Below are 270,315 nucleotides of genomic sequence, written 5' to 3' on the forward strand. Positions count from 1 at the left end.
ATGGTGTCAAAAAGGAGGTGCCAGAATTTATTTTCTTATTAACTTCGATGTAACATAAAATCCTTCCAAAACATGTTTTATGATTAACGCATGATAAGTGTTGTGTTGGAGTTGGGTTTGTTTTTAATTGATAAACCCAAATCATCCACGGATGGTGTGCAGTTTGATCACTATATTTGATCAATATAGCTTGATCAATATATCTGATCTATACAAGCCCAGCAAATAACTATAACACCTCCACAAGCTTGCCTATATTCTATATAATTGATTCGTTCCTAATTGATGTGTGTTCGTCATCGTGTAAACCAGTTTGTAGTCCATATATTATAGTTTGTCCTTTATACTTGGAGACATGTAGTCACACACCTGATCTGTTGTGATTCCCGTTTTCATTTCATCTTTAACATCCTTTAACGTTCCACTCGAGTCTATATACATTTCTCAAATTGATAAATTCGTTGCTGACGTGTCATGTTTGTCATTTACTTTTCACCTTCCTCCTGATTTTGAAATTATTTCAAAACCACATATCACACACGAGTTTTCCGCATATTTTATTGGTTAGCTGCACTATTCACACTCACCAAAAATACCGCCATCTATACCACAAAGTCTAATTCATCTACTTGCATGACCCAACATCCTTGAAAACTAACGTCCATTCAGATTGTTTATGTTTATTCTGAATATTTTGATCAGCATCAAGCGCAAATAATTTTTGTGCATAAACGTTACCTTTCCTGTTTATCTGTAGGGTTATGCCTTGTTGAACACTAGATAAGTATGACTTGTACAATCCAGTCTGTTAACGTGTGCATTCATTAAATAAGACAATATTTAGAGATGATCAGAGACGAAATTGCTTGAACTTAGACCAAGACATAAATTTCGCTCCGGAACTTTAAGTGAACACACTGATTTATTGACTTTTAATTAATTAAACAGTACTAGAGACAAATATCAACTTCTTCCACTTCAGAGATTTTACTCAGTAAATTGGTACATCTAAAAGAACAAATGGATATATGGAACAATTGCCTGTCAGTATCCGGAAGTGAAGTATTATTTTAAATTATTCTCTCTATAGTACAAACCAAATAACTTCTGTCCCAAAGATTTGTATATTAGCAACTCCTGATCTGAACGTTCTCAATTTATCATTCATGATACCACGTTAAATCACGTCTGCTCTGTACGACGCTGAGAAATACAATTTTGTTTTGCTTCATGACATTGCTGACGTCATTCGACTCAGAAAGGATCGTCATTACCATAAAAAGCATTCCATCCAGACTGGTTGCTAGTGCTTTATTAACCTTTACTTAAAACGCTACAAATATAATCCAGGTAAAAGCTTTATCCTGGGTCCTAACTTTATTATCGTATTTGGTTATTTTTACTCGGGCGTAATACTACGTGGCGAGTATGTAATAAAATGATGATTTTAACATCCTCTTGTACCTTCTCTTGTTTTGAGGTGCTGCTTATTTCTATAGATTGCCAGTCTTGTTACTGGTGCTATTTAATACCTAAATTTTAAACATACTCGTAACCAGCAGAACACTAACACCCATTAAAACGGCGAAATTAAATACGTACATATTCATAAAACACTATCTTAACAGAAAGCTGGTAAAATCACAAAGGTTTGGTTGCATACGTTTCTACAAGGAAGCATCAGGGTGAGTAGAAGAATAGAGAAAAACGGCATTAATTAAATTATTCAAAAACCGATTCTTCATACAGTTCGTCGACTGTCTTTGCTCTATTGTTGTTGTACGCAGTTGTTTTTTTTTTCAGTCCTTAGCCCGTTTATGAACTCTTCATCGGGTCAGTTGAGATCAAGTGACTTTAAAGGATACCAGCAGAAACAGACTGTGCAATACGTGTTATATTTTCAACTTGGGTACTTGATTTGTTGGGAAAACTAATACCCTTACAGCTTATGTCAAGTAGCTGTTGGTTGCATTAAAACTTATTCATCACGAAATAATGTTGCACATTGAGATAACACTTGTCATATCTTACAGTAAACGTGCAATCTGTATATCAATACGTTTTTTAAATCAGTAGATGCGATTTACATTTCTTGGTACAGCAAAATGATGCATGTTTCTCTTCAACATTTCGGCGAATATTCCAACAACGTCGAACTTTGTAAAACTATTTTATCTCGCTGCGAAAGTGACAATAATGAAATATAGCATTTACTGCATCCTGTTTGATGTGGAATTAATGCGGGGATGAAACATTCGAGGTGTTTGCACGCGACATCCTCGCGCAATGCTAATTACGCGACGTCCAAGATTAAATCCATATGTACTTGTATGAAACATACAGGTGTATCGATGCATTTCAGACAAAGTTTATACTAATAAGTAAATTATATTACAGCTATTTCACAGGGTGGTCTAAAGCGCTCTCCGTTACGGATCACTGCCATCTCACCTCTGTCTGCGTGGGTTCGAGTCTAGGATTCGGCCAATGTGGGTATGTGAGAAAGCTTGCCAGTAGCTTCTCGTGGGTCAGTGGTTCTTCTCAGGGTTTTCCCGGGTTCTTCCTCCACCATTAATACTGGCCGCCATGCATAGCCTATCGTGTGCTGAAAAATGGCGTTAAACCCCACAACAACAACAACAGCTATTTCACCTTTCTATCCAAACTTAATTAATCAAGCATCCGACTTAACCTAAAATCCACGCATCTTACTCTAGCCATTTTATTCTGTGCAATAATAAAGATAGAGCAATTATGCTGTAAAATGGGATAATCTATGCAAAAATCAAAATACAACAATCACACTGTAAAAGGTGATACTCTGGCAAGTTATCAAGATACACAATTTAAGCTGTAAAAGGTGATAGTTTGTGCAATAATCAAGATACTACATTCACGCTGTAAAGGGGATAGTTTGTGCAATTATCAAGATACTACATTCACGCTTTAAAAGGGAATAATATGTGCCATAATCAAGATACTGTACTCACGCTGTAAAAGGGGATACTCTGTGCAATAATTAAGGTACTACATTCACTCTGTAAAAGGGGATACTATGAGCAATAAACAAGATACTACATTCACGCTGTAAAAGGTGATATTCTGTGCAATAATCAAGATACAGCATTCACGCTGTAGAATGGGATACTCTGTACATAATAAAGATAATACATTCACACTCCAAACGGGGATACTCTGTGGAATAATCACGAAACCGCATTCACGCTATAAAAGGGGATACCATGTGCAATAATAAAGACCCAACATTCACGCTGACAAGGGGAAGCTACACTAATAAAGATACTATATACATGCTGTAAAACGGGATACACTGTGCAATGATGGACATACTACATTTAATGATGGTGATAGCAATAATAAAAAAAATAATATGGTGATAGCAATAATAATAATAATAATAATTATCATTATTATTATTATTATTATTATTATTGCCCATGAGCCGTATTTAAAATATTACACTGAATTAGGTCACAAAAACAACCATTGGCACTGAAAAGGACATGACTAATTCTGTGAAAACGTATTGAAAATCTAGAACCAATGTTAACGTATTTATTAATAAGACGAAATTTCAAAGATACTAGAAAGATTATCATTTACAAGAAGAATAGTCATAAATAAAGACGTGGCATTGATCAGGGAAACTAAATTAAGTATACCCATTGTCGATGGCTTCATCATGATATAGCTAAGCAAGAGGTTGAAATAAAATGCTTACTAAACAAACAAAAGACGGTGTTTAGTGATAAAAAGAGGATGCTGATGACATATACAGATTTCCTATTTATTTCATGTCGTGACAGATAACGTTTGCAATGGCATAAAGAATAATTACCAGTTTTATGACGCAAATTATTGCAAACAATATATATTTTGCATCCGTGATATGAATGAATAAATACCAGGATTATACAAGAATTTCATGGTCTTAGAAGCGTAAACTTTATGTTTTTTATCACTGACAATGATGACAATGATTACAAGAGATTACATACACAAAGGTCTATAGAGAATAATGATACGTATGAAGAAAATGATTAATAAATTTAAGCATTCACGCTGGGAAATGAGGTACTCTGTGCAATAATCAAGATACTACATTTTCGTTGTAAAAGGGGATGTTCTGTGCAAAAATAAAGATGCAGAATTCATGTTGTAAAGGGGTACACTGTGTGCAATGATCAAGGTATTGCATTAACGCTGTAAAATGGGAAAGGATTTGCTATAATAAAGATCCAGCATTCACCATGTAAAATAGAATACTGTGGAATAATGAAGATACAACATTCACCCTGTAAAAGAGAATAATGTGGACTAATAAAGATACAGCATTCACCGTGTAAAATAGAATACTATGGAATAATGAAGCTACAGCATTCACCCTGTAAAAAGGAATACTGTGGAATAATAAAGATATAGCATTCACCCTGTAAAATAGAATACTGTGGAATAATGAAGATACAGCATTCACCCTGTAAAAAGGAATACTGTGGAATAATAAAGATATAGCATTCACCATGTAAAATAGAATACTGTGGAATAATGAAGATACAGCATTCACCCTGCAAAAGAGAATAATGTGGACTAATAAAGATACAGCATTCACCCTGTAAAATAGAATACTATGGAATAATGAAGCTACAGCATTCACCCTGTAAAAAGGAATACTGTGGAATAATAAAGATATAGCATTCACCCTGTAAAATAGAATACTGTGGAATAATGAAGATACAGCATTCACCCTGTAAAAGAGAATACTCTGTGGAATAATAAAGATACAGCATTCACCTGTAAAATAGAATACTGTGGAATAATGAAGCTACAGCATTCACCCTGTAAAAGGGAATACTGTGGAATAATGAAGATCCAGCATTCACCCTGTAAAAGAGAATACTCTGTGGAATAATGAAGATACAGCATTCACCCTGTAAATAAGAATACTCTGTGGAATAATGAAGATACAACATTCACGCTGTAAAAGGGGACACTGTGCAATAATCAAGAAACTACATTCACACTGTAAAAGGGGTTATTCTGTGCTGTTATAAAGATACAACAATCACTCTGTAAACGCGGATGTTTTGTGCATAATAAATATCCGGTTTTCAAGCTGTAAAAGGGTATACTCTGTACAATGATCATAATACTACATTCGCGCTGTAAATGGGGATACTCTGTGCAATATTCGAGATACTACATTCACGCTGTTAAAAGTGATAAGCTGTGCAACAATCTAGATACAGCATTAACGCTGTGAATGGGGACACTCTACAATAATTCAGACACTTCATTAACTTTGTAAAGGGGACACTCTGTGGAATAAGAAAACTATTACACTCACGCTGCAAAAGGGGATACACTTTGCAATAATCAACATACTATATTCATGAGGTGAAGGGGATGCTGTAGGGAATAATAAAGATACTATATTCAGGCTGTGATAAGGGATAATATGTGCAATAATCAAGATATCACATTCACGCTGTAAAAGTGGATACTCTGTGCAATAATAAAGATACTACATTCACGCTGTTAAAGGGTTAAATGTGTACAATAATCACGATGCTACATTCACGTTGTAAAAGTGGATACCCTGTGCAATAATCAAGATACTACATTCACGCTTTAAAAGGGGATACTCTGTACAATAGTGAAGATAAAATATTCACTCTGTGAAAGAGGTTATTCTGTGCAATATTCAAGATAATGCTTTGACGCTGTAAAAGGGGATAATATGTGCACAAATAAAGATACATCATTCACCCTGTAAAAGGGGATACTCTGTTCTATATTCGAGCTACTACATTCACACTGTAAAAGGGGATACTCTGTGAATTAATCAAGGTACAGCATTCACGCTGTGAAAGGGATACTCTGTGCAGTAACCAAGATACTAAATTCACTCTATAAATTGGGATATTCTGAGCAATAATCAAGATACAGCATTCATGCAGTATAAGGTATACTCTGTGCAATATTCAAGGTACAGCACTGACGCTGTAAACTGGGAAACTCTGTGCTATAATACAGCTCCAGCCTTCACGCTGTGTCAGGGGGTACTCTGTACAATAATAAAGATCCAGCATTCACGCTGTAAAAGAGGATACTCTGTGCAATAATCAATATACAACATTCACGCTGTAAAAGGGATATTCTGTGATATAATCAAGACAAAGCATTATATCTTCTTAACAAAAAGTCAACACACTTCATTTATGTCTAGAATAATTTTGTTCTCCTTTTGTCTAAATATAAAAGGACAATAGGTAAATAATATTTTATGGTCATTACATATTTGACTAAAATAAATGTATACTTAATGACATTAAGTCATTGTGTCTCTCACCTGAGGCAGATTTTAGTTATGAGTAAATACAAAGTATAAAATGTAGGAATTAAAGAATTTCAACATATACAAAAATATCTATTTAAATAGTGTTAATCTTTATTTTAAGTTTTTAACGAAGAAATTAGAAAGGTAAGTATTGGTTGTGAATCAGGTTATGTCTGTCAAAATTCCCAAATTCTATTTATTTCATCCCGTAGACTTTGCTTAATCGGGGGGAGGGGGATTGTGCACTGGACAGCATCTGAAAATATCTAACACTGGACCGAAGGATTCAGTTTGAAGTCGATGTTTGTTTACAAATCTCATGTCCAGTAAATTTGTTTTTCAATTTCAAGGTTTATCTGTATAAAAAAAAGGTTCCCTTCACCACTCTATACATGCTTCCCTCTAGAGCCTTTGTATTCGCAATCTTCAAAAGAACATTTAATTTTACTTTAATGTTTTTCAGTGATAGATATATAGATATATAAATAAGTGGGTGGATATGGAGACTGCACTGTTTTGCACTGAGACTATTTTCATCCAACAACTAGCCTCAATACTTTGCTACCTAAATAAACCGATACATATATCTTAGAATACGCTACACTATTTTGCAGGCTATTCTTTTTCTACAAAGAAACCAGCTATCTAATATAACTATCAACGTAAATAACACACACACACACACACATACACACACACGTACATACCTACCTACCTACCTACATACATACATACACAGCTACATACATGCATACATACATACATACATACATACATACATACATACATACACTCACGCACGCACGCACGCACGCACGCACACACACACACACACACACATTAATGCTTCACGAAGTCATTAGATCGGGAGAAGTGAGCGATGGTTAAAGGACGAAGTGGTATGATGCTTGTCTGTCATACGATTCTTATAAAGTGTTTCTTAGACTATAAACGTATTTCTAACATGTGCTAAAAAATAAGCGTGTTAACCCCACATTAACGTCAACAACTTTTTCTATTCTACTTACTAGGTACAGTATATAAGAGAAGTAGCTCAGATGCATAATATTTTGCGACCAATCCGAGTAAATCCATTTCATTCCGTAACGTCAACGATCTCTGTTTTAATCGGATTGCTCGTCGGACAGAAACACCAATTGAACTATTTCCTTTAATAGCGGATTTTCACTGGGTAAGTGATTTAAGACGGTACTGAAAATTTTACGGATTTTCTTGTCTATGAAATTATTTAGCTTTATGGACCAATTTTTGCCAATGAATAGAAAATTTCAACCTAGAATCGTTCACATTATGCTGCTGATAAATTACGCGTAAATAACTTTTGATGAACTGCAAAGTTCAATGTGTCATGTCCTGGGTGACTAAACATATATGGCCACAAATATGTACTTTAATCCGCTGTTAAGGAAAGCAATCGCATTTAATGGAAAATAACAAAATGGGACTGTCCAATTGGGAATTTACACCGGATATATTATTTTGCTGAATCAGCAAATTAATTCGATTGCTTTAAACACGCAAACGTTTTATTCTAATTTAGTATTATAAAAGTGCATTGTGACTACTTTAATAACAAAATAAAATAAAATTATAGCAGCATTTACATTTTGTAAATAATCCATAGAAAAATTCAAGCTGAGACCATACATAAGGGGAAAAGAACTATTGCAGATAAATGTGATTTTGGCAACTTTCCTGAAACATAATTCTAGATATCCGTGCGTGGGAAGTGACAGGCTTTGATTCTGATTGGTTTAAGCCGCATGCTCCGAGTGTTCGAAGTCGGTGAATCCAAAACCTTTCTTTGGATTTCTGTTTATATTTTTTGTGTGCTCCTTAAAAGTTCGAGCCACTCTCAAAATAAATGAACAGTTGTAAAATCAAAACCTTGTGTACATAAAAGATGGAAGACGTGCCAACGCATAAAAGAAATATAAAAAAATTCAAGCACAGTCACAGTGTGAAGTTAAACATTCAGAGCCAGACTAAAACATGCAACATAGAAAATGTGATCTACCTCATAGAAAATGTGATCTACCTCATAGAAAATTTGGTCTACTTCACAAACAATGTGAGCTACATCATTACATTCAAGATATGCAGCATCCAATATGTTGGACAAACAAAAACAAAAAGAAATATTTTTCAATCCCCACAGATCAGATTTGGCGAGAAAAAGAAGAAGAAGAAGAAAAAAGAAATGGATTAAAGCCAAGTAGAGGAATATATAATTAAACCATAAGTAAACCATTTAATTTATCGGCTGAGAACACTCAAACCCACTGGCTAAATTAGAGAAGAAATTACGTGCATGCATAAAAACTCTCCCATAAAAGTTACCAAAATAACATTTATGCTAAAATAAAGAAATTTTTAAAAAGAAAAAAATGCAAAACATTATACTTTATTTGATTTTGTTTAGGTGCAATATAGTTATACTTTAGAAAAATATACTTGTGTGAAATAATCGCCAGTTAAGCAAAATACTATGACAAGGACATGTCCTTAATTAGACAGTTGACAACCCAATAGATGGTGCATATATTGCATTACTGGCCCACTTGCCTTCGTCACCAATTGGATTCCTTTGTTTTCATCACCATCACCCTTGCGAGCGTTCACTTAAGACGCATCATGTCAACTTGTTGGACATTGTCGCTGCATTTTTCGTGGAGTTGGTTCCAGTGAACAACTCTCCGAGAAAAAACAAGATAATTGTAGGTAAACGTTTAACATGTGCTTATACATACTTACTCCACTGTAGACCTTGCTGATGTTAAAATGGTATAGGCATGGTACCACTACGAAGATATTGATGGTTTTATGTGATACGGTCACCTCTTTGTAATAATCGACATCGCAAAGAGTTAATCATGGCGGACGCGCTGCTTGGGTGTTATCTGATGTATGGCTTTTTAAAAATAAAAAGTAAAAAACATATTGCATTCTTTTAGATCTGTTCCGCTTGTATGATCAGTGCCTTTTATTTAGGGTTTCAGATGGAAGATGGACTTTCCAGCTTCGGTCTTAATCAGCTGAAATAGGACTCTTTTTACTTTGGATAGACAAGTCCATAAATCACATACTCGATGCCTTGCCATGTGCAGTCATACACAAGGTATTCATCAATGGTATAAACTACTGCTTGAATTTTTTTAGTAGAAAGCTGCACGATGGCGCATTATTAATGTGAAAACCCACCTGCCATGCGTGGCCCTTTTTAATCAACGTGTTTCGATCTCTCAGAGGTGGTTGAAGTTGTTAATTGGTTGTACACTACGCTATCGTCAGCGAAGTGATGAGCATTTGCATGCTTCTTGTCGACAATGTCATTTATGTAGATAGGAACAGTGTTGGCCATGTACTGTTTGGGTTATTGGTTTTGTAATCTCCGGTGTTATCCATGGTGTTATCCATGATAAATCTGACTTACATTTAATTTTATTTTCTTTGTGATAGTTTTTTTTAATATATATATATATATATATATATATATATATATATATATATATATATATATATATAATTCTTTGTAATATGGCATCATTAAAGTCCTTCCATTTGTCTACCACTGCGGTATTCTTATGATAAGAACGTTTGTATTTGTCCCCGAAAACATTCTTTAATTCCTTTTTCTTCTGTCCTTTTCTAGTATATCCAGAGCCAAACATTCTGCATGTGCTCTAAATTATTGACGTTTTGTATTTTGTTATTTTCCCTTTGTGAGGTCGCCCCAAGTGGCTTAGTGCCTTTTGAGAAAGAATCACAAGCTTCCTAAAGCCCTAGGGCTTGTTTCAAACAGTTTTGCACTTTATTTGTCAGTTTTATTATATATATATATATATATATATATATATATATATATATATATATATATATATATATATATATATATATATCCAGTCCAAAAGATACCGACGCATTATTTCAGTTAATTTTCGTTGAATAAATTACAAACATATTCACAAAATATAAATTATTCTATACATAGAAAAGCTGAAAAATTGCAAATTTTATAGATTTAATAAGTTATTAACTTGAAGAAAAACTTCAGTAAATAAAGGCTTAACAACCATGTGGCGACATCTCAGAATCACTATATATGATCCTTGGGGCGACTTCTCCAGGCGAAGTGGGGCGACTTCACCGACCACCATGGGGCGACTTCTCCTGACACCTGGGATGAGTTTTCCCAGGGCGAGTTCTCCATGGGGCGAGTTCTCCGCTAAGACCCTAATGCCCAAAACAAATATCAGCGTCGAGGTCTTATATGTAGGACTACTATAGCCTGCTGCTAACAATGAAAAGCAATCGCCGCCACAAACATGAAATTAAAACAAAACAATTTACTAATAAAGCAACAAAAGGTACAATAAAACAAGCAAACTTGTAAAATAAAAAGATTAAACCTTTGGAAAAAAAACATCATCGTTTAAATTATAACTAACGAAGCACACAAGACATAAAAAAGTTGTAAGCTTTGATAAAAATAGCGTATGGTTAAAGCTACAGTAAGAAAACTGAATGTCGACGCAGTTTGCCGTCTCTCGGTACCTCTAACATTCTCTTCGAAAGTACATCTATGACAGAATTCCTCAATTTCACGCGTACTTAATGCGTTACTGTGAAAACAAACTCACGTTGCAAAACACATGTTGGAAGACTCCATCACGTACACAATCGACGAAGCCGAAGGAAGCGACAACTTGTTGGGATAAGAATTGATTCTGATCATGTTGTTGATTTAAAATTCGCCATAAATGGATACATATCGTAAGTTTTAAGTGTGCAATTGTTGGTAATTATATATTTTTGTAACATTTCTGAATTGTTATGACAGGAACGTGTTGGCTCTATCACATGTAACAACACTGGTTTTATCTAAAAATAGATTGTTTTCAATTGTAAGGGGGGTGGGGGGTGTTTACAAAAGTTTAAGCATATTTATAATTATTCGTGCTGAATGTAAATACTTCATTACGAATTGTTAAATATATATTTACCACACCCATAATTCTTTCCTTGTACAATTTGCGAAAATTAATAGTACAGGTCGTACGAAAACAGCGATTCAAAATACACTGGCTACGATATGCCTATCGTTACAACTTAATGGATTTTTCATCATTAAAAGTTATCTCAGTGGATGGGTGCTGCAGTTTATATATGTTGACATATTGGCCGTGTAACAGATTTATCATTTGTTCCTATGCTAATTGCTATTCTCATCCTTTACAAAATTTTATTTAAAAAAATACTTCTAAACAGAAATGTCAGTAGTTTCTAATCAGCTTGTTAGGCATATTCTGGCTGCACCATTTGATCAGGTGCAGGCTTCATCTTGTTTTAACCATGCCTTTTATTTCACACTGTATGCATGCTCTTAATAGATCAATTATCAATTTCATGTCTTCACTTAAATATTGGAAGGCATTATGCTGCTCAGTTCTTCAAAAGAGAAGAAATAATGTATATACCTCATGCCAAGATAGTCTTATCTTGAATAAAATTCAAGTATAGGAGTAGAGATGACTAACAACTCTTCACATTGTACTTCCGATAGATGCACAATAACTCATGAGCATGGACACTTATTTCTGTGAGCGAAAATGGAATTTTAGTTTAAAAATCCACTCCTACAAATTAACATTGTGAATATAACTTATTTGGTTTGGAATCTGCCCTAGCTTTTGCCAGTTCTGTGCTTAGAACAGAACTGTGCTAATTTAATTTATTGATGTTGTTTTATAAAATCAAAAACATACAGCAAAACTATCTTGGAACATTTAAAATTCACTTGGGCAGAACATCTTTTAAAAATCATGGTAGCACACTTGACAACCTGACTGACTGCTAAATCTGTTTATCATTAAAATGATATAATTGTGCACATTAGAAATTCCCTAATAAAATTCTCTTAAAAGTGATTAATAATCAGTAAGTCAAATTTTGTTGCAAAATGAAAAATCAAGTTATCAGATTCATGTAAATGAGACCAAAAACATGATTTAATCTCAACCTGACTTTGATTATGTCTCTTATTTGACTGTTTGCTCCTAAAACATAAGGAAACTTTTAAAAGTTTTAAATTAATATAGTTTTGTTGAATATGAAGTTTATGCCAAATATATTTCCTTGGTCTTTACAATTGTTCTCAATTTTCTTTTTCATTTGAACATTATTTGAAAAACTTTCATCTTATGCAAGTTTTGTTTCGTCGTATAATATTGCATAACAATGCATCATGCAAGTTGCGAGATCAAGAAATGTATCTTTCATGGTCCCATATTTTGCTCCAAACAAAAGATAATCATAATTTGAACAGAGCAGTAGTGCTTACTATAATGTACATGAACTGAATTGGGTGCCCCGAGTGGTCTAAAGCACACTCCGTTTTGGATCACTGCCATCTCAACTCTGTCTGCATGGGTCTGAGCCCAGGATTTGGCCAATGTGGGTATGTGGGAAAGCTTGCCAGTAGCTTCTCATGGGTTGGTGGTTCTTTCTGGGTACTTCCTCCACCATTAATACTGGCCGCCATGCATAGCCTATTGTGCGCTGAATATGGCGCTAAACCCCACAACAACAACAACACGTACTGAATTATGAAAGATCAATTGTATTTTCCTTACATCAACATTGAAGCACTAAGACAAAGGTGATCTTCATGATGTGGAGGGGTTTTAAAACAACTACAATTATTGTGATTTATTTGCTCCTGTTTGCATGTTGTGAGAAACAATTTGCTTATTGTATAGTAAATTGTAGTGTTGTAATATGGCAGTTTCTTAAAGGCTCTCATATTTCTTAAGGGCTCTCATATTTGTTTCATATCTTGGACTGAATGGTGGTGTAAGAATGATGGCTAAAGAGAACTGGATTATTTTGAGTAAATACAAGTTTTGGTTCTCTTCTTTGGGTAAACAATGCCAGAAAATAAACATGCCTGCTCCAGTGAGCATAACACATAGCATAAGCCAGCCCTGAACACTAGGTGATCAAAGCAGTTGGGATTATTACGCAGGGGTCATCTTGAGGAAGATTTTTCCACCAGCTAGCAATGCCTGCTCACATGGACATCAACTCGACCTGCAGAAAATTAAATGACCACTTCTATGAAATATAAATATTTTTTTTTAAAAAGTTGTTGAGGACTCTATTTAGCTTTCCAGTTCTTCTGTGGGTTTTTTCCTGAGCTTGCTTATAATTTTAACCCAGATTTATTGACACTTAGTAATTAATGCTTATTGATATAAAACTAGTTCAAGTTTTGAACAGCAGCAGAGGGGCTGTACAGACCGAAACTTTTTGCACAATAAACCCCTCCAGGAAACTATTCCTCGATAGAGGGCTTATTTCGACGAAATAAACCCTTCTATTCAGAATACAGGACAAAAAAAAATGTCCCCCGAAAACTCGAAGAGTTTCCAGGGACAAACTCGTTGAGTTTGCACTGACAACTTGGGTTACTTCAATAAATCTGAAACAGTTTCCGTGGCGGGGTCGTTATTGAAAAATCCATGGGTCGGGTCCATCCCCTCTGCTGCTCTGGGAAATGAGTTTCCAAGGAAAAACATTTTTATGTTAGCGGAATTAAATCATTGACAAATAAATAATGGCAAATATTGGAGAAGCACATACGACTAGATTAGCTCGAGAACGTCTCGAAGCAATTCAGAAATTTCTTCCTGTCCGTGATAGTGTCAGACAAAAATTACAACTAAGACAGCAAGCACGGGAAGGCTTTGCAGAGACTACGGAGGAATTATTTAAACCCGTGACCAAAGCTACTGAAAAATCCGCAGCTGTTACCAAAGAGGCTTTAATAGAGCAAAGGAAAATTTTACAGGATATTTCAGCTGGACTTAAACCCCCGCCTCCACCCGATGAAGTTGTTGTGTCAGTACCTGCTGGTAAGCGAGTAACAGGGAGAATTACTGACCCCGCCAAAAGATTTACGCCGGATTATATTGAACTTCTTAAAAATGTACCAGAAGAGAAATTACCTGAGACAATACTGTTAGGATTGATTAGAAGAGATGTGTCTTTAAACCCAGAACACGGTTCTATGACAGATGATAATTTTATCAAATATTCGTATCGTATACGTGAAAATAAAAAACAAATCAGCAGGGACGATACAAAATACGATAGACTTGTAGATGCTATACGTAAACTTGAAATTCCACCATCGCAACCTCAAGAAGAAAAATCACCGTTGCAACACACAGAACGACAACAATATCCTTCACGGCGAAGAGCAATAGATCCTGACCTAACTCCGTTAAGTGAATACGAGGCTGCATCTGAAGGAAGTCCGCGGGGCCAAAAATTCAAACAAACTAGGTCGCCGATAATTAGCTTAACAACATCTTCTGAAAGTTTGCCTCAAGACATTTTATCCCCAAGAATTGTACCATCAACAGGGGAGGGTTTAGGATCCGGTTTTATTGCCTGCCCTAATAATATCATCGATGATGTATCACGGTTGGAAGTTCTCATCGGAGGAAGACGTGCCGGAAACAATTCTCCGGAAATTATAAATGAAGCCGCAGATATCTGTCAGAGACTATTTCAGCGTGGCATCATGGATATCAGCATCTACCGGGGGCTCATTGATGAACTCGCAGACGGTTACCACAGCGACTAATAATTAAATTTGCTAGCAAATTCAGTTAGATAAACAATAATTAAATAAAATGATACTACACGATTCTTTTCGCAGACCAAGAAGTGTCAGAGTAGTAAACTCACGATTACCAGTATACGAGGTTGTTTACGGAGATGGAGTCGGTGATGTTGTTAGGGATTTAGTCACAAGAATCGCTCCGAAAGCTGGACCGTTAGCAAAACAATTCGCGATGAAAGCCGCTGATGTTGTCAAGGATAAAGCCATTGGCACTGTTGGTAGTCTTGCCGGGAAAGCATTTCAATCAATCAAGGATCGACTAGCACAGCTGATACGAAAAAAAAACCCAGTCGAGAGGTTGGTGCCAGTAAAACTACCATCCACTGAAGCTATGCCGGCAAATGTTAGTAGCGTAGTAAATAAGGCCGTAAATCAGAAATTAGCTGAGATCGCAACAGCAGGAATTACCTCCAAAGCGTTGCAAGATAGTGTAACTGCTAATTTGATAGCTGGTAGTGGTTTCCGGTGACGATAACATTTTAATTAGATCATCACAAATAATAATAATGTTTGCACGAAAATCCAATGACGCGTTTGATATGTCCAAACCAGTACTTAAAGATGATTCTGTACGTGATTTTCAATATTATTCTTATGAAGCACGTGATCCTAACCAACGCGGAAGAATTGAACTACAGGTCCAGGATACAAGTAGATACTTCTTGCCCGCTGAGGCCTTCATCGAAGTTGAAGGTAGGCTTTTAAAGAATGATAACACTAACTACGGAATCGGCGACCGAGTTGGATTTGTTAACAACGGCATCATGGCGTTATTTAAATCCGCTATTTACATGATAGATGGAAAAGAAATTGAAACAATTCATGATAACGTCGACGTTGCCACAACAATTCTCGGGTTGGCGAGATACTCGGATGATTACACCAGATCAGCCGGACCATCAATGATGTTTGCAAAGGATATAACCGACAGCCCCGAGAACAGGAATGTAACAATGAATAATGCCGGTGACGCAGTTGCATCGATGAACGAAAATTTTAATTTGGGTTTTGCAACACGTAGATCGATGTTAAGTGGAGATGAAGAGTTCTCAGGTGTGATTCCATTGTCTCACATCTTTGGATTCTGCAGAGATGTCCACAAGGTCATATTCGGTGCCAAACACACAGTTGTACTTGTGCGAAAACCTGATGATAATGACGCTATCTGGCGAGATGCTGCTGTTGCCCCTGGTCAGGTAATACTAACTAAACTGTGGTTGTGGATGCCAGTGTTGTCTCCGTCAATCACCGAAGAACAACGACTGTTGTCTTTCATGGACACGGGCGGTAAATCACTGCTATCCTGGAAAACAACAACCACAGACGTTATTCAGGGTGATAATGGTGGGTTGTTTACATGGCATATATCATCGCAACAAGGAGTATCAGCACCACGACATATTTTCATTGCATTTCAATACCGTGCTAGAACAGATAGCCAGGAAAGAAATCCAATGGTATTTGATACACTTGGAGTTTCTGAAGTTTCGTTGAGAATAAATGGGCATCAGGAGCCATCTGAGGATATATTAATAGATTTCGAACATCATCGTGTCGCACGCGCGTATCATCGTCTGATGTCATTTATGGGGCGCGACCTTAATGTAGACACTGGCCTGCAAATATCACAGCGAGACTTTATGAGTTTATATCCGATTTATTACTTTTCGCTGGAACATCTTGATCTGGTTAAACAATCTGTTGTCGACCTACATTTCCGAGCTCGTGTAGGTGTTCCTGCTGGTGGTTACAGAGCGATTGCTGTCATACTCTCCGATAAAGCAATGCTGCTTGAAGGTGTTGGCGGACGAATGAGGGTCATCGACGCTCCAATCGAGAATATGTAACGCAATTAAAATCAAACTTAGGATATAATGTCATACAGTCATGTTAATGTCACCTTGACTTCCGGTCAAACGAAGAAATTGCAATCAAAGAACGCAAGCACGTGCGGGACATCAATAACACTAAAACGAGATCAGATTACTGGTGGTCCAAACAAATTGTCGTTGACTAATACTCAGCTTAAACATTTTAATAAGGCACTAACAGCAAAAACCGGTGTCCGACTTGATTTCTCTGCTGCAGCTATCAAGGACATGACTAAAACCGGTGGAATATTTCCTCTTCTCGCAGCAATACCGGCGTTGATTGCCGCGGCAGCACCAGCCGTAGCAAAAGCCGCAGCACTCGGTGCAGTTGGAACTGCAGCTGGAATGGCACTAAAAAAGGCAACGGGAAAAGGATACAAGAAAAAAAAGGGACGCGGTCTAAGACTACCAGGAACTCCACCATCATGGTATCCAAAAAAATTCTAACGCCGTTGAGCAATTTTGATTTACTCGATGCTGTTAAAAAATTGCGTGTAAAACATTTCAGAGGCGTATTTATGCGAGATCAATTACCGCAACGACCGAATAATCCAGAAACTGGCATTATCAATCTCGACAACAAAGATGGTCCGGGAACTCACTGGGTTGCTTACGCGATCGATCCACGTGGAATTATCTATTTTGATTCGTACGGTTTAGCACCGCCAGTTGAGCTTCTCAAGTATGTCAGCAGATTTTCTAATGTTCCAGTGTGGCAGTCGACGTTACCAACACAAACATTAATTGATCCGCCCATTTGTGGGAGGGAGGTTTTAAATGTTCTTGATGCAATCTCAAGAAATCCAGCAACTCCTCCTCATAAAGTAGTGTATGAATATACCGCATCGAGAAATGCTAGCATTTGAAAAACAGCAATAAGAATAATGGTGGATATTTACGGAAGACCTTTCACACGAGGAGGTAAACCAAGCACAGATGCTGATCTCTCAAAATATGCGACCAAAGATGAAGTCGATAATCTTTTGAATATAGCTGGAGTTGACCCAGATGAAGTTGCTATTTTCCAAGACAGGCAAGGAAAACTAAGAACGAGCAACATTAAGTGGAATGATATAATTCGCAGAGTTCTTGGAGCTACCAAGGATAAATTCGTTGCATTTAGTGATGGCGGCCGGATCAAGGACTCGAATATATCAATCGCAAGCATCAAAGACAGTATTGATAAAGGTGTTGATAAATGTGTGAAAAAAGCCGGTGACACGATGACAGGCGAACTCAGCATGAGCGGCAACAAAATAACCGCGTTAGCGAATCCCGAATCCGACCAGGATGCGTCAAACAAACAATACGTGGACATCGTCAACGGTAAACTAAATACGCTGCGTGCAGAGCATGATGTTCACGTGGGCGCGTTTACAAGATTTCGAAGAAACTTCGTAAAAACTGATGAGGTCGTGGATAAGTTCTTTGGGACTCCTCCAGTCGTCGATGTAAAACTCGCTGATGTAAAGACCGACATTAACACGATCAAACAAACACAGCAGGATATCGTATCGGGTATTCCTGATATCGTTAACAAAACCAGTTTGATTAAAGTTCCCACTGGAGTTACTCCGGGGCATATCACCAACATCGTATTCACGGTATCATCGGGATTCGCAACATGGTCACGACAAAATAACACTATCAAATATACAGCAACAGCCACCGGTGTTTACAGGTTGTCTGTGTTTTCAGCCGCTAAATTTGAAATCTTCACAACATATCCTTGGAGACATTCCACCGATAAGTATTCCGGGGTTTGCACTGTAATACTAAACAGCGGAACCGAGGAAACATTTATGCTTGAAGCCGAGGACGATAGTTTAACAGCAACATCTTACTGGTTTTGTTTGGAATTCGTCGCTGCAACGCCTCAATTGGTTACCGCGTAATTGAATAATGTCAACGACGCCAGATGCTCAACAATATCGATACAATCAAGTCCGTGAGTGGCAATCTGAGTTAAAAACTGTCATCGAAGTAACTAGTCAAAAAGTAAAAAAATACAAGCGCCGCATAACAGTGCTGGATATTATGGTTTATTCAGTATCTGCCGTTGTTGCATCTGCTGGAGCAATACTATCAGCGGTCACTCCGGTAACTGCAGCAGTCGCCGCCACGATCTGTGTTTCCGCGGCCACAACAACAGCTGGAGTTTTCGGCATCATAGCAAAAAAAATATCATCATGTGCTAACACAAAATTACACGATTACACGACAAAATTAAATACAGCCACGACCGCATATCAGAAATTATCATCGCTGATATCATCATCGTTAGACGTGCAAAGTAGCGACGCTACGATATCAGATTCTGAATTCAAACTAATGTCAGATGCGTACAATGACTATTTGAAAACTAAACAAATAAATAATGTCAATAGAACTGCTTCAACAAATAGTTACAAACACAACACCGGTAAGGACCACAATGATCTCAGTGTCCTCGACGACACCAGAATTCGGTATTAATTTTCGAACTCCAATTCCAGTGAGTGAAATCGCGTTAGCAAAGCTCAGTGTGTATCACAGCTGGCCCAATGTTAGGTCGGCATCATTTGGTGGTCTGCAGCCAAATAATTCATTCGTGTTCGGGAAAAGCAAAGCCGACTCCGGCGAACAGGGTGAACTTGACTGGAATACAATTACACTTCCCACTGGGAGTTATCAGATCGAAGAAATCAATAATGAGATACAACGCCAAATAAAACGAATCACCGGCAAGGAAGCCAAAATATCTATAACAGCTCATGAACCAACGCTGTCTGCGGTCATTGAAATCTCAACGCCAGGATACGCCGTGGATATTTATAACAGCTCAATCCGAACATTATTAGGATGGCCAAAGGCCCCCGAGGTTAAACCTCGTCCACCAAAACCTGAAAAATCGGATTTTATGACCTATAAAGAAGCACTACACGACCTCGAGTACAATTATTATTTACTCCTTGCAGATCAATTACTAGCAAGAAAAAGTACTTTAATGCCCGATACTTGGAGTATAGAAGCTCCACGTGTTAAGGGGGGGCAGGAGCTCCGTGTTTACCGTCTAGATGATATAGAATCTGAATTATTTATTCCGATCAATCTAGTACATAAACAACAGCTACAACTCCTGCGAGTATATTTCCAAGATTATATTTCTGATTTAACAAGTCCGCGTGATAATATTATCACAACCATAGAAAAACTAAACAAACTCGCATCGGCCATGGAAACTATAAATCTAAGAATAATTCAGGCTTTACTGGATCTTAAAGACTATATCGATGATAATTATAGACAGATAGCCAGAGCAGATTTTGCAATTAAATATGGTATTCAAGTGAATGATATTTCAGATTTTAAATTTCCTGGATATAACGTGCCCGAGCTGAGAAAATCAGTCTCTGATCTCATCGATCAATCTTTCGAAGATATTCTTGCCGCGTACGAACGAATAAAACCACAACCTGTTATTCTCAAGCACGACAACAGTACAGCATCCGATGGCAGACACATCTCACCCGGGATCGTAAATATCACAGATGTTATTGCGGTCAATCTTGTATGTGACGTCATCGATGGCAGTTACAGCGCATCAGATACTACGACGGCACAACAGGGGTTTATCCTGTATACGTTCACACCAAGAGACCCCCCTGGTTTTCTGATTGTGCAAGAACCAATCAATCCGGTCTATCTACGGTGTCATAACCCGTGGTTGTCAACGATAAATTTCAAACTCACCGACCAGAGGGGGAATTTGTTGGACCTGCGTGACGAGACTGTTAGTATAAACTTACTGGTGAAGTCCTAAGTCAAGGGATCCATAATATTTATAATAGTTTTTTTTTTTGCACTGATCCATTTTCGTCATTTTATCGTGCAAATACCCTATCAAAACCAGCATAAGTTATCGTTGAAAGTGCTAGCACGCATTTAAAAAAAAACGGTTGTGTATAATGTATCAACCCGAGTACATTCATGCACGAGTTCATATTCATGATAAGCAAATTCTTTACGAGGCAATAAAAACCGCATTTCAAATACAGACATTCCCAGAACAGTATTTCCCCGTTAAAATAGTTATTGACGTGTATGGTGACGAAGACTTCTTGTTAACTCCGTCACAATTAACAGAGCTACAGCAAAATCATATGATCATAGTTTGGTGTCAACGAGAACAGATTATGAACTATTCTCATTCCTGTATTGATGTTGAAACGCTTAAGCAAATCCTGAAAATCTGAAAGCGCCCTTCACTTGAGAAACTCTTTGAGTTTCCAAGGGCAAAAAAAATAATACACTTTTTTTTTTTACCCGTGGAAATGTGCTTTACACTCCAAGCGGGGGGGGGGGGGCGCTAGCGTTCTCAGGTTCTACTTTCACTTTGTGCTGTGAGTCACACGCTATGCGGTTTATACTTCCTTGTCGGCCTCGTAGTCAGAAACACTAGTATTTTTGTCAGAAATGCAAGGCATTTCCGTGTCTAGATTCTTTATATAACCTTTTAACCGTCTCACCCTGGTGCTAATTAATTTTCGAGTCTCATACTCTTGTGACAATCCAAGACGAATCTTCTCAACTGCACGGCACAGTGGAATAAATTCAGATACCTGATTTTCAGTTATCCCAGCAAGTGATCTGTAAACACGATCTTGCAAACCCTTAATGAACCTATAACGAGCAGGGAGATTGTTCTTCCCCAAGCGTGATAGCTCATTCAAGGATTCAAAATCTGACATAATTGTTTCAGTGTCTAGTAAAATATTAAAACCTCGCTGTTGTAATTCTTTAATTTCAACAAGTATGGTATTTATATTTTCGTGATTCATATTATTATATATTTTTATATTTTTAATAGAAACACTTTGCATGAGAAACGCTAGCTTTCCAAAACAAAACGAGACAGTCGGAAACATTTATCCCCTGCAAGGGCCTAGATCGTCAAATAACGTTCTAGAACCCCACGAGGACTGCTTCCGACATGACAATACAACATGTAACACGAAACACTTTATCCCCTGCAAGAGCCTCTAGATCGTCAAATAACGTTCTATAGGCTCAAGAGGACGTGTTTAGTGAATTGACAAGGACAAACATATAACACGTAACTTATCCTAAGGACGGACCCCTCTGACTGCCAAGTGACTCAGAGGCACATTTATTTACAAGACGAGACAGCCCTGGCTTCTAGGATCGAGTTCTCTAGCAGGCCCGGCAAACATTTATTTGACAACACAAACAACCTTTACCTCTGATTCGAGTATCACAGCAAGCAAAGGTACAATGAACATGTAATCTTATCCTAAGAGACGGTACAGAACAGACAACCTTTACCTCTGATTCGAGTATCACAGCAAGCAAAGGTACAATGAACATGTAATCTTATCCTAAGAGACGGTACAGAACAGACAACCTTTAACCTCTGATTCGAGTATGACAGCAAGTAAAGGCACAATGAACATGTAATCTTATCCTAACTTATCCTATGACGACACAAACATACACAGGTGGGTCATTTTCTACGGTCAGCAGCAGAGCAAAACCATCCATTGAATCGACCATTGGATGGTGCACAAAAGACACCCGCCATTGGCGGATTAAATTTATGGTTTTGCTTGCGCGTGCTGACTTTCGATCGACCCAAAGGTCTTAGGGAGCGATTTCGTATATAACCCAACTGTTACTTGCGAGTTGGAAATTCGCTCTAGCAGTGGGCGGGACTTGTTTAAAATATTTTAATTGTATGTTTTCTTAAGCGCGGTCATATAACAAGCACAGAAGAGCAAAACAGTCGGATATATTCAGTAAAACGAGGATATTGTTTGTAAAAAAATATATATTCTACGGTAAATAAATGATTACATGTTATGAACTCGATAAAATATTTTATCAAGGTGGCTTTCTTAGGGGGAGCAAATCCTCTGACCAGCAACGACAACTCTGCAAAGCGTTACACACTCTCGGAGGAGTTATCGTCGTTTGTGTCAACGATAAGAGTTATATAACAGAATGAAATCTTCTGTTTGAGCTTCTTTGAAAATGCTGTTTTGTAGATCCCATCTGCGACATGCTGTACAGAAGGTGGACAAATACCGAAATACCTACCGGCTGCGCTCATTGATTGAAATATTATTTCTTCACGAGTCTCAACATTCACAGATTTCACTGCTCTTCTTATAGCTGTTTTACATTTAACTCTTCCTCGTATGGTATTCTTGCTCTGAGTGATCGCTTGAAGGTTTTCAATACTGTTATCAAGTCTGTTCCCGTTAATATGATCAATGACAAGGCCTCATAGACGAAACGATGACATAAATACCTCCCTTTCCTAACAGTAAATCTTAAATAACCAGCATTATCAACTGTACCAACTTGTTTCCTCAGCCTGTAGTTTCTCACTATGCCATCTCGGTTTGCCTCATAATTTGGAATAGTTGGATGTCGGACGAATTCTTGATTCATTATACTATAAGCAAATCATTGTCTAATTCATAATTTGTCTGAAAACTTATTTATGTAATCACGCTCGCATTTGAGAGCGTTATCACAGTCTGGATTTTTTTTATCATAATACCGTTTTAGTTCTCGATAGTGTTTTCCACCACACGCTGAACATAATTGCGTTTTTCCTCGTACTCCAATGCCGCATCTGATACACGGTATCGGTCCTAGACTCCCACCGCGGACCTGTTGAGCATGTTGTCCACAGTATTCGCCTCTGCAGGGTTTGCTACACGGCGCTGATGAATTTAGTTTGATCCACTTGCATTGGTTCATCATATAATATATTTGTCTATTTAAATATTTGTCTTAATTATAATAATGGGTTTTGAAAGACTATCCAGAATAAAACCCATATCAGGTTCTAGATTCGATCTTGACCGGTTAACCACTGATCCACGACGAAGAGAGTTAGCAGAGGTAATTGGTGTTATCAAGAATGCCAAAGAAGAGTTTCGTCGTGATGGTGCCGCACACACGTGGTCTTCGTATAAAATTATCCTCGGAAACGCGAGCATTTCTCGTGACCGTATCATTGATGCTACCATGAACGATACAATCGCGCGTAACATAATTGGGTATCTCGACGATAGAAGATATTTCGTACAGATAAAATTTATTGTTGGAGTCGGCGAGGGAACGTGGATTATCAGAGACAAACTAGACCCTGTTCTTGATGCCAGAGGCGTTCGTGGAAAAACCGTTCTGTTAAGTAAAGACTCAAAACCGGGAGTACTTGTTGGGATTGATATACCATATTATGCCAGAGCGTATCCTGTGACCGCAGTTGTTTATGGAATTTATCCGATGAAGAAACCACGCGTTGATAAACTCAAACCGATGAAGGTGTCGGTGTTGAATTGTGTAGCTGAGCGAGTAATGGAACATTTTAAAAATGCAATGCGAGGAAACGGCCTAACACCGCTAAGACAAACTAAAATAACAGCGTGGGCGACACGAGTAGCGGATAAAGGAGCGTCAATAAATGATGTTGCTGAGCTAGAGCGATTACTAAAATTTCCTATAACGGTTTCATCGTTAACCGGTGAGGTATTGTATGAGTGTAAATACAATTCCCGTGGAACACCAATAACTATTATCGATCATAACAGTCACGCCTGGACTGACTCGGTTAGGATATTTCCGCAAGACCGTGTTGTGAAGTATTATCCGGAATTGCAAAGCAATTCTGGGAGCATGTTTGATTTTATTTATCAGATAAGTAAAACCGATCCAGTGTCTGTGTGGTTATTCAGAAGTAGCGAAGATGGAGAATATGATCAGTTTGTGAGACCCAACGGGGAAATATACAGAACAATGGCGTTACAGCAGGAAATGAAAAAACTCGCAGAAAAATATCATGCTGGCAACACTGATACGTTACTGACACACTGTTTTACTGTCCCGGGTGTTGTCGCGCATGTAGCCCGGGAACGAAATTCATGGAGACCAACTCCGAAAAGTTTTCTTGCTGATATCCAGCAGAGCTGTGTCGAATACGGACACGGCGGTTTGTGGAATACTCAGTATGATCACCGCGGTATGATATCCGTGGACATGACGGCGTGTTATCCAGGAAGTTTCCTTGGGCGTGGAGAATGCAGCGAATATTTTAAACGGTTTGGCCACGCTGGCAATACCATGACAAGAGTAGCTGTCAACGGTGTTTTACCCGATTTTGACTTGACCGGATTTGCTTGTGTGTCGTCGTTTAAATTCGCTAAGGATTTACATCCTGTGTGTTATGTTTGGTTTGGCAGACATTTCGTTGAGAAGCGATGGGCACCGATAGTGTTATTGCGATACATGCTTGACAGTCGAATACTGTTGTCGCTGACGGTCAGCGAAGCGATTATATGTTATTGTCGTCAAACCGAAGTTTGGTTGCCAACTCCAACGCCGGTTACGTTAGAAGAAGTCATCGAAGATTGGTCACGAGAATATCCAGAAACTTCTATCGACGCTATCATCAAGAAAGCTCCTGAAGTACTTAAAAGCAAACTCAGAAATGATGAAAGCACAGCAAAAGATCTAGGACGAAGAATAATAGGGAAATTCACTCAAGGTGGAGCGTATGATCATAAACAACATCACAGTCGATTAATCATGGACAAGACTGAATTGGATCTTATTGTCGCTGATGCAGCCACGAACAACATGTTCTGTAACCGCAAAGATGTGTTTCTGTCAAACGGGGAAAAACTAGGGACTGTTTTTAGTTATATTGACGGAGAATCATCTCAGTACATACATTTGAGATCTTCGATGCTGGCTTATGTATCCATAAATTTGTTGTCGATGATCAATAGATTCCCTGTTGCCGCAGTGAGAGTTGCAACGGATTCATTTTATATTGATAAAAAACACTCAGCGCTGTTGGATAATGTTATATCGGATGATCCATCGTGGGGCTCGTGGAGAATAAAGAATGAAATGTTACACGGATATTGTAAATCGGCTGATGTTGAAATCGAGGATGAGTATCGCAGCGCAGAAATATCTTCGATGGTTTCGTCGGGGGCAACTTCGTTGTTGCCGCCGGTGCACGATCCTGTTACAAGACACAAAACAGTTTATCTGAACGGTCCTGGTGGTTCTGGTAAAACAACTCGAGCGATTGAATTATTTAGAAACTCTGACATGATTGTGCTAACACCCACACACAGACTTGCCAGGGAGATGAGACAACGGGATGTTAACGCGTGCACGTATCACAGTTTTTTCAAATACAGCGGCGGCACGTGGACACCTGAACGAATGGGAACGAAATATATTTCCGAGAAAATCATCTGGGATGAGATAGACACTGTGCCGTTGGATACATTAAAACAGTTTCTGGATTGGCTGCTAAAGAAAAATACCGCAGTGGTGATGTGCGGCGATCATGGTCAACCACCCCCATTTACAGGTGAATCTCCACACGAGTGGCTGAAAACTTTTGTAGATTATTATGAGGAAATAACTAACGATGTTAGAGCACTCGATGAAACGCTGAAAGAGTTTAAGGCACTGATCAGGCTACAAACCAATAAAGTCCAGTGTGAGATAATGCGTGAAATAATTCCAGAGACTTCGCTGAGCGACTTTTGGGAAACGTGGAAACCAGGTGATTTAATTGTGGCAAGTAGAAAGATAGTCAGGGACACACTTCAGCAGCGGTTATTTCAGTTACATCAGAAGAAATTTCCCATGTTGCCAGTGCCGTTGTGTTATAGACCAGCTGATACGCGATTGCAGAATATTGATGTTGATATTCCAGGGCGCCTGACTGCGTCGGGTCCGGAGAAACAGAATTTAGTATTAAATGATATTGTCACAGTTGATGTTGATGCTGTTGAACAGGCACTGAAAATGAGCAAATCCCCGTGGACGCTAGGATACGCTATGACCATCCACAGTTCGCAGGGACTAACTATTTCAGATACAACAGTTTGGATTGTTGATGATCGCATCGAGTGGTCAAATTTAGTTTATTTAGCCGTGTCAAGAGTAAGAAGGATAGGTCAGTTACGAAGAATTGTATTAGATGATGTTGTCAACGACAGCTCAATCGACACAATAAGAAAGAAATTAGCCGGTTACAAACAGAGCGACAAAAAAAATGGTAGAGAGTTTGATCCCAAACAAAGTTTGGATGTTGAATTTGTAATACAATTACAACAACAGCAGAATAATCACTGTGCGAGTTGTAATTGTTTATTGCTGTGGCAGTATTCGAAAAACGACCCAAGGCAATTCACCGTAGATAGAATAGATAGCAGTCGCGGTCATACACGTGAAAATGTGATGTTGACCTGTCTTGAGTGTAACCGACGCAGAGGTGTTGCTGCAGTTATTTAAATGATTGAATCACTTCAGTGCGGATCACTTTAGTGATCGGGGTGGTAATTGTGTATCCTCGGGAATCACCTGAAGTTGCTCGCGTTTAAATCCGCGTTGAGGAGCAGTCGAATCTAATCTGTAGATTGCGTTTCTCCCAGTTGATCTGGTTATGCTGGATATCTTATGTGTAGTAACACTCCATGTGGGATCGGTTGCTCTTTTTTTTCCTCCTTCTAGTTCGCCTGGTTCGTATAAATACCTAACGGTGACATTACCCAGCAGTGGGGACGCTAGCGTCCCTGGCTGCGTTGAAACATTTTGTTGCTGTTGTCCGCGTTCACTGACGCGGGGTATATATTTTTTTGTGATTGCATTTACAGGTCTCATGTTTGTTGTTCTGGTAATTTCATTATTCAGTGCGGCTATCACGTTTGGCAGTCTTGCAACCCATTCACGAGATCTCGTATCGTAAATGAATTCCCTCGCGTACTGGTATCCGAATAATCTCTCAGCGAGTGTTCTATTAAATCGCTCAACAATTGCCTGATCCCGATGAATTTCAGTATGTCCTCGTCGTATGGTAACGTTATGCTGCTTTGTCAGTGATGACACCGCGCCCTGAAATTCCTTGCCAGGATCAACTTGTAATAATCGTGGCCAGTTTAGAGGTCCTCGTTGATAAATTCGTTTAAACGCAGAGGCGACTTCGGACGCTGTTTTAGTCGCTAACGGTTCTGCTTCTTTGTATCTACTGGCAACATCAACTACTGTTAGCGTGTATTTGTATATTTTTCTACGGACAGTATCATGAGGCAGGAATAGTATGTCAGCCTGATGAACTTCATTGGGCACACTAACATCAAAATGTGCAAAGTTGATTTGTCGAGGTGGTGGTAAGTAGATTTGCCATATTGCTTGTTTTGATAGCCAATTTTTGGCAACCTCGCGTGTTACTGATGCCGCGTTGGCGAGTTTATTAATTGCTGAGTTACCTCTCCAGTATCCGATTGGGGAATAATAAATCGCTTGCATTTTTATTTAATTATCCAGCGCCTAATACTAATTTAGATTTCATCGCTGATCTTACTAACCAATTAGCGAGTGACTCCTTAAGTGATTTATTTTTTATGGCGCTTAGTGCATGAATTAATTTCACATCCGCGATATGCCTGTCTTGTAGATCTTTACTTCGATAAGCAACATCATGTATGTGACACGCTGCGTCGATAGCGTTTATCGGATACTCTCCCGGTTTTGGTTTAGATTGTTCATCAAGTCTGATATCTAGTCGGGTCCCTGGACCGCAGTAATTGTATCCTGGGAGATGTTTTTCTCCGGGATACTTTGCCCAGGGAGTTCCGGGGAGCTTTCCAAGTTTGGCTGCAATGTCACCTCCGCTAAATTCTCGCTTTTTTTTTGAAATCTAAATTTTTTTGTGCCACATCGCGTACACTTACCAGAAAGTGCTTGTCTGTTATTTTTTGTTGTAATGGTTGTTAGATCATTCGTAGGGGTTCGTGCCTTACACTTCACACAATATAGATCCATAATTATTATTCTTTATATACAAATGGAAATTACAGATTTTTCTGCGACAAAAAAGAAAGAGCCAGTTAAGCATAATTCAGTGCTACCAAACTCTATCCGCGCGATTATAATTGGGCCATCCGGTTCAGGTAAAACACAGCTGTTGCTGAACTTGATAATGAAGTGGATGAAATGGGATAAACTGTATTTGATAGCTCCATCTGTAGATGATCAACGATGCTATAACGTTATAAAAGATTTTAATGAGAGTGCAAGCGCGCTGAGTAAAGACGGTGAGGATGTTGTTGAATTTATCACTGATATCGAAGAAGCCCCCAGCGTCGAGGATCTTGATGAATCAATTAACAACCTAGTAGTGTATGATGATGTTATGTTGGACAAGCAAAAAAATCCCGCAAGAATATTTTCCCGGGGACGTCACAAAAACACTGATGTGATTTATGTTACTCAGCGTTATACACAAATTCCTAAAGTAATCAGGGATAATTGTAATCTTCTTGCGATATTCAATGGAGTTGATACACATACACTGAGAAATATTCATCAAACCTGGTGTGGTGGCGATATGGATTTAAATAAATTTAAAAATTTCTTCAGTCATGCTCAAAGAAAACCTCACGGATTTGTGACAATAAATTTACACGATCCCAGAACAAGATACCGTATTGGACTTGATACACTATTTGCAACATAAAAATGTTTTTCCTTGGAAACTCATTTCCCAGAGCAGCAGAGGGGATGGACCCGACCCATGGATTTTTCAATAACGACCCCGCCACGGAAACTGTTTCAGATTTATTGAAGTAACCCAAGTTGTCAGTGCAAACTCAACGAGTTTGTCCCTGGAAACTCTTCGAGTTTTCGGGGGACATTTTTTTTTGTCCTGTATTCTGAATAGAAGGGTTTATTTCGTCGAAATAAGCCCTCTATCGAGGAATAGTTTCCTGGAGGGGTTTATTGTGCAAAAAGTTTCGGTCTGTACAGCCCCTCTGCTGCTTGAACCAATGCAAACATTTATTATGTATTTCTGTTGGTTAAAAACTTGGTGGAAGATATAGCCTGGTACACAAGCTCTTGACACTACCATTTGTCATCTTGTGCAACATACCAAATAACCAGATACAGTATATAAGATGCAATAATTCAGATGTTAAACAAAACAATGTAATGCACTTGGCATCAAAAATTATTGCCATATTAAACTTACCGTATATACTCGTGTATAAGCATAATAATTTGGGGGGAATTAAAGGCCTGTAAGAAGTGGAGAGGGTTGGCTTATCCGTGTGCCAATGTCTAAACTTGACAGTTTTTAGGTCATTTTGTTGACTACTCTAAGGCTGTAAATCTTGGGCGACAACAAAATAATTTTTCTTAAGACATAGGCATGTAAATAATAATAAAAACATTATGTGACCCGACAATTATTAAACTGTTATAAGGTGCTATGATTGATTTTGTTATTATTTTGCATGTGCGTATTTTCTGATTTCTCCAAAACAAAATTAAATAAAGATAAATACAGACTTCATAATTCGCGAGCCGGTTGAGTTTACCTGGGAGACCAGGCTAAGCTATAATGTACAGTACTTACACAGTGCAATACATGCATAGCGTCACTTAATTCTTATTTATTCCCAAATATATTAGATGCAGATTTTGCTTTATTCATTGTTTCGACCAAATTGCTATCGTCCAGATAACATTGCAGCTAGTTTATTGTGGGTAGGTGGTTCTTTCCGGGGTTTTCCTGGGTTCTTCCTCCACCATTTATTCTGGCCACCATGTACAGCCTATCTTGTGCTGAAAAATGGCCTTAAATCCTATAACAACATTTCAGCTAGTCCTTAATAGCTGTTTCATTTACGTTGAATCATGCGCTCACGAGCTACTCATTTTCAATGAAATAAGCGATCCTTCAAATTGAGGTAATATTTTGAAAAGGTACAGACATTTAATTGTACAAGGCACATAACCAGCATAATTTACATGTTCTTGAAGAGTGATAATACTAAAGGCTAAAATTCTCATATAGATCAATTTTAGTCGTGTGTTTTGGCTGAACAAACATCATAACTTTATACACAATGGAAAGCTTGATGTTTCGGCATCTCTGTAGCTACGATGTCATAGCCTCAACTTGATTTGTTGTTGCCTGTCCACGAGGTAGGAGTAAGGGTACTAATATTAGTACTAGCATCTCCGTTGTTGATAGTCAGAAAATGTCTTTCATTTTGCGACAGCAGTGCAGGCTATTTAATCATTAAAACCCTGAAACTGGCTCATATTAAGAAAGCATTTTGACTGGTAACTATACCAGTACATTGATGTGTAATTGCCTTTTATTCCATAATATTAGCATGATTACCGTAGTTTTGTAAAATGTGGTGTAAGGCATACCTATGAACTTTTCAAAAGCCAAGTAGGGAGACTAAATTTAAACAAAAATAGAGATTGGAACCTAAAATCGTAAGGTTTCTCGTGGCATTTTTAAAGCCTTTTTTCCACTAAATATTGATCGATCTTCTTGGTCCAATATGTGTGAAATTCGCAAAAAGACTTGCCGTTTCTTCCTGTGACGTGTTCTATTTTCCCCCCAGGACATGCCCTATTTTCATATTCTGGTCAGCTGTGGCCAAACTGCGCAATAGATAAAGATTAGTCTTAAATAAACAAGAAAGAAAGCCAGCGCGACAAATTAAAAGTTAATCCTTATCGATGCAACTATTTCATGAAAATGACTGGCCCTCCGTAGTAATTCAAAGCAATTACACTTTACACTATAGTGTAATATGCATGCACAAGGAATCGATTGGCCAAAAATAAAGGATTCCCAATTTTGTTGAACTAAAGGTACACAAATTGACAGCCCCATGGTGCCGCACATGTGGCAACTATTTTCCCTTCATTGTATATCCGACCTTATTCCCTTATTGTCAACTTGCAAAGCATTTAGTATTGTTTGCTATAAAACATATATTCTGAATCAGTTTTTTGAGGACACATTTGCAGCATCGTATGCATTTTCATTCCATCTTTTTATTTAAGGTAATTAACATTGGTATATACGGTATAAAAATGCCAGGTGTTAACTCGTGTAAGTTTCTTTCATTGGAATGGTGCTATAGCTTATGGAGTTAAAGCATCCTTGGGATGTTAATTAATTGTGGATGATTTTATTGTTGTGGTTTTTAAATTTTGTCCTGTTTTTTTTTATTGTTTTAGAGGTAAAAAAAATCATTAATTTTCGTGAATAATGTTTAAACTTAACATTCTATTTAATGAAGAAGCGAATTGTTTATAGTGAAGCAATTATTTCATTGCAGCAATAATTCATAGGTGATACAACAGAACATGTAGGACTTTTCTTGTTTACAAGAAATGAAAATTGAAGACATAATGTAATAATCGGGAATTCTCATTAAAAATCGGAAAATTATGAAATCATGAGGTAGACGTGGAGCAACATGAAAAATCGGGATCAATCTACAACTCAGCTTTTACGGTATTAGCATAATTTTCTAAGCATTATTTTTGAAACTTCATTATTGCATTATGGAGATATCATTAAAGTTTAACACAGTTGTGACCATGATTCCACTCCAAGGGATGTACATAATTCAGCGCATACTCCAACCTACATGTACATGCCGCATGATGCGGTGGTGCCATTATATAAATACGTTCAGTAGCCTAATTGCAAGCAAGCGTTGAATCGAACCCTATTTGTGTTTGTTGTGTTGTCACACTGGGATTACATTTTAATGAGTTAGGTATTGATAATTTCAAAGCAAAGTAAAAACGTAATTACTGGTGCACTGATATAAAATGTCCAATGCAATAAATGCATAAACAACAATAATAGAGTCAGAAGGGAGAGGTAGTGTTGCAGCAACTTGCAATTGGTAATTCTTGTTATCGTTCAATCAAATTATGCACAAATCTAAATTAGGCAGAAACAATAAGAAAACAGAACATTAAATAAATTACTTTTCAAACAAGTTTATACCATTTCTTTTTAATAATCACGCACGTGAACATCGAGATAAGTATACGTGTAAGTTTTTTTTTAAAGATTGTCTAAATAAATGCATTTCGAACTTACCCCTTTCATCTTGAGATGTCTCAGAGTTATGAGTAGGCATATTTGTGGGTCATGCACTTTTTCGTGTTGTACATGTTCGGGTCATGCACTTTTTCGTGTTATACATGTTCGGTTTGGTGGTTGGCTTATACGCAAATGGGCTTATAAGTGAGTATATATGGTAATGTTTTATTAGAATTTATTTAATATTGAATTGGAATGTAGCTATTAGTATAAACTGGTCATCATCAAGACCAGCAGGCCACTGGCTGGTGAGCCAGCAGCTAAATTGACTCCTGCACATGACACAGATGGGGATCAGGTCTTTAGCAAACATTAACACTCATCATAAATAACAACTAGCAGACCCACATGTTGAAAATACAAAATTGATTTTTCATCCTAGCATTCAGACTCATTATAAACCATGACAATCAAAGTCTGGCTGCTCTGCATACGTGACACCTGGTGCCAGGAGATGAAATTTAATCGTCTGGCTGCCAGGCAATGGATTTTTCTGCATGTGTGTCTGTGTGTGTACACATAAAACACAAACCATGCCTCTGCTATAAAGATATAAAATAAACATATATTTTCATAGTTGTTATACATAGAAGCTCGTCCAACAATTTAGTTGACCCCAAAATACATGATTGAGGAGCACTTCCTGATCATGTCTTACTTTGTAGGACTGACAGAATCCCCATACCTGTTATCACTGTTTTTGCTGAGATGTGAAGGGAACAGTTTATGTAACTCTTTCTCCCAAAATTGATAAAGATTTTTTAACTTTAGTTGGTCTTGAGCGTGTTGTAACAGTGGCTGATTACAGTGCATCTTGGTGTAGGGTCATACTAAGTTCTTGTAAAAATTTCTCACTGTCGACAACTCCCAAGTTTTTGCCTTTTTGGATCTGTGGATTATTCTTCAGATTTGCTGTGATGTATTTTAACCAAACTTTTAAGTTCAAATAACAGGCTGATATTTTGCCTTTTCTCTTTTTCATCTTTGTTTTCTTCCAGTATGGGTTTAGTTTTCTAGGAAAGTACAACTGCCCCATGTGAATTGTGTTTATAAAACATAGATCTCACCTGAGTGAGCCACATGCTATGTTGTTGTAGAGTTTAACGCCATTTTTCAGCACAAGATAGGCTATATATGGCAGCCAGTATAATTTGGTGGAGGAAGAACCCAGGAAGAACCACTGACCCACGAGAAGCTACTGACAAACTTTCTCACATACCCACGTTAACCGAGCATGAGACTCAAACCCATGCAGAGGTGAGATGGCAGTGATCCAGAATGGTGAGCACTTTAGACCACTTGTATGCGGACATTTAAAATCACTGTCTTAAAGAATAGACCAGTGCAGATGTACTTAAGAATTTCAGTTGAGTGGTTTATGAGGTTAATCCCAGTTACAAGCTTTCTATTCATTTACATTTACTTACAATGGATGTACATGCAGGGTTCTTAATAGAGAAACAACTCAGATATTTATTAATATACAAATTTGTGAATATTGCTTGTCAGCTTGATTTTTACTAGATATCTGTCCTCATTTAATTGATTTTAATTGACTTCTTCAGTTCTTGATGGAGATTATAATTGTTGTGTAGCAGGTTCAAAGTTGATAGCATTCTAACCCGCTTTTCCCCCAACTGTTTTCAGCATTATTTGAGTCTCTCTCGCTTTATCTTGCTTCATATCCCATCCAGGTTGTCCTTGAACTGTTAAGCAAAATTTGAGTCTCCTTCACTTTATCATGCTTATGTATCTCAACCAGCTTTCCTCGAACCATTAAGCAAAATTTGAGTCTCCCTCACTTTTCCTGTTAGAGCCTGTGCTGTGGATGATTTATTTAACTAACATTCATGTTGCCCCATTGACCTTGGAACCACAGAATTCGACTTTGTCAAGGTGATAGACATTCCAAAGTATATTCATAACCATGGTTAATGGTATTACAACACAGTGAAGAATATATGTAATTATATAGTATCAATTTATATTAAATTTGGTTTTTATCTCAACACTAAGCAAAACAGTATGTTTCTACTGCATTGATAATGTACTCATATGCAGTAGACAATTTCCAGGACTTTGCTAGAACAAATGAGCTGCACTGAAAAACTTGTTCTTTTGCTCAAAGTATCTGTATTGTTTTGTTTTTATTTTTATAAGTACATCATGTAACAAAGCAGAGCAATTTTTTTAGATGTAATTGTTATGTATATCTGATTTAATTCATATTTATTTTAGTTTAATTGTTTGTCAGTTATAAAAAATTTTTATTCTATTATAATTTATATGCTATTATAATGTAAATTTATTCACTGGAGATAATATTTTTCCAGAAAATCAGTTGACCTGAATCATTCTTTCGTAAACACCAGGTGTTGACCTAGATCCTGATCTAAATTCAAAATTAGTAGCAACTACGTAAGTAAGTTCTATTTTTATTTTGAAATGATTGGTTGTTGTCATGGTTATGATTTAAGATGTGAACAATTTTTACTTTTTTATTCTCAGAGTAAAATCATTGGACTAATCAAGGCCATGTTCTGTGTACATGATTTTTTTTAAATATGTAAACACGGTCATGTGGCCCTGTGTTTCACAATTCTGTTTTTGTTCCATTACTGTGCATTTGTTTTAATAAAGATACGTAGAGAGAGTTCTCAATTTTGGACTTTTTACACTGATGTCAAGTTATTTTGTTTTAACCAGATTTTGAGTTATAATTTTCTTCAGATCAGTTGGATTTCAAAAGGATTAATTCTTTTTTCTCTGGAAATATTTTGAGGAGTGCTCACACAGAAATTTTGGAAAGACATTGCTTGCAAATTTAATTTAGATTTCCAACACCAGAGTGTCATTATTTCTTTTTCTACAAGGAACTGTAAAAAAAAACACAGTTCAGACTACAGCATACGTCATTGTCATCCATCCTGGATTTTCCATCAGGATTCGAACTTGAAATTATTAGAGCGTTTATTACTAGGACTTCTGTAATTTAATTTCTGGATTATTTTTGGATTTGATTCTTGAAACCGTAATTTCTTCTCCTTTTTTCACTTTTACAGAATTTTTCCAGGGAAATAAATTATTTGTTAAATTTTAAAAAAGTTCGCTGTTTTCACTCTTTTTGTGTTACTGTTTATTAGAGCCTAAACACGTAACAGTAATGCATAGCCAAGATGAAAAAGATTCTTTAGTTCATTGTTGGGCAAAATGTGCTTATTTTAAACAGCAACTGCAACCCAGTACTGGTTTGTGATATGGCACATTAGTTCCATTTTATAATGGCTGATTAAATTAAGAAAGGCGAGGATTTTTTTTTTGTGTTTTAGATATTTTCACTCCCAGAAATTGGCAGGAACACATTTGTAGCACTTCCATTCATGTATTTTGAGTCCGGTTCAAGTATTCCTGTAAATCAGTGTGTGTTGTGCTCTGTTGTCACAGCAGCCTTATTTAGGTTATATATGAAGTGTACTGATTTAAGCATGAAATGTCAAGGTCTTTAAGGAAGAGAAATAGGTACAGTATACATAATAATCACTTAAGTATTTACCACATATAATTCTTCACCAACTTTATAGGTGTGCTGACCTTGATGACATTGCACTTTTATAATTGCAGATATTATGCATCCAGTTAAATCCTTTGCACCATGCAGATTATTTTGCATGGAAAATCAATATTGTACACAGCACATATATCTTACATGTAGTGTATTATAATAACCAATTTTAGCCTCATCCTCATTTGGCTGTGAAATTATGCTTTATTTTTATTTTTTTGTTTGTTTTCATTTTCCTGTATTTAGAAAGCTCCCAAGGCCTTTTGGTTCTATAAAATTTGAACCATAAACTGTAAATTATTGTAAGTGAAAGAGTAAGCAGTATCAAACCAGAAAGAACATGTTTCATTATGGTTGATTGAAAATGAGTTTTGAGGCAGATTATAAAAGGTCTAACAACTTATTTCTTATCAGCCTTGAGAACCAGCTGTATCAGCAAGAGGTGGCTTCTTAGTAAATTGAGGAACAATGGAATTTAGAATTAACGTTGAACCAGTGCATAAATTCAAGATGGGTTTTGTTTGTTTGGTCTTTTATGGAGCATCCCAGTCAGGTAATGTATTCTGTGCATTGCTTGAGGACATTGCATGGAAGCTGATCCAGGTAGGATTTGAGCCCTTATTCTTCCAGTCATGAGTTCAGTACACTTACCACTTATACACCATTGCCCCTGCCTCCATCATGTACCGCTTACTCTCGGCAGGAGAGTGTTTCATGCCTGTTCTACATCACAAAGCCTACATGGTACCCACACTGGATATCCAATCACTGAGTAAATATCAAGTCAGACTTTATCATCCAACAGCTCATGGTTTGTTAGTTATATTCTGGCATCTCAGGAAAGGATACACTCTGTTATGTCTGCCACTTTGAAAAGTTCCTATAGGTTCTCTTCTATGCACACAATCTATGTATGCAAATGTGCTAGAATAGTATTTGATGCACATTCAACTGCACAGAGCTGGGTCTGCTGTTGCATAACAAACTGTCGGATCTGGGTTTGTGCTGTCAGGAGTAACAGAGTAATCACTAAAACGAAGAATACCAACCCTGATACGCTGGTTAGATGACAGATCATCAGAGTCTGTGCTGTTGGCAGCTGTGCCAGGCTATGAGTATATACAGTCAATACAGAATGTACTCTTTATTGTTCCTGATGAAGGTGAAGTGGTTAATTGTTTTAGTTCATGGTTTTCAACATTCCTAACTCTTAAAATGGAACACCAGATAAATTTTAGATCATAGGAGTATGGTACTCTTCAACTTTATCACAACATGTACAGCTCTCCCTATTTATAACGCAGTAGTTGGAGTCCATAACCACCAACAGCATTATGTATTGAACCGCATTATACCATGAGCCACAATATATTGAGAATATTGTGACATACAGAGGTGTGGTGTAGTTGGCACTATGAAAATTTTGTAAATAATGGTGCTTTTGAAAGTGAAATGAACATATCAGACTGAGTTTGATTTGGTTTCCTTTGAACTCTTTTTGGAATGAATTACTATGATTTTGTTTGAGAGCCCGTACACAATTTTTCAGGCAGATTTAAGGCGGATTTCAGACAGGTTTTTCAAGCGCTGTCTAAACCATAACTGCTTATGGAGAATTTCAAGCAGAATTCAAGTGGATTCAGGGCATAAGTTTAGGTGACATATGAAAATCAGTTTTCTTAATATTCCACTTAAATAGAAAGGATCCATCTAAGATTTCTGTCTGAAATAAAAATCGGTCTAAAATCCTGTACAACATTTTCCACACAGACTTAAGGTTGATTTCAGATGGGTTTCTTAAGCATTTTCTTCCTAACCATAAACTTAAAGAAGCTTAGTTGAATTTGAAGCAGTCTTGAGGTGGATTTCTGGTGGAATTGTAGGCAAAATATGCAAATTATCCTAAGTTTATGCTTAAACAAACAAACAAAAAATTCATCATAGATTTCAGCCTGAAATAAAATTCTTCCTCAATCTGTATTCTGCTGGTAGTGTATATCTGTCTTAAAATTTTTGGTGTTGTAATGATTCAAACTTAAAAATTTTGTCAGAATTAAGTTGATCAGAGTTTTTATACCATCATCTTGTGATTTCTGAATTGCGGAAATAATAGCATTAATGTTTTTGAAATTCATTATAGAATAAATATATATTTAAAATAAAAGATAATTACACACACTATGTAAACCCCTAGATTGTGAAACAATATTCTAGAAGAATATTTTGAAATCAGTATATATATATATATATATATATATATATATATATATATATATATATATATATATATAATTAGGATTTTTAACGTGGCTTTTTTCAGTCATATTGCTATGATGTCTGCAGTGTGGCAGTTTATAGTGATGTCTAGCACTGGATCACTATGCCACAGACAACGTATCATGATGTCCCACCCAGCCACATTATCGTGACACCAGGCTGACCAGTCCTAACACAACCTCTTAACGCTGAGCGCCAATCGAGGTTGCTGCTAGTACCATTTTTGTAAGTCTTTGGTATGATTTGGGTTCGAACCCAAGAACTACCGCTTCCGAGGCAGACGCTCTAACCACTAGGCCACTGGAGTGGTCCATATATATATATATATATATATATATATATATATATATATATATATATATATATATATAATATCAGTGAAAACGATGATGGAAATTATGATCAGTGGAGATATTTATCGTACATAATCTCCCAACGAAGAAATGAAAAATCAATGCCTTGAAATATACCCATGACGATGCTGAACAATTACAGCATAACTGTTTTACCTTTCCGTCAGTTGCTTCCAGGGTTCCCACGCTAAAGCGGGGAGAAATAAAAAAAAAAAAATTCCCGACCGTGGAAAGTCCTTCAATATTGCAAATATTGACGAAAGTCGGGAAAAAACAGGGAATTTTTCCTTCACAACGTGACGCACGAAACAATTACGTAACTGAACTGATCGTGAGTTTAATTTATTGATTTCTAACCAGAATATTAGGATGTATGAATCATTTGGGTGCTTGTAATAAATATATTTGTTGAGACAATCCAAACGCTCAGTGGATTAGATTTATCCAGTAGACTTTGTGTTTCAAAGTGAGCTCTATCCGTTTTTTTTTAAATTATTATGGAGGGCCTGAAAACCAGTCTAACATCACAAGCAGCCAACATGGTGGCGTTATAGCATATCCCCTTATAGGATGTGCTAGCAAACTTAAACGTTGTTAAATTGAGTTATACCTGGAATGAAATCGATATAAAATTATTTGTTTTCTCATAAATTGCGAGATTATTAAAATCATTATGTATTTAATCTGCTGAAAGACGATGAAACTAATGCGTTGATGAAATTTAATCTGGTACTATATATAGCGATTTCTTTAGCATGTCGCACAAACACAAAGGATCTCACAATTGTCATTTTGAAATATTATAGAAAAAAATATTAAATGAAAGTCATATACTGGTTGTAATAAATATACAAAAACGAAAGAGCACAAAATTCTCTATATTTATTCCGAGACCAACTTATGAGTTTTGTTGTATCACGTGATAATCACGTTGACGTGTGCTCTCTCACGTATGGAGCATACGAAGCCGGTAACCAAACTACTCTGATTGACGAATCAGACTGGCCCAGTTCCTTGTAGTTGTTCTCGAAATATGTTGAGAATTATATTTTCTTTATGGTATTTTAAAAAGGTATCAGACTTTCATTTAATATAATTAAAATTTTATACAACAACATTAAAAATTGGCTTGTTGTTGATATCACATGCCTATTGGACTTCCGATGTCGTTGTCTGAGAGTTGTGAAGTAATGTAACTGTTAACGCAAATGGCGAGTACCGGGTCAGGTTTCATATATGCTGAGTTTTGTCTAGTCTGTCAGCGGATTAAAGACATAACGATTATAATACTTGCCATTTTTGAGGGGGAAAAAATAATTTTCCTATCGTTTTCATGCTGATATAAGTCGATATAACCTAGTTTAAATTTGCAAGGCCCGCTTGTAAGCTATCTTTCGGTGGCGGCAGATTCCAAATTTGATATGTAATTACTGTGAACCTATACTCTGTCCAAGATGTCCAGATGTGAAAAATGAGGATGAAATATTCGGCGGAAACCCGGATTAGAAAACTTTCGAATCTCTGAGCTGAACTTTGGTGCGAAACTATTACACAGTGACATGTAGCTAGAAGCATTGGCTTCAGATCTTAAATGGAACGCCTGAAAATTGGGAAGTTGTCGTCTCTTTTATTATATATTAAGAAACGATAATAACCCATGCATCAATACAGGTTTGGGGACTGGTTTATTGAACTACAAGAAGATAAGTTGATTTTACAGAATATTCAGTCCTTGTTTAAACAACATTATATAATTTTGAAGATCTTTTGTCAAAATTTAAATCATCCCTTTTGTAAATGTCTTTAAATGATGGAATTGTTTTAACCAAATCGTCTTACGAAGTTTAGTTTGGTTGAAAAATCTTGTTTGAGATTTTATTGGCACACATAATTTTAGGGTTAAACTTTTTTCGTAACAAGATAAGATTCTAAAACTTTGCATTTATTGTTTTTTTTTCTTTTTCATACTGTGATAGGAAATGTTTTTTTTTGTTTGTTTTTGTTGTTTTTTTTGTTGTTTTTTTTTGTATAACGTGCATATATATTGATCTGTAATTCTTTGGAATTAAAGGTTTGAAAGGAAACAAAATAATTTATGCTCATTATCTTGTTTCCATGTAGCAACATAATGCAGGTCAGCAAAGTAAAGTTAGAATTTGCATTCTGTACATTGAAATGGCCTTAACTACCAATTTATGGGAATATAGTCAAATTTATTTCGTGTGACTCATTTTGTGGTTTTGTACATGATCATCTTATTTGACATGTATGTTTTGGAGAGTCTTGAAAGAACAACATCTTCAGATTTGGAAATTGCATGTTTTATAATCCAGAATGTTCTTTAATTCCATTCATAATGGTCATATGTTAACCTTGAAAGAAATTAATTTCATCCTGGGAAAAACCTGGAAAAGACCTGGCAGTTTATATTTAGAAAAGCGTGGGAACCATGTGTTTCTCATTTTAATCAGAAGGAAAATTCATGGAAACCAGCACGGTTTGAATTTCTTGAAGAAATACAACGCAGTTGTGTGGAATAAGGACATGGTGGATTGTGGAATACAAGATACGGTTATAAGAAAGTTATCTCGGTTGATATGGTTGCATGTTATCCCGGAAGTTTTCTTGGAATTGGAGAGCGTTCCACATATTTTAAGGCATTAGGACATCCAACACACGAGCAGACCAGAATTGCGATAAACGGACTTTTAACAGATTTTGACTTGACTGGATTTGCTTGTATCGAGTCATTCGAATTTGCACCGAAAAACCTTCATCCGACTGTCGCTGTTTGGTTTGGAAAACAATTTAGCGAACGCGGCTGGGCTCCGGTAGTTTTACTACGATATATGTTTGATGTAATAATATTGATATCGTTTTTTGTAAGTGAAGCAGTTATATGATATCGTCCGGAGAAACAAGTTTGGTTACCACAACAAAAGAAATACTTTGATGAATAAAATCCTGATATAATTGATTTTGAGAATAAAATCGCAAAAGATCCTGGCAGAAAAAATAATTGGTAAATTTACGCAAAGAGGATCATATGATCATAACGACATTGTACAAGATTAAATATGGATGATGCTGAACTTGGTACAACTGAAACACACATATTTATAAGTCGAAGTAATGTTAACTATCGTACGGAACTAGATTAGGTACAATTGCGAGTATACCGATGGTGAGTTACTGCAGTTTATTCATTTAAGATCTTCTATTTATGCATACGTTTCGATAAATTGATTATCGATGATAAACAGATTTTCCGATGCAGCTGTTACTCGCCACATATTTATTTTATATCAATATAAAAAATACACGATTGCTAAAAGAATTACATATCGGTGCATATGCAAAATGGGGGTGTTGGTGGATAATAAAACAAGAAAATATACTTAGTTATTCTGAAACTGTCGACGTTGAAAAAGGATATTTTATTACAAAAACAAATATCAAAATTGTCATCTGCACCATCGATAAATGATCCAGTGACCAGATATAAAACATTTTATCTCATTTGACCGGGTTGTGCTAGTAAAACAACACGTGCGATTGAACAACTGTTCAGAAATGGTTGTTTTGACACTTACACATAGACTCGCCAGAGAAATGAACGATTGAGGAGTTAAATCCTGTACTTATCACAGCTTCTTCCGAACGACTGGGTGAAAAATATATTCCAAATATTATTATCTGGGATGAAATATGTTCAGTGTCGCTGGAGACATTAAAAATATTTCTTGATTGGCTGTTGACAAAAAATACTGCTGTGATAATGTGTGGCGATTATGGGCAACCACCGAGTTTTGTTGGATGTCTCCACTTGAATGGCTAAAAAAGCTCGTAGATGTTATGAGGAAATAACTGATGATCATAGAGCGCTCGATCCAGAATTAAGAGAGCTTAAGAAATTAATAAGACTACAACCATATAAAGTTCAGTGTGAAATACTGAGATAATTTTAGAAACCGTGATGAATGATTTTTGGAATTTGTGGAGACCAGATGAATTGATAGTTGCAGGTATAATGATATTTCGTGACTTAACAACAATTATTTCTGCTACATAAAGAAAATTTTAAAAATCTGCCCGTACAGTTGTGTTATCACCCAACAGATACTCAACGTTGAAATTCCGGGTTGTGGTAGTAAACAAAATTCTGTGTTAAATGATATTGTTTTAGTTCCTGTCATTGTTGTTGAAAGCGCGTTAACGATGGACAAAACTCTGTGGACACTAGGATATGCTATAACGATTCATTCGTCACGAGGATTAACTATTTCGGATACTAATATTTGGATTGTTGACGATCGAATCGAATGGACCAACTTAGGTTATCTCACAGTGTCTCGAGTGAGAAAAATATCTCAGCAGCGGAGGGCTATTGTAAATTTTACAGAAACAGCTGGCAGCAATAACGAAGTTGTTAGCGATGATATAGTAAGAAAAAATTAAGTTATAAACAGTGTGATACAAAAAATAAGCGCGACTTTGATCTTGACGCTGAATTTATCATGACATTAAAACAACAACAGAATAATCATTGTGCGAGCTGTAACACAGTAATGTTGTGGAGCAACATTCTTAATTATCCAAGACAGTTTACCGTAGATAGAATTAATAGTAGTCTTGGTCACGCACGTTAAAATGTGATTTATGCCTATCTTGAATGTAATCGACATAGGGGTGCTAGGTAAGTGAAGACGGTGGTAATTATGTATTTTTAGGAATTACTTGCGATTGCTCACGTGTAAATCCACTTCACAGAAAATAATGATCAAACTGCTAGCAACACCAAGGGTGTTGGCGATATTGTAATAAGAATTTTTTTTAGCTAGTTATAAGCAGTGTGATATAAAATAAATAAACGCGACTTTTTATCTCGATGTGCAGCGACGACAAAATACTCCTTGTGCGATCTGTATCACAGTAATGTTGTGACAGTATTCAAATAATAATCCAAGGTACTTTACCGTGGATAGAATTAATAGTAGTCTTGGCTACACCCGCGAAAATGTGATGCTGACCTGTCTTGAATGTAATCGACGTTGAGTTGCTAGTTCAAAAAAGTAAATGCGGTGGTAATTGTGTGTCTTCATGAATTGCTTGAAATTGTTCACGTATAAATCCACGCTGAGGAGCAGTTGAATCTAGCCTGTAGATTGCAGGTCTACCCGTGTTTCTAACCACGCTGAAATTTTATATGTCGTCACACACCAAATAGAATCAGTTGCTCTTTTTTTTTTACCACCTTCAAGTTCATCAGTTTCATATAAATACCTCACAGTCACATTACCTAGTACTGGTAGTTTTGAGGAGTCACGTTGTTGTACTGGTATATGTTTTCTGTGATCGCATTAATGGGTTTCATAGAAATTGCACGAGTAATTTCATTATTTAACGCAGTTATCACACTTGGTAGTTTTGAAACCCATTCACGAGATCTCTTATTCCCGGACTTTAGGTCGATGGATATTTGCTTTGCATATTGATATCCAAATAACCGCTCAGCAAGTGTTCGATTAAATCGTTCAATGTTCAACGATTGCCTGATCGCGATGAATAGCGGCATGTCCTCGTCTGATTTTGACGGTATGTTTTTTCATCAGAGATGATACTACACAATGAAATTCCTTGCCAGGATCAACCTGTAGCTGTTATGGACCACTACGTTGATAGATTCGTTCAAACGCTGATGCAACTTCAGGTGCTATTTAATTGATAGTGGTTCTGCTTCTTTATACCTACTTGCAACGTCAACGACAGTCAATGCGTATTTGTATGTGCGTGATTGACATCTAGCTGTTTGAATCGTATCTTGTGGTAAAAACAAAATATCTGCTTGATGCACTTCATTGGGAGTGCTGACATCAAAATGTGCATACTGAATTTGTTTAGGTGGTGGTGGTAGACAATTTTGCTATATTGCCTATCATGCTGACCAATTTGCAGCAACAGAATGTGTGACATTTGCTGCATCACTAAGTTTACTAATCGCTGCTCCACCCCTACAGTAACCTCTTGGGCTATAATAAATGGACTCCACAATAATAACAATCAGTTGATTAATTTCCAGCCCAAATACTAGTTACCTTTCATCATAGATTTTACTAGGAAACAAGCAAGTTTTTCTCAGAAAGATTTATTTATTATGGAATTTATCAAGTGAATCAACTTGACATCTGCAATATATTGTTGTTGTAAATCTTTTTTTATATATGCTACATCATGAACATGACATGTTTGATCAGTAGCATTTATTGGATATACTCTAGGTCTTGGTTGATCTTGCTCACCAAGTCAGATATAAAGTCGTGTTTCAGGACAACAATAATTATAGTCATGAAGATGTTTTTCTCCTGGGTATTTATCCTATGGAGCTCCTGGTAATTAATATTCCCAGTGACGCAGTGATATCACCACCTGTTTTCCTTGACTTGTCATAGGAGATAAATTTGTATTTTCTTGTACCACATTTGACACACTTGCCTGTAAGTGCTTGTTTTTTTAATTTTTGTTGTTGTTGTTGCTATTAATCTACTGGTGGGGGTGGATGCTCTGTATCGAACACAATATGAATCCACATTATTTTTTCTTTTTGTACAACATGGATATCATTGATTTTTTCAGCGACACAAAAGCAAGTGCCAATCAAGCATCATCCATTGCTACCAAATTATATCAGAACAATTATCATAGGTCCATCTGGGTCTGGTAAAATGAAGTTGTTGCCTTATCTGATAATGAAATGGCTGAAGTGGGATAAGTTGTTGGACGAGGACGGTAATGATATTATTGATTTTATCACCGATATTGATGAAGCCCCATCTGTAGATGACGTCGATGGATTTATTAATAATCTAGTAGTATACGATGATGTGATGCTGGACAGACAATCAAATCCAGCTTGGATATTTTCTTGAGGCAGACACAAAAACACATGCGTAATTTATGTTACTCAGTGATATACACAAATACCTCAAGTGATCGGAGATAACTGCAGTATTATAGTCGTGTTTAATGGAGTTGATACACATACTCTGCAAAATAATTCATCAGACTTGGTGTTCAGGGGGATATGGATATGATTAAATTCAAAAACTTCTTTTCACGTGCCCAAGTTACTCCACATCGATTTATCACGGTAAATTTACATTATCCTCAGTTGCGATATTGTGTAGGTCTTGATACAGATTTTGCTTAAGAAACAGCAGCAGGGAGATTTTGTCAGTGGCAGTCATATAAATTCCTGATATAACTGGTAACTTTTATACTGAACCAACACTGTCACCAACTCCTCTTTCTACATTCATTTTTGACAGGAAAGAGCTATTTTAAATAATTTCCTGTGAGAAGGCAGCTAAAAGAATCAGTATGTGCCTTATGCATGAATAAAGTTCACTAGTACTATAACAAAGAAGCATAATTTTCATCACCCCTCAACCATCTTAATTTTTAGATATTTACCTCTGTTGCAGACATACATGAATACGTAAGCCAAGTTGGCTGTTCACTTGCAGCCCAAGTTGTTCATTTGATCTCCACTGCTAGTCTGACTGTGACAGGCATTCATCAAACAAGCCAACCCATTTTCAAGCCTAACTCTAAGTAAATCTAAACCACATTACAAATTTAGCCTCTGTGTGAATTTATAAATGCTAGGCTTGTGATAATTAGGTTCATGCCTTCTACCTGAAAAATTAGGGAGGTGTCAAAATATGGAGCTATCCAGTGAGACCTTGTTGACCTTGTATTTTTCATTTTCATAGGAAGCTTTATTTTCGCAACTGGACCCTTCTGAAAAGTGTCTGTTCACCGTCCCTGCTGCTCAGATTTTTCTAATACAGTACGTTTCTCTGATAAAACCTTACTTGATTATAATAAGCATGCACCTTCCCAGCATCCCCACAGTTTCATCCATTTAGAGGGCATGTCTTCTGCTCCAGTAGTAACTGAAGAATTTCTGTATTTGGTGCTAATGCCAGCATCAAGGGGAGATCATGCTGTCACCTAGGCAGGAAGATAACTTTTCACTTGTAGCTACAGTGTTTTAATCTAGGAGGTATGGATTTACAAGGTAGTAGTAGGTTTCGTAAGGTTTTATGATCAGGTAAGAATTACTGAAAAAGCATATTTTACTAGTAAAAAAAGTTGGTTTGCTTTTAAATACATTTATTAGTTCATTTGCTGTTGTGTCCGAGTCAAGTGTCAGTTCAGAAACTGTGAAATTTTGCATCCTAAGGAAACTTGTATTCAAATTTTGTCCTTCTTGTTTAGCAATCACTGTTTAACAAATGGACACTGTTTTCCTGGGTATACAAATGTTTTAGCAACAATAAAATCTAGCATTAGATTCACTAGTGCTTACTGCAGTATCATCTGTACAACAGTGCCACATTAAATAGATGTTCAGCATTAAGAGTGGGTACTGCTGTTACGAGACAACAAGACATAACATAATTTTTGAAAGTGTAGTACATTTATTAATTCGAAGTTTGGCATACCTTGACTGTTGTTAGGCATACTTATGCTAATATGCCCCATTGACTGTTGTTAGGCATACTTATGCTAATATGCCCCATTGACTGTTGTTAGGCATACTTATGCTAATATGCCCCATTTATTAATTCGAAGTTTGGCATACATTGACTGTTGTTAGGCATACTTATGCTAATATGCCCCATTTATTAATTCAAAGTTTGGCATACCTTGACTGTTGTTAGGCATACTTATGCTAATATGCCCCATTTATGCAGCACTGCCAAAAGCAAAATTTATTTTGTCTTTGAGAACCAATCGATAGGCACACTAGTACATTTACTGAGTTTAAAAAGTTGACTGCCAATAAAAATATAGTCTTTGAAATTATTTATTTTAATTTAATTTTTCAGGTTGTCAATCATTTAATCGAGGACAGTATGGCATATATACCAAGACAGTTGGTGTCTGACACTTCTTCAGTATTGAACGAGTGAGTACTGACGAGAATATACTGTATTTTTTGTTACACACCCACCATAAGGAAGAACATATTATGTATGATATTGTCCATCTGTTACCCGTTTTGATTCTACATAATAGCTCGAGTTATCCACCATCTGTAACTACCAAATTTTGTGGATGGCTTACACTTGGGGCAATTGAAGAACGCTGTTGATTTTGGAAACAATAAGTTATAAGTCAAGGTCACCGACTAAAGAAGAAAAGTGGTTTTCTGCACAAAAATCTCACTCCGCAACCATGTACATGTACCTTTTCTGAAGTTTGTGAATTGCCTGCCTGTTGGGTGAGAAAAGCCTATTGATATTTGGACCTGGACCAAATTTTGCAGATGGTTTTTACTTTGGGTAAGGAAGAAGTATATATATTTCGGGATCAAAAGGTTAAATGTCACTAACTTTAACCAGAGTTTATAGATTGCTCACATGTTTGGTAAGAGTGAATCCTATTGATTTTGGAATCAAAAGGTGAGAGGAGATGATAATTATGACTGAAAGAAAAATGTTTTTTGCATAATATTTTTTGATCTATATCATAAAAGTTGACAAATGTTTGTCAAATGTTTGTACTTAGGAGATGAAAAAGGCCAATATTTTTTGATGTCAGTAGGTTGAAGGTTATGGTCAATGTGACTCAAAGAAAATGGATTCTGCAGATAACATTTTTTGTTTGAATTACTTGACCAAAAACTTTGATGATGGCTTGCAATTAGGGTAATCAAAAAACCTTTAGATTCTGATGTCTTAGGTCAGAAGTTGTAGTCATTGTGAATGTAATAAGAGAAAATATAGGTTTCTGCACATAATTTTTTTCCTACTGCCCACCTTAATAATAGATCTGGTCATTGAGACTTGATCAGTAATCTCCCAATTCAACCATGACCTACCAGTGCTTACATAGAAGACTGTTAAATGTGGGACAGACAATTAATGTACCATAATCACAGGACTTTTGATTGGTGATGGCAGCATTGTAAATCTTAAATCTGCAAGTGAGATACTGGGGGCATGCGTCATTGTATGGTCCAAGATGAAACATCAGATTCTGCAGAATTCTTGTTAGTTCACCCGTTTTTAAATAATTCCTGCATTTACTTACAGTAGAAAAACTTGAAATGATTTCTGCTCAGGAGAAACTGTCCAAATTTTTACTCAGTTCATATTCTGGTAGTTAGAGCTTTCAGATTTATGCAGATGATTATGATTTGCCAACATTACCAAATGTAGACAAACATTTAAACAACTTATAAAAAGCCACCTAACAATATTTGACTAAATTTACAGAAATCATTTTGCCATGAAGGGCTATTAAATGATGCCATTTCCCATCAAATAGGAGTGTTTTTACTAAAAATCGAAAAATCTTTAATGAAACTCTGATTAAGAGACTTAAATTTGCCAGAAAATATCCATGATGAACCTCTTTTAAATTGAAACAACTGATGCTATTCTGTCATCAAACCTTGCAGTTGTTATGTACATCTGCCAGGTTTCAGTTCTGTGGGGTTTAACACCATTTTTCTGCACATTATAGACTATACATGGTGGCCAGTATATTTAGTGGAGGAAGAACTTGGGGAAAAAGATACTCTTCCATTAGAAACTGCTGGCATGCTTTCATACATAATAACTTGGCTTTAGCTTAGATTTGAACTCACACAGGTCAACGTGAGCATGGTCTATAAAGGCAATTGCTCTTGTCCTTTAAAGGTTCTACTGAATGATTTTAGACTTCTTATCCTAAAGAGGTGTTGTGATATTGTGATACCAAAAACTGTATTCTCATAACTTTTCTACAAGAAAGTCATCTAGCTCAAGCACAGAGCCCCAAATTGATATATGTTGTTGTTGTTGTTGTTGTTCGGTTTAACGCCATTTTTCTGCACACGATAGGCTATGCATGGTGGCCAGTATTGAAATATGTACTTAGGACATAAATACATCATTGATAAATTGCTCCTAAGGAGAAGTCATATGTTTGATAACATTGGGTTATGAATGCAGTAATGCCATGTATTAAAAAATGTGCATTTTCAGATGAAAGTTAAAAAATTGAATATTAGTGAAATATTAAAGTTCATATACATGTATGAACATAGTATTATTTATTGCCTTGTTATAATAGGATTTGATATGAAAATTTATTAGTCTTGGAATATAAAAAAAAACAAGAAATTAAATTATCCAAGTTATATTTATTCCAAATGCCAATGTTAAAATGGGAGTTTAAGTTCATCTGTGGTGATTATGAAGTGTAGAAAAAGCTCATTTACTGATGTTTTAATGTTTTATCTGCAGTTCCAATAAATAAAATGATGACACTACATGTATTATTAACACAGCAATATGCAGATTACAAAGTGCTACCATTTAATTTGCAATATACTCTAATACCTTCCAATTACAAACAAGTTGTTTATTGTTGGAGAAATGTATCAGATATAAGTGAAGCAATAATCCAAAACCTTTTATTGACATGTTTACAAAATTGTAAGATTATAATACTACTGCTATGATAAAAGGAATAATAGATTGTAATAGTCCCCACCCCACCCCACCCCATTTATCTCAAACATTGGTAACTAAATTGATCTAAACCGAAATTTTGTAGTTTGGAAGGTGTATGTTTTGATCTACTGATAATCCACACAGTTACATGAAATATTTCTACCCATTTACATGCAAGTCTATGAAATATTTCATTCGCTGTTGAATCCAGCCATTCCTTTTTATGATCATTCTTTGTTGAAATCTTACTGTTTGAGTCAGAATCACCAATCTCTGATCATTTTAGCCACATCAACATGTCGCTGTCTGAATAATGGGTAGTTTTAAGGTTTTTTTTATGTAAATAGGTTATACAGTTCATGTATGATGGTGTATGTATACAATATACACTACATGTGTAATGGTGTATACATACAGTATGCAGTATGTGTGTAATGGTGTATACATAGAGTATACAGTACATGTGTAATGGTGTATGTATATAGTATATAGGACATGTGTAATGGTGTATACATGCAGTATACAGCATATATATATATATATATATATATATATATATATATATATATATATATATATATATATATATATATATATATATATATATATATATATATATATACATGCAATATACAGTACATGTATAAAGGAGCATGCATGCAATATACAATATATGTATAATGGTGTATACATACAGTATCCAGTACATGTATAATGGTGTATACATGCAGTATACAGTACATGTATAATGGTGTATACATGCAGTATACAGTACATGTATAATGGTGTATACATGCAATATACAGTATATGTATAATGGTGTATACATACAGTATACAGTACATGTGTAATGATGTATTCATACAGTACACAGTACATGTATAATGGTGTATGTATGTATGTGTATATATATATATATATATATATATATATATATATATATATATATATATATATATATATATATATATATATATAGTACACATGGTGTATACATGCAGTATACAGTACATGTATAATGGTGTATACATACAGGACACAGAACATGTATACTGGTGTATACATACAGTATACAGTACATGTATAATTGTGTATACATGCAGTATACAGTACATGTATAATGGTGTGTACATGCAGTATACATTATATGTATAATGGTGCATACATGTAATATACAGTGCATGTGTAATGGTGTATACATACAGTACACAGTAGATTTATATTGGTGTATACATACAGTATACAGTGCATGTGCAATGGTGTATACATGCAGTATACAGTACATGTATAATAGTGTATATATTATATAGGACATGTGTAATGGTGTATACATGCAATATACTGTACATGTATAATGGTGTATACATGCAATATACAGTACATGTATAATGGTATATACATGCATTATACAGTATATGTATAATGGTGTATACATGCAGTATACAGTACATGTATAATGGTGTATACATACAGTATACAGTGCATGTGTAATGGTGTATGCATACAGTATACAGTGCATGTGTAATGGTGTATGCATACAGTACACAATACATGTATAATGGTGTCTACATGCAGTATACAGTACATGTATAAAGGTATATACATGCAGTATACAGTACATGTATAATGGTGTATACATACAGTACACAGAACATGTATACTGGTGTATGCATACAGTATACAGTACATGTATAATTGTGTATACATGCAGTATACAGTACATGTATAATGGTGTGTACATGCAGTATACATTATATGTATAATGGTGTATACATGTAATATACAGTGCATGTGTAATGGTGTATACATACATTACACAGTACATTTATATTGGTGTATACATACAGTATACATTGCATGTGTAATGGTGTATACATACAGTACATAGTGCATGTGTAATGGTGTATACATACAGTACATAGTGCATGTGTAATGGTGTATACATACAGTACACAGTATATGTATAATGGTGTATACATACAGTATACATGTATAATGGTGTATGCATACAGTATACAATATATGCATAATGGTGTATACATGCAATATACAGTACTTGTATAATGTCATGTACTTGTATTTCATGTTATTTCACCAGACCATTGCAGCATGGCATAAAGGTAGGAGCTTCACACATGGTTCAATGAGAGTAAGTTCTTTGGATGTATATTGCAATTTTAAGGTTTGTTAGTAGCAAAATTGTGTCAATTCTTATTTCAGAGTGGTAATTATGGTAGTGGGCAGTGTCTTCCAGCTGCTTAAAGAAAGGCTAAGTGTGGAATTCTGAGTTTTGTCTTTTCAAAAATAGTTTCTGAGTATTTGTTGTTGCTGGTTCACCATGTCTTTTAGTGGCAAAATATGTGAATAATGTAGGTTTATTATTCCAGTCAAAGCAGCGGCAGCAGTAGCAGCTTCAGTATGTCTTTCAGTGGCAGTGATGACTTTGTTGAAGATGTGCCATCCACCAGTGGATGCAGGTGAGAGCAAATTATTTGAATCCCATTAAAACATCTGAGTCAGTGCAGGGGAAGAGCATGATCATGCTTTGAATGCTGTACCTATTACAGTAGGATTCCATTTCAACCATGCTTTGAATGCTGTACATATTACAGTTGGATTTCATTTCAATCATGCTTTGAATGCTGTACATATTACAGTAGGATTCCATTTCAGTCATGCTTTGAATGCTGTACATATTACAGTTGGATTTGATTTCAATCATGCTTTGAATGCTGTACCTGTTACAGTAGGATTCCATTTCAATCATGCTTTGAATGCTGTACATATTACAGTAGGATTCCATTTCAGTCATGCTTTGAAAGCTGTACATGTTACAGTAGGATTCCATTTCAATCATGCTTTGAATGCTGTACATATTACAGTAGGATTCCATTTCAATCATGCTTTGAATGTTGTACATATTACAGTAGGATTCCATTTCAATCATGCTTTGAAAGCTGTACATATTACAGTTGGATTCCATTTCAATCATGCTTTGAAAGCTGTACATACTATAGTAGGATATAATTCATATGATGTGAGTCATAAATGAAAGGAGCCAATCTGAGGTCTGGTGTGGCAACCACAGTAGCCTGCTTGAAAATTGTTTTAAATTGTTAAGATAATGCTGATCCACTGTCAAATGTGGCCACTATTACTAAAAATAGCAATTGAGAAGCAGCTCATCAGAAACTGCTCACCAGAACTTGACCTAATTTTAGAAAGCATCCTAATAACCCAAACTTCTTGATCAACTGCTCTTGTATTTAGCTGTTTGGCAAATATCAGCCAGGTGAGTGAACACAAACCCACTTGGGCTTCTTATTCATTGTGTGTAGTTTGCCCAGAATGAAATGAAGCAGCTCTGATCTAACAAAATGGCAGCCAAGGTGGCCATCCTTAGAACGCATTGCTTCTCTTCCTGAACAGATAGTCATATCCACATGGAGTTTAAACTTAAACACTTCTTGTAGTATGTAGTTGTAATGAAAATGATTCTGACCTGGCTTTCCAGTATGGCTGCCAAAGTGTCCCTCATGAAAATCTTGCATGGTTACTCATCGTAAATGATACTTAAAAAATACTTTTTATTATATATTATGTGTATCTATAGTTTTATAATTTTTACCTTGCTTCTTTTATCTTGATGTTCTTCATGTTTTTATTTAGTTAGAAGGGTTTATCCTATCAAAATAATTTGTTTTTATGCTTACAGTTTTGGAACTTACTATTGAATCAGCTCCATTTATTCAGAACTGTGCCGATGTGCTCAAAAATCCAGTACATATGTACCTCTTGAACACGTGGGCCTACCATCATGGGGGGTTTCACTGAAATATTTCTTGCAGTTTGTAGTTGTTTACATATTAAAGTAAGTCATACCTGAATAGGTCACATTTACATGATTTCATTTGAGTACTGATAACAAATTTGTAGTTGGTAATGAGGGGAAAGTATGCTGATTTGACCTTCAACATAGCAATAACAGTGGTCATTAAAAAAAGACAACTTCTTATCTTAAATTAATAGTGACATTGTCATGGGTTTTTCACTAAAACACTTCTTTCAGTAGTAAAATGGTTCTGAGTGGAAATGAGCAAATCTTGATGCTGTTATTAAAAAGCCACAGACCTACAGGACATGTCACTGCTATTAATAAACCCAGACCTACAGGACAGGTCACTGCTATTAATAAACCCAGACCTACAGGACAGGTCACTGCTATTAAAAAACCCAGATCTACAGGACGGGTCACTGCTATTAATAAACCCAGACCTACAGGACAGGTCACTGCTATTAATAAACCCAGATCTACAGGACAGGTCACTGCTATTAATAAACCCAGACCTACAGGACAGGTCACTGCTATTAAAAATCCCAGATCTACAGGAGAGGTCACTGCTATTAATAAACCCAGACCTACAGGACAGGTCACTGCTATTAATAAACCCAGACCTACAGGACAGGTCACTGCTATTAAAAATCCCAGATCTACAGGAGAGGTCACTGCTAATAAAAATCCCAGATCTACAGGAGAGGTCACTGCTTGGATTTTTGTACTTCTTGAGACTTATGAACACAGTGATTTCTAAATACCCAAATGACTTTTGACCAGACTTTGGAGATTGCAGTCTGATAGATTGTAAGGTCATGGTTGTTTGACTTGGGTTTTTTAATTTATAATGGCTGTAAAAATGATGATGCAAACAATTATGAATATACTTCTGTTAAACCTAGTTTGTAGATATATTTGAAGAATATTTGGAATGATTCCAGTTCAATAACATTTCTTTCCTCACAAAAACTTTTAAATTCATCTTTAATCAAACTCATGAAGTAGATATATATTGACACTGCCATGGACAAGTTAAGTGAGCTCTCCATAATAAAAGGGTCAAGAACAAGAGCTTCCCATTCTATGAAGGACTACTAGAGCTCCCTAGGGGCCGATAATGGTGCTCAATCTTAATGGTAAGAAAAATATGATGAATTAATTAATTATTCTGAGTATACATTTTTGAAGTTATATAAATATTTCATTTATTATATTACCCACATGTTCTGAGGAACTGACTTTGCAATTTTGGTTACTTTTCAAGGAAAAGATTGAAGAGGCAATGAAGTATGCATTAGTTAATTATAAAAATATGCATGAATTTGTTCCACAAATGTGGCACATTTACTGGTTCGCAAAAATGTAATAGAACATATATTTTGAGATTTATGGATCAAGACTGATTTTATTTATTCCTTTATTTCGTAGTAGTGACATGGCCCATTCAGACAAGCTGGGTCACAAAGAAAAGATGAAGCGCTACTTACGTGAGTTGCGAACAATCATAAAGCCATATCGTTACAAAGGGGGCAAAATTGGGACCCTGTCAGCCCTGGAGCATGTACTCAGCAGCTTGAGAGAACAAAATGGTGAGAGATTTATTAAATCATAGTTTTCTCTTGTTTGCTTTTGGCACTTTTAAAACCTTAACCCGAACTTGAGGAAAAAGGTAAAGAGGAATATTAAGAGGTAAATGGGTTCTGATCAGAAGACTAATTACAGTATCTAGTGCTGACCTAGCCTCAGATATGGCTGCCAAAATGCATACTGAAAATCTTGCAACCAATTCTCCAGAATGGATGGTCATGTCAGCATTGAGTTTATAGCGTAAGTTTTCAAATGTTGTTTAGTTTGTCCAAAAATGAAAATAATGCCACATTCCTCAGTGGCTAATTTAAAATTCTTATTGATAAAGAATGTCAGAGATGCCTTCAGCACTTAGCAGTTGAAAGGAAGAAATGGTCTTCTTTTGAATTCCTGGATATTCTTTTCAGATAGTAGAGCATCAGTCAGTTGTTTGTCTTTAAAAAGGCATTGGATAGTTGATGTGTGGAATAATGTACACATTTATCCTTTTGATTGACTTAACTTTTAAAATCTTATCAGATTGGCTTTTATTAAGTCACTAACTTTTGTTGTTTTTTTTAGAGAAGAAAACAAAGAACCCTGGAGAATCAGTAGAAGAATGTGAGGAAGGGGGAAATATAACAAGCTTTCCCATGTGTGCCTCCTTGGATACAGAACAACTGGTAGACAAGGTAAAACATAAAACAGTTAATCAGTTATAATGGGAATTTTGTCTGTAGAATGTGGATGTCTCACCAGTGTCTTAAATGACCTAAATGCAAACCCTTACCTAGATGTGATGGATAGACTGATAGATAGAGGAATGTGTTGACAAGGCCAACTTACTTTATTGCTACCACTAATGATGTGATGATTTTAAAAAAAAACTTGAAGATTGGTTTGAGAAGTTAAATGACCAAGTATTTAATGATGATGATGATAAGTTTTCAAAATAAAATAAAAACATTACTTTCTTTTAACATTACGTTTCTGATCACTTAAAATATGTGATTGACAGTTTTTGTTTTATAGCCTTCCATTGTTTAGTACAACCCATTTGACAACAGCTTGTCAGGTTATATTGTTGCAGATTGATCATTTGACTTGGCAGAACAGACATAACTTGACAGTTACATATTAGGTGAAAATTACATTGTCCATTAATTTTTTTTTAAAGATAAACGGTTCTGTACCTGTTTGGGTGGTAACTCACTATACATCTTAACTACACACTTCCTTCCACCCATCAAATGCAAAAATTCCACTTGGGTAGGAAATTTCAAATCATCGTTGTTCTCAGCAGGCCACACAAAACAGCACGGCAACCTAGTTTTGGGACATGACCCAGGGGTTAAGAACCACAGCTCTAGATATCTCTGACTGATCAGAATATGAGGTTGATATCCGTACCAATTATCAGTCATAAATTTCAGCCAATTCCAAACACTACCTATTTAGTACCAGAATAGTATGTTTTTACCATTTGTCCCCCTCAAGAGAGGACACTTCTTTGATGAGGCCAACATGTCAGTGCAGAAGTTTTAACATCATAAGAGTAGAACCACTGTATTTAATGTTGACCTGCAGAAGATATAGCACTAAACCTAATAATAATGTGACCAGCTGTTTTTGAGGTAGATTTCATTGCAATAAATAGCTCAGACTATTAAAGGATATCTGCAGTTATCATTTTTGAGGTATATATCATGTCAGTAATTAGCTCAAACTATACAAGGGTCTCTGTACAGTTATCATTTTTGAGGTAGATATCATGTCAGTAAATAGCTCAAACTATATAAGGGTCTCTGCACAGTTATCGATTTTGAGGTAGATATGTCAGTAAATAGCTCAACTATACAAGGGTCTATGCACAGTTATCATTTTTGAGGTAGATATCATTTCATTAAATAGCTCAAACTATATAAGGGTCTCTGCACAGTTATCATTTTTGAGGTAGATATCATGTCAGTAAATAGTTCAACTATACAAGGATCTCTGCACCATTATCATTTTTGAGGTATATATCATGTCAGTAAATAGCTGAAACTATCCAAGGGTCTCTGTACATTTATCATTTTTGAGGTAGATATGTCAGTAAATAGCTTAAACTATATAAGGGTCTCTGCAAAGTTATCATTTTTGAGGTAGATATCATGGTAGTAAATAGCTCAAAAACTGTTACAGGATCTCAGTGCAGTTATCATTTTTGTGGACTTGATAAAAGAGAGGGGTTGAGAGGGTACATGTTAGCTTACAAGTGAGACAACTTATAGATGAATAGACTTATACAAATATGTTATTAATTTCTTCACAAATGTAGGATAGGGTGTTGCATAGTAGGTAACCTTGGTAATTAGCATCTTTCCAGTCCATGTAGTTGCCATCAAAAATCAGTGGTCAAGACTCATGCTTTTCAGCAAACAACAGCTAAGGGCTGTTCCATTTAAACATACATTGTATCTAGGGAAGGCACTTTAAAAAAAAAATGTGCTAGAGTACTTAGTGACTTGCATTAACTCTTACTAGAATTTCTGGTGCCATCAGCTGAAATACTTCTGAAATTGAAATTCATTTGCACACTCAAAAAGCTGAACTGTCTTGTGATGATGGTTTGTACTTGTCATCTTTGACTTAATGAAGTATATTTTCCAGAAAACTTTAAAGGTATTTTTATTTATTATTATTATTTATTTATTTTTATTACATTTTGTCCGAAAAACATTAATTATTAATCACTTTGTCAGATTTACTGTAAACATTTACCACAGCTGTGATCTGTCATAAGTCAAAAATGTAGACAGGTGGAGATTTTGGCATCATGTCCAAAGTGGATAGAATCCTCAGATCTCTTGGAATTTTTTTTGTTTGGTCACAATAAGCTTCAATTGTGAACATTAGCCAAATATTAGCTCTGAATGAAAAGGAAAAGAGTCATTTTCATGGTGGCAAACTATTGTATTGATAATAATTTCTAACACAGATGAATTGAGTAACAGATTATCCAATTAATCGTGCCAGCCTCCATATCCCTTATCACCTCCCTTGATTTCCCTGCCAGTTTTGACAAATTCATTGTAGGTTGTTATTGATTCCCCTGTCAGTTTTAGCAAATTCTTTGTAGTTTGTTAATGATTCCCCAGCTAGTTTTAACAAATTCAGTACATGTTGTTAATTTTTCCTTTGCCAGTTTTAAGGAATCAACTGTAGGTTGTTAATGAATCCACTGTAAGTTGTTAGATCTCTCATATATTTTAGTATGTCATTTAGTAACCTTATTTTACAGAATGAACTGAGAATCATACTCAATGTGAAGGGTCTGACAGTCAGCTATGTGTCACAGAATATTAAAGAAACACTTGGCCATCCAAAGGTGAGTAATGGATACTCCTGCACCTTGGAAAAACAATTTATATAAATCATGTCTGCAAAAGATCAATTTACCTTATAATTTATCTTTCTTAATTTAACATGATAATAACTCAGATACGGTGGATTGCTTTAATCAAAATAAAATCTTTCATACTATCTGTAGAAATTTAAATACATGGATACAGGGCATCATAAACTGTGATATCGAGCTTTCATGCCATGTGTAGAAATGTGCAAGTCTGTGGATGCAGGTTGTGTAAGTTGACATCAGACTTTCATGCCATGTGTAGAAATGTGTGCAAGTCTGTCTTTTCAACTTATCCAGAACAACTAAACCAGTTTCAATCAAACTTGGTCGAGGTGTTTTGCTGTGTCAAAAATGTGTCTGGGTCAACTCCAATAGCAATGTTATCACTTCCATTACAACGATATGGAAATCCAGTTTTCATCTTCCTCGTAATGGCTAAGCCATTTTGTATCAAAGTTGTTAGGAAATTTTGCATGACATATTTTTTACAAAATTGTGTCTGAGGTGATATATCTAGCAGTGATGTGATTTCCTTGGCAACCAGTGGAAATACCATTTCTCTCTTTGCTTTATAATGGATGAGCATTTGTCTAATGTAGGAATGTTTGTTAGGACATGTGTTATCATCAAAATTTTGTCAGGGGTGCTACCATCGACATAGTGGTTTGCTGAACTTTCAGCTGGAAAATATATTGTTAACTTCATCTCTTGAATGGCTGGGCAATATTGATCAAACTTGATAGGAATGTTTTGTTGGACATGCTTGATCAAAATTGTGTCTTGGGTGACTTCCCTAGTAAATGTATGTCTTCCATCTCAACCATATGGTAAACCTGTTTGCAACTTCTCAAGAACGGCCGAGCCATTGTTGATCAAACTTGCTAGGTGTGCTTCTTATGATTTTGTTGTATCAAAAGTTTGTCTTGGTGGTTCCCATAGCAACTGTATGGCTTCCTTAGCAGCCATAAGGAAAATTGTGTTTCACTTCTGCAGTAGGTTTTTTGATTAAATTTGGTTTGAGATTCTGTCAAAATTTAGTATCGAATGGCTTCCATAACATTGTTGATTGCATCCACCATGTGATGTGAAAAAAACTTTTTTCAACTCCTTTTTCAGAATAATAATAATAATAATACTAATAAAATAATAATAATAATAATATAATAATAATAAAATAATCATAATAATGATAATAATAATAATAACAATAATAATAATAATAATAATAATAATAATAATGTGGACTTACTACAGCACCTAATCTTCAGAGCTCTAAGTGCTTTACAATATCAGATAACTCATAAAAACAAAAAACAACAAGATTACAAAAGCAAACACCATGAAATTACCAAAAAATGCTGACAGTTATTAAGGAAGTAAACATTATTAAGTCCTTGAGTCTGTTCTTGTAGTTGAAATAGGTGAGTTTTAAGAGCACTTTTGAATGGGATCACTGTGTCCTTGTGTCCAAGATCTATGGGCAATTCATTCCATGTAGCAGGGGCCTGGTATGTAAAAGAACATTGTCCATATGAATGCATATTAACAGTGGGAACAAGGGGAATGCAACTCTCAAAAGAGGAGTGTTAAGATCCTGGATCAAATGAGTAGCCAGTGAAGGTTACATAGTGGGGTTGGTGGGAGGGAGGTTTGCTCAGTTATTCATTCTGTAAGGATGATCCAAGCAGCCATATTTTGAACATTCAGGTTTTTCTGTCATAGATACTGAGATGAAACAGATGTGAATTACAGTAGACCAGTCTTGAAAGTACTAAGGAACACACGTTTTAGTGGCATCAACCAAAAGAACATTGCAAATGGAGCTGATGTGTCTCAGCTCCAGATATGCACAATGTTCATTACATGTAATGAGAGTGTCTTATGGAGAGTGACACCTAGGTTTCATACTGATTGTAAATTTATTGTTGGTATTGCTGATACTTATTGTTTGAGGTAAAGGATATGAATAAGAAAGTCTTTGTGTGGTGATCAGGATGGCTTCAGTTTCATCATTCATCCGCAGCTTGTTGCATGTCATTAATGACTTCACATCAGAAATGCACCTCTCGTAGGCCTTGGGTGGTAGCCTCACTTTCAGCTGGGCAGCTATATTTATCTACTTTTAGTGTTTATCGTACAATTGGTGAGACACCATATATCGATCTATAACACTTGAGATTTGCTGAGTGTGTAGGATGAAGAAAATGGGGCTGAGAAAACAGAGCCTTGTGGAACACCACAACATAGATCAACTGGGCTGTAGTGTATTCCATTTTCAGATACAATTTGTGTCCTGTTGACCAAGTAGGACTTGAACCACAGTAAGGCTGTATCATGAATGCCAAATACATGCTGGAGGCAGTGAAGTGATATATCATGGTCTATTGTGTCAAATGCTGCAGACAAATCAAGGAGGGTGAGGACTGTAATCTTTCCCATATCCAAAGCAGAGAGTAGGTCATTAACTACTCTCAGAAGGGCAGTTTCAGTACTATGGTTGGGGCGATATGCAGACTGCACATTGCAGGAAAGGCTTTTTGAATTCAGATGAGATATGAGTTTTATAAGATTTGTTAAATCAAGGAGAGGTTATAAACAGGTCTTTAAATCATTTTGGTCAAGTGTCTTTTTCTTCAGCAGAAGCTATAAAAATGGCAGTTTTGAAAATATGTTTATTCCCTAGATGAGAGAGAAGTATTGATAACATCAGTTAGTGACAGCAATATTGAATCTGAGCTCTCGAGTGATGTCAGAATTGGATCAAGTTCACATGCCTTTGGGGTGCTCATCATCATTGTTGTATGTACAAAATCTGTTTAGACTGGTGCCAATGCTTTTAAAGACTGCCTTGTATATTTATTCTGTATCACAACTGTCTATTGAAACCTTGTTGTCAAGCTTATCTCTAATAGATTGAACTTTGTCACAGAAGAAATTTGCAAACAGGTCCGGAGAGAATTTGTTTGAAGTGATGTATATATTTATTCATTGACATTAGCTTGTTTGTAATCTTGAGGAGCTGTTTGCAGCTGGAACTTTCAGAGATCTTGATACTTTAGTAGGTTGATTTTGCTGCATGAACAGCTTATGAATGTTGAGACTGGTGACCCTCAGCCTTACAGCTTTCTCTTGTAGCAGTATGAAGCTGGTCCCATACTTTTGAATTAGTGCTCTGCATTTGGTTGCTGGTGTATGTTGACAAGCAATAAACGAAAGCACTTTTCAAGTAGCACTGCTGTAGGAGGTAGCAAATTTGTTACGTTTACTTGGATGTTATGTTACGAGTCTGTGCTCTTCGAATAAATAACAGCTTTGTAAAATTTAACAAATAATTTATTTCCCTAAAATACAAAGTAAAAAATGAGAAAAAAGAACTTATGGTATTGCATGTTAAATCCAAAAATTATCCAAGCATTAAAGACACAAGTCCTAATAATAAAAAGTCCTGAATAAAACTCAGTTCAAGTACCGAAGAGATCCAAAATTGAAGGCAATGATGTGTCTGTTAGAGCCTGCAAAGTACCGATGTGTCAACAGTCTCTTGTTGAATCACAGAAATATTATTCCAGGTTTGAATTCAGTATAAATTCCAATGAATGTCTTTATCCAAGAATTTTATCAGAACACTTTTGTATTTCCAGAGAAAATCACTTGAATTCAGTAATTTAAAGAAAATAAAATTCAGCCCAAACTGGTCACAACATAATACAACTTAAAGTGCTAGATTTTAAAGCACGCCTGGTAAAATCCTCACAGTCAAAAGATAGTATAGTTCTCTGCTTGACCTCAGGTCACAATTATCATTTGTTTAAAAACAACCATTACCTAATGGAAAAGAACCTTCTAGAATGATCTAATGAGCCATGTTTATTTACAACACGGTAGCCTATAAAACTCACTTAGCAATCTCCCAAACCCTGACCCTGATCAACATATTTACTCCTTTGTTTACTGTAATAATAATCCTGATAATAAGCTCATAGACATAGAGAATAATGAAGCTATTATTAGGTGTTTACATAAATAAAATTTAAAAAATAAAAAGTCAATCAGTTCAAGCTGAAATGATCTCAGTTTTGGACAAGGTCAAGTCCAGCAAACAATGTTACATTACAGTAACATGTAATGAAATTTAAAAAATTAAAACGAACAGACAAACATTTAAATTAAATATACATAACAGTTATGCACTAGTTGGGTTCTAATTATTATCATACAGAGGTTTCTCTTAGTAGCAGAGATGGAGGGTTAGGGACTGATACATTCAGATGGCATATGACACAGAGGTTATGTGATGCAAGTTCATGGGACATCAGTGAAGACTAGAATATTATCACCAGGTCTGTGAAGAATCCAGTCTAAAATGTGACCATGTCTGTGGGTGGGTTGGCTAACTGACAGGTTGAAAATGTGAATAGAATCTAGGAATTTTGATCTTACAGGTCTACAGGACAGTCAAAGTGAAAGTTGAAATCTGCATGAATTACCAAGTTATCACTTATCAAATTTCATACAGCAGTAGGTTAGGAAACTACTCCAAAATGTGAGATTTAGTCAGATTGTTTTTCTTATATACTAGGAGGTGGATGGTAGAGGCAAATAAATTGGACTGATCTTTGCTTCACTGTGAGTGAGGTGTGGTCCATTTCAAAGGTTATGTGTTCAAAATTGAAAGTTGCATTGTAGTTAAAACAGTGAATTATGGAGTTCCTTCTGATTATAAGAATTCCACCTCTGTGGGCTTGGTGTGGCAATGATTTGATGGAGTAAACAGAAGTTGTTAGATCCACACACTTTGCCTCATTTCATGATTTTGCTAGCAATGTTTCTGTTAGGAAATATCCTGACCATTGATAAAGTTAACTATTTCTGTGCACCTTTCCTAATGATTGGGCATTGAATAATGCAATGAACAGTGGTTGATCAGACTTCAAGGTTGAAAATTTAAGAGGACTTTGAAGTAAGTTTTTGAAACTAATGCTGGAGTTTTCAAGGTGTTGTGAAGGAAAGGGTGAAATGGAGATAACTGGGCTATAGTTTTGGCACATGGATGACTTCGGTGACCTAGTTCATAGAGCAACTGCCTCAGATGTGGGAGGTCACGTGTTCAAACCTGACTGAGTCATACCAAAGTCTTATAAAAATGGTACTAACAGCTGCCTTGTTATGTGCTCAGCATTGAGTTAAGAGGTTAGTGTTAGGAATTGTCGGCCTGGTGTCAGGATAATATGACTGGATGGGACATCATGCTACATGACTGCAGCATGATGCCTCAGTGCTAGGCATCACCATAAACTGCCACACAGCAGAATCATAGTGATATGCTTGAAAAATTGTTAAAGTGTTGTTAAAAGTCCAAAACAAATGCACAGACATGGAGTTTTGACACATGTATAGCAACAGCCTACACAGCAACAGATGTTACGAGGGAAAGGGTTAAGTTACCATTACTGAATTATATTTAGCTGTCTGCTGCTAATGTTGTGATTTGTGTCAGGTAATAATAACACCTAAGAGAAAATTCAGGAGCCAGGATGTGACTTATAGTTTTGTTATAACAATGTGTGATGTATGAGAAAATTCAGGAGCCAGGATGTGACTGTTATATTCTTGTTATAACAATGTGTCTGTATGAGAAAATTCATGAGCCAGGATGTGACTGTGATATGTATGTTATAACGGTGTGTGCTGTATGAGAAAATTCAGGAGCCAGGATGTGACTGCTATATTCATGTTATAACAATGTGTGCTGTATGAGAAAATTCAGGAGCCAGGATGTGACTGTTATATTCATGTTATAACAATGTTTCTGTATGAGAAAGATCAAGAGCCAGGATGTGACAATGTGTGATGTATGAGAAAAGTCAGGAGCCAGGATGTGACTGTTATATTCTTGTTATAACAATGTATCTGTATGAGAAAAGTCAAGAACCAGGATGTGACTGTTATATTCATGTTATAACAATGTGTGCTGTATGAGAAAATTCAGGAGCCAGGATGTGACTGTTATATGTATGTTATAACAGTGTGTGCTGTATGAGAAAATTCAGGAGCCAGGATGTGACTGTCATATTCATGTTATAACAGTGTGTGCTATATGAGAAAATTCAGGAGCCAGGATGTGACTGTAATATTCATGTTATAACAATGTGTGATGTATGAGAAAATTCAGGAGCCAGGATGTGACTGTTATATTCATGTTTTAACAAAGTGTACTGTTGTTTGAGAAAATTCAGGAGCCATGTTAAATTCAGGAGCCATGCAGTTCCGTACGTGTTAATTTTACATTTGTAATCGGTATGGATAGTTGGTGGATCATCCATTCTTCTAATGGAATTTTTGTGTCTCTTACAGGACAGCTGGTTAGGAAAGTTATTGACTGACTTTGTGCACAAGAGTGACTTGTTCACATTCCAGAGCTGTATTCATATTGAGGCATTTGATTCACTCCTAGAAGGTGAGTATTTGGATATGTAGTAAAACCATTTTTAATGGACACCTTGGATACCTGGTAATCAAAGTTAACATTGAATAACCCTTTTGTAACCCTTTTGTTTCATTTCCTATATGGGTTTAACTTTATTATACTAAACACATCTCCATAAAGGACAACAAATTTGTTATCACAGAGTGTGTTTGTTATAGATAGGTTTCACTGTAAATGGTTTACATGAGATGTATTGAATTTGAGTACGAGTAATTGCAAATCAGTGATTTTGTTTATCACAGAGTGTGTCTGTTATAGATAGGTTTCACTGTAAATGGTTTACATGAGATGTATTGATTTTCAGTACGAGTAATTGCAAATCAACGATTTTGTTTATCACAGAGTGTCTGTTATAGATAGGTTTCACTGTAGATGGTTTACAATAGATGTATTGAATTTCCGTCCGAGTAATTGCAAATCAACGATTTTTTTAACACAGAGTGTGTCTGTTATAGATAGGTTTCACTGTAGATGGTTTACATGAGATGTATTGAATCTGAGTACGAGTAATTGCAAATCAACGATTATTTTTAGCATCATTAAATATTTGAAAAGTCATTTTTTGAAGCTTGTAGCAATATAAAAATTGTGGATAGGCTACATGTACATGTCTTCCATAATCTACTGCCAAGAATTTGTAAATTCATTATCACCGTTAAATTCACAAATAATTAATGCTTGCTATTTTTTTAGTTTATTTATGACATTGAAATTACAGCAATCTAATCATCTATTAAATTCATCAAAGATGCTTCAAGTAAATAAATTATGCAAATATTTTTAAATTTGCACTTTTAAAACATAGTGATACATGGTCTCCGACAAATTAGTTGAAAGTTGCACATAAAAATGCTTATTGTACAGTACAGCATTTTCATTTAACTGTTAAGATAAACTGAATAAATAAGAATCTTAAAGAAAGTTATAAAGTTTAGATACTTATTTGATGAAGAGTCAGCCAGGCAGTCATTCACTCCTTACACACTTTGGCCATTGGTCTTTGCCACCAGTTATCTGGGGAATTCCCAGGCTTGGCCTATCAGGCTTGCCCATTTGGAATTTCTGGACCAAAGCATTATTGAGGGCTGCACATACTGAGGCGGGGGCCCCGAGTGGCCGAGTGGTCTAAAGCGTTCGCCGTTACGGATCACTGCCATCTCACCTCTGTCTGCGCCGGTTCGAGTCTCAGATTCAGCCAATGTAGATATGTGAGAAAGCATGCCAGTAGCTTCTCGTGGGTCGGTGGTTCTTTCCGGGGTTTTCCCGGGTTCTTCCTCCACCATTAATACTGGCCGCCATATATGGCCTATCGTGTGCTGAAAAATGGCGTTAAACCCCACAACAACCAACCAACCAACATACTGAGGCAGAACTACTTGGTGGTCTTATCCCCTTCGTAGGTGCTCAAGATTTAAGGTACCAGCAACAACCATCCTCCTTGTCACTTATCCTTTCCCAGATGATGCAGTTGTGGAGTCAAGGGAAGATAGATGTCGGTGATTTCCCTGCCACAAGGAGGGAGATAAATGGCCATAGGAAGTTGTGCTCTCTCAGGCAGCCCATTCCTGTTCCCAACAGCCTACTTTCAGGCAGCTCCTTCTAGTTCCCAACAACCTGTTGGGTGTCTGACTAACCATCTTTTCAGAGGATTGCTTTGGGATCACAGTAAATAATTAAGTCTGCTCTACTTCAAGAAATGGTTACTGGTTTAGTCTTCAGAAACATCCTTCTCTATCATGGACTTGGATTGTGTTTCACCATTCCAAAATGATTCAGCTAAGGAAACATGTACATACCCTTCTACAGAAGGGCAATCGAATTGATGAAAAATGACAATACCCCAGGTTTCAACTCCACGATTTTCCTTGTGGTAAAAAACGACAAAGTATTAACACAAAAATGATCTTCTGCTTTAAGCAGAAATCTGGAGACAAAAAGCTCATTTGAGAAATCCAGAAGGACTTACAACTGAGTCATCTGCATGTCTACATAGATCTCAAATATGCATAACTAAACATCCCCATCTTCAACGATTCATTATAAATGCCCCCAGTTTTCTATTGGCTCTCACAATTAGCCTAGTTTCTATGCCTAGAACATTTATCACGGCGATGGAGGTAATAGTTTTAGCAATCGAGGTCTTAAGGGATCCAATTCTTCAGTACACAATAACTGGTTGATGCACAGTGTCCTCAGAAATAAAGCTGTAACATTTTTAGGAAACTTCTACAAGATACCCGTCGATCCAAATAACCGATAAAAGGGAGATTGTACTAAATGTGAACCTCAACTGCATTATTGTAGGTTCGTACATGCCAATTCCCAAAGAGGTATAATTACAATTATTACTAATAGAAGTAGCAAAAAATCATAATCTGAACATAAAAAGAGCAATCTATTTTTGTCAGTGCCATAATTACAGTAAACTGTATGAAAAACCTACATTTATTTTTGCAATTTGCCAGGATCTGCAGTTAAAATTCTTGTCACAAATCAGCTAAATCCATATGGATTAGTAGATAGGATGTGAGTCTAGACACAAAACAAATTGATAAAGTATTTATGCATAAAATTCACTTTAACTAGTCTTCATGTCTGACTTTCGCAGTTGTGAAGTCCACAGATGAAGAATGCCATATTACATTACTGTCAAATTCTTCTTTCAAATTTTGTAAAGTACTATTGATTTTTCCTTTTCCTGATGCAACATTTTTAAGTTAACAAAATCCCATTCCTTTAACATTTTTCACTAATATAATATCACTGAGTCACATCATTGAAGCCATTCCTCTTCATATCTGGCAGTTTAGACTTGTCTGCTACCTATGGGTGTATCGAAATATAATGAGTCTTTGACACTTGGTTTCAAATTCAAGAAACCCATCTGTTTTCTTGGAACTCTTTCATGAACAGTTACTATGAATAGAAAATAAGTTAATTAGACAGTGGTCTAAGGTTGGTTAAATGCGCAGCAGCTAATAGTCACACGACACAAACCTTGAACTGTAATTGTTTTACTGTATCTCGCGTGCCCCTGATCTCTTTGATTGGAACTTGGAAACATTTTATTACCCTGGTAATTATCGATGGGTGGGTACCAGAGTACCCATTGAAAGGTTTTCTATGAGATTCTCTTCTGCAGGTGGCTTATTGGTTAGAGTGTCTGCCTCGGAAGAGGGAGGTTGTGGATTTGAACCTTAGCACTCGGCATTAAGAGATTAATGTTAGGACTGGTCAGCCTGGTGTCTGGATAATGTGACTGGGTGGGACATCATGCTACATGTCTGCGGCATGAAGCCCCAGTGCTAAACATCACTATAAACTGCCACACTGCAGACATCATAGCGATAAGTGCATTGTGCTATCATAGCCATGTAATTTCTAGCTATCTAGCATATTGGCACAAAGTGCAGTGTGCTGTCACAGCAGTGTAATTTCTAGCTATCTAGCATATTGGCACAAAGTGCATTGTGCTATCACAGCAGTGTAATTTTAGCTATCTAGCATACTGGCACAATGTGCAGTGTGCTATCACAGCTGTGTAATTTCTAGCTATCTAGCATATTGGCACAAAGTGCATTGTGCTATCACAGCAGTGTAATTTTAGCTATCTAGCATATTGGCACAATGTGCAGTGTGCTATCACAGCTATGTAATTTCTGGCTATCTAGCTTATTGGCACTAAGTGCATTGTGCTTTCACAGTCATTTAATTTCTAGATATCTGGCGTATTGGTGCTAAGTGCATTGTGCTATCACAACCATGTAATTTCTAGCTTTCTAGCAGATTGGCACTAAGGGTATTGTGCTATCACTGCCATGTAATTCCTAGCTATCTAGTATATTGGCACAAAGTGCAGTGTGCTACCACAGCCATGTAATTTCTAGCTATCTAGCATATTGGCACAAAGTGCATTGTGCTATCACAGCAGTGTAATTTTAGCTATCTAGCATATTGGTACAAAGTGCAGTGTGCTATCACAGCCATGTAATTTCTAGCATATTGGTGCTAAGTGCATTGTGCTTTCACAGCCATATAATTTCTAGCTATCTAGCATATTGGTGCTAAGTGCATTGTACTATCACAGCCATGTAATTTCTAGCTATCTAGCATATTGGCACTAAAGGTATTGTGCTATCACAGCCATGTAATTTCTAGCTATCTAGTATATTGGCATAAAGTGCAGTCTGCTATCACAGCCATGTAATTTTTAGCTATCTAGCATATTGGCACTAAGGGTATTGTGCTATCACAGCAGTGTAATTTCTAGCTATCTAGCATATTGGCATTTAGGGTATTGTGCTATCACAGCTGTGTAATTTCTGGCTATCTAACTTATTGGCACGAAGTGCAGGAGAGCTGATGCTATATCCCCATGTCATAGTCAGCAGTTATGGTATTGACATTTACCAATGTACTGCTTCTGTTTTGAAGTTAATAAATGTGCAGTATGTGTAGACACTTTGCAGCCTTCATTTCAGACAGCTCTCATTGTTGTTGTTATTTCAGATTCTGACTCTGATAGGAACACTCCTAAGGAGGTCCCAGAAAGGACAGTATTCTTCAGGCTAAAGTAAGTGATATAGTGTAGTTCGTTATTGATGATATATCCAGACAGTGTTCTTGTGGCTAAATTAATTGATGCTTGTGTACTTTGTTATAGGCAGTATACCTTGGGGAAAAGGGTTAGGAACAAGATAAAAAGCTTTACAAAGCAGAGCCTTATAAGAATAAGATTATTTTGCCATTATTTGTTGGTTATCAGTTCTCCAGTTTTTTATGGACACCAGAATCCATAATTTTAAAGACCCATGGAACAATAATCCATCTGTGAAAACACACCTGATCAGAAGGCACATATTTGAACTGATGTAAATGTAGGGGCCATGTGTCAGTATTACAATGCAAATACAAAACTGGACAAATAATGAAAATAGAGGCCAAGACTATATACTGAAGATACTGAAAGCAGGGCTTTCACTGCTTATAGCTGTGAAAAAATTAAAATTTGTACAGGATAGAGGATATACTGAAAATTAAAAGAGTGAATAAGGTGAAAACTTATCATTGAAATAAAATGTATTCATGCACAATTGATTATCAGAGTTAATTTGGTCCGTGGTTAGTAGTGCTGGTGTGACAACGCCCAAGCTTGGTCACTTAAACAAGTTGATGCATCTTTAAAATCTCAACATGAGTAAATCAATTCATTCCAGAAATGGGTCTCTGACCCATTTTTCCCACTTTAGGGAGATTAGTTCTTTTTTGCCTTGTGGGGGTGTGTGTGTGACACTTTCAATATCTTTGACTCTATTTCACCCAACTAATGAAAAAGGTGATATCGATACATTTTTAAGTATGTAAATCTGTTATGTAGATGCATCTCAGTGGGAGTAATTCATTCATTACAAAGGTAGATCAATGTGACCTAATTTTCATATTTGAGTGAAAATCTTACAATTGCTATTCCTCCTATATGGGTTGTCACATATCCATAGGGGGTTTTCATTAAAGGACTTCCTAAGATGTCTATTTGGTCATTTATGAAAATTGTATGTGGATCTAAATCCAATATGGCCACCATGGCAGCTATCTTGAAATCTTGTTATTGCTACTGAGGAACAGAAAGGCATATTGAAATGGAATTATCACCATAAGGCTTTCTATGATGTCTAATTAGTCTATAATGAATACAGGGGCAGTCTGATTTCAGAAATGGCAACCACAGTGGCTGGCTTGAAAATCACTACTCTTCTTGAATGGATAGTCAAATCTACATGGGAGTTTCACCGAAAGACTTGTTATGAAGAAAATGGTGGCACTCAGACTTCAGACATAGCCACCATGGTGGCCATTACGAAAACCTTGTTTCTGCTACTTATCTTGAATGTATTAGTATGGGATTTTCACTGAAAGACTTGTTATAATGTTTAGTTGATCATAAATGAAAGTGGTGCCAATGAAAGTGGTGCCAATTTGACCTTGAATATTTCCACCACAACATCCTTTTGGAACATCTTTTTATGGCTACTTCTTCTAGATGGCTGGTCATATTGACATTGTTCATCATAAGACTTTATCTGATGTCTAGTTGGTCCTAAATGGAAATGGTGTGCATGTCATATCCTATATGGCTACCATTGCAGTCAGCAGGAACTGTTATTATCATTACTCGTTCAAAAGAGAAAGTCATATCAACATGGGTTTATCATCCATAGTCTTGTTATGTTTTTTTGGTCCCAAAATAACATGGTGCTAAGCTGATGTCCAGTATTATGGTGGTCATCTTATAAATATTGCTACTGCTACTCTTCTTAAATGGACAGTCATTTTGACATTGTGTTTTCATCATTAGAGTTCTTATGATGTCTGGTTGGTCATAAATGAAATTGATGCAAACTGACTCACAATATTGCTATCATGGAAGCCATCTTAAAGATGTTGTATCTGCTCCTCCTAACTTGATGTCTATATCAGCATGGGGTTTTCACCAGAGTACTTTTAATGATTTCTGGGGGCCTGAAGTGGCCCAGTGGTTTAGAGCGATCATCGTTCCGGATCACTGCCATCTTACCTATGTCTGCGTGGGTTCAAGTCTCAGGCTTGGCTAATGTGAGTATGTGAGAAAGCTTGCCAATAGCTTCTTGTGGGTCATTGGTTCTTCCTGGGGTGTTCCAGGGTTCTTCCTCTGCCAGTTATACTGGCTGCCATGTATAGCCTATCTTGTGCTGGAAAATGGTGTTAAACATACAGCAACAACAGTAATGATATCTATTTGGTCCTAAATGAAAATGGTGCCAATATGACATTCAGCATTTCCACCACGGAAGCTATTTTAAAAATCATGTTATTGCTGAAGAATATCAGAGACAGTTTCAATACTCAGCAGTAGAATGAAGAAATGGAAATTCTTATTACCTCGTAAAGTATCAGTCCCTTCAAGGATGTAAGGCCTAATGAGTCAACTCTTAAGTTATGGATTTGCAGAAAAAAATGCTAAAAATATGAAAACATGATTATTCTTGGCAAACCTTGATGCTGGTTTGCATGGGTGTTTGTGGGAATCATACTTTACTTTGTGGGAATCATACTTTTCAGGGATACCACAGAAGCTTAAACCATGACGTAGTCTCGATCAGTTAGAAGCTTACCTCATCACATGAGCAATAAAGTCATGCATTTTTATGACTTACTGGATTTGCTTACATGTAGGTAACTGCTCTGCAGTTTTGTACATTGACTAGAGTTTGACTTTCAGTGAAAATGAATTTCCCAGGTTATCTCCACTGGTGATCTTATTATTAAATGACCTTGTATATTTTAGATATTAATATAACTTATGATTCCCTTTATTTTGGTGTATGATTGATGGGTGTAATTTGGGTTATAGATTATACAGCTTGGCCTTACTTCAGATGTAAATCTCCCAGAAGGCTGATAGAAAATAAGAAGTTGATAATTTATTTACTTTTAATTATTTTGTAAATCGATGCACTTTCAGAACCTGGACCTACTCAATTCATTTTTCCTTTTTTAATAATGCTAACATTAATGTTCTTTTGACAAGTTCATGATTGTTTTTTTTGAGCTAAGTCAGGGAGCAATCATTTATATCAGCTATCCACTTTTAGATAGTGCATAGTTTCAATAATGACCAGATGTAAAGAAATTTCAATCACAGTTAGTACATAAAAGTCAAGTTATGGCAACATTCTCCATTGTTCATTTTGCCAAATGCAAACAATGTAATGCTGGTCCCTCTCTCAGAATAACTGTGGAGTGGAATCTTAACAGTCTGAATTTAGAGTACAAGATAGCAAACTGTAAAGATGGCCTTCTTTGTTACATTATCAATGTTTTTGTGAACCTTTTCACATTTTACTGAGGAGAAAAGGCATGAGAGTACAGCTTGCTGACTTTGTTACTGTCTTTCGAGATGATCTGGAATATTTGGGTTTTGTAGGTGTACAAGATGAAGAGAGACAAGCCTCTTTTTTTTGCAGTTTTACTGGTATAGGCTAATTATGATACTATATTAATTTGTGCCATTTTCTTCACCAAAATGTCATGCTTGTGATTACCTCATCTGCAGATATTTGTCTGCATAAAATGCTTTGTTACTGACTTTCGTTTTTTTTTTAAAATATGAAATAAATCGAAGAAGCAGTGTGATCAGCCTGGCTAAATTATCAGGCTCTATCAGTCAAAGTGGGCCCATGTATTTATTTACATTCACTAACTCACATGCTGTGAATGTGCCTGCCCACTCCTTGCCAATTCCATACTGATTATTTTATCCCATCAGGATGCTCAAACACTGATAAGATATATCAAAATAAAGAAGACATTCCAGACCTGCTGTGTATGATTTAAGTACTTCGTTGATCGTTTAATAATCAATTTTATGCAGAGTTTTGCTGTTGTTTCACATCATGTCTGCTTGTATTGAATATGAGGGTTACACTTCCAGTGTGTAACACAGTGAAAAATATTACATTAATTTATGATAGGTGGTTAGTGTTTGTTACATTCCCGGGTAAAACAGTAACCAACAATCAGAACTATAGCTTATTTCCTGCATGACACATCAGAAGTATTGGCATCCAAACTCACTCCAAAAAGATACAATGCAACAGATAAACTTCATGCAAAAAGGGCTATCAAAGGATCTGTTAAGTACTAAAATTGTATGCGAGGAACAATTTTGGAATGTCTCAGTTTAAGTTGATATATATGTAATCAGTGACTGAATGTGCCGATTGGATAATAAAAATTGTCACTGACTCAGCAAGGGGGCAGATTCCAAACCACGTGAGTTATGGTCATCTTGATAATTTGTAGAAAGAGAGGGGATGGTGTCAATAATAGCCCTCTTCACTCACAGAAATGAATGTACGTGTCCATAAAAGTTGTTTTGCATGAGCATAAATTTCAGTGAGAAGGACGTGGTTGTTCGTCATCTCCATTCCCATACTCCACTCCCATGCTTGGAGTTTGTTCTAGGCAAGAGTTTCCTTGCACAAGGAAATTGCACTATTTCTTCTGTATGGAAGCTAACACCACAGTGCCTTCCAAATGTAAGAGAAGACATGAAATTGGTAATAAATGTTTTAAAAGCATTCATACAGCAAAAGATGTGGTGACCAAATTTAGTCCTAAAACTGATCGAATGGAGGAGAAAGAAAATGGCCCAAAAAGTTGAATAAAAATTTCTGATACCTAATAGGTAGTATCTTTGCAAGTATTTTTTTTTATATTGTCGAGGATGAGCATAGCATATGAACAGATGACAAGACGGTGTCTGTAATTTGCAAAGTAGAAATACAGCCAGTATGTCCAAACACATAAGATATGTGTACTTATAGTTTATTTTATTATAGGCTGTGAATCGTGTCAGTCAACAGCAGAAGTGTATCATTTCACCCCTTTCCAGTAGAAGCTACTCTTTGTCACATGATGCTTCATTCTGTCACTGGAGAAATAGAAACACGTGATACTTCTCATTCTATTTATCAATACATTGTGCTTTCATAAGTGGCAGTGTGACATCACAGCCTGATAACTTAAACGTAACATCATGCTCACTCTTAATTAGTATTTAGATTTCATTTTCTGAATGTCACAATTCTTGAAAACACCATTGCTAAATGTTTTCTGTCTATACATATCTCTTATTCTGTACTCATAACATAGAATACTAGGTTTCATATAACTTCATTCTAATTCAGGTGCTTCAAAAGCTTGGTTTCTGGGTTTAGCATGAATAAAGGGGATGTGTACAAGCCTTTTAAGGTTCTGGTTAGGCACAAGTGCCTCTACCTATCTACCATCAAGAATTACATGGCAAAGAGTTACATATCTTCACCATCGAGGACCTCTGGTAACAAGACAGAGCTTAATCCACCTTCATTGACTGATTTTGACTCGCCCTCTGGAACATCTGAAGTGAAGAAGAAGTATATTGTGCTGGACTGCATGATGCTGACATCAGGCTATAAAGGTATGGAAACTCAAGATACATAGAAGTGAAAGATTACTGGTTAAATTATCCAACTTAAATATATTTTTAGAAGGTTTAAAAAAGCTAAACTTCACGTAGGAGTGATTTTCCTAGCAAGCCATAATGTCAAGCAGGAATTTGGCTGATGAATGCAGAAAAATCCATTAACAGATTGTCTATTTTATCAATGTGCCTCTTTATTGTATCATATATTGTTAACTTCTAGTTGGTCTGTATTTCTGAGATTGGTTTTGCATTTTAATTTTTCATATCTAGATAAGTATATCTTTATTTTTATTTAAGTACATGTACATTCTTCAATTTATCCATTTTAAAATTTGAGAATTTCTGTATTCAGCCTTGATTCATGTCAGTCTTTTATCTAAAAACAGGGAATAACTCTACATTGCAGAAAAAATATACCAGTATGTCATTATAAATAAATGGCTAATTTATTTCATCCTTTTTTTAATGTGAGTACTGTATAATGTTTGGGCAAGTGGCTGGATTTATTACTTTGCTTTTTCCCTGAATGATTGCAGAAAGTTTTATATTAACATTTCCAGTTTTAGAATTGTACTCCTTTAATTTGTTTTCTTTTCATTTATGTAGTTCATGTATAGTTTGTGCATCAGTTTTGAGGGGCCCCGAGTGGCCGAGTGGTCTAAAGCGCTCTTCGTTACGGATCACTGCCATCTCACCTCTGTCTGCGGCGGTTCGAGTCTAAGATTCAGCCAATGTGGGCATGTGAGAAAGCTTGCCAGTAGCTTCTCGTGGGTCGGTGGTTCTTTCCGGGGTTTTCCGGGTTCTTCCTCCACCATTAATACTGGCCGCCATGTATAGCCTATCGTGCTGAAAAATGGCGTTAAACCCCAAAACAACAACAACAACAGCATCAGTTTTGCAATTTTGATTCTAAAAGAGAAAAAGAAAAGTAGAGTTGGTCTCTTGATAAAGATATAAAATGAATACATGAATAGAGAGCTTATGAAATTTTAAGCATTGGAAGTTAAGCATGTAAATGTAAAATTCTGTTTTGTTAGCTCTCATCTTAAGGTACGGTCTCTTGTCCATCATGTATCATCTATTCGTCCATTAGCACAAGTTTGTTATCACCACTTTTCCTCTACTTGGAGGATGAAACTTTACTTATACATTCTTATCATCCCATAGCCTGGTTGATTCTAAATGAAAATGTTGCTGCTCATACACCCAGTATGGCCACCAAAACACCCATCTGTACAATGTTATCGCGACTTCTCCTAGATGGCTGGTGGCATTGACGTTGTGCTTTCACCAAAAGATTTCTTATGATGTCCTAAATGGAAATAGTGCCAATCTGATGTCCAATACAGCCACCATGCATGGCAGCCTTCCTGTTAATTTTGTTACTGCTGGTCCTCACAAATGGTAATTTCTGTCAAAATGGGGATTCCACCAGAAGACTTCTTTTTGTGTCTTGTCAGTCCTAAATGAAATTAATGACGATTTGACATCCATTATGTCGACCACAGCGGTTAATTTGACGATTTTGTTTTTGCTGATGAACATCAGAGATAGTTTCATTACTCAGTAGTTAAAAGGAAGTAATGGTCATTTCTTGAATTCCTAGATATTCCATTACCAATATTTATTATTACCAATATTTATAATAGGTTTGATTTTGTGGCTTCAAAGATACCTATCAATTTTGGTTGGGAAAGATCAAATTGTCAGGATCACAGATGCTGATAAAAACTAATCCCATGCAGTAACTTGACTTGTATACCAGATAGGGTCCGTCCATTTAGTACATACGCATGAGGGGGGGAGGTTAACCCAAATGCATATGCTTGTGTATGGGGTGGGTGGGTTTGTCTACTGATAATGTACATATGCATAGGAAGTGGGGGGGGCCTTGATAATAATTTGTCTAATACATAACTGTTTCTGCTGGGTTCAGTCCGCATTTGAATTTTAGCAGACACTAAGCAAACTTAAAAGTTAAGCAACTTATATCTTTGATGCAGCCAGACAGTCAACGTTGGTAGACAATCTGTTTTATTAAACACATTAATATTATTAATCCTTGATCGTTTCTGCGTAGATTAAATATAGGCCGTTCTATAGAATTCGAGGGGAGGGTGCGTCAAATGGTCGTATGCAGGTTTAGGGTGTAAAAAAGTATGCATGTGTAAGGGGGGGGGGCAAGCTTTGCCAGATTTTTGCATACGTACTAAGTGGATGGCCCCATATCTTGACCAAACATTGTAATTGGATTACATTTAAGATAAGAAAGACTCCTGTTGATTATGAAGGCCAAGGCCATGGGGACTTGAGAAAGAAAAACTTGTTTTTGCATGATATAGTGGATTCACTTGTTTTGACTAGACTATGTGGATGGTTTGTATGTGAGACAGTGAGGACAGTTATTAATTTTGGGGTCAAAAGGCCACCAATCAGAGTAACTAGAACTGAAAGAAGGAAAATTATTTCCAAAACATTACTTAAGTACTGTACTATATATGTTGACTAAACATAATAAATGGCTTGTATTTGAAACAGGTGGGCCACCAATATATTTTGGGGATAAAAGTTAGAGGTGGGTAGGGCAAGACTACCAGAAAGAAAACCTTTTCCACAAAATTAACTCTCCAAAGCTTATACCACAAATGATGACCAGAAGGCATTTGGGGATCAAAGGTTAAGGTCACAGGAAGTCAGAAGACAAATGGTTTCTTTGAAATAGCTTCATTTGGTGATTGTGTAATCTACCATTCATGGTACTTTCTTGTTGAGTGTTATAGTATTTTTTATCAGCCTGAATTTTTTGATGGGTCAGTTCCTGTATTCATTTAATGTGGGAAACAAACTCAACTTAACTATATTATTAATATTACTAGGTTCTTTTATTTATCCTAGGTTACATCTTGGATAGTTCTGATTATTTCCTTTTTTTATGTTAGAATTTTTCTATGCCACATTATCTACAGGAGGTATTGGTCTTTACAGTAAACATGTAGGTTGTGTCTATTATCTTATTTGATGTCATCCAGGGGAGGTAATTGACAATCTTTTAATGAAAGGTCTGTAGTTGTAATAATTCTCAGTTACAAATAAAACAAAATTTAATTTCTTATTACTCGCCATTTGTCTTCAGTTGTGTATTTTGATGAAATGCAACTGATGCATTTAAGTCTTTGAAAATGGTCTGATTGAAGCAGTTTGATGAAATGCCACTGATGCAATTAAGTCCTTGAATACGGTTTCTGATTGAATCAGTTTGATGAAATGTCACTGATGATTTAAGTCCTTCATTATGGATTCTGATTCAATCAGTTTAAATGTTGATAACTACATTATTTATGCATCAATAAATTATGTCACATTTATTTTTGTTGGCTTGTGTTCTTTTGATTTTCTTTCCATTTATATAATGAACAAAAAGTTGATTACAAGAAAGTTATCTTTTGTTACAGAAATATATGTTATTGCATATCATTCATATATATTATTAACAGATATCAGCCTGAATTCAGAATTTTGTGAAACATTTATGCATTTTATCTTACAAATAATTCTGGACTATTTTATCAGTTGCACATAAAGAGGAGCATGAGTTCCAACAAAGTATAACATGAACTAAATAGTTCAGTTGTGGATAGGGTCACAAAATGGAAAAACTAAACAAATTACGTGGTTGACCGCTGGTTCTTGCCCACAATGGACCAGTGTTCAAACATGGGATCTCACTGATGCAAAGTGAATGTATTGTCACCATGCTATACAGATCCTAGCCACATCAAATCATAAATTACTGTGTAGTAGATATCAGTACATGTCCTGTGTTGTCCAGATTGTATTTAATCATAAATACACAAAACTAAATCCATGTTTTGTTCAAATTTTTTGGATAGAACAAGCTTGATGGTACAGGAATACACAGATTGTCAAAGTTATGTTGTCATATTCCATATTAGTGAGTTATGTCCTCTGGTTTTATGCTATGTAAATATTTTTAACTTAGAGAGGGAATGAAATTGAAAATTAGATAAATAAAAGTTTGATTTAGTGCATGAATAAAATGTAAATACATAAACTTCATATGATACCGAAATAATTTCTGTCAGGGCATGTGATGAGTGTGTGATGGTCAGATGATGGGTGTTTAATGGACATGTGACAGGTAAAAAATTTTGGTGTAATGGGTGCGCAATGGGCGCACAATGGACATATGGATATGTGATTGATATGGGTATGTGATTGGTGTGTAATGGATGTGTGATAGACATGTGAAGGGTGTGTATTGGGTATGGGATGGACTTGTAATAGGGATGTGATGCAGATATAATGATTGAATATTGTATCAATCACCAGATAATAATATAAGTAAAATTAAATGGGTGTAATAAAATAGTATATAGGAAATATCATTAAGTATATGGGTAATAATTAGATTTTTCACATATGTATTAGGGACTTTGGAGATCTCCAATGATGGACAGCATTAAAGGTCAAAAGTGAACAACAGATGGTAAATTTAGTTTGTTTTGTACTTCAGAGCTTGGTCAGTTGCCAGTGGAACGAACCTTTAACACTCGTCATACCTCCTCTTGCTGTTACAGCTACATTCTCCCAAGGTAAGCAAATGTCATCTTCTGAACTTCACTAATTATTTCCAGTGTGTCAGTTAGATGTTTTGTATGTCTTATAGTTAGCTGTTTCTCCATCAAATACACATCCCAATCACTCATGTTGGAAATCACTTATGCTACTTTCAGAACCCTGCCCTCTCGTAGATGTGTTAAAGTCTGTCTAGACATTGTATAGACAAAGGGAAGTAACTCTTACAGATTACCTCTCTTTACTCTTCTAGGCGGTGCTCCTTAGCAGATATTTCAGCTTTCACAGCAAATTGTCAACAGGCCATGGCTTTATTATTTTAATAAAATTTTTGTCAGTCATCCAACATCCGACTTTTTTGTGCACAAGTCAAACAAATATAGTGTGTAGTGTATATAATATTTTGTGTATTTTGGTGAAATTTCAGATGTTTTGTGTGAATTTGTTGCTGTTTTTTATGTCTTTTTTAAATTGGTCATGCCATATTGTAGCTACATAGTACCACATTACAGCTGTTCTTGTTGATAGGTTAATCTGTATTCAGTGGCCTAGTGGTTAGAGTGTCTGCCTCGGATGTAGGAGGTTATAACCCCAGCTGAGTCATACCAAAGACTTTAAGAAATGGTACTAACAGCTGCCTCACTTGGCGCTCAGCATTAAGAGGTTAGTGTTAGGTTTGGTCAGCCTGGTGTCAGGATCATGTGACTGGGTGGGACATGATGCTGTATGTCTGTGGCATGATGACCCCCAGTGCTAGACATCACTTTTAACTGCCACACTGTAGACATCATAGCAATACAACTGAAAAATGGTTAAAGCTACATTAAAAATCCAAATCTTTCTCACACACATACCTACCTCTGTTTTCATATATTGTCACTTTTTTCTGATATATTTATAATATATTTATAACAACTGTCAGTACAGTACGTGTTTAGTTTCCATTATGTTCAGTCATTGTTATACTAAATAAGTAACTTTTTCATTCGCACACTGTTGTTGATTTAGACCATCTAACAAAGTATATGTTTGTATTTTGATATTTCATAGCCATTATCTTTAATTCTGTTACAACTCTAGGTCTTAATTATGTAACAGAAAAAAGCAACCCACATAGTTGATAAAATGAACATTTAATATATTTCTCTAACTTACAAAGTGGAAATTTAAGAGACTCTTATAGTGGTATAAATTAAATCCCAAATAATCCTAAATGGCTGTCACAAGGCCAAAAGAATAGAAAGTTCAGAATGAATTCTGGTAGTCTTGAATGTCCTGACATACCCCAGTGAGATTGAGTTGTCAATAATCCCAAAGTAGTGTTTTTAGCCCCAAAAGTCAATGAGCCCTTTGTTATTCCAATAAATAATTTAAATAAATAATTGTCTAGAACTATATCTGTACATAACAACAAACTCTAATCATAGAGTCCCAAAGATTGAGATAAAGCAGGAATTAATTTATTTACCAAACCTCTACATATACAAATACCCACTTGGCCTTAATGGTCCAGTAGATTGTTCTGAAAAATAGAGTTTCCAATGGAACATTTTACTGACTCTTGAATTCATTATTTTGTTTACTACTTAAATCATAACAAAAGTCAGGTAGGTATTAACTCTATTCTTATCTCTCAATCATGATCATGACCAAGGTATGGAAAAACTAGACCCTCAATCATGGTCAAAAGTCACAAACACAATACAAGTTAAAGATAATAACATTACTCCTGTTGTGTTTTCTTCTTTATATTTTAATATCCGACTTTCCCTCCACCTGTTAAATTGCTTTGTATGGAGGAGATAATGCGGAGACACCAACAGAAGTCTCCAGCTAACCTTGAAAATAAGAAGCTTTCATTGATAAATTTTAAGGGATATCACTGCATGATTCAGAGACACTCAGTCATCATTTGCATTTTGACATTAGCCACATGAAAGATCTCTCATACTAACTAACCAACTTTAATCTATCCTGACTTCACCTGCTAACCCTTTTTTTAAGTGGAATCTATCTTGTGTCTTGATGTGGCTCAACTCCACTAATTTCAAACCTCTGTCTTCTGTCCTACTGAAGTAGTTTTCAAACAAGACACGCATCATACAGCTGTTTTCTTTGGCATAGTTCCCTTGTTTTAATTACCCAACCAGGGCTCATTGCTAAGAATAGGTTCCATTTGCTGGAAACCTTTATGGCCCGCCTCATTGATAGATACTTTAAGGAGAGGCTTAGGTTACAGAACCTGGTACATGCTCTCTGAATTTATCTGAAGCACACTAAAGTCCATCTGGTTCAGACTTTAGAGGCTTTTCCTCTTGCTTACTACAAGCTTCCATCTGCTGGTAGCCAGAAATACTGTTACTTGATACTTCGAGACAGGCAAGGTTACAGGACCTAGTACTATGCTTTTCAAATTTATCTGAATCGCAGGAAGTCTATCGGGTCTGGATACCAGAGGCTTTTACTCCCACTAAAACCAGGGAAATAGGACATAACCCCACAAGTGTTATTGTCTTGGCTAAAGGGAGTGATCCATTCACCATGTTCTGATTTCTCTTAGGAAAAGGCACATCTGTTGAGGATTTCAGTCCATGAAATATGAACTATTTCTATGAGCATTGTATTTCAACACAATGCCTCAATTAAAGATAATATTGAATCGGTTGGCATGCTCCATCCAAATATTCCTATTTCCTTTGCCTGACATGGCCTCACAAAACATGAACTTGAATCTAGTTGGTCCTGTGGTTGCAGTACATACAGTCACCAGACCACACCATTCCTAAAACAACTGCATCCTATGGTACGACCAGTCAACTTTTGCTGGATTCACCAGAGAAAAACCTTCCTTTGTAATTATTTATTGAGTGGGGGGAGTCCACAGGATAATTCATTGTACAAGTATATATGTTTATATTTGATTATGCCAGCTATTGTTAGGAGAGGTTTACCCTTAAAAGTTAGATAATTCTTTTGATTTTTGTTTTTGGGTCGAATTTAGATGGTCAACATTTTTTCCTTCTCTTACCTATTTTCCTCACATGCCTGTAATTGAGTGATGTATTTGACAGAGAAAGGAAGTTTGTATAGTAAATTATGTTTCTCCAAAAATACTTGCCCAAACACATTACTATAAATTCCTCCCAACCTTCCCCATAATGCTTGCATCCTGTCTCAGTTAATGCTTAAGTTAAAACTTCAGGTATATGGACTACCCCCTAGTGAGATAAGGGAGGGTAATCCGGAAGAACTATTTTTCAGGTAGGTGGAAGGTCCGGATTCTGGAGTTAGTAGAAGTAATTTCTAACATTATTGTGATTGGGAGTGCAGAAGAATACCCTATGCCTACACAAATAACAGTCACATGTTTATCACAATCTATAACCAAATGTATGAGCACAAATTTCCAACCTTACAAATTCACTACTGACACTGTGTTTTTGTCAGATTAAGTAATAATTGTTGGAAGCCAAAGCAGCAAACAACACTACAACTAAACATCCATAATTTCTATGAGCACAAAATAAAAACCAGATCAGTTGCTTACACAGTTTTCTTCTGAGTTCTCTACATCAATTGAAGCCAATGCCAACAAAGTTCGAAGATGCTAGCTGAATTAAAACATTGTAATCACTTATTTGTTCATGCCTTCCTCATGTACAGACCAACTTCAACTAGTAGAGATGACAATAATAAACATTTCCACAACTGGTATGCTAAGCAGGTCATGGAGGCCATCACAGAAAAGAAAGATGTTACTGGTGAACTTTGACCTCATTACTCAAACTTATTTTTATTGAATAGATAATTGAATCTCACACGACAGTGAGTGAAAGATCAGACCTAGTTATCAGTGGTTTTGAAGCAATTGGACTTGTTTAATTATGCAAGTTGGGATTATTTACCTGACAAGTATTTGTGTGTCTAATGAGACTTGATTGACATGATGTTGATTATGCGGCTTTGTCTGAACGTCATTGATGTGTGAGCTTTAATATTCTGCTGTAATTAGTGTACATACATACTATTCCATGAATAATTGTGCTTCAAGTTATAATTCTAGTATTTTATAGGTTTGTTGTTCTTTTGAATTAATACTGCATGGAAAGAATGAGGATTGAAATATTTCAAAAAGAGTTAAATTTCAAAAAGTATTAAATTTAATTTTCATTTATTTAAAGTATTGACATTGATTTGACAAATACTATTTGCTTTGTTAATTTCTTGAAATGAACACTGTAAGAAAATGTATGTAGCTTAAAAATTGGGGGGGGGTCTTTAAATTCAGAGTTCACAGTAACAACAAAGTCATGAAAATAGGTCCCCCATGAAAATTTATGATACTATTTTATCTACGTGGGGGACCTTAAAGCACCATCAAGCATATGGTGTTCATGTCATGGTGCACTTGCTGAAACATGAAAATATAAATCGCTGAGAAGCCTGTGATCACAACCTTGTGACAGTTTGACAGGTCTCATCCATCTTTTGTGTGTTAAGTTTTACAGTGCTCATGCCAGTGATGTGTGCTACATCTAACAGAAATTGATCTACTATTTTCCAACACAGTGTGAATGACCTCCTAGGCTATTTATTAATGACCATTCTTAATGAGAGCTTCATGAATATTAATGTATCGCAAAAACGAGGCTAAGCTAGGTAGGTTGAGTTGTCCCAGTAAAGATTGATGGAATAGCATCAGGTTATAAGCAATGCCTGTTGGGTGTCCATCTATAGTCCTCTGGCTTATCAGGTTATAAGCAATGCCTGTTGGGTGTCCATCTATAGTCCTCTGGCTTATCAGGTTATAAGCAATGCCTGTTGGGTGTCCATCTATAGTCCTCTTGCTTAAAGTGTCTGGAACAGACAGTGTTGTTGTTGCATGGTTTAACGCCATTTTTCAGCACACAATAGGCTATACATGGCGGCCAGTATTTAATGGTGGAGGAAGAACCCGGGAAAACCCCTGGAAAGAACCACCAACCCACAAGAAGCTACTGGCAAGCTTTCTCACATACCCACATTGGTTGAATCCGAGACTCGAACCCATGCAGACAGAGGTGAGATGGCAGTGATCCGTAACAGAGAGCGCTTTAGACCACTCGGCCTAGAACAGACAACTGTATTTGTAAAAATCTAACCAAAGAAAAATAAACCATGAGTTAACTGCAATAATTAGTTGTGTAAAAAAAAAAACCCAATTATTTCAGCACAGGCCATTGAAATTATATCACTGTAAATAAAAATGCCAGAAGAGGCAAGAAAACAGGAAGATGTGTGTGTATGTGTATGTCTGTGTGTGTGTGTGTGTGTATGTCTCTGTGTGTGTGTGCTTGTGCTTCCGTTTTTGGGGGATTCTCTGACATTAACTTACTACACTGATAGAATATCAATGGCCCGTGATTTAAGTGTGCATTTTCCCTTACTTTTACACATCAGTATGTTTTATCAACAGTTTCATTAATTTGTATCCAGTCATGCACATTCTCTCTCTTTCTTTCTTTCTTTCTCTCTCTCACTCTCTCTCTCTCTCTCTCTTGTAATTTCATTCAACTTGTCCTCTCATCATTTTCATTGTACTGTTTATTTTTTCAACGAGATAATAAAGTTCACTTTTTCTGTAATTACTATTTGTACATCAGTTCATAATATCTGTTTTAAATGCACTGCATGGAGATACACCCAGTTTTTGATGACCCCGTATTGTGGACTAGGACTAGGGGTAACATTTTTATAAAACTACCATTATAAAATACACATACATACACTCATTGCTTCATCGGCAGATTAGCTATTTTGAGTTTGGATTTCTCTTTATTACATCATTCAGTTGCAAGAAAATATGAACACACCAAACATCATCCAGTTTCTTACCTTAAAATTTGGCCATTCATTACCAGGGACATCGTTAGGAGGGAGGCGGGGGCATTTGCCCCACCCCAAATTTGCATGTGCTGTAAAATTGCTGTAGCATATATACAAAAATTAACAATCCCGTCAAGTTTTGCCCCCCCCCCCCCCATCAAGTTTTGATCCCCCCCCCAAAAAAAGTTGAAATGACATCATCACAACATATTGCAACAATCTATTTTCTATGTAGCTCCATCTTCTTCACTGATGGAATATGGTGGAAGCTTAAATCTGTTTGAATTCTAGCACAATGGAACAGCACAATATTTGTCATGATTTTTTCCTTTGCCAGTATAAATTGTAGCAGCCATGGTTGCGAGGTAAAATAAAGCAGGTGCCTAGCTTAGCCTCATTTTGGATTCAACAACCCAGGGTCACATGAATACATTCTGAGAATGGTCTATAGGAATTGATTATCTCATTTATTGCTGACTGGCATTTTACTGGGTATTAATACATGACTGGTCTCATGAGCTATTTACCACAGTTGGTGACTCAATACCTTCTGTTTGCCTGTTACCATTAATTTGTGTCACATAGTAAATGAGCTTTTGTCAGTATTTAGAAATAATTATAGAAGAGAGTTTGTTGGCTGCTTACCACATTAAATCAGTGTTTGATCTTTGTTAACATTTTTAGTTCAACTGGCTGCAAGGCCAAGTTAGTTTGTGGCATGGTTCTGCATCCTGTACATGTCCAACAGCTGTTGATATTTTAAACTTCTCAAGTTAGACTAATTATAATCAACGTAGAACAGATTATCCTAGTGAATGAGTTTAAGTTACAGAAGATGCTGATTTTTGCCATCAAATATTCTCAACACTACCAAAATATTATACAAAATCACTGAACAGAGTGTGATCAGATTCAACAGATAGTATCTTAGCAGGAGGACCTTTGATATTTTTACAAATGATGCCAACTTGACTTCAGATATGGCCACTGTTAATTTATAGAAAATCGTATGATTTCTAAAGAAAAAAATGAATAGAATTTGACCTGACTTGACAAAAAGCATGTTGGCATTAAGACATTTCAGTGTCTATCAAATAATTCTGATCTATCATCAAATATGGCTGCCTTGCATAAAAATAGTCTAAAAATCTTGAAACATTAACCTCAAGGCTTTCAAATTGTACTGAATGATGCTCAACTGATTTTAATTATAACATATACGGTGCTTGCCAGTTTTCCTGATAAAAGCAAGTACATAGCTTGTGATGAGTACTATCGAGAATGGTATTTATGGTGCTATGCTGAATTTTCCCTTTTGTAAAAAGATTTAAAACAGATTCTTAGAAATAAGTTTTACAATTCAGGATTCACAATAAAATGAATTGCTTATATTAGCATCCTAATAAAACATAGTTATTGAATGGAATAATTTGAAATTTGACTCTGAAAAATATAAAATAGAAATATAACAAGTAACACTCTAAGTTGATGAAATTGATGTGCGTATGTTTTAATTGGAAAAACATTGATGTCTTTGAAAACTTTCGAAGTACACATGATGTTATGTTTATATATATTTGTTGTATTGTGTTCTTAAGACAACAAATTCTCATTGTCCAATAAAAAGTAATTAAAATCACTAAATATATGTATTTGCATTATTTTTTGGTATTCCATATATTAAATGCCATTATTTAAATATTACTTTAAATTTTTGTTATATATCTTTTGTTTCTGAAAGACATTGACCCAGCTTTTGTTTCTGCTGAAACTTCTTTCAGATTCATTCCATATTAATTCCAATATCATGACTGCAATTTTCTGGATGCCAGCCATAGACATTTTTGGTACACAAATAAATAAAAAAAGATTAAGGAAATCCTGATAATTATGTGACCAGATTTTATTTCATTTCATTCATAGTTAATTGTATTTCTGCCAATATTTGTTAGCACTACTTGATATAGATTAGAAAGCATGATTCAGTAATGGCTACCTGTGTGTGATGGTGACTACTGGCAATTGTGGTGGTTCAGATTTGCAGCAATTTACATCAGTCGTGGAACACAAGTAAATGGAGGGTGGAAAAAAAGTAAACAATAATGTTATTGTGACTAACACAGACCCAATTTTGAAAGTGAAAACGTACACATTGTTTTTTTCAGGACTAACAGACAATGTGGCATCTTATTGTTCAGTACTTATATAAATTTCTTTTCACAAGCTTTCAAATGTCAGTGGCCATAGGTGGCCCAGTGGTCTAAAGGCAGTGCCAGTAGCTTCCCATGGGTTGGTGGTTCTTACCGGTTATTCTTGGGTTCTTCCTCCACCAGCAATACTGGCAGTCATGTATAGCCTATCTTGACCTGAAAAATGGCATTGAACCCCAAACAATAACATATTTCATGGCAGTTACCTAGGTGCCCACTTATGCTCTTGCTTTGTATAACATTGTATCATTTTATGTGTTGATGTGTAACAGAGCTAATGAAGTACATGTATTTAACACAGAAGATTGGCTATTCTGTGTTAAATCAGTTAGTGTGACATTATATTTTATTTCATGATATTATTCTTTTTACAATGTGACAGAACTAATGGGGTATTTGTCACAAGAGATGATTTGTTATTCTGTGTTAAATCAGTTGTTGTGACCATTATATTTTGTTTCATTATCCTATTATTTTTGTTACAGTGTGACAGAGCTATTGGGGTATTTGCCACAAGAGATGATTGGCTCTTCTGTTTTCGACTTCTACCATCCTGATGACCTGAATGTGTTGTACAAGACTTACAAAACAAGTAATGACTTGATTGATGTTACATGGAAATTATATCTTATGGAATGTATGCAGCAAAATGAATAATATTGTCAGACCCTTATTGAACAGACATTAACATTTTTGACTTTTCATCCATTTCATATTAAAATTGAACACTGGTATGAATTTTACAGCATGTGGCCATATGTACATGGATTTTGTTTACAAGGCAGAAATGCAGAAGTATGTGATAATTGTTAGATGCATCAGCCTCTATACCTCTAGCTAATAAGTATCAGTGAAAATGTTCAGTTAAAACAAAAAAATAAAATTCATATACAAAAATACAACTATCAGTGGCTTCCTTTTATGGATATATATCTGGTGTGTGATATGTATAGCTTTTGGTTCATTTTCATGAGTTAAACTCTTAGCAGAGGGTTTTTTATTTAATGTATACACAAAACAAATGGATTAGAAAGTAGTTCATTAATGTTATTCATGATATCAAATATCTTTATGGGGAACCACAGCAGCTCAATGGCTATCATTTCAAACTCACGTATGAAACTGTGCGAGTTAGAATCCTGCCATTGGACCACCCTGGGTCAACTTACGTAGTGTGTTCTTGGGCATTAGGCACTTGACTACAGTTGCCTTAGCACCAAATAACCTACTTGTGTTGTTGTACCATAAAGCACCAAACCAGACCAAGTATTTTTATGCCCCTGCTATATTTTCAAAATAACATCTGTCCCATCAAATCCCATTGCGTCATGTCCATTGCAACTTTTGTTTTGCTTCAGAAACTTCTGAAGGACTGAATTGATTGAAACCAAATTTGGGATTGGCCTTTATATTAAAAAAAGATCTAAATCAAATTCAGTTTTGAAAATTTTCAATCAAAATATCGATTAGTAGTCATGACATGTTTTTTGTTATGGCCCTTGTTTTCACTGTATATTTATATGATGTGTTATTTCTGCACAGTCATATTTGACATATCTTTCAGTTGATGCCACTAAAACACTTGTGTGTTCATTAGTACTTTCAAGACTGGACTATTGTAACTCAATTCTGTCTGGTTCATCTCAATATCTGCTCCAGAAACTTCAAAAAGTTCAAAACAAAGCTGCTCTGATCATACTTAGAGTACCACAATTGGAGCACACCTCCCCGCCGCTCTGTACCCTACACTGGCTATCCATTCGATCCAGAATCAAACACAAAATTTGTTCTCTGTGCTACGTTTCACTGTCGGACTCTAGTCCAACATACCAATCCGACCTCACCCATGTGTACACACTAGCAAGATACTTACGCTCCTCTTCTGACAATCGTATACTCATTATTACCACTATGAAAACAAAGTCATATGGACAGCGTTCTTTTGCATACCAGGGCCCAGCAACATGGAATGAATTGCCCACTGAACTAAGACACAAAGACACAGTGATCACATTCATGAGTGCTCTCAAAACTCACTTATTTAGACTGTAAGAACAAACTTAAAGACCTAATAATGTTTCCTACCTTAAATATTCTCAGCATGTTTTCTAATCTGTTCTAATTTCATGGTGTTTGTTTTTGTAATCATAGCATTATATGTTTTTTATCTTATAGGTGTTGTCTAATGTTGTAAAGTGCTTAGAGCTTCTAAAGATAAGGCGCTACACAATGTCCTCATTATTATTATTATTATTATTATTATTATTATACTTAAGTGATTGAAACCAAATTTATAAAGAATCTTTATATTGAAGAAATACAAGCCAAGTTTAGTTTTGTGTAGTTTATTATATGCAATACTGTGAGTTATGGTTCTTGCATAATGTATTAGTCTGCCTTTGCATAATAAGCTCTGTTTCTGAACCATAACATTTTAAAGGCTATAATAGATTAAAATTGCATAATAAGCAGTTTCTATGAGGACGACCTAGGTCAAATTTAATATACATTTATTTTGCAGGTCATCAATATTTAACCTATTTTTACAGATTTTATTTGTAAAAAATTTTTTTTTACTTCTGTGGCAGTTCATTTCCATGTATAACTATTAAATCACTTCACAGCCTGTAACCATTTTGCTTTCAACCATTCATACACATTTCTTACATTGATTGGCCAGTTTAACCCTGGTAGTGTGGAAGCCATATATTTATGGATGATGTTACCTGGCTGTGTATGCGGGAACCATATATTTATGGTCAAACATCACCTAGCTCTGTGTGCGGATACCATATTTTTATGGCACAGGACAGTAACGTCTATGGATGTCCAGTCTAGGCCAATCATTAATCGTGTGCTAATAATAACAGGGAGATAGCATATGTAATTGTCTTGAAGATCACGGCTGTGCATCACTGTAACAGAACATCAGTGAAATTACAAATATTCAGACAGACTTATTTGCCCAGAAAAGTCAGTTGTCAACAGTGGACATTGATATAAACAAAATGGTGGCTGTTAAGTAGTTGCAGTCTCACAGCTGTCCCATACCCAGTGGTCACCAATTACTGTATATATGTATAAGCTAGTCCAAATTGAATAATGTTTGTAAGGGCTTTGTGTGGAGGTATAAAGAGCAGAGTTTTCCAAATTTGAGAATTAATTTTCTGCAGGAATATACCACGTGACTTGTTGATATGAAAGTGCTTTGACACTTTTACGTGTTGATATATAAGTGCTATGACATGCCCCATCCCATTCAGTAACAACTTTAAAGTTCCACTAAATCGAGCTTAAACTATATAGTCGCTAACTTCATCAATGAGTCTGTCATATACAGAGTCTGTCATGTGTAGAGCCTGTTCTTATATTGGGTGATACATTGTATCATCAAGAGTGAGAACTGTACTAGCTTGAAAGGGACCAACCATTCATTTTACAAGGGGTGTCGGATGTCGACTCCGACATATTCCTTCCTTGCCTATCATTTTAAAACAATAGAAATTACTGTATTTCTATCGCATTGTAAAGTTCAATTTGCTCCACTTCTTTATCTCTTCCTCTCTCTTAACAATCAAGTTGGAAAAGAAATGGACGAGAAAAAGATTCACTTCTCTAGTCACCCACTCTTACGACAGCAGTGTGAAATGTATGTGACTTTAGAATCTAATAAGCAAGACCTTCATCCAATATCTGAACTTCCAACCTGGTGGAAATCTTTTCTTATTTTCTTCATCAGTTAGTTTCGTTTCATTTTCACTGAGCTAGTTTCCGAGGTAGGCCAGTGAACATAAAAAGCTTGATCTCTTATTTTTTTCCCTATGGTACATTAACATTGTTGCTGTGAAATTTTATTTCAAATATTTTTGGCAAGTTGCAGTTATTAATTATCATTGAAAACCTCACAACTCTTGCTCTATAATTTATAATCAGTGAAAAATATTTTTGTTAATCTTCAGTAATAATTGATTTTAAGGCCTCTCTAATGTACAGCTCCACTCAAATGAATACCTGATAACCAATATCACTATCATAAATGTGTACTGGACACAAGATCTCCCTCCCCAATGTTTCAAACTCCATCTCAGTGTTCATACTGTTGTTTATTTCTGCCTCACTTGGCGGTAAAGATCAAAGAGCTAATTTGGTAGCAAATTGGAATTTTTTTGCTGTTTCATACCATATATAACCGAACATTGGTACACTACTCTATTGTGTCCCGAGAAGACCCAAACTAATGGCTGTAATAATATTGCTCTATCTGATGATATTTCATTTAAATCATTCAGATGCAGACACTAGAATGTAAAAGAATTAAATATGTCTGTTTGGTAGACCACTGACATTTGTGCTCAGACTAGCTGAACATTAGAAGATGTATTAAAAATAATTTAAAACAACTTGAGTTGTGAAGAAAGTTATTCAAAAACTATATCTGCTGTCATGTATTAACGAATGCATTAATTATAGAAGCTATTAAAAAAATCATTCAGTTTGCATGTTGATAGTAAAGGAAAGTTTTGATGTACATAAGATTTCGTAATGAAGTTGGCAAAAAGAAATGTTTATGTAGTCTGAGTCTAGAAATAACCCTAAAAGTTGTTAATTCCATGTGTGAAATCCTAACATTTATAACAGTATTTTTATTTTGAAAGAAAAATTTATATTTGTTTCATTTACACGATGTGATGAAAAAATAGTCCAATGCAGTCGATGAAAAACCTGCAGATCTATTTTGTGTCAGTTATTACATTTGTCACATGTATCGAGATACTTGTATACATCAGATTTATTTTTTGCAAGCAACACTAATTGCTTACAGAAGTGTTTACATAAAAATCTGTTAGACATCTGCCTTTCAACAATTTTCAAATGAGAAAACTAGTTTTCTGTTAGTTTGACTTCATTGCATAAATAGTATTCTCTTCACCCTAAAACATGACCAGCATAATTGTCCAACATTATGATAATTATTATTTTACCTTCATAATTTAAACAGCTTGATAACATTGAGTTCTTTGAACAATGAATGCTGTATTTAGTTGCATAAAAGATTCTACCAACAATATTATTTTAAACAATGTTTTAAACCATTCAAACACTAACATTACTTTTTTGTTGCTATGGCAACCAAAACAAATTGATAATTAGCATTTTCAGTATGATTATTATTTGTTCCTTATCAGTGAACTATATAAATAAATATAATTTTATTTTAAACAGAGAAAATATTTGAATAATAACTGCATAAATATTGCATCATCTAAATATTGTACCATACTGAAATGTAGAGACATGTTTGAAAGTAAAGTTTTAATTATCTAGCATAGGTCTAAAAGTAATGAACTGAGGATATGTAATATGTAGAAACAAATTAACTGTCCATGTACACATTCAAAATAACTATATTAGATAAAAAAAGTATACATTCATTTTTTTGGTTACAAATTATTTTTTCACATTTTCTCTATTTGGTTGCTATGGTAACCATGAACACTCATCAATTTCACCAACATTTTTAGTGGTTGCAATCTAAATGCATATTTGCATCACTCTGTACAATTTCACGGTAATCTGATTATGAATACTAGTTTTGTAGTTGTTATATGGATTTGGCCCAAAAAGTCTGTATTGTTCTGATACAATTTCAAATTAAAGCCATTACATTGACGCACATTTTACACTTGATTTTGCAGTAATTGTTTTTAATTTTTGTATTCTTCATATCAGTAACGTATGTTTTTGTACTTTTCTGTATGTCAGTACTCTATGTTTGTGCTTTTCAATATGTAAGTAAATCTATGCTTTTGTGTTTTTGATGTAATTAATCTGTGTCCTTTCTATGTGTCAGTAATCTCTGTTTTGTGCTTTTTCTGTCAGTAATCTCTGTTTTGTGCTTTCTCTGTCAGTAATCTTGTTTTTGTTCTTCCTATATAGAAGTAATCTATGTTTTTGTATCTGTACTTTCTTTATGCCAGTAATTTATGTTTTTCTTCTTTATATATAACTTAATCTGTATGTTTTTGTATCTGTACTTTCTTTATGCCTGTAATTTATGTTTTTCTTCTTTATATATGACTTAATGTGTATGTTTTTGTGGTATTTTCTGTCAGTAATCTGTTTTTGTACTTTCTGTGTATCAGTAATCTGTATGTTTGTGTTTTCTGTATGTCAGTAATCTGTATGATTTTGTGTTTTTCTGTATGCCAATAATCTGTATGTTTGTGTTTTCTGTATGGCAGTAATCTGTATGTTTGTGTTTTCTGTATGCCAGTAATCTGTATGTTTTTGTTCTTTCTGTATATCATTAACCTGTTTTGTGCTTTCTTTATGCCAGTAATCTATATGTTTTTGTTCTTTCTGTATATCAGTAACCTGTTTGTGCTTTCTTTATGCCAGTAATCTATATGTTTTTGTTCTTTCTGTATATCAGTAACCTGTTTTGTGCTTTGTGTATATCAGTAACCTGTTTTGTGCTTTCTGTATATCAGTAACCTGTTTTGTGCTTTGTGTATATCAGTAACCTGTTTTATGCTTTCTGTATATCAGTAACCTGTGCTTTCTGTATATCAGTAACCTGTTTTGTGCTTTCTCAGTAATTTGTATGTATTTGTTCTTTCTACATGTCAGTAATCAAAGTTTTTGTGCTTTTCTGTATGTCTATAATATAGATTTTTGTTCCATCTGCATGTCAGTAATCTATATATTTTTTGTACTTTATGTGTCAGTAATCTATATATTTTTGTGCTTTCTTTATGTTTGTAATATATGTTTTGTGCTGCTAAATATGAAGAATTTGTGTTTGTGCTTTATATATTGTCAGTAATCTGTTTGGTTTTGAGTTTTGTATATTTCAGTAATCTCTATGTTTTTCTATAATATATCAGTAATCCAGCTCAAAGGAACACCATTTAGAGGCAAACCAATTCGATTTAGAACGAAGAATGGAGACTGGATTGTGACAGAGACTGAGTGGTCAAGTTTCATCAACCCTTGGTCCAAGAAAGTGGAATTTATCATTGGACAGCATACAGTTATCAAGTAAGCCTTGCAGTAGATTTTATTACCTTTTCTTTTATCAGCCAGTTGTTTTGTTCTGTTTTTTACTGCTTTCAAGAAATTGTGGAGATTTTGTGCCACACTTGAAATGTGGTAGGGTCATGACGTTACCCTTGTTTGTCTGTATGTCTGTTGGGTAAGTTTTTATGTTTCATTCAATTTGTTTAGAGCTGGTTTGTGACAGTCTGCATTTCTAGTTGTTCCGATACTTGACACAGTTGAGTTACTAAATACAGTTAATACTCATGGTGGATACTCCTGGTTGAAATGGTGATGATGATTTTGAAAATGATGATGACAACAACATTTAAAATTAAAGTAAAAGAAGTTTTATTCATTTATTTCAGAGGACCACAGAACCTTAATGTATTTCAGGAGGCTCCACATCCCCGTGAACCTCCCTCAGAGCAAACTCTGAAGTTTTGTCAGATGATAAAGGACCTTCTACAGCAGGTACGTCACATACAGAAGCCTGACTTTTTAATGAAAGTCAAAATCACTTTTGGTATATGTCACACCATGCCTATTTGAATTATTTTCAGGTACACATGTGTTGTGTTGTTGTGGGGTTTAACGCCATTTTTCAGCACGATAGGCTATACATGGCGGCCAGTATTAATGGTGGAGGAAGAACCCGGAAAACCCTGGAAAGAACCACCGACCCACGAGAAGCTACTGGCAAGCTTTCTCACATGCCCACATTGGCTGAATCTTAGACTCGAACCGCCGCAGACAGAGGTGAGATGGCAGTGATCCGTAACGAAGAGCGCTTTAGACCACTCGGCCACTCGGGGCCCCCAGGTACACATTGTGAAAGAAAGTAGGAAATTTCCAAATTTAAGCAGATTCAGTATTTTCTAAAAAATTTCATCTTGAACTTTCTGTGTAACTTCCAGTTTTCCTATCCATTTTTTGGAATGGGGCTTTTTAGTTGCAAAACTTTTGAGCATGTAAGTCAAGTGTAAGATCATAATCCCCAATTGAAGTAAGATAATTATGGTGTATCTTTTTCATCAACATTTGGCATGGTGTCAATGTGTGTATTCAGACGGTAACATTATTGATGCATCAGTATGTCATTGAATCATTTCATCCCCATCTCATTGGTATTTTAGCTGCTGAAGTTCAGAATAAATTAGAAATATCGGATAAATGTTGAGAAATGTTTAAAACTAGCTGTGATGTTTCTGGGTGATGTTTGTTACTTTAATGATTCAGTCTTGTCAGAAACCTTAAAATCTAAGTGATTTAGGAATCCTGGAACATTTTATAGTGCAGTGGACCTTACAGCTTACACCAAAAGTCCAGACCAAAAAGTCCAACATTGGCATTAAAAAAATGCTAATGCTTCCTCCATTGGGAAGGTACTAATTAATGGTTGATTTATGTGCATCAGATTCATGTAACAAATTGCATTGTATGCTGCTTAAAGAATTTAGCATGAAGTTAGATTTATTCAAGTTCACTGTCAAATAACATAAATGTTTGAGTCTTTTTTTACATATCTGCCCATCCAGTACATGATATTGATTTATAAAACACTAATTGAAAGGTAATTGATATGACACTATGTTATAACACTTACAAGTGAATGGTCTGTGAAAAATGAATCATGCAAACATAAACAATGTAATCATCTTCTGAACATTGATAGATATGTTAGTGGGAGGAATTAAGCTCTTCTTAATATGTTCATAACTGATCAAAACTAATGAACATGACCTGATCATCATTCATGGATATGATGTCATAATTTGTTTTATGATCTGATCCTAATACATTTACATGATGTCATAATTTGTGGACATGGTCTGATCATAAGTCATGGACATGATGTCATAACTAATGGACATGATCTGATCATCATTCATGGACATGATGTCATAATTTGTTTTATGATCTGATCCTAATACATTTACATGATGTCATAATTTGTGGACATGGTCTGATCATAAGTCATGGACATGATGTCATAACTCATGGACATGATCTGATCATCATTCATGGACATGATGTCATAATTTGTTTTATGATCTGATCCTAATACATTTACATGATGTCATAATTTGTGGACATGGTCTGATCATAAGTCATGGACATGATGTCATAACTCATGGACATGATCTGATCATCATTCATGGACATGATGTCATAATTTGTTTTATGATCTGATCCTAATACATTTACATGATGTCATAATTTGTGGACATGGTCTGATCATAAGTCATGGACATGATGTCATAACTCATGGACATGATCTGATCATTGTTCATGGACATGATGTCATAATTTGTTTTATGATCTGATCCTAATACATTTACATGATGTCATAATTTGTGGACATGGTCTGACCATAAGTCATGGACATGATGTCATAACTAATGGACGTGATCTGATCATCATTCATGGACATGATGTCATAATTTGTTTTATGATCTGATCCTAATACATTTACATGATATCATAATTTGTGAACATGGTCTGACCATAAGTCATGGACATGATGTCATAACTAATGGACATGATCTGATCATCATTCGTGGACATGATGTCATAATCTGTTTTATGATCTGATCCTAATACATTTACATGATGTTATAATTTGTGGATATGGTCTGATCATAAGTCATGGACATGATGTCATAACTCATGGACATGATCTGATCATCATTCATGGACGTGATGTCATAATTTGTTTTATGATCTGATCCTAATACGTTTACATGATGTCATAATTTGTGGACATGGTCTTATCATAATTTGTGGACATGATGTCATAACTCATGAACATATTCTGATCATATTTCATGGACATGATATCATAACTCATGGACATGTTCTCATCATAATTGATAAACATGACCTTGTCATAAATGATAGACATGACCTGATCATAACTAATGGATATTGATATAATCATAATTCATGGGCATGATCTAATCATAACTAATGGACATGATCTAATCATAATTCATGGGCATGATCTAATCATAATTCATGGGCATGATCTAATCATAACTAATGGGCATGATCTAATCATAATTCATGGGCATGATCTAATCATAATTCATGGGCATGATCTGATCATAACTCATGGACATGGTCTAATCATAACTAATGGACATGGTCTGATCATAATTCATGGACATGATCTGATCATAACTAATGGACATGATCTAATCATAATTCATGGACATGATCTGATCATAACTAATGGACATGATCTAATCATAATTCATGGACATGATCTGATCATAATTCATGGGCATGATCTGATCATAACTAATGGACATGGTCTGATGATAACTAATGGACATGGTCTAATCATAACTGATGGACATGGTCTGATCATAATTCATGGACATGATCTGATCATAACTAATGGACATGATCTAATCATATTCATGGACATGGTCTGATCATAATTCATGGACATGGTCTAATCATAACTAATGGACATGGTCTGATCATAATTCATGGACATGATCTGATCATAACTGATGGACATGGCCTGATCATAATTCATGGACATGATCTGATCATAACTAATGGACATTATGTGATCATAGCTCATGGACATAGTCTGATGATAATTCATGGAAATGACTTGATCATAACTCAGGATATGATGATGAATTCTTTTCTTCTTCAGCCACTGGATACTGTTGACTTCAGCAGGTGTAAGAAGACTGAGAAAACATCAAGTTTGAGAAAGGAAAAGAATGTTGCAATTCTTGGTATGTATTCTGTAAGACACTCGGCAAAGATTTTAAAATAATTATAAGTAGTTTATATAATTAGCTAATTCACAGATTCGGCCAATGTGGGTACGTGAGAAAGCTTGCCAGTAGCTTCTTGTGGGTCAGTGGTTCCTTCCGGGGGTTCTCTCGGGTTCTTCCTCCACCATTAGTACTGGCCGCAATGTATAGACTATTGTGTGCTGAAAAATGGTGTTAAACACTACAACAACAACAACAAATCACCCTATTGAAAATTATTAGGGGATAATGCAGTATGCCAGTCATTCAGACTTTGCATGTCTGTTGTCAGGTTTTAGCAGTTTTGCTCTGGCAAGATCAGACCTTCAGTAAGCGAATTCTTTTTGATTCACTTGGTTTCCTGGTTGTAATTATTCTAATATGAGTTCATCTCTAAGACAATAAGTTGGTTTCCTGACTGTAATTATTCTAATATGAATTCATTAATAAGCCAGTAATTGGTTTCCTGTTTGTATTATTCTAATATGAATTCATCTTTAAGCCAGTAACTTGGTTTCTTTGTTGTCATTACTCTAATATGAATTCATCTGTAAGCCAATAACTTGGTTTCTTTGTTGTAATTATTCTAATATGAATTCATTTAAAAAACAATAACTTGGTTTCTTGCTTGTAATTATTTTAATATAAATTCATCTATAAGGCAGTAATTTGGAGAATTTTCATATTTTAGTGATTTTCTCTACTTGCTGAAAAAAGAAGTTAAGAAGTTACTTGCCCTTGCCCTTCGAATTTCATTTAGGAATCGGCTTCAGAGCTGCACACATCTGACTGGAGAAGAATCTGAAAAAAAAAAAACATGTTCATCCCATCCCTCAATCTCTTCCACTGCTTCTGCCACTTGCAAGTTAAAATGAACAAGTGGGATTTTCAAAAACTGAACGTCCCAAGATAATTGTTACTGAAAAAAATAGATAAAATATATGCTTTATGAAACTAATAAGTAGGATTTCCATAGGAAGGAGAGATAAGTTTTTGGGACTGGAAGTTCACAAGGGAAAACAACTTCAGGATCTGGTGCCATAGTGTAAAAAAAATGATTTCAGATTTAGATTTACAGTTTCACTGGTGCAGGTTAAATTCCTACCATCTGATCAACACAGGTCAGTTACCATGGTGTGTCCTTTAGACAATGCATTCTGGCACCTGATTATTCAATAATTTGACATCAGCCAGTAAGATGTCAGACATTTTAATTTTACCTAAGATTTAGCGTGAGAATTATGTATTACCAGTGCTTGGTTATTTCCTAACTTTGGAGTAACTATTATCAATCAAACAACTTCATGTCAACATACTGGATTTTTCTGGTTACAAATGATTTGCAAGAAAATGTTCATTAAAAGCTCAATAAAAAATTCTGTTTTATGCCTTTGAATGGGAAGTATAATGTTTCCATCCATATCATACATCCCACCTATCACAGATTTTGTTTGCACTCAAAAACTTTTGAATATATCCAATGATTGAATTAAAATTTGGATCAAGCCATTAGAATTAAAAAAATCAAGGTCAGTATTCAACATTTTCCCCAAATGTTTAACAAATTTTTGATCACTGTTGACTCAGGACTTTGCTTTCCATTCCATATTACCAAGAGCATCTTTGTTGCATTTCTTGTTTATGTCCCTTCCATGTCATTGGGGGGGGGGAGTCCACAGTGTTTGACTTGGAAATTTTCCATTGATTATTGTACCAGATTTGCTTCAGTTGGATCCTATTGGCAGAGATATTCATTCCAGATGGAAATATTTCTGGCTGCATCATGTTCTTAACAGACTAATTTATCTTTAAGGAATGTGATGATTTTTTTATATAGATTTCAAACATTTTAATTTAAATTAAATGTGTTATTTTTTACATTAAGAAATTCTATCTCGGGTTTAGTTTGAAGGTCCACCTACAGTTGTGAAACTACATGGCAATTCTGGAATATCACAGATATTACAGCCATGCTCAGGTCGTTTGAACTAATGTTGTAAAGCACTTAGAGCTTCTAAAGATTAGACGCTATACAAAGTCCTCATTATTATTATTATTATTATTATTATTATTATTATTATTATTATAGTGAAACCACTCAAATGATGCCTTTTCCACATTGAAAGCTTTTTAAAACCTTAAATTTGATTACTGGTTAATATTTGTATTAATGTTGATTTGCTCATACAATCAGGAAGAATGTGTTACATAACAGGTGACTGTAGGTAGCTTTGGCTGCTTTGTCACATTGGTATTAAGGGTAATAAAGCAGCCAAAGCTACCTACAGTCACCTGTTTCTGTAAGGAAGATTACATATATGGACTTCAGATTGGTATATTCTCTATACTTGGCCAGACACGTTGACTGAAAACTCCACCAACAATTTTCTTGACTTGGAAAAATATGTAGACTGAAATCTCCACCAACAATTCCCTATACCTGGCCAAAGATATAGATTGAAAACTCCTCAAACGAGTTTCAGAACATCAGAGCCATCATCGGAGAGGGTCATGCTTCACAGACTTGAGGTGGCATTCTGCCAGACACACATAGGACTCGTATACCAGACTGGTGCATGCTTCCTGAATGATGAACCTCAACTATTGACAGAAGAACACATTCTTGCTGAGTGTATTGACTTCACTCGTTGAGGCAGAAGTTTTTTTTTATGTCAGTGAAGAAAGACTAAAGAAAATCTATTTTTTATGAATGTGGTTTATACAACAAGTTTGACTCGTTATTTTTCTTAAATGTTTTTGTCTGATTCAGTGTGCTTATATTCCAAAGGTGTCTTTGCATATCTTTACTTTAACATTTTCAGAATCTTAACTTTTAATTGGCACCAAATAGCTAGTTGTGTGCTGATGTGCCATTAGACCATGTAGTTACATGTTCATCTTTGATTTTCATAATTTGCTGACAATATTTAAAATGGCCTTTGTTTGTCATAGAACTTTGCTTTTCAGTTGCATGATTTTGGAAGGGGATTCTGTGATACATTGACTTGTATGTAGGTTTTTACCACAGAGAAAATGCCAGTAGCTTCTCGTGGGTCGGTGGTTCTTCCTGGGGTTTGCTGGGTTCTTCCTCCACCATTAATACTGGCCGCCATGCATAGCCTATCGTGTGCTGAAAAATGGCGTTAAACCCCACAACAACAACAACAACCACAGAGAAAATGAGAGAAAGGCTTAGTTAATATAATTTCATTGAACTATAAAAATGACTAGTCAGGTTCAGATAGAATCAGTTTTTATGGTCACATTTTCATATTAATATTAGTGCTACTTTAGTTATTCTTAATATTAGTATAGCTAATTACATACATTTCCTGTTCAGATGAACCAATGGAGACAACTGAAGACGAATCCAGTTTTACGAAGGATGGCAGGGGTAACAAATATGAGGTTGGTAAAGCTTAACCCACCTTCTGTTATTGTACAAGTTGACTTGATACTTGATATGGATAAATGGGCTTCAAAAGTGTGTGTGTGTGGGTGTGTGTGTAAAAAATACAAATCATGTTGCAAATAACAATCCTTTCAAGTGTCAGGGATTGATTAAGATAAATCCAATAAACTGACAACGAACAGTGCAAAACTAGTATCTAACTAGCCTGCACGCTTTCAACTCTTAAAGAGTCTTTTTCAAAGGCAAATATAAAACATAGACAAGATAAACAAATAAAACAGAAAAACCATTGTATTTGCAAAACTTTACATGGCTGTTCCTTCAGGAATGATGACCGTTCTGGTGGCCTGGTAGTTAGAGCATTCGCCTCGGATGCAGAAGGTCATGGGTTCGATCCCCAACCAAGTCAAACCAAAGACTTACAAAAATAGTACTAACAGCTGCCTCGCTTGGCACTCAGCATTAAGAGGTTAGTGTTAGGGCTGGTTGGCCTGGTGTCAGGATAATGTGACTAGGTGGGACATCATGCTACAGGTCTGCAGCATGATGCCCCAGTGCTAGACATCACTATAAACTGCCACATTGCAGACACCATAGCGATATGACTGAAAAATTGGTAAAGCTACATTAAAAATCCAAATACATCACACATTTTCAGGAATGAAACCTTTAAATTTATTATGCTTCATCAAGTTTATTTCAACTTGTTTACTGACCTAGAAATCGATGAGCCATAACAAAATCTGTTATTTTATGTAAATTTATGCAAGCACAAATTATATCTCGGATATTTACTTGTTATAGTAGTAATTATAGGGTGGGGCCCCGAGTGGCCGAGTGGTCTAAAGCGCTGTCCGTTATGGATCACTACCATCTCACCTCTGCGTGGTTTCGAGTCTCGGATTCAGCCAATATGGGTATGTGAGAAAGCTTGCCAGTAGCTTCTCGTGGGTCGGTGGTTCTTTCCGGAGTTTTCCTGGGTTCTTCCTCCACCATTAATACTGGCCACCATGTATAGCCTATCGTGTGCTGAAAAATGGCGTTAAACACTACAGCAGCAACAAGTAATTATAGGTTATTTAAGCAAATTTAGAGAATTATTTAAAAGAAAATGTGTCAGCTGCAAAAGATAATTTTATTTGTACATGACTGTCTTTTTCTAGTCTTCTTGGTTTAAACCACTTGGTTTCAGTGTTCTAAGGCAGCATATCCAGTAAGATTCTTTTTCTTTCCTGGTTTCGGAATTCTAGTTGGGGTTGTGAGCAATTAATATCCTCCCCTGGCCACACTTTCAGTGATATAACACTTTTTGCAATTGCACACTCAGGTTGATTTGCAAATATCCAGTCAGTGATTATCCCTTTACCTCATGCAAGCGCTTTTGGATGCCTCTACTCCATTCACATGGAAGTGCCTTTGGATGCCTCTACGTGATTCGCATACAAGCACTTTTGATGCCTCTACACCATTCTCATGGAAGCACCTTTTGATGCCTGCTGTAAACATCAGCCATTTTGAGTGGGTTTTCGTAGCATCACCTTCAGGGAAGAACTCCTATTAGATACTACATTCACGGCTGTGAATGACCACTATGTCAGATCTCGTGGTTGCTGTTTATGGTCTGGTCGAAATCTGCTATTTAAAGTAACTGGATCGTATTCTCCACTCTCCAAAATGGAGATAGTGGATTTTGTTCAGTTCTTGCTGAGTTTTCATGATTAGAATCACAACTATGAAAGTTTCAATAACGTAGATAAAGGTTCTGATATTGATGTAGGCAGCAACTAGTATTTATAAATTATCAAATTCAGATGATTTAGTGATGTAGAAGCAAACAAAGAACTTGTAAATTTGTACTATGATTTCTACGGTTGGTCACTTGGCTTCACAAACTTGACGGGGAACGAGTTCTCTCAAGATTTTAAAGCACATGAAAGATTCTTCCGTGAAAAATGATTACACAGCTATAACAATCGGACTTTACTCTTACATTTTTCCATACATAATAGATGTGTACCAAAAATGTAAAATGGTTAAAATTGCTGTTAAACATAACATACACAACCTGCTTATCAGTTAACAGGCAGGCCTATGTGTATGGAGTCAAACAAGTAACAGGTGTTCTATTTATAGTGCACTACAATGAGTAACTTCGCTACATGTATATCGAAGAGCTAAAAAGCCATACACTTTATGAGGTAAAGGGTTAAACAGAATTCATTAGACTGGTTTCCTTTTACGTTACCACCTTTAGTGTTTTCTGTCTAATACTTGACCCTCCTCAGTAATTAAGGAAAAGCAGAAGTAACTAGTGATGGTCTCATACAGACACAGCAAGTTGTTAAAACCTGTACAGACCAAAGATTAGAATGCAACCTCTCTTTGTGGTCCTCTGGGGGTGGAACAGTTTTGTCTGTTAAGGGAGGTAAATGAAAGAGATGTCCTTGAATGGAAGGTAATTGTTATGGAGTGTTGAAATCTAGATGAAAAATGTAACAAGGACCGTACTTACGCAGTGTGAAATTGGAATATAATGAAAAATAGACAAAAGTTTATGTTTAATAGCAGCTTTCACAGTAAGTAACAGTGTTTATTTATATTCTCACTACAGACTACCAAGTTCATGACCACACATCAAGTATGGCGAAGCAGACCTAACCAAATAAGAAAGGAGCACTTGAGAAACACAAATGATGTAAATAACAAAGACTTCACTGCACAAACATTGCAATTCATTTCAGTGACTTTGGTTTTTCTTTTCTAGGAAGAGTTTCCGTTGTCTTTCCTGAACTAAGTGACCATGATGTCCATTATTCATTATTAAGAAGAATATTTTATGACCATGCCAATTCTTCCAGCATTTTTATATATATTACAGTTGCAAACTTCAGCACAGGACTCTTAAAACAGACATACTACTTGGAATAAATTTGTCAATGAAGATAGCAAGGAAAGAAATGATCCCATGATAAGTTGGAAAGTTGTCCTATATGGATTATTAGCAAAGGTCGAAGGATAGCAAATTCTTTTCCTTTAGATTTTTTTTAGTCTTGTCTTCAGCATTCTTGGAGACTGTACCCCCTTATGCAGCAATAAACTATCATTTATTTTTCATGCAAGTTTACCAGGGGAAATTGAAAGTCCCTTGATGGTAAGAAAGGTTGAAGGTCTGGGTCAAATGAGTGGTGAATAGGTTTGCAGCAGAAATTGGAATCAAGGCAAAATAATGAATTTCGTTTTCTTTCTGGAATAAGAGATGTCACTTAGGTCTTAATCTAATAAAGAGTTTACCCTGCTATTAAAGTACTGATATCATAAAGTCCCCTTTTGCCTACATAAGATAAATTCCTGTGTGTATTTATTGTGGAACTTAACACGATGATTTACCATATGTAGAGAGTTAGGGAATTTGTAGATAATTGTGTATTATGCTACAGCATTCCTAATCGCTTCATAATAAAATCACAGCTGTATTATTTATGACCATTATTTTTTGTCATGTTGAGACATTTAACTTTAAAGACTTGAAACACATTTTACTGTTTGTTGTTACATGAATATCAACAGTCTCTTCTTCCAGTACAGAGGCAAATTTTATTCAGTAAAACCCGGCATAATCTCTGATAATCTGCAGAAGTAATCGATTTTCACACACATATTTTGGTAAGATATGCTTTGCTACTAGTCACATGTCAACACTAACAAAAGATAATACTTTTTAAAAAGTACAGTCCCACATGACATGTACTTAAATTGACCTAGACTTTGGTCAGCATGAGAAAATTATTGTCTTGCTGAGGCTACCAAATGGGAATATAAAAACAACTTTAGACCACTCACATTGATACAGTAACTTAAGTGTTGTAAAAATCTTGTTATTTAATCTCATTTAAAAGACCTCCATTTTTTTTCTGCAACCTGACATGACTGAATTATTATGTTTATTGTGCAGTAGAAATGCCATTTATTTTTGGAAACAAAACTGCTCATTTTTGGTGCTTCGGATGCACAATCATTGTTCTGCAATAGATTTTGTTGACTACACCCTGATATCCTGAGACCCAGTTGTGTAGACGATTTTTTGACACCCTGACAGAATCAAGATAACTGGGTTTGACTATACCTGTTCTGTATTATTCTTCTAAGGATGGGGGATGATGCAAATTAGGTCTCAATAGAAAATGATAAAGAAAAGATACAAAGAACTTGGAAAAGAATAAATAAGAAACATACAGTAATATTTCCTTCACAATCCACCTTTTGAGGCATGGTTGGATTAGTCCAGCCAGTGGGATTACAGTATGTTTTAGAAGGAGATTCTTTAATTTTCTGTAATTTTAGATTCCTTCAGAATACAGTGTTGAAAGTTCTTTGAAATCCTCATTTTGCAGGCTGACCAATGTCATCTACCAGAACATGTTTCTCCAAAAGTATTTGATGACACATCAAAATCTATGGCTTATGACCAGCTCAACTACACAAATAACATTAAAAGGTAAGTCTCCAAGACTCGGGTAGAATCATGATGTTTTTTGCAGATAATGACATGTACAAGTACACATTTATGATGGCACATGTGACTCAAGCATAAATATTTTATGTAAAGAGATCATATACTGACCCAGAAGAAGGGTGGTCAGCTTAATATTTATGTTAACCATGCACTACACAGAAATTCTAAGATGCGATTGTAGATAGTGCTCAGATTGATTTGGCTTCTAAGGAGTATTAAAAAAAATGCTAATACAATTTACTGTGTTGCTTGTGACAGAGTGAGATTCTCTGTTTCTACTTTGTTTACAGCAGGAATCTCGTTTAATAAATTCTGTATTATACCTATGTTGTAAAATTGCATTATTTCAGATCTCATTTGACTGTGTGTCACTTTTCCAGTGCTTACAACTTCCATGAAGTCTTGGGCATGTGTGTCACTTTTCCAGTGGTTACAACCTTCCTGTGGGCTTGGGGATGTGTGTCACTTTTTCAACAGGTACAACCTCCATGCAGGCTTGGGGATTTAGAATAGGTCCAGTGGGCTCACCTGCATGCCATAAAAGAGGACTAATGGAGGCAGGATGAAGCAGATGTGGATTTGAACTAGTGGACTAATGAAGGCAGCAGCAAGTGGTTGCAGGTTCAAACCCTATCAGATCAGCTTGGGTTGGATACTATGGTGTGATCTTGTGCAAGGCACTTTACTCCACTCGACTCGGTACTAAAAAGCCATAAACATCATTTACAGCAGTGTTGTAGTGATCAGGAGCATCAAGACATTGCATTAAAGTTGAGAAAGCCATCTTGGTGTACTTTATAGTGGTGTTTGCAGTCAAGAATAGCAATGGCAGGCCCAGCCCTAAGGCAAGGCGAACAAGGAAACTGCCTTGCGCCCCATGCTCATTGCTTACTGCCTTATGCCCCTCATGCTACCTTGGGCCCCGCACTTCCTAGGGCTGGGCCTGAGCAACGGCATTTGATACAGCCACATGTTTTATTTAGTACAACCAAAGTAATAACAGCACGGCAGATGATTAGTCAATAAACTATTGACTTCACAGGATACAAGGAGCTAAGCAAGTGACAAAATGATATTGTCATTCAGAAAATATAAAACAGTATTTCCAACTGATGAAAAGTGATGACTGATCGGTTGTGATCTAATCTCACCTGATTGCCAGTAGCTACTTTCTTCTAACTGGACTGCAATATAAAGGAGCCAAGGTGTCATTACTGGAGAATTGTGGACATTCATTAGCATGACACAAGTAGAGCTGAACCTGTCTTTATGATAATCACTCGTGAATGATCGAGTTTTCTGATTTTTTTAAAATTGATATTTTTACATAGGTATTCAAGCATAAAATAGAATGCATAATATGATGTACATTTTTTTGTTCTCCTCTTTGTTGAATATATGTCTTCATGTAAGGATCATTACGTAGAAAATTAAAGGGGCGAATCAACCTTGTTACTAATTTCCCACAAAAATAATAGCTAAATGAATATCTAAAAACTCATTAAATTTGCACAGGTTGAAGGTCAAAGACTCATTATAAAATACAGTGTATGACAAAAATGTTTTAGATCAGATTGTTTTTTCATATGATAAAACCTTTACAACTGATTTATCACTAAGTTAGAATAAATAAATGAATTAAATTTTTAAAAATAATCTTTTGATTTTCATTATTAAGCAAGAGTCACAGCTGTATCAGTTTACATTTGATCTTTCCCAAATTTCATAGCGCTATGATATGCCTTCGTAAATGCTGATACCATAAAACACTGATCACATCATTTGGAACTGTGCAGATACCATCTAAAGAATAGCAGAATGGTTCATAAAGTTGGATAGTTTTCCAATATAACTCGAGTAATGCATCTAAAATATTAAATATAGAATTACTTTATATGGTGTCATCAGGCAAGTTGTCTCGGAGAAGACATGGACTTTAGTATTGGCTTGATTACATTTTTATGACTGACACTCTTCATGTCGTACCAGGTGACTGTTTGAGGTAGACTTGAGACTGAAAGGATGCAGGTTAAAATCCTACCATCAGATCAACTTGGGTCAGCTGTCCATATATAAATTACTTGTGTTGCTGTTTGGTGAAATAGTGTTATTTACTCATGCAAATTTGATATTTGACAAATCAGAAAGTGTACCTTTTACATTGACAGTTTTGATTGAATCATTTATCTATGTAGTGAGTTTACGTTTACTTGCCATATCTTCTCCCCTCTGTGTATTTCATGTCTTGTAAAAAAGTAATTATGCATGATTTCTTTCCTTTAAATCTATATAAAAAAAAACGGAATCAACATCTGGATAACAAGAACATAAATTTTTTATAGCTATATTTCATTTAAACCTATGTAAGGAAGGAAGAATTCATTTATAATCATTTTCTGAAGATATGGTGTTTAACATTTTTTCTGCTTTATCTTCCATATAATTTTAATTTTTTTCTATTGAAGGTCCCCTTATTCACCCCCTTTTACCCAGGTAGGTTAAAATGGAATAGTCCAAAGATTATATGGACATAAATAAATGTCAAACTAAAGGTATTTTATGTAGCAGAAATAATGTTTAATGTTTGTCAAAGAGAAAACAACATTATAGATGTAAAATATGCTCTTCTCGCAATAAACCTGTTCTTTAACAAGTACTACCTCCGTTTATATAAATTCTGTATGTAGTGGGCTTGGAATGTATCCCTTATTAAGTTCAGGGTTGGCATGCTGAAAAGTACAAGCTAAAAATCAAATAAGGTAATATTTATCACAAGACTAGTAAAGAAACATCTATTTTGCTGGGTTAGTTGATAAGCTTCTTTTCAGAAAGTACAATAATAAAGATTCAACTGAGGATAAAAGGTCACGGTCAAATGCCAACGGTATGTGGGAGTTACATTTATCACTAGTCCAATAAATACATCTTTGTTGTCAATATTTTTCAGGTTTTTGCTGAGCCAGCCAAGAAGTTTCTCCCCTAAAAGTGACTTAAACAAAGACTCCAGTGAAGGGTATGATGAAGAGGAGTATCAAGATGGTAAGCTGTATAAATAATAATGAAAATGGAACTTTATAGAAGTTATGACAGATGACCTCTCTCTCTCTCTCCCTCTCTCTCTCTCTCTCTCTCTCTCCCAGGATATTTGAAAAAAATAGAACAACTCAGAAATTGTCTGAAATGCAATAATTCTATACTACCTTACATTATTGTCTTGGAAATATTTTTTAATAAACTCAGGTTTATATTGAATTTTTGTACATATTAAAATTGCTTGATTTACAAATTTTGTGGTTTGTATTTCAATAGCTGATCCAGAATTTGAAGTGGACATATCTGTGCTGAAACCTCCTAGCTTTGGTAGCAGCACAAAGGTAAACTATGATTACAGGTTTTCTTTCCATGTTTCTCTCCTGTTTGTTAGCTGATTAAACATTTACCAAGTTTTCTTGCCATGCAGTTGAACCTGTTTTTCATGATGATCATAAAACAGTTATAAGATTTTATCGTTGTTCATTCTGTTTCCTTGTCTTGTGCTTGTTGATGTGACTGATATTTTGTTACAATGAACGATCCACATTTCCTGCTTGTTGGCATGACTGATACACTGATATTTATTTCCTGTTTATTGATGTGACTGATACACTGTTACAGAATTCAAATTTATATTTCCTGTTTGTTTATGTGACTGATACACTATTACAAATTTCAGATCCACAATTATTTCCTGTTTGTCTTGAAATTGAACTTGTTTTACACATGTCTACAGATTAAACTAAGTTATGAAGTTGTCTCTGTGCTTATCTTTTACTTGCTAACACATGCCACTTTTTAAGCTTTATTGCACATGTCTGCTTACTGAACGGATTTTCTTCTTCTTTTGCCCAATGTACCCTCAGCATGCTGTAAGAGGCAGTCATTGATGGCAACCTTTTATATGGGATGGCTACCATGATGATGTGTATAGCATTTGCATGGAAACAGGAATGATTGTGTGTATACCGTAATTCATGTATTTTTTGGTACCCTTTAATTTTTTGTACATAATTCAGTTATCAAAATAATAATTCATTAAATATATCATAATTTTTCATACATATCACACTGTATTTTTCGAAAAAATCCATTAAATTATCAGACATAAAATTTCTACCAAGAAGATTTACGTTTGCAAAAAAAGATTGAAATTAGCGTATTGCCATTTTGTTTTTACAGAAATTAATATTTAATTGTTGGTAAGAAAATACAATGATTGACGAATAAGCATGGGTGCCCACAGCACAAGTTAAGGGCCTCATGTGCCACCCACCCACTCCGAAATTTCAAAACTCTTAGTAAATATTAGCTTTAGTTTCAGACTGCTTACTATACTAGCTCTCCTAGCCGTGATTGACTGCCCCCGCCCCCCCCACAAAAAATCCTGTCGGCGCCCATGTGCATAAGTTCTCTTATTGTCATTACAATATCTGCTGGTGTTTATTAACAAATGGACAAAGGACTTCACATACCATACCTTTAAATATTATCATTAATTAGTTCTCCTTATTAAGTTCGTCACCATAACAAAACACCATGTGCATTTTAAAATGAGTTCAGAAGATCTTTGATGATTTCTTATCCAACAAAAATTACATCTCAGTATATGCTAAAGTGAAGACCACAGACCATTGGTCAACTTGTCATATTGTTTCATTATAATCATACAAACATAAAATATGAAAACAGTCATTTTCTGTGGTAATTATGAAAGGTATGACTCCATTAAATCGATTCATATATACACATATACTATCTTTTAAGTACTTGTTCTGTTTTGACTTGGATATAATTTACATTTATTGCAAATATATTCGACAGTATACCCCACTATTATCTTTATTGGCGAGTTCAAATAACAAATAATGCATATGATCGCTTGTTCTTATAGCAGCTACTGTATTGACAATGGCTTCAATAGCACATTGACAGATTTTCATTTCCCTAAAGAGAGCTTCATTTCCCTACTGGCAGCCTTGCTGATTTGACCTCTTCTGTCAATTCTTGCATTCAATCTGGTTTCAACTGGAATAACCCAAAGTGCTAAGCATGTTTAATTACTGTGTAAATAACACTGCATAGCCATGTAGTTGTCGTGACGATGTACTTTGTAGTTAAAACAAGAATGGTTGATTTAGCGGTGATCTTTTGATAATGGAATATAGTAGGGTCGTAATACATGAGGATTATCACAGTCATCAGGTAAGTCTTTTTTTCACTTTGGAAACGCTACCAATAAAACCACCCTGAATAAGTATGATCTTATACACTGACAAAATTTTGTTTCATCTCTCTCTCTCACACACGTTTTAATGTGCGCAAGCGCGCACATTAAAACGTGATTTCAAGTTCATTATTTTTTATTGCAATTTGATAATGAAATTATTGTTAATGTAAAAATACAAGTTGCACTTAATTTCTTGACAATATGGTCTCATATCGTTGCATACAATTTACCAATAAATAATACCTGTAACTAATACATGTTCAAACCATCTTAATTATTTTGCCAACATTACACAACATAACAGCTACATATACTCTAAATGCTGACGAGCTTGCACACTGAGACATAACCCTCTCTCTGTCTCTATCTCTCTCTCTCTTGTTCACTAATAATAACAAAAATCTTTTTGAGTACTTTTATTTTTATTTTAATTAGAATCTTGAGTTGAGAGCAGAATGACAGAAAATATACATTTACTTTGTACGTTTATACAGTTAGATTGTCAAGTAGGGTGTGTTCCATAGAACTTGTTCAGGTATGATCCCTTTATTTTTCATACATGGTCAGTACCACAAAATGATAATTATTTATTTTACATATAATTTTTCATACACTGAAATTAATAATTATTTTCATGTCTAGGAAATATAACTTGAAATACAGTAGTATTTGCATGGAAATAGCAATGATTGTGTGTATAGTATTTGCATGGAATTAGGAATGATTGTGTTTTCAGTATTTACATGGAAATAGGAATGATTGTGCGTATAGTATTTGCATGGAAGTAGGAACGTTTGTGTATATAGCATTTGCATGGAAATAGGAATGATTGTGTGTATAGTATTTGCATGGAAATAGGAATGTTCGTGTATATAGTATTTGCATGGAAATAGGAATGATTGTGTGTATAGTATTTGCATGGAAATAGGAAATATATCTCGTCTTAGAATAGTCACTGTAGTAATAGTATTTCACATGGATTTATTACCAGTATCTAAATTATCAAGTGAACATCATGTTTTTGGAATATGTATTGTCACCTTCATGTTACACCTGTTATTGTATGAATTGTTTCTAAGACAGAGTAGGACTGGTATTAATTAATTTTATTAATTGACCTATATATCTGCCATGATTCTTGATAAAGAAGTTATGTGATTGATGCTTTTAGAGATTGTATGTTTTCCATAATCAGAAATTTAGCATTTTCTTCTTTTAATTGTTTGACATGTTTGAAGAAAGAAAAAAAAAACATTCAGAAAAAGTTCAGTATTTCAGATAACATCATCAGTTAATATAGTGTTCCTTCATTTAGCACAAGCCAAGATTCAGCAACATGGTACACAAAAAATATGCCGGTAAACTGTTCAACTTTACAGGAAAAGAGCAACTTTACCATAACCAAGTATGTGAAAATGACATTGTCCTTGAAAAAATTATTAAAATGTATCCAATTATAATCAGTGGGTGATCGGTTATGATGAACTAGATCTTTCCATTTCAGCTCACTCTTAATGCTAATTATTTCTTCAAGAGAATATTTGCCACCATTTACTGACTGGAAAACATTGTTAATATCATTAAGGTTGTAGCAACATTCTTTGGGAATTTACGTACATCGTTTACTGACAGAAACTACTGACATACTGGTACAGTGAAAAGGTACCAAGGTACATACCACCAGAAACAAATACCACACTAAACTCTTAACACCAATAATGCCATGCACAGATAAACTTATGTTCTGTTTTATCTATTTTTATGCTACACATATATCTCACGGCACACATAATTATATACTACATATTCTTTTTGACTCGGAAGGATATTTCTCACCCATGTGACAGGAAAATATAGCTGTTTTGCTAACCTTATTTTTCTTATCTCACTATGGTTATTTCAGTCCAGTTGTCTCAGTCTTGGTGTACACGTGCTAGGAACTACTTTTAAAAAGAAGAAAGCCTTGTTCTTCTCTGCTGTATCTGACAGTGTTTTTATAGAATCAAACAAGATTCCAAGAATATCATGAATTAGATATCTCCTTTCAGTCACCAAACATTATGTTAGAGCTGTGTACTTTGGTTACCATAGAATTTTACAAATTAGAACTGATTAAAGTTAAAAGTTATCCTTATAAAATATCTTATTTATTGTCATTTTTATATGACATCCATTGATTAAATGTGATAATGTGATAATAATATCAAATGATTTTATGTTTCTATTTTCTCATGCGTAGAACTTGTGTACATAGAGTCATCTGGTCACCCCACTGGCTTCATTAACACATTTGGATTCTTGCATGTTTATCATACTCATATTAATGCATATTTACAAAATATAGCATGTCGTTTGATATGCTGAAGATGCAGTACTTGTAACATGTAACAATTATAACTTCTGCTTTGATAATTATTCCAATTCCCGTAAAAGATCATAAGACCTGATCTGTATTAAAAGAAGTGAGGCGGTAATATTACCTGATCAATACTGTATATATTGAATCTTAAAATATTTGCCTTAATGTGCAGTATATTAAATAAAAGCATGAGGCTGGAGACATTCTTGGCACGATACTTGCAACACATGACAATTATAACATTTTACTTGATTTCTTTTCTTCTTTCACAACCCCTTTACTGGGATTTCCTTTCTTGGTGCAAATCCCAGCATAGATTCTATTAATCTCACTCAAGCGTATGGCATGTCTACTCTCTGTTACTAAGATTAGTTTGTATTATAATAATAAGTAGTTTTGCATATCCGCTATTGGCATTTTGGCTTTGAACAAATCTGGTAATTAAAAGGGACACAACTCGGTCTTAAATCTTACAAAGTGATTCTAAAAGGTGATTGCTTAAACATATTCTTTCATACCCTTAATGAATTTGTAATCCGGTCTTCATTAGGTGGTAAATATAATAAAGATTCATGAATATTTTTTTAACATTTGGATTAGATCTTTTTGAGGTACCTGTTCAAAATGGTCGTTCTAATTTCCCCCATCAAAGTTCCCATATAAATGTCCTGTATATAACTGTCACCTGCCTTTGTTGATCAGTATCTAGATCATTCATAGCCAACCACTGTTTCACCGTGCCTTAAACAGTCGCTAGAACATATCTACTTTGATTGTTCAGTCACTGCAATTTGCTTCATGAGGTCATACATTTTCTAGATAAAGGAAAATTATGTGAGCCAATGTACAGACATTTCTTATCTCATTTGCACTCTTAACTCCAGTGTCATTGACTGTGCAAAAAGATGTCAATGTGTCAAATTCGACATGAATTCAGTTTTGTCATTAGGGTACAGGGTCAAAGCAATTCATTTGCTGAACAAAATAGTTGCGGTGTCACAGCAGAAATGAAGTCACATTTTGTGTTAGTGTGACAAGTATAGTTAGATATCTTCATTTATTTGTCACTGAATTAAAGCTACCTCTGAAGAAAAAAGAGTTTTTGAGAAGAGACTTGAATTACATTCATTTTCATTAGGGCCAGAGTTCATTAAATATTCAAAAGGTAGGTGAAGTTTTATTTCATGGGTAACACTGAATTGCCATGTACAGCTTCTTTTGATTCTCTTTCTGTCATTTGTACTATGAAGAATTGTTGGCACACATCTAGATCTCACTGATCAACAAGAACAACAACAAATAAAAGAAAGGAAAGAGAAAAGCAAAACTTTAATTTTTATTAAACTTGCAAGTTTTATTTTTGTTTGTATAACTGTAAATTTTGAGAAAGTCTTCACAGATAAGGCAGAAGCAACAACTTATTGTTTCCTGTAGCATGTGATTATATAGAAATGAGGCTGACTCTGTACAGATGTTACTGTGATCTTGGCAATTTTCATACAATGTAATTGGCTGAAAACAATTAATCTGTTAATTAGCTTGTGTTATCGTATCAAAGAACTGTTAAGTTTCCAACATAGATATAGCTTAGTGGTAGAGTAAGCTTTTAAATTGGCTGTAACAGAAGCATGTGACTCTTTTTTTATCTTTGAATAGAAGAATTATATTTATAATGATTACAATATGAAAGTAAAAATAAACTCTTATACATTAATTTCACTTCACTGTACGTCTTCCATTGGTTCATTGTTTTGTAGTGGGGTTTTTACCATTAGACATTTTCCAGCATTTGCATTGATCAAAATTTCATGATGCATTATTTTTTCATCTACAAAATATTATTGTTAAAAAAGTTTTGCTGAAAATATTATTAACATTTGTGAATTTGGTGATTCCAAATTAATGCTCACTAACTGTCGTATTCAGCAATAAAATTAGCAATATAGTGGGATTTCATTTACTGATTTTGATCACAATTTTTAATTGTTAAGCAAATAAGAGCCCACCTTTAGCCTTTTTTATAAGAAAAAAATGGGGTTCTCAGCTGCCTTTGCATTGTAAGTCTTTTGATGAGTTATCAGTCATCAGAAATGAGAGAGAGGTGTCCCTTGTTGGCCAGGGATCATTCTGTGAGGAAGCTTTAATATCGAGCACATTTTTTGGTCTCATAAAAGTCTGTACCAATCTCCTCCTTCATAATGGTTTTAAAGGGAATCATACCAATGACCTCTGACCTGAATTATATGGAGGGGAATGTTAAACTGAGGTATACTGCAAGAAGGCTGAGTTGTGGTGTTTCATTAAAGCTCAAATGGAGTACTGTATATAATGATGTCCTAGTGTTACTTCTAACGCTGATTTCTTCTATAATGTTTGTCTTTTTTGCAGGTGTTGGTTTCGGAACAAGAACATCATGAGGATCCATCAGCAAGTCCTCGACATATTGATGAAAATACATTAGAGGAGGGTCTACCCAAAGACCTGAAGCAGCCATCTACTTCAGCATCAAATGTGCCCATGGTGGACTATCCAGTAAAGGTTACCTTGACGCGCGAAATACTTTGGAAGCATACCAAGTTACAGGAGGAATTGTATGTTGCCGAAGCAAAACAAGATCGCAGTTTATTTGGTTTGCACACTGACAGATCAGATATTTTCAGCAATCGTATTCAGAGGAAGAAGCGCACTCGCTCACCAGATAATAGTAGTTTCATACGTAATCAGATTGTTGAAAAAATTCCAAGACTTTGTAAGGAAAAGACGTTTGTAAATGTTCTACATCCACCATTTCCATTAGATGTTAATCCATCAGGGGATTCTACAAATGGAAACATTATTCCCACTCATCCAGCTGTTATTGGTATGACTCTGCCTGTGTATCCATTTGTTAAAATGGCTGATCTCATGCAGCCCAACAGGAACATTAATGTGTCGACACCAATCTCACCCTCTTCTACATCAGCGTCAGCATCCAATAATAATGGTTCTGGCAGTGTGGAATGGCCATATTATCCTGTCTCAGGTAATAAAAGTTTTCTTTGTATGCAAGACAAAAGTATTGACCTCTGTAAAACACACCTATATTATTCACACAACTTCCATTTGTATGTACTCCCTACTGATTTAAAAAAAAAACAAGTAGCCTCAAGGTTATACAAATGCATGATATTTAGTTATTTCATTCATCAATTTTTATCATTTCTAACCTGATAGTCACCGGGGGGGTCCCAAACACTGTCAGTTTGTTGGCATTTTGAATCAGACAAGAGTTTTTTTAGCAACACAGTTGCCATATTTGCACGGGCAGGTCACTGTTTTCAACAGATGAAATGTAGTTCACCATTAATCTCAATAATACAGCTTTTGGAGTTGCATCTCTTTGAATGCATGTGTACAAGAGTTCCTTTTTTTTATTTGTTCAGTTTGTTTTAGAAATGTTAAAACTAGACATTGCAAATACTGGATGCAGATGACGCAGATTTTTCTGAAATGGACTATTCTAGAATTCAGTCAAGGACACTGAGCAGTCTATCTAGTTGTTTAGATCAAGAGCTTTGTTTAGTTTTGAAATGCAAAAACGTTGACATGGTGGGGGGGGGGCTTTTTTATCTCTCTTACTGTCCATTCATTCTTTGATGTAGATCCAATAATATACAAGTATAGTTGTATTCTTTTTATGTACAAATTATTACATTTATAACATTATTACAGATGTTACAAAATATGATATTACAGGTGTTCTCATTTAGAAATTATTCATCAATTTGTGAAAAATGATGGGTGATGATGATGATTTATGTTTATCCTCTTTAACATGCAGAAGTTATTTTCAGATTTTGTTGTGAAGAAGCTTGATGAATCAGCCAAATAATTAATGTGAATACCATTAGAAAATTGGTGGTGTTCTTGTAAAAACATGGCATGGAGATGCACCTGCTCTCGGAGCACTTAGTTGCACTAGCTGACACTGTACATATTTACTGATAATAGATCCTTGTTCAGATAAGCCCAACACATACGGTGAATCAGATGCACAAAAGCTTGTAATGTTGTCACTTTTCTCACAAGTGCTTACTTTATTGATGTGCACAGGTTCTGACCACCCAGCCAATTTCTGGTCTTTTACTGTTTAAGTCATTCTTCTTTACAATTTACAAGTAGTTTTGCTCTGTTGATGGTGGTACTAAAGTTTAATTTTAAGTGGAACTGTAGAGCACACTTTTTGTTGTTGTTCTAGGATTTAACGCCATTTTTCAGCACAAAATAGGCTATACATGGCGGCCAGTATAACTGGTGGAGAAAACCCTGGAAAACCCCGGGAAGAACCACTGACCCATGAGAAGCTACTGGCAGGCTTTCCCACTTACCCATGTTAGCCAAGCCTTGGACTTGAACCCACACAGACAGAGGTGAGATGGCAGTGATCCGGAACAGTGAGTGCTTTAGGCCACTCGGGGCCCCAGCACACTTTTTGAACATACTGCCTTTTTATGATCATTTTTCCTATTCTTGCAGGTTGTCTAATCTTACAGTGTTGATTATTTGCAATCCAAATAGATAATTAATCCTTCTGCAAGTTATTTATAGTTTTATTATTAGCGAGTGTTTATACTCGTAACAAATTCTTTCACCAATGTTTCAACACTATGTCCTTTACTTAAAAAAAAGAAAAGAAAATAATGAACCAAAAGAAAATTTAGCCAATGCATTGAAACTCACCCACAACCAAAAATTTTTAGGACCAAATGTGTATGTTGTTTTGACAAGTTTTTTAAGTTCACATATGTTTTTGCAGATGTGAAAAATGTCCATTTCTGAATGCTTATGTGACGAAAGGTAGGGAGAGAGAGAATGCAGTTATGAGAGCAACATTGAGTGTGTAAGAGTGCACCAATGTAAGAAAGCTGTTATGTTTTTAATTTTAAATAATGAAGAATTATGTGAACAATTAATGTTCCTACCAAAATCACATCCTGTCACATGAGGAATGAGATACGGTACTTTTATAACTTTGCTATAGGTCCATTAGAATTATGAATGAGACTCCAAAATGTTTCAATACTCCACAATGTACCACACTGTATAATTCAAAATGTTTCAGTACTCCACAATGTACCACACTGTATAATTCAAAATGTTTCAATACTCCACAATGTACCACACTGTATAATTCATAATGTTCACAGCTCATGAGCCTGGCTTGAAGAAGGCATGGAGCATTTTCAGTTGCTTCTTAATCATTCTCTAACTAATGTTGCGGCTTGTGTTAAGGACTCCAGTTTTTGTGCCTTAGTAAAAAAACAGTCATCCTTAGCAATTACATAGCTTTTCAATTTCTTTATATGATCTAAAACTTCAGAGTATGTCATGTCACTGCCAGTATGTCATATCACTGCCAGTATGTCATATCACTGCCAGTATGCCATATCACTGCCAGGTAGTTCAGATCATACATTCTCATTTTAATATTCCTTGCTTTCATCATCAGCTTGACGGCTTTTGTGAAATAATGAGACAAGTTCACTCTCCCAGTCCTTCGAATAATCCTCAAGACTATATTAGGTACTCATTGTAAATGCCCTGTTGTAATTCACAAGCCAGTCATACCAATTGAATATCATCCTCGTCATCTTCACTGACATTGCCATTGTCCGCACTAATAAGGTAGTCAGCAAAGGACTTCTTGATTGTACCAGGCATTGTCTCTGAACAGGCTTTTAAACTCCAGTGGATAGCATCCAACAAAGTAATTTGCTTACAGAGTTCACTAACTCTGTCCACAAAAACAAAGCAAGAATGCTTGTGGGCAAAAAGAGGGAGTGGAAAGCATCTCCAGCTGTGTGAAAAGTGTGATGAAACAAATCACTCTACCTTTGACTCCAGACGTAAGGAACAACTTAATGTCACTCAGTTTTTGGCTACAATCAATCCAAGTGACAAAGACGATTAGGCTTACTTCCAATAAGCCATAACCTTTACTACATTCAACAAATATTCACTCCTACTCAACATACTGGTATGTAAAAATTGCAATTCCATCAGAGGGCCCCGAGTGGTCAAAAGTGCTCACCATTCTGGATCACTGCCATTTCACCTCTGTCTGCGTGGGTTCGAGTCCAAGGCTTGGCTAGCGTGGGTACATGGGAAAGCCTGCCATTAGCTTCTTGTGGGTCGGTGGTTCTTCCCATGGTTTTCCAGGGTTCTTCCTCCACCAGTTATACTGGCTGCCATGTATAGCCTATCTTGTGCTGAAAAATGGCGTTAAACCCAAGAACAACAACAACAGCAATTCCATCATGAATAACTGTATGTATAAAGACAGAGGTCAGAAACCCTCATGCAAACAAGACAATGTTAAATTCTCATTGCAAAAGCTGTGTATTGATGGATCAAGAACTGCCGATGTAAGCAGTAATGTCAGTACAAAAAAATCTTATAAAAATAGTACTGTGCTAAAGGATAATAATTTACTTGACTCTTTTGCATCCGATTCATATTTATCTCCCTTGCATTCCCAAAATACATGTAATGTTTGCACCTAGAATTAGAGGTAAAGTTAGGCATATTGGTCACCTTAACGATAGATGAATAAGAACAGGTAAACTTAAACGGCTATCAAAATAAATTAATATCTCATAGTTTGAGCAAAAGGACCGATCAGCCAGACAGTGCTTTCAAAATGAACACTTTCCCTTTTTGTAAAGGACAAAATTGACAGATGTGGAGGTTTGGTAGTCCATGCATGTGGATATTATATATAAGCACAGGAAGGATTTGAAAACTATTGGTTTTGAAAGCATGTGTTTAGAAGTCTCACTTGAGAAAAGCAGATTGGTTTTGTCTGTTAATTCTGTAGAAATACAAATTCTGCACTGTAATGGAAATAAATATTTGAAGATGAGATTGAAAGTTCTAAATAAGAAAAAGAGTTATGCCTTTTTGATGAGATTACCTGCAGCAACATATTAATCCAAAAATGAAAAATTACTTGCTCAGTTGCATGACCTCATTTAGACTGGTTCGCATATGGCAGAACTTACCAGGATTGTCGCTGGAAAAGTCAAACTCTAATTGACCATATTTATGCAAATTTCTCAAATAGTGACCTTTTTATTGTTGTTGCCTCCAGTTACTGTTACCCACATTTTGCAAGACCAATGCTTTCACGCCCAAATCATCTCACCATATAATTTCATAAATATATCTTTTAAAAGTTTTATAAAGAAGTTCCAAGAGCAATTAAAGTATATGCTTTGGGATATTATTAAAACATTTGATAATGTCCATGATGCTTTAGATTTTTGGTACTCACTCTTTATAGATGTTATTGATGCGCTGCTATATGTATTTAATTGGTAATGTTTGTTAGCTTTTCTCTATGATTATATGTTATGTATATCTGTATATTGTAATTGACCTTAGTGCAGAAATGAAGTTAGTGGTGTATATGACCAGTGACATTTATTTTGTAAACAACATAATACAGAGCTAAAATTTATTTAGTGTTAGAGATTAAATATTTAAAACATTATTAATGAAGTAAACACGTTTTTAAAAATAATAGATTTTAGGACAAATTTTCCACTTGGAAATTCCTAAACTTGTTGACAACTTTTGTAATGTTTTAGAGAGAAGACTGATCTATATGTTGGCTCTTTTATTATTTCTTAGCTTTTTATATCAATGTTGTTTACTTAAGAAATTACTCATTATTTTCAGTTTTTAGTTTGGGCTGGATTCATTTATTCAAATTATTATTACAAAGTGTTCAATAATATTCTTTTACTCAAACATTAATTTGGAATTGTAGTGAATTCAGACAAGGAGATTTTGGATTATATTATTGTAATAGATCAAAAGACTGTTAACACATCGTTGTCATTCCATGCCATTGGCACATTATCACTTTCAAGACTACAGGCACATCAACATATTCAGTATTAGAATTTATTTGAAATACCAGTGGAATTCAGTTGGAACTCTATACATTTGGTCCAGTGATAGTGACTAGTGAATTGTTTAAAAATAGTTTGACTTTCTCAGGTCCAATCTTTTCTACCTAAAGCTGTTAAACACTCATCATTATCAGTACATTCCTTTCACCATGGAAAAATGAATTTCTAAGAATATGCAAAACAAAGAATATAATAATATCGCATCATGTGTAAGATATGTATCCTTCAGTCGGAGAAACTGAAAAATACACAAAACGATAAATCTTCACAGATCTGATTGGATGACAAAGAAGCCATACAGAAGTCCAGTTGCAGAACACTTCTTTTCCCGTGGCCACACATTCAGTGGTGTAACACTTATTGCAATTGCTCACAACTTCATCTGGAGTTCCAAAACTTGGAAAGAAAAGGAATCTTACTGGATTTGCTATCTTAGAAACATTGAAACCAAGCAGTTTAAGCCAAAAAGACTAGAAAAAGACAGCCATGCACAAATAAAATCATCATCCTTTTGAAACCAGCACATTTTCATTTAAACAGTTCTTTCAGTTTGCTTATTAGTCACCCAGTAATCTATAATTACTACTGAAACAGTGAAATATCTGGGATATAATTTGTGGTTAGGCAATTTTACAATTTTAAAAAAAGTGATGGTGATATGGCTCTTTGATTTCTAGCTCAATTTAAAATATTTTTCAGCATCAGCATCAAGTTGAAGCCAACTAGTTGAAACATCAAAACTTTTTGTAACCTCAATGCTGTCTGTTTTCTGTTTGTCTTTTCTTTGTGTTGTATTTGCTTTTTAAATGACTCATTTAGAAGTAAAAGCTCTCAGGCTAGTTAGAATAGTTTTTCTCTGTTTAGTATCAGCTTATTGCATATATATATGCAATATATATATATATATATATATATATATATATATATATATATATATATATATTCAATCATATATGTTTGCATACACAATACTGTGTGCTGAATCCATACTTAATTGCACTTGTATCCATTTATATCTGTTTTGTATGTTGTTTCCCAGCTGTATTGTGTATATTTGCCTCTACATACATATGTAGATAATTTAGGGCCACAAGATATGCCATTAATAGCTCCAACAACATTTCTGTTTCAGGAGGGACTTTGAATCCACAAGTGATGGTTGGTTTTTATCAACCAAGATTTGGCTTTGTGCCAGCATACCCTAACATTTCCAAGCCCCAGGATTTATTGACACAGGGCAAGTTTCAGAATAGAGAAGACAAGAGTCAAACCATGACAACATCAGTCCCAACACCGAATGCCTACAGCCCTGAGGTAGGTACTGGATGTCAGTTGTAATACACATAGTATACTTCAGGCTTGGAAAGCCTCACAGGTTTCTTAAAAGATATTTCAAGAAATGATGCTGTAACTATGGCCCAAATACCCTACATCAGTTTACCAGATCTCTTGTCAGAAGTTTATATTGAACCTTGTTCACATGAATTTACAATCTCAGACTCAAATTGATTCATGATAGGGCTTTTGAGATTTTATGAAAGTGATCTGACTGGAAAATTGGACCTGCCTTTGGAGTATTTGAGCTTGCCACGATATGTGACAAAAAATGTCACGAAATAATACAACTGAAAGTAAAAAGAGAATATGGTAGAAGAAACCATTGGATATGCTCATGAAAGCAGATTTAAAATACATGCACCTTGGTGACTGAAACTGTATCATATAAAAACACCAAATTAACAGCATTTTGTCAAATATACATGTGAATTTTTCCTATATTAATTTGTAGCATTATAACAAGCATAAGAAAGCAGTGTTGTATATGAGAAAGCCACCAGTAGCTTTTTTTGGGTCAGGTGTTCTTAACTTGGTTTTCCAGGGTTCCTCCACCACCAGTTAAATTAGCCACCCTGTATAATTTATCATGTACTGAAAATGTCATTAAACCCACAGTAACAGCAGCTAGTCATAGGTTGTGTAATAAACATTCTCAGTAAGATCTGTATAGTTAGAGGCGTATGATGGGTTTCTCTAGGGGCTTTTATAAAAATGACTTTAGAAATAACAACAATGGAGTCACCACATTCATATATTTATTTTATTTATCAATGTTATGCCTATCACATCTGTGGAGAAGACTATTGAAGATGGGGTGGGCATAATGTGCCATTTACAGTACACATGTCCCAGTTTAAATTCCTCTATTAGATTGCAATTTTTGATGTACACAAGTTCACCCAAAGTACTTATTTGTTACATTTTGAGGTCTTTAGGGGTCTCCATCCTCCTATATTTCAAAGACTGGAGATGCACTATACCGTCAAAGATATTCTCCTGAAAGATCTGTCCCAGTGTTGGTTTATTATGGTGATTCATCTGGGTCTAATCCCAATCTAGAGAAGTTGGATCTTATCCCTTCTCAGGATTTCATGGTGTTGAATTTTCTCTCCAGCCAGTGGAAAGTTCGTGTTATCCCATAGAGGATCACCCAAAATCTGACCCTCATATAGTGTCTTTTGACCAAGACTTTGTTGTTGTTGTCGGCTTGCCTCTCATCTGAATAATTGATGTAGCTATATAATTATCTACCAGAGGAGACATCACTTTATTCACTCTAGTTCCTGCCCCTGGCAAATTGGAAACCACACAGGGAGTAGTTCATGTTTTGGATACCCCTGGGATCCATTTGTCATTGCCACCTCAGTTAGTGGCTAGATCAGAACAAGTTTCTGACTTGAAACTTGACTTGCACTATAAAACCAAACTCCTTTCTGTACATAGATGTATCAGACTGGGGAAGGAATGCTTACTTGGAGCCATAGGAATTCATTCTTTAGGGATTGAAGTCTCGGGGGAAAAACATCTCTATCTTATCAGCAGCCTTTGTAGCCGGCTATAAAGGCATGTCAGCCTCATGAGGCATTCTTGCATTATGATTGCCGCAGACAGAACATCATTTTAGCATACCTCTGGTACCAGTGGTCATTTTCTCTGTGTGGCAGTCTGAAACCTTTCAGTAGATCACCCTCAAAGTATACCATATTCCAGGCAAAAGAAAATTTCACAATGGACAGCCTATCCAGATCTGGTCCTGGACTTTATGGAAGGATCTCTACACTGGTCAGTAGCAGAGTCAGTTTTTCAGATGTATTGGAGACCATTAACAAGAAGTTCTTTCAGGTCTCCCCAGTGCAAGGTCAGAACTCCTGGATGGTGGACGCTTTCTGTCTGAATTGGTATTATTTATAGGCTTTTCCTTCAAAAATAATCCCTCAGGTCTTCACCGAATCAGGATCACATCTGAACTAATCTAGATTGCTCCTCTGTGGTCTTAAAAAAGTTTAGTCACCGCAATCAGTTGTGGATAGGGAATTACCTTGGGGGAGGAACATGTTGTCCCATAACAAGGAGTCTCTCCTACACAACAACCCACATATTCTCTACCTTCAGGCTTGTCGCTTCATATCAAATAATTTATTTGCCAAGTCCAGTATGTGAGCAAGGTTGTCGTCTGCATTACCTAGACCAGGAGGCAATATACTTCGAATGTTTACAGTGATATGGAGAATTGTATGTAATTGGTGCAGTAAGAAACGTATTGATCATATCTTTCCCCACCCCACCTTTAAATGCCGTTGTACATTTTCTTCTCTTCCTTTTCAGGGAAAGAGAATTTGTTGTATCTACCATTAAGGACTTATGGGGCACCAGTTTAATATTTTTTAGCTTTCATGGGATTCCAACAAAAGATCGAATCCTCAACTTTCTAATATCAGAAGAAAATTTCAGCATCAGAAACTAATTGTTTGCTTGTTAATACCCAGGTGGAATCCTTCATATGTTTTATGTATTATCTAAACCACCCTCATGGTTCAGTGAGTGAAACTTCCTTTGAGGAACATACCCTATACAGTGGTCCCCCCCTTATACGGTCACCCCTTTCTGCACAGAGACAGTGGCCTTATAAGACAGATTGCCTTTCCATCTATTAGGAAGATTAAATTTGTTGTGAGAAGTACATGTAATTTACATAGTAAGAAATCTACTTACATCAAAGCATTTAATATCTTTGTTTAAAAGTAACATTAATTATTAAAAGGTTCTTCTTGCTATAATAATAGACTTATTTCAACTGAATATACATTAATAGTTCTTATTCTTGATGTAAGCATGATATGTGAGCATGTATTATATCATGCATATTGCAGAGCCATTCAAAAACGTCATTTAAATCTTGGTACATACATAATTCACTTTCCATTGGCTCCATTTTCCCCACTGCTGAATAGCCTCCTTATCAGTTACAGTGTTGTTTATTCAAGTCTTTTAAGCATAAAATTGTTTTATTCGAGTCTTTTCTACATAAAATTGTTCTGCAAGTCCTCTGCCCCCCTCATGTTGTTGAGTAGAATAACCAGCTTTCTGGAGATAAAGTAATACGTCTCCATTTACGTGATGACATGTTAATATTTGATAATGATTTATTTGGATGTTGCTAACTGTATGCAATTTAATTATGCAGACAAAACTTTTGTAGAGTGGACTAAATGCCTTCGTAAAGGAAGTGATAGATGTATTGTCACATGATGTTTCAGTCTGTCTGGTACCTGTCCAAGGTTAATTTCTCTCTGTGTGTTAATCCACGGAATCTATATTTTGCCTATGCTGACCATATTATGATCTTGACAGTTGTTTCTGGTTGTAATCATCAAAGAAAAAAACTAGGCAGATGTGTGAAGCCCAGAACTTTATCACAACATCGTTGAGCCCATTTCCTATAATGTTGGCTTTTATAGATAATGATATATTATTAATCTTAGGATTGCATGTACTTTAGCCAACACTTCTCTCAGTAATTGAAACGTGACATCAAGAGACAGGTATCGGCGGTAGGGATAATCTGATTACTTACCGTATGATATGAATTAATTGTTGGTTCTGGACAGATTTGAAATATGGCCGCTTGTGAGGGGAACATTTTACATTTTTGTACTAATATGCTGGTCATGTTAGATGGGTGGCCATTCCTGAGGGTTACTTTTGAACACAAACTCGTCGGTGCCTAGGGATTCTGGCCGTAAGAAGTGGGTGGCCACTAGTCGGGGGGGAGGCGGGAGGGCGTTCAAGAGGGAGACTGATGTAGTCTTCTTGATAGCCTTAGCATCAGTGAGGAGAAGGAGTGAAATGCATGGCTTGTTAGTGGCATTTGGCAACTATGATTCTTTGTCAGCTTGGGTTATTGGATAAGAATCGTCTCTCTTCATTGTCAATCCCAGTCTCAGTCTAATCTATGCTGAGGATAATTAGATAGATGCCTATGCTTTGTTAGGAGAAAAAAGGATTGGAATTATTACCTCTTTCTCCATCTCAAGGATTCCTCTGATATTTTATTGGCCATGGTTTTCCTCATTATCCATAGTTTGTCACTCCCTGACCTAGAAGGATCTTTCATGGGAATGAAATCCCGTCTGATTACTGCATCTTGTGCCATAACACTCCTATTTCCTCAGGCAGTACCACAACAGAAGAGTCCATCTTGACGTAAATCTTCAAATAATTGGGGATTTGAAAAGAAATTGTCCATATAGCTGTGGTGGTTTTTATTTATTATTTTTCTGGTAAGGTCTTTCATCACTCTAAATCCTAACCCTTCTTCTCTCCCTCTCCCTCTCTGTCCATCAGGTTTTCCAACATATACTTGAAATTCATGGATTTAGCCGGTTTGAGGATGGGCTCTTTCCTAGACTTTAATGCCAAATTTTGTGGGTTTGGCTGGCAGATATTGCTTAAATGACAGTCTTCCTTTATAAGCAATCATGCCTTCATCAATTGACTGGTTTATGGGAGGGTCATAATTTTCCAGGCATTTATGCAAAACTGTGTCATAGAAAGGACTTATATGGAAAATCTTGTCATGTCCTGGTTGGCCTCTTGGTGGGTTGATGATTGTGTCATTGGCATGGAAATATTTCCCTATTTTTTCAAACCTTTCTCTTGTCATGATTTTGGGTATTCCTGGGATCCCAAAATATAAATATGTCATCCAGGCATTGGAATATTTAGGTATTTGCATAATACTCATGACGATGTATATTCCATCTTTCTCATTGCTTAGTGATCCAAGCTCGATTGTTGGACCAACACGAGAATCAAAATCATTGTTCTCAAACACGATGAGGTCATCACTCCATTGTGCAAATGGGACTATGTCTTCCTCATCATCCGATTCAAAATCACTTACATTGGGTGTTGAAACCGGACTAATATCAATATCAGATCTATTTTCTACGAATGCTCCATTAAATTCTTCAATATCACTCGCACTGAACCCTTCAAAGTCGCTCATATCTGAATCGGAATCCATTTTTGTTTATATCAACTACACGTGTTTCGTAAAGTGCAGAAAACCACTTACAGTGTGTCTAAATTTAACCTCTCAGCTTTCAAACTTGTATAAAAATGTTGAATAACCAGTCCTCTCATTGGCTATATAATCAAAAATATGTAAACTTCTGTACTTACAATGAATCTACATTTAGTTAACATAGCAGTCATGTTCGCATAGATGCAGCACTGGGGTTTCAAATATTGCTGAACTATATGCACATAAGTGACACTGGGGTAGTAAACTAGGCTTATCGGCACTGCATATATGCATCAGTGTGGTTCAGGAGTTATTTACAGTAGATGCTTAGATGTGACGGTCGTAGCTAAAGGATTAATGGATAAATTGAAAAATAAACTTGTTTTAAAAGCCACAAAGTATTGCTTTACATTGCTGTTATTTCACATCGGTGAAGTTGTCATCATGTAGCAACAGGACTTTATTAACCAAGGTGATATTTAAGTGTGCATGAAAACAATTATACTGATGTTGTAATTATATGACATCCAAGGCAAGAGAAATGGGAGTTAATAATAATAAAAATAATAATAATAATAATGACTTTATTTACAGAAGGTAATTCAATTAGTTACAGAACTAATCTACCTTGAGGCCTTCTATCTGTGATGTACAACATATACAGTATATACAACATGATATGAAGTATCTGACACTAAATAATTTAAGTGGTTTTAAAAATCAAAGTATCAAGCCTGGAACATATGCACAGGCATCTGTGAACACATAAACATATATAAAATATAAAATATTAATCTGCATTGAAAAATTCAGCTGTGAAAATAATGCAAAATTACAGAAAAGCATCCATTTGAGACATTGATTATGAGAAGAAGAAAAGCTAGGAGCCTGCCTTATGTCACTTGTACTGTAGACTGGATTTTTGATTGCACAAACTATGTCACTCGAATTAGTCCTTGTTCCATAAGCAGCCGTGACAAACGTTTATCATGATATAATTACTCTTATTTTACACTGAATTCCAACACACCAAGAATATTTTGATAACATACACAATGATGCCTCACGAGATTGAAAGTAGATTCTACTTTTCAGCCAAGAAAATACCGCAAAGATATGACTATCTTTGATAGACATGGATATCTGGCAACAATCCCCACCAGTGATCTACATGTTGTCCCTCCTTAAATTCTGAAGCTAATCAGTTTGGAGTTGTATAACTTTGAAATCATCCTGATTCCTGATTCAATTCCTTGTCCTATTTAGCACGTTAGCCGCTACTGTAAAGCTGTTTATGGCACAAAAAGCACAATGCTTGTCCTGGTGTTCAGTTTTCATACAGACTGACCAATTATGTTCCATTCAAATTTGCGTTCAGGGTATTCTCATTGCCGCACATTTTTCAAATGGTTATTCAATCTCTTGTCCCGCTCGAAAATTTGAATCGCCATGTTTAGCAAACATGCTCTTTCCCATCAGTTTCTGTTACATGACGATTCATTGGGCAATTACAAAATTTTGACCAATCAGAAAGCTTTATACAGTGATCCTCAGTTAAACAATAAACAGAACAAATACTTATTTGAAAGCTTGTTGTGGAATGAGACCGGATAGAGCATTATTTAAAAAAAAAATTTGGAGACAATATTAAAAAATGGGTCCATATTAAGGAAATTCAGGTCAGGAGAAAAGTGAAATTATGTTTTAAAATGGAAAACAAGATGAAAACTTGTTTGAGGGCAGTTAAATCCAATTGAAGTTAAACAAAAATACAACAACAACAAAAAATTTGAAAAGGAAATTTAACAAGGAAAACTGCAAAGAAGTTATAAATTGTGCCCAAAATAAACAATAAAATTACAGCTATCAGAAACATCAAATATAAATGCTGCTGAAAATCATTCAAATTGTACAAGAAACAATAAATGTTATTATATCTTATTGATATTTTTATTGAACTGTCAGTGATATTACAATCACAAAATATCACTATATTTTCAGTCATTTAACTTTACAGGCACACAAAAGCCAAGTCCTAATTATGCCTTATTTAACTGATGTAAATGACAAAGTTCTTTATTCTGCCTAGATGTTGGTAAGAAAATAAACTTAAGTCCAGATTCCTCCTTTCATATAATAGATGCCAGTGACTAAGTTCCTAATTCCACCTGGATGGTGGGTGGAAAATCAACCAAGTCCAAAATTATGCCTAAAGATGTATTTATAGCAGGAATTTGACAAAAGTCCATCTTAGAGTTAGACGGACTCTAGATGGATTCATCTTTGACTTCTCAAATTTTCCATGTCCGCCTTTGTATTAACCAGATTTTTAACATTTTAGGCAGATTCCACCTGGAGTCTGCTTACATTCCAGGTGGAATCCGCCTAATTATTTTGTACGGGTATGGCCACATTTTACAACCTAGAATATTTTCTAGCATGTTACAGCAAAAAGTGAGGATGTCCTGGTTGTTGTCATGTCCTCAGAATATCAGTGTGGGTTTGTATTTGCTGGCACATTATGTTACATTGGATTATTATGTTACATTGGATATGGGTCTTCATGGTTCATAGTTACTTTGTATCTTGTTTTTATCCTACATTTCAAGCTTGAGGAAATGCAGAAGCTTTCTGTCCAGTTTCCACCTGTTGTTTCAAGTTCAGAATTTTCCTCATTAGAAGATACTGGTTCCTCCTTCATGTATCTCTTGGAAACAGACAGCGCACACTTGAGTGAGGTGAGTGTGTGTGTGTGTGTGTTATTTAGATTTTTAATGTAGCTTTAACAATTTTCCAGTCATATTGCTACTATGTCTGCAGCATGGCAGTATAAAGTAATGTCTAGCACTGGGGCATCATACCGCAGACATTTAGCATGATGTCCCACCCAGTCTCATTATCCTGTCACCAGGCCAACCAGTCCTTAGACTAACCTCTTTATACTGAGTGCCTAGCAAGGCAGCTGTTAGTACCATTTTTAGAAGTCTTTAGTATGACTTGGCTGGGGTTCAAGTACAAAGACTTTAATTCATCTATCCATCTATCATCTCTCTCTGTCTAATAGTTTATTAGACACAGTTATGCTTTGGAGACAAGAGACAGGCAGTTCAGTAGCAGGTACTAAATGTGGGATGGATGGGAGGTGGAGACCCTGAAACATGTAGTTTTGCCAAATCTGCGTTTCATTTTAGTTCCATTTGCATTCTTTTTGCATTATTTTCATGTTTGCATTTCATCTTCATCTTTTTCTTCAGAAATGAATTCAGATTTTGCATTTATCATTTCCAGCCGTTGTTTCCTTTTGTTTTCTCTCAATCATAGCAAAATGTAGAATGCAAATTTTGTAAGTTTGGTATTATATTTTCAAGAGTAGTAAATAGCGAGACCTAACTTTCATGTTATATCAGAAGTGTGTTTTAATGAAACAGCAAAATTTTATAAAATGCAAAATACCATATTGAATTTATGACAGTAAGTGTAAAAATTAGTAGTTGAGTATTTGTAAGTTAAATTTATTTCTTATTTAATTTCATTCAAATATAAGTTTTACCATTATAACCACGACTTATGATGGCATTTTTAATGTGTACATGTGAGTGTCACAGGGTAAAGGGTGAAAGGTTATCAAAGGAAGAACACTGAGATATTCTTGTTTGTTTGCACAGAATGGTATAGGAATGTGTCTACAGAATATTTGACTCTGATAAAAGGCATAATATCAAATTCCTTTACAAGTCTGGTATTCATTGTACAGGAAAACTTAAAATATCAGTATTCCGACTTTAAACTCATGTTGACCGATGAAATTTCCTTTGGGCCTTGCCGTTTGATTTTTACGTTATCTTTTATCTGAATTATAATTTATTGGGGTAAATTTCTTGCTGGTCTTGTTCAACCAGACTCGGGCGTGGCTCCTTGAGATCTTTGCTACATGATGACTTGGTGAAATGCATCGTCAATCTATTTTAGTGACTTAAGGCACTCCTGTGAAATGTTTAGGGTGAAAAACTATAGAGACACTTCTCCATATTTCAGAATTTCTTCTTCAAAATACCTTACCCATTCATAACATCTTAGGGATAACTACTACTTTCTTGCCCTTCCAGGCTAAAAAGCTTAAAGTTATCTGCCACTTCGGTGACAAAGTGATCTCCCCTTGATACAGGAATAGCTGTTAAAATCTGTGAATAGTTTGGTTACTATTTTCACTCATACCAAGTAGCATTCTGTCTACAGAAATAGAGGCTTCACAGTCCACAAAGCAAGCTGGAGGAGTGCTCTATTTTAAGGGAAATATACTTCATCTATAAATTTCCAACTTTTCTTTCTTCAATGCAAGTATTTCAATGCAGGTGTTTAAGTATCATCACTTATCATCACACACTTAGGCAGTCTTGGTTCCTGCATGGATTGCTAGTGCATCCCCTGACTTGTTGGGGGTAAACAGTCCTGAAAATCCATTACATGTTAAAGGTCAGCGTTCTTAAGAATCAAGATTGATAAGAAAACAGAAAGGGATCATTCCACACAATTTCCTCTATATGCCATCAGATATAGATTGCTCATAGTCAATACCAAACTCAGTCTAATTTTCAAATGTGCCTGAGGGGACTGCTTACGATGATATAAAATCATGTATTATATCCCCATATCATTAGACAGTTAATTCCATGCAAGTCTGTGGCCAGTTTGTTCCTTGTGTCCAACTCCTGTTATGGACCCAGGGCAGCCAATGGTTTCATCTCTTACAACGAAGCATCCCTCAGCCTGAAAGTCATTCATCATCAGGGTTTACTCAGTGCGACAGCAGATATCACCATCTTAGGTCACCTGTTTATGAGGCAGTTACAGTTATGCTTTTGTCCAATAGAGGCCAAAGCTTTGCACCGTGGAGCATGCAATGCATATGAGGTACCATCTCAGGAATGGGAGAACTTTGCTTATGTCAGATGTTCCCTTGCAAGTACAGCCTTTGAGATGACAGTTTGTAAGGACATGAGCACAAAGGCTTGGGTGCACATCTCCTTCTCCTTCCATCAATACAGGAGGACAGTGGACAATAGCTTATCCAGGATTATCAATTGAATAACTATATCCTTGGTATGAAAGCTATATGGAAAGCATTCCATTGGTGATAAGAGAATCTACATGGAAGATCATTCTCATTCTGTGCAAGAGTCAAGGAGGAATGAAGTCCCCAGACCTTTTTATTCTTTTGGCAGAATTTCTAAGCTGGTTCTTCCATGACATATAGAAATGTTTATCCTATTCCAAGCCAGGTATCAATTGGCTTTCTGTCCCAGAATAATCAGCTAATAAAAGCAGATTGTTTGCTTCATCCCTTGATTTTTTTCCCGCATATGTGCCTGTTGGCAACAGGGGGATTACAAAGCCCCCATCCTTTGTGTCACCATCCATGGATCTAAAGGCCTGGGCAGTCAGTGCTGAGACTTTACATAGATTAAAATGGTATGCTCTCCCTCCAACACACCTGTTTTGAACGTGACACAGGAAGTAAAAGAATCGGATTATAGGCTCATCCTGTTTGGTCTACTCAAGTTGCAGGGAATAAATATATTTACTGACATATGCACTAGCAGCCATGATGACAGGCATTTCATACCAATCCAGAGTTGTTGAATCTGCACATCTGAACCATATTAAACAAGTCCTTATGAACAAATAGTTCTTTCATCAAGTGGTGGAGAAAATAACTTGAGTGAGACAGCCCTCCACAGTGGTGTGAAAACAAAAACACATTGGTGTGAAAACAAAAACATTGTGCCATTCATCACATAAATATCTCAGTAGCTTAACTTCCTACTTTGTCTTGGACAAGAAACATTTAGCACCAACGATGATGAAAGGCCACCATTACACTTTGAGGCACCATGGAATACAGACTGACCTTAGACTTTGACCAGTTTGTTGTCTGTGTCGAGTTTCACATCAAAGGCATTGGCTTTGTGTCCAAAGTAGATCTGTCATGGGTACTAACCTGAGTCAGAGTCCACTTTCTCTAGCTTTTATCTGAAGGATCTTTCATCCAAAGAGGTTAAACTCAACATGGTGGGAACTATAGATATGTCACAATAGGTTACCTTCCCATGTAATTCTAGATGCTGTCTCACATACAGTTTGGAACTGGAGATGGCCACTCCAAGGTAACTCTCTTCACCTTTTACCTATTCTTCTAAGGTATTTTGATCTGGTTATGTATTTTGAAGAATAAACTGAGTTTCCTCAAAAAAACTTAACCCAATCATACTACACATACATCCTCCAGCCTCCCCTCAGTTACTTCCGTATGGAGAGCATGCCACCTTCTCCAATAGTAACTGAAATTAGTATTTACTGGATTGGCACCAATCCTTGTATCAAAGGGAGATCACTCTAACTGCCACCTATGTTGACAGATAACTTTTAGCCAGGAAGGGCTGGTTTTGTGAATTTGCAATAGTTCTCCCTAAAGGATTATGATTGGGTAAAAAAAAATTTCAAGAAATGTGCTTTACTAGAAACATATAAGTTTTTTTCTTCTTAACATTTTTTGCTGTCTTACAAGCCAAATTAATAATGGAAACTTAATGCAATATAATTTCAAGCACAATTCAGATGCAGAAGTTGTGTCTCAGCCATCAGATGAAAATGCCCATGTGCAGATGAAACTGGATGTCTTCTTATCCTGGTTATTTAAAAACAAAACTTCTCATCAACCAATAAAATCACTTTTTCAGGTTTAAGGAAAGTCTCACTTTAGTTTTGCAAGAAAACAACTTTTATACAAAAAAAAACCTCTCATAGCAAAGGTCTATAGGAGCCTCATGAAAGTCTGGTTGAAGAAGATATAAATCATCGGCCCCAGCTGGGGACTCTAGATGGTCAGCATTTGACTATGATGGTCAAGGACAATAATACACAGATGCAAAGATTCACACTTCACTGTTTTGGGCATAAGAACCTCATGGGATACTTACTGATTGTTATTGATGACCCATATTTTGAAAGAATGTGCAATATTTAAATTTGCAACTTTATTTAAATGATGTGTGAAAGAAAATATGTAAAAAAAAGAAGAAAATAGCATGTGTACGATAAGGCATTGATGATAAATCAGCAAGAATTGCATGACTATAATCTTGCAGGACTCAATCCAACAAGCAAAATATTCATAATTCTTACTCAGATGAATTTAAAAAATCAAGAATGATCATTACTCTTACAGATTAATACACAAGCCTTTGACAAGCTTAAAATGGATCCCCAGAATAAGGAGCCATTTTGGTTGGAGGGGATCCATTACACTAAGGATATAGAGCTTCAGTACCAGCTCCCTGTGAGAAAGAAGAGACAAGTGTTGAAAGAGGATTCTGAGGCTGTGAGGCTGCACATGCAGCCAGATCTAGTAGTGCAGCAGTTGAAGTCCCTTCTGGAAGATCTGGAACAAGAGAAGCCAAATCAACCAGTCACTGTAAGTTACTTTTATCATGGTCCATTCGTGATATTTGTATTTTCTCATAATCAGGCACTTTGTGGAATTGGCTTAAGTCTTTAGGAATTTTGCCTTACCATGAAGTCGGACTTGTATCCAATTTCCAGATGACTTCCTTAGGTTGGCAAGTTTTTGTGGTTTAATAATAATAATAATAATAATAATAATAATAATAACAATGTTGATGATGATGATAATAACAATTATTATTATATACTTAGTTGTGAAATGTAGAGATTTATTGCTGAAATAATACTCATGGTTTTATTTTGTGCAGTCCTATATTTTCAAATGTGAAAAATAAATACTTATTTTCACTGTGAAAATGTAAGCTTTCCCATCATGCCATGTGATACTTGAAGACTAGCTTGTGAGTTAGAAGAAATAAACAGAAACTGCCTTACATTTCAGACATGGAAATTAATCTTTGATAAAGAAATTTGACCAGACACATTTCACATCTCTCAGAAGATATTTCCCTTTACAAAAATCCGCTTTGATGCATTGATGAATCGGATTTGCATTGTTTTCACATGGGGTCAAATAGTTTACAAAGTGACTAAAATATAATTTACTGTAACAAATTATGTCAACCCAATCCTACTGCTTTCTTAAGTCACATACATTTATAGGATCATGCTATGAAAGTGAGATGAATTTACGAAACAGTGAACATGTTGCACGAAAGAGTGAGTTTGATCTTCTAAACGTCAATTCTGTAGCATTTTTGGTATTCAGTAAAAAGAAAATTTTCTTTTCCTATGTTAATACCTGATATATTACATATTGTGGTACAGAAAACCTGATATATTACATATTGTGGTACAGAAAACCTGATATATTACATATTGTGGTACAGAAAACTGTATGTATTTGAACTCATGGAGTTTGCAGTAATTTTTATGGCTTTAGAAAGTAAATAGTACAGCTATTCTGTGTTATAACAAGCCTCATTATAACATGATTCTGGATATAGCATGGTATGACTTTGGAAATATTCACCAAAATCATACCAATTATTACAGTTATTACAAAAATTGAGATTGACTGCTGCACCACAGTTCTTTATATCAAGATGTTCTCAATATACCATGATTTAATAGATAGGTCAGCTGTCAGTTTAACTGAGTTCAGAACATAATGCAGTCAATGCATTATAACTAGTGAGAGCTGTAGTTCAAAGAGGTTCCTTATTTTATTACACAAATTTCATTTTAAATCTGAGCATACAATTTTTTTTTCTAGGATGAAGAAGCAGATGATTTGATTTTCCTAGATGATGGGGAGGAATTTGTAGTGGAAGATGATATTGAAGCAGATTATCTTCACTATGATTCCTCAAGTGGAAGCCATTGGAGCGAATTTTGGAATTCCAGCTTCTGTGGAACCATGCAATCTGCAAACCCACAGTCTCTCTCCCAGACTGATACACCACCCCCACTTCATCTTGAAGAGCATAAATATGAAGAAAATAAAGATCATGGGTATCAGTCCAGTGAACCGTGTAAGATGCATGATCAAGAAAAGGGAGATAAATATGAGGGCAAATGTATGGATGGAACTACAAGCCAGCAAATGCTAAATAAGCAAGAAGAGAATGTGGAGTCAATAGAATTAAACCTGTTACCAGCAGATGAAAACATTATACCTTCACAAGCAGAATCTGTACTGGAAGTGAATAACGATACTATACAGGAATATGTTGTGTCAGAAGAGGGACATTTTAAATGTGTAAAGAAGACAAATATGGAGGCTTCTGAAGGGCATTATATTGATCCATCTGATGTGCAGATGAAGTCTTCAGAACATGATGTGGACTTGTCTGATAAGCATATGGAGTCCATGGAACAAAATATTGACTCTTCAGTGGGTAAATCTAAATCAACACAACTGAATATTGATCCTTCAGAGAGACATATGGAGTCTTTAGAGGCAAATGTAGACTCTTCAGAAGACATGGAGTCAAATTACTCCAAACAGTCTAGCGACTTGACACTCAGTGATCAACGTAGTAGCGAGGAGGCAGCAAGTTCTTTTAAAGAGTCTGACAGTTCATACAAGAAACGGATTTACAAGTCCAAAAAGCAGATCAGGTTTGAGAGAAACATGAAAGACGTCGACAGATTGTTTGAAAAACTGTTTGTTTCATTACCAATAAGTTTCCCACTCCTAAACAAAAGATTGGCACCATGGCTAACAGATGCGAACAAGGCACAGTTGATGAAAATGGAGTTTACTTTGAGAAAGAGAGACTTGAAAGAGGTTCTTGCACAGGACAAAGTAATGCTCGATGAAGTTATACAGCCAGCTCTTGTGTCAGAACAATTCAAAGTTTTAATGAATGAACTTGATGGTCAGGCAAAAGGTGTGAAAGATTAACTGGAAAATAAGAAACCCTCCACCGTCTTATGTTGGAAGGACACTGGCTATGTGACAAAAGAGTGATTGGATTAAAATATGACAAGAGAGTGATTGAATTAAAAATCATTTGAGTCACCCTCTTCAGAGGAATCCAGTGATCTAGACTGCATGAAATATTGGTCAGATTCAAAATCACCATGAAAACCTAGATCGCATAATCAAGGCCTTGGAAGTGTTTGAATATTACCATATTTGTGAAAACATGCTTAAAATTCCTCAAATTGTTTCAGGAAGGCCAGATGTCATTTTACAGTATGATCAAAGGCCATTTTCATAATTCTCAGAGGCAAATTTCATGTTCAGTCAAACCTATCAATAACAGCTACCCATGAAAAAAATGGCCAAACTGGTCTCTGTATGCAGGTGACCTATCTGTGCACTTTCATCTTTTAAACTTACTTTTGTAACAAATCAGGATACCATTATTATTATTATTATTATTATTATTATTATTATTCATATTAGTTTAGTACACTATTCAGCAAAGTCGTACATTACATATCTTTATTGCTTCCAAAAGTTCCACACATGCTTAACGTATCATGCTGACTTTAATCCATATTCCTTTAAATTAAATCATCACTGACTCTCATAAAACACAGATCGTAGTTTTTTTTGTGCACCAGGACTAAACACTAATTTCACTACTAACATATTTGACTGTGAAAAAAAGGAGAGACTCTTTGTTTGGCAAAATTGCATACTTAGGGTTAGAAACAGACCATTTGGACACATTTGACTGTATGTTGACTGAAATGGAAATTTTTGCTTTACTCTGACATGTTTCTCTTCAATCAAGGTAAAACATGTATAAAAATTCTTATGTTGTTTTAGAAGCATGTAAAAAAAAAACAAATAGTGTCGTGAAATAGGTCCTTGAAAATTGTTGCATGTATGTTGGAAATTCTTTTAAAAAAATTTGAATTTATACTTTTAAGGCTGCAGATACTGTAAGCTATCATTTACATTTGCAACATGTAATTCACTACAAAATACCATAAGCAGGTGATAAATTTGCATAAACAGGTGATAAATTTGCATAAACAGGTGATAAATTTACATAAAAAGGTGATAAATTTACATAAACAGGTGATAAATTTACATAAAAAGGTGATAAAGGTACATAAACAGGTGATAAATTTACATCAACAGATTATAAATTTACATAAAAGGTGATTAATTTACATCAACAGGTGATAAATTTACATAAACAGGTGATAAAGGTACATAAACAAGTGATAAATTTACATAAACAGATTATAAATTTACATAAAAGGTGATTAATTTACATAAACAGGTGATACATTTGCATAAACAGGTAATAAATTCACATTAAACTTTACCAGATAACATTATTGATCCGATGTTGTTTAATCCATTTTGTTACATGTAGAAGTGAAAATATTATTATGACTTTACATGTAACATCATGATGTCATGTAGTACAAAAAAAAAAACTCAAAACAATAGTAACGCATTTGAATATTCTTCATAGTTGTTTAATTTGATTCATTTGAGCTTTTTATTCAGTAAAATCGGTAACGTGACTAATGCAGTAACTAGAATAACAAAATATTTAAAACTTGTGAAATAATTTTTTTGCTTGCAAAGGTTAGCAAAAACCATAATTTATTCGACTCATTTAATTCTGGATAGAAGTCCATTTCAGTATGTTCAGACAGGTTAACTCTTCCACTTTTTGAAAGACAAAATACTTCACAAATTTTAAAATTGTAACAACATATAATGACAACATGAGAGCTCCCATTTTTAAATATGTTGGTTTTAATTAATTGCCTCATTTGTAGCAAATGATAGTAGTTGTGGAAATTCTTGTATAAATTAGTCACGTTTTCAAGTCATTGAGGGTAATATTTTCAAACATATGATAGTTATGACAGGAATTAGGTTTTCCTCTTTGTAAGGGTTTTCATTGATTAATTAATTAAATAAACAATTGTACCAGTTTTATCTCCTTGCAAAAAGGTCCAATTTTGACAAGAATTTGACATCTATCATCATCTGCTATAAATAAAAAAAATACTTTAAACAAAAATACATTTATTTTCCTATTAAAAATAACTGACTTTTCAGGGTTTATAGTTCTTGTTTTTAATTTGGTTCAGTATATTCTCAGATAACATGAGGGTATATCTATTATACTGTGTTGGCATTTTTTTAAACAAAAAATGTAATTCAAGTTCCAGTTGAATTTTATATGCCAATGTACTACCATTTTTATTATCTGCGTACATGATATAAAAAATCACCATTTTTAGTGCTACAGGAATTGATTCATTCTAAAACAAACTTGACCTATTTCTTGATGTATTAACATATTTATTTTGTATTTATATGTGATTGTAATATTGGATGGGAAAACAGTTTCAATCCATTATATCCATTGCATTGCATGAATGACTACATACAGAGTAAAAAAAAACTGCAAATTAAAACTAGAGTTAAATTCAGATGCAAAATTGTTATACCCTATAATGTGAATTCTTTGTTATACCCTGTAATGTGAATTCTTTGTTATACCCTATAATGTGAATTCTTTGTTATACCCTATAATGTGAATTCTTTGATATACCCTATAATGTGAATTCTTTGTTATACCCTTTAATGAGAATTCTTTGTTATACCCTATAATGTGAATTCTTTGTTATACCCTATAATGTGAATTCTTTGTTATACCCTTTAATGTGAATTCTTTGTTATACCCTATAATGTGAATTCTTTGTTATACTCTATAATGTGAATTCTTTGTTATACCCTATAATGTGAATTCTTTGTTATACCCTATAATGTGAATTCTTTGTTATACCCTATAATGTGAATTCTTTGTTATACCTATAATGTGAATTCTTTGTTGTACCCTATAATGTGAATTCTTTGTTATACCCTATAATGTGAATTCTTTGTTATACCCTATAATGTGAATTCTTTTGACCAGGTGAAATAACTTATAGCTGTTGAAGAAAACTGGAGTTCATTCTAAATCCATTTGTTGTTTTCAAGTAAAAATGGATGTCATATAAAAACATTTAATTCATAACATTTCAATCAGATTGTCATATAAATCACTTGAAAATGCAGAACATGAACTAGAAAATCCTCGTAGAGATGATCTTTTATATCTTTTATATAAAGAAGTTACTGTAGGTCTTATAATACAAAATTCCAAAATTTTTAGAAACCCCTTAAACCAGCTAAACTTGTAGCTAAACGTTTAAGCTAGAAATTTTGAGAAACATGTTATACAGCTTTTATCTTTTTAAATTGGCAGATATGTCCATAATACTATAATATTATTGATTGAAATGTATTTGCCAAGCTGTAAATGGTCAGTACCTTATACTAGATGAATTTGCTATGCACTTAATTGTTGTATAAGTTGTAATAAAAAAAAGACATAACTAAAGCGGGATGATTAAGCTTACACCATAGGTGACACGCTGTGAATGATATTGGGCTTACATTAGACAGCTTGTTGATGAAAATGTTATTAATATACTATGCAGTTAAGCTTTAGGATGCCAGCAAATGGCAAGATATTTATCAGATGGGGCCAGTAAACATAAAACACTTAATAAAAAGAGAAAATATTTAGTGGACTAGAGAATGACATAAAATTCAAACAGAAAGCAACTCTTCTCCTAACTTTTGGAATGTTTATCATTCTTACAAAGGAATGCATGAACTGCACATACTAAGATATGCCTGTATATAACAAAATAAAGTGACATTTTTTAAGATGAAATTTTGGATTTGGCTTAGATATCTCTCACAACATTTCATTTGGCCATCACATAAACAAACATGATGTGTGTCTGACATGTGATTAAAGGATCATAAATATAATTATATTTGTAACAGTCAAAATTAACTTGTGACAAATACAACTGTTTTGTGAAACAATTATAATTTTTTTAATTATTTGATGAAACATGCAGTTAATATTATTTAATTTGTTACAAGATTACTTGGGACTTTCCATACATATCTTACTGATGGAAACTACCAAAGTATAGGTTCAGTGAAAAAGTCATGACATGAACCAACAGAAAAAAAATACTGTGGTAAACTAGAATACTGATAATAACACACACCTACAATTGCAACTCTAAAAAATTCATTAAGTGTAACTTTTAAAGACGATGATTGATGCAGTGTGAACTTTTTCTTTCTAATCTAGTCAAACACATATCTTTCTCTGAACTTTTCTTTATTTACATTATTGTATATTTTCAGCTTGTATACCATACTCCTCTTTGTTGTCTCACATGTAATTAGGATGAAACATGGGTATTACTCATTGACAGTGATGATGTAGTCATGGTAAACATTTTGATTGTTGAAATATTTTAAATGTCTGATAATGCAGAGATGTGGGTGAGGCACATGATTCCACTAAACTTTTGCATTTTGTTTCCACCAAATTGTATTTCAAGTGACACGGAAACATAAAAGATAAACATAATTTCTGTATACAAAAGTGACTATATTATTATTATTATTATTATCATTATTATTATTATTATTATTATTATTATTGTTGCTGTTGTTGCAGTAAGGAGCTTTACAGTTGGATATATAAAGGTTTAGATCATGGACTCTTAAAATGTCTCAAGAGTTGAAAAAGAGAAGTACACAATTTTGCAGATATTAGAGTTCATTAATTAGTATATATTCATATATGAATTCTTTTTTCCATAATAACTGGCTCTTAAAGATTACATTCCAATTGTTCAGCTGTTTGCTGCATACTTATAGTGTTGTGACAACACTGTTATTTTGCTGCACATTTGTGGCAATTTTATAACATTCTTTTTGCAGCATTCATATAGCACAGTTGCGATACACTGTATCAGTGTTATAACACTGTCATACCTGAATGCTTTGATTGGTTATATTAGGAATATTTTTCCCAATAATGTTGATCAGTATTTGCTTTTAAAATAACAAGATTTGAAATGCATGTATGTATGAGTTGTATATGTCATATCAGAGTTAGTTACATGTATACTATTGTTCATGATATAGAGTTCATTTGAATCAAGAAAATTACTTGTATGCTGTTGCACTGGCTATTCAGTATATTATCTTTTTTTATATTTTTTAAATATATTGACTTTTGTGTTGTAAACCAGTGACCAAAAGTATGCCTTTTATTTCTTTGTGTACCGCTCCGGTGGCCTAGTGGACAGAGTGTCTGCCTCGGATGCAGGAGGTCATGGGTTTGATCCCCGGCCGAGTCATACCAAAGACTTATAAAAATGGTACTAACAGCTGCCTCAGTTGGTGCTCAGCATTAAGAGGTTAGTTTTAGGACTGGTTGGCCTGGTGTCAGGATACTGTGACTGGGTCGGACATCATGCTACATGTCTGCGGCATGATGCCTCAGTGCTAGACATCACTATAAACTGCGACACTGCAGACATATTAGTGATATGACTGAAATTTTTTTAAAGCTACGTTAAAAATCCAAATCATACATACACATATTTCTGTGTATATCTGTATAATCTGTACATTAGTGTATTTTGATGACAATGTGCATATTAGTGTATTTTGATGACAATGTGCATATTAGTGTATTTTGATGACAATGTGCATATTAGTGTATTTTGATGACAATGTGCATATTAGTGTATTTTGATGACAATGTTCATATTTGTGTATTTTGATGACAATGTACAATTCTCAAACATTGTATTAAAACCAAAGTAAAAATTATTTGAGCCAATTTATATATTTTCTTTCTGGGCTATTTTCCAGCCATATATAAACATTCCTTTTTGACCTATCTGTAAAGATTGAGATTTAGTTACCACATAGTCCACCAATCAGTCTTTCTATTCTTTATTTCAATCTGCCCATACGATATACAACACTGGGATTGGAAACTCCAGAGATTTGCCAGTTCACTTTTGATATGGTTATGGGTTAAGCTCATTAAGTCACAGCACATATGAATTTGCCCTTAGGCTAGTAATCTAGCACACCTTTGCTAGGTCACAGTTCACTGTAAGTGGTCTCTTCATATTTATAATTTCTACCTACCACTAATGGAGGCAGGAGCTGCAGTGACTGATCATGTTACTTGCATAACAATAGATGATGTCAGATATTTGGTGGGCCTGAAAATTTAAAAATATTTTTGTCACTGTTCTGTTTGATGGCAACTTGTGGTTAGAGTGTGAAGGACTGTATGTTCAATTTTCACTTGTGAATTATCATTTGGTGTGCCTATAACTGCATCAGACTACTTGGCATTTTATGAATATTCGCTAATTGTTGGAGATGCAGTTTGAGTTGTAAGCAAAAACTAGTGCATGGAATCATTAAAGTTTAAAATTGTATCCTTTCATTATCACATTAAATCTCTTTGTTGCCCTGGAAAAAGGTATTTTCACGCAAAAAGCCACTGTCAGTTTGGTTGAACACAGCATTAGTTGCACTTGTCAAACTTAAAATATGCAGTCCCTCACTACAGTCATTGCCCACTCAGTGGCTGTAGTACATTACAGATTAATGTTCGCCATCCATAATCAGTTATGTGACATGTGCTATGTTGAAGTGGAGATAACTGAAGAGTATATATGTATTTGCATATTATTGGTTGTTAGTGCCACAACTTGGAGACAGTCTGTTTATGTTTTATGGTGAGGTTTAGACTAAATAGGAGCATGAATGAGTTACATTAGCTGCCTTTGTAGGCAGGTGTTGATTGTTGATAATGTATTTATTATGGTTTGTTTCAAAAATAGTTTATGAAATACTGTAGCATACCCACACTCCTTCATGTTTGTGAAAAGGCTATGTTTTGTCCCATTGTAGCAAATGCATCTCATGCATACAGAATCACTAAAATTGTTAATGGTAGAGATTTCATTTATGTGTCCTTATAAATGACATGGATTAAAAATGTAATGCCCATGACAAAGATTCAATCTTCCAGATAACTTGTATTTCTGTCCACACAATGTCTTTTTGATACAATATGATATTGCAAGTTCCTTTCGGTATTCACAATTTTAGCATCTGGTATGTAAATTGAGCTACTGGTACTGCAATCAAAATCAAGTGGAGTTGATGGATAAATCATTAGAGTTCAATGCAACTGTTTTTGTTTCATATTATAGAATTTTATTTCATAGTAAAAATGTTATTTTGAAAATGTAACCACAATATTAAGGACAATATTTCAGTTGACAATTTCAAGAAATTGGATGAGAAGTGGTTAATACAATTATTATTTGTAAATATTATGGTATTCATGAATAAACTCCAAAGTTTCTGACCACCTGGGAACCATTTTGCCCAAGAATTAGACAAACTTAATACTTCAAGTAAAGTTATTTAATATATCACATAAATAACACATATTTATTGTCATCAGTCCATTTATGGAATAACCCACAGTTGACTGACAGCTTAATGTAAATTGAGAAATTAAGACAGAAAGAAACCATTTAAGTTTACACACAAAATGCAAGTTGAAATTAATGCAGCTGTTTTGCCAGTGTTTAAATAAATTCAGTAAAAATAACATAAACAGATTTTTAAAAATATTTACTCCATTCATTTCTGTTTTTTTTAGATTACTATGGGTGTAGATTCAGTTTTAAGTTTAGGTCTGTGGCATGTTTTGTTTACCTGTTAAAATGATTGATCTATCATAGGTACATTACCTGAGGTATGTCTACATTATTCAGAACAAGCAGAGATCCTAATAGAAGTTGCAATGTGTATATAAATTTCTCCAACATGCATCCTTTCTTTTGTATATATATGTTTATGTCCATTATACAGATCACCGACATATCACCTTAGTCTATGTGGGCTAAAATTTCAGGCTTATCCAACATTGGTGTGTGACTAAGCTTGCTAGTGGATCAGTGGTTCTTCCCAGGGTTTTCCTGAGCTCTTCCTGCACCAGATATCCTGGCTGCCATGCATAGCCTATCTTGTGCTGAAAAATATTAATCCCTTTGCAACAGCAATGACATATGATGTTTTGTTAATTTGATTATTGCATGTGCAGAAAACATGATATGATTCTTTTGCTTCTTGGACAAATGCTAATGGCTTCCTTACCTTTTTGTCAGGCCTACATTCGCATGGATGATGTACAGGTCCCAATCATTCTGCAGGTGGATGGGACATCTACAGTGATTAAGGTTTTGGTTATTGTGGTCTCTGGCAACAAGTGCCAAAAAACATAGCTGTAATATCCACACACTTCCAATGTCCATTGCTCTTTCATATTCACAGACCTCATCCCTTTCTTTGCCACTCAAGCAGAAACAAGGTTATTTGAAAATCTTTGTTACATATGCACCTCTATCATGCAGACAAGACATAGTTTCTTGGAATTCATGTTGTACTTAAATTTGTAATACATAATGTTTAATAGCTGCATTGTTGGCACTTTTATATTATTACATGTTTTCTCATAAAATGCTTACTCAACTCTGAACAACATAGATGAAGATCCAGATCTGTCATCACATATTTTGCTGGAAGTTCAGGCTCTTTTAATTCTATTTCTAGTAGTATGGCCATAATCTGTTGATGCATCATGTGGCAACAGAACTGCTGACTAGAATGGCAGATCAGGTGTCTACAATGGCAGCAGATTTGCTGTCTACGATGGGAGCGATCTGGTGTCTACCTGGCAGCAGATCTGGTGTCTACAATGTTCTAATTCTGAGTTCAGGTGAACAGTGCACACATTGATCTGTTCATGCATTATACAACTGCAGTTCTGTATATACACAGTTATAATTCTGTATATACACAGTTATAATTCCTTATATACACACAGAGTTATAATTCCTTATATACAGTTATAATTCTGTATATACACAGTTATAATTCTGTATATATACAGTTATAATTCTTTATATACACAGTTATAATTCTGTATATACACATTTATAATTCTGTATATACACATTTATAATTCCGTATATACACAGCCATAATTCTGTATATACACAGTCATAATTCTGTATATACACAGCCATAATTCTGTATATACACAGTCATAATTCTGTATATACACAGCCATAATTCTGTATATACACAGTTATAATTCCTTATATACACAGTTATAATTCTGTATATACGCAGTTATAATTCTGTATATACACAGCCATAATTCTGTATATATACAGTTATAATTCCTTATATACAGTTATAATTCTGTATATACAGAGTTATAATTCTGTATATACACAGCCATAATTCTGTATATACACAGTCATAATTCTGTATATACACAGTTATAATTCAGATTGTGTAAAAGCACCATAATATAAGGAAGAAATAAAAATCGGAAAATTCTGTGCAAAGCAGAACGTGAAAAAATTGTAGTTAATAAACATGCACTGGTTTGGCAATGATACACCTTTATGGCAAACAAGCAATTTTATCACAACTCTGAATTTAATGTTGTCTCTATTGCGTAATAGAAAACAAATAGACATTACAGAATTTCAACCATGATGAAGTTAGCCATCTTGAATGATTGAACTTTTTCTCTTTTATATATAGTTATATATCAGACACAGAGTTAAATCTTCTTTGTCAAATAGAATGAGAGAGGCACTGCCCTCATTGCGTGGCAAACAACAAAGAAAGCGTTTGCATATATTCAATGTAAACACTGGCCATGAAGTGGTGTGAAATGCATTTTTATTTATTGCTTGTCAAAATTTTATATGCAGCTGGATATCTGCATACAGGCATCTACTTGCCTGATATCTAGAGGGCATTTTGTCTGTTTTGTATAGTCAACATTTTTTCACTAGCAATCTTATACATAGTGTTTGAGTAGTGGACACCATTTTCTCATGGATTCTATGTTGTATATAGTGTTTGAGTAGTGGACACCATTTTCTCATGGATTCTATGTTGTATATAGTGTTTGAGTAGTGGACACCATTTTCTCATGGATTCTATATTGTATATAGTGTTTGAGTAGTGGACACCATTTTCTCATGGATTCTATGTTGTATATAGTGTTTGAGTAGTGGACACCATTTTCTCATGGATTCTATGTTGTATTCATTGTAAGATGTTCCTTTTGACAAGGGCCAGATTTATTGTTACTTTATCTTTGATTAAACTTGGTTATATTTTTTACTTCTTGACCCAGAAAACATGTAATGGAATCCATCTCTTTATTTTACATTTACATATTAAATGTATAATTCTCTTTCTCTATACTAGCCCATATCTATGCCAGTCATTTTATCTATGTAGTTATTAAATTCATCTGTTTTTATTGTTAGATATGGATCTGCATCAGTAAAATGTCATTCTTGCTACCACACCGATGCCATTAATAGCTTCTTGCTACCACACGGATGTCATTAATAGCTTCTTGTTACCACACTGATGCCATTAATAGCTTCTTGTTATCACACCGATGCCATTAATAGCTTCTTGTTACCACACCGATGCCATTAATAGCTTCTTGTTACCACACCGATGCCATTAATAGCTTCTTGTTACCAAACCAATGCCATTAATAGCTTCCTTATCTGCATTGTCTGTTCTTGCAGTCACTATGACTGTTTTTATAAAAATCTTTTTATTGTATTGTTTAATTCTGAAATAGATAAATTATAGATTATTTTCATAGATTTAATCAGTCGCATAAACCTTACTTTTAAGTCCTCTATCTTTCTGTTGTCCTCAAAACATGTCATTCTTCTTATATGATTGTGCAAGATTATCATGAACAGCTGCCAGATTTTCAAACCAACTTGAAAATCATGAACTGACATTTTACTATCATCATTATCTTTCTTCTTACGGTTTAGTTCATTTTGCATTAGTTGTGATTGTAATGCAATATAGCTTTCTAGAAGCTTCTTTGTTTCTTCCATGTCACTCGCTAAGTCTGATATTTCATAATTTATAGTTTATTCAATTCATTGCAAGTTACGCTGGTTTTTTTCTGCATGTAGCAATACATTCTTTTTGTGATGGATTCCTATATAACAGTTGTAAAGCTTGTAAAGCACTTAATAGAGCAATTAATCTCTTGATAAATAAATTGTGAGCAACTTTTTTATCATCTTTTAGTTTTTGCAGTTCTGAGAACTGATTAGATTGTATGTGATATGATACTTTGAGAGACATATTTTAGTTTATTATTATCTTTTCCTGTTAATATTTTTATATCCTTTAATTGATTACCGTCCATTGTCACACATTTTTGTACAACCATTTTTTAGCTGCATCTGATTTTTTATATTGGATTATGATTGTTGTTCAAGCTTGTCACATTCAGTGTTGGTCTTAGTGCTTCATCTTTTTCATCTTTCTCTATGAATTTAAAACCAAAATGACTTGAACCTGCTAAAGGTTTTTCTGGCATTAGTTTTTAAAAATTAATGGTGAATTGGGCAGATTAATTTGCTTGAGATATTCTGGTTGTTGTTGTTGTGGGGTTTAACGCCATTTCTCAGCATACAATAGGCTATGCATGGCGGCCAGTATTAATGGTGGAGGAAGAACTCGGGAAAACCCCGGAAAGAACTACCGACCCACGAGAAGCTACTGGCAAGCTTTCTCACATACCCACATTGGCTGAATCCGAGACTCGAACCCACGCAGACAGAGGTGAGATGGCAGTGATCCGTAACAGAGAGCGCTTTAGACCACCCGGCCCCCACTTGAGATATTCTAAATATGTATTTAATTGGCATACCATTATGTAATGGACATATCTTTCATCTTATTAGTTTTTTCATTCAGATATTTTACATGTTGTGGTATCTCTTGTAATTGTTTATATGGCCTTGTAACTTAGAAAGGGGTGATATCACAATGAAATACATTTCTAATAGAAATAGGTGATATCGCAACGAAATACATTTCTAATAGAAAGGGGTCATATCACAATGAAATACAGTTCTAATAGGTAGGCACTCCAGTGGAGTAAGGTTGGAGCATTTGTGACAATTCTTTGTGTTGTTTTGTTGATCAAGAAACATTTATCAGTTTTAAAGCTTTACAAACCTCAAACTGTATCTGATTCAGTAGATGTATTTATAGATCTCACTCTATTAAATCCCAGTAATTTAAATTTGTGTTTTATTTATATATATATATATATATATATATATATATATATATATATATATATATATATATATATATATATGAGTAATTAATGATTCGAGTTATTACACCTCTTGATGTTATGTTTCTGGCATTTAGTATCTATGCTTTCTTGGCTAGTGTCATTTGCAGTCATTCTTTTCTTTGACTTTTTCATCTGGCATTTCAAGGTCATTTAAACCATCAGGATTGGAATGGTCTTTGTTTCATTCTTGTCAGTTATATAATAGAATACATGGCTTTCCTAACAATTTAAATATTTTAATAACCAATTACATAATCTGTTGTCTACAGATTTACGGTCTCTATTATCAGTGGATCAAAAAATATCTCTTTTGCAAGCTATCTTTCCACACTATTGTAACGGCTTTATCATTTAAGTTTTAAAGAATCTTAAATTAACTGCTTCATCCATACAACCATTTGTTATATTTACCAGCTATCATGTTATAATACAAGTTTAAGGTTTTAAAACTCCACAGACTATCTGATTCTGAAAGATCTGTTTAGAGAACATATTCTACTTAATTGTAGTACATTGTTATATGTATTTTTAAACTTTATTACCGACTACCTTGTCTTTTGGAGCCTTTGCACACACAAAAAAAAAACATAGGAGATCTGACTCGAACCCTTTATCAGCTAGATTAATAATAACATGTTCCATGCAGCTCCTAGACTAGCTCCAACATCTCCCACTTCACGTGAAACACTTGCCATATCAACTCTGCAAAGTTGAATAACTTATATGCTGTTTATTCTTTTAAACACGAGTACCAGGCGGCTTTTATTGAGTTAGAAGTTCGTGTGAGCACTACCAAACTGATATACCAACAGTATTGCTATAGAGTATAAACCATTTTACGGTTATTATCTCCCTTTGAAAACACCCGAGGGCGTCACGGTGAAACTCACTGTCTGAAAGTTCAATCAATAACGATGGCAGATGTAGATCAAGACAATGTAACAGATCGCTCGCATTTCGCGGCTGAAAACCCCACATGTTTGGAAATGGACAAACAGAACAACTATACGGGGACAAACTATAAATTTACTAAAATAACCAAGAGTTACCCATACTAACTTTTAGGGACTAACCCAAATATAAAACCCTTTGGAACTTTTATATCTTTAATGATAAATGAGACGGCTATAAACCCGCAGATAAGGGATGCATAAACAAATAAAGAAAATGCAGCTCCTTACTTGGGATTAGCCTTCTCAGCAATTAAGATACAAAGAGAAAACGACACACTATGATCACGCATGTTAAACATTAGGATCTTTTTCTTTTATAAACCTTAAAATGCACCGTTTTCTCTACAAAATTAAAAAAAATTAACAAAAAAGAATAAATAAAAAAAATTATCATTTTTTTGAGAATTTATAAGTCCAAATTTTTAAAAAGATAAGACTTTAATATAATTTGACCGAGACTGCCGTCCCTACATCTAATCTATAGCATACACACAATATATACCAAAAACACATACAGCACACATGCGACTTAAGAGATCGTTGACACAGATAACAAAAAAAGGGGGAAGGAACTCCAACACTGGGGACAAAGGCCACAATCGGACGAACAACCCTTTAGATAACACTAGGGAAAATAATGATAATCCCCCGACAAAAATTTCAGTAGTTAACTACGTTTTCGATCGAAATTCTTTTGTTAAAATAAGACAAACATGCATACATAACTTCAGTGGCAACGTACAGGCATAAAACACCTTTTATTGTTTTGGAATTTGTTTTTGAAGGGGGGCATCTGTCTGCCCCCCCCCCCCCCCCCAGCAAAAAGCATTCCACAACCAAGATCGAGATCTCACTATCTTAAAAAGAAATTCTGTCAAAATCTGATCCATTGTTTTACATGTTTTTACTAACTTGCGCTGTTCTCAACTTTCAAATAAATGTTCTTTGACCATTTCAGAACTTCATTACCTTTCCATTACTACATCATGCTCAAGTTTGTATTATTTGATTGTGCGAAAGTGTATCACTGCGTAAAAAGTTTATTGCAATTTATCTCGCTTGAAGAATATTACAAATATGTGTAAAATTTGTTATATATAGTTTTAAACATTGCAGTTACTGGACGTTGAACGATGAGAAAAAAGCAACTTTTTAACGTTCTTTTATTATTGATTAGACTGTTGCATTTCTATTAATGTTCATTATATTTGTGACGTGACGGGTTGTAATGCCGCCGCTGTGGTAGGTGTGTTATGGTTGGGGTGGGGTGCTACCAATATTTTATTTAAATTATTATAAAAGTCCCACCCTGGCTAGATTTTGGTTGGAAGTTAGATTAGTGAAATATAGACTTAAAGCTCCGAGCCCATCCTTCTGCTGGGCCGTTTGGTAGCTTATTGCATCATTTGATTAATAATGTGAGATAGCTTTCCATCTGTCCTTGTATTCTACTCATTTGTGTATTCTTCTCTCCTATTTCTTCTATTCCTTCTCTTCCTCCCGACTTTCTCCAAATTCCTTCTCCTTCTCGAATCCATTTTCTCCTCCTCCTCCTCCTCCTCCTCGACTCTCTCTAACGACTAGACTTGTCGACTCCGACTGTTCTGCTAGTCGCACTTCCGTTTTCCCTCTTAGAGACTCGCGACTGACTAAACCGGAAGTTCTGTTCCCCAAAATATCTTCCTGTGAAAACAAGGACGGTACAATGTTTTTCCTAAGCCCTCTCATCTCACACTACACACAGCCTATCATAAGATAACGGCTATTAAATTCTTCGGTCACTCATTCATTCACATCCAAATACTCAAACATTTTTGTATGGTAAAACAACGTCGTAATCAAAGCACGGTATCAGTTACTTCTCATACATACATCAATAAATTGCGTCACATCAGTACATATTCCTAATCCCATTATACTAAACAATATCACAACAATCAGACGCATTTCTTTACATTACAACACATACAAATACTCAATTATTCAAATATCCATGCTCTGATATATCCATAATACACCCATATTAACTAATCTTGCACACTTCAACCATTTTCGAAATTCACAATTCATGCATGTGTAAATTCTAACATATCACATGAACAAGTGCACCAGTTTACTACGAAGTAACATAATAGCGAATTACAAAATTAATTCTGATCACAAGCTAACAATCTACATAATTCTCTACATAATACTCAAATATGCCTGTAAATTAAACACTACAAATGTAATTCCACGTAATAAACGATCCTAGTAATTAAATATACATACTACACGTACTTACAATCACAATGCTGTAACACTGAGAAAATCGAGTAAATAACCTTTACTGACCTTAACGAAACTTTGTCTTTCCTCAGAATCTCCTCTCTAAATTTTACCGCCAGATTACGAGTGGCTTCCTCGGATTACCACTACATTGCTCAGCAATCTTCTTAGGCGAGACTAAATTTTCGCTTGCTAGTTAGAAGTTATAATTCGGATCGAAATTGTTATCACGCCCTCCGTCTAAATTCCGATTGAATTTCGCTTTGACCCAATCCAATCAAACTTAGCGAATAATGTCCTTCTCGCGGTCTATCTACATTTGACTGATTTAGAACACACCCCGTTACCCCCTCGCGGTTCCTCTGATATTAAGACTAAGCTGTAACACATAGGTGGGAAGTCGCTAGATCTAACGCCTGTGTCGACCCAAGATACCGGGTCTTCTCTCTGTTCACGGTAACCTTGCGTAAGAGATTATCTCTAGTCTGCTGAAATGTTCAGACATCAAACCAATCATTGTAATTGTACCATAGTTTATACACGATTTATGAACTGGGGCTGAGCAAACGTGACAATATTTTTCATAAAATAATCTTAGTTATATCCAGGAAGGATATATTTTTTCAAAATGCACAAATGTCATCCACGCTTGAACAGATAGGCGTACGTACGAGTCTCCATGATGATTATTTTAATTTTATTTCCTTGAACAATTCGGAGAAATATCAATATTAGACTCACTATGCATGTATATAACATTTGTGGGGTTTACCTGTCTGCCTGTCTGTCTGTCTGTCGGTCTCATTTCATCTGGTGCATGGGTATTACATGCTTGAATGAATGTGTTTTCGCATACGTATATTACATAAACATACTTCTGGTTAAAAACAAGTATATAATGGTGCTAAGATTGATAGATAAAGACAACATATAAGAATATCTGTGAGAGTCCATTTATTGTTGACTTGAAGAGCATGTTCTGACAAACAGTTTCTTTTTTTAAATCACAGTGTCTGCAATTTTACATCCGGTCAGGTGAATCAATATTGATTTAAAAGGTGAACCAAAATAATATGACGGAATCTGTGAAATAATTGGATCTTTTAAACTTACGTATTTGATGTAAGAAATGTTAAACAGAATTAAACTAATATTAAGACGGCTGTTCCAGATGAATTTGCTGATGGCAATGAGAAATATTGTCTAAAGACCCCAGCAAATCTGAATATTGTGCCATATTTACACCCACATAGGAATATATATTCCATCTGCATTAATTACACACCTTTATCTCCATGATAGATAATGTAATTATTTCTTTGTTAAGTTTCTCTGAATACATTAATATAATGTGTTCCATTTAAAAAAGAAATATCTGCTTTAAAACATTCAACATTATATCAGCTGACGTATCGAACTCGTGTTGTAATTTTTTTTACCGAACTCGTTTTATAACTTTTTAACTCGTGTTATAAACAACCATTAGCCTTAAGAAAATAACTGAGAAAGAGAGATATATCGAAGTATGAAAAATGCAAATTGTTGAGATGGCTTTCGTTAAAGTTATGCAGCCAAATATGTGCAATAATTTATTAAATGTTTAAAATCGGAGAGCAAAGTGAAATGTTCCTACAAATGTATCTGAAATTATGGATAACGAAACTATGTTATCTAGTATAATGTAAATACGGTCAGTGTATTTAATTTAATTATTTAATATCATTTAAGTACGTACAGTAAATATTATTTAATTATCCGATATGTTGTTGTTCGTCCGTCGAGTCGACGAGGACCACTCTAGTCATCCGATGGTTGCAGGGACAGGTTCTGTTCTGTACGTGCGCAGGTGGCTGACGAGGCCAGTCCTTGCACGGTATGTTCGTTTGTATAAGGGACAAGGGATGAGTGGGACATCTCCAGAAGGGTTGATGGCACGCGCTTTTCTGGTTTGCCTCTTCAGCTCTGCAGCTGCTGTCCTGCTAGATTTGCACAACATGGAGCCTTTGTTCACGGTGTAACGCCAAGGATATAATGTAAGTATGGACACCGAATCTAATTATCTGATGCAATGTCTATAATTATTCTCTTAGTATGAAGAAAAGATTTTAGAAATATATAATTTATTCATTGGTTTAACCATAATGATCTGTAAGTACAGCGAATATTCCTTCCTTTGTTGATTTCATGTTTCGCTAACCATGCGTAAAACGGTGCGAAATTCTGAACTATCCGAACTAGACATTTTTCTGTGGGCATCCGCATTGGAGCTAAAGGAGGAACTTTTAAGCACTACGATCAGTAACTCCGTTGCACTCGTGAAACCCTCTATATTAATCTGTGACCCACCCATGGCGCAATAATACACATTTATAAACATTGGTGCAACTGTGTGCTACAGATTCTATAGATCAGTGATGAATGTCCATTGATTAGTCATTAGTGACCTATGAAAACAACGATAAAGCAGTAGTAATCCCAGTTTTATAAATGAATTTAACATGGTACATAATTTAATTGCAATCCTTTCTGCGCCCCCCCCCCCCCCCCCAAGCATAAGGGACAAAATACGCATAAGTCGGGAATGAGAAAAAGAATCAGGGCTGGAAGAAAACTTGGAAACTGAACTTAAACCAAGTAACCTACAAAATATGGTTCGTCGTAACGGTATGTGTGCACTTTCTTGGGATTTATCTACAATGTTTATGTAATCAACGATACAAAGTTGCGATAAGCCCGTCGACACTTTACGGTAAATTTCTTGAAATGTAAAACCCCGACTCTAAATTGGTCTTTTTCAGAGGCAAATACAAAACAGAAACAAGACAAACAAAAAACACAAACAGCGTGAGGTTAAAAAAGTGTGCATAACTATTTCTACAGGAAAAACGTTTTAAATTTTTAATGTTTCAACTTGATACTGATGTTGAAAAATACTTTATTTTGAGCCATTCCCACTGTTATTTTATGTAAATTTGCGTAACTGCAAATTTTATCTCAAATATTTCATATTTTTATAGTTATGATTATAGTTTTTGGGTGACTAATAAACAAAGCGACCGATAACATTTGGTAAGTAAGTAACACTAAATCCACTTCGTCTGAGAACACGGAGGCTTCCTAAATGCAAACAAAATCGAAAGTGATAGATATACCGAACACAGACATAAAGTACAGTGGAGATACATATGTTGTTTACACGAAGCAGCTTTGTGGCTTCTTACTGCAATAGTATTTCTAAGCGTTTGTATCATGGGCTATCTATTTTAAATGTTAAGATAATTTTCAAATAAAATACATATGATAGTAGAAGAACTAATTATACCCATTACAGTTTGGTATAAACCCACTATATAGGTACATGTACATCCTTCCTAAAAGCTGGAGTTTTGTACAACTGCAAAAGTGGCCCCTGGTGGGTATGTGAGAAAGCTTGCCAGTAGCTTCCTTTAGGTCGTTGGTTCTTACCGGTGTTTTTTCCGGGTTTTTACTGCACCAGTTATACTGACCGCCATGTATAGCCTATCAAGCGCTCAAAAATGGGGCTAAACCCGAACCAAAAACAAAAATATAATAATTTAAAAAAAGTAAACTTGTCAAATGGATGTACTTGGAACTCGCATATCTAAACTCCACAAAGAATTATTATCAAATCTTTTTAACAAAACACGGGAGTAGTAAAAGGTGGATCAGTTTAGCAACAACGGGACTTTAACGTTAAAATAGGGGGTTTGCACTTTGACGACAGTGGGGATTTAACATGAGAATGTCACTTGGAGGTCAATGGGAACTGACCATTGGGTGGCGTCATGGGATTTATATGATCAAAACTTTTTATAGGACGAAATATATTTGTAGGGACAAAGGGTTGATAGGGACAAACATAGACATACAGAAACAAACAAATACACATTCTAACACACAGCAAGACTCACACACATAATAGAGACTCGAAAAAATAAAATTATATGTATTGGTTCAAAACATTTATTCAAGTATATACATGGGCTCTCTGGTCTGTGCTTTGGTCTAAACACTATCCATTTAATACATAAACATTTGGACATGAAACAAACCTATTTACGAGTTATTTAGTTCTTGGTTCTAATAAACTACTGTTTAAAATTAAAGTTCACGCCTTTCTAAAATCACTTCATATACAATGTATTTTCATTAAATGTTCGTTTATACGAAAAAGCTAAAAAAAAGAAACAAACAAGTAACAACCAATCAAATAGGACAACGTTCATGTTTCTCTCTCTCTCTATCCCTGGCACATGTCGTTTAAAATCTGATCAGCTACCATTTGTGTCCCAACGTAAATGTTTTTCCATCACGTACTCCCCTTCATTCGTAAATCTCGCGTAGATGTTTTCCATTACGTACTCCCCTTCATTCGTAAATCTGCTGTTATGTCGATCGTGCGAGGTACGCTTATCGGTAAGCAGATCAAGTACAGCCATCGTCTACTTCCCATGGTGGTACAACGTATGTCATATGAATGGTCACTTTTCCATCGGTGATGTCAAATTCTTCTCTCATCGTCTGCACGTCTTCTATAGCCTTCAAAAGTTTGGAAGAAGTTAGTTCTGCAGGTGTGCTAAACCCGAGACATACAGGCGAGTTCAAACTGTCGTGATACATAGATAGGCTCAAACGACCTCGATCTTTGACTTGGCAATGCCATATGAGTTCCTATAACAGTGAATCAAGTAGGTCCGTAATGAAACCTGCTACTTCCTCTGCTGGGACGTCAGACGAAAAGTCTTTAAATTTCACCGTATAGGTGTAAGTTGTCGTCCTAAATGTTCTCAAGGTCGCTGTCTGAGCCATTTGGATGCTAAAATACTCCTTTTAGGTCTACTGAATCCTTTCCCTTCTTGGACGCACTTTGCTGTGACGGTATGGTGGTGAAAGAGGTCAATGATGTTTGTTCCTTCTCTTTTTTCATCTGCAAAGAGTGATTCATCTTTCTTGTCGATTGTCCTCGCAATGAAGTGTCGTTCTTGGAAGTCGACCCTTTTTATATTGGGTGATATCAACATGTCCTTAAGGTAAAGTTTTGTGATTTGGAAGTTGCACTGATTACACGTATTTTTGCATGACCTTAGTACATAAACAACTAAAACGTGATACTGCGTTAGTAAATAACTAACTCAGTTGTGGTACTGCATTGGTGATGTGATCTTGCATAGAATCACACCTGAGTTTCTCGTTCGACTTGAGATTTACGCTCGATACTTGCTGTTTGAAAGGATTCATGTTTCTTGATTGAAGTTGGTAGTGACAATGAACTATCGGTCTTGCACGTTGTCAGTTTTTATATGCTGACCAATATCGACGTGACCCTACGGCAATGTAAAGTGGTTGGAAAGCCTCACTCACTTCTGGTTGATACAGTTTTTTCAAGGGTCGACTGACGATTTGGTGAGTGGGTAAACGTACAATCTTGTGGGTTTCGTAGGTGATCACTTTAAAGTTTCCATCCTGTCCAGACTGCAAGGCTTCTGTCAAAGCTCACCGCTCGACTGTTGCGATAATTGAGAGTTAATCCTTTTACTTTCACTCGGTGTGCACTTCTTGTTTTTCCCTGTATTCGTAGCCGTAATTTTTAGATCCGCCACTAGCAAAACTGAGAATCTTGTTGTCGGGGTGTTCGTCTATCCAGGCTCCTAAACGTGTCCTTCGATGTCAGGGTGACGTTGACCCAGGCGATCGACGTAGATGCAGCTGTCTGTGTCAAAGTACAGGAAGCGATCTCCTAACGGTTCTAATGTTTCGTACAATTTTAAGCGAGCATGAGCTGTCACGTAGGCTGCAATGACGACGTTTCAAATTCGTCTGCTTGTACTTAGTCCAATTCATCTTCATAATTGACCAAGATCAAATCCTCACGAACGACGTCCACGTGTTTCATGTATTTAGTTTTGTCGTGAATCATCTGGAAGTAACGGGAAGGTTCTGTCAAATACTCTTGGGGAAACACGGTCACTGTGCCATATTGCCCCACAACAATTTAACATCATTTTGGCAAACGATTGCCTTCCTTCGTTATTATCGATGTGGTCTAAAGTGACACCTTCCTGCTCCCAGTATTTCTCTTTGAATTTCTTTTGGTCTTCGGGAGTCTGGCACCAGGTTGGATAGCCGCTGGCTTCTTATTTCAGTTTTAAAAAGGCACCCACGTAGTCTGAGAAAATGCTTGTCTGAGTCTCGTCGCCCTTGTGGCACTGTTCTGTCTTGGTAAATTGGTAAATTTTGTACACTTCTAACAGCTGGTATCCCATGTCCAGAGCTTTGAACAATTCCACCCTGACCCACGTTCCCGTCAAGGCGCGTTCTTCCTGGGTGTACCGACAAGGTGGGTCTTGGTTGAACCTTTTGGCACAAGTACGGCACAAGGGAAACATCAGTTTTCCTTGAAAATGGTGAGGTAAAATGGGATGGTACAAGTCGATGGGAGGCAAGACTTTGCACTTGATCAACCCTTCGTATTTTCGAATGTTGTCCAACTCGATGTGTTCCGTAAGCAGTTGCGGGTGCCCTGCGGAAAAGTGGCACTATTTGCTTACATAAGGATAAAGCAAACATACGTCCAAGTATTTGATTTCTTCTCCTTTCTCTTCGTCGGCTTGGTACAGCAAACAGGTGGCACTTGTCCTTCTTCCGTACGAACTGTCTCTCTGGTTCAGTGGGTCCATCAACTTGTAACTTTCCACGATGCGTTTAACCTCGAGATCGGTTTTCAAACGGTGATCGTACTCGTGTTCCCACATTTCCACCACTTGGTATCCTTGCTATTCTAACTTCAATCGCCGTTGCAAGTGGCCTCGTGCAAGTCTTCCATGGTCCTTTGTAAAAACTGATTTTTAGTGTCACGTTCAGGGTAGCAGAGGGGACATCTGTGAAATAAGCAACCGTTAAACTAGCACACAATCTTGGAGTTTTCTAAGTTCCAGCCATCCACCGAATACGTCCCGATGGTCTTTTCGCCTCCTCCGTTTCGGGCATGCTGGATCGATTTGTCTTCATTGTCGCACAAGTAATGTAGCCAACGTAGGGCTTTGACCGAGTATTGACGTTTGACAGAGTTAGTCGCTTGAGGGCTGATGACAACCAGGGTGTTTTCAGGCATGAATTGTTGGCGGTACACTAAGGAACACGCTTTGGCAATGGTGCATGCTTCTTTCAAAGGATCGATCTCTCCACGTTTCATGAACAGGTCTCTAAAGTTTCCACAATAATGTCGTAACATATCCACGTCGGAACGACAATACTTTAACATTTCTACCTGAAAGTCGAAGGGGTCCGAGCGTGATCCTGGTACCAAGTGTAGAAAGCTCCTCGTTGTTCGGTACGCATGTTGTCGGGATCGTAGTCGTGAGCCTCAGGCAAATGGTGTAGAACGACTTGTTGATTGGATTCGATATTGAAAAAGTGCGGAAATAAACATTGGCATTTCTGTCATTCCAAACGTCTTAGGCATTCGTCTCAAAGGCATGGCCAAGTAACTCATCGAATCTTTAAACTGCACTTGTCCCACCTGCATGGAAATGATTTTGGCTCCGCTCAAAGTCACTTTCGTACGTTCGGTTCTTTGCTCCATATAGTATCTGCGAAGAAACTGTCCATCGTATCCCGAGAAATTGTGAGCCATCACCGTGGCATGGCGATGACAATCTCCATAACGTTCGATGTCCTCTTGGCTCCACGTCTCGTCGATGGGTCTAAGATCCGTTGGGCGAAATCGACCAGCGTGTTAGATCCCCGAAAGATTTTTTCACGTCCTCCAGGAATCTTGCTGCAGTGATGACAGTGACTTAAGATATATTCTTGGATGCACTTTTAGCACGCTCGATAACTCATGCAGAAATTAGGAACGTGAATACCGGTCTCTTGCATACATTCGAAATCGAAAAAGATGACATAGCCTTTCTTCTGGTCATCATCTTCCTCTTAATGATTGGAATGGTATTTTTGAATGTAGCATTCGTGTTCCAAGTCCACTATTTGGCGACAAGTGTGACATCGTTTCTTTCCTAAACATACGTGTACCTTGGCATTATAGCTACGTATGACTTGTCCACAAGTAGGGCACAAACTCAGGAGTTGAAAAGCACTTTTCCGCTGTGAACCTTGCGTTTGTAGATGTTGTTGGTAATAGGTAGGGCTGACAAACGTGCGCTGACAAGCAGGGCAATGCACCCGTTGTTGTCCTTCGTCCAAACAGAGCTTAGAGGCCAAACATCCTGAACATTTTGATCCACAGTGCTTGTGTTGCTCTCTATTGTTATAATCAAAGTCACATTTCTTTTATTAATATACGTGTCCCAGGAATCCGGTGAGACTGGTAATGGTATCGAATTGTTCATTGTGATAATTGACGTGAATGTATTTTCGTTATGAAATATTTGCCTCAAAACAACAGAGCCAACGCACTTCTTGAGGGTGGACTTTCAAGGTGTAGCATAGAGCTAAGACGTCTTAAAATTTTGCATTTCAGGAATTCCACATGGTGTGTCTTTGGGCAGGCCAGATTGTTGTAACAGGAGTTCTGCTTCTCTTTTTTGTTTGGCTCGGTCCGATTTTTGAATAGTTTTCCAGGCTCTTTTCCATTCTACCGTGTTGTTCCTGTCGGCATACGTTCGTCCTATGACGATGACACGGGTTAAACACATCTGGTCTTGATGATTGCTAATTTGCACGAAGATCGTTTTGGTGCTGAGAAGGTGGTCCATCAAAAATACCTTTATGCAGTCATGTTCCTTTAGGAAGAGACACGTGCGTCATGAACAGTGTGGCTTTTCCATCGGTGATGTGAAACTTGTCGTTGGATTTTTGCACGTGTTGAATCTTGTCGATGCCTTTGGAAGGTGCCAATTCAGCTGGGTTACTAAACTCGATCCAAACAGGTGACTTTAAACTGTCGTGACGAATGGAAAGTATCAAGCGATCGTCTTCTTTGGCTTACCATTGTCGTTTTAGTGTGGTTAAAAAAGTATCCCATACATCGGTGATGAACTCTTCTGCTTTCTCCAGCGGTACGTCGGACTCGAAATCTTTAAACTTCACAGTGTAAGCCGTAGTTTTAAATTTTCTAGAGGAGCGCTTTTCCGCCTCTTGAATGTGGTAATACTTTTCGGGTGATACTGGTGGACTTTGGTTTGGAATAGGCTCTCTCTGTCTGGTCTCATACGTGGAAGGTGTTGATTCAGGTTCGCGCATGTATTCGATTTGAGCGAACACATCTTTTCGTGTGTGAGGCGATACGTCACGTAGCTGCCTCTTACGTTCTTCTTCTCTCTCACTGAAATCGTGCGATCGTTTCATCTCGATTCCTGATTCAGAAATGATTAAGCAAGTTTGTTCTCTTCATATATACCCTCTCTACCTCTTGTTGTCACAATGACTTGGTATATTTAACAAGGGCAAGTGAAAGCCAAACATATAAGAACCCAACGACAGCGGTGCGTCTTACGCATCTCATGCATCTTGACGACTTTTAGATTCAAACCCTACCACGGAAGGCAAAACGTTGCAAGAAAGAAAGAAAGAAAAAAAACCCCAGGCAGTTGGTGTCCTCAAGAAAGCTAGAGACGGCACTGTGTCGTTAGGACACGTACTTACTCTAGAACACCACGTTACTAGACAACGATGTCTCCTTCTCTCAGTCACTTCTACTTTGCCGCTGTACACGATGTCTACCAAACCTGTTTTAACACATGTTTTTCTTCATTTGATATTTTAAAAAAATACTAAACCAATTTGTAAAGGAACTACCCTTTTTCGTCAGCAGCGACGGCGTCTCATCCTGCTGTTACCACAGTTGCTGCACCTACAAAGCTGATCTTTCCAAAGACCAAAGTAAGAGACAGAGCAAGTAAGTTGTGAAATTTTGTGGCTGTATCATAACAACAACTGTCAAGTCCCTGTGTTCCACTTCCATTTGTGATAATAACTTGTGATACTTCACATTTTCTAAAGTGGAAATCTTTACAAGCTTACAAAGTTATACCGTACAAAAGTTATATGACTTTCTTTTTTTTACACTTGCACAGACTATTCACTTTATAAGCGTCACGAGAAAATTGTATATCCAATTTTTCTCATTTTCCAAAACACACACACACTTGTAACGTGACCAGAAATCTGTACTTCTTTATTTGTGGATATCCCACAGACAAGTCGAAACATATATAGCTGGTTAAGAACGTTAAAAATATCCCCTCATTCCCCCACCCCCCGAAATATCAAAGCTTGTATGTGCATTTGCCCTCATCCACTCTTTATTAGTGCTTAGGTATGTACAAATAATTTTGAAAAAAAATGAATTTTGAATTCAGGATTCTCTCAGTTTATATTATTTTTCTCAAGTTGATGGTGCATGGCAGATTACATTTGCTTACCTTCCGGAAGTGAGAGGCATTTCTACGCATGTCATTACCTTTGTTTAATTCGGTTTTGTTGGTTAGTCATTGTTAATCTTTAATTCTATTTTTAATGGATTTCTTTGTTACAGAAGATGTAAGATTTTTTATTGTTGTAGCGGTATTTATGTTGTTTAGTATGTTGCTGCAAAGAAAATATCTTGAGCAAAGTTCTTAGATTTGTTCATTGTTTTTTTTTTATTTCAAGCTCTACAAAAGGTATCAAGTTTGTCAGTCAATCAATTAAAGGATTTAAGTCGCCTACGCAACTAGTGCTTTCGCAACTGGTTAAGTCTCGAAGGTCGAGATTTTCAATTGATCGGGACTGTAGGAATGGAGCCACTACAGTCCCACTTTTATGTGCGAATGTCGCACTTTTTAATTGAGCTTGTTTGTCAATCAGTCAATTAAAGGATTTAAGTCGCCTACGCAACTAGTGCTTTCGCTACTGGTTTAGTCTCGAAGGTCGAGATTTTCAATTGATCGGGATAGAGCTTGTTTGTCGTGCAAGGGGATTGAAACTTGAAATTACGCGGACGTGAAGGAAAACATACCTTTGTTACTACAGTTTGCTGTCTTTGTGTTCATTCTAATCATGCTTGTCTTATATCTTTGTGCTTTAGAGATCATATTTCTTCTGATGTAAATACGTGCATCAATGGACAGACAGCTTGGGTTACCATCCCGGAGGTTCGTTGTACTTTAGTTTATTTACTTCATACAAACCCCAAATTCACTAGTTTGAAGAAAAAAACTACCACTCAATACTATATCATTTCTCGCTCTACATATGCGAATGTGTGTATGTCAAAATGTCCAGGTGAGAAAATATTTTGTTTTGGTCACTTTCAAACCGCGAACAATAATGGCACAGTTAAATATTTGATGTGGCAAGAAGAAATGTTACGGTACACAACACAGGATTGTAAGTTCACACTCCAGTCAGTGTGCACAACAGTGGTAAAAACGCAAGAGCCTAGGCAAAACAATGCGTCAGCCGTTGGAAGCAATTTTATTGATTACATCTATTATCTACCACCTTAGCGTCGAAGCTCTTTCATTCGCGCTTCGCACAGTGGCAAGATCAGACGTGTTTATTTGCGCCTGACCACTATACTACTTGCCTTGAATTTAGAACCAAACAACTGTGTCACTCATTGTAAGTGACTTCAATGGCTAACCGATATTTTCCACCGCCTTAGCTTCAAATCATTTTCAGTTGTTATTCGCACCGTGAGAGGAACAGACGTGTTTTTCTGTACCTGACCACTAGTCACTTCAGAAGCAATAAAACTAATGCACAATCGCATTATGGGCGACTAGTGGAAATAATCATGGCATGTTTGGATTAACTATTCCGTGAGAACTTTTACATCGACGTTTTTGACAGATTGGTTTTAGTAGGCTTTGTCTCCAGTTCACTCTTGTGATATTTTACAATAGTGGGGTTTTCCCATAAGAGTAACTATTTCAGTGAGAAGTGTAGATTTGAAATTTCGTTTAAAAAAATACAAAGAAAAACTACTGATTTTTTTAATTCAGATATAATTTACAGACTTTGTCTATGCACCCAAGATGATAAGATATATCCTGTTTAAACTGGATTGAGCAACCATTTTATACCTGACGTATTGAAATCTAACACAAAGAAGACTAAATGGCTTTACTGTCGATGGTTCAGTTATAATTACAGTTATCTGCTTTTTTAAGGTCAGCGTGTAGTGATTGACTACGGACATGCCTGACATGATATCACATATTTTTCTTTAAGCACACAGCATACCATGTCAGATTATTAAATAAAATTCTTTTTTCACAGGCACTAAATATAGCATTAAAAATTTAATCACATTTTTGTAAAACCTCGGTAGCTTTGCGATAGCTGTTGCCATCTGATTAACAAAGCATTTTAGCCAGGGTTTCACTGTACATCTCTCTGTCTCTCTCGATCAGTGAATTCCAAACAGATACACTAAATATAATAAAAGATATGTATATATATTACATTTGTAAAGAATGCGTATACATGAGCAGAAAAGTAAATGACAATATATATATATATATATATATATATATATATATATATATATAAACAGTGAATTTGCCTGGGAGAAAATACATTACTGTGTAAACAGTCAGCCTGATTATTGAATACATCAGAATGTGCTTAGCTAATCATAGGATTTAGATTTTACTCAAGCTCAACCATTTTGGTATCTGACAAGGGTCAACTAGCATTGATTTTAGTGTGAAACGGTCATGTGGCATTGTCTGTGTTTATAGTGTACATGATTATAGCATATCTGTTGAAATAAAAGCTAATAAGACATAACAAATAGAACATATAAGTAAGAGCAAAATTCTCAACGATTCAAAAATATTAGCATGAATACAAATTATAGACGTCTATTTTCATAAGTTGCGTTTCCTTAGGTGGCGGTCTCTTGTTTAACCAAATAAAACAACAACAAAAAAAAAAAAACAACAGGATAACACAAATCTGCTGGCAAGGCATACAAAACAAATGCATAAATCCATCAAACAATATAATGAAACCAGTGCCTGATTTAGGCCTAAGCTAGCAAGCTACAGCATAGGGCAGAACAGTCTGAAGGGGCCTCTCAAATGTTTTTATTATACCATATAGGGCCTCTACAGCTTCTCATAGCTTAGAGCCTCGCTATGTCTAAATCTGGCACATAATGAAACCACAATAGTATACAAAAATCTTTTAATACCTCACTACGCCAAAACATCAACAGCATTGATTAAGTTAATACACAAAAATATTTCATTAGTGAAATAGACATATAGATTCAAAATGCGCGTCTTCCTTTTTGCCCCTGCTACCAGGCGCGTGCTTGGAACTTTACTATTTCTTTGGCAGGTGGTCATCCCGTACCTAAGTCGTTTCGTACCCAGTGGAAATTGGTCGTTTCGTACCCCAGGTGCTAGTCGTTTCTTACCCGAGGTGGTGGTTATTTCGTACCCGTGGTGCTAGTCGTTTCGTACCAAAGATGGTGGTTGTTTCGTACCCATTAATTTACAAGGTCAAATATACAGTATTGTCATATTTACCGCTCCATTTCCCTCCCCCCCTCTCTCTCTCTCTAGAGAGAGAGAGAGGATGTATTAACTTGGCACTGCATTTTACATAAATTTACTTCTGTTTTAAAACTGATTTATTTAATTATTTCAATAATCGAAGATATGTATGCATACTATCGATTCTGCCAGTTTTGAAGCGTATATAACACAGCATCCCATATAATATGGCATATATTTTTCCAGAATAGAACAGTACAAATTACAATCCAATGAATGATTGAAGGAGACGTGCCAGAAGACGAAACATTAGCACAGATTTCTTAAAGAACAAAAGACTAACAACATTATTTATTCCGAATTGTACATTCCATAGTTTTATTAGATCCATGAAAAAGTATAATTACTATATGAATTTCTGTTTTTCAGATTTAAAACTCATTGCATAATAATGCAGTTAATTTGCCTTGTCAGTCAGTTGCCTGACCGTATATTCTGCTGCAACGTTTAAGTAATTTTGAGACGGGGATAACGCCATTCTGTTACTCCTCCAACACCGAGAATATTGTCGAGTCCTTTTCGCACTTGATAACACCCTTATTCATCTTGCTTATTTTCTCACCACACAAAAATGTACATGTATCAAAAACAAAGATTCATAACGTACTCAATAACCAGCATACAACCATGCATTTGTCCAGATCGCGGATTCATACAAGTCTGCCATCCGTTTTGATTACATTTAGTGTAAAAAGAAAAGTATAAAGTACAAAACGTTAAACATTAATTGTTGACGATTCAACTCGTATTATAACACAAGAATTTTAAAATTTGTCATATATTGACCAATCAGAGATGAGATTTACATTCTGCTCGGAGTTGATTTTCATCCAACAACAATCTGTTTCCGTTAAGTGGTGTTTTTTTTTTTAGTGTGAGAAACGTCCCGCTTTGGTCGAGCGAATTCAGTCACACATTTATTGATTTCCAATGTAATGTCCCGTGCATCTGTGCTTAGGTAGATGACATGGCTTTGTCTTGTTAGAGATGTTTTGTTCTGTGGTTTATATGTGACGGTGTTAATGTGGGATGGGCGGAATTAAAAGCGTAAACAACCTGTTTACTCATTTCATTTCATATATATTGTTTACAAGTTTGCTAAAAAAAACCACAGAAAGGTCATACATGTTCATGTAATTGAAGAAGATGGTTACATGGGATTGAAAAGTGTGTGATTTGAATTAAATCGTCAAGTGGTGGTAGTAGTAAGTAACTTTGCTAACTGAATTTTCGGGTTTCTTTTAACATTTTTAGTATTCGTTCATTTGTTTTTATATTGTGCTAGCAGCTATCTCGCTAGCAGCCGGAACAGAAACCTTCAACTGCTACAAATTTTAACATTGTATATGTCTATCTTTTACAACACTAACCGTTTTGTTACATTGTTGCATTGACTATGGCTTGTACTTTTAATATGTAATCGGATATTTCAAAAACTTAATGAGAGGGCTGTTATGTTTAGGTAAAAAATTCATTCTAATTTTTCAAACAGTCGTTATATTTAAGACTTAATTTAGAATACAAAATGATAAAATTGTAATGTTAGAACAGAATGTAGTCAGAGTTTCTTCTGACATTTCTTTGTCAATTAAATATTTGTACAGGTATTTTGGAGTTGAAGGTTTTAAACTAGTGTACTTTCTATATGATATTAATGACATTTGATAGTTTAAAAAGGCAGCCATTTATCAAATTATGCCTGTCAGAAACTGATTAATTATCATCTTAGATGTAACATTGAAGCATAATATTACATTTATTGAGCTGATTATCAAGTGAATAAATTCAGCATTTCTTAATTGCATGATTGCAAATCTTGCAACACCAGCATTAGATTGCAAATGGACTTTATATTGTTTTGTATCACAATAAGAATTCTAAACTTAGAAACCTATAGTCCACAAGATTATTGTATATTTTATTACATTACATTGCATTACTATGCCTTGTAGGAGATAATAATAATAGCGCCTAATCTTTAGAAGCACTAAGCGCTTTACAACATTTGACAACACCTGTAAGATAAAAAACATATATGATTACAAAAACAAACACCATGAAATTAGAAAACATTAAAAAAAATATGCTGAGAATATTTAAGGTAGGAAACATTATTAGGTCTTTAAGTTTGTTCTTGTAGTCGAAATAAGTGAATCCAATGAATGGTATCAAACTAATAAGAAGAGGAATTAATTTATATGAATTACAACAGCGCTCTTAACAGAATTTCAGGATGAGGAGTCCTGGACTCTTCTTTTGTGGAAATCAGGAATCCACAGCCTATATTTGAGTCTCTGACATAAATTTGGGAGTCACTCACTTTCAACGGGATAGAAAAGAAAATGAAAAGTTCATGCTCATTATTTTAATATCAGGATTGAATTCATAATGTCACACTACAAAGAAAACTTTTTCAGTAAATAGAATGTCACATTTAAACATTCCATACGTAAATTTATACATTGTTTTTAACCCTTACAACAATGCTAAAAACATAAAGTAAACCACAACAATAAAATTGTCAAGTTAGATTAAATACCAAGAATGACCACTGGAAATGCTGTGTAGTTTTCTCTACAAGTAAAATAGCATCTTCTTTCTCACCAAACAAACCTACACAGGTAAACAAACAGACATTACAGTATTGTGCGTGTGTATGAATTACCATTAAATTAAACAAAAGAAGAAATGAAAATTATACCAGCAGCACATGTACAAAAAACAACTAATTCATTTGCTAATAATAAACAGTGTTAAGTGCCTTGCGAGTCAAATCTATGGTTATAAGGTTGGATATAGCATGGGCTGTATTGAAAAAGTACATGTAGTTTGAGAGATTAGATTTAAATTGGTCAGATGAATTCACACACTTTATGGTCTCGTACTCAAATGGAACTTTCACCTTTTGTTATTTTTTTATTCTTTTGTTGGTTCATTTTTATCGCAAGACTCTTTCCCCAAAATGAAAATTGAATTTGCCAACTCCTTTTTGTGAGTCCATGTACTTTTTAGGACACTTTTGAAAAGTTTCTACTGCTACTGTGGTGCCCTGTAGAAGTCATAATGGGTACCTGAATAGCAGTTAATACAATTATTATTATTATTATGGCAAGTCAATGATTTTACACTATTGTCCAAATTAGGGTCTGATATAACTTTGCATTCATGATTTATGTATGTATCATCGATTTAAAAAAAGTCATGCATTTACTTGCCAGTCAATTCCAGGTGCTTACATACACACTCAGTAAAATAAGATAATTGGACTGATAATGATTAACTGTTAATCAGTCATGCTGGCTTCTTGCAGCATGTCACTGGGACTCATCACAGGGAGAAATAGTGTTTTATTTTGAAAATTTCACATGCATTTGACTGCAAGCAAAGCTTAGGTCCTGAGAGCCTTGTTTAAAAATAACTACTTCTCAATTTTAGGCTGGTAGGGTTTGATACAAGGTCATTTAATTAGCTAGCACATGTTTAAAGTTACTACTCTATGCTACTACTATGGGGTATTGGCATATTTCATGTTTTTGATAGGGACTGTGCCTTTACCTCCCACACAATATCTAAAATAGAGTGAGAATGTTCAAAAGAAACATGCTGCTTACTAAGAACGAAATGATAGACATATCTGTTTATACTGATGTGATTTGCTGTACACTGCATATGATATGATACATTATTGATACATATATAAGATTTGATAGTTGTTTCATCTTTAGAAGGTCTGTCATTGGTAAGGCCATTTTTTATGTGTTGACATATTGGTTATATTTCTAGTAAACAGATTACAGACAAAGGCTTATCAGTTCACATGCCATTCACATACTTTACAAGATATAAAAAGTATTTCAAAACAGACTTCCTGATAGGTGTTGGGTATTTATATAAAAAATTAGGCCATTTCAAGCTGATTTGTTTGGTCAGGTGCAGGATTGATTGTGGTCACCATGCCATTTGTTTCACAAAGCATTATATTTTTTTTAAAAACAGCTTATTACCAATTTCTTGTTTTCACTTGTATTTGGAAGTAAGTTTTGTGTTATCTAAAAAAATGAAAGTAGTGTAATTTCCTCATGCAAAGGAAATCTTGTCTAAAAAAAGTCAAAGGGTTGTAGCAGGTATGACTAACAACAGATTCCTTCACTCCCAGAAGATGAAACATTTGCTGCAGCCACAGACACTCTTTCTGCCAGTGAAAAAAGAAATTATTTACAACATCCATAGTGATTATATAAATTAAAAAGGTGACTAGAACTTGTTTCAAATCAGTCCCCTTGCTGATTCTGTGCTAATTGTATTTCTTATCCCACCAGCACAGTCACTGATTACATGTATAAGTGTAAAAAGGGACATGACAAACTTGTTCCCCTTGTATGATTTAAGACTGATTGTATGTATAAGTGTAAAAAGGGACATGACAAATTTGTTCACCTTGTATGATTTAAGACTGATTGTATGTATAAGTGTAAAAAGGGGCATGACAAACTCATTGCCCTTGTGTGATTTTAGTACTTTAAAAATCATTTAATAGCCACTTTTGTTCGAAGTTTCTCCTTTTGGATGCCAGTACTTCTTGTGTGTCATGCAGTTAATTTGTCACAGTTCTGATTGGTGGTTATTTTTTTAAACTCTGCTTTTGAACAAACACACCAGAATTAGATATGACCTATTTCTTTGCATGATGCACAGGGCATATAGCCCTCAAATTTGATGCAAGTAGACAAGATGTAAAGTAAGAGAAACTTCACACAATGTGTTTATTGAATGATCAGTACAGTACATGAATTATGCACGGGGAACAAGCCTGGAATGTCTTCTTTATGCAGATATGTTATCAGTGAACAAGCAAGTTGATGGGGTAAAATAATTAGCATGGGTTTTGCTTGGTTGGGATGTGGAGGCATATTTCGAACCCCGCTAGTTAGCTGGCTTGTGTTTTTTTTATATATTAGAAGATGGGTATTTTTTATCAGTAGTGTTTTATTTTTAATGACAGAAATGTATGCATGTGTCTGCCACGGCTCAGATGAATTCTCAGTTCAAAGAATGAAAAGGCAAATGACTAATAGTTATTCACAACTGCTGAAGATTCAAGTAATTTGTATTGGGTAATTGTCATTTTGTTACGATTCTTCCCCTCTTGTATTGGTATGGGTATCAATAAAAAGTATTGATATATCAAATATTTGTTTCACTTACAAATGCAAATATACCATTTTGATGAGTGATGACTCACTGTCTATTACAGAAATATAAAAGCGGATAATGTTATAATGTTAATGACCAAAATTCAGCGATTCAATAAGTGGGTTTTTTCTAGAGCTTATTCCGTGACCATTAATTGTAAGTAATTACAAACTGCCAATAATCTGCTATCCTTTTGGTATATATTTATAGTGAGAAAGAAGCACAGCTGTATATATTATTCATTGTGTGGATTGGATTGACTCGTGAGTTTGTCTCTGTCTTGCTCATGTCAGGCTAAACTGTATTTCTGTAGCATCAACAGTGCATGATGCAGTCTGTATCTGAAATTAGCTAAAATGAATATTGTATATACTTGTTTGTAAGCCAAGCCGAGCTGCCAGCTGCACAGACCCAGATCTGATGTTGCATAATGGCCTGGGAGGTCCGGGTATTTGTAGTTTGTTAAGAGTAATCAGTAAAACAGAACAGATCCAGATCTGCTGGTGTATTCTGCTACAATTTCAGGATCTTGTTATTGCAATTTGCTGTGACTTATAAGCAAGTATATATTGTAAGCTGCATTCAGAGTAGCCTCCCATTGTAGGTATGACCTGCATGTTCTTTCAGATTTTGTCAGTTAAAGTTGCATGCAAAAGTAGATGGTATCATTGCATGTATTGGTCACTTAGCAGTAACTTTTGATGCATACAAATTCTTTAGTTTTTTAAACATAGGCTTATGTCGCATGGTATGACCAGTCACAGGCTTGAAGAATGCTGCTGTCTCTGAAATTTGTCATACTGAACAATTCAGTTCCTGTTTGCAAATAGCAGTTAGCTGCTGATCCCAAATGATAGTACTACCTGACATGTTTAAATTGTTACATAACATTCATACAACCTAAAATGCATGAAATGACTTGGAATGATGCAGTCATTTGTTTACCCAGTAGGATATGCTGAGCCCCAGTGACGTGTGAATGAGTTGAAGATAATTTTTACTCAAATGAAACATGGTTATAATCATTTTGAAATCGTCTTATCTCTTTGTTCCTGTTCTAATTGCATAATGTGCCTTATGCAATACAATTGAGCAGCGTCTAAGGCTGAAAACATTTTCCAAGATTTGGTTAATTAATGCCTTACAATTATTTTAAGATAAAAGTAACATTGCACAAGATAACCCTTGTTTTAAAAAGGCAGCCATCAATATCCATCCTTTTTCAATTTACCCATACAATACTTTTAGTACTTTGATTGCGTGTTATTTGGACAAGGAATTCTCATTCTACCCCACCCCACCCCACTTTTTCCACCTTCTGATTTAGATGCCGGTTAGAGAAGTTGAGGCCAGTGAAGTACATGCATTTGCTTCATAATGTTAGGTTTTGCCCATATTTCTGATAACAAGTTAACCAATCAAATGAAGGTTTGAAAGAGTAGTACAGTAGTGCACTTCATGTCACCTGGAATGAGTGTCTCCATATGACGTATGCTGTAGGGGAGTAAAGAAAACAGCTATATGCCAAAATTATCAGAGCTCTCTGAGCTTTTAACACTGGAGATTGTTGTCCTATTTTTAGTTAATTTTGCATACTGTTCTAGAGAAAGTTAATTTTTATATGATTTTGCTTATACATTTGAAAATTATTCTGTTTTTATTCAGTGGTAGAGTTACTCATAGAAGAAATATATACATTTACCTAAAGAAAATTGTACATACGGAAATAAATTTATTCTTCAAGCTTCAATACATTTTTAGAGATCCTCAGATTTCATCAGAGATGAATGAATGGAGGTTTTAGGTATTTATTAAGACCCAGTTTTAATTCTATCTACCTGCAGAATGTCTGGTGACATATTCGTTGTTGCTGATAATAAAATAATAATGATATTCAAAAAAGAATAAAATTTGAGATGTTTAGTGAAATTTGAGTCCCTCAGTAATTGGTGACCAAATATTTTGAGTCTTGGTAAGAAAACAGTCTTTCACAAGTCACTAATTATTAGTTTGGGTTGAAGCCTTCTGTAACAAGTATTTGTGTTAATTTAATGTTTCATCACCTGAAATATAGTAACATCACATATAAATGTCATCCCTGACAGTGTCTTGTACAAAATGCATTCTCGTGATTTGCAGATTTTAAAAGCTTGTTGTTATCACTATTATCATTATTATTACTTTTATTATTATTATTATTATTATTATTATTATTTATATTCATATTGCAGATCTTATAATAAGGGACTGAAGCCATGCCACCTAGTTCAGGGGAGTTATGGGGCCACCATCTTATGCCCCAGCAGGTCAATGTAGACTGCTTGCTCCCTAATGGAATATTTGTACTACTTACCTGCAATCGGGATGCTACACTAGAGAAGATAAAGTTTGACCTTTGGGCAGAGGCAAGGAAGTATCCTCTCTTCTACAAACTTTTAGACCCATCCTCATATATTTTCATTGGGATTACTCAGGATGCAGTGAGGGAAGAATTTTACGATGAAACTCGCAGGTTGTGTGACTTGAGACTCTTTCAGCCGATTCTGAAGCTAGTCGAGCCAGAAGGAAACAGAGAGGACAAAATGCTAAATTATGAAATTGGTAAGCTTATATGCTGCACATAACTTGAAGAATATGTAATCTCAATATAGGTACGTGTTCTGCACTACTCCATTCAGATATTTTACAGGAGGGTGGTCTGGTGGAATACATGTGACAACCGAGTCCTTGGTCAGCGCATGGAATTTGTTTTTAGCGCATCTTGGTGGGACCTTAACAAATTACAACATAAGTATAACTTTTGATGTGTGGATAATTTAAATATTGAAGCTTAGCCAAGTGCATGAAAGCTGTTTTTAATTAAGGCCATCTAATTATGGTGACATTTTGCTCTCAACAGTGAGCTAGCTTCAAAATGAGCCGGCTGATACATTAGTGCAGGGATGTCCAATCTTTTTTGAGGTAGTGGGCCAAAACAGAGTAAATGCTTGTAAAAGACTGCCTACATGGCAGTGAGCCTCATAATATGAAGGACTGGGCCACAAGCAGCCCATGAGCCTTGGGTTTCACACACTTGCATAGATCAGAGATTCAAAAGCACTCTGCTGTAACATGCTTCATGTACTATTTGGATATGACATGGCTTCTGATTTTCTTTTGTCTTAGATGTTACTTGTTCCCTGATTATTCTTAAAGCATCAACAAAGCTGACAAAAATGTAGAAATATCCACTTAAGTTTTTGAATCATATGGCTTTTGCATCATAATTAACATTATTACATAGCAAATAATTAGTTTATATTGATCATGGAGTTGCCTGAATCCCGATTTTTATTAGTTAATTAATTCATACTATACACATGACCAGTATTTTGTATAGTCATTCCTGACACTTGTGCACCTATTCATAGAATTTTTTATAATTCTCATTATACCACAGTGGGGTTTCCCTGTATGCCAGAACATGTGAAGAGAGATACACATGGCTTCATGGAAGAAACAGGAGTTCTAAATGCATAAGATTTAATATACAAGGAACTTTTGAATGCAGTGCAGATTGACATCACATGGTCTTAAAAACATGCACGCGAGCACATAGGCTTTCTTAGTGTGCACAGAAAAATAGACAGGTAACGGTTTGATTCTGCACCAGTCGGTAGATGTTATGTGAAACTTGTGTAAGAAAAAACTATTCCCTGGCTACACCAACAGCGACACTAATTTGGTCATGATTTTAAGGAAATTTCATTCATTTTTCCAGTAAGTGTAGGTAAAACTGAATTTTTTCCTCTTTTGCTTCTAAAAAATGGTATTGTGGTGGTTGTAATTATTATTATTATTATTATTATTACAGGTATGGCTGTTGGGATCCCTGTTAGTGAATTTAATGAAATTAAAGACTTAGAAGTCATTACATTCCGAAGGGAAATTTTGAATGTATGCAAGGAGGCTGTGGACTTGAGGGAACATAATGGAAACTTAAGTCTTTCCATGTATATCTATCCACCAGATATTGAGTCCTATGCAGAACTACCCATTCATCTAGAGGAAAGATTGACATCAAAAGGTGAATACACTTAAAGTTAGCTTGTGTCTATACCTTTACTCTTTCTTGTATGGAACGGATCTAACTTCAGTGTGTAGACCTAGATCTGTTATGTAACACTGTCAGAGCAGGACATAAGGGGTGAACAGCTTCATGTGGATTTCTGCCCTCTGATGCAAAAGATTTTAATGTCATCTTGATGAAGCTTTTTCATGATCTGCTACAGGAGAAAATCTTGAAGTTTATAAAGGAATAAGATTTAGATTTTTAAAAATATGTATTTTACATATTGTACATTTTTTTTTCCAGTTTATTGTTTCATATATTTTACTATTTGGATTTCTGTCAAATAAGAATATTAGTTTATTTTTGGGTTTATATTCTGTAAGAATTTAGTGATATGTTTGCTTTTGTCATTTTGTCTACCAAACCATCTTTTGCCATTTCATCTACCAAACCATCTTTTGGCATTTCATCTACCAAACAATCTTTTCGCACTAGATGGTCAGGATTTTATCGATATGCACGCATCTTCAATCTGTATGTAGTATACATACTCAAATACGCTTGACATTAGCAAATGTCAGCATTTTTCAGCTATAATTTTATTTACGTGGTTTTACACCATCCCCTTTGTTTAGTGGTGCAGGTGTGGATTCTGTTTGTTTCTAACAATACCCCAAAACATGCCCCTTTTTACTAAACTTGAATAAAATCAAAATTAAATTTGGTGAATTATACACCGATATAGCATTCATTTTATCTTCTTAAATGGCAGTTAATGCTGTACAATTTGAATCAGCATCACAAAGTTTAGAAATGTAATGAGGATTCATATATTTTGTAAACTTTTGTTTTTTAAAAACATTCTTAATTCACTGTAAATAACAATAATATTGATAAATTTAATAACAAAATAATGATCAATTTAAATGTTAATACCAACTTGTGACACCACTTAAAGAAATAAATAGCAATAACATAAATTTTGTAAAAAAAGTTAAAAGGCAAGTAAATTCTCCATGTTTATGTGTTAGCTGTTACGGTCATGTGCCAAGTTGGCTAGTTTCAGCAATCAAACTCTGTTTTAAATGTTATGTAAGTAAGATAATTAAAGTGTCTAACATTTATGAGGGAACCAAATAAAAGGCATACTCCATACAAGAAAAGTTTCAGAGATAAGGTTCATTGTGGCAAAGCGAGTTCGAAAAGTTTGTAGTGAACTTAAAATTTGCTAATTGGCACTAAGATGTTTACATAAGAACATGTAGAAATTTCTCTGTTAATTGCATTGCAATAAGATCATCAGTAGCAATAGAACAAAACAGAAATTCATTTTAGACATTGTTTCTAGAAATAAATTTCTTTAATTTTTTTATGAAAGAATTTTGATTTGTTCTGAGTCAACAATAACGCTAGAATGTATCCACATGCAAAAAGTATTGATGTAATGCATTGTTTTGCTGTTACATTTAAACCTCTTTTAGGAATGAAATGATCTATTGTCTTTTGGAACATCTAATTGCACACTAATTGTGGCTGTTTAAAATCATTTACAGAGGGCTTTGTGATTGTTTGCATATGGGTTGTGTCACAAGATCAGAGTCGGAATAAATACAGTGTGAAGGTACCTCATGCAGCCAAACCTAGTGACGTCGTGGCTGAGACAATACGACGTAGGAGTCGTATGATGGGGATGACAAAAGAACATGCTGAACGGTGTATTCAAGAATATAGCCAAACTTATGTCCTCAAAGTTTGTGGCTGTGATCTCTTCCTTTTTGAGGAATATCCTATTAGTCAGTATAAGGTATTAATTTTGCCTTGCAACTTATGAAAATTCTTTGTTTTTTTACTTGAAATATCTCTGTTAGATGCTTGGAACAAGCAGATTTTCTTTTTATTCTATCCTTAAATGTATTGCCTAGCAACAGATTCAGGCAGCAGATTCCTTATGGTACCCCACATGTTAATATCTGCTGTTTACTGTTCTGCAGTGTTATATATATATATATATATATATATATATATATATATATATATATATATATATATATATATATATATATATATTTCACACTGAAAGTGATGGTAATAACATATTTCTTTTTTCTAATTCAATACAAAAAATGCACATGGACCCCAAAAATGAAGACTAAAAAATAAACACATCTTGGGATTGGATCCTAGTAGTCCATTGTAACAGGTGGCCATGCTTTTACCACTAGACAAGTATCTGACAAAATGGTGGATCACATTTTTCAATCATATTGTTATTGATGTCAGTTGGCCACAGTGACATCATTTATTTTATAATTCACTAGAGTGAATTATCAGAATTATTTCTCATGGAAACCCACTCATTCACTGACTGGAATTCCTATTACACAGTGGCATTCAGTAAGTTGTACTTTATGATTTTCCTGCCAACTTTTTATATGACAAGTTTAAAAATGCCATTTGCTACCTGTTCATGAGGTTGTTGAAAGCATTGCTTTCTTTAAAAAATGTAAGATTGCATAATCTTTTGCTATACTTCTATGAAGAGATGGAAGCAGTCATTTATGTTCTTCATTATAAATGTAAGTTATAACGTAATTACAACATTGCACTCATCATCTTTTCCTTAACTTCCATGTTTAGCTGCAAATATGTTTCTTTGAAAATGATTTAGATGATATGTGAGGGAGAGATGGCGTGACTTCATGCATGTACAAATATGGGGGTGGATGGGGTAATGGCACATCTGCATAGTGTACCAGATCAGTTAAGGTATTTCAAAATAAGTCATGCAAAATAATGATAATGGCAAAATGATAAAATCCATAAGGAATTAAATCAAATTTTTTTTATATTGATATAAACATAACTCTCACAAAAGGAGGACACATCAGGCCTACTCCACATCACTGAATTGTATGTTTGTACTGACATGAAAGCATTTAAGTGCATGATTAGAAGGGAATAAATGCTGAATGTAAATACTAAGATTATTTTAAAGGTGTTTAATATCACTTAAAAGATGTTCAAATAATGTAACTCTTTTCTTCAACTTTGTGATGAAATCAAACTAAGTTTGTTAATCTGTGTTTTGTGTATTGATGCTTTTCTCATCTTCACTGTGTAGCTACACATATTCATGCTAGATTGGTTGTGTATTTCCAGTATGTCAGAGAGTGTATTGCAACGGACAAGATACCCCAGTTGATGCTGTTGACTAAAGACAATGTCTTCTCAACACTCCCCAAAAATGTGTTCAGAATGCCTTCTTATGTGCAAAGAGGTAAATCATACTTTCTCTTCTCCTTTTGTTTTCATTTTTAAATGCATGCACTGCAAAATATTGCAAATCTTGGTCCTGGTGATCAGGGGTTAGAAGAATGCTGGGTCCGGGCTACCAAATTTTGAATTTGTTTCCTTTGTTTCTGCATTTTGAAAGTAAAAAAAAAAGTATTTCTAAAAAGATAATAATTATTAATGACATGCCTTCTCAGGGCTACTGAACTGTATCACAGTTATGAGTACTGCTGGACACTTTTATGACTTTGTACAGTTAAGTTTAACTATTTCTTAATTCCACCATAACTTTGAATCAAAACTATTGCAAATTAACTGTGCATCAATTTAATTACATGTACATTATTTAAATGAAGGAACCATAATGGTTTAGTACTTAGACTGCCAGACATACAACCCAAGTGTGCACGTTCAAACCCTAGCCAGACCATTCACTATGGTATGTTTCCAGCCAGACAATGTACTTTTCATTTGTTGATTTACCAATAAACACTAAACCATTTATGAAAAAGTGCTACTGTGATATTTTATTCAAGTTCTAATTGTATAAGTGAAGGTTTGATAAAGAAAACTACAAATTCACTTGTATTCAAACTTTGCAGATTTCAGAATCATATGGTAGATCAGCCGACTACCAGGAAATGAACCTGGTAGCCCAGCTTGAATTAAATATCCCAGAGAAGTCACTGTTTTACACAGCTATGTACAGTTTTAAACCTTACTCTATCCTTGCTACAGTTCATTATTAATTTTCCACTTTTGTCAAAATATCAGTTGTTAAAGATGTCCATGTAAGTGGGATATATAGTGGCCACTAGATTACGTGAATTCAACATAAGATTGGTAAGATATCATTTATTAGCCGACAAGACGGGTCAGTCTTACCCATGTTGGCATTAGTAGCCGACAAGACGGGTCAGTCTTACTCATGAAGGCATTCTCTTTCATCGCCAAGAACTAGCTACCCTCCTTGGTTAACCAGGCTTTCATCATGAAACTTCTGTCTACTTTGGACACATGAGCTGAAGTCCACATACAAGACCCAATTCAAGTGGTACCTTAATAGAACAACCTTTGCATCGAGGGAAATCATCCCTCTTTTTACTTCTCATAAAAGGACAGGAGGATATATTATAACCGACTATCTTGTCCTGGATGAAGTGGGTTATTTGCTCAGTATATAGAGACATAGCCTCAGCACAGACAAATTTATTGCACATTTTGACTCGCACGGTTAGAGCAGTTGCCACCAGCCTAGCATTCGACCAGAACTGTTTCTTAACCGACATCATTCAGGCTGTGGTATGGAGATCAGAGTCCACATTATTTCGCTTTTATTTCCAAGATCTGTCATCCCGAAGGGCCCAGTTCGATCTGGTAGGACCTACATCCACAACTCAATAGGTCGCCCTTCCAAGTCGATTGACAGCTTCACAACTTAGGTGGATTTGCATGGGGAAATATTTCCCTGTTTGAAGCCACACCATGACAGATGGACTCTCCTCCATCCAAGTTACCTAGAAGGTCTCTCACATACCATAGGGGACCAGAGATGGTATCTCCAGTTTAAAGGGATGTACCTCACTCAACCTCATACCTATTCTCCTAAGGGTAATGTATTTAAAGAAGAATCAAGATCTTTTTAGTAAAATGTTTCTTTGAGAATACTTACCAATCATAATATACATACACTCTCCCAACCTCCCTGCAGTTCCATCCATAGATAGCATGCCTTCTGCTCATATAGTAACTGATATATTCTTTGGTTTTTCACCAAGTTTTACATTTTAGGGTAGATCACTCAATTTGTTTTAGAATCTGATAGCCATTCTAATTAATCTGGTAAATGCAGGCTGTCCAAAATTAAATTGTCAGCATTTGAATCCAAGGATATTTATATATACCAGATGATGCAGAAAGACACAAAGAGTGAAAATAAAACTATAAGAACAGTTCGGTGTAACATAATTACTTTGATGCAGACTACTCTGGCTTGAATGCCAGAAATGGCAGCATGGCCAAGTCAAAATTAGGATTGCATTAATCATGGAACTATAAAGCGGTTTGGATTTTTGCCATTGAAACATCATTTTTATGTGCAGTAATTTTTCTGTGTCCATCAATAACTTATTTTCTTTGATTTCATTATACACAGTTAAATGTTTGGTGCCAGATAATACTGTTTTAAATGAAATTACTGAAAATCATTTATTCGGATGCAGAACAATTTGTTGTTTACAAGGAGTGTCAGCATTGTGTGACCACTCATGCTCACAATTTGTAATTTACGCACACAAATGTGTTGCTTTGTTCTAGCTTTGATATGTCAGAGCCATCTGACTTGGAAGTTTTATATCAGTGTTTTCATTTTGAAAATTGTACAATGTTGTAAATCAAACAAGATGAATGTGTGTGTATGTTATGACTCGTTTAAATTGGTAAATCTTTGGAAGGTTATAAATTTTGGAGAAAGAAAATCATAGCTTGCATCTTTATTGAATTTCAGTTGTAATTTGGAATAAATGTTGGATGCAGACTGTATTTTGCAGTACACTGTTAGTCAGAAAATTACAATGTCCATGAAGTTACAGTTCACTTATGCTCAACTGATAAAGGTTATCCATAAATGACTTATATAGATGAAATGTAGGTGAAGCATTGATTAATATTGTTTTCTCTTGTACTCAGAACAACATTTCACTTCATTAAATATACAAAATATGAATAATGTATAAGTGACCTGTAAGTCCCGTATAGGTAAAGGATATATCATGTATAAGTAAGAAGTTATTTCCATACGGGAACACTTCCAGGGATACGTGGGTAAGTATTGTTGCTACATTATTCAAGTCACTGTCACTTACGTGAAATTGGTACTACATTATTCAAGTCACTGTCGCTTACATGAAATTGGTACTACATTATCCAAGCCACTGTCACTTACATGAAATTGGTACTACATTATTTAAGTCACTGTCACTTACATGAAATTGGTACTCCATTATTTAAGTCACTGTCACTTACATGAAATTGGTACTACATTATTAAGTCACTGTCACTTACATGCAATTGGTACTACATTATTTAAGTCACTATCACTTACATGAAATTGGTACTACATTATTCAAGTCACTGTCCATTACATGAAATTGGTACTACATTATCCAAACCACTGTCACTTACATGAAATTGGTACTACATTATCCAAGTCACTGTCACTTACATGAAGTTGATACTACATTATCCAAGGGTGGTCTAGTTGTTAGAGTGTCTGCCTCAGATGTGGGAAGCTGTGGGTTCAGTCCCCAGCCGAGTCTTACCAAAGACTTATAAAAATGGTACTAACAGCTACCTCGCTTGGCTCTCAGCATTAAGAGGTTAGTGTTAGGACTGGTCAGCCTGGTGTCAGGATAATGTCACTGGGTGGGACATCATGCTACATGTCTGCTAGACATCACTTAAATTGACACACTGCAGATATCATAGCAATATGACTGATTTTTTTTAAAAGCTACATTAAAAATCCAAATCACACACACACACACATTATCCAAGCTGCTGTCACTTAATGAAGTTGATACTACATTTGACACATTTTGGTTTTGTATATTATTATTTTCTACTAAGAACTTTGTGTTTAAGATTTCACAGTCATTTTTGTACATACAGATATTTTTAAATTTATGATAAATAATTTTCTTGTGTAATTACTCATGTAAATCGGATAATAATCAAGAAAACTCACGATAAATTACATAGAAAATGGTTTTTAATTAATAATGTTAGGATGTCTTTTTTTCAATAAATAGGTATTCAAGCTCTTTTAGATGTCAATAACCAGCCAACCACATCAATATGGAACATCAACAGCAACTTCAAGCTACTTGTAAACTGTGCCACATATGTCAATGTCAAAGAAGTTGGCAAGGTATTTTCAGGTTATTTGTTTTACAGCCACTTTTCATTCTTGAGATTACTTTAATAAATGCACAACTTGGCTACAAGACTCCTCAGGACAAAACAGTCCCTTTAATAAGGCAGATGTTATCATGGATCCCAATATAGTTTTTATAGGATACTTCACTGTAAGATTACTTATAAGGCAATCCACTTTGATGAACCCCTTGAATAGTGTTATACTGAGGGAGTTCTATACAGATGTACATATGAATTGTTTATTCAACACATACTACATCAGTGGGATTAATGGAGCCATCACTAAGATTTTGTGCATTATGGTATGGTTCTTTGTGCATTATGGTATGGTTCTTTGTGCATTATGGTATGGTTCTTTGTGCATTATAGTATGATTCTTTGTGCATTATGGTACGGTTCTTTGTGCATTATGGTACAGTTCTTTGTGCATTATGGTATGGTTCTTTGTGCATTATGGTATGGTTCTTTGGCATGACACAGCTTTACAGAACCCTTGTTTGATAATGGCTTAAAACCCTCTTTTACATTTGATTCCTAATATTACTAATTAATAAACCCACAATGGCCATTTAAGATATTTTTTTTAATATTTGAAGAAAAGTTGACATCCTATTTTCATTAAAAAGGACACAAAATATGAACCAGGTATGTAGTTGTTTTGTTTAGCCAGTGAGAATTTAAGACTTTGTGTCAAGCAGAGCCATATATCAAAGATCTCCTCAAATTGACAGCAAATTGTGGGCTTTACTCATGTATGCTTCCTTTATTATAACTTCCACATTAGAATCCATTAGTTATAATACTATCCTATAAATGTATTTCTCCTTCATATATGTTTGCCCCCTCCCGTTTTCATTTTTTGGCATTACCCATGATACCATTGTTCAGATTTTCTTGGTTATTTATTCGTCTGAGTTCTGTTTGTACAGAATTCCAGTCCATTTGTCTTGGATTGACTGGTTTCTTGAGTGTAGATGTAAATATGCCATGTTATAGCTCATGCAATATTAAGACACCATTCAATATTTTGGGTATATTTTGATGAATTACTACTTGGGAATATTGTTGTTGTTTGTTTTTTTGTTTTTTTTTTCCTCCTTTTTTAAGTTTCCCACATGCCATTTAGGATGGCATCACAGCATACTGTTATATTCCTTTGTGAGGCCTTTTTTCCATCCTTTTCATGCTTATTTCTACAAGCCACTGGGCCTTTTTTCGAGTAACTTTTCCTTTTGGTTGGTTACATAATACTCCTTCTTGTGTCCTGCTAACAAAAATGGTCACTTTTATACTTGGTTTAACTTCTGTGATTGCAATTGTTCTCATAATTTCCTAATTTTACTACATTAATAATAATACAGTGCATTAAGGGCATTTAAATGCATGTATCATTCTTAAAAGGGCACCTCATTTCATCTTGAACATGATGAATTGTTGTTGTTGTTAATAATAATAATAATATTATCATTATTATTATTATTATTATTATTATTATTAAAAGAAGAAGAAAAACAACAATTTAAAGATCAATATTTGGAGGATAATTATCATGCCATTTTGGAGGATAGTTAACAAGCCATTTTGGAGAATAATTAACATGCCCTTTTGGAGGATAATTAACATGCCCATTTTGGAGGATAATTATTGTTCCCTTTTTGGAGGATAATTGTTCTGCCCCATTTTGAGGATAATTACCATGCCATTTTTGGAAGTTAATTATCAAGCCTTTTTGGAGGATAATTATTATGCCCCTTTGGAGGATAATTACTGTGCTGTTTTTGTAAAATAATTATCATTTCTTGTTGGAGGACAATTATCATGCCCTTTTAAGAGGATAATTCTTGTGTTCCTTTTGGAGGATAATTATCATTCCCTTTTTGAAGGATAATTATTATGCTCTTTTAGGAGGATAATTACCATGCCCATTTTGGAGGATAATTACCATGGCCTTTTTGTAGCACAATTAGCATGCCTTTTTTTGGAAGATAATTACCATGCCCAATGTGGAGGATAATTACCATGCTCTTATTTGATTCTGGATGAAACACTCTGCTTGTCTTCATACTTTATGTAGATGACATGATTAGATTTTCAGAGCATTACAGCATATTTGCAACTTGTTTGACTTATTTTATCTTGTTTGAATTTGAGACCTTTTTCAATGAAAATGTAAGTATGATTTGTATCTGTGCTTATTATTGCATATACAGTTTATTTAGAGTAATGTACACACATTTTGTCTTTTCTTAGATCTATGTGAAGGCTGGAATATATAATGGGACAGAGGCGTTGTGTGAATCTCAGGCAACAAAGGAAGTGGACTCAACAAACCCTCGCTGGAATGAGTGGTTAGAGTTCCTACAGATTCGAGACATCCCAAGAAGTGCGAGGCTTTGCCTCTCCATCTGTTTTGAGTTGAAGAGAAAGAATAAAAAGGTATGGGTTATTACATACTTTTTTGCCAACTGTTAATATTTAAGTAACTTCTTGTACTCTTATCCATCTTTCCATTTATCTTCCTGGTTATGTTTTGCATATAGGTCACTGTAGTGGAGTCTTCATGTTCAATTAGTATTATTTCTAGGTTTTTCTGGGCCCGTAGATCACTATAATTGAGTATTCTTTTTAGGAGTTTATCAGATGTAACAGAACACCAATTTTTAACTTGCCTGGAAACAAGAAATATGCCTTTCTATTTTGCAGTTGCCATCAGTTTCATTGCACTTTATACATGTAGAGTACAACCAGAATGTAAAGAAATTCAGGGGACAGGGTAAATACTTCACATCATACAGATTTCATAATAATAGTTTTGTGAGACAGCAGTCAGAAAACAATGCAGTCAAATACATATCCTAAGAAGTAAGATATAGGAAATGTTATGCAGTAACAATGAGTTTATTGCTTGTAGAAGAACTTTGAAAAGGTGTAATATACTTCTGATGTTTGGCTGAATTGCAAAGCATTTCCATTTGTGTTGATACATCTTTAGGTTTAACTGGCTGGCTGGCACCAGGTATGGGTATGTATTTATGTCATTTTCTTGTGTATTATTGCTTTTAGTAACAAAATTTAGATGTTTCATTATCAGATGTCTCGGAAATGCTTAATCACGTGCAATTGGACACATTTTTTAAATTTGGGACTCAGAAAATCATGTACACTTGAGTCCTCTGTACGCATGCAATACTTGTGTGGCAAATTCAGGACCCCTAATTGTAAAATATTAGCGATACCTCTAATTAGGTATATTAAACCTTTAGTTGAAAATTAGGTCACTGACCTATATTTACATGCAAGGTAATATAGTTGGGTTATTTTGCATTTGGTTTAATTTTGTGCACCATTTCAATTAAAGATACATAATTTGTTATATAAATGTATCTCGATGAAAACTAGGTCACATTAATCATTATTTCATGGTTAATTGATTTGAATTTACCTTTGTGTTGAGCTCATTTGCTCTTGGTTGGGTTCGATTCATTGTCTCTCCGACACTGTTATTCATACATCAAAACTTGACAGTTGGATGCTTCTGAGTTGGTATTAACACTCTTTAAGTAGAAAAATTGTCATATTTAGTAGAGGTACAAGGTATTACCAGTATACCGTTTTGCCGTCATATTTTTTTCGGTGGTACTTTTTCACTGTACCTATACTTAAGCAGCTTCCATCAGTAAAGAATTGATGGAAATTCCTGAGGAATCTTGTTATGAATTTTATAATATTAAAAGCATGTTTTCATATTTCATAAGAAAATAATTTGCAAAAAGTATTACTGTTTCTCACAAAACAGTTTTAATTGCCACAACATAATTTCTAATATTACAAATAAAATTATATTTGTGAACCTTTAATCATTTGGAAGCCAAATGAATAATATCCAACTTTTGGAAAAGTTCTGGGGAAAAAATGTCATTGTTTTAGTTTTTTATTGCTAACATGTGTTTTAGTTTGTAAGACCATGAATCATTCAGAGATTTTCATTGTTAACAATTTTTTATCAACATGGTCCCTTATGTCAGTACAGTGTTTTGCACAGGGAGTCTGTATAGTGTAAGCTTAATCATCCCGTGTTAGTTAAAGATTTATATGACAGCTTACGCAGCAGTTAATGTACATGTAGCAAATTCTATACTATAAGGTACTGACTATTATATCTGAGGTGCAAATTTCTTTCGAGCCATGGTATTTTATTATGTTTCAAATAATGTAATATATATAATATGGTTTTGGTCTGTTGCAAATCAGAACATGATAAATTAAAGAAGTACTATGTGCAGAATGCTACGGAAAAGTAGTTCACATAAAAAGTAGTTCCACATAAAAAGTAGTTCCATTTTAAAATATTATTGGTATATATTTCATGCTGTTAGCTGTGTCTGGATTGCGCACATTTCACTGTAGATACAACAATCTATTTACTTGCATAGGTTCATTATGCATTGGCCTGGGGAAACCTACAACTCTTTGACTTTAATAACCACCTCATGAAAGGGAAGGTCAGTCTCCACATGTGGCCAATGACTCCAGGCCTTGAGGAGCTCTTGAATCCAATTGGGATTCCCGGATCCAATCCAGATAAGGACTGTCCCTTCCTGGAAATTGAGTTTGAGAGATTCAGTCCTCCACTGGTCTACCCTCCCAAGAGTCACTTCGAAGAACTTGCACTGATGGTTGCCAACAGGGACAAGAATAGTCACCAATATGTAAGGAATTTAGGATAGCGGAGTGTTTCTGAGGATAGTATGATTTTTGTTATGTGGACAGTAACATGGAGATTTTTTATGATCAGACCATTGCTGTTGACCATTTTAATCTGGTCAGTCTTACCATCTCTGACAAATGTATTATCTGGTCACATTGCAGGAAAATAAGTCTCTTTGCTACCCCTGCATCCATCCTCCAAGAAAAAAATGGCTGACTCTCTCTCACTCTCTCTCTCTATAAATACAAATATATATATATATATATATATATATATATATATATATATATATATATATATATATATATATATATATATATATATGTAAAACCCATTATAACATGATGCTCGGGATCCAAAGAATAACATTGTGATATAAACGGGATCACATTAACAAATTTTTCTGAAAACTTCCCCATAGAAAATGTGCATTGAAACCTGTTAATAATATATCATTTGTTTGTTTACCAGTTTTCGTCAGACATAAAAATGACAACTCATTAACAAATATAACACTGCGATATGTTTTAGAAAATTTTGGATGTTAAGGCAACATTAAATGCAGTGCTGGGATTAATAATCTGCTTTGGATACAAATAATCGGCTTTTCGTAGAACATGTTAAAAAGAGAGGTCGCCTAAATGAAAAAATTGGAGCCATGCTGCCATCGCATTATAAGTGGAATTGTGTTATAAAGAATTGCGTTTTAATCGGTTTTTCCTGTGTGTTTGTATATATATATCTATATATATATATATATATAATGGGAAGCAACTCTTACAGGTTAACTCACTCCCTTTCTGCTTGCTAGGTGGCTATTGGCATATCTAGTTTAAACCGGTTTACCTTTGATGCCATATTTCAAAGAGAAAGTCCAGTTAAATTCTGTGAATTCATACTTAAAATTTATTCATTCATTTCTTTTTCAGTGGTACAGTAAGTGAAAATGTTTTACATGGTACATACAACATATTTTTAAAATCTGGTGAATTCATTTATCCTTTTGCACTTTTCGTCACATTCATTATTGTGTTACATGTGATTTTGACTGGTAATATTCAATTTCCAGGTACTGTACTTATCAACTATTACACTTTTAGTAGCATGGTTTATGTTATTTCACACGCACACACACACACACACACATATATATATATATATATATATATATATATATATATATATATATATATATATATACACACACACACACACACACACACATATACACCTCTCCCTCAATAAGTTGTGTACAACAGGGTCCACAAACATAGACCGCACTATAAGCGAGTATGCGAGTTATCAAGGGACCTCCAAAAATTGAAAAAATCAACTTATACATCGAGAAAATCGGGGGTGGTGTGGGTTAGGGAACTGGGCTGTTTAATGACTGAATCCTCCTTGTACAATCAGTCGATAATCATCGTTAATAACGCGCTTTTTCTAATGAAGTTGCTCGTTATTCTGTATAAATAACATTTATTTTCAAAATTTCCGACATGTGAAAGATCGTTTCAACTGGTTTCAGCAATCATCACGTTTGACATGAAAACATGTATTACATCACTTCTTTTTGTTTTGTTGATTAGTCTAGTTCCTGGAGTGAAATAGTATACTAGCAAGTTGAGAGTCAAAGTAGCCAGAAACTAGACTATCTGTTGATATACCACCAAACAATATTCCTTTTTCTCAAAAAATAGCATCATTTGTTTCGTGGCAGCATCTAATAATTGTATAACATTGACGGAGACAAAACTTTTTTTCATTTGCTTAGTATATTACAGAATGATCGATGTTTCAGAGGTAATCAGTTTTCATTGAAGTTTCAGCAAAACGAATTTGGTCTGGTACATTTTAAAAAAAAAAAATTGCCATCGTCAGGTAGATGTAGTCATTCAGTTCCTGTCTTAAGAGATGGTTGATTGTAGCTAGTCAAGTAGCATGAATATTTGGGTTACGTTACAGTGCAGAGTACTAATGCCAGGCATCAGCATAAGCAGATTATGATATAACAATGCCTTGTTAAGATGGCTTGACAATATAAACATAGGGTTTGTTTATGTAACAATAGATTCCAGTGCAATTTTATATCCAAGTTTGCGGCTTTTCCTGTCATGGTTCCTTTGAATTTCTCAACTCCAAACCCTAGACTGTATATACAGATCTTAACAGACAAAAATTTGTTGTATGTACTGGTTTCTTCCTCTTCCTTACAGAGAGATTTTGACCAAATGTATGGAGTTTAAAGAATTAACGGTTGTGGAGGAGGGATATGAGACGTGTATGCATACAATTGCTTGTTGGTATGCTTTTGGTATGGAAATACTTGGCCTAGCATTTTGGAAAGCACCTCAAGGGCTGTATGAATTGCACCAGAACATACTGTATCCATGAATACAATTGAATTGTTGGAGTAGTCTCATGGGTGATATCGAAATGTCATCTCCACCCCCTAAGCAGATGCAGAAACAGTGCCAGAAAATACTGTATACATAAATACAGAAGAAACCATAAGCAATTCCCGTTTAGCCTTGGAATCACACATGATCAACAATGTCAATGGGTAGATATGACATTTATACAGTGTAATCGCACCAGTGAGGCATGATGGTTAACAAAAAAATATGACCATGTCCATTAGGCACGAGGACTTGTAATCTGTTACCCAACCATGTACAGAAATATTAAGAAAACAAGCTGGATATGAAGATTTGCAATTTGACCAATATGGTACAGACTGATGGTACTAATACAGTACAGACAGTCCACCACAATACAGTAAGGATGGACAGTCTGTACCAATATGATACAGACTGATGGTGCTAATACAGTACAGACAGTCCACCACAATACAGTAAGGATGGACAGTCTGTACCAATATGATACAGACTGATGGTACTAATACAGTACAGACGGTCCACCCCAATACAGTAAAGATGGACAGTCTGTACCAATATAATACAGACTGATGGTACTAATACAGTACAGACGGTCCACCCCAATACAGTAAGGATGGACAGTCTGTACCAATATGATATGGATGAAGAATCTGTATGAATATGGTATGGATAGACAGTCTGCATATGATAGGAACCGACAGTTTGTACCAATATTACAAGTAGACAGAAGGTATGGACCACCATGCTGCTCTAGCCAGCCATTCCAGCAAATACATATATCTTTTTTGGTATGTTTGGCTAACCAACTGGTCCGGCTGTACAAATGAGCTATATATGATTACAGTGGCCAGGAATCTTTAAGCTCAAACCATTGCACCAGCTGTACAGACAGACCACATAGCCAGACATCCATACTGACCATGCCACAACAGCCAGCTGGATTGCAAGGCATACACCATTTTTGGTATGCCATTCTTGTCGCTGACCAACTGGTTCCACCGTACAAAAAAGTTATGTACATTTACAGTTGTGAGTCTGTTATCTCTGACTGGTGGGCCAGCTGACCTATCAACCAGATTGACCATTCCAATTCGATTCATAGGGAACTGGCATTACTTGTGAAGCCATTCTCAATGCCATCCACATGTGAGCAGAACATATCCATTGAAACACAGGCCTGATAATAACATACATTTCTGTTGTGGTGACATGCCTCTGCAAGAGGGTTAGTGATCACCATATCTTTGCCTCATGACAGGGCAATATTTTTATGGGGACTTCCAATATCAGGTGCTATTTAAGTTCTTCACATTACTGGCTTGCACAGTTCTTCACATTACTGGCTTGCACAGTTCTTCACATTACTGGCTTGCACAGTTCTTCACATTACTGACTTGCACAGTTCTTCACATTACTGGCTTGCACAGTTCTTCACATTACTGGCTTGCACAGTAATCACCTGGGAGGTAATGTGGTCATACACCTTTACTCCATCAGTTTTGATTATGAAGATAATTAAGAAATGAGATGCAGAGACTTCTCTGATTGACCAACTAAGATGAAACATCTTGGATCAACTATCTGCCTGATTTATTGACAGACATACCCAGATGAGTCATAGTGACCTCCATTCTTCTCAGGTAGTCAAGATCACCATTATTCTTTGAATGTCCAGAAAAAACTCCTGCTTCACCTTTTAGGGATATCCTGATTGGAAAGGAGTTTGGAGCTGTTGTAGAGGGAGTATCAAAACAGCTGAGGATCCTCCTCTTGGGACATACAAGGGGAGATCATATGTTGTCAGTGACTGGTGTCGTGTCCATGACATATACTCTCAGCATCCATTCCCAGGTAGTGAACATCTTTATCAATCTCCTAAAGACAAGAAGTTAACCCCCATCACAATCATAGGATATTGTTCGATGATCTCAGATGAGTTCAGGCTGATGGTTCACAAAGGAGAAAACTGAATCTCATTGGGTTAGTGGTAGGTGCAGAGACATTGACCACTTCTCATTCATAAAAGCATATAAACTTTGACCAAGACATAAAATTGCCAATTTTGCTAGATTTGCCTGGGAAACTTTTGATGGTGAGACAATAAGCAAGTGCGGAATCCCACAGCGATCTCCCTCACACATATATAATTGTCTCTTGTGCTCAGCTAATGTTGGGAGAAGTTCATCCTTGTTGTAGAGCAATCATGATCCTACAAGGTGATATAGGATGTTCAGTATTTCCTCCTCTTCCTGCCTACTCTAATGTAATATGTATTTGATGATGAAAGTAAGTTTTTAAATAAATTATTTTTCTTTGATAATACTTACCTAATCACATTACAAATAATCCCTCCACCCTTATCCGACATACATTAATTCTTTAAGGTTTCCCTCAAGTCAAAAACTTCATAAAACAAGCCACTTTGCAGGAAGAAAGAGGAGTTAACCTATATGAGTTGTTTCCCTTTGTTTATAATGCATAAAAGTTATTCAGTGGTTCTGGGTGGGCATGATTCTAAGGTAGCAGAGAAAGTTATCCTCATGTAATATAATCAGGTACAAGTTATTGAAGAAACATAATTCAGTAAAAAAAAAATTGCTTCTATGAACTTTCTCCTATTCTGCATCATATGACTTAAAGTCAACATGGTAACTAGCATATTGACCTTTGGTGTATATGTATTTAAAATCAGTGTTCAGCTCTATCCGTACCAAAAATTAGTTTTATTGCTTTGAAAAAGCGAACTTGTTATTTACTTCAGCAAAATACCTAATGCAGGTTACTCATGTGATTGCCATCACAACACATTGCTAAGTTAAAACAAAATCCAAGTGCTGATTTGTTTGACATGTATCAATGGTGAATGTTACACCAGGTTGCCCAAGCACAGTGGCCTGGCCTTTGATCCCAACAACATGTTGGCACACTCGCTGAGTGTACACACATGGAATTATTTTGCTATGTTCTGATCTTCAGATATTATAGTTCTAAAGGTAATTTATGATAATCTTTATATTAAGGATAAACTTCACAATAAGCTTGGAGATGAACACTATTTTGAAAATTTACATTTTTGAGGGGATAGTATACATGATAGTCCACTGCTGACATTTTTTGGTGCCCCAGTAGGAAAACAGTAAGATTTTCTCTGCCCAGCAGAACTTAATGTCCCAGAAAATGCTTAATTTCTAACTACAGCAGCTGCAAATTTTTATTAATTGTTCACAGGAAAACATACAACTTGCAGAATGTATGGTTTTTGTGTATGTTTTTATTTTAATATAAATCCAGATGAAACATTGAATGGTATGCAGGGCATATGTAGATCAGCTTTAAACTTGTTATCCCTTTATCTTTTTTAAAAAGTGTCAGGGATATTGTGCTCTCTGTCTGTCCATTCATCTGTGTGTCCATCAATTTATCAATAACCACCTGTAACCAGTAACCACCTGTAGTACACTGCAGGGTGGAAATTCACCAAACTTGTTACATTGGTTGCCCATGATCATCTGCAAGAATCCTTTCCGTGGGATTACAGGGAAGTGGGCTGAAGGTCAAATATACACAAATTGCAATTGCATTTTATAAGACCTTTTATAAGCAAACTTTGTACATGCATTTCTTTGGTTGAAGCCATTGTATTTATAATGGGTTCCAGGTTATGCCCAATGGGTCACATTATAAGGTCATCAAGGGTATGGGATAGGGTTGAGATGGCAAATGCAAACATGTAATAAAATCTCAGGGGTTTTACCCTTGGTTAGCCTCAAATGTTGCTTTAGTATTGTCCCTCTCATGACCAACAACAAGAATGGGTTTCATGATTGCTCCAGTACCTAGAATTTTTTTTATACGTAATGTAAAATACCATTTTCAAATGTTTTCTGAGCACACTTCATTTATCCTGCTCTATCAAGGAGATGCATCATATATGATTTATTTTGCATACTGATCCCTGGGTCGCTATCTGGTGTGTAGGGGTGTGTTTGAGTGATGAGAAGGCCTAGGAATACGCAGCAGAAAACATGGTGATTTGTGTTTGTGGGCACTGCAGTTTTTCAGGATTTTATATTTGGAAGATTGTCCAGTTTGATTTCTTTACAATTTATTTGTTTACCCCATCATACTCTCTGATGGAGGCATATCTTGTTACTCAAGTCAGCCTATTACTCTGTCCACCCATTGCAAATTACCTTTGAAAAACTTCTTTGCTCAAGAGGAGAGCTGAGGTATCTAAGTTGGTAGAGCATCAGACTTACAATCTAAGGGACATAAGTTCAGTACTAACGTAGGTCAGCTCCTTGGTGCCTAAGGGAAAGGCATTTCCTCCAAACGATATAACCAATACTGTGTTAAATGTGCCACTAAAACAACCAAAGAAACCATTGATTATGACAAAGTTTGGATAGCATTTATGATGAAGAATTGTTTCAAGCTTGATTTCTACTTTTTTTTGCCAACAAATTACTGATTAGTGGCTTCTTTTAACTGAAACATATGACCTTGCACCATATTGGTGGAGGTCATCCAGAGGACAAATCTTCTCAAATTGATATTTTTGTAATAGGAAACAGAAGAGGACTGGAAGAGGGAAATCGAGATAATCAAAGATATCACAGCCAGAGATCCACTCTCAGAAATCTCTGAGCAGGAAAAAGAACTTTTGTGGAAAAGAAGGTTGGTATCTGCAGTGGATTTATAATTTCTCCATTAGATACATTACTGATGTCATTAAAATCTGAATGTAGCATTTCTTGAGAGAAAACAATATTATATAGATGAAAAAAAAGTAGTTTTTGCATATTAACTCCCCATGCTCCTGCTTGTTGGTCAATCTTATCCCAGATTTTAACTGGTTTAAGCTTTCATTTGTAACTACTAATAGTGCCTTTGAAGACTCCTTTGCAATATATAATCAGTTTAGAGTATTAAATTTTTTATTATGTTGTAAGTCAGAATGTTGAGCTATGTGGTATATGCAATATTTTCCAGTGAATATATTTGCTTCACATGGGGAAGATTTAACGTTGGAGGGCGAGTTGCCAAAGTTGGGGTTAGGGGGACTTCCCACAATGGGAATACATTTTATTTAAAAATGGGGAAGATTTAACGTTGGAGGGCGAGTTGCCAAAGTTGGGGTTAGGGGGGACTTCCCACATTTTATTTAAAAGTGGTATGGTGTAAAGTAACGGAAGCTTAGGTTTAGCTGATAATTAAAGCCATGCTTTCCTTCATCACTGCTATACAATATGCTGTAGCTCAGGATGCTGAGAAAACTGGAGGAGGATAACCCTCTAGTCAATGAAGGTGGCCTAGTGAACTTGCCTGAACATTCCAGTCTGACCATGCCCTCCTCCATTGACTTAATTATTCGTACAGGATCAAGGCCACTGTAGATGTTGATGGACTTTCATGATTTTACCAAAGTAGTACTCAACTTGGCATTGTTTGTAATCTTTTAAGTCATTGAGAAATTGGAAAAGATCACACTTGGGAAGCAATATGATGTATTGCATAGTTTGTCATTTTGGTTTCGCTCTGTGCAGTGACGAATGCTCAATCAACCTCTTGTATCACTCCTCCTTTTCAGTCCCCACACTCACTGGAGATGAAAATGCAAGCAGCACGGTAATTTCAGCTTTTTCAGCTCTCTCCATTCAAGCACCTGTCTATGCAAAATCTTGTCTGGGGTTGATAAGAGAAGGAATGAACATCATTAGAAAGACCATTGGTTATTCTCAGCAATAAACTAGAATTTCTCTTTCCAAAAGCCATCTTCCAACCATCAAACACTTGTGGTTTCTTCCACACATTGATGACCCTCTATGGGTACCAGATTTCTTGAGATCCACCAATCTGCTCTGTGATAGTAAGGTTCCCCTGGATAGAGTTGTATCTGAAACAATTTTATGCACTTACTGATGATGGCATTTCATTTACATTTTAAAGAGTACTCTCCTGTGTCTTCATCAACTAATCTTGCATCTTTCCTATTCAAGAATATTTCTGTTACTTCCAGGGATTTCTGCCTACATCATCCAAATTCACTACCAAAGCTCCTCTCTGCAGTGAAATGGAATGACAGGGAAAATGTAGCTCAGGTAAAAAAAACAATTACATTTTGCCAAGCAGTAAGATATCAAAGTTTCAGAATGTAGTTTGTTTATCTGTGGTAGAATGCATATAATTTTAACAAATATATGACAAGACAAATAGATTTGATCCATTAAGCATGTAATTAGCCATATTGAGATGAATTTCAGACTTTATGTTTTTCAGGAAATTTATAGAAATGCACAGGTTGGCGACATAACATAAATTGAGCCCAAAGATAGTAGTTTTGAGTACACAAGTTTTCATTAAGTTTTAGTTAGCTTTTTGTGTCAATCAAAAAGACATCACAGATGTTGGCATTTATTGTTAACCAAGAAATCCCATCCTCAGACAATGTTTTACAAAATTTACTATCTCTGAGCCAGTTTTAAAAGTTTGTTTCTATTGATGAAGAATAGGAAGTCTAGCAGGGTTTTGTCTGACATACTCCAATTCAGTGCTATCAGGTTTAACACAGTTTTACCGTTGACATAGAAAATCATTTGTTTATTGGTTAGATTTTAAAGAATTGCTAAAGTTTATAAATAATAAATAAAGAAATAAAATCAAATAGGGAAATGAAATGACAAAGTAATAAGTAAATATCTTTGATTCCAGTTATACATGTTGTTGAAACAGTGGCCCATGTTGTCCCCAGAGAGTGCACTACAGCTTTTAGATTGTTCATACACTGACCTGAATGTACGAGCATTCGCTGTGCAGTGTCTAGAGGCAGGACTTGCAGATGACAAGCTTCATCAGTATCTTCTACAACTTGTACAGGTGAGCTGATTTCTATATCACAATTAGGAAGTACAGGATATGAATTTGTCGTTGGCATTTGTGTTCATGTCAGTGTTGGATTTGGTGGATGTAGATGGCAGGTTAAAAGCTTTCATTTGACCACTCCAGTGGCCTAGTGGTTAGAGCATCTGCCTCGGATGCAGGAAGTCGTGGGTTTGATCCCTGGCCAAGTCATACCAAAGACTTACAAAAATGGTACTAGCAGCTGCCTCGCTTGGTGCTCAGCATTAAGAGATTAGTGTTAGGACTGGTTGGGCCTGGTGTCAGGATTGTGTGACTGGGTGGGACATGCTACATGTCCGTGGCATGATGCCCCAGTGCTAGATCTCACTATAAATTGTCATACTGCAGACATCCTGGCGATATGACTGAAAAATGGTTAAAGCTACCTTACAGATCCAAATCACACACAAAGCTTTCATTTAAGGTTTGATTATAGTTCTTAAAAATAACTGTGCATTTAAATTTCACTGTCGCATAGTGTTTATATGCCAATTTAAGTAATACCTATTATCTAGTTTTGATGATTGTTTACTCAATTGATGGGAAAAGAGTTTGAGGTTAAAGTTTACATCTAAATAATACAATCGATTTCATCTGTCTGTCTGGAGAGATTTTTTTTGTTTCCATAGCTTAATTCTTGAGCAATTTTAGGTATTTTAACCAAACCTGGTAGAATGGTCTTGAATGACCGTTCTGATCAGTGTGCTTACTGCTTTATATGGTCAGAATCTCATGGAACCGATGAGTTTATGTTAAGAAGTACCTCTCTCTGATGGACACCTTTCTAATGCAACCAGCAGGCAGTATATTAGTAAAAAACAGTCATATTTACCCTGCTTGAGTGGCTACATAATGGAGTTACACATGGAAATATTTGTTGATTTCTAAATTCAACTGATCAAAAACTTGTTCCAACATGCCAATAAAGTGACTTTGATCCATGCAAAGAGGTAAGTTGCCATGAATTCCCCTACACTTAGTCAGATACTTAAGATAGGGGAGGGTAAATGTTTGGGACAGGTGATAGTCACTTGAAAGATGAAGATCCAATAAATTTCTGTCAGCTATGGAAGAAATAATACTTCATCCAGTACTAGGTAACTAAATCATAGGTTCTTATCATATCTTGCTGTCTGCATGGGTTCGATTCTTGGATTCAGCCAATGTGGGTATGTGAGAAAGCTTGCCAGTAGCTTCACATGGGTTGGTGGTTCTTTCGGGGGTTTACCTGGGTTCTTCCTCCACCGTTAATACTGGCTGCCATGTATAGCCTATCATGTGCTGAAAAATGGCATTAAACTCTACAACAACAACAACAACAACTTATCATATCTTGTAATCCCTTGGTTATGGTATCATGAAGTCCTCTGGTGTAAGATTGATTTGGAGAGATCCAGATGTCACTGTGAGATCAGCCTAGATTTTAAATTTATGAAGCAACACTGAGGAATGGTGACAATCCAGACGAAGAAATAATGTTAAAAAAAATGCATCCACTGGTACAATATATGAAATAGTACAGTTGTTCAGAATCTGGTGCAGTTAATCAATTACTGCCCTATGGTGTAATTAGTTATAACATCTTGGTTCAAACTTTTATGTTTGGATTTTCTAGATTCATATGTGTCAATACATATGTCACTTATTACCTGTTTCAGGCATTAAAATTTGAGCCCTACCTTGACAATCCAATCACACGGTTCCTGTTGAAGAGATCTTTGCTAAACCAGAGGATAGGACAACAGTTCTTCTGGCATCTTAAGTAAGTTAACACATTAGTAATGTAGCAAAAAAAAGGCACCATTTTCTTTCATAGACCATGCTTTAGTTGTCATTTAAACACTTAAGAGTAATTGTTACACATAATTTCTTTTCATTATTGGATTCAATACACATGATAGTGTTCTTAGTATATGTCACTTTGTTGGAGAGGGTCCACATTGGTCAAGATGTATAATGTACTTGCCCTGACAGACCACTAATATCTCACCTCTGTCCACATGGGTTTTGAGTCTCGGATTGGCTAAGTTGGGTTGGTGAGAAAGCTTGAAGGTAACTTCTCATGGGTTGGTGTTTTTTGATGAGGTTTTCCATATTCTTCCTTCACCAAATATACTTTTGGGTTTTGAGTCTCTGATTGGCTAACTTTGGGTTGGTGAGAAAGGTTGAAGGTAACTTCTCATGGGTTGGTGTTTCTTGATGAGGTTTTCCATATTCTTCCTTCACCAAATATACTATTGGGTTTTGAATCTCTGATTGGTTAACTTTGGGTTGGTGAGAAAGGTTGAAGGTAACTTCTTATGGGTTTGTGTTTCTTGATGAGGTTTTCCATATTCTTCCTTCACCAAATATACTATCCACCATATACAGCATACCATGTTCTGAAAAATGGCATTAAACCCATAAAAACAAACAAACAATGGTTTGTGAAATCCTTTTTCTGTTATGCCATTCTGCAAACTAACTGTATTTTTTAGAAATTGTTTTATATTTCTTAACGATTAATGGTTTCATGGAACAGTGCCCAGAAATATACATGTACAAAAACAGTGTGTGATGAACAGACATAGATTGGTAACATTGTATACCCCTAACCAAGGTGTAGTGAACAGACATACATTGGTAACACTGTATACCCCTAACCAAGGTGTAGTGAACAGACAGACACTGGTAACATTGTATACCCCTAACCAAGGTGTAGTGAACAGAGACATACATTGGTAACATTGTATACCCCTAACCAAGGTGTAGTGAACAGACATACATTGGTAACATTGTATACCCCTAACCAAGGTGTAGTGAACAGACAGACACTGGTAACATTGCATACCCCTAACCAAGGTGTAGTGAACAGACATACATTGGTAACATTGTATACCCCTAACCAAGGTGTAGTGAACAGACATACATTGGTAACATTGTATACCCCTAACCAAGGTGTAGTGAACAGACATACATTGGTAACATTGTATACCCCTAACCAAGGTGTAGTGAACAAAGACATACATTGGTAACATTGTATACCCCTAACCAAGGTGTAGTGAACAGAGATACATTGGTTTGGTAACACTGTATACCCCTAACCATTGTGTGATGACAGACATGTGTAGCACTATATACGTCCACCAAGGTGTGATTGACAGGCAGACATTGGTAACAGTACATACCCCTTACCAAGATGCAGTCAACAGAGAGACACAGATAATGATATACCTCCAATCAGTGCTTGATGGACAGACACACGTGGAAAACACAATATATCTCTAAGGCCGGATGCAAAGATAGACGAGGATAACACTGTATCTTAACCAAGGTGTGATGGCCAGATGCACATATGTAACACTGCATACATTAAACCAGGGTGTGATTGATGGACAGACATGGGTAACTGGATCCATCTAAACAGGGTGTGATTGATGGACAGACATGGGTAATTGGATCCATCTAAACGGTGTGATTGATGGACAGACATGGATAATTGGATCCATCTAAACAGGGTGTGATTGATGGAATGACTTGGGTAACTGTATCTCTCTAACTGGGGTGTGACTCATGGACAGACATGGGCAATACATTGTACCTCTACCAAGTTGTGATTAATGGAAAGACATGGTTAATGTTATATATCCCTAACCAAAGTGTGACTGACAGGCATGGGTAACACACTATATCCCTAAGCAAAGTGTGATTGATGTATAGATGTGGGTAACACACTGTTCTTAGGTTACTTGTTTAGGCTCAAATAAACAGTAATACAAGAAAGAGTGAAAACAACAAGCTTTGAAAAATTTGACAAATTATTTCTTTCCTGGAAAAATACTGTAAAAATGAAAAAATAAAAACCTTTGGTTTTAAGAGTCAAATTAAAAAATAATCCATGAGTAAAATTTTAGAAGTCCTAATATTGAAGTGTTCTGATGAATTCAAGTTCGAGTCCCGATGAAGAATTCAAGATGGAAGGCGATGATGTATGCTGTATCCTGTACTGTGTTGAAGTCTACAGTTCCTTGTAGAAACACAAGAAAAAATCCGTTGTTTGAATTAATGAAATTTCTTTGTTCAAAAATTCTGCATGAACACTCAAAATATTTCCAAAATGAATTAATATTTTTGAATCCAAAAAATTTAAAAAATGAACATTAAAATGTAATTCCCAAAATGACACAACAAAAGAAAGATCTTTATGTCCTAGTGTTTAGAAGCGCAACTGAGATCTCTCTCTCTCTCTAAGCAATTGTTTAAAACTTGAATATCACGCAAAACAGATGCTCAGATAAGGGTCACTTGATCATGTTTACATATGGTACTCTGCATGGCCCTGACAAGAACCAATCATTTTACTCAATAAAATATAAAAAAAGTTGTTTACCTCTGAATCAATAAAGCTATTTACAGCTAGGGTCATGTATTCAATACAGCCTTAATCTCACTCTTATTATTCCCATAACAAAAATAAATGTTTAAAAAAACTTGCTGATGTGACTGTCACTAATTTTGAATTAAGGTCAGGAACTAGGTCAGCTTTATGTGTTTACAAAAATGAACAGTCAAGATCAAACTATTTTCTGGAAAAAGTATGGAGTTCCTAGTAAACAGATCTACATTATTTGGACATATAATGAAATTAAAAAATAGAAAGATTTTAAAACTTACAAACAATGAAATCAGATATAAATTAAATCAAATATACATAACACTGTACTTACCCCAAAAAAGGGTGTACATGCTACCGATTAGACCTTATAATTGTTGTAGTTATCACAAGCCTTGACATTTTAATGCCATTAAATGGGATTAAAGAAGCAAATATAAGCATGTAATTTTTGCTAATTCATGTAAGTCATCATCTATGGTTTTTGCAAACTACTTTTGTAAAAAAATATTAAAGGAATTTATTTTTGTTCTGAAGTGCAACATTTTTTTTTGCTTGAATTCTACAGTTATATGAGTGATGACAGAACTAAAGAAATATTAATGCAGCATATAATTATCTCTTGATCAGATCAGAGATGGACCAATCAAGCATCCGGGTACGATTTGGATTGGTGCTAGAGGCTTTTTGCCGTGGATGTGGATATGTTTTGCGAACCCTTTCAAGACAGGTGGAAGCCCTTGACAAACTGACCAAACTAACTTGCATGCTGAAATCAGAGGTGAAAGATGTAAGTTGTGTTCATGTAGTTGTTTTGACTGAATTGAGAGATATATAAGTAGAGCTTGGGTATCAAATCCTGGTTGTAATGCCATTGGTTGTGTTGTCAGCATCATGATATACGTTTCATTCTCCTATTTGGTTTTGGTTTTTATTCTGTAGCATTTAAATAATTCTCTAAATTTGCTTAATAGCCTATGACTACAATAACAATTAAATATCCAGGATATGAATTGCACTTACATAAATTTACATAAAATAACATGTAGTTATGGCTCATCAATTTCTAGGTCTATACAGATATTTTCCAGTATCAGCAACAAGCTTAAATAAACTAGTTGAAGTTTAAAGGTTTAATTCCTGTAGAAACAGCCATGTAAAATTTAGCAGACATAACCGTTTTTCTGTTTTATTTGTTTGACTTGTATTTGGCTTGGAAAAAGACTCATTAAAGAGTCAAAAGTGGTCAGGCTAGTTAGATACTAGTTTCACAGTTTATTGAATATTTATATATATATATATATATATATATATATACACACACACACACACACATGGTTTAATGATGTATCAGTACATAGTTTATGGTACCAAGTATGTTTAGATCTCCTTCAAAAATGTATTTTTTATAATCACACTCTTTTAAAATGTCCAAGACTTTGAGAGATTGAACATTTATGACAAGATAACATCCGAGGGCAAAATGGTTGCCTCCATTAGTTTCTTCTTACAAAATGCTGGAGGGAGTATAGGGCTTATTCTGCATCAAGCTATATCATGCTGAGACAAGGAGTAAAGTACCTTTGCTCAGGGACACCACAGTAGTTGACCAGGGCCGATCAATGGTATGATTCACCTGGCACCCTTAATGTTATGAATCGGGTAACCCACATATTTTGGAAGTTATACCTCACAATAGTGTACATCACAAGTCTATGGTAGTGAGGAGTCCTTGTCATTCCAAATTATTATTTCCTGATATTTTATATTGATAACAAAGCATGAGAAAGATCTCGAGCCATTTGGTGTCTGTTTTATTCAGGACATTGATGAGCAGATGAAGTACCTTCATGAACAGCTACAGCAACCAGACTACCAAGACTGTCTTCAGAACTTTACTTCACCACTTAACAGCAGTCATAGATTGGGGCTAATCAGGTAGATTTTATTTCTATTACCAAGACTGTCTTCAGAACTTTACTTCACCACTTAACAGCAGTCATAGATTGGGGCTAATCTGGTAGATTTTATTTTTATTGCCTGGACTGTCTTCAGAACTTTACTTCACCACTTAATAGCAGGGATAGATTGGGGCTTATCAAGTAGATTTTATATTTATTTCCAAGACTGTCTTTAAAAACGTTAAACCCTTGACTGAAAGCAGCCCCAGACTGGGTCTAATCAAGTAGATTTTATTTTTATTTCCAAGACTGTATTCAGAACAGCAGTCCCAGACTGGGACTAATTAGATAGGTTTTATTTTTACTACTGGGGCATGTTTTCAGAAACTTTGCCTTACCACTTGACAGCAGTCATAGACTGGGATTAATCAGGTAGATTCAATTTTTGTTCCTGAGACTGTCGTCAAAATCTTTACCCCCTCCAATTATGTGAGCATGTTTCCAGTTTTAATACAGTCTTGACTTTAAGAATTTTATTTGAACCTTTTATAAAACTTAAAAGATCTGCATGATTTTAAAATTGATAGTACGAGCTTTTGGTTTAACATTTTATACAAAGCTAGAACAATTGTAGAATCTTTCACAGTCATGAGATTGTATTCTTTCTCCTGATTGATGTGGTATCTGGACATGTATATTTGTCCAGTTCTAGTCTGGTGCTAGAATTGTCCAGATTTGCCTTGAAAAATACTGACACATTTGATTATCTGGTATACCAGACAGGACTGCACCATGCAGTTTTCTAGTCTGGAGCTAGAATAGTCCAAATTTACCTTGAAAAATACTGACATATTTGATTATCTGGTGTAACAGACAGGGCTACACCATGGAATTTTCTAGTTTGGTGCTAGAATTGTCAAAATTTTTCTTGAAAAATACTGACACATTTGATTATCTGGTATACCAGACAGGGCTGCAGTATTGGAATTTTCTAGCCCAGATAACGCTTCTGTTCAGCTTTAGTTGTTACCCATTATTTGCAATTTTTTTTTTTTTTTTACAAGTTTGATTTGCATCAAAATATCTCTTCTTGTTTCTTTCTTTAAAACATTTAACTCGTTGCATCATTTATACGACTGCAAAAAGAGGTTTCACTAAATGGATGTCAGTGACTTCTGTGCAAAAATCAGTAGACACATGCCCATACAGATTTAGTTGTCAGTTATGCAGTTTTTATTGCCAGAAATTGCCATCTGAACGTTACGATTGCTTTTGGCAATATGTCACTCACATGCAGTTACAGGGTCAAAACTGAGTAACCACTTATGTTGATATTGTCGATATCACAGGAGGAAAACTAACATCATTGCTACCATAAAAAAAATATTCCTGTCAGCAATATGGAAGAAATAATGCTTCATTCAATACTTGGTAACTAAATCATAGGTTCTTATCATATCTTCTAATCCCTTGGTTACGGTATCATAAGGTCATCTGATGAAAAATTGATTTGGAGAGATCCAGATGTCACTGTGAGATCCAAATGTCACTGTGAGATCCAAATGTCACTGTGAGATCCAGATGTCACTGTGAGATCCGCCTTAGGTTTAATTTTATGAAGTATTTTTTCAAGCTAGGATTTAGCTGTCTGCGATGACTTCATAAAAACACTGAGGTCCTGTATCCAGGATGACCATTTAGTCCACAATCCCAGCATCTCTGGAACTCCCTTCCCATATAGCACCTCCTGTTTATATGTAAGTGACGATCATGAAGGGGCCATAATCCACTGGCTTCCTTGAATGATGGAAGGACATGTGCCTCTGAGTCCTAAGTGCTTGCGTCCATACAAACTGATTTCCAGAGGTTGCAAAGGTATACATGACATGAGCCAAGTGAGTTATGCAACTTTTAAGACTCAGTGGGGGATAGAGTACACCTATTTTTGTGCTTCCCATGATTTCTCATGCCCTATGCTCAGTATTTTAATTATTAATTTTTTAATTAGGTTGATCAAACCATCAGTTTTGTTGCCAATTCTCCATGAGTTTAAATTAATCCTATATCTCTGGAGAATATTGATTGAATCCAAGTATCTTTATGTTGGAGGTTGGGGCCCTGAGTGGCCGAGTGGTCTAAAGTGCTCACCATTATGGATCACTGCCATCTCACCTCTGTCTGCATGAGTTTGAGTCTCAGATTCTGCTAATGTGGGTATGTGAGAAAGCTTGCCAGTAGCTTCTCGTGTGTCAGTGGTTCTTTCCAGGGTTTTCTTGAGTTCTTCCTCCACCATTTATACTGGCCGCCATACATAGCCTATCATGTGCTGAAAAATGGCATTAAACCCTACAACAACAACAACAACCACCACCATTTATACTGGCCACCATGTATAGCCTATGATGTGCTGAAAAATGGCATTAAACCCAACAACAACAACAACATGTTGGAGGTCATGTGGAGTATTACAGAAACTACAGTTATTCCAACTGAATTGTTTAAGTGATCCATCAATCAGCCATTAATGACATGTCTAAAGTGCAACAGCAGTGAGTCATGTTGAAACAAAAGATAGCTGATTTCTTTAGGAGAGTCAGTGTCAGAGATGGAAAGACACATTTTTTATGACAAAACTAGGGAGGATGAAATTTCTGATGGTTTGCTTCTAACTGAGCAGAAAGCTGTGATCCAGGAATAACTGACATGTCATTTACTATTTTTTAGACCTTGCAGAAACTCTGATACATTGACAGAAATATCCAAGGAACAACATGAATGAATTGAAGAAACGTGTTTTGGATGTGTATTGTGAGAAATAGTTCAGAAATCTATTCAGACAGACCATAATTACAGCAGTTGTGGCTTCATAAAATGCTGATTGTGAAAGTGAATTCAGTTCACAGAGTAATTGTGACACTATGCCATGGAATAGGCTAACAACAGACCTTCTAAACTTTTTAAGAAAATTTCGGAATATCCTAGAAAAAAATGAATCAAGATCCTATACATATATATAATTTGAAACTGTAAATAAACCGGTGACAATACAGATGTGTGCATATGTGTGGTCCAATAAATGATATTTAGTTTGCAAAGGCTATTTTAAGGGAAATGATCAGAAAAAGTATAAGAATATTTATCAGCTGAGCAACAATTAGATATGCATTCGTTGCACAAAATCATTAGATAGTTTTTTTAAATAGTTTCTACACCTTACACTAGTTAAGGTTGTCACCCATTAGCTACCATTCATTATAGCTTACCTCTGCACCTGATGATTCCACCCTCTGGAGGTAGGTGTGAGGGACTTCCCACTTTTTAAGAAAAGTTCTGGCAGCATCACTGGAATTCTCATACTATCCAACAAGTCCATTGTGGTGACTTATCTCAAACAGCAAGATAGAACCAAGTCGCCAGACCTCGGTGTTCTTGTTTGAGATTTTCTATTTAAAAATAAAATTGGTGTCTGCATTGACAAATCCTTGTTGAGGTTCATCATATTTCGTGCCAACTAAATTTGTCAAATTTGCATAATCTACTAAAATATTTTCTCATTTGTTAAGCAACTTTTTTTATGTTTACTGACCCACTCTGATAAATATCTTGCCCGGGTGCCTAAATACCACACAAAGTTTCCCTGTCTGTTGTATCAAAAGTGTAGCAAGAAAATCGTAAGCTTCAGTATCAACACATATTTTTACCAGTAGTCTCTCTTATGTCAGCTTGATGTCTTTCGTGGTATAGCCTGTAGTTTAAGCTTTATTATCTCCCTTTTGTTACATCTTTTAGATTGCATCTGTACAACAATGAACATAAACATCACAAATTCATCTAGTATAAGGTATTGACCTTATGGGGGTGAGCTGAAAAATGTTTTCACTTTTATCTTGAGATAATCAATATTTTTCCCAAATAATATTATGGTTTATAGTGTTATTTTGCTATAAATCAAATAATATTATGGGATATATGTTATTTTGCTATAAATCAGAGCAAGATTTTTACCAGCCATTGACAGATGGAAATTAGACAAAAATGTGTAGGGCCTCAGCCCGAGAACATTGAATGTGTTGGCTTCAGCATGAAAACATTGAATGTGTTGGGTCTCAGCCTGAGAACATTGAATGTGTTGGGTCTCAGCCTGAGAACATTGAATGTGTTGGGTCTCAGCCTGAGAACATTGAATGTGTTGGGTCTCAGCCTGAGAACATTGAATGTGTTGGGCCACAGCATGAGAACATTGAATGTGTTGGGCCTCAGCATGAAAACATTGAATGTTTTGGGTCTCAGCCTGAGAACATTGAATGTGTTGGGTCTCAGCCTGAGAACATTGAATGTGTTTGGTCTCGGCCTGAGAACATTGAATGTTTTGGGTCTCAGCCTGAGAACATTGAATGTTTTGGTCCCTAGCATAATAACATGGTATATATCCCAGTACCTTCAGAAAAACACAGTATACTTTTTTGTGGTACTCAGCTGTACTTCATCCCTCAGTTTTCACTAAAATATGTGCCTGATGGGATCAATCAATAGTGGACTTATTTGCAGCAATGTAGAATGCCCAACTGTCAACCCTTGTCTCACCACTTATGGAGTCAAAGGCCTCTACAATCAGTGCTCTTTCCATACATTGGAATGGCCCGGACGCATATGCTTCCAACCGCTCTAGTGGCCCTAATGGTTAGAGTGTCCACCTCAGATGCGGGAGGTCATAGGTTCAATCCCCGGCCGAGTCATACCGTAGACTTACAAAAATGGTACTAACAGCTGCCTCGCTTGGTGCTCAGCATTAAGAGGTTAGTGTTAGGACTGGTCGGCCTGGTGTCATGATAATATGACTGGGTGGGTCATCATGCTACATGTCTGCGGCATGATGCCCCAGTGCTAGACATCACTATAAACTGTCACATTAAAGACATCATAGCGATATGACTGTTAAAATTGTTAAACTACATTAAAAATCCAAATCACAAACATACACACACACACATGCATATGCTTCCTTTAACACAGCTGATTCCTGATTGTTCCACTCAGGTGGGAAAAAAACTCATGGGCTGACGATTTCAACAGTATTGCAATGGAAATCCCCATGAGAATCAAGATATTTCTTCTTTGGCTCAAGCAGCCGTGATGGTGTTTCATCCCAATGCTGAACCTGCACAAATGGTTCATATTAAGCAATCCCTCAAGTACAAACAGTTCTCAAGACTGGTTGTGGAGAGAATCACTCAATTGAGATGGCCCTCCCACTTTAAAAGCATACAAAGGCTAATGGAAAATATTCACATAATGGTGTGCCCAGGAACACAAGCATCAATACATCAATACTCTCCAGTAGGTAACTTCTTAGTGTGGTCCTTTGAAAAGAAATAATTAACAGCAATCACAATCAATCAGAGGCATCAATCCATGCATTGAATTATGTGTTATATAGGGGTATAAAAATGGTAATCCAGAATGATGAGATTCACAGTATCATGTAATACATTAATTCTGAAAGTATTGTAATAAATAAACAATCCCTAGTAGCTTCACATTTCCTGCCTTTTGTAAATTCTTTGGGCCCATCTATAATCTACATGTGCCACTGTTTACGCATAGTTGCTTGAACAGCTACCGTAGTTTAGGTAAACATCCAATGGTTGCAGTACTGTCTTGGTGCTGCCAGTAATCACAGCTTGGTATATTTGATGTTTCACAGACTGCATCAAAATGTACCAGAAACACACTGCTCTAGAATCAATTTGGTCAAATCAAACTCGCAATTTGCATAAAGGTTTTCACTTATTTGAACTTTGTTCATATGTCTGGCACTATAAACTAGAACTGACTTTTCTTGCACCAGTCAGCACCTGTTTTTCTGACACACCAAAATCACATTCTGCAGCTCTAGTGTTGTTTTCTCAGCAAAGTCTATGACCTTTAACTTAAATGCTCCATTGTACGCATCACATTTTCTTTTCCCTATAATGGTGAAAGTACCAAAGTTTAGCAATTCACAATGTGTGATATCTAAGTGACAGAGTACTTTTTGTAATTGACAATGACTTTTCGTAAATTTGGACCATTTTTTATGTAGATGCTGAGCTTGGGGTCTGTAAGAGACACCTTGATAACACAGTCTTCGAAAATCTTATCAAAGGATTGCCACAAGTGAACAGGTGTCATTTGCATGGCATGATCAAAGGGACTCAACATGGTACTGCACAAATACCAAATTCATGGCACATTCAAACAGTCCTCCTCTGGGCAAAACAAAGCAGTGCTGTTTTCACATACTGTAGGAATACGGTCATATTTATTTAATTAGCACCTCTATCAAAACATTGTGAATTGAAAAGACAATGCAAGCCAAGGGAATAAGGTCAGATGTTTTTTAAATCTCGCTTACTGGACAATCCTTTATTCTGCATTAATAAACTTTTGAGTAAGAAAGGTTGACTTATTAGCGAGTAATATGGTAGGTTTCTTCAGTAATACCCAATCATAATACACATACACCATATCAGCCTCCCCACAGTTACAGCCATATAGAAAGTATGCCTTCTGCTCCAGTGTCAGGCACTTTATCAAGGGGATATCACTCTAATTGTCACTTAGGTGGGCAAAACACATTTAGCGTTTCAGTTAAAAAGTTGTGAGGTAGCAGTAGTGCATCTAAGGCTAATATTATGATTGGGTAAATATTATTGAAGAAACATTTTTTACTAGGAAAAATTGGTTTCTGTTGAATGATAACTTACAAAGTTACCATGATAATTTACAAATTTATTGTTTATTGTGTAACTCTTCTTACCGTCAAAAAATTAATATTTGAAGAAATTCTCAGAATTAATCTTGGAAAATCTTGTCTAAAAATGTTAACATGCCATTTGCGATAAATATGAATGTCATTCTATGGCTGAGAACTCAGACCACCGGTACCATGAGAAGTTTTTTGGAGATGGATTTTGGTTAAAAAGGCCTTGAGATGTTCTGATTAGGAATAAACACTAATAAATAATCTTCAAACGAGTGAATCTAAATATTTTTTCTGATTGGTCCAGTTATGGCATACAACTATGGATCCCTAATATATGTTTAATCTTTATACAGCCAAGAAGAGTGTGAAGTGAAATCATCAAAGAAAAGGCCACTTAGGATGGTATGGAAGAACCCAGACCCTCTTGCAGACCTCTGGTATTCAAGCTACAAAATGTTTTTCAAAAATGGTGATGGTAAGTCCTAATATTGTTAGGCTCATGTTAGTGTAAAGCATAATAGGACGTTTCTGATGGCAGAAGGATTAATGACAGGTTTGCTTGGGTTTTTCATGTGAATTATGCATACATGCAGGGTCTTGCCTTCTTTAACTCATTCGACCCTGATCCCATCTGTAGGCGTGATTCGGTTTCTGCATTCATTGGCCGATCCCGCCTGTAGTCGTAAATTGTTTACTGCATTCAATGGCCAATTCCGTCTCCAGGCGTGATGAATGTGTGTTAGATACAACGTCTCTGATTGGTTAGAAATGGTTTATTCCAAGAACTAAACAACTATTAAACCAATCAGAAATGATTTTACTTTCATTTGTGGAAATTTGAATTGTTCAGAAGCCAAGGGCTAAAGTTTGAGAGTGGTTTAACTACACGTGTTCTGTTCATGAAAAATCATAAATGATGGCGGACGGAAGAGTGAGTTTTGATGAGAGCAAAAATGTGGAGTTTCTCAGGTTTGATCTTGAAAATATTGAGCAAGCTGAGGAAAGATATGTTCAGCAGTTGGATATTTTGTGAGATTTAGATTTGGACGTAGAAGTTTCTGAGATTGAATCATCCGAAGATGATGATGCTGACAGCGATGATGACGGAGTTCTTGCGGATAAATGTTGCACATAAGTTTATAAATACTGTATAAATAAGTTGTGAAAGACTTCGACAGATAGAGAAAAAATTACATCAGTGTGTTGACAAATTCATTTGAAATAAATGGTGAAAATTTTGTGGATTTTGTTTGGATATAAAAAGAGAAATTAAGGTAAGAGTGAATGCATGTGCACGATGTTTTCAAACAGGTAAAAACTATGGGACACAATTAGCTAGACACAGCTTTGTGCTTCTGAGGCATATCAGCAGAGATACTGAAAACAGTGCTGGGGCCAAATGAGTTAACACACAGCAGTTTATATCTTTTACTGTACCTTCATGAATCTGATGGATGTACAGTCGTATATAACACTTGAATTCATCATTTTTATTGTCAGTAATATGTTAAACTGTCATTATTGTTGAGGTTACCTTTCTGGGACAGAAATGATCCTAATTCGTGTGATAGAAGTAACATCTTCCCACAGTATGGAAACTTCAGAACTTGAATTAACAATCTATTCCCCATTTCATGGGCCCAAGTGCATAGCCATCATCTTTTTTCAGATGACATATTGGATTGGTTCAGTTAAAAATGTTATTCATGACTATTGCCCTACGTCAAAATTGTTATGAAATAATAATACAGTAGTCCCCCTCTTATAAGGCCACCCCTATTGCAGCAGGAAAGTGGCCTAATAATGAGGGTGGCCTCTCTAGAGGGGGATGTCAAATGCGAATACAGTAGTCCCACTCTTGAACGTTCTACGCCCCCTGACCAGCAGCCACCCACTCCTTATGGCCAGAAACCGTTGGCACCGACGAGTTTGTGTTCAAAAGTACAAAAGTACCCATCACGAAAGGCCACCCGGCTAACGCGACCAGCGGCCAGCATATTAGTGCAATAATATAAAATTTGCCCCTCACAAGCGGCCGCATTTTATTTTGATATGTATTTTATTCATAATGTGTGTTTATTAATCCGATTTCTGTTTCCCGATGTCAGGTTTTCGTTACAGAAAGAAGTGTTGACTAAAGTACATGTACCACTAAGGTTAATATTATATCATTTACATCTCACGAGAAGCCACATTTATTCCATAAAGCCAAGAAAGACTCAAATTTTAATCCATACAAAAGGGTAAGTACATATAATCCAGTTAGCCTTACTGCTGTGTTATCATAAGATGTCCGGTTTAGTCACTTCGATAATTGTTAAGATTTCAATTATTGAACAGTAGTAACAGCTGAGAAGTGGCAGCATCGATGTACAATACACAAGTCAGCAGGAAAATGGTTTGATAGTCTTTATGGCTTCCCTTACTAAGATGTTGAGCTTGTTCAATTTGATAATTAGTGGCCATTACTATTGACAGTAATTGTCAAAATTACAAATCCTAATGGCCGTGAGGTCAAATCTGCGTGATGTTAAATGGTACATATTGAAGCTGTTTTGGCTTCATTCACTTAGTGTACAGAAATGTATAAAAACAACAGGGTACCAGACTGCGACTAATGAATCATGTGACAAGATCACTTCCTTTAAAAACACGGCAAAATTGTTTAGATGCATAAAAAATTGTTTTATCAGTATTGTAGTTGGCAACATGAATAACTTACTGCAAAAAGATCATGTCATCGATAAATTTTTTAAAAATCAGTTTAGAAGAGAGTGAAAGTAATTCAAGTGACCAAGAAGTTGGGGTTGGGGGTCTAGGATCCTTGCAGAAAACTAATGTTGGAAAGACTCAGATAAACAATATTGTGAAAGATAAGGAAAGAATTCTGCCGAAGTGGGAAGGTGAAATGGATGGAGAAAGGAAGATTGTTTGAGCCAGGAGATGTTTGTATACTGATTTGAATGACAAGAAAAAGAAACAATTTTGTCAGTTTACCACAAGTAACGGATGGTTGCACAGATTTCAAGTACGACACAATATCAAGTCTTCTGTCCTTAGTGGCGAATCAGCTGATGTTAATAATGAAGTTGTCAAAGATTGGAACAAAAGACTAAACGATATATGCAGTGGATATGACAGCAAGGATATTTTTAATTGTGACGAGACTGGTTTGTTTTTTAGACTGTTGCCAACAGACAGGCAGATGATGTGATCTTTAACATAATTATAAAGACAGTTTTAAAACTACATCAATGGTTATTCATAACATTTTTTTGAAAATGATAACACAGTTTGTTTTACATTTATTTCACAACATGAATGTGATTTTTTAATGAAAATATTAAATGTTTTAAAATTAAATGTACTTGTGACTTTCTTTATATGTATTTACTATTCACATTTGTCATCCCCCTCTAGAAAGGCCACCCTCATTATAAGGCCACTTCCCTGCTGCAGTAAGGGTGGCCTTATAAGATGGGGACTACTGTAGTAAATACATATGAAGACATGGTCACATTAGCTGGGTGGCCTTTCGTGAGGGGTACTTTTGAACACAAACTCATCGGTGCCAACGGATTCCGTCAGTATTTTGGATGACAATCTGTCCAGGAGGTGCAAGCTAATCTTCATGGAATGGAATGGTTTCTTTGCAAATCTGTAGCAGAATCACTGTTTAGAGTATGGTTGAGAGACTTGTTTGCATGGAGGCAAAACAAAAAGCTCCATTTTTTGCATTTCGCTCAGTACCAGACCAGAGGACCTGAACAGTGGATGCGTTCAATCTAAAGTAGGATTGCCTTCCCACCATTCAGGATGATTCTTTAAAGCAGAGGTTCCCAAATCACGGCCTGCGGGCAACTTGTGGCCTGTCAGCTCTCAGAAAGTGGCCCGTGGGGCCTCTATATTTACTATAATGTATTTTAATAATTTAAAAAATTTATTGACGTTCAAATAAATAATAACTAGATGAAAGTTGCAATAATGCGCGATCTACAGTATTCTAGAGTCTAGAATGTTATTTCTAAGAAGTCTGTCATTTTGGTCAAGTACTTGTGAGCTCTGTCGGCGTTCGATAATTCACTCTGCGTGTGGTTGTTGTGCTCGGATATAATTATCGAATGCACCCGTTGAGTTAGCGAACGAAACATTAGGAAGTACCCTTTTCCCAGCCTTGTCGACCAATCAGAGTGCGCAAGATGCCATGATGTCATCTGTTACACCTGTATAGTAGTCTGCAGTTTCGTGTTGAAATGAGATTTTTCAAATAAAAACTTACCGTTAAAGCCGATAAGCATGAATGTGGATAACGTAGAATCAAACAGTGCTAATAAGCAAAAATATGAGGACGTTGCTTGTCGTGAATTCAATGCAGATTGGATGTAGAAATGTATGTTTGTGCCTAGTCGTAGTGGTAAACCGGTTTGCTTAATCTGCAGATTTGATTTAAAACCGAAAGGACTGACACTGACTGCTTTTAAAGTTTTAGAATTTGTTTGCTGAAAGTTAATATATTTAAGAATGATATTACCCGACTTTTATAATTTTATAAATCTTGATAAAATTTATAATTTTATAACATTGTGGCCCACTTAGTTACCGAAAATAGTAGATATGGCCCTCTACTTGAAAAGCTTGGGAACCACTGCTTTAAAGTAAGGATCTCCAGCAGCTCAGTATGCTTTGATATGTCATCTGTAGCCCCAGTGATCATGGTTTAGCAATTTTATTGTCTTCCTGACCTGTTGTGATCTTGTCTTCTCGATCTGTTGGTCAACCTACTCAGAGGAGAGACTTTCTGTTGTAGCACTGGGCAAGGGGGATGCATATGTGTGCTCTCATGCACAGATGCCCCCAGATTCTTCACCTGCCAGGAGAAGTTTTCAAGCAAAGCTGCCAAGTGAATTGTTCAGGCCAGGATATGCCCAAAATCAGTAACACTGAATGAGGAATCCTTTTTGATTGGTGCTGTAGGAAATGAGTTAATTCTATCTCTCCCTCTTTTGTTTGTTTTTAAGGGCTATAAACCAGCCATATTTAACATGCACATATTTTTCAAAAGGCCTTGCCATTGGTTTGGATCCTCATATTTCCAACCTTGTATTTTGAACTGTAGGGACTAGTGTCTCACTTATATCCAGATGGAATCTTTCATTCATGTTGTGATCCTTGACAAAAGAAAACTATGAACATTTGGGTAAAGAACCTTACCCGTAAGACTGTTTTCTTGCTTCCTTGGCATCTACAACCCTTAAGACTGTTTTCTTGCTTCCTTGGCATCTACAACCCTTAATACTGTTTTCTTGCTTCCTTGGCATCTACAAGACAAAGAAATGAATATCGTGCCCTGTCTATAAAATAAGTTTTTCTTTAGTTCAGTGGTAACTACAAGTTGGTTGGTCCTTTGTCAACCAGGTTTTTTTTAAGCAATTGTCCAGCTTCCATCATTGGTTCTGCTCCTATTGAGATTTCCAGTCTTGATCTTATCTGTGCTGGAGATGATCAGATTCATCTCTTGTGCCCTGTTAGGTATGATTCTATTAGGCTGCTTTAGGAGGGAGACAAGGATAGGAAACATTTTTCTTTCCCTTATTGAGCCTGCTCATATTTTGGAATCCACTATTTCTAGGTGGATTGTCCAAAGAGTCAATTACTGACAGGACGTTTCTTTCATGCAGATTAAATCTCATGTAATTCCAGTCATTGTTACCAGATGGGCCCATCAAATTAATTCATCATTAAAGACGTTGTGAAAGTTGCATTTTGATGGTTATACACTACCTTCTTTTACCTTCGTTCCTTGGTGCACCAGGGCAAAGGCATATTTTCTTTAGGGCCTATAGTCACATCACAGACAGTGGCCCAAGCAGATTCAATATTGATGACAGTTTCAGAGGCTAATAGCCTCTCATGACAGTTTCAGAGGCTATTAGCCTCACATGACAGTTTCAGAGGCTGTTAGCCTCACATGACAGTTTCAGAGGCTATTAGCCTTACATGACACTGGTAAATTCAGCTACACAATAGCAACAGGTAATGTATTACTGATATTAAAAGGTAGTTTGAGGGATGGTGGTAAACTAACTTTAAGGATGAATACTGAGTACTTACATGTTGCTATTGCCAGATTCCCTCTGCCCGCCCTGCTCTGATGTTCAGAAGTATTCTCTGTCTGTAAAAAGATAATAGCTGTTGTGCATGGCCCAGTGATGTGGGGAGCAGGCTGCATCTGTATTAATTCTAGTTTTGAACTTTCTAGAACTTCCCATTTAGTGGAAAGATGGAATGTTTATTATACAGACAAGGTTAATTTCCATTCTGGAAAGGTTAGATAAACAATAGTAACAGGTAAATATTACATCATTGAAATTAGTTTCCACCCCACCCCACCCCACCCCAGTTCCCCCAACCCCATGACAAAATATTTTTTAATGGTTTTCATGAAACACAAGCTTAAAGATCCAAGAAACTGTGATGTTCAATTAAATCAATAGACCCATATAACTACAAAAGTAAGAGCTTAAAAATACCATATTTTTCACCAAAGCTTAAAAAATAGTGGCCATAAAAATATATGAAATGACAGTATGTTGGAACATCGTGATAACTTAATACAAGAAATTGCATTGAAAACTTGGATTTTGACATTTCTGTAATGCTTTCCAGTTGTTTTCTGCATATGACCAATGTTTCAGTTTGTACATGGTGCTTACTAACAACACTGGTTTTCTTTTTATGACTGTGTTGCTGTTTGTACATGGTGCTTACTAACAACAGTGGTTTTCTTTTCTTTCATTTGTACAGATCTCAGACAAGACATGCTGACTCTGCAGATTATACGGATCATGGACGTAATTTGGAAAAATGCTGGACTGGATTTAAGGTAGTGACATACAAAGTAGTTTTTTAGTTCTTTTTTTGTCAATTAAGCTCAGGACTCTGTTTACTGGGAAGCATTTTTTTGACATGACTGTCAAATTATTTCTAGAATATGAAATTTTGCATTACTAAACTATTTACTGAAGTCCCCAAACCTCTAAAATTCTCTTGTTGCAAACTTTCGGTTAGCAAGACCATTTGTCATCCTAGCTTGTAGAAAGTTACCTCCCATGACCCTTTAATTGTAATAGCTAGCATCCTGTCAGTAAGCATATTAGAATTTATTTACCTTGAAACATTTCCTTCTCTAGCTCTGAGATACAGAACCTGAAATGGGAAATTGTTCCATTGAAATGAAGAGTGACTAAAGGAACAGTAAAATAATGCAAAACAGTGAATGAATGCAAAATGAACACAGACAAAATGACGAGTGCAATATATAATGCAAAGATGCATAGCAATTAATAAAAATGGACTTATCCCAAAATAAATGAAAGCAATCATGACTGGCCATGTGCTCTATCCCCTTCAATCAACACATCAAGAGTGGCCATGTGCTCTATCCCTTCGATCAACACATCAAGAGAGGCAGGAATGGACATGTAGTTCACAGAGAAATTTAATGGGGTACAATGTCTTTCTTGAAGATTGGGAATGAAGATATAACCACACAGGTCCCATCATCATGGCTAAAGTGGTTAATTATCATACTTTAAAGTCTCAAAATATCTGATAGACCTTACAAAGTCACAATAGATCAGATAGGCCTTACAAAGTCTCAGAAAGATCAGATATGCCTTAAGAAGTCTAAAAAGGCCGGATAGGCCTTACAAAGTCTCAAAAAGATCAGATATGCCTTAAGAGGTCTCAGATCAGATAAGCCTTACAAAGTCTCAAAAGATCAGATAGGCCTTACAAAGTCTCGAAAGATCAGATAGGCCATACAAAATCTCAAAAAGATCAGATATGCCTTAAGAGGTCTCAGATCAGATAGGCCTTACAAAGTTTCAAAAGATCAGATAGGCCTCACAAAGTCTCAAAAGATCAGATAGTCCTCACAAAGTCTCAAAAGGTCAGATACACCATAAGAAGTCTCAAAAGAGCAGATAGACCTTACAAAGTCTCAAAAGATCAGATAGGCCTTACAAAGTCTCAAAAGATCAGATATGCCTTAAGAAGTCTAAAAAGGCTGGATAGGCCTTACAAGTCTCAAAAAGATCAGATATGCCTTAAGAAGTCTCAGATCAGATAGGCCTTACAAAGTCTCAAAACATCAGATAGGCCTTACAAAGTCTCAAAAGATCAGATAGGTCTTACAAAGTCACAATAGATCAGATAGGCCATACAAAATCTCAAAAAGATCAGATATGCCTTAAGAGGTCTCAGATCAGATAGGCCTTACAAAGTTTCAAAAGATCAGATAGGCCTCACAATGTCTCAAAAGATCAGATAGTTCTCACAAAGTCTCAAAAGGTCAGATACACCATAAGAAGTCTCAAAAGAGCAGATAGACCTTACAAAGTCTCAAAAGATCAGATAGGCCTTACAAAGTCTCAAAAGATCAGATATGCCTTAAGAAGTCTAAAAGGGCCGGATAGGCCTTACAAAGTCTCAAAAGATCTGATAGGCCTTACAAAGTCTCAAAAGATCTGATAGGCCTTACAAAGTCTCAAAAGATCTGATAGGCCTTACAAAGTCTCAAAAGATCTGATAGGCCTTATACAAGTCCCAAAGATTAAATACACCTTATACAATCGCAAAAGATCAGATATGCCTTATGAAGTCTCAAAAGATCAGAAAAGCTTTATGAAGTCTCAAAAAATATATATACCTTATGACATCTCAAAAGATAGATAAGCCTTATGAAGTCTCCAAAGATTAGATATGCATTATTGAATCTCAAAAGATCATATATTCCTTATGAAGTCTCAGAAGATCAGATGTGCCTTATGAAGTTTCAGAAGATCAGATATGCCTTATGTAGTCTCAAAAGATCATATATTCCTTATTAAGTCAGCAAAGATCAGATATGCCTTATGTAGTCTCAAAAGATCAGATATACCTTATGAAGTCTCAGAAGATCAGATATGCCTTATGTCATCGCAAAAGATCAGTTATACCTTATGTAGTCTCATAAGATCAGTTATGTCGTATGTAGTCTTAAAAGATCAGATATGCCATCTGAAGTCTCAGAAGATCAGATATGCCTTATGTAGTCTCAAAAGATCAGATATACCTTATGAAGTCTCAGAAGATCAGATATGCCTTATGTAGTCTCATAAGATCAGTTATGTCGTATGTAGTCTTAAAAGATCAGATATGCCATCTGAAGTCTCAGAAGATCAGATATGCCTTATGTAGTCTCAAAAGATCAGATAAGCCTTATGAAGGTTTCAGCTCCTAGGATTTGAGCAATCTCTGAAGCTTCATGCACAAAAAAACATTTCTGATAAGAGATATAATAAAAGCCATTGGCTGGCATTTACAGTCAACCTGGAGATTTGATCTCTATGATCAAGCAGAAACAAGAATTGATAAGTTATGTCCAGTGGCTTTAGCCTAGATGACCACTATATTTATTTTATGTCAATACTACTTCATTGATTGGTTTGGTTTGCTGGATTTGCCACATAGTTTTAGCGGTAAGAAGAATTCTTAATTTTCTTCATATCTATGAATACAGAGTTTGTGTGCTTCCATGAAACCCTTAAAGGTACTGAACATTGCTTTGTAAATTGTTAGCCTTGAAGTGTCCTTGAAAATCATTTTTGCTCTCTCTAAAATTATTTTGAAACATTTTTTGTCATGTTTCCAGGAATTATGATCTGTTCATCTATAATCATGCTCAGTTTTTTTGCCGATCTCTGGTGTTTCATCGTTTTTTGTTTGTATGACTTATGTATATGATATTCAGTTTTACTGTCTGTGTTTATTGTCCATGAAATTTATTTTTGCGGTAAAGGAAAGTCCTTTAATTTCACTTGAGTGGAAATGTCCATTTTACGAGAGCATGTTTTCCATGATGTACTGAATCCCGCCATTTTTTCCACAAACGGTGCCATTGGTAGAGGTAGAATTTTCGACATGTCCTTCTGTTATCTATTAACTTAACATAAGTGTGATCTGGGAATATATTCAAAGGACGAACAAATTATTTAGTAAACTTGTTTCTCCAAGAATACTTCTCTGGTGGCCTATTGATTAGAGTGTCCACCTCAGATGCGGGAGGTTGTGGGTTCGATCCCTGGCTGAGTCATACCAAAGACATAAAAATGGGACTCACAGCTGCCTCACTTGGTGCTCAATATTAAGAGAATAGTGCTAGGACTGGTCAGCCTGGTGTCAGGATAATGTGACTGGGTTGGACATCATGCTACATCTATGCGGCATGATGCCCCCATGCTAGACATCACTATAAACTACCACGGTGCAGACATCATAGCGATGTGACTGTAAAATTGTTAAAGCTACATTAAAAAGCCAAATCACTCACTCACTCACTCCAAGAATACCTCTCTGCTCGCATTACTGTAAAACCCTCTCACACCTCCCCACAAATGCAAGCGTCATAGTTTGTGTCATTCAGCTTAAAATTGGTAAACATCTGGTTGATGGGTAGCCACCTAGTATTGGTAAGGGGAGGTAATGGATAAGAGTATCTTCCCTTGTTGTGTCTGGTATATAGGTGGAAATATGTGAGAACTATGTCAGATGTACTTGCCCAGATTTGCGAACAAATCTTTGATTCAGTTAATCCTTGACCTCATGCAAGTGCCTTTGGATGCCTCTACCCAATTTGCATACAAGCGCCTTTTGACACCTCTATTCCATTCTCATGGAAGCAGCTTTTGACACCTGCTGTAAACATCAGCCATGTTGAGTGGGTTTTTGTAGCGCCACCTTTGGTAAATACCCTACATTCATTGGTGTGAATGACAATTATGTCAGATTATGTGGTTGCTGTTTATGCTCTGGTTGAAATTGACTATTTAAAGTAACTGGTTTGTAATCTCCACTCTCCAGAAAGGAGGTTGCGGATTTCATTCAGTACTTACTCAAGTTTTCATGATTAGAATCACAGCTATGAAAGCTTCAATAACTTGGGTAAAAGCTCTGATATTGATATAGATGGCAATTAGTTTTTATAAATTATCAAATTCAGATGATTTAGTGATGTAGATGCAGACAAAGAACTTGTAAATTTGCGAGTATGAGAATTGATAGTTATAGTTGGTCACACGGCTTCACTGACTTGATGGTGAAAAAGTTCTCTTAAGATTTTAAAGCATATACAGCTATAAGTCTTTTCCATTTTTCTTCAATTTCCACTCGGAGTAAGGAAAAGATTCTTATCGAGATTTATAATCAGTAATTTCACTTATCAATATTAATCTCACTACTTATGATTGTCCCAGTTATTCGGCAATGATATATAAAATGAACAACAACAATCCCCAAGCGAGATGTTACCAACACACCCATGTAGTTTTGTGGTATTATCAATTGTCATGCAGTCAGCTGACCAGTCAATACTATTCTGCATTTCCTATGAAAATAACTCCATTGTTCCATAAGAATTATCCTTCCTGTAGCTGTTCAAACATAATAGTATTTACAATGGATAATAGGATACAGAAACGAGAAGTTTGAAGCCCCGAGCAGGATTAGGTCCAGAGTGAAACAAAATGCAATTAATTTTGAGATTTAGTGTTCACAGATCAAGCAAACAATATGCTTGTCTAAAACAGCTTCTTAACCAAATTTATAAATCAATTAATTACCTACCATTTATGGGAAATCAATAAATTAATGGTGCCTGCTCAATCATCTGTCATAAATACCTGCTGAAACAAGATTTGGAATGACTTGTCATCAGTTATGGTCATTGCCGTATATCATCTTAACCCTTTGTATTTTCTGGCTTCAAAGTATTCACATACATAGAAGAAACTGTCCATCCATGTCAACACTGGTGGAACAAAATAATTTAAGTGATGGGCTGGAGAGATTGACGAATATAGTCACACATTCTACTCCCTACTGCTCTGCAGTGAACCAAAGTTATAGTTATACAACAAGTGTGTCAGTGAATACTGGGTTTATTTTATTATTTTCCCTCTGTCCTTTGGAGAATGACTCAGTATTTTTAAGTAGCTCACTCTGAGCTTACACAGTTGAACGGTTTACTCCCAAACTGGTTTCAGGGCAGTGTACATGTACATATACCTGTTGAATCCTTGACATAAGAGCATTACTAGGTCAATACCTTTGACCTTTACTAGGTCAATACCTTTGACCTTTACTAGGTCAATACCTTTGACCTTTTTAGCTGAAGTACTGTACTATTCAAGCCTGAATACATATTTCATTTTAGAAACTGTATCTGAATTATGCATTTTATTGTCGGTCAGAAATTGTAACATTCGACACCCAGTAAATATGAAGGTTATGAGGGAAAAAAACACTAATTTCATAAATTTTTGTGAATTTATTACCAAAAAATTAAATGGATTCAAAAGGGACCTAGCAAATATATTTTATTAAGAAATAATGCTTCTGTGTGCACATTTTTTATGGAATATATAATATTGATAAAATTGACTGGTGATTACACATACACAACAGTTATGCTTGCAACAACTGTTTTAGACACTTGTTTAATATGGAACAAGTTCATATTTAATAGGTATTGATTTAAGATGGTTACCTTGCCAATGAAGCATGAATTTTTGCATCAGCTTTTATTACACACACCATGTAGGGAGTTTGAATAAAAAGACAGGGAGAATGGGACATACAATAGGGAGGTTTTTCGTGGCATTTTTAAGCCTCATTTTCACTAAATATTGTCCAACACGCATGAAATTCTCATAGGATGCACTGTTTCTCCCTGTGTCACAGATTATTTTCTCCTAGGATATGCCCCTTGTTCATATTCTGGTCAGCTGTTGCTTTTTAAATAAACTGTGCCCATTTTCATTGTAACCAGCGATGCTTAAATTTGCAGTCTCAAGCTACCATCCATGTGGCAGCTGTTCTTCCTACATTTCTTATCCCACTTTATTTTCTTATTCTCAGCTCGAAAGGCATTTAACATTGTTTACTAAATAACATATTTATTCTGAATTAGTTTTTTGAGGGTACATAAGCTGCATGGTATATTTCTTCATTCCTTCTAATTTAGTGATACTAATTAACATTTGTATATATGGTACAATAGTGCCAGGTCTTCACTCATGTGAATTTCTTTGGTTGGAATGGAGATGCTACAGCATTCACAGCAGTCATTCTTGGGATTGAAACTTATTGCTGACAATTTTATTGTTGTGGTTTATTTTTTGTTATGGTTTATTTTCTGATTTCAGTATTGGTTAAAAAATATAAGTTTAAAATGTCTGTACTCCCATTTAGACCAAGATGTTAATCCCTACTGACTGTAGAGCATATAATTGGTTGATCCAATAAGGTTCTCTATCTTTGCTAATAGTAGTGCTACTGGAGAGCTCTGGATCAGATTTAATAATTTCTTTTATCTGATATTTAACACAATCTTTGTTGCGCTCAGATAAATTAAAATGTTAAGAAATCAGGGAATCTTTTTGATTATGGATATCCCTCGAGTGCTCATTTAATTTCACATATTTGGAAATACATTTTCTTGCTTCTTTTTAAAGCGGAATTGATGGGATAGTACCAGCAAATGCTTCACTTCTGGATGTTCAGTAATTGATTGTTGTTGTTGTTGTTCTATGGTTTAATGCCATTTTTCAGCACAAGATAGGCTATACATGGCAGCCAGTATAACTGGTGGAGGAAGAACCCTGGAAAACCCAGGGAAGAACCTCCGACCCATGAGAAGCTACTGGCAGGCTTACCCACATACCCACGCTTGCCAAGCCTTGGACTCGAACCCACGCAGATAGAGGTGAGATGGCAGTGATTCAGAACAGTGAACACTTTAGACCACTTGGCCACTCGGGGGTTCCCCTTTAATTGGAACTTCCAGTTTTCTCTAATTGTTCAGAGTGTCATTTATACTAACAACTGTATATGTAGAATAGCTGGGCAAGAGCATTCATGAACTCTTATATGGACTCATCGTGCATATTGGCGTCAGAGCAACTTGCAGTAACAATGGAAAGATCTGTAAAAGAAGAGAAGATCGATCTCATCATACGCTAAAATGCTCTTCATCAAACTCCACAAGAATCCAAAAGTTAACATCTGGAAAAATCGGATTAATTAATGAACATTGCCTGTCGATACTGACAGGAGTATATACCCCTGCATTGCTTGCACAGAAACAGTATGTTACCAAGGATCCTGTGAGCTGATCAATAGATTTGACTTTATTGACAAATGAACCAACCGAATTATTGAATACAGGATTAACAAGTCAAATGGAACTTGAAAATCATTCTTTACTGAAGACATCTTGACTCCAACAATCATCTGGAGAACACATCAGTATATTGAACAAGAAATTAAGCCTAGTGGAACTATATCAGAGTTGAGATGAAATCATACACCAACCCTACGTAAACTCCATTGATAACCTCAAGATTCCACAAGGACTTTATTTTTTATACTCCAGTTTTATACTCCAACAGACTTCACTTCTACTGATGATTTATACAATGACATGGCAGTTCTATGTTTTGCTTTGCAGAAATTAACTTTGTGGTATTATAAAGAGAACAAAGTTTCTGTAGATAAAAAAAAATATTCTTAGAGTTTGTTAGTCATTTCTTTTGTATACCCCTCCTTATATCAAATATCTTAATGTATCCAACAAACTCAGCTACAAGACAATGATTTATTTCAGAACTTAGATACTACAATTATAAGTTGCAACAATACTAGTTACATGACCTTACAAGTAGCTATACCTGCATCACCAGTGACACCAGAAACATAATACAGTAAACAGTTCAACAAACAAATCAACTAATATTATTCCCTCTGATGAGTTACGATAGTAACGAAACCAGTCAGACTGGTTGGCCTGGTGTCAGGATGATGTGACTGGGTGGGACATCATGCTACATGTCTGCAGCATGATGCCCCAGTGCTAAGCATCACTATAAACTGCCATACTGCAGACATAGCAATATGACTGAAAACTTTGTTTTAGCTATGTTAAAAATCCAAGTGACACACACATACCGAAAACAGTCCAGGACAAGGGGGTGACTGGGACACCACAGCAAATGGGATGGTTCACTTCTGCATCCAAACAGTAATCACCTTCATTAAAAAGATATAAACTGACATGAATAAAGTTTAAACTTAACATTCTATTTACTGGAGAAAAAATTGTAGTATGATAATTATTTCGTCATAACAGTATTCATGGGTGATAAAATAGAACATAGTTTCTGTGGTTTGCGTAAGATAATTCTATTTTTGTGGGATTTTTTTATATAGTAGAAATGAAAATCAATAGCCACAGTTTAATAATCCAGAGTTCTCTGCAAAAATCAGGAGATATTATTAAATTGGGAGGTAGGCATGGAACAACCCCAAAAATTGGGATTTTTTTTCTCATACCATGAGAGTTGACAGGTATGTCTCACTCCACCATTTATTTGATGCATGTGTCATTTTCTTCAGTTAAATGACTTGTTTGGTTATAGCATGGTCTGGTACATAACATGGTCTTGTTTTATGGACCTGAACCATCATGTTATAGAGGAGTCACACTGTATGTGTCAGCATCAGTATTATTTTCATTTATGGTTAAAATAAATCCTTCATAATTTCCTTTTTCATTTTCTGTGATTAAAGTGCTTTTTTAAATCAGAATAAATACCAGATCCATTGCTCTCTTCCTTGAATTATCTTGGAAAACTAAATATTGTTATCAGAAATATGGAAATATACATTTCCAATTTGCATTTCAGACAAGTGATGGACAAATATGCAAAATGCTATACCCAGAATGCATTTCTGAGATGATGACCAATGAGATGATACTTCCAATGCAAATACATCACAAATGAAATGCAAACTGAACACATTCAAATGAAAACAGAATGCAAATGAAAAACAGATTTGGAAAAAAAATAATTATTTCAGGGTCTAACAATGAAGCTGAGACTGATAATGCTGATCAGATGTTTGTCACTGCTGATATGGTATGAAATTGTGTCAGCATGAGAACAAAACATTGGCTGTTGGCTATCAGTGCTTTTTAAATTTATTCTTGCATGCAGATTTAATTTCCATATGGTCTTTTTCCTTAAATTTTCTGTCTGGTTAAAGCTTATTTACTTGCATACATTTTTTATTTAAAGAAATTGTCTGTTTCTAATGATCTGAATGAAAATGTTGACATGTCCAGTGAAATATTAGTTTTGCTTTGCCTTACGGAAAAATGGAACCCACTTAACACAACTTAAAATATGGGATGGATTGTATTATGAACTGAATAATGCATTATCTGTCATTTCTTCCTGTTCCACTTGGATCGTAAGACATCTCTTTCTCTTTGTCACAATTGCATGGTAAGACATATATCACTTTTTGTCTCACTTGGATGGGGAGAGATAACACTGTCTCATTTGCATGTGGCAAGACATAACTTTCTCTCTCACTTGAATGGGGAGACATAACTTTTTGGCTCACTTGCATGGCGAGACATGTATCACTGTTTGTATCGGTTTGATGGTGAGACATGTAACCTTTTTTTGTCTCACTTGCATGGTGAGACATAGTATCACTTTTTGTCTCACTTGGATGCTGAAACATAACTCACTTTTTGTCTTGTAACAGTCAGTTAGCCTTAAAATATGAAAGCATAATTTCACAATGAATGATAAAAAATGAGGTAAAATATTTTATATTTTCTGTAAATTGGTTTAAATTTCATTACAACTTCTGTTCTCCATATATCGTTGTTTGCACCTTAAAACAAAATGCCCAAAATTCAGACAGACAGACATGCAGACAGACAGACAGATGGATATATAGGTAGATATAGATATAAATTTGAACTGGAAAATGAATACCAAGAACAGCTCTGTATTAATTGAATCATGTTTAATATATCATGATATATTTCTGTATCTACTTTCAAGATTTGCTTGTTAGAACTTCATAAAGTTTCTGTCTTTTGCCTAGATACATTAGCAGTCTGATCTCTTCAGCAACAAGAACACTGATGAAACCTAGATTTTTATAATGATTTAGTTAATACTCACAACCAAATGTTTGAAGAAAAAAATATTTTTATCCATTTACGTGACAATTATTACCAAGTCACCTTGAAATTGGCAACTTGCAGCAGAACAGTCTTTGACAGCTGACTTTTGAGAATGATCTGAGAACACTTATTTGTATTGATTTCATTATTTGCCAAACTGTAAGTTTGTATCAATCTCCTATAATTATCATGTAATCAGTTGATGACAGCAATGCTTGGGGTTCCAGTATAATTATCATGTAATCAGTTGATGACGACAATGCTTGGGGTTCCAGTATAATTATCATGTAATCAGTTGATGACAACAATGCTTGGGGTTCCAGTATAATTATCATGTAATCAGTTGATGATGACAATGCTTGGGGTTCCAGTATAATTATCATGTAATCAGTTGATGACGACAATGCTTGGGGTTCCAGTATAATTATCATGTAATCAGTTGATGACGACAATGCTTGGGGTTCCAGTATAATTATCATGTAATCAGTTGATGACAACAATGCTTGGGGTTCCAGTATAATTATCATGTAATCAGTTAATGACAACAATGCTTGGGATCCCAGACTTTTAGTGCTATTCATTAGAGATAAGTTCATTTTATTTCCTAGAACACCTTTGAGAAAAATGATGTTAACAACTGCCATGTAGACACCTTTAAATCAGTGACAGTGCGTCAAAACAACCTTGTACAAGCTGACTGCTAACAATCTGCAAGCTTAGCACATTTCATGGCCTACTCTCAAACTGCCATCACTAGGGTAGCACTTGAACATCAGCAAATTCTATATATTTACAAATAATGCAATTAAAACGTAACTGATTATTTAGGTATAAATATTACTTCCCTGCTTGTTAAACATTGCATCAGGTTGTAAGAGTTCATTGTCATGTCTACACAAGAAAATGCAAGGCAGTTCTTGACATCATGGAAATGACAGACTTGGATGGTGTATCATGTTAATTAAATAAATAATAGAAATAAATTGACAGAATACAGAATTTTTTGGATATGCCTGTGAAGACGTACTTTTTGTGCAGTTATAATAAATTATTTTACAGTTTTGTAAAGAAACAATTGCAATGATTTTTAATTCATTTTCCTATAAGAGATAAGATCTCAAATAGGGATTAAGTAAACATTTCAATAAGCTCGGAAAGGGCCACTTGTTTTGGATCATGACTGTAATTGCTTATGGTTAGTTGGTGCAAGAAATTTACTAATTTTCACTGAAACTGATGAATTGGAACAAAACTAGTTTGATCTGATAGGATTTCCATATTATGTCTTTTCATACAATTTTGCAGGATGATCCCATACAACTGCCTGTCAACAGGGAAAGATGTTGGCTTGATTGAGGCAGTCCGTGACAGTGAGACAATTATGAAGATTCAGTCACGTGGTGGAACCAAGGCAGTTATCCAGATGGATTCTTTACAACTACATCGATGGATCAAAATCAACAATAAAGACAGGTAATTAGTTTGTATGCCCACAACAATAAAGACAGGCAATTAGTTCATATGCCCACAACAATAAAGACAGGTAATTAGTTTGTATGCCCACAACAATACAGACAGGTAATTAGTTTGTATGCCCACAACAGTAAAGACAGGTAATTAGTTTATCTGTCCACAAAAAGTAATCGGTAATATAGTGTGACCCATGTCTGTACATTCAAATGTTTCTCCATCACATCTTGGTCATGTTTTGTGTTAAGATCAGTTTCAGGCACTGAGGTTGAATATCTATGTTCTTTGGTCACTTTTCTGGTTGTTTTTTCTTCTTTTTTTTTTCTTCTTCACATTGTACACTAGCAAACAGCAAAACACGGATGAAAATGTTCACCTCCGATATTGGCAGTAATCTAGCTTTAGAGCCATCAGGAATTTTAAGATTTTGTCATTTGTTTTTGGGAAAGTCATATATCATATATATAGCAGTTTGCTGATGAGAGGTTTTATTTAACAGAACCTTTGCTAGAAAGATTTAAGGAAGCATACTTTGCAGAGTGACTAGAATCTTGAAATTAATATAAATTTTACGGTGTACTATGAATACAACTTGGGAATTTTACAGGTGTACCATGAATACAACTTGGGAATTTTACAGGTGTACCATGAATTCAACTTGGGAATTGGCAGATTGCTATTATTCATCTAATTGTACTTGTTAGAGAGTAGTACCTGCTATATAAATTTCACCTTCATTTTTAAGACTATACACAATGCAGCAGTGAGGGCTACTTAAGAACTTATACTCTTTTTCTTTTTCCTCTATTAATTGAACATTGTTGGAACTATTTCTCCACAGAATCACCCTGTACAATTCATTAGCATTTTCACAGTGCTGTGCATATAAAATTAGCAGATTTTGATAAGGAATCATATTATCAACAATATTTTGTCATAAAGAAGACAATAATTGACAAGATAATGAAAAAGTGTGTAAATGCTTACTTGTGCAGGCACTGTAAGATATAAGTACAATTTTAATAGGTTGCATAAAGTGAAATTCATTTTTTAATTTTATCACTAATTCTGTTTCAGTGTAATCATCGTAGTTGTGATATTCCCTTGTCTTGAAGGCAAATGACTGTCATGGTGATGCCATTAAGCAATTCCATGAGAACCTATATATCAGGGGTGGGCAAACTACGGCCTGTGGGCTGCATGTGGCCCGCCAAGGGCTTTCATGCGGCCTGCCAAGGGTTTTCTTGCGGCCTAATAACAAGATAACAAGTCATCATTCGCACTTACTCTGTTTATGTTACTCTGTTTATCAAATAAATGACTGTGCTTCTTTTGAAGTTTAAGTTTAAGTTTTCAAATATTAACAACTTATTAACAACTGAAAATTAATTATGATGTTATTTAGAAAAACCATTTGTTTTTGCTATTTCAAATATTAATTATTTTACTTAATGAACTATGCGGCCTGCGACAAGGTGTAAATTTGTGTATGCGGCACTTGCACTGGAAAGTTTGCCCACCTCTGCTAAATATTTGAAACTGTTAAGATTCTAAAGGTTCTTTACACAGTTAGCAGATTGTCTCTAGGTGATTGCAGTGCACAACAGGTGTCAACATCACAGTAATGTCCAGATGTAGACCATCCTAATTTCTTGCTAAAATCACACCCTGTAGACAACTCTGTGCAATGATGCATTCAAAACTAACTTGCAAGAGCCAGTAACACTTTGGTTGCTTTTTGTTTTCCGTTAGTTTGTGTATTTTATGTTTGTGTTAGCTTATGATCGATATACACCTGCGGATACTGAGAGAGAGGCAATACAGACTTTCCTAATGCAAAAAATTGTGAGAACTCCATATCAGCTTGATTTATATTTAAAGTTTTATATGAATTTATTACTTTTAATTGATCTCTTTAGATCTAATATCTATTATTTTTTAATTATAATTTGACTTGGTGGGACATCATGCTACGTGTCTGCAGCATGATGCCCCAGTGCTAGATATTACTATAAACTGCCACACTGCAGACATCATAGCGATGTGACTGAAAAATTGTTAAAACTATGTTAAAAATCCAAATCACACAAGCACACACAAATAACCAGAACTGTGTAGCCATTATTGTGTTGATATGCCAGCAAACATTAGACCTGCAACTCTTACAATTTTGCCATAAGTCTTACGAAAATTACCCTTAAAATATCGACTTAGGCATACAAGCAAAAACAATGGAAAAATGATAGTTGCCTCATAATCCGGCTAATCAGTTCATCCGTGTTTGATATGGATCTGGGTTTCATATTAGGATTAGTGAAATAAGTCGGGTAACCAGACTAATTTTACAGCAGCAACCTAGATGCTTTAAATTGTACCTATTTGTTCATGCAAAGCATCTGCATGATCAAACTGTTGATTATTAAAAAAATGTAAATGGCATCCAGAAAGTAATGCATGTTTAAGACAAAGATGGAAAAAAAGCTTCTAAAAAAGTGTTAAAAATTAACACAGAAGAATAAAAATGAGTATTCAGATTCTTGTGAATAAAAGCTGGAAAGGACACAATTACGTTTATTGGACAGCGTGTGCCAGTTTGAGTATGTCTCATGGTGGGATATATGATTGCCATCATCATGTGAAATGGAAAAAGAATTTCCAAGAATTATGTCAAGTTGAGAGATAGCAACAAGTCATCGAGTTGCATAGGGTTCGGAACTAAAGTTTGTGCATCTGTACTAGTGGTAAATAAAGTCTATGGATACTTACAAACTTTTCAGTTGAACATAATGAATATAATCGCTGTGTCGAACTTATAATTACATTTTCCAAGTTTACAATAGTAGTTATGGATATTTTGTTACACCTTACTGAAAACTGGTCAATTTTACGGAAAGAAATCAACTGCCTTACTCGGTAGGGTTGGCAGGTCTGAAACATCAGTACATGCATACTATCATTTGACAGGGCTGATTGGGTAAGTCTTTTCAAGGATAGAAAAGGTTGCCTTCAAGGAAGAGGGTTCCCTTCATTGCCAGAAAGTTATTAAAATCCATGCCTGGAAAAGAAATGGAAATATTAAAAGGCTCAGTGATCTTGGTAAGATCATGAAATTTGATAACTTTATTGTATGCCAGGTATTGAATATATCAGACATCCATGAAGTTTACAAGGAAAGTGATTCTAGTGCAGGTGATATTAACATCGGTAATATTTTGTCAGTTTATTCTTCATCTTCTATAGGAATCTATGATCAGCTTTTGAATGGGTAAATGTCTCAAAATTATAAATTTCATATTTTTGTCTAATAATGTAATTTTGTTGGAATCCGAATGAACAGTGATAGATAAAATGGAATTTTCCTTTTCATATTTGTTCATTCTTTTTATTGGAAAGAAATAACTATTTCCCAACAAAAACATGTAATAATAATAATAGTAGTAGACTCTTTGATAATTTGATGCATCTAGTTTTTTCATAAAATAAAAATATAAACATTTACATGTTGAATGGGTCATTATTATTTAAGCCTAAAAAACTCAATTATGTCTTGAAGTAAAATAATATACTTACTTTCCTGCTATTTTGTAAACTTTAAAATTTATAACCTGCTTCATTCTTTGCTACTTTAAAAAAAATATGAAATATATAATGTGTATTTTATTCTCTCTTCAGATACGATCTTGCAATTGATACGTTCACACGGTCATGTGCAGGATATTGTGTGGCCACATTTGTCTTGGGAATAGGAGACAGGCATTCTGAAAACATCATGGTGACAGAGGGTGGACAGGCAAGTTATGTCTCTGTGGCTTGTAAGAAAAACCTGATTGAAAATGTTACCTTTTACTCCCCCACATTTTCCCCCACCCTGTTAAGCACAAAATATATTCAGTTCGCTTTGTCTGAAACTCCTATTTCTTTACAGATAATATGATCAGACTTGTTATTTTGGTATATTTTTTAGTTAACGTATGTTTTACTTAAAACTTAGACCATGTGACCTATTTTTCTGTGTTTATTATATCTTTTTTTTTAAAATGTGAAAGATGGTATACTCACCAGATGTCTGTCTACTTGAACAATCATTATGTCCATCTGTATTTTACCACATCTGCTAATAAACCACTTCATAGAAATTCACAGAAATAGATTAACCCTTTACCTCATGCAAATGTCTTTGGAAACCTCTACTCCATTCACATGGAAGCGCCTTTGGACACCTTTACCCGATTTGCATGCAAGCACCTTTTGATGCCTCTACACCATTCTCAAGGAAGCACATCAGCCATTTTGAGTGGGTTTTCGTAGCGTTACCTTCAGGGAAAAGCTGCTGTTAGATACTTCATTCATTGTTGTGAATGACTATTACGTCAAACCATGTGGTCACTGTTTATGCTTTGGTAGAAATCCACTATTTAAAGTGAAAGGGTCGTATTCTCCACTCTCCAAAAACGGAGGTCGCAGATTTTATTCACTACTTGAGTTTTCACCATTAGAATCACAACAATGAAAGCTTCAATAGTTGAGGTAAATACTCTGATATTGATGTAGTCAGCAATTAGTTCTTCAAAAATATAAAATTCAGATGATTTAGTGATGTAGACACAGACAAAGAACTTGTACATTTCAAGTTTGAGAAATGTCATTACAGTTGGTCACGCAGCTTCACTGACTTAATGGTGAATAAGTTCTCTCAAGGTTTTAAAGCACATAAAAATTCTTCCGTGAGAAATAATTATACAGCTATAATGATTGCATTTCACTCTTAAATCTTTCCATACATAATAGATGTGTACCAAAAATGTAAAACAGTTAAAATTGCTGTTAAACATAGCATACACTACACTGCTTAACAGTTAACAGGCAGGCCTATGTGTATGGAGTAGAATAGGTAACACATGTTCTTTTTATAGTACACTGTACTGGGTAACTTTGCTACATGTGTATTGAAGGGCTAAAAAGCCATACACTCAATGAGGTAAAGGGTTAATTATCTGGTAAAATTGGTAAGTATATGTAAAAGAGGCATTAGTTTCCGATCCTTCCTCTGAGGTTGTAGTTTTTGGTAATGACCCCAGGGTTATACTCTCAGGATGGGGATAGTAATGATAATGTGGGGCAAGTAGTATTCAATAAAAAAACATGGAGATTTTAATTTGGCAAGCCATCAGACCTACTGGAGTTTTGGTTACTGAAAACAAAAGCCACCAATAATGGTCAGTTTTGTAAAATTGGACTATCTAGGAGATTTAAATCTGAGATCTAGACCCAGTTCAACTATCTTGGTGATTTAAATCACTGGACCTGGTCCAATAGTCATTAAACTGACTTTCATTGGCATGTATGTAGAAATACATACAGTTAGAGAATCCTAAAAATCAAGTGAGCTCTCTTTGAGTGAAGCTTTAAAAGATAAAATCTTTAAAGTTTAAACAAGAATTTAAATTTGTTCAGTTTATGAGTAATTTCTGTTTATGTGTTTAACCCAGAATTTATTTTTGTAGGTGTTCCATATAGACTTTGGTCATTTCTTGAACCACAAGAAGAAGAAATTTGGGATCAATCGAGAAAGGGTGCCGTTTGTATTAACAGAGGATTTTATAAGAGTGATAGCCAAAGGGAAGGATAAGCCTGAAAAACAAGAAGAATACAAAAAGTACTTAATTCTTCAATTTAAATATAAACAAATGTTAACATCTATGCTACAACAATCAGCATTTGTAATGGCATGATCAGTACATTATGACATTACATTACCAAGGTGTGTTGAGTGCTGCGAACTCCAGGGTAGATTGGGCGTTGAATTACATTATAGTGAATTGTCTTTTTTTACACAGAGAAAAAGAAAATTCTTATAAAGCTTTAATACTTGTGATAGCAGTCATGTGAAAGAAAATGACAAAGTCCGCTAAAAGTGTTGCAAGACCTTGTGCTATCTTTAACTAATAAGTTGGTGACATGCTTTGAGGGAAACACAAATAATTCACTCCCCAGACTTTTCTTTCTGTAATTGGTAAAATGAGTCTACGATCTTCATCTTATGCAACATGTGATGACATTTTCGGACTAATTTTGTTACCATTTTATGGACAGTACTTTTTCCTGTATTATTATGTGTAATGACTCAAAGATGGATATTCAACTAAAATAGTGTAAAATAATATCAAAACTTGAATTGTTTATCTAATTTTCGAATACTTTGATCCCAAGTTATGTAAAATGTTTCTGAATTTCAGAAATTTAAGTTCTAAGCAGTTTACATGCAGTCTCTAAATGTAAAAGGGCAGTTTATTTAAAATCAATAGTTTATTTAAAAGCAATAGTTTATTTAAAAGCAATAGCTCAGCAAGTCACATTTCTTATCTGATTTTTATCAAACTTGAAAATTTGGACTTTTGTCATCAAGATCTTGGAGGGGTTTGATGAGGAGAGTGATTTATATTTATTAGCAACAAATCTTCTTTCATCTGATTTAGTCGGTTTATGACCACTCTGGAGGTTGTATTTCTAATCTGATCCTGATCAAATTAGGAATGAGATTTTATATCATCAAGATCATGGAACGATTCATTAATAAACAAGATCCATACATATCAGTGAGGTGATCTTGCAGCTTAGCTTTTTATCACATCTAGAAGCCATATTTCTGATCTGAGTTTGAATAGAATTAGAATAAGGGTTTATATCTAACATCAAGATCTTGGACAGTATAAAAAGTGAACATTATTCACGCATATTAATGAGGTGATCTTGAATCTGTTTGGCTGACCTTGTTGCCACACTTGAGTCAATATATTTGATCAGATTTTCATCAGACTTTAAATTTAAACTACAGTTACCTCCCATTCCCAAGAGTGGTTGTATAACTCAAAATCACATAATTCAAAATGTTTGGTTTCACTGCCTTTAACTTTCATTGAAAAATACATAATTCAGCTACCATCAAAACCATTCATTTTAGCCATTTATGAATCCTAATTGTTTTGTTTTGGGCAAATAATGTAATTGTATTTTAGTCTTCATTGAAAAACTTACTTTGAATTCTTTTTGGTATGAAATCACATTAACACTAAATTTGTGGAAGTCGAAATTGCATGGGTCTCCAGATACCTGTATAATTAAATGAGATAACTTGCATCTGTTTAGTTAAACTTGTTAGGTTTAGAGATTATATTTCTCATTGTTTCAGTTTGACTCGTATATGGTATGCATATTTAGAATCGTGGTACAGATGTGCCTTCTGCTGTTCACATTTCTTTAGATAGTTCAAAAATGTTTCATGTTTAAGTATATTTGTCTGTTTCATCTACACGTCCATTGTGCACACTTTTGTTTCTGGGGCATGCAGTGTTGATGTGTATCTTACTATTCAAAATTCACCACTCTGTTGGCCTAGTAGTTAGAGTATCCACCTTGGATGTGGAAAGTTGCAGGTTCGAACTCCATTGGAGTCATACCAAAGACATAAATATGGTACTAACAGCTATCTCGCTTGTCGCTCAGCATTAAGAGGTTAGTATTAGGGCTGGTTGGCCTGGTGTCAGGATAATCTGACTGGGTGGGACATACTGCTACATGTGTGCAGCCAGATGTCCCAGTGCTAGACATCACTGTAAACTGCCATACTACAGACATCATAGCAATGTGACTGAAAAGTTGTTAAAACTATGTTAAAAATCCAAATCTCTCACAGACACGCATGCTATTCAAAATTCTTCAGTTTCTGTATTTTCATTGCTTTAATCCATTTATTCATCCATCCATCTGTCCATCTTTCCATCATTTACACTTTTTTATTTCCAGAGCTTAATTCCAAAACTGTCCAGGATATCTTTATGAAAACTGGTGGTTCATATTTACCTTTTGCTGTTAACATTTTGTCATTTTCAGTATTGTTCATGTGTTTGTTCATTTGTCTATCATCATCCATCCTTCAGCCTCACACATTCCTCTCTGGGACCAAACTCCAAGCCTATTTAATATGTCTCTGTGAAGTTTGGTACATAGATATCAGAATGGTGGTGTAAATTTACCATTTTTCTATTCACAATTCTTATGTTTCAATGTTTTTAATGTTTCATCCATTTGTTCATTCTCCCATCTACCATTCACACTTTTTTCCCTTGAGCACAACCCCAAAACCTTTAAATATTTCTCATTGAAACTTTTTGCATATATTAGAATAGTGGTTCGTATCTGCTATTGTTCATAATTCATCAGCAGTTCAACAATATTTATTTTTTCATCTGTTTATCTTCAGTCTATGATCCACACTTCTTTTTCAGAGAAAAACTAAAATTTCGTTCCAGATATCCCTTTGGAAATTTATACAAATATTAAACGTGTGGTCAAGATATGCACTTTTGGGATTCTTCAGTTGTCAATAATATTCATATTTTTGTCTATTGATAAGTCCATCCTTCCATCAATCATACTTTGTTTCTTGGGTGAAGCTCATGTGTGTGTGTGTGTGTGTGTGTGTGTGTGTGTATATATATATATATATATATATATATATGTTCAGACTAGTAATATAAATGTCATTTTCTGTTGAGAATCACTAGTTTCATTATCTCTAATGTTTTTCCATCTCTGTTCATTCAGCCAGCCATTGTCCACACTTTCTTTTCTGGAGTAAAAGAAAAAAAATTGTCTGGATGTACTTATGAAATTATAAATACATGTACATGTTAGATTCATAGTTAAGATGTGCCTTTTGGTTTGTGGAATTATTCAGTGAAAATGATATACAAAATATATGTTGAGTTGTACATTGTTGTAATCCATCCACATTGCACCAGAAGCTAAATTACCAATATAAAATATGACACCAAATAATCAATAATACACATGATGCAGGCTTTGTAAATATGAAGTTTCTATTTATGAAATATTTCACAAATCCTTCAGTCTGTGAACAGACACTTTGGCAGGGCAAGCAGGAGATAATACAGTTGATACCTTGGCAGTGCAGTAAATAAAACAATTGATACTTTGCTGATACACTGTCATTGCAGGAGATAAAACAGCAGACACTTTGTTAGGGTGGGAAATAAAACAATTGACAGACACTTTGTCAGGGCAGGAAATAAAACAATTAGCAGATACTTTGTTAGAGCAGGAAATAAAACAATTAGCATACATTTTGTTAGGGCAGAAAATAAGACAGTTAGCAGACACTTTGTTAGGGCAGGAGATAAAACAATCAGTAGACACTTTGTCATGGTAGGAGATAAAACAATTAGCAGACACTTTGTTAAGGCAGGAAATAAAACAATTAGAGCCACTTTGTTAGGACAGGAGATAAAATAATTAGTAGACACTTTGTCAAGGCAGGAGATAAAACAATTAGCAGACACTTTGTTAGGGCAAGAAATAAAACAATTAGCAGACACTTTGTCATGGCAGGAGATAAAACAATTAGCAGACACTTTGTTAGGGCAAGAAATAAAACAATTAGCAGACACTTTGTTAGGGCAGGAGATAAAACAACTAGCAGACACTTTGTTAGGGCAAGAAATAAAACAACTAGCAGCCACTTTGTTAGGGCAGGAGATAAAACAATTAGCAGACACTTTGTCATGGCAGGAGATAAAACAATTAGCAGACACTTTGTTAGGGCAGGAAATAAAACAATTAGCAGACACTTTGTCACGGCAGGAGATAAAAGTTACCATCTTCTTAATATTGCTTTTTCCTTTCAGATTTCAGGAGATGTGTTGTCAAGCATATATCATCTTGAGAAAACATGCAGACTTAATCATTAACCTTTTGACAATGATGTTATCATGTGGAATCCCTGAGCTTCAATCACTGGACGATATAAGCTATGTTCGCAAAACATTAGCTGTGGAAAAAACTGAAAAGGAAGCAGTTGAATATTTTCTTGGTGAATTCCGTAATGCGTATGGTGATTCTTGGACAACAAAAATGGACTGGCTGTTTCATGCAGTTAAACACTTTTGATATGAAGAAAATGATAAGATATCAAATTATTCTGCAGTTAATTGTCAAGGTAAGGCTGAGTCATTAAATAGTTGTAAAGGTGAGGGTAAAGAAAATGCAGAGTTGTGATAATATTTTGTTGTCATTGGGAAAAGAAATGTCAAGTCAGCACATGTTTCTTCAATTAAGGGTATTAGACATTAATGTCTCAAAGCATCAGGTTTGATTGATTGCAGATATTCATGTAAATATATAGAGAATTTTAGTTGTCCCAGCAAATTATCAATAAATTTCATGCTTTATATGAAGCATGTAATGTAAAAATGTTTTTTATTATCTTTGATTAAATTTCAAACATTTGTTGCACAGACTAAATTATGGGTATAACAATCATGGAACTGAGGATATTAATGGTGATTTGCAAATTTAGCTTTTGACGCATTAGTAGAACCTGTCAGTAAAAGGGATATTTGTGGCAGTAAAACCATCATTAGCACCTAACTGGGTTCCCACATTACGGGGAAATTGGGGAAAAAGTTGGGAGAAATGATAATTTTTCCTGATCATTAAAGGTCCTTGAATTTTGCAAATATTGGTGAAAGTCTGGAAAAACCAGAGAATTTTCTGCCAGCACTTGACTCCCGAAACAATCACGTAATTGAGTCTTAACTAAACTGATCGTGAGTTAAATTTATCAAGTTCTAACCAGAATATTCGGAGGGTGCAGTATGGATCATTTGGGTGCTGGCAATAAACATATATGCTGAGTAAATCCAAATGCTCAGTGGATTAGATTTGTTCAGTAGACTTTTTTTTTCAAAGTCAGCTCGATATCCATATCTTTCCTTACATGGGAGGTATGAAAACCAGTCTAGCATCACAAGAGGCCAACATGGTGGTGGCAAAGCTAGCCACTTACTTGATGGCCAAGCAAGCTTTAAACATTGTTAGATTGAGTGAAACATGCATGAAATCGATATGAAAATTACCTATTTTCTCAGAAATAATCTTTCTGTCTTTAATTTGCTGAAGGACAAGATAAAACTACAGCGTTGATGAAATGTGACCTGGTACTCACAGTTTGCATTTCTAGTCACATGAGTACACAAATCTAACAACCCACATTTTCAAATGTTGTAGAGAAAAAGAAAAAAATATTAAATGAAAGTTGTATACGAGTTGTAATAAAAATAGAAAAACAAAAGAACACTAAATTTTTCCTATTTATATATTCTGAGAATAACTTCTGGAGTTTTGTTGTATCATGTGACTACCACATTGATATGTGCTCTTTGTTTGATAAATCAGACTGGCCAGATTTTTGTTTTTAACAAAAAGTATCAGACTTTCATTCATATAATTGATATTCTGTACAACAACATTAAAATAGAGTTTGTTGTCGATATCATGTGACTATTGGACTTCCGATTTCGTCGTTTCAGATTTGTTAAGTCATGTGACTAGTAATGCAAATGGCGAGTATAGAATCTGGTTTCATATTTGCCGTAGTTTCATCTAGTCTTTCAGCGGATTAAAGACATAATGATTATAATACTTGCCATTTCTGAGAAAATAAATTCTTTTCCAATCGATTTCATATAGTTATAAGGCGATATAGCATACATTTAAGTTTTCTAGGCCCTCTGGTATGTGACTACCATATGTTGCTACCACATGGTGGCAGCAAATTCCAAATTTTTGATATGCAATTGCAGTGACCCCACTTCCAAATGTCCAAATATGAAAAATGGGGTGGGAATATTCAGAGGAAACCCAGAGTAGAAAATGGACTGCTATTTGTTTTAAGACAAATTTGTCATTCAAATTGTTGAATCTCAGAGCTGAAATGAGAAATTTTTGTCCCTTATATTGTATCAATATAGGTTTGGGGACTGGTTTAATGTATTACAAGAAGACAAGTTGAGTTTGCAAAAAATTTAGTCCTTGTTTAAACAACAGTGTATAATTTTGAAGATCTTTTGTCAAAATTTAATTCAACCCTTTTGAAAATGTTTTTTAAAATGATGGATTTTTAACCAGATCATCTTAAGGAGATTAGGTTGTTTGAAAAATCTTATTTGGGATTTTATTGGCACAGATAAATTCAGGGTTAAACTCTTTTTGTTACAGGACAAGATTCTAATTATTTGCATTTAGTGTTTTTGTTAATACTATAATAGAAAATGTTTGCTTTCTAAAAGAGATATATATATATATATATATATATATATATATATATATATATATATATATATATATATATTGCTATAGAATTCTTTAGAATTAAAGGTTTGAAAGGAAACAAAACTAATTTATGTTCATTATATTGTTCACACTTAGCAACATAACACAGGTCAGCAAAATAAAGTTAGAATTTTTATTCTGTACATTGAAATAATCAAACTTGGTTTCGTGTGATACATTTTGTGGTTTTTGTACATGATCATCTTTTCTGACTTAGATGTTTTGGAGAGGATATTGTGATACAAGGAACAACTTATCAGTTGGAACCTAAAATGATAATATTGCTATTTAGTTATCATAATTAAAAATTGGAAATTTTTCTGTTTGTCATTTTCAAAATATAAAAACAAGTTGTTACCTCGGGCATCAGTACTAGATTTTAAACAATTTACCATCACATTATGAATGTATGTGATAATATCAAGGATGTTTGTATTGCTCACAGATCTGGAGCACTGCTGACCTAAGGTATAGTACTCCAAAGTGTATTGACCATTTCTTATTATTGTCTGTGTAGTATCCACTGAAAAACACCCAACTACACATTGAAACCTACAGGATATACAGATGTAAGCAGGGAATTAACTACATTGTGCTGATGAACAATCAACTTCATTGATTTATAACCATAGCAGTAGGTAATTAAGGAATGTTGAGATAATTAAAACACTGAACAAATAAAATGCACTCTTAAAGTTACACCTGGTGATAGAACTACAGATAGAGACCTGACATTTAATAGACACAGTTCATCATGCTACACTCAACAACACCCTTGAAATTTGGTCAATACACTTTATGTGCTTCATAAAGAGCAGCTATCTGTGAAACTGATTCACAGCTGTGTAGATATTTAACAGTCAGTCAGCATAATGGTCATGCATGTGTCTGTCTGTCTTTTTTCAAATAAAAGAAGGCCAATGAATTTAATATATAAATATGCCAGAATGTATTTATATCAGTGACTAACTAGTTTGGTGCCAACTTGTTGGATCACAGGCTCAGTACATTGGTCCCTCACTGCAACCTACCTCTGAATAACAAGAACCCTCGGACCTTATATATTCATGAGTCCAACTGCAAACTGCACAGACCCAGATCTGCTGTCACATAATGCACTGGCAGATCTAGGTCTGTGTAGTTTGTTAGGAGTAATCAGTATAACAAATAATATAGACCACAAACAGGTCAGTATCTTTGTTGTTTGCAGTTTGACTCTACTTATAAGCGAGTACATACAACATCATAAAAATGTGAGTATGGTCTTATACTTGTTGACCATCTGTATGTATGTATGTCTGTCCATTTGCTCTTTACATGTCTCTTAAACATGGAAGTTTCACAACACTTAGCATTTATCATTTTGCTATAGTTATGTAAGAGGGGTACCTTAATTCTTTGGGTTTACATAGAGAGGTCAAAGGTCATCTGTAAAAACAAATTGCATAATAAACTGCATGCTATAACTACCATGATATATTTAATATTTTCCTACTAAATGTTCAACTGTATATGCAGTCATAGTTAGAGGTTGTACATGTAATGTGTTTGGGTTTTTAACCACCTTTTGACCACTGCTTGGGTGAACGTAAAGATTTTTTGTAACACTAAGTGTGGAGTTTAAACCTCTTGCATACTGTTTGGTGGTGGTGGGGTCAAGATTTATTATAATATGAGGTGTGGAGTTTTAACCTCTTTGTTTCCATTGGGAGTGCAGGTGGATGAAGTTTTATTGTAATGCAAAAGAATGTGGTGCGTGTTACCATTATCCATCAAAGTTGATTTTGCTTTCTAAATGGCATCATAATCAATTTTACGTAACTGTAAATCTTATCTTGCTGTAACTTATTATAAAGTGATTTCACATAAAAGCAGCATAATATATGTTTGTGTGCAAAGTAGCCTTGACTTTATTTGTGATGAACTTCTGTACAAGGCAATCTGTGTATGGCTATCATGGGTAGTGCTGTTATGACTACTGAATTGTCAGTGCAAAATAATTCTTCATAGTTCCCAAAACTGAGAAGGTTGTCATTTCATTTATTATATATTTATAGTTTTTTTCTTCAGGAATCTGCTATTTTGGCAATAACCAATGTATATACATAGTGTTGTACACCATTTTACATTTGACTTTATTCAGAAAATAGTCAGGGCATGAACATTAGATGAAATTGTGAAACAAATGAATTTTGCCCCACTTTTTTTCTTGTTGTCACTTACTGATAATAATTTTCCATGTCAACAGTTCCCATGTCAACAGCGTTAATTCACATCAATTTGTCATTCTGTCTTGAAGACCTTTCTAATTAACAATAGAGTTCCAAGGGTTAGTACTGTTTGGACTAAATTGAATGTATTAAAAGTTTTCCTTGTTGCCATGAGAAGTCATATATAAGAAGAAAAATAATATAACTAGGAAACATGTAGTGATTACTGTCATGTATACATTTTAATATTGATAGTTACTGTATTCATATACATGTGTATTACACAGAATATTTTATTTTTTCATTTATGCTATGTCTCTGATACGTTGTATTTTAAGGTAATGAGTGATTAAGGATGGTGTTGTATGATATGATTGATATGTTGTATATTAGGGTAATGAGTAATGGTATAGAAAATGCTGTATGATATGTTTGATACGTTGTATATTAGGGTAATGAGTGATGGTGTAGAAAATGCTGTATGATATGTTTGATACGTTGTACATTAGGGTAATGAGTGATGCTGTAGAAAATGCTGTATGATATGTTTGAAAAGATTCAAGATTAGTCTGATGTATTCTGTGTTCATACAGAAAAATAAAGATATACAATTTGTACTGACTTGAAATGTCATTTGCCTGTAGTCAGAACTTGCCTAATACTTATCTGTTTTTATCTCTCTCTCTCTCTCTCTTTCTATATATATATGTGTGTGTGTGTGTTTGTGTGTGCTTTGTCTCTTGTGAGGTATTTCTCAGGCATATTTACATTTAACATTAGTTTTAAGCGGTACTTTGAATAGAAATTATGTTTTGGATATTTATCATAAATACAGTTTATAAGTGTAATCTTATTCATAAGTAGCGTATTCATACTGTGTGTTTAAATGGAGAAATATTATGTAATGTGTAATGTGTTTCAGCCATACGACTAAATAAGAAACTAAACATTGTAATAATCTGAACTGACAGGAGTACATAGATGACAATATTTAAAATAGGTAAAAATATTGAATCAACTGCCACTTAAGCAACAAGCTTAATTTTTTTTTTTAGTTTCTAAAACTTGATTAGAAAATGGCTGTTGAAAACATTCTAAACTGTGTTACGAGTCTATGTTCTTAAAATAAGTAACAAAAAAGAGTGAAAGACAACAAGCTTTGTAAGATTTAACAAATAATTTATTTCCATAGAATACAAAGTGAAAATCAGAAAATAGAACTTACAGTATTGCAAATTAAATCCCCAAAAAAGCAAAGAATTAGGTAGGACACAAGTCCTAGTAATTTAAAGTCCTGAAAAAACTCAGTACAGTTTCTGAAGAGATCCAAAACTGATGGCGATGATGTGTCTGTTATAGCTTATGGAGTGCTGATGCATAAACAGTCTTCTGTTGAATAACAGTAATATAATTCCAGGTTTGAATTCTGTATAAATTCCAGTGAATGTCTTTATCCAAAATATTTTTCAGAGCACTTTTGTATTTCCAGAGAAAATAACCACTAATCACTTGAATTCAATAATTTGAAGAAAATAAAATTCAGCCCAAACTGGTCACAACATAATACAGTTTAAAAGTGCTAGTTATTAAAGCACAAATGAACAAATCCTCATAATCACAATATTATATAGTTCCCCGCCTAACCTTGGGTCACAATTAGAACTTTCTAAATAAAACACCATTACCTAATAGAAAACAGCAATCTAGAATGATCTCTGTGTGTGTGTGTGTGTGATTTGGATTTATGACGTAGCTTTAACAATTTTTCAGTCATATCGCTATGATGTCTGCAGTGTGGCAGTTTATAGTGATGTCTAGCACTGGGGCATATTACCGCAGACATATAGCATGATGTCCCACCCAGTCATATTATCCTTACACCAGGCTGATCATTCCTATACACAATAATTGTTTGAAACAACCCCATTACCATGCATATTGTCAAGCATAGTGTTCAACCATTCAAAACAACATTGTGATGAATGTTGTGGATGAGTAACTTGAATATTACGATGAGTAGCAAGAATGTTAGGAAGAGTAACTTGAATGTCATGGATGAGTAACTTGAATGTCATGGATGAGTAATTTGAATGTTGTGCATTAGTAACTTGAATGTTCTGAGTGAGTACCTTGAATGTTGTGGATGAATAACTTGAATGTTGTGGATGAGTAACTTGAATGTTGTGGATGAGTAACTTGAATGTCATGGATGAGTAATTTGAATGTTGTGCATTAGTAACTTGAATGTTGTGAGTGAGTACCTTGAATGTTGTGGATGAATAACTTGAATGTTGTGGATGAGCAACTTGAATGTTGTGGATGAGTAACTTGAATGTCATGGATGAGTAACTTGAATGTTGTGGAGGAATAACTTGAATGTTGTGGATGAGTAACTTGAATGTTGTGGATGAGTAACTTGAATGTTATGGATGAGTAACTTGAATGTTAGGATGAGTAGCAAGAATGTTAGGAAGAGTAACTTGAATGTTGTGAATGAGTAATTTGAATGTTGTGCATTAGTAACTTGAATGTTGTGAGTGAGTACCTTGAATGTTGTGGATGAATAACTTGAATGTTGTGAGTGAGTACCTTGAATGTTGTGGATGAATAACTTGAATGTTGTGGATGAGCAACTTGAATGTTGTGGATGAGTAACTTGAATGTCATGGATGAGTAACTTGAATGTTGTGGAGGAATAACTTGAATGTTGTGGATGAGTAACTTGAATGTTACGATGAGTAGCAAGAATGTTAGGAAGAGTCACTTGAATGTCATGGATGAGTAATTTGAATGTTGTGCATTAGTAACTTGAATGTTGTGAGTGAGTACCTTGAATGTTGTGAATGAATAACTTGAATGTTGTGGATGAGCAACTTGAATGTTGTGGATGAGTAACTTGAATGTCATGGATGAGTAATTTGAATGTTGTGCATTAGTAACTTGAATGTTGTGAGTGAGTACCTTGAATGTTGTGAATGAATAACTTGAATGTTGTGGATGAGCAACTTGAATGTTGTGGATGAGTAACTTGAATGTTGTGGATGAGTAACTTGAATGTTGTGGATGAGTAACTTGAATGTTATGGATGAGTAACTTGAATGTTAGGATGAGTAGCAAGAATGTTAGGAAGAGTAACTTGAATGTTGTGAATGAGTAACTTGAATGTTAGGATGAGTAACTTGAATGTTGTGAATGAGTAACTTGAATGTTAGGATGAGTAACTTGAATGTTGTGGATGAGTAACTTGAATGTTATGGATTAGCAGCAAGAATGGCATGGATGAATAATTTGAATGTTCTTCATGAGTAACTTGAATGTTGTGAGTGAGTACCTTGAATGTTGTGGATGAATAACTTGAATGTTGTGGATGAGCAACTTGAATGTTGTGGATGAGTAACTTGAATGTCATGGATGAGTAACTTGAATGTTGTGGAGGAATAACTTGAATGTTGTGGATGAATAACTTGAATGTTGTGGATGAGTAACTTGAATGTTATGGATGAGTAACTTGAATGTTAGGATGAGTAGCACGAATGTTAGGAAGAGTACCTTGAATGTTGTGAATGAGTAACTTGAATGTTAGGATGAGTAACTTGAATGTTGTGAATGAGTAACTTGAATGTTAGGATGAGTAACTTGACTGTTGTGAGTGAGTACCTTGAATGTTGTGGATGAATAACTTGAATGTTGTGAGTGAGTACCTTGAATGTTGTGGATGAATAACTTGAATGTTGTGGATGAGCAACTTGAATGTTGTGGATGAGTAACTTGAATGTCATGGATGAGTAACTTGAATGTTGTGGAGGAATAACTTGAATGTTGTGGATGAGTAACTTGAATGTTACGATGAGTAGCAAGAATGTTAGGAAGAGTAACTTGAATGTCATGGATGAGTAATTTGAATGTTGTGCATTAGTAACTTGAATGTTGTGAGTGAGTACCTTGAATGTTGTGAATGAATAACTTGAATGTTGTGGATGAGCAACTTGAATGTTGTGGATGAGTAACTTGAATGTCATGGATGAGTAATTTGAATGTTGTGCATTAGTAACTTGAATGTTGTGAGTGAGTACCTTGAATGTTGTGAATGAATAACTTGAATGTTGTGGATGAGCAACTTGAATGTTGTGGATGAGTAACTTGAATGTTGTGGATGAGTAACTTGAATGTTGTGGATGAGTAACTTGAATGTTATGGATGAGTAACTTGAATGTTAGGATGAGTAGCAAGAATGTTAGGAAGAGTAACTTGAATGTTGTGAATGAGTAACTTGAATGTTAGGATGAGTAACTTGAATGTTGTGAATGAGTAACTTGAATGTTAGGATGAGTAACTTGAATGTTGTGGATGAGTAACTTGAATGTTATGGATTAGCAGCAAGAATGTCATGGATGAATAATTTGAATGTTCTTCATGAGTAACTTGAATGTTGTGAGTGAGTACCTTGAATGTTGTGGATGAATAACTTGAATGTTGTGGATGAGCAACTTGAATGTTGTGGATGAGTAACTTGAATGTCATGGATGAGTAACTTGAATGTTGTGGAGGAATAACTTGAATGTTGTGGATGAATAACTTGAATGTTGTGGATGAGTAACTTGAATGTTATGGATGAGTAACTTGAATGTTAGGATGAGTAGCACGAATGTTAGGAAGAGTAACTTGAATGTTGTGAATGAGTAACTTGAATGTTAGGATGAGTAACTTGAATGTTGTGAATGAGTAACTTGAATGTTAGGATGAGTAACTTGACTGTTGTGGATGAGTAACTTGAATGTTATGGATTAGTAGCAAGAATATCATGGATGAGTAATTTGAATGTTGTGCATGAGTAACTTGAATGTTGTGAGTGAGTACCTTGAATGTTGTGGATGAATAACTTAATGTTGTGCATGAGCAACTTGAATGTTGTGGATGAGTAACTTGAATGTAATGGATGAGTAACTTGAATGTTGTGGAGGAATAACTTGAATGTTGTGGGTGAGTAACTTGAATGTTATGGATGAGTATCTTGAATGTTATGGATGAGTAACTTGAATGTTGTGCATGAGTAACTTGAATGCTGTGGATGATTAGCAAGAATGTCATGGATGAGTAACTTGAATGTTATGAATGAGTAAGTTGAATGTTGTGGGTGAGTAAGTTGAATGTTGCGGTTGAGTAACTTGAATGTTACGATGAGTAGCAAAAATGTCACTGATGAGTAACTTGAATGTTATGGATGAGTAACTTGAATGTTGTGGAAGAGTAAATTGAATTTTGTGGATGAGTAAATTGAATTTTGTGGATGAGTAAATTGAATGTTGTTCATGAGTAACTTGAATGTTATGCATGAGTAACTTGAATGTTGTGGGTGGGTAACTTTAATGTTGTGGATGAATAACTTGAATGTTGTGGATGAATAACTTGAATGTTGTGGATAAGTAACTTGAATGTTATGGATGAGTAACTTGAATGGTGTGCATGAATAACTTGAATGTTATGGATGATTAATTTGAATGTTATGAATGATTAACTTGAATGTTGTTGATGAATAACTTGAATGTTATGGATGAATAACTTGAATGTTGTGGATGAATAACTTGAATGTTGTGGATAAGTAACTTGAATGTTATGGATGAGTAACTTGAATGTTATGGATGAGTAACTTGAATGGTGTGCATGAGTAACTTGAATGTTGTGGGTGAATAACTTGAATGTAATGGATGAGTAACTTGAATGTTGTGCACAAGTATCATGGAAGTTGTTGGTGAGTAACTTGAATGTTATGGATGAGTAACTTTAATGTTGTGCACAAGTATCGTGGAAGTTGTTGGTGAGTAACTTGAATGTTATGGATGAGTAACTTTAATGTTATGGATGATTAACTTCAACTTTTGACAACTGCATGATTCAGAATTAAAAGTGAATCTTTTGGACTGATTTTTGGGCAAAGCTATCAAAAGTGGAAAAATTCAATTGCTTGTTTACATGGCAGCAGATTAACTATTTATTCCAGTTTGTAATTACAGTGATGTAATCTAGGTAATCCTGTCTGTTATAACTAACTTACAATATATTGTTTTTTATATATTGTTTTTTATGTGTTCAGCGTCCGCCTTGGATACAGGTAGGTTGTTGGTTCAAAGCCCGACTGAGTCATATTAAAGACTTGTACAAATGGTACTAACAGATGCTTCACTAGGTGCTCAGGAATAAGAGGTTATTGTTAGGACTGGTTGGCACCAGGATAATGTGACTGGGTGTGTGCCACAGACATAATAGCGATATTACTGAAATTTGTTTAAAGCTTCATTAAAAATTGCAGCTATCCTATGCCATGGTGAGCTCTGGCTGTGCGCTAGGCAATTGACTCTGACCGTACACACAAACATAAATATCTAAATATCGAAAATGGGGTGGGAAGGGTCAGAGGAAACTCGGACTACATTAAGCATGGATGCTAAAAGTGGTATGCACCCACAAATCCAGTTATGAAGGATATATAAAGAACAGTATAAGAGGCATAGTTGCAGTTCTTTTTTTCTTGTATATCATGTGAAATCATTGTGAAACATAGTTAATACTGTTATGGAGGCCTTGACATTAAAATGGTGAAGTACAGGTCAAAGCTTTGCGAGTTCAATACATAGGAAATAAAGCATTTATCATGGGGTAGGGGAGATTGCATGTTTTGCTGAACCTTTACAAAACAAAAAAAAAATACACCTCTTCTCTCCCTTCCTCTCTCTTGTTTTATAACATCAAACATACATTTCACAAATTCATAAAACTTTCAAATATTAAGTAGTTGGATTACTCACTGCACTATGTAATTAATTGATTTGAATTATAACAATTTCAGTTGAAAAATATGTGACCAGCTTCCATGGTTTCCGTTCTTATTAAAATAAATCTTGAATATTGGATAATGCATTATGTTTTAGTTTTTGTAGTCTATCTGAGCATACCAATCTTCCTGTTCACAATTAAACCTGTCTATAAAAGATGCACTCTACGTTATAGACTCTCCAACATGCACTATGGACTTTCCAACATGCACTATGCAATAACACTTGCACAGAAGCATGCAGTTTTCATTATAAAATGAATGAGTGGACATATGGCGCCTAAGTGGCTGCATAGTACTTGCTCAATCAAGACCAGATTGAATGCTGTTGTGTGTCTGCGCTTAGCACATTGAAACATGCCACGAGTTGCTGTGCCATTAATCATCAATCAATTCATTAATCAATTAATCAACCACTTTACTATTAAATCAATATTTACAACGGATTTTTCCACGTTAAATATTTATTGTTTACGTTTACCTTCAGGAAATCTATGAAATATCTTTTAAAGACATGCTTTCTTTAAAAAGGGAAGTACCTTTAAACAGGTTCCAGGCAATTGACGATGCAAAACGATTTCTCGTTCTTTTTGCTAGTGAGTTCCTAATGAATATGTATAAAATTCTCTACCAACTTAGCATTAATTACTGTGTGCAATATTAATGTTGTCTTTTTCATGTGTGTGCTTTTTTGTGTTTAATTACTAATTAGTAATCGTCAAAATGCAAAAGAAATAACAACAAAGAAAGTTTTAGGTAATAAGCGCAATGTGCATATGATATAAACTTATATCCTGCTAATACATGAAGTTGAGGTATATGTTCCTTTTACATGACAATGGGCATCATAATTGTATTCTTGCTGTTGTCATGCCATTGTCCTTCGATGTTACTTCTCACTGTACACAGCGATATCTGTACAAAAACTAACACAAAATAAATCATGATAGACTGAGACAGGAGATTAAATATTTTGGGGTTGTCAACGACGGGTAGACACGTATTTATTATATCATATCATCTCCAAGGAAAATGTGCGCTTATGTCGAAGTCCACGGTCGCCTAAAAAGATGAAATGAAAATAAAATAATTACTTTTCAAATAAATCATGAAAAGCTAAAATAAAACAAGCATTCTTGCAAAATACAAATATTAAAAATCATACAATAAGATCAGTATTCAAGTAAAATGAACGAGGTACAAATTAAACAGACAAATGTAAAAAAAAGCAAACGAAATACAAAAGAAAACAAGCAAACGCCGAAATGAAACAAATTAGTTAAACCGAAACAAAATTAAAATAAAACAGACAAGGCACAAACGAAACAAACAAATGTCAAAAGGAACAAACAAAACACAGGTGAAACAAGCTAACGCCAAATGAAATAACGAAATTTATATTAATAATATCAATACTGGAATACAACAAATGACAAAGAAACAAAACACACAAAAACACAAAAAATTAAAAAGACCCCACCCCCAACACACACATCTTAAAGAAGCCAACATCAAACAAAAAAAAACAACAACGTATTTTAATGAAAGAAACAAATTTAGCTGGTTAAGCTAACGTAAAGAAAACAAAGTAAGAACATATAATGTAAAGACACACACATACACGCAATAATCCATGCAAGAACACTATAGACAAACTAACGAACACGATAGTCAATTTATCAACGTTTTGAAAATAATAGAGGGTGCCCCTGCATTGTAATGGGGGGGGGGGTGATTTATTTAGCCAAGAGCACAAAACATGACTATTAACGGAAGCAGCATATTTGTTGACTCGAGTCATAAAAAGCAATACAGTTGAACTAAGGGCGGCGCCTCCCACTCCGATGACCCATCCCCACGCTGCTACCGAGAGCATCGACATCGTCCCTCGATTTGACGTCAGCTACCACAAACATCATCATCAGGAACAGAGTTATTTCGAATAGTTTCCAGTATAAGTCGGCTAAATTGGTTGCGAAACGTTTATTTTCTATGTCTAATCGATTCAGTTTAGTTGATTAGAAAATTATAATGTTATGTATATTTTATTTAATTATATCTGAATTAAGTGTTTGTAAGTTTTGAAATCTTTTTATTTCTTTTTTAATTTCATTATATGTCAAAATAATGTAAATGTATTCACTGTAGATGATAATTTATCCAAAAAACAGGTTGACCTTGACTGTTCGTTTTAGTAAACGCAAAGTGTTGACCTAGATCCTTACCTTGATTCAAAATTGGTACCAATCACGTAAATAAGTTATATTTGTGTGTTAAAATGATTGGTTGTTGTCAAGGTCATGTTGGGACTACTCGGTGTAAGAGGTTAAACAATTGTTTTAATTTTATTTCTTAGAGTAAAATGATTGGGGGTTGTCAAGGACATAAAGAGGCTACGTGATTTTTGAAAATATATAAACATGACCACATGACCTAATCTGGGGGTAAAATTTACGTTTTAAAACATAGTATTAGAGAAATAATCCAAGTTGGGCTTTTTCTTTACACTCGAAGATGTTGTGTAGTTTGGAGTTATTTCAAATTACTTGGATTCAAAAGGATTAATTCTATTTTCTTGGAAATACGTGTGCTCATGTGAGATTCTCGAACAAAGACAGCTCTTATAAAAATGTATTCAGAGTTCCAAAACCGGAGCTATATTTCTTGTTTCTACAAGGAAATGAAGACTTCAACACTACAGGTTACAGCATACGTCATCGTCCTCCATCTTGGATTCTTCGTCGGGACTCGAACTTGAAATCATTAGAACATTTTAGCATTAGGACTTAAAAAATGTATTCGTGAATTATTCTAGGATTATTTTTGGATTTGATTTTATAAAACCGTAAGTTCATATTTTTTCATTTTTACAGACTTTTACCAGGGAAATAAATTATATTTTTCAAAGCTTGTTGTTTTCACTCTGTCGTGTGTTGCTGTTTATTCGAGCCTATTCACGTAACATAAGAATAAAACTACAAATGAGTGGGTTTATTTTTTGGATTTCTTTACCTACTCGTAAAGCGCGATCTTTATAAAATAGCATATAGTTGTATTACACAAATAGATAAAATTAATCTCAATACATTTTAGTAAAAAATTACTTTCACTATAATTTAATGAAAAATTACTTTTATTACAATTTAGAGAAAATTTCAATCTTTATACTTTTACTCAAAAGTTCTGTCCATATAAAACCCTCTGGGTCATTTTAGCCGAGTCCTCGAGGCTCGATAGAGGAAATACAAATTACATTCATAAAAGTGAAAGGTCAAAAATACAATAATAACTGAAACAGTCGGTAAAATTCAAAATATACAATGACAAAAACATTGCCAGACATTTAGTGAAGGTCAAAAATACAACGAGAACCTGCAAAATACTATAATGCAACCCTCAAAAAATACAATGAAAAGTGCATTGCAAAATATTTAGTAAAATTCAAATAAAAACAGAAGGAAAAGAACACTTCACGACATTCAGTAAAACTGAAAATTACAAGGAAAAAAGCTTGGCACCACACTAAATAAAAATTGAAAGGATACAATGACCCCCAAAATAGTTTTAAAATATTTCAAAAAAATTCTACGTTATCTACATTTACGACTAGTCTTGTTAAATAATAATAACATTATTAGCATGCAGTTCCTTAATTCTTTATTTTTCTTTTTATATGTTAGGTTACTCTTTTTTGTTATTATCTTTTTTTATTGTGTAACATCAGCAGAACATATTTATGGTGACTATTGTACTTATTTTGCTTCAGCCGAGTGCGGTGAAATGAATTCTCATTCTTCTGGATAGTGCTAGTGAGCCGATATTTATCTTTCTATTGCATACACAATATCAACAAAGAAATACCAGCGACATGGAAGTAAAAATGTGTGCGAAGAAAATGGCGTCAGAATTTGGTATTAATTTAGAGTTAGGGAAGAGAAATTTTAGAGCTGTGTTAGAACTACCCTAATAATCATGACGTTTGTTCATTTCCAATCAAACCTTGATCTGTGCGTGTATGAAATAGAAATCGCATTCAAACCAACCGAAGTGTAATAAAATAAATTATTATAATCGTAAAACAAATTCGGTAAGATCAGTGCAACTTTGAAATGGGCGTTATTACCAACGCTACCTTTTTGATGTGTGAAAGAATATGTATCGCTTTTATCATTTCAAACAAACTTGACTCAGAAGTTGGCTGTATGTAGGCCAGTAGCTGCTCGTGTCTTTTGATAGCCATGCAACACAGAAAACTCGGTGTCGAGTATGACACTTTGACTTTTAGCATTTCAGCATACATATTTACATATATAATGAAAAACACGACAACATCGATTAATGTTGCCTAACCAGGGAAGGAAGCACCTCTTCTGACTGGTTTCAAGGCATTATAGCCGTTTCTATGGCGATATCGCCGAGACACAATACCATAAGGTACACATTCATACGATTCGTATGAAAACGTGAGAGAAAAACCTCAGTAACATTATCGAACCCCACTGGGCTGACAAAATAAACATCTGCATCAATATGTTGGAGACGGCTAAGGCAGAAATTACCATTCATCCTAATATAGACAAATACGGTAAGACCTTGTTATGTGGGTAGGCAGCGAAACATGTATACACTGGTTTCAAATTTCCGTACGAACAGGTTTGATGTAAAAGCTTAGTCTATGGAATACATGTTGAAGTCAGTAGGTTCATTCACACTTTCACACTCTCTGTAGTAGAAACCTTAGCAAGTGCGAGGAATGTTACAGAAGTAGGTATATAAAGAGTTATTGTTATTAAATAAAAAGTTAAGTAAAGCAAAAATTAGACATGTTTATGGAAATATTTTGAAATTAACGCACTAACCATGTAATTTTGTATTTCAAGAAACAAAATATGGTACAGCAAAAACATACCTGTGTGAGAATTACCACAGTCCAGAAATATTCTTCATAAGAAACGAATTATATCTTAAATAAACCGTAAGTAATGCACGTATTGTCTGTAATATAGAAAAAAGTTCAAACTGGTAAAGTTCAAGTTACTATCATGCGGCTGTCGTTGACTTGGGTCTGGCGGAGATGTCGCTGTTGGACCCACGGAAATCTGTTTATGGCATGGCTAGATGTATTTCAGTCTAGGGTGTAGGAAGCTCAAATTCTGGGCTGGATTAGGCATAGTATGCATTCGACATGTCGGAAATTTCAAGTGTTAATGCAAGAAGAAATCTCACCGACGATATATACATTTTATGCTGGAAATCGTCTCAGAAATTTTGTTTGTTTCCGTTGTGATGTTCCTAGTGCCGATATTTCAAAATAGAAACTTCTTGTGGGCAAAAAGTATGAAAATTACAGAAGAGTTGTTCAGTGGTTCCTGAGTTGATGCAGCGTAGCTGGACGGCGTGAAGGCTGATGGTTGCAAGAGTTCCGGTGCGAGTCTGTTCCGTACATCATAATTATGCAGTGTGGCACCTTTATTCACCATATTCCCCACTAATCGTTTGTAAAATCTCCACCAGCTGATGCGATAAAGTTTTTTATCATAACCTTCTTCTCATCTCTTGCTATGAGAACGAATTACTCATAAGTTAAGAAATGTATTTGCCCATGGTTAGAGAGAGAGAGAGAGAGAGAGAGATAGATGGAGAAGAATGAGTTCAGGCTCTCTAACAATGGTGGCACCGATAACCGTGTAGATACGGCTATATCTTGGGAAATGAGGTACGGAATAGCTGTAAGGAAAAGACAGCTGTTCTGATTCTAGGAACGAACTTTTTATTTCATTAATATATATATATATATATATATATATATATATATATATATATATATATATATATATATATATATATATATATATATATATAATACTACCTTTTAGAAATACATCAATAAAGCCTTTATATTTAAAATACACGAAATACATACAAGATTACACTTTTCCTTCGAGCTTACCAACTTCATACATTTGTATGATTTCTGCCTTTTAGAATGTAATACAGATAGTTAAATCTCGATTAACTTCATGCTAGCCAATGAGTATAAAATTCAAAAGTTGCGATTAATACAACAATCATTTTGAAGAAATGTATTTTACTAAATTTAAAATAAAATACTAATTTGGAATAGGTTACTAAACATGACTCATTATTACTTTAAAAAAATATTTTATTTCCAGATTAAATCTAAACATGAAGTTGTTAGCGAATTCATCTTTTTGAATAATACATACCACAAATACAATTAAACATTCCATTATGTTATAATATAAAATATAAAGAACTCACCAAAATGTTTGAAAAAATATGAATTTTACCGTTAAAATCTCGACTATTAAAAAGTGCCCATTCTTTAAAGAAGTTTGCGAACACGAACGATTCTTACCTGTAAGGAAAAGACAGAGCTGTTCTGACTCGAGGAATGAACTAATTCTTCGTATGTCTGCTTCTCTGTTTATACAGTTTTTGTTTTCGCTCGGTCTAGTCAGAACAAAGTTCTCGACCTTTCTCAGGGAAATCGTGTGGATCATCTAGCTTAACTCACCCATTATTGATTTAATAATTTGCCTATTCAGCATCTTCCCACCAAATCTAAATTGCTGACCTTTAAATATAAGCGAAATTTATTTTATGGCTTTCTTCACCTGCTCGTAAAGCGTAACCTTTATAGAATCGTTTGAGACCTTCTGTGTGCCAACGAGAAGAAAGATGATGGTATATTCATGTCGAAAAAGTATTTACACGTGGAAGTATTCGTATCAAATCTTCACCGATTCAGAGGAATATGTGTTCGCCACTATAATGACATTTTAATTAGTTGTGAAAAAGAATCACCTGGGAGGGGCTAGTATGTGGAGCTAAACCAAACCCCCCCTCTCTCTCTCTATCTCAAAACAAACCAGAGATTCATGATTAAATGAAACCACACATAAATGCTGTCAAGTCACTTTTCCATGAGGTTATAACGAATTGAGCAGAATAGATTAGAAATGGGAAAAAAGAAAAACATTTCAAACCAGGTAAGTCTACTTACATTTGAAACTCTTCAAAATATTCAATTATATGTTGCCCTAGTAATTTCGAGGGGCGATTTTGATGTTGTCAATGACATTGTAGTCATCCGAGTGGGCGGCGGCGGCGGCCTCAATTCACCTGTCTGCCTTCATGCCTGCTTCATTTAACAGCCGTACGGCGTTAGTTAAATCATTTTGTCTGATCTGATATTCATGTTCAAATGTTTTGCGCTCTTGACTCAATTAATGGAACCGCCCCTTACAATCTACGGGCGCCCTCTGTTTATTTAATAAACTTGATCATTTGATTATCGTGTTTCGTGCATTTGCCAATAGTGTTTGTGCATGGATGCTGTGTGAGTGGGTTTCTTTACAGTCACAGTTGTTTCTTTACAGTCACAGTTGTTTCTTTGTTTTAGCGTACATTAGCTTGACCAGCCTGAGTTATTTTATTTTTTCATTCATGAAATTTTTTTTGTTGTTGTTGTTGACGATTTGACGAATACTTGTTTCATATGTGTTTTGATTATTTGTTTTGTGTGTGTGTGTGTGTGTGTGTGTGTGTGTGTGTGTGTGTTTTGTTTGGTTTATTGAGTGTTTCTTCTTCTTGTTTCAAATATAGTTTATTTCAGTTGGCGTTTGATCTTGTTTATTCGTATTGGCTGTTTTTTTTATATACATTTGCCTGTTTTGTTTGTGCCTCATTTGTTTGATTCGAGAATTTGTCATATTGTCTGGGCTTAAATACTTTTATTTTAGTTTGTATAGGTTTATTTGAAAGTTACTTGTTTTACTTTAAATTCATATGTTTGGCGGCGATGGCTTTTCATACTATGCTTGTCACCGCACGAAGTTAATACGTTCGTAACTTTCTAACCAGACAAAGGCTATAAATAGACACTCAACAGATGACGATAGGCGCGTAGCACCGTTAAGGGCTATTGGTAATGAACAATTCAGTATAGGTGGGTGGGAAATAGTACCCGGAGTGTGAAAAAAAAAAAAAAAAAAAAAAAAAATGGATTAACATTATGGTATTAGTGATGTCCCATTTCTTTGAATTACATATCTTCAACATTTAGCAGACAGTGTGTCAAAGAATAACTTGTAATACAGAACATTTCACACTTCTGTGTCCACAGTTTGATGAAGTGTACTGCAATATCGAGTCGGTTTGTTGTGAAAAAGAAATGTCACTCACACTTGTCAATAAAGTATTTTGTGGCAAGGATACGTGGATTTGTACAAAACTTGAAAAAATGAATAATCGTGTTTCTTTACTTACTGTTGGCAAATAAAATGATTTTTTCCCGTCCTGAACAACTTTTACAGTAGGTCTTAAAAATATACGGGGGTCTGGACTGATCATAATCAGGATTTTATAATAATAATAATAATAATAATAATAATAACAATAATAATGAGATAAATTCCCATGACAAAGATTATGGTGATGCCCAAATGAACAATATGGAAAATTTAAAAGTTCCAGCTCTTATGTCTTTCTTTGCATGCTGTGCATCTATCTACCACAATTAACTTTCTATACTGTGTTCATTACTGAGACTTTGGGCTTAAATCTCTGACCACTTTCTTGGTATACTTGCAATGGGTTCAAGGCAAAATCTACAAAATGATAGACTTCGGCCTAATATTTCCCTTTTATATAGACTACCAGTCACATTAAGATGCCTCCTTATACCCTGCGTTATAAATGACCCCATGCCATTACAAACAACCACACTGTACAACGATAAAACGAATTCACCCAGTGTTCAAATGTAACAGAAAACAACATCAATTTTGTCGTTTTTTAAAATATGGCCAACAGTAGTGAATAGGGACACCCTACGGACTAGGGGACTTCCATGTTAAAAAGGTATATCCACTCTGGGGACTATGTAAAATTTAACATAGGAGAAAAAAATATCCACTCTGGGGACTATGTAATTTAACATGAGAGAAAAAAATATCCATTCTAGGGACAATGGGAATCTAACATGGGAATAGAGTGTGGGTCTGTCTAGGGACATTGGGAATGGAACAGGGGACTAGAGTGTGGGTCTGTCTAGGGACAATGGGAATTTAACATGAGGAATAGATCGTGGGACTGTCTAGGGACAATGGGAAATTTAACATGGGGAATAGATCGTGGGACTGTCTAGGGACAATGGGAAATTTAACATTACGGAAACCCCTGGGGGGATATGGCCTCAAGGGAATTTAACATATGGAAATTGAACATGGTGGGTCTGTATAGCGTCAAGGGGAATTGAACATGGTGGGACTGTCTAGGGACAATGATAGTAGAGGGTCAAACACAACAGAGACAGAGACATACATGCACTAGTACAAGCGTGAGATTTATATATAAAGCATTACCAAGACCCGAAATCTTGCTGGGGTGTTCAAAAATTTGCATAATTGTAATGATGCTATAAATAGCTATAATCAAGGAAATGCTCAACGACAAAATGGATGTGACTAAAAGTAACGCTAAAATGACGAAATTTTCCCAGAATTTAAAGGAAAATAAACATATCCCCGAAAATTAAGTAACAATGAATTAGACTAAAATGGATAAAATTAGTAACTACTTACAATATCAACTTGTGTGACGATCGTGGATAAACACCCATGTATCTATTTATAGCTATAATCAGCTGAAATTCCTATGAAATCTCACTATCTATTTATACTACAACTTGTGGGTTATTCCTTTGGAAAACCCCACTATCTTTTTATAGCCTCAGCTTGAGTGACGTTCCTGTTTATGAACTCTAGCACATATGTATAGCTACAACCTGTGGAAAACCCCAAGTCCATATTTATAGTCTCAAAATTTCCAGCGTCAGTGACGTCACTGTACTGGAAACTAGGGGATAAATGGCAACAGTGTTGCAAGTGGCTGACCTGAATACGCGCTACAGTAGGTAGGTAAGTAGAATGTATTTGATAGGGATAAAGAGAGTTTTATAGGGGCAAACAGGGACCAACACACACAGACACACACACACACACACACAACAGAGGGAAGAAGAAAAAACAAACCCAAAATATACTATTAACACAGGGAAGAGGAAAAAACCAACAAATATAATATCCAGACGTTCTTACACTAACACACACACACACACACACACACACACACACACAGAGCTCGAAGAATAAAACCAAAATTAAAATATACTATCCATACAAACGTACGCTAACGCATACAAACCCCAAATATACTATCCATACAAACGTACGCTAACGCATACAAACCCCAAATATACTATCCATACAAACGTACGCGAACGCATACAAACCCCAAATATACTATCCACACAACGTCGCTAACGCATACAAACCCCAAATATACCATCCACACAAACGTACGCGAACGCATACAAACCCCAAATATACTATCCACACAACGTCGCTAACGCGTATAAACCCCAAATATACTATCTACACAAAAGTACGCGAACGCATACAAACCCCAAATATACTATCCATACAAACGTACGCGAACGCATACAAACCCCAAATATGCTATCCACACAACGCCGCTAACGCATACAAACCCAAAATATACTATCCACACGGAAGGAAGGGAAAACAAACCCCAAATATACTATCCACACAAACGTACGCGAACGCATACAAACCCCAAATATACTATCCACACAACGTCGCTAACGCATACAAACCCCGAATATACTATCCACACTCGGGAGGAAGAAGAAAAAAAACAAATATACAATCTACACAACGTACGCGAACACACACACACACACACACACACACACACACACACACACACACACACACATGCACACCACAGAGGAAAGAAGAAAACCAGTATATACTATCCACACGGAGTGAAGAAATACATGTAACCCTTTATATATACTATCAACAGAGAGTGAAGAAAATAACCCATTATATTCCATCAACACAGAGTGAAGAACAAGTTTTTTGAAAGTACCTAAGCCCTCACCTGCAATGACCAACTCTGCCAAACACCTACACCCCACACACCACCCCCAACACTACAAAACCCATTTAACCCGTTATTTTATGGCATCGGTGTGTGATTTAGGAAACATCAAGACACAAAATTGATGGATGAATAGACTGACTATTGTTTACCGACTTGCATGCCTAAAGAGCGTGCGTGAAGGAAAACATCCTTCCATTTTAATTCTAACTAAAACATGATCCAGAGGGATAGAGAGAGGTGAAAGAGCACAATTTCATAAAGTGTGAGTAAAAACGAAACACGCCATCCTTATTATACAATATCAAGACCAAGAGACACTTACGTTTTCTTTCTGGTCTATTCTCTTTTAGAAGGTAGTATGAAATTTCATATCAGGCCAACGCATCGGCTCACATTGTCAATTTTTCCATTTCCATGTCTTCACTGGCACAAGTTCTTCCTCATCTTCAATTTCTTCTTCTTCTGAATCCCTCTTCTCTTTTTCGTCTTGTTTCTGTTCTTCTCTTTTCTCTTAGGGCAGTCTGATTCCCAGTGTCCTTTCTCCTGACAACGATATTAGGTATCTTGACTTTTGTCTCTCTTTCTTAGACGAAGCAGGTATTCTGGAGACAAATACCCATTTAGCTTTGCAGATATAGCAAACTTCATCAGCACTTACACACTTTCGTATGACTCTCATCAAATCAACGACCAAAAGAGTAAGTTTTGTTGCCACTTTCGCCTGTGAATTATGCTTTCGTATGACTTTTAGCATATATTTGACCAGCAGGTCGATCTGTGCTGACTCGTCCATCTTCTTGATCGTTTGAGAGTGGAATGAATACTCTGACGCTAAGACACTCTCCCTATATACAGGAACCTGTTGCGTATGAAACCTAGTCAAATGTGATTTTGCAATAAGATGAAACGATTTCATTGAGAAAGTAAAAGGCAATGACATGCCGTGTCGCCTCACACAAGACCTGAAGTGTTAGCTCAAATCCGTGTCAGCGATTTCGAAGACGACATAACTGAGCTTTAATCAATGCTCTCCATTTATGCCACAAAACCACGAGTCCTGATTCACGCCAAAAGAAATTTCTTTCGGTCCATAAAAAATAGTATCACATCTGAGAAACGCAAAAACGAACTTCTAGAAAACTGAGAACGACGGCTTACACCTACAAGGTGAAATGTATAAGTTCAAGTAGTGCGTAAAACTTAGTCAAATTAAATTTTTATAGTCAAGATGAAACGATCTCTTTTCGAAGAAGAAAGCAGACACCAAGCGACAATGGCGATCCGTGTCACACAACACTTTTCAAAATGTGTATTATTAGAGGTTTGTTCTAGCGATCTGCACGGTTAAATTAAATGTTGATGTATTTTGCAATAAGACGGACACAATTTCCATGGGATCGCCCATGGTACCATTGTTCATGCATTAGTTTAATTTTTTAAATATTTTTTATATAAATCGCCTATAGGACAGACCCAGTAAAGCATGGCCATTCTCGTCACTGTGTGAATAGTTACTCAAGTCAATTTGTTCCCATGGAAATTGTGTCCGTCTTATTGCAAAATACATCAACATTTAATTTAACCGTGCAGATCGCTAGAACAAACCTCTAATAATACACATTTTGAAAAGTGTTGTGTGACACGGATCGCCATTGTCGCTTGGTGTCTGCTTTCTTCTTCGAAAAGAGATCGTTTCATCTTGACTATAAAAATTTAATTTGACTAAGTTTTACGCACTACTTGAACTCATACATTTCACCTTGTAGGTGTAAGCCGTCGTTCTCAGTTTTCTAGAAGTTCGTTTTTGCGTTTCTCAGATGTGATACTATTTTTTATGGACCGAAAGAAATTTCTTTTGGCGTGAATCAGGACTCGTGGTTTTGTGGCATAAATGGAGAGCATTGATTAAAGCTCAGTTATGTCGTCTTCGAAATCGCTGACACGGATTTGAGCTAACACTTCAGGTCTTGTGTGAGGCGACACGGCACGTCATTGCCTTTTACTTTCTCAATGAAATCGTTTCATCTTATTGCAAAATCACATTTGACTAGGTTTCATACGCAACAGGTTCCTGTATATAGGGAGAGTGTCTTAGCGTCAGAGTATTCATTCCACTCTCAAACGATCAAGAAGATGGACGAGTCAGCACAGATCGACCTGCTGGTCAAATATATGCTAAAAGTCATACGAAAGCATAATTCACAGGCGAAAGTGGCAACAAAACTTACTCTTTTGGTCGTTGATTTGATGAGAGTCATACGAAAGTGTGTAAGTGCTGATGAAGTTTGCTATATCTGCAAAGCTAAATGGGTATTTGTCTCCAGAATACCTGCTTCGTCTAAGAAAGAGAGACAAAAGTCAAGATACCTAATATCGTTGTCAGGAGAAAGGACACTGGGAATCAGACTGCCCTAAGAGAAAAGAGAAGAAACAGAAACAAGACGAAAAAGAGAAGAGGGATTCAGAAGAAGAAGAAATTGAAGATGAGGAAGAACTTGTGCCAGTGAAGACATGGAAATGGAAAAATTGACAATGTGAGCCGATGCGTTGGCCTGATATGAAATTTCATACTACCTTCTAAAAGAGAATAGACCAGAAAGAAAACGTAAGTGTCTCTTGGTCTTGATATTGTATAATAAGGATGGCGTGTTTCGTTTTTACTCACACTTTATGAAATTGTGCTCTTTCACCTCTCTCTATCCCTCTGGATCATGTTTTAGTTAGAATTAAAATGGAAGGATGTTTTCCTTCACGCACGCTCTTTAGGCATGCAAGTCGGTAAACAATAGTCAGTCTATTCATCCATCAATTTTGTGTCTTGATGTTTCCTAAATCACACACCGATGCCATAAAATAACGGGTTAAATGGGTTTTGTAGTGTTGGGGGTGGTGTGTGGGTGTAGGTGTTTGGCAGAGTTGGTCATTGCAGGTGAGGGCTTAGGTACTTTCAAAAAACTTGTTCTTCTTCACTCTGTGTTGATGGAATATAATGGGTTATTTTCTTCACTCTCTGTTGATAGTATATATAAAGGGTTACATGTATTTCTTCACTCCGTGTGGATAGTGTATACTGGTTTTCTTCTTTCCTCTGTGGTGTGCGTGTGTGTGTGTGTGTGTGTGTGTGTGTGTGTGTGTTCGCGTACGTTGTGTAGATTGTATATTTGTTTTTTTTTCTTCTTCCTCCCGAGTGTGGATAGTATATTCGGGGTTTGTATGCGTTAGCGACGTTGTGTGGATAGTATATTTGGGGTTTGTATGCGTTCGCGTACGTTTGTGTGGATAGTATATTTGGGGTTTGTTTTCCCTCCCTTCCGTGTGGATAGTATATTTTGGGTTTGTATGCGTTAGCGGCGTTGTGTGGATAGCATATTTGGGGTTTGTATGCGTTAGCGTACGTTTGTATGGATAGTATATTTGGGTTTGTATGGTTTTCTTCTTTCCTCTGTGGTGTGCGTGTGTGTGTGTGTGTGTGTGTGTGTGTGTGTGTGTTCGCGTACGTTGTGTAGGTTGTATATTTGTTTTTTTCTCTTCTTCCTTCCGAGTGTGGATAGTATATTCGGGGTTTGTATGCGTTAGCGACGTTGTGTGGATAGTATATTTGGGGTTTGTATGCGTTCGCGTACGTTTGTATGGATAGTATATTTGGGTTTGTATGCGTTAGCGTACGTTTGTATGGATAGTATATTTGGGGTTTGTATGCGTTAGCGTACGTTTGTATGGATAGTATATTTTAATTTTGGTTTTATTCTTCGAGCTCTGTGTGTGTGTGTGTGTGTGTGTGTGTGTGTGTTAGTGTAAGAACGTCTGGATATTATATTTGTTGTTTTTTTCCTCTTCCCTGTGTTAATAATATATTTTGGGTTTGTTTTTTCTTCTTCCCTCTGTTGTGTGTGTGTGTGTGTTTGTGTGTGTGTGTGTGTGTGTGTGTGTGTGTTTGTTGGTCCCTGTTTTTCCCTATAAAACTCCCTTTATCCCTATCAAATACATTCTACTTACCTACCTACTGCAGCGCGTATTCAGGTCAGCCACTTGCAACACTGTTGCCATTTATCCCCTAGTTTCCAGTACAGTGACGTCACTGACGCTGGAAATTTTGAGACTATAAATATGGACTTGGGGTTTTCCACAGGTTGTAGCTATACATATGTGCTAGAGTTCATAAACAGGAACGTCACTCAAGCTGAGGCTATAAAAAGATAGTGGGGTTTTCCAAAGGAATAACCCACAAGTTGTAGTATAAATAGATAGTGAGATTTCATAGGAATTTCAGCTGATTATAGCTATAAATAGATACATGGATGTTTATCCACGATCGTCACACAAGTTGATATTGTAAGTAGTTACTAATTTTATCCATTTTAGTCTAATTCATTGTTACTTAATTTTCGGGGATATGTTTATTTTCCTTTAAATTCTGGGAAAATTTCGTCATTTTAGCGTTACTTTTAGTCACATCCATTTTGTCGTTGAGCATTTCCTTGATTATAGCTATTTATAGCATCATTACAATTATGCAAATTTTTGAACACCCCAGCAAGATTTCGGGTCTTGGTAATGCTTTATATATAAATCTCACGCTTGTACTAGTGCATGTATGTCTCTGTCTCTGTTGTGTTTGACCCTCTACCATCATTGTCCCTAGACAGTCCCACCATGTTCAATTCCCCTTGACGCTATACAGACCCACCATGTTCAATTTCCATATGTTAAATTCCCTTGAGGCCATATCTCCCCAGGGGTTTCCGTAATGTTAAATTTCCCATTGTCCCTAGACAGTCCCACGATCTATTCCCCATGTTAAATTTCCCATTGTCCCTAGACAGTCCCACGATCTATTCCTCATGTTAACTTCCCATTGTCCCTAGACAGACCCACACTATAGTCCCCTGTTCCATTCCCCTTGTCCCTAGACAGACCCACACTCTAGTCCCCTGTTCCATTCCCATTGTCCCTAGACAGACCCACACTCTATTCCCATGTTAAATTCCCATTGTCCCCAGAGTGGATATTTTTTTCTCCTATGTTAAATTTTACATAGTCCCCAGAGTGGATATACCTTTTTAACATAGAAGTCCCCTAGTCCCTAGGGTGTCCCCATTCACTACTGCCAGCACTCTTGTCTTTGGGGAAGCTTTCTTCTCACACTCCAGCTGAAACCCATAACAATTTTTCTCATTCATGGAAACAATATATATATATATATATATATATATATATATATATATATATATATATATATATATATATATAAACCATAAATGTGGAAACATTTTACGCATATAACGAGAGTGGTTAAAATAAAACATTCACGAATGCCCGTACACTGGTGTTTTGACGCAAGGTATAGCCTGTGTAGGCCGATAAATCAGTCCCTCTCCCACGATGATATTGATTTTCGGTTTAGGGGCTGATACCACTTATTCATTAAAAGCTGAGAAAATCTGCAGAAAAGTTTGGCTGATCACATCTATGTACATTATATACCCTTAACGGTAATTCTCGCGGCTGTGGAACCTGAAGGGTTCTTTGGGTGACAAGTACATTATATCTCCGAAACAAAAACCTATATTTGGTGACTTGTAAATCAACGTGGAGTTGCAGAACCATCTGTCATGTGGCCATTTTGAGTTTCGCGCTATTACCAATGTGTCTGAAGTGTACGCAGGTTTGTTCTGGAAAGATTTGCATGCATCAAAATTTGACATTTTAATGAACAGGTGACATGAGACCCACATATCATCCATCAGTATGAACACAATTTTTTTTTTTGGGGGGGGGGGATTTATCGGACTGTTCACAGACAATGTAATTAACTTTAGGAAAGTAACCACTCGCATCTACTTTCCCTTCTGGGAAGCGCTCTGTAATGCAAGCACCATGGCTTACCGAGAGGATACAATGTTTAGACTGGGTAAATTGTTACAGTGACCGGCTTTCATCTAAGGTCGTATAGAACGTTATACTTCCTGACCAACACCCATGTACACACAGCATATATACAGCCGGAGATTTATTATTAACACAAAACTTATACATCAGCGTCAAGTTGTAAGAAAGGAATATTGCTGTGGACAGATTTGACCTGTGTTGGTTTGTAATCACGGTAGGAACACCCTGACCAAGCTGGAGATCTGCTGGGATGATGTACGCTTATGATAACCTTTAAATAAGAAAGTCATACCTGTAACGAAAACAAATAGAAAAACTCCATAGATGGTTTACAATGACGCAAGAACACGATATATTGCATGTAGACGACCATCTGCTTTAGATCTTCCAGAGAGACAATATTTGTACGCTGGGATAAACCTGTGAACACTTTTCGTTAATGTATGTTGCAAAAAGTGGGTCATTGGGATATGCAAGCTTCTGGTATATAATGATGTGACATACGGCCTGACCCAATTCTTGCATATTTGTCATTTTTACAATGCTGATCGCTTGGATGACAAAGTTTAACACTGGACGTAACCTTTAATAACAAAGTAATAATCTGTGTGAAAAAGTATGTATCTGTTACTACTTTCCCCTTAAGTGTTTCCTAATAATGTGTGAAAGTTATATGAAGAACTAATTCGTAAATGTGCAGATAATGATAGGAAAACAAAACCTTTTGTCACTATTAAAGTGACTGCGCATGACACCGTCACGGTTCCCGCCTTCTCTGGCCTGGTTTACAGCATGAGTTGTCATGTACATTGTAATGGCGAGCAAAACCCCAAGTAATATCAAATGTAAGAAAACATACAATGGTGACATGGATGCAAAGCTTATCATATATGTGAAAAGAAATACCACGAATGTTAAGAGAAAAAAAAAAACAAAACACAATGACTCGTGCAAAGTACGTACTGTTTTCGCTGGTATGTTTGCCGTATATGTCAATAGAGTTTGGCTGCATACGTAACATCGACCACTGTATTAAATCATCTAAAAATGTATGCATTTTTTGGTACAAACGTCTATATTATGTACCAACATGTTTTAAATGTGGGCTATATAAAATTTGTCACTCTTGTGAGGTCCTTTCATTTTCCATAATGATCGCATTTGTTAAATATTCTTTTAATTACCCCACCAAATCCACCTGATTTCACACACGCCAGAGTAATTTAACTATATTACACAAGTACAAGACATGTATTTGCATTTTCGTAATATGATTTATTTTGATAACTTGTTTTTATTTTCTTATCTATATATTTTTAAGGAACACTGTTTTTGTTTGTTTACAAGTGTTAGATTTCTAAATACACGATAGGGCTACAAGTTACAATATTTAGTAATAATTTGATGTCAATGTTGTGGACTTTGGCTTCCAATGAGATTATTTTCGACCCAGGAAGTATAGAACTAACTATTAATATTTGGTTGACACGTATATATTGTCCCCCCCCCCAAAAAAAAAGCACTTAACGTTGATTGGAGAATTGGACAACTAGGAAGAGGTACATAGCTTGACGTTCAATTTACCAACAGTGCCATGTTAAAATGTTTTCTTTCCAGATTGAGTTGATTCCAATCAAATTATTCTCAGAGATTTTTTTTACATACGAATACAAATCTGGTGAGTTAGAAAGACAGACAAATGAATGGACACGAACAAGAAAAGGAAAAGAAACAAAATATATAATCCCATTTACGTTGTGTTTCAACTACAATTTATAAATAATCATTATATTGATTTGTTTTCCTTACTTCATTAGCGGTAACGTTTCGTTTGTTACCAAAAGGGTACACTGTGCCAACAACACATGACATATCACAAAATTGGTACCAGACGCAAACAACTCAGTTTTAGATGTACATTTCTATTTACAGAAACATCATGGATGTCCATTTTTCACAGAAATAATTAGAAACTAATCCCATTATGGTCAAACTACTTATTCAGTTATACTTTCTTAATTTCCGCCGATTGCTATATAACCTCGATAGATCTTGGTTAGATGAAT

General features: G+C 35.4%; 2 protein-coding genes across 5 annotated transcripts; both read left to right on the forward strand.

Annotated features, from left to right (window-relative positions):
* Positions 1–11,037: 11,037 nt before the first annotated feature.
* On the forward strand, positions 11,038–144,913 carry LOC149781621 (uncharacterized). 2 transcript variants are annotated; one of them, XM_089935666.1, is made up of 25 exons: positions 11,038–11,152; positions 47,996–48,075; positions 52,999–53,088; positions 55,875–56,035; positions 56,595–56,704; positions 59,296–59,382; positions 65,764–65,866; positions 70,406–70,469; positions 75,625–75,896; positions 80,437–80,515; positions 89,059–89,165; positions 95,461–95,614; positions 95,980–96,085; positions 99,285–99,369; positions 102,731–102,798; positions 105,414–105,497; positions 107,194–107,297; positions 110,263–110,354; positions 110,625–110,689; positions 113,894–113,983; positions 117,326–117,959; positions 124,025–124,206; positions 131,866–131,994; positions 136,482–136,727; positions 137,994–144,913. In XM_089935666.1, the coding sequence occupies exons 2-25, from the start codon at positions 48,023–48,025 to the stop codon at positions 139,125–139,127; spliced, it is 4,299 nt and encodes a 1,432-aa protein (XP_089791792.1). In that variant the 5' UTR covers positions 11,038–11,152; positions 47,996–48,022; the 3' UTR covers positions 139,128–144,913. The 2 variants fall into 2 exon arrangements, with proteins under 2 accessions (XP_089791792.1, XP_089791793.1); XM_089935667.1 differs by lacking the exon at positions 131,866–131,994.
* A 23,997-nt stretch (positions 144,914–168,910) lies between these two features.
* Positions 168,911–245,151, forward strand: LOC149781622 (phosphatidylinositol 4,5-bisphosphate 3-kinase catalytic subunit alpha isoform-like). Of its 3 annotated transcripts, none has more exons than XM_089935669.1 (20): positions 168,911–169,046; positions 175,513–175,882; positions 177,135–177,347; positions 178,886–179,136; positions 180,492–180,609; positions 184,433–184,551; positions 186,810–186,995; positions 188,993–189,268; positions 196,234–196,343; positions 197,686–197,767; positions 198,378–198,542; positions 200,225–200,328; positions 203,569–203,728; positions 204,761–204,876; positions 211,938–212,059; positions 218,389–218,467; positions 229,973–230,140; positions 233,810–233,927; positions 235,642–235,793; positions 239,842–245,151. In XM_089935669.1, the coding sequence occupies exons 2-20, from the start codon at positions 175,537–175,539 to the stop codon at positions 240,101–240,103; spliced, it is 3,147 nt and encodes a 1,048-aa protein (XP_089791795.1). In that variant the 5' UTR covers positions 168,911–169,046; positions 175,513–175,536; the 3' UTR covers positions 240,104–245,151. The 3 variants fall into 3 exon arrangements, with proteins under 3 accessions (XP_089791795.1, XP_089791796.1, XP_089791794.1); XM_089935670.1 differs by lacking the exon at positions 168,911–169,046 and adding an exon at positions 169,119–169,135; XM_089935668.1 differs by lacking the exon at positions 168,911–169,046 and adding an exon at positions 169,143–169,293.
* The last annotated feature ends 25,164 nt before the right edge of the window (positions 245,152–270,315 follow it).

This window comes from Sinohyriopsis cumingii, chromosome 15 (genome assembly GCF_028554795.1).
Source record: "Sinohyriopsis cumingii isolate HCF-2022 chromosome 15, ASM2855479v2, whole genome shotgun sequence".
Taxonomy (NCBI): domain Eukaryota; kingdom Metazoa; phylum Mollusca; class Bivalvia; order Unionida; family Unionidae; genus Sinohyriopsis; species Sinohyriopsis cumingii.

Coding starts and splice junctions, on each gene's coding strand:
- LOC149781621 (XM_089935666.1), top strand. CDS start 48,023: ATGGCATATATACCAAGACAGTTGGTGTCTGACACTTCTTCAGTATTG. Junction 56,036..56,594: donor CAGCTTGAGAGAACAAAATG/GTGAGAGATTTA, acceptor TGTTTTTTTTAG/AGAAGAAAACAAAGAACCCT. Junction 99,370..102,730: donor AAAGAATGTTGCAATTCTTG/GTATGTATTCTG, acceptor TTTCCTGTTCAG/ATGAACCAATGGAGACAACT.
- LOC149781622 (XM_089935669.1), top strand. CDS start 175,537: ATGCCACCTAGTTCAGGGGAGTTATGGGGCCACCATCTTATGCCCCAG. Junction 180,610..184,432: donor GCCTTCTTATGTGCAAAGAG/GTAAATCATACT, acceptor TTCAATAAATAG/GTATTCAAGCTCTTTTAGAT. Junction 233,928..235,641: donor TGGTGACAGAGGGTGGACAG/GCAAGTTATGTC, acceptor TTATTTTTGTAG/GTGTTCCATATAGACTTTGG.